At 46.9% G+C, this 283,251-nt stretch overlaps 10 protein-coding genes and 1 long non-coding RNA gene across 39 annotated transcripts; 3 read left to right on the top strand and 8 right to left on the bottom strand.

Annotated features, from left to right (window-relative positions):
* The first annotated feature begins 411 nt into the window (after nt 1-411).
* FGF21 (fibroblast growth factor 21) lies at nt 412-5,188 on the top strand. Its single transcript, XM_082196499.1, has 3 exons — nt 412-1,064; nt 2,111-2,214; nt 3,638-5,188. The coding sequence occupies exons 1-3, from the start codon at nt 833-835 to the stop codon at nt 3,935-3,937; spliced, it is 636 nt and encodes a 211-aa protein (XP_082052625.1). The 5' UTR covers nt 412-832; the 3' UTR covers nt 3,938-5,188.
* A 1,926-nt stretch (nt 5,189-7,114) lies between these two features.
* On the bottom strand, nt 7,115-23,365 carry TNNI3 (troponin I3, cardiac type). 2 transcript variants are annotated; one of them, XM_082197148.1, is made up of 9 exons: nt 23,266-23,365; nt 19,251-19,299; nt 17,973-18,155; nt 16,482-16,523; nt 16,111-16,242; nt 15,082-15,171; nt 12,237-12,413; nt 10,450-10,560; nt 7,115-7,702 (listed from the first exon to the last, which is right to left on the bottom strand). In XM_082197148.1, the coding sequence occupies exons 5-8, from the start codon at nt 16,234-16,236 to the stop codon at nt 10,462-10,464; spliced, it is 492 nt and encodes a 163-aa protein (XP_082053274.1). In that variant the 5' UTR covers nt 16,237-16,242; nt 16,482-16,523; nt 17,973-18,155; nt 19,251-19,299; nt 23,266-23,365; the 3' UTR covers nt 7,115-7,702; nt 10,450-10,461. The 2 variants fall into 2 exon arrangements, with proteins under 2 accessions (XP_082053274.1, XP_082053275.1); XM_082197149.1 differs by lacking the exon at nt 23,266-23,365 and adding an exon at nt 22,543-22,624.
* Nucleotides 23,366-28,239: 4,874 nt separating this feature from the next.
* Nucleotides 28,240-46,980, bottom strand: DNAAF3 (dynein axonemal assembly factor 3). Of its 7 annotated transcripts, none has more exons than XM_082197004.1 (12): nt 46,961-46,980; nt 42,114-42,197; nt 40,626-40,768; nt 37,237-37,330; nt 36,931-37,088; nt 36,592-36,768; nt 36,334-36,456; nt 35,110-35,232; nt 33,971-34,124; nt 31,931-32,045; nt 29,277-29,351; nt 28,240-28,844 (listed from the first exon to the last, which is right to left on the bottom strand). In XM_082197004.1, exons 1-12 carry the CDS (start codon nt 46,965-46,967, stop codon nt 28,649-28,651), a joined length of 1,449 nt encoding a protein of 482 aa, XP_082053130.1. In that variant the 5' UTR covers nt 46,968-46,980; the 3' UTR covers nt 28,240-28,648. The 7 variants fall into 7 exon arrangements, with proteins under 7 accessions (XP_082053130.1, XP_082053129.1, XP_082053134.1 ...); XM_082197003.1 differs by lacking the exon at nt 46,961-46,980 and adding an exon at nt 45,789-46,092; XM_082197008.1 differs by lacking the exon at nt 46,961-46,980 and adding an exon at nt 45,789-45,925 and having other exon boundaries at nt 40,626-40,790.
* A 4,767-nt stretch (nt 46,981-51,747) lies between these two features.
* SYT5 (synaptotagmin 5) lies at nt 51,748-82,559 on the bottom strand. Its single transcript, XM_082197065.1, has 9 exons — nt 82,453-82,559; nt 61,303-61,461; nt 59,980-60,161; nt 59,010-59,129; nt 58,746-58,913; nt 57,521-57,688; nt 56,582-56,699; nt 54,862-54,995; nt 51,748-53,855 (listed from the first exon to the last, which is right to left on the bottom strand). The coding sequence occupies exons 2-9, from the start codon at nt 61,451-61,453 to the stop codon at nt 53,646-53,648; spliced, it is 1,251 nt and encodes a 416-aa protein (XP_082053191.1). The 5' UTR covers nt 61,454-61,461; nt 82,453-82,559; the 3' UTR covers nt 51,748-53,645.
* Nucleotides 82,560-88,833: 6,274 nt separating this feature from the next.
* On the bottom strand, nt 88,834-127,494 carry PTPRH (protein tyrosine phosphatase receptor type H). 3 transcript variants are annotated; one of them, XM_082196910.1, is made up of 19 exons: nt 126,588-127,494; nt 114,225-114,261; nt 112,752-112,802; nt 110,460-110,672; nt 109,016-109,264; nt 107,204-107,455; nt 105,639-105,917; nt 103,768-104,043; nt 101,630-101,893; nt 99,870-99,951; nt 98,198-98,245; nt 97,927-98,017; nt 96,343-96,433; nt 95,529-95,605; nt 94,253-94,387; nt 93,067-93,189; nt 91,196-91,356; nt 90,719-90,854; nt 88,834-90,082 (listed from the first exon to the last, which is right to left on the bottom strand). In XM_082196910.1, the coding sequence occupies exons 1-19, from the start codon at nt 126,636-126,638 to the stop codon at nt 89,945-89,947; spliced, it is 2,754 nt and encodes a 917-aa protein (XP_082053036.1). In that variant the 5' UTR covers nt 126,639-127,494; the 3' UTR covers nt 88,834-89,944. The 3 variants fall into 3 exon arrangements, with proteins under 3 accessions (XP_082053036.1, XP_082053037.1, XP_082053038.1); XM_082196912.1 differs by having other exon boundaries at nt 89,944-90,082; nt 90,719-90,849; XM_082196911.1 differs by lacking the exon at nt 98,198-98,245.
* A 413-nt stretch (nt 127,495-127,907) lies between these two features.
* On the bottom strand, nt 127,908-134,955 carry TMEM86B (transmembrane protein 86B). 2 transcript variants are annotated; one of them, XM_082197126.1, is made up of 3 exons: nt 134,838-134,955; nt 131,688-131,940; nt 127,908-129,593 (listed from the first exon to the last, which is right to left on the bottom strand). In XM_082197126.1, exons 1-3 carry the CDS (start codon nt 134,886-134,888, stop codon nt 129,193-129,195), a joined length of 705 nt encoding a protein of 234 aa, XP_082053252.1. In that variant the 5' UTR covers nt 134,889-134,955; the 3' UTR covers nt 127,908-129,192. The 2 variants fall into 2 exon arrangements, with proteins under 2 accessions (XP_082053252.1, XP_082053253.1); XM_082197127.1 differs by having other exon boundaries at nt 131,688-131,935.
* Nucleotides 134,956-136,581: 1,626 nt separating this feature from the next.
* PPP6R1 (protein phosphatase 6 regulatory subunit 1) lies at nt 136,582-186,443 on the bottom strand (the record flags this gene model as incomplete). Of its 10 annotated transcripts, none has more annotated exons than XM_082196924.1 (24): nt 186,295-186,443; nt 164,248-164,480; nt 162,503-162,689; nt 160,853-160,990; nt 159,947-160,012; nt 158,374-158,486; nt 157,519-157,632; nt 156,760-156,925; nt 156,138-156,290; nt 155,388-155,531; nt 154,855-154,919; nt 153,932-154,047; nt 151,870-151,955; nt 151,264-151,353; nt 150,499-150,596; nt 149,290-149,313; nt 148,348-148,405; nt 148,102-148,250; nt 145,494-145,645; nt 144,636-144,810; nt 143,544-143,626; nt 141,792-141,888; nt 139,600-139,725; nt 136,582-139,239 (listed from the first exon to the last, which is right to left on the bottom strand). In XM_082196924.1, the coding sequence occupies exons 2-24, from the start codon at nt 164,472-164,474 to the stop codon at nt 139,236-139,238; spliced, it is 2,631 nt and encodes an 876-aa protein (XP_082053050.1). In that variant the 5' UTR covers nt 164,475-164,480; nt 186,295-186,443. The 10 variants fall into 10 exon arrangements, with proteins under 10 accessions (XP_082053050.1, XP_082053045.1, XP_082053044.1 ...); XM_082196919.1 differs by having other exon boundaries at nt 139,600-139,722; nt 186,295-186,418; XM_082196918.1 differs by having other exon boundaries at nt 145,494-145,642; nt 186,295-186,418.
* A 2,140-nt stretch (nt 186,444-188,583) lies between these two features.
* LOC309517720 lies at nt 188,584-191,362 on the top strand. The gene is made up of 2 exons (XR_014213227.1): nt 188,584-189,992; nt 191,090-191,362. It is a non-coding gene; the product is annotated as an uncharacterized lncRNA (long non-coding RNA).
* HSPBP1 (HSPA (Hsp70) binding protein 1) lies at nt 190,436-204,743 on the bottom strand. Its single transcript, XM_082197077.1, has 8 exons — nt 204,599-204,743; nt 202,210-202,379; nt 200,639-200,855; nt 199,435-199,659; nt 198,624-198,779; nt 197,820-197,916; nt 196,694-196,805; nt 190,436-191,314 (listed from the first exon to the last, which is right to left on the bottom strand). The coding sequence occupies exons 2-8, from the start codon at nt 202,336-202,338 to the stop codon at nt 191,237-191,239; spliced, it is 1,014 nt and encodes a 337-aa protein (XP_082053203.1). The 5' UTR covers nt 202,339-202,379; nt 204,599-204,743; the 3' UTR covers nt 190,436-191,236.
* Nucleotides 204,744-208,331: 3,588 nt separating this feature from the next.
* Nucleotides 208,332-264,337, top strand: BRSK1 (BR serine/threonine kinase 1). 9 transcript variants are annotated; one of them, XM_082196928.1, is made up of 20 exons: nt 208,332-208,543; nt 214,851-215,367; nt 231,706-231,800; nt 234,326-234,411; nt 239,153-239,293; nt 240,734-240,850; nt 243,290-243,323; nt 245,729-245,797; nt 246,489-246,635; nt 247,978-248,009; nt 248,791-248,955; nt 249,932-250,029; nt 250,904-251,054; nt 251,677-251,737; nt 254,070-254,493; nt 255,615-255,663; nt 256,756-256,879; nt 257,514-257,694; nt 260,151-260,240; nt 261,475-264,337. In XM_082196928.1, exons 2-20 carry the CDS (start codon nt 215,250-215,252, stop codon nt 261,657-261,659), a joined length of 2,367 nt encoding a protein of 788 aa, XP_082053054.1. In that variant the 5' UTR covers nt 208,332-208,543; nt 214,851-215,249; the 3' UTR covers nt 261,660-264,337. The 9 variants fall into 9 exon arrangements, with proteins under 9 accessions (XP_082053054.1, XP_082053055.1, XP_082053056.1 ...); XM_082196929.1 differs by lacking the exon at nt 214,851-215,367 and having other exon boundaries at nt 208,334-208,543; XM_082196930.1 differs by lacking the exon at nt 208,332-208,543 and having other exon boundaries at nt 254,286-254,493.
* A 1,437-nt stretch (nt 264,338-265,774) lies between these two features.
* TMEM150B (transmembrane protein 150B) lies at nt 265,775-278,503 on the bottom strand. 2 transcript variants are annotated; one of them, XM_082197098.1, is made up of 8 exons: nt 276,529-278,503; nt 275,953-276,076; nt 273,603-273,680; nt 271,167-271,226; nt 270,444-270,511; nt 268,956-269,083; nt 268,435-268,612; nt 265,775-267,312 (listed from the first exon to the last, which is right to left on the bottom strand). In XM_082197098.1, exons 2-8 carry the CDS (start codon nt 276,066-276,068, stop codon nt 267,113-267,115), a joined length of 828 nt encoding a protein of 275 aa, XP_082053224.1. In that variant the 5' UTR covers nt 276,069-276,076; nt 276,529-278,503; the 3' UTR covers nt 265,775-267,112. The 2 variants fall into 2 exon arrangements, with proteins under 2 accessions (XP_082053224.1, XP_082053225.1); XM_082197099.1 differs by lacking the exons at nt 275,953-276,076; nt 276,529-278,503 and adding an exon at nt 274,343-274,454.
* Between the last annotated feature and the right edge of the window lie 4,748 nt (nt 278,504-283,251).

Genomic DNA, 283,251 nt, shown 5'->3' with positions numbered 1-283,251 from the left:
ACTTCCAACATCAGGTTTGTGCAGGAGCTCAGTGTGTGGGGAACGTCATGGGCTCAGGTGTGGGTGTTCAGAATGACAAATAGATGCGCAGCCAGACCAACTCCGGTGCGTTGCTGGACGGTTGTCAGGTTGTCGAGGCTTTCGCACTCGTTTCCATCGCTTTCCCCCTTCCCACCGCACAACGTGCCTTTCTCTAACTCCTGTATTCCCCAAAGTTACATCACTCTTTCCTGTCGGCGGCATGAAAGCAGCTGTGGAATGATAATATTTAGACTTTGGCATCCTCGTGACCCCACGTTAGGGGCAGTGGTGATAGGCATCCCGTGACTCATACGCAGACCTAGAGAGTGTGGGGAAGCAGGAGCGGGCAGGATTGGGGAGGGAGGAGGATGTGGGCAGAGTGAACGCCAAGGGGAAGGGCATCTACCTCTGCTGGGGTATATATACACCTCTGTTCCTGCTGGACAGGAGCAAACCTGGAGTGAGACAGCTGAAGCAAGAAAAGAGAGAGTTATTCGCCTCTTTCCCTTATTTCGAGGTGGTTTGGGTTTTTCTTCCTTCCTTTCTAAAATAAGCAAACCCCAGCAACCATTGAACACTTTTCAGAGGACTGCATTCCCTTTTGGACTCAGGACCACCTGGGCTCAACACTATTTCCCGGGTGAGACCGAGTTGCGAGTCCTAGTGAGTTGAAGCCAGGACTCTCAGGGTCTTTCAAGAAAGAATTAGGGCAACCACTAAAGGCTGAGGACTAGAATCTTGCTCTCAGTTTCTTTCTGCCCCTGTCTTTGGCACCCTGGTTCTCTTGTCTTGGGCTGGGCCTTCTTCAGCCATGCTGGCCATTTCTGTAGCCCTCCACCGTCTCCTCGTCTGCCTGATTTTCTGGGCTGCCTTGCTGCTCCCCATGGCTCCTGCTTTCCCCCTACCAAATTCCAGCCCCCTCTTACAGTTCGATGGGCAGGTGCGGCTTCGCCACCTGTACACAGCAGACGACCAGACACAACTCCACCTGGAGATCATGCCAGATGGCGCAGTGCGCGGCTCCAGATACCAGAACATATACAGTAAGTATTTGGGGAAATCCTTCACGTTCTTTCAAGTAGCATGAGGCAGATAGATGATCCAGCGGTTCTCAACCTGTGGGTCCCCAGATGTTGTTGGACTACAACTCCCATCATCCCTGAGCTCTGGCCTTGCTAGCTAGGGGTGATGGGAATTGTAGTTCCACAACATCTGGGGACCCACAGGTTGAGAAAGGCATTAGACAGACAGACAGGTGATCCAGAGAGATAGATATAGAGAGATAGATAGCATCTCTCACTCCAGTTAATGTAGTTGGAGGTCTATAAGGGGCTGGCTGGGCAGGACTCCTCATGTTCTGGGGATGGAATGGGGAGCAAGAGGCCAAAATAATTTTATGGAAGAGGGTAGTTCAGCAGGTGCGGAGTTTGGCACTCTTCTGAGATGAGCAGCACCTTCTGAAATTTCCCTCTTCTGTACAACAAATGAATACTACAAAGACTTTAGATGCCTCCAGACTGTCAGTGTTTTGTGGGAAGGACTCAAGCCCATATTGGCATTTTAGGTTCGCACAGTTAAAGTGCTCTCTCTTTCTGGCACAACAAATCCACTTGAAAAGAAGGATCAGGCTTTTTGCAGTTAGGAAAGTGATGGGGGAACGGACTGAAAAGCACGAGATGAACAAATGATTAATGGGAAGACATGTGAACACCCCATAAAGTGAATCAGGATGAATGCTCATTGTTGTAAAATTATAATCAATAAAGGCCAGGTGGAATCTAACACTATATTTTGTGCAAATAAATCAGGACAAATGCTCAATAAACAGGTCATACTTGGAGGGGCTTCTTGTTATCCTTTGCATGTGGGCTCAATGAATATTTGAGAGGGGAAAGAATAGGGGAAAGAGTGGATCAGAGATTTAAAAAATTATATGAATGTTCTTTGACTTTGAATCTGGTCCCCATACAGACATTGCAGGCCAGGGTTACTGGTGGATTGGAATAGGCTGAATGGGCAGAATTAAAGGTCCAGGACTCCTGGGTTCTCATCCTTCACCACCTGTTCTCTGCTGGGTCCCCCCCCCCAGGTTTGATGGAGATCAAAGCAGTCAAGCCAGGAATCATTCGCATGCAGGCCATGAAGACCTCAAGATTTCTCTGTATGAAGCCAAATGGACGCCTCTATGGCTCGGTAAGTTAAGATGCCTGCATGTGTTTGGGGAAGAGGCAGTTCAGAGTATAAGTTCAGAGGAGGTTGCGTGTGGGACAATCCTGCTCTAGACTTGTTCACAAAATGTTTTCCCGTATGACCAGGATATAAACGATTGAAGTCAATAAACAAAGGATAAAATATATTAAATTCTTGAACCAAATTCTGAGATTATGCTCAGGAAGTAGAGCATGAGACTCTTAAACTCAGGGTTGTGGGTTGAGCCCCACATTGGGCAAAAGATTCCCACATTGCCAGGGGGTTAGACTAGATGAGTCTCGTGGTCCCTTCCAACTCTGCCGTTCTATGATTCTATGCAGTGTGGCCAATTAAAAGAGACCCTTTGGCAAGGGGAGGGAACTAAAACCTTTGGCTGGAATGTCAACATGTTGTGGTGGAATTCTATTCCATTCCTGCCCTGCTTCCCACCTGTTCTTGATCGCATGCAGATCCTAACATAGTGACTAGGGCTGGTCTGCAAGGCATATGATCAGTTCAGTTTGGGGCTGGGATGCAGCCACTGTAGAATCAACCTGTGGCTGCTGGGTGCAGATTGCGTGACTATCTTGTGTGCTGCAATGCATCTAGGAAAGAATGAACTCTCTTGATCTCTCCATCTGCAAATAACCAGGGACCTCACGATTGATTTTCTGGGTATCTGGAAAAAATCCAGTGGGCAGAAACTGGATGAGGCAACTTCCATCATTCGTAAACAATTAGGAAAGGGGATAGAAATTTGATTCAGTTCACGTTTTAAAGGTAGATCTATCAAATTCAGACTTTTCAGAACAATATGAAAACTGAAAAACACAGCTACCCTTTGAAATTCACACTTATCTGATTTCTGTGGTGCAATAATTCCCCATCCCTAAATTCCCTAAACAGTACAGTGGTACCTCAGGTTACAGACGCTTCAGGTTACAGACTCCACTAATTCAAAAATAGTACCTCGGGTTAAGAACTTTGCTTCAGGATGAGAACAGAAATCGCACGGCGGCAGTGGGAGGCCCCATTAGCTAAAGTAGTACCTCAGGTTAAGAACGGACCTCCAGAACGAATTAAGTTCTTAACCCGAGGTACCACTGTAAAACCTGTTAACCAGGGGAACAGTCTGCCTCCAGAGAAAGTTGCATGCTATACTTCACTGCAGGCATTTAAGTAAAGTCTGGATTGTCCTCTTCTAGAATACTTTAGTTGCCTCCATAGTGATTGGGTGGTGAAAACTGTGGCTGAACAACAACTCCCATCAGCTCCAGCTAGCTTGATCCATAGCTAGGGATGATGGGAATTGTAGTTCAGCAACATCTGGATGGCCAATGTTTTCTCCACCCCTGATCTGGTAGATGTTAGATTTTGCACAATTACACGACTGCATAAAACCTCATGTCTTTCCCACCCCCAATAGTTATCGTATTCTGAGGAGGCCTGCAACTTCCACGAGAAGGTTCTGCGCGACGGCTACAACCTCTACTACTCTGAAAGTTACAATATCCCCGTCAGCCTCAGCTCGATGGGGAACCTGCCTCGGAGTCACCAGCTGCCTCCCTTCTCCCAGTTCTTGCCCTTAGTCAACAAGATCCCCCTCGAACCCGTGTTCGTGGACTACGACTTCTACGAACAGGAACTGAACGTTGAGTCGTCCGATCCCCTCAGCATGATGGGCCACAACCCTGGCATCATCAGCCCGAGTTACGTCTTCAAATAACCCGGGACATCCGGTTCCTTGGACACTTTCTTGGACAAGTGGGGTCTCTTGCCGTGTAATTACAACGATGGAACAATTTGACGTTTGGGAGAAACGGAGCAGAAGGAGAGCTCAGCAGATGGCGCTTGGCACCCAGACTCTAATGAGTGACCTTGCAGTACACTGTGGACTCCCGCAACCCAAAGTTGCATCCCGTTCATGCGCAAATGATGCGCTGCAGGCACATAAGGAAAACCCAGCAACAACAGAGGCGAAATCCTTGTTTCGTCAGACTAAGATTGCTTGCATTTTCAACCTGTTGTTATTCTTGCCAGCTTTTGGGGGTGGGTTATTTCTATTTTTATTATCTATTTAAGTAACTTATTTATTTGATGTCAGCTTAATTTATTGAAGGAGGTTGGGAAACAGAGAAGAGTGGCATAATGAGACAGCTGGCAAGTAACTTATATATTGTTATTTATTTAGAAATATATATATTCTTATTTGCATATTTATTTTCGCTTTCTGGAGGAGGAATGACTGTAAGCTTTTAAGGCGATAGCGTAGACATGCTCAGGACAATCTTGTGCCTTATAGCTCTTTGCTTCTTACTCCGTTCCTCCGCTTCCTTTTTAAGGAACGCCCACAAAGGAGCAGAGCAGAAGAGAAATGAGGTCAATGCCCACCAGGAGCTCTGTAGATCAGGACAGGGCACAGCAGCTAATCATTCGATTCTGAGCACTATCTTGCATTCTCTCTGGAGCTGCTGGTTCCTGTGCAAATATCCCTGCAGTGTGTGGCTGTTTCCCCCAGCAGAAATGTAAGAAGCTACTGGTAGCTTGGCCAGATATTAAATAGATGGGTTTAGAGTGGCTTCCTCATTCATGTTCCTTTACAGGCATGGCAGTTCCTTCCTCTTGCCAGAACCACCAAACAGGTTATTTCAATGTAGGGTGGGTTTAAGTAAAGGATCAGGTCACGCCGGCTATTATTTATTTATTTATTTATTTAAATAAACTTTTCTAACCGCGATTTGCATTTGAAATGTTGACACTTCACTGTACTTTTCCAACAAGAATGCTTCACGGCAGAACGCGCCCGTGCCCTTTGCAGCACTGCGAAGGGACGTTGATTATGGTCAATGGTTTGAGATATTTTCTTCCCTTGTTACCCGTTTCCCTGCATCCTGATACTGAACTGTGTCAAAATGTAACAGTGACCAAAGTGTGATGAGCTATGAACGAATAAAGCATGCCATTTTTTTAAAATAAATTTAAAAAAAGAGTATTTGGTGGTAAATATATACAATCTCAAACTGACTAAGAAATACCATTAAAAACTAGGCAGGGCCGGCGCCTGGTGGGCTTCTTGGGGGGAGGCTATTCCATAGCTGTGGTGCCACCACAAAGCAAGCCGTGCCAGAAAACACTCATGAATCCTCATTCAGCAGCAGGCGAACCCCAGAGCAGAGCCCCAATATCTGATCTTAAAAGAAGAGAGAAGTGCATGTAGCCAGACTCTCCAAATGTCCCTATTTTCCAGGGGCAGCCCCAGATTTACAGAAGTCATCCCTGTTCCCGGTTTGATCCCAGAATGCCATGCTTTTCCTTAGGACGTCCCTATTTTCATCAGAGAAATGTTGGCGGGTATGGAGTTATGTGACCCGCCCCCCCCCAAGCCAAGGATAACTATACAGTAGTACCTCAGGTTAAGTATTTAATTCATTCCGGAGGTCCGTTCTTAACCTGAAACTGTTCTAAACCTGAGGTACCACTTTAGCTAATGGGGCCTCCCACTGCTGCTGCACCGCCGGAGCACAGTTTCTGTTCTCATCCTGAAGCAAAGTTCTTAACGTGAAGCACTATTTCTGGGTTAATGGAGTCTGTAACCTGAAGCATCTGTAACCTGAAGCATATGTAACCCGAGGTACCACTGTACAACCTTTAGAAGTTATCCAAAGGCAGCCCTGTATAGGGAGGGTGTTTTTTTTAATGTTTAATTGTTTTAATATGTTTTTACATATGTTGGAAGCTGCCCAGAGTGGCTGGGGCAACTCAGTCAGATGGGGAGGGTATACATAATAATAAAATAAATATAATATTGAATAGGACATCACTGTTTTCACCGGAGAAATGTTGGAGGGTATGGTGTTGTTGTTGTTTAGTCGTTTAGTCGTGTCCGACTCTTCGTGACCCCATGGACCAGAGCACGCCAGGCACTCCTGTCTTCCGCTGCCTCCTGCAGTTTGGTCAAACTCATGTTTGTAGCTTCAAGAACACTGTCCAACCATCTCATTCTCTGTCGTCCCCTTCTCCTTGTGCCCTCCATCTTTCCCAACATCAGGGTCTTTTCCAGGGAGTCTTCTCTTCTCATGAGGTGGCCAAAGTATTGGAACCTCAGCTTCAGGATCTGTGCTTCCAGTGAGCACTCAGAGCTGATTTCCTTAAGAATGGAGAGGTTTGATCTTCTTGCAGTCCATGGGACTCTTAAGAGTCTCCTCCATGGAGGGTATGGTGGGAGCAGGTAAATTACTAACCAGGCCCAGGCTGTTTAGCGTGCTTTGGAATGAGAAGTAAATGGAGAGGCAGCTCAGTGGAGCAAGAATAAGTCTCTGTGGCCCATGAAGAAGTAAGGCAGAGAGTTATAAGGCTAGAATACCAGCCTGAGCTTTCAGTAAGCGTTGAGAGCTGCCATCAGCCACTGATTCTGAATGGGAGGAGTGGCATTATTCCTTTAGGGTGGGGGAACCCATTTCATCCCAAGGGCCACATGACCTTATAGGCAACCTTCTGGGGGCCACAGGCCACAGAGGTGGGCAGGGCCAAAGTTCAAAGGCACATTCCAGCACTCAAGGAGGGTGAGAAGCAGGACTGGCGGACAGTGTGGCTGGGAAGGTTGTATAGCCTGGGAAGAGAACCAAAGTCCGGTGACAGAGGCCTGGAGTGTCTCCATTGGCTCCCAGCTCTGAGTTTCTCCAGGCCTGGTCTAGTCCTTGCTATTTCTGGGATAGGGACCCTTTACAGCTGTGTAGAAGAGGGAGTTCTAGCAGGTGGAGTTTGTCCTACTCTATGGTGAAAACTCTCCCTTCTTTGCATTCAGAGTTGCTGCAAAAAATAAGTTAATGTCGGATTGGCAGGGCCAATAAGGCTCTCTTTGCTACCTCTTTTGGTTCACTTGCAAGACAGTCGCTGGCCAGAATTCAACACAGACGTGAAACCCATTTATTTCAAATGGCCTCAGGTGAGACACGGCCTTTCTCAAAGCAAATTCAAATGCTAACTAGGCCAGCAAAAGAGAAACACACTTCTGCCATTCGCGTGATCGCTCATCCTTGGTGGAGAGGGTGTCAGGAGGAGACCCCTGAGCTTGCTGGAGGCTGTGGGGTCCTCTTTTAGTCTCTGATGAACACGGCTTTTAAATTACGGGAAAACACGTGCACACTAGCAACAACAATGCACGCACCATTACATGCACAAAACCAGCTATTTCCTTGCCTCCCATCTGTTCCCTACTATCAGTTTGGGTGTATGTGCACAGACAGTTTAAAAGGGATCATTTTTATGGTGGATGTTAGAGTCCTGATTCTCCCAAAAGTACATTTTATAATATATATATAATGAAGCAAGCTGGAGAACAAGCCTCTACAGTGCATTTTTCTACTTTTTGCTACAGAAATTCACACCACAGGGAACATTAATGCAGTCAGGAATGTGAGTCTTCTTGCGGAGATGCAAGACCGTAGGCATCAACAACATCTAAAGATCGGGGAAAACACACGGCACCCATCTGAAAAAGAAGAGAGAGAAAATTCAGAGGACTATGCCAAAAGCAATGTTTGGCTGCACCTTATGAGCTAATGTGGTGTGGAGGCGAAGAGACTGATCCACAAATCAAGAAGGCCCTGGTTCGAATCTCACCACTCCCATGAACTCAGCAAGCACAATCTCTCAGCCTCAGTCCCTCTTACCAGCCATAATGGGTGTGGGTGTGTAACAATACTGACCTACATTAGAGGGGTGTTGTAAGGATTATGATTAGATAATAATTGATGTGAAATGTTCTGAACACCTGATAGTGCCATGCAAATGTTAATTATCGTACCTTGGCTGTGAGTTCTGGAAGACTTGCTCTAGGCCTTTCCCCACCAGGCCTGGGAGGGCTGGGTCATGACTGGCTACTGAATAGACTCTTAAGTTGGGGTATTGCGGTTTCGTTGGGCAGGGCGGTTGTTATCATTTCTGATATTAATTTTTTGATTATTCATTTTTTCGTATCTTTATTTTAGATCTTATTATGATTTATGTGGAAATTGTTTCATTTGCACTTTTTGATGCTTTATTTATTGTTTATGACTACTTCTGCTACTTGTAATTATGTAAATTTTTTTCATGTTGTAAGCTGCCTTGAGCAGGGTTTTAACTATGGAAAGGTGGAATACAAATAAAAATTTGTATGTATGTATATTTCACTTACAAAACATGTCTATCTATGTATAATTTTTTAATTAATTTTTTTTTTTTTACAATTTAGAATACTCATTTAAACTCATTTAGAATACTCATTTAAACATCCTTAAAATATCAGTGACTTCCCTTCTTCTCTTTCCATGGTTAATTTTGCATATCGTAAATCCCTGCATATTTTACAAAAACTAAACCATTCAGTATTCCATTATTGCATCCATCAAAACTTATTTACACTGTTGAATTTATCTTAACGCTGCCAGCGTTTTCAAGTTCAATAAATGTTTTCCAATCTTCTCTAAACTGTCCTTCTTGTTCTCTTATTCTATATGTTAAGTCTGCAAACTTACGAAACATGTGGCCTTTTCCTATGCTGGGGAAAGAGGGAAGCTTTGGAAAGAACCTTTTTAAGGGGACATTTTTTAACTCACTTGAAAGGGAATATTTTAAAGGCCTAACAGCCTATATTTCCACACTTTGCTGCATATTTTAAAGCACAGCTGGGGTTCTCTGACCAGAGTACCGGTACTTGCCACAACCTTGGATCTTGACATCCAGGAGTTCTCATTTTTCCTTGAACCAGCACAATCATAGTTGAGTGGGAGATCTTGTAGAACAAACCCAACTCCCCACCACCCCCACCCACCCCCAAGATGAGGCAAGTGCCATGAAAATGTACAGGAAACTACGAGGTAGCTCTTGCGTTGATGCAATATCATGTAACCTACCAGCAAACAAGTCCGAATGAATGTTCATTAAATGCATCATCTGATTTCCCTGCAAAGTTATGAGGCTGACTGCTGAATAAACAGATCAGCTCGAAGCACTGACTCCCTTTCTTGGAGGGATTGCTCATGATTCCTTGGCTCCTCTGCTTTTTGACCTATTGTAACCATGCTTTGAAGATAGCTACCTACTGGCTGGCAAGTACAAAATGCAAGTTTCAGAAGTTGGAATTAGAGAAGAATATGCAAGAAAGACTGTTTTTTGAGCTTGAATGAACAGTGTGGATTTACAATGGTTACAATTTGCATATCATGCTTTTTCCCTACAGACAGAATCCATTTGCTGTAGGTGTGGAACACACACCAACATTTTGTGGCAAGAGAACCTAAAGGAGCTGGAAACCATTGCAGCACAGCCAGAGTCTAAATGGAGGCAGCCCCGTATGTTTAAAGCTATTCATCACTTGTGAAATTCCCGTCTTGTGGAACTACGCATGGTTGCTTCCGTGCAAGCCTTAAAGGCTCATTTATCCCCAAAGTGTTTATGCTACTTGATTCCTGAGTCTCTGGGTTTCCTGTTATTTAGTCACGGGGTCATTGCTCAAATGCAAATGGCCTGGATCTTCTCTCATTTCTGTACACCACCTTACAAAGGCTATGCCTGAAAAGGGCAGCACATAAACCCTTCAAATAATTAAGTAAATGTGCCTATTCATATTTACTCATTAGTAAGATCCACTGGGGTCTCAGACTCATAGAAATGTAGAGCTGGAAGGGATCCCGAGGGTCATCTAGTCCAACCCCCTGCAATGGAGGAATCTCAACTGAAGAATCCATGACAAGATGGCCATCCAACCTTTGCTTAAAAAACCTCCAAGGAAAGGAGTCTGCTCCACTGCTGAACAGCTCTGTGGCAGCCCTATATATAATTGAAGGTGGCTATCATATCGCCTCTCAGTCTCCTCTTTCCCACGCGAAACATCCTCAGCTCCCTCAACCATTCTTCATAAGGCTTGGTTTCTGGACCCTTTTGTCATCTTGGCTGCCTGCCTCTGCACACGTTCCAGCTTGTCAATATCCTTCAGTGAGGTTCAATGAGGCTTACTCCCAGGACTGCAGCCTTAATGGTATTATAGTTTTTAGTGAACCATATGCTTTCTTCTTCCCAAGTCGGATGTGCTAGAGACCAAACTTTTTTTTTGTAAACGAAAGCTGGACTTTGAGGGAGGAAGCCCCACAGAATATCCCCTCCTCTGGCTGCAGCCCTCCACAGCAATGCTGTCCCTTGTGATGGTAGCCCAATGCACAGCACATGTGTTTGTGTGTCCCATACCATCTCCCTTACCTCACACCCTGCTCAAGCTTGTCCTGCGGTGGTCTCAAATTTCTTCTTGCGTCCTTCCATGCCGCTCAAAGCGTCAATGTTCTTCCGCCAGTCCCCAACCTCCCGATTCTCCTGAAGGAGGACGAAAGAGGTCGATTGAGAGAGCCAATCCTCCTCCAATAGGTGGGCCAATGTGTAATAGGCGGAGCCAAAGCCAATGGCAGGCGGAGCCAAATACGTCTAGTCCCTCCTCCTTCTCCCTGCTGAGTTCTACAAGGGCGGCACTGAGAATGAGCAGCAGGAGGAAGCTGGCAAACAGAGCCACCCTCTGGGTTCATTTCAAGTAAGAAGGCAGGACAGGTGGGGACGGGCCAAGGCAGAACAGAGGTTGGTGGGGCAGTGGGCTAGAAGATGCTCCCATAACGCTATTTGAAGGAAGCAAAGTGGTGTGCCTTCCCTTCCAGGACCTCCTCCTGTAACACCATAATCTAAAATTATCAAAGCGCACCACTGCGTGCATGGAATATTCTCTGTGCTACAGTGACAGGAACGGAAGGAAAGAAAAATGCAGAGGAGGAGGAATCTGGCAAGGGGGTGAGAATAATTACAGATGAACTGTTGGCAGACAATGCAGGTTTGTGAAAATTTATGTCCATCCATGCCGACTGCTGTAACTATCCGCGGTACTTAGCTGGTAGTCCCAGCAGCGTGGCCTGAAAGCACACGATACAGTCACGTGGGTCTTGCTGAGTGCGTGTGCTATGCCTTTAAAGTACACCCGAAGCACATTTCCACCCTCAAAGAATTCTGGGCACTATAGCTTGTTAAGGGGTTGCTGGGAATTTTAATGCTGTGAGGGGTAAATGACAGTGCTCAGATTTTTTTTGCGGGGAGAAATTTTGTCCTGGATGTGCTTTAAAGGTACAGTATAGTGACCACGTGAGACCTCCAAGGATACCACCTTGAGCATCATTATGAAACGTTATGAAATCCTTATTTACATATATATAGGTAAAGGTAAAGGTACCCCTGACCATTAGGGCCAGTCGCGGACGACTCTGGGGTTGCAGCGCCCATCTCACTCTATAGACAGAGGGAGCTAGAGGGACCCGCAGTTTTTCCGGGTCATGTGGCCAGCATGACTAAGCCGCTTTTGGTGAACCAGAGCAGTGCATGGAAACGCCGTTTACCTTCCCGCCGGAGTGGTACCTATTTATCTACTTGCACTTGATGTGCTTTCAAACTGCTAGGTTGGCAGGAGCAGGTACCGAGCAAAGGGAGGGAGAGGGGGCACCTAATTTGGGCTTTACACAGGGTGCCATAGTACCCAAGTCCACCCCTGGTTGCTGTTCATAGGATCAAAGGAAGCTGCTTCCTGGGCATCAGACTGGCACTGGCTCTCCAGGGTTTCAGGCAGGCCCTGCCTAGAGGGGGATCCTGGGAACGTCTGCCTACAACGCACAGGCTCAACCATTGAGTTGTTGCAATTCCAAACAGAGAGGGTGGGAAAAGAGATGGCAAGCCTACATCCCCAGCGAGTGGGAGAGTCTCTGGGGTCTGGGCACTTCCAGGCCGTCAGATTTTTTTGCAGGACGGATTCAAGCACCTACTGAAGCTTCAGGTTTCTTGCCATTAAAGTTGCATGTTTCCACGTCGTCCAAACTACCCCGAAGAGCAGTGGGAGAGGATCAATTTCCCTACATCATGTAACCCTAGAGAACATGGGGTTTTTAAAGACCCCTCAACCACTCTTCCATCTCCTGCACTTTCCCCTCCTCTATGTCCCCCAATCCCACCGGCCTCCTCACCTTCTCGGTGTCGTCTTTTTTGACCTGCTTGAGATTGGCGCGGAGATCCATAGAGACTTTGTGCTTGGAGCCTAGAAGGGCCTGCATCATGGCGTCAGCAGAGAGACGGACGCGGCGGAGAGCCGGGCGCTTAAACTTGCCTCGCAGGTCAAAAATCTTCTGGTTCAAATCCTGGATCTGGAAAGCAGGGACCAAAAGAGTGTCAACATTTGAAAACTAGGGAAGAGTCGCTGCTGTGCTGCCGGCGTGTGCTCCAGCAAGGAGCTGGGTGTGTGTGCTAAAAATTCCTGTGTTCCAGAGTTTTCTCAGATTCTATCACCAATTTCCCCAGCAAAGAATATACATGAGAATCTGCAACTATAAAAGGCTGCCTCAGGTGGTTACAGTGCGGCTGGGATTACAGGGGGGGGGGGGTTATGCAACCGGTAGCTAATAAACACAGTTAAGACTTTCCTGCCATGAATTTGTTCAGTCCTCTGATAAAAGTCTGCATTACTGCTTGGAAAATTGAAATGAGCTGAAAGGGAGGGAAATGGCTACAGCAATGGTCTGAGGGGAGGTCAGATGTGGTGGGGGTGACCCAAACTCAGCCCTTACTTATCATGCGAATATAAAAACTGGACCAGCACTGACACCTAGTGGCTACCATCAGTACTTCATTTTCCCCCACTACATTGAAACCTGCCTTGCTTTGAGGTCACGTCTACTACACCAGTGTTTCCCAACCACTGTTCCGCGGCACACTAGTGTGCCGCGAGATGTTGCCTGGTGTGCCGCGGGAAAAATTAAAAAATTCGAAAGATTTTTTTTTTAAAGTCAAATTTTCGATTGGGGCGCAGTCACTAGATGACCCCTGGGGTTCCCTCCCTCCCTCCCGCTCTGCGCCTCCCTCCTCCTCCTCCTCCTCCTCCGGGGAGGCCCTTCCTGGCTCTCGGCCAAGGCTTGGCGGCTGCCACTCACTCACTCGCTCGCCCACCCGTCCCTCCATCCCTGCACCCGGCCTCTCCCCCTCCGTCCCCGGCGCGGGGGCTGCCGGGATCCGTAGTCCCCTCGCTCTTGGGCTCCGCGCCCGCACGGGGTGCGCGAACTACGTTTCCCAGCGTGGCCTGGCGGGCCGGGCGTTTTGTTTGAAGTGCTCTTCTCCCGGCCATGGAATGAGCGCAGCGGCGGCGGCCGGGCGGGCAGGGGCTCTTCCGCGCAGACCCCGCGCAGCCTGCCTGCGCCCCCGCGGAGATCGGGCGGCAGGATGGAGCCGCGGGATCCCCGCGGAGGCGGAGCGGCGGAGGCTGCCCCCCAGGTAGGGCTGCGTCGGGGGGGGGTTATTTTTGCAATGCTGCATCCGCGCCGGAGGGGACGCATCGGACCGCGGGGAGACCCCTTGGCGGGCGTGCAAGGCAATGCATGCGTGCAGGCGTTGCATGGAGTGCAGTGCAATGCAATGGCAACGCGGCGCCCTGCATGCATGCATGCAACTTCCACCGGCGCTCCGGACTTGGCAGGTGAGGGGGGTCCCCAGTGGGCGGCAGAGAGAGCCAGGAGGGCAAAGGGGAGCCGGGGGGAGCAGCGCTGCTCCCCGACCCGAGCCCGGGGGGAAACTTCGGCGTCGTTGCGCCGGGTGTTGGAAGCGGAGGCTGGCGGGGGCCCCTCACCTGCAAAACCTGGTCGCCTCTCATATATTTCGTGCATTGCATTCATCGCCCGCTTTCTCCTCCAAGGAGCTCCCGGGGGCGCGCGTGGTTCTCCCCGTGTTATCCTCTCAACAACAGCCCTGCGAGGTGGGTCAGGCGAGTGGCCCAAGGGATCACCCAGGGATTGTCCTGGCCAGGTGGGGTGATTTGAACCCTGCTCTCTGCCCGGTCTTCGTCCTCATTTAGTCCCCACATGTGCATGACTGTGCATGACTGAGGCTTTCCCCCCTCGTCTTGGCTATGGCGTGAGTCTGTGCTGTTAATTAATGGGGTTCTGCCTTCGGAGAAGATGAGCCAGCCCTCAAGGACGTGATTATGTAATTTGCTAGCAATTCATGTCCCTCCCGGCGTGACGCTGCGCGCTGACGTCACGGGGCTGTAATGGTGGTGTGCCTCGAGATTTTTTTCATGAAACAAGTGTGCCTTTGCCCAAAAAAGGTTGGGAAACACTGTACTACACAATACATTTAAATCAGCATCAACGCACATTTAGAGCAGTGTTTTAGCACTTTAAACAGTCATGGCAAAGAAGCCTAGGAACTGTTGTGGGTTAAAAGTGCTGAGACTTGTTAGGAGACCTGTTATGTACTGAGTTGAATAGGATCCAAACTGCAGCAGTCTGATTGGTCCTAGAACAATAGGATTCAGAATGCAGCAGTCTGATTGGTCCTAGAACAATGCAGCAGTATGATTGGTTGGCAGGAACCACCCAATCATGCTCCAGATAGAAGTGAATCCACAACCTGATTGGCTTACAGGAGAATTCCGGAATTAGCCAATCATGTGCAGCCCATTGTGTAAATAATGTATATAAAGCAGATACTGTGAGGGGACTTTCATTCATTCCTCCTCACCACTATGAGCTGAATAAAGAGCATGAAATCACTTTGTGACTCTGAGTATATTTCAAGACCCCTATTCCTCTTGCAGAGCTACAATGCCCAGATTGTTAAAGCAATCGGTTGGTGCAGTGGGTCAGTGCGCCTGGATATTAACCAGAAGGTTGGTGGGTCAAGACCACCCAGGAACGGCCGTGAGCAGGATTCCTGCATTGCAGGGGGCTGGACTAGATGACCCTCCAGGTCTCTTCCAACTCTACAATTCTATGATCCCCAGGGAGCTCTGGGGATTTCCACTCTCTGCAGCCTTGAACCCACCTCATTGATGCTCTTGTTGACTCGGGCCTCCATGTCATAGCGCTCCTCATCAACCTTGCCGATCTTCTCATGGAGCTGCCGGCACATCTCCTGTGAGTTGGCAAGAAGAGGGTGTGACTACGTCAAACGAGGCCTAAGCTGTTAGACTACAAATCCCACCAGCCCCAGCCAACAAGCTGAAATCCAAAAACAAATGGAGAGCACCCAAGGCAGCCAGGTCAGGATTAGGCTGAGCCAGGGCTCGGGCGCAAAAGGAGGCTCAAACGCAACAGAGAAGAGTGTTCACATGTGGAAATCTCAGAACAAGAACAAGAAATCTCAGTCACCAAGAATTTTTTACTTTTTTAAAAAAGCCAATCAGGAGACAGATGAATGGGCAAGCACATTAATATTGCGCTTTAATACCCCCCCAAATATGGGGTGGGAGGGGAAAGGCTATTAGGCTGACAGTTGAGCTGGCATTTGATTTGCTGGCGCCTATGCCTGTCCTTTTGGAGGGACGCGGGTGGCGCTGTGGGTTAAACCACAGAGCCTAGGACTTGCCGATCAGAAAGTCGGCGGTTCGAATCCCCGCGACGGGGTGAGCTCCCGTTGCTTGGTCCCTGCTCCTGCCAACCTAGCAGTTCAAAAGCACATCAAAGTGCAAGTAGATAAAGAGGTACCGCTCCGGCGGGAAGGTAAACGCCGTTTACGTGCGCTGCTCTGGTTCTCCAGAAGCAGCTTAGTCATGCTGGCCACATGACCTGGAAGCTGTACACCAGCTCCCTCGGCCAATAAAGCGAGATGAGCACCACAACCCCAGAGTCGGCTGCGACTGGACCTAATGGTCAGGGGGTCCCTTTACCTTTACGCCTGTCCTTTCAGTTGCTGAACCAGAAGGAAGCTCGGTTCACTCCACAATGGGGAATGTCTGCTGAGTTCTCTTTTCTTATCATATGTATATCCACCTGTTAGCATTGACTGGACTTCATCCTTCCCCCAGCCCCATCCATCCTCCCTCCCTCCCTCCCTCCCTCCCTCCCGGGTTACCTGCAGTTCTGTGAGGCCGAGACCTGCTAGTTCTAAAGGGGCGCAGTGGTCAGAAAGGTACCGCTCTTTCTCCCGGGCACATTCTTCTTCCTCCTTTTCCATTTCCTGCTTTGCCACCTGGAGCATCAATGCCTGAGACAAAGGAAGGACACATCACCTGACTGAGTATCTCTAGTCTCATGCTTTTTCTCCAATGCCACAAACCTGCCCTGGCCCAATCCATCTTTGTGTGTCCACTGTGCCTCCTTGCCTCTTCCAGTCTCCTGAAATCTTGTCCACTTAGATACTAGTAGAGGCTGGAAGCACACTAGATGCGAGTGTGTACTCCCTTGGCCATTCAAATCTCTGCACAGAAAGTTTTCCAACATTACCTTGAGTTGTAATTTCCGAGAAGCAGTTATCTTGGATTTTCTCTGTGGTGGAACAAAAGGAAAAGATGTCTTGTGTGAGGAAAAGATGTGTGTGAGAGAAGCCAGCTTCTTAAAATTACAAGAATAACTGTTCTCACAAATAAAACAAAATACAGAAGGTATGGCAGATGAAGTTCACTCTCACTGTCAAGGCAGACAGTTCAATAGGGAAGGAAGGAAGCAGGAACTTGCACAGCACCAACTGGTCCGCCTTAGGCCTGGTTTATATATGCCTCAGAATTGAGAGATCCAAATCCCAAAGTGAGAACTCTGTGCAATTCGGAGGAAGGGTTTGATACTAAATAAATAAATGCTATCTACTCTGGCTGGTGGCGGCTTGTTTGTTTGCTTATAATGGATTAGATACAGACTTCCGGACTAATGCTATTTTTGTGCGGGATTCATTCACACATACCAGCAAATTCAGGTTTGCCCAATCACAGGTGACCTGGAAAGTCTTGCACAAGAAATCCACTTCCCAAAATATCAGCCTTAGTTACTGCTATAAGGAGAGGGACCAGAAAATGTAACGGCAAGTATGGGATTAACGCTTGCTTTTAGGCCCATAAATCCAGCCCCACATGCTGTTTTACTGGGGATGGGTGTGTCAATTTTGGTTCTCCGAGTTTCTCATTTGTCCAAACTTAAATTCAGTTCTCCACATTTCTGCAGCAATTTGTGATTTTTTCCCTTAATAATAATAAAAATCCCTCATGAAAATTCAGCAGCATTTCAGTACAGTGGAGGAGCAGAGAGAGAAGAAATGCCATGGTGCGTCTGCAGCAGCACAACCGGAGGCCTTCATCTGCCCCAGCTGCAACAAAACATGTCTCTCCTGTATCGGTCTCTACAGCCACAACCTTGCAGTGATTAGACTTCACTCCCAAAGCTGCACTCCTCCATTGTCTCCCGAGACAGACAGATGCCTGTCAACCAACTTGTACTACAAATTTCTCCTAATAAACACATTTTGCATGTGGTTTTGACTAACATACATTTTTTTGCAGGCAACCTCCCCTAGTATAATTCACTTTCATATGTTATTTTCATTGATGTATTCATTTTTGTGTACACTTTCCCTTAATATATGCAGTCTTGTAATCAATGCCTGCTTGGAGAACTGGACTGCAAAATTCAGGTGGATGTGAATGTCAGAAGACAGCTGCGTTTTGGTTTGTGTATTGTTTCAAGAAAGTGTGAACTGGACAGATTCACCTTTAAATGGGAACCTAATCAGATTCCTTCGGCGTCCCTAAGTTCTACCCTCCTGCTTTGCTTTAAAGCAGGCATGGCCAAACTTGGCCCTCCAGATGTTTTGGGACTACAACTCCCATCATCCCTAGCTACCAGGACCAGTGGTCAGGGATGATGGGAGTTGTAGTCCCAAAACATCTGGAGGGCCAAGTTTGGCCATGCCTGAAGGATATGCCTTTAAAGGAGACAGGAACTCACTTTGTCATGCGGCTCAATCGCATAGGCTCGATAGTTGGCGGAAGATTTTCTTCGGAGAGGAGGGACAGCGGCAGGCGGGGGAGGTGGGTGGGCCGGCTTGGGTGGCTGTGGCTCCTTTTTGGTCTCCACTATTGTTTCTTGTGTTTCCTCCTCCGCGTATTCTTCCTCCTCCTCTTCCTCATACTGCAAGAATAAAGAAACCATTACTTTCATTATGTTCATCGGCATACTGCCTTCAACAAATTCTATAGGGAGCACACGGAAGAGGGTTGGGGGAGGAATGGTACTTAAGAGGTGTCTGAGTTTTAGAGAGGGTTTATTGTGGGGTTGGGGGGTGCAGAGGGAGGTGGCGTAACTCTGCCACCATTCATTCACATTCTTCAGATTCGAGATTTAATTTTTCCATTTATATACTGCCTTTCTGCCAAGGCACACACTCAGCCCTGCTTTTAGCATCAGGATTCATTCCTGGAACATATGGAATCATGATTAAGAAGAGCACCACTGAACACGTGCAGAGTGCATATTCTCCAGTGTAATGTGACCACAACATGCTTACACACATTAGCAATTAAGGAGGGAAGTTTTCAGGGCAGCGCAGGTGACTTCCCAGGAATGCCGGGACCCCTGAAAATCTCTTTTCAGAAATTAAGTGCTGGTGTAACACATTACAGTGGTACCTTGGGTTACATACACTTCAGGTTACACACGCTTCTGGTTACAGACTCCACTAACCCAGAAATAGTGCTTCAGGTTAAGAACTTTGCTTCAGGATAAGAACAGAAATCGGGCTCCGGCGGCGCGGCAGCAGCGGGAGGCCCCATTAGCTAAAGTGGTGCTTCAGGTTAAGAACAGTTTCAGGTTAAGAATGGACCTCCGGAACAAATTAAGTACTTAACCTGAGGTACCACTGTACTAAATATTTTAAAGGCAAAGACTTTGCAAACTGCCTAATATTTCATTTTTTAAAGTTTCCTTTATGCATTAATAAAGGATTTTCAAGAAAGCACAAAAATATCATAACCGAAAATAAAGATCAGTGTTTATTTTTCATCAGGTTTGAGAATGTTCCTTTGCTAGTACTTACTGTGATCTCTTCCCTGTGAAAGACAGAAAGGCACAGGTGAGTCAGACTGAATATGAGCCTCTGATTCATATATCCTGCCTTTACCCCTGGCAGGTCTTAAGAGTGCTTTTTAAAGTGCACTTGCCCCTACAGCCCACCGATTTTCATCAACACCCAAAACGCACACACCACCACCCCTCCAGTTAATAAACAAAAATGACTCACTCTTCTGCCATGGTGAGAAATCAAACTTCAAGTATTCTGGGGGAAATCAAAACAAATATATTACTATTTCCTTTATACACATGTGTACCTTCTTTACTATTAATCTGTGAGGTGCAAGCTTATTTCTAATGCTTCCACAAGGGGGTGCAAGGGAGAAAAGGATTAGATTTTTAACCCCAAGGTACTAGGGTTTAAGACTGCCTCAACGTCATGTCTTTTGACTCAGTCCCAGGTTATTAGGTTCATAATCCCTGCTCTCAGATCTGTAGCTACAAAATGGCAATGCAGTGGTGAGGGGAAGGTACTTTTCACATGTTCAGAGACTCTCTGCTACTACTTCATGTATTCCTGGCATTCAAAATGTTTATCTCTTTAAAAACAGCTCCTTGCTTGGTGGGGCCCTTGCCCTGCTCTGGAGGTATGTCTTTTTGTACCTGGCTGTGGTTGGTGGATCTCGGGACTCAGTTTTAAAAAAGTAGATTTCACAAGCCCAGAATCTGCCCTCCCCTTGTCAGCACCATCTGGTACATAAACAGCTCCACACACGGGGGGGGGGGGGGGAAGGGGTTTGTCTACAATCAAAGGAACTCTAAATGTACACTTAAAACATCTTAAGCACACACCTAAAAATGTGTGAAGGCAGAAAAAAATGTGTATTGTCTGCAGCTCTGTCATCTCACACCTTTCAAACCTGAATTTGCCTTTTAATCCTGTATGAAATGACCTGGAGCTGTCCAGGGGACTGAATTACCATGTGCTAAAATGTGCAAAAATGCTGAAGGGGGGCGGGTGGGAGGAAATGTGAGGTTTATATGGTGATGATCATCTTTCTCCAAAGCATGGCGTGTCAACAGGCCTTCATTGGGGAGCTCAGAATGTGCTAGAACTTGTTCTTGTTCCTGCCCACTACAGACCCTGCTTTGGCCTATATATATATATGTATGCGCATATTTCTCTGAACCATGTACGAGATACACTGTTATCACTGGAGCTCTTCAGAGCAGCTAAATTTGTGCTGTCTTATCACTTCTAAAATGGGGCCAGGCCATTCCACAGGGAGGCAATGAGAAAAAAGCTGAGGCAGAGAGAGAGAGAGAACCACAAAACCAGAGCTAGATGGGAGGGGGTCAGTTCAGACACATCCCTGCCCCCCTCCATTTTGTGTGTGGCAGAGATGGTATAGGTTTTATTTTCAAAAGCGATCCCCTCAGCCAGTGCAGAAAGTGCAACGTTTCTTAGAAAGGGATGGATTGGGGATTAATTCCCCACACTTGCAGAAGGGCTAATATTTGTGCCAGCCTGCCTTAAAAGAAATTATTTCCCTCAGGCTCAGAAATGGGGTGGGGGAAATCTCACAGCCTTGAAGCAAAAAACACAGAGGCAGCCATCTCTCTGCCCCCCCCACACCCCCAGAGCTGCAAAGGGACGCCTTTATTCTTAGCGCGAGGTGTGAAACCAACCATTCAGCACCCTTTCTAGAGACATCTGCTGCCAGCAACAGCCAGAAATGCAGCAGGAGGGGCCTGCCAGGCCTTCTCCCGCTTTTCTTCAAAGAGATCTCTTCTCTGTCTGTCTTCTTCTCCCTCATACAAAGAGAAATGCACTGCCAACAACTCTTTAAGACTGACCTAGGTTGACTTTAAGTCAACCCAACAGGTTCAGCTCAAATTTGAGGGGGCCTTATGCATGAGCAGCTTTACCTGACAGCAGTGAAAAGCAGTGGCTCAGGAAGGGGTCAATGGTGGGCTGTGGAGGGGCGCCAAGTTCTTGGCAGCTGCCCAGGGCAGTGGCGTAGCGTGGGGGGTGCAGGGGGGGCCGGCCGCACCGGGTGCAACATCTGGGGGTTAGGGTTAGGGGGCGCAAATCCACGGGTTAGGGGGCGCAAATTCACGGGTTAGGGGGCGCAAATCCACGGGTTAGGGGGCGCAAATTACTTGCCTTGCCCCGGGTGCTGACAACCCACGCTACGCCACTGGCCCACCTGAGGCCAAGGACAAGATGGCGTAGTTAATTCTTATTAGAGGGTGGAAAGGGGGCCCTCATACACAGCTCTGCCCTGTAACACCTTGTTACTGCTACCCCCTTGCCCTCTTACCTGAGGAGGCTGTCTTATTCTACCTAATGGTCGGGCCGGCCCTTGCAACATACTGACACGGGATCTGCCACCCAGTATCCTAGGTCAGGAAGGATTGCCTCATCTACGCCCTCTTTAAGAGGGAGCATCATTTCCTTCTCATAAGAGAATAGCTCCCGCAGATAAATTGGTAGCTTGGTTGTTCTTGTTTTTAAAGAAGAACGCATATAATTTAGGCAATTATATGTTTCTTCAGCTACAGGGCTGGGTAGGTTACTAGTAAGTTAAAACAATACAATAGTCAAATCAATTTAAGACACAGCAAGAACAGTGGCACATCAGCAATTAGAAGAGAAACTTTAGAAACGACGATAGGAAGTTCAGGGCAATTAAGAACCAGGGTTAGGTGCCTTCAACTGTTTACACCTATGAAGAACCCATTTTATGGTCTTCCGTTTTCAGTTGTCAGCCGCTTGGAGAGTTCCCCATGAAGGCAGCAATGGTGGCTGGTGCTCACTGGGGGTGGCAGGGTGGAAAGCAGGGATTCCAACTGGGGATGGAGCCTGAGGCGACGAAAGACAGGACCAACTACTACTAGTTTTGCCCCTATCTTCCTCCTGACTGCCGAGTTCTATAAGGGGCAAAACTGTGACTAAGATGGAGGAAGCTGACAGGCAGTGCCATGCCATGGGATGGTTTTTAATTAGAAAGCATGCAGTTGGGGGCTGAGAGAGTGAGGTTGTTGTGCCAGGACTCCATTCACCCTAATGGACTCACCTGCATTAAAGAGTTTCCATAATAGCATTTGAAAGTAGCAAAGCAATACATGTTACCTTCTAAAGAGGCTCTTCTCCTGTGAGGCCATTAAGCCCATGCTCTAAAATGATATTACTACTGCACACAAAGAAAAAGAAAAACCCACAAAGCAGCTGAAGAGTATTTTGAGGTTGGGGAGGCAGCAGCGCCCCCATTCATCCTAATGGAGCAGCCTCCACAGGCAGGGAAATGGAACCAAATAACTTGCAGAGCGAGTTCTAAACTGAAGCAACTGTTCATGTGAATATGTTCTGATTTTAAAAAAGGGTCTGCTTTAGAACAGTGGATGTTTTTCGAAGAAAGGTTTTAGAATTTTGGGGGGCTCTCTGTGCCACCCGAGCTTGGTCCTTTGGGATGGGATGGGGCCAAATAGATGAAATGAATTCTACGTGGGTGCTTGCTTCTGTGTCCTGGGAATACCTACTCAACTTGTAGTTCCTGCTGGTCTTGAAAAATGACCCTGTAAAGAAAATAAAGCCTGTTGTGCCTAATAAGCCTGCACAAATTCTACGACTGCGACAATCCCATGGCTATAGGTTCACATCCCCACTCACTCATGAAAGACCTCTGGGTGACCTTGCACAAGTCACTCACTCTGTCTAGCCTACCTCAACCGGGTTGTTGTACACCACACTGAGCTCCTTGGGGGATATAAATGCAATTCAAGTCTTCTTTGTGACAGTGTCTACCATGTGGAATTGTCTCTGCACTGAGATCAGGCAAGCACCATGGCTGTGCTTACTGCCTACTGTGATTTTTTGTTCTTCCCGATTTTGTTCCTCTTTTTAATGGATTTGGCATTTTATTTTCAGAAACCGCTTTGGTATTGCTTTTTGTAAATGAAAAGCAGTACAGAAATCTTTTAATAATGCATTAAATAAGTGAGAATAGGACTGCAGCGTTATTGTACCTTATGACAGCTGCACTGACCTTCCCATTGCCCTATAAAGGGGGAAAATATTCAGGACGATCCCTTTTATCTTCATGGAGGAAAGGAATATCTCTTTCAGTTTACGCAGAATGATACCACCCTCCCTCCGCCCCGCATACACACACAGGCAAGCATGTTTTTAATTCCTCCCCACCTCCCAAACAGAACTGCCCCCCTTTACCTGATGTCTCTGGGAACCGGACAATGCACAGATGGTGGGGAAACAGGTTTTGAGTTACTGTGCAGTCACCAAAATGGCTGGTGGCCTTTTATAAAGTAGACAGCTCAGCATCAGGAAAGCCTTTTAGGGAAGAAGGGGAACGGAATGCATTCCTCTGATAAGAAGTGGCACCAGACACTCACAGGAGAAGGGGCAGGGAAAGGGAAAGGGATGTCCGTCGTCTTTGGCAGACTGAGCCCCCAAGGAAAGGGCTGCCTCAGGTTCAATCCTTCCTCCAACCTATAAACCTTGGCTTGGGAGCGTCTGAACATAGGACTTGCAAAGTACCTTGCACGACCATTCACTGCTATGTGGCCCTTAGAACATTGCCCAGAACAAAATGTGGCCCTCAGGGTGAAAAAGGTTCCCCACCCCTGCTGTACACTTACAATCATTTGTTTGTGTGTGTGTGTGTGTGTGTGTGTGTGTGAGAGAGAGAGAGAGAGAGAGAGAGAGAGAGAGAGAGAGAGAATGCAATCCAAGCATTGGAGATGAACATCACAAAGAGAGCTGTGTTTGGGAACAGGTTGACTGTGAGCATTTATCTAGGAGTGTGAATGACTCCTTGTGCCAAGCCTGAACTCTCCATGAAGAAGTCTGCTAAAAAGAGCAGCAGCTTCACCTGTGCATGAGACAATTCTGGAGTTAAAGGTTGAGCAGAAATGATACATGTTTTGTTAATAGCTGTTGTGCAGCATCTTAACACTGCAAACAGTCTGGAATCTTGCACCTTTATCCAAAAATCTCAGGGCAGCATGTAGGAAGAGATCACCAAGAGTTCTTCTGTGTATGAAGTTGTACCATTTTGAAAGATTGCAAAAGCTGGCACTTGGTTCCTTACAGCTGGCATGATAAAATCGTCCAGTGACCCCTCTTTTAGCCTAATCTACCACACAGAATTATGGCAAGTATAAATGGTGAGGGCAACACATACAGCCCTGAGCTTCTTGGAGAAAGGTGCAGGATAAAGATATCTCAAAAAAGTCTGTCCATCATGACTCATTTAGAGTGGGCTCCTCTGTTATAGTTTTGTTACTTTTTGTTTAAACCAGGACCTTAAGATTTATACCGAGTTAGTAAGATTGCAACCCAGCCTGAGAATTTTGGACCAGGAAGGCTAAAGATGTTGTTTTAAAAAAATAATAATTCTGAATTGAATTGTCCATCCAGTCGGTTCCTAAGGCAACATACGATAGCAGCAATAAAATACAATAAAAGCAAAACATAATACGTCCTAAGACAAAAGAAACAAAAACACACAGAGCTAAAACTATAAAGCAAACCACAGACACTTGTAACTTTTAAAAATACCTGGGCAAGCAAGGAAGTCTTGGCTCAGTGCCAAAAAGGCTATAATGTTAATGCTAGCTGAACATCTTTAGGGTGTTCCAAAGTCAGGAGCCCATCCACTGAAAGGCTCTCTCTCTCCAAGTGTAATGCACTTTAGCAAGCACTGGCATTTGGAGAAGGGCCTCAGTTGAAGATCTTAATGCGTGGGCTGGAGACACACCTTTCACTATTTATTTACCATATTTTTTGCACCATAACACTCACTTTTTTCCTCCTAAAAAGTAAGGGGAAATGTCTGTGCGTGTTATGGAGGGAATGCCTACGGGTGGCATACCTACGGATTTTCCTCCTCTAGAAACTACGTGCGTGTTATGGTCGGGTGCGTGTTATAGAGCGAAAAATACGGTAATGAACAGAATGCTAGCATGCCACTTACAGCAGTGTTTTCACAAAACTTTCTGCATCCAGAGAACCTTTCTAATATTGATTTACCTGCCTCGGGGGCCACCAGGTGGCACGCTGGAAGATGGCCGACAATAACATCTCTCTGACCCATACGAGGTACTAAGGGGCTACTATGGGAAGTATGTAGCCTTCCTGAACTCCTCCAGGATGTGGAGGAGAACTGCCCTGCCAGCGGTGTTCACAATGCACCCCCTGAAACGAGTGATGGGGGTGCCGAACACTTGGCAAAAGGCCCTCGGTGAAGTCAGGCCTTCCTGACGCCAATTCCAATTAGCGCGTGCTGGTTGCTTCAGCTGGAATTATAATTGGAAACATACGATTTGAAACGAAGCTGAAAGCACATACATCAAGTAAAGCTCGAAGATAAGACTGCTGATTAATGGATCTCTGCGACCAGGAGTGACGGATGGATAAGTAAATCTTCTGATGAATCACCATAAGGAGACTGTATGTTTGGAACGAAGGGGGGGGGGGGAGGAGGAAAAAACTCTTTTTTTCTTTGCATGATGTGATATTAATAACCCTTCACCCCAGATAGAAACAAGATCGTCGCGTTTCTATGAATCATAGGCAGGATTTTAAGAACTATGTGGGACAGAGTATCAGGAAAGAAGACTGCAGAACGGTGAGAAAGGAAGAAATTTTTATGACGCAGTTAAAAAATGGCGTCTCGCCATGACAGGTTTACCAAGGAAGAAGGACTGGGGGAGGAGAATCAGGATTGTTTGAAAGAGAAGGAATGTTGGAATGTAAGTTTGACCTGACAGAACCCCCAGACTCATTTGTTATTTGGTAAGCCTGAGAAAAATAAAGGACAGATCGGAGATTAACTTTGTTTATGGAAGCGTTGTACAGAGGCTGTCCCGGATCGATATGATTTTTGGAAAAGTACAAAATCCACATAGAATGCCAGCTGTTACCCTGCTTGTGAAAATCATCAGAGATTGCAAAGAAAGGAATTTATGATAACAACAAGAAGAGAAAAGAAGTAACAAAGGACTTTCCGGATCAAACTGGAGAGAACTGTCTAATTAATGCAGTAAGATAAGTGATGCTGTTTTGGAATTGAGCTGAGCTTGATGTATGGGTACCCACAACAAAATTTAAAATTTGGCTGTATAATTTGGAACCAATGTGATAATGTGATGTGATTGGCCTGTTAATAAAAATTATTTAAAAAAAAGACTTACCTGCCTCAGAACTCTGACATGTTGCAAAGGATTCTGTGAAGTAGTTGTTGCTTTTAACCATTAAAATTAAATGAACCCTTTTGATCAATACAAAACCATTTACCAAAACATAAGCAGGGATTCTAGGGAGTATTTATAAAGGTTATGTAACTTAGCTGCTTACACATCACCCTGTCCAGATCTGATGAAACTTCACTGTCACTCCATGGGAAATAAGAATGCACTCTATAGAAAACACACAACACTGCTATGTGGCTGTGCATTGTAGGTGAAGATTGGAAGTGGTGGTGGGCTACTTGTCTTCCTGCAAAGCGCATCCATTATCCACCACAGCAGGTCTTCTCACTGGGTAAAAGGTAAAGGTAAAGGACTCCTGGATGGTTAAGTCCAGTCAAATTAAACTATGGGGTGCGACACTCATCTCTGCTTCCAGGCTGAGGAAGCCAGCGTTTGTCTACAGACCGGTTTTCTGGGTCATGTGGCCAGCAACACTAAACTGCTTCTGGCGCAATGGGACACCGTGACGGAAGCCAGAGCGCATGGAAACGTCGTCTTCTCACTGAGGAACCCTTAAGAAGCTTCCAGCTTCAAAACCCATCACCATTTACCATACTGGGTGGGGTTGATGGGAGTTGAACAACAGTCAGAGGACCGCAGGTTCCCACCTAGTACGAAGTGTAGGCAGAAAGAGGAACCAGAGGCACAGTGCTGCTCTCTTCTGGGTGCTGATGAGACCAAGATTGAGAGAACGCTATCTCTCTCTCTTGGTTACAACACTCTCTATGCCTATGCATAAGCTAAAGCGTGCACATATAAATTCTGCCTCCGATGAATAAAAAAATAAGTCCCCAAAGTACAACTTTGTCTGCTGCCCTCCATCCTTCACTGTCTGATTGGCTGGGAAGGGCGGAGTTAATTCCACAGCCAAGTCACACAGCAAGTCACAATCTACACCTGCGATCCTACACAGATTAACATGGGTCTAAGTGTCAATGAGGGACGCGGGTGGTACTGTGGGTTAAGCCACAGAGTCTAGGACTTGCCGATCAGAAGGTCGGTGGTTCGAATCCCTATGACGGGGTGAGCTCCCGTTGCTCGGTCCTTGCTCCTGCCCACCTAGCAGTTCGAAAGCACATCAAAGTGCAAGTAGATAAATAGGTACTGCTCCGACGGGAAGGTAAACAGTGTTTCTGTGTGCTGCTCTGGTTCGCCAGAAGCAGCTTAGTCATGCTGGCCACACGACCCGGAAGCTGTACGCCAGCTCCCTCGGCCAATAAAGCGAGATGAGCGCTGCAACCCCAGAGTCGGCCACGACTGGACCTAATGGTCAGGGGTCACTTTACCTTTACCGTTAAGTGTCAATGAACTCAGTGGGACTTACTCTGAGTAAACACACCTAGAATTCTCCATGCGCTTCCTTTCGAGCATGGTCCTCCACCGAGATCACGCCTACCTAAGATTTGCCTACAAACCCTGAATGTCAGATTACAAAGTTGTATTTGTTCTTTTTTGCCCTGGCTCCTTTCTTGTTTGCAAAGAAACACCAGCTCTGTCCCCTATGTCCCACCTGCCCACCACCAGTCACTACTTTAAGGATATTTTGTTGCCTTGTTTGTGAGTAACTGAATGGGGGAGGACAGAGTTTACCCCTCCCTCCAGGGGATCTCTGGCACCTTGGACTGGTCCCTATTACAGGATTTTCGATATATGGAAGTATGGTGATCTCTTTAGGACAAATAAAGGTAGCACAATCAAGCATCTTCAGTTCTCCACTTGACTCCACAACTAAGCCAGCAACAGTAAAAAAAATTAGGTGCCAGGGGACCAAAGAAACAAGCAAAAACTGAGATAGCTGTTCCCCTCAGCCAGGGAAAATTTCACAGGCTAGGACTGTTATTTTCTGACGTTTCATCTTTAAACGCCTCCCCCCAGCCTCACAGACCTCAGCAGCATCGAAATTCTGATAAAGAGGACTTGTGCAAGACAACCCTTTAAATTTTTTTTTTATTTTTTATATCAAAAGTCCCACCAGGACACAGCAATGGGCAGAAACGAACTTTTCTGATATTGGGGAGTTGCTGGAAACAAAACAGCTCAGCTAAGGAGCAAACGAAAGCAGGCGTCCCCGAAAGCAACCGCTGAAATGCCACTACACACATGACAACTGGCCCACAAAAAAAACCCCAAACACTGATGAGCTTCTATATCAGCAGTGACTGTGCATGCATAATGCATCGTTTTTACTTCTTGGATTTTCCACAGCAAGGTTAAATGTAGAAAAGAAAAGAAAAGCTTGCGTGACTGAGCTGTACCAATTCCACAAGAAACTCCCATCTGAAACAATATTTTTCTTTTAAAAATAATGGTTATAAAGGAAACCAGGATACAGAGGGGGGACCTCAGGGACCGGGTGCTGTCATCTCGAGCGCAGGGAACTCATTACAGATCTCTCCAGCCTCCTGATGCCCATGCTGGAACAAGGAGAAGGGTCTCTTGTCTGCTGCTTCGACTGGAACAAATCCTGCCTCAGCCACTTGTTTGGCTACTCGAGAGGAGAACACAGAGACCTGCTCTTTGTGGAGGTCAGGCAGGAAGCTGTGAAAAGAACAAGTGGACAGATGAGTAAGGGGTGTAGGGAACCCAGGGGTCCTGGATCCCATTAAAAACCCTGGCTAATGAGCTGCTCTGTTTAATTAGGCCCCACACCCCTCCCAAGGCGGTTCTGGCCCTTGTCTGTACCCAGCCTGCTCCATTCAGAAGGAACCAATTCACCCCACTGGATCACTCTCGGTAGTTTATTTTAGTACTCCCAAATCTCCCAATTGGCTAGCAACCCCTATTAACATCCCCTGATGTGCACACAAACTGAAATGAATCTGACACTATTGAAGCTGTGCTGATGTGAACAGCTAGAGGAAGATATAGTACCAGGAAAAACTGTGACTTCCAATGTGCTCTAATGAACAAATGTGCACACATCCATAGTGGGCCAGCTTCCCAAGAGAGGATGCAGAAAAGAATACTCACTTTGTCAGCTCAACAATAAGAGTGGCTTTCGGGGCTGCAATCAGGTTGACATTTGGTTTTAGGACATGCACCATGCTACAAAAGACAAGCAAGGAGGAAGTGGTGACCGTAGAGATAAGAGACTGAGGACCCACCAACTTTGCTGTCCAGTCTAGTGATGGCAAACTGCCCTCTACACAATTTGGAATTAACTAAGTAATGGTGAGTTTTAATGGCATGTACTTCATTCGACAAAACGTAGGCGATTAGCTTATACCCAGTCTTTTTGCTTAGCCATCATTCTGATTTATTTGCAGGGTGATCATATTACAATGAGCATTCATCTTCATTTGTTTGTGGGGTGTTTATATGTCTTTGCATGAATCATTTATCCATCCCACGTTTTCCAGTGCATTTCCTTGTCACTTTCCAGACTGCAAGAAGTTCATTTTTAAAAATAAAAAGTGAACTTGTAGTGCTAGGGCAACAGAGCCCTCTGATCCACCTTAAAGGCGCTAACCTCAAGTGCCAATGTGTGCTTGATCCCTTCTGCAAAGCAGTGACAGACTGGAGACAGCCCACAGAGACTTCCAGACGGCTGCTATTTTCAGGTGGCAAATTCAGGTGGCGCAATTATAACTGATTGGGAGCTCTTGAGGAAGAAGCCCATTTCCCCAAAAGACAAAAAAAAAAAGTGATAAAGAAAGTGACAGAAGGGGAGGAGTTCGGATTTGATATCCTGCTTTATCACTACCCTAAGAAGTCTCAAAGCGGCTAACAATCTCCTTTCCTTTCCCTTCCTCCCACACAACAAACACTCTATGTCTAACATTGTGTATGCCATCAAATGCCAACAGTGCCCTTCAGCTCTCTATATTGGACAAACAGGCCAAACCTTACGCCAAAGAATAAACGGACATAAATCTGACATCAAGAATCACAAAACAGAGAAACCAGTAGGAGAACACTTCAGTCTCCCAGGACATCCTATACAAGATCTCAAAGTAGCTGTTTTACTACAAAGGAATTTCAGAAATAGACTGGAAAGAGAAGCTGCTGAATTGCAACTCATTACCAAACTCAAAACCATGGAGAGACCTGGTATGAACAAAGACATTGGATTCTTATCTCATTGTACATGACTAAGCCATTTTTCACTTTCTCACCCCTTGCCTTTTCCTGTAAGACCTATTGCAGTCGTTAAGAGTCGTCAACAGGCTCATCTCAGCTATCTGCCAATCTCCCATTCCCACCACCCTTCTGAGTAATACCCCTCCCCATCTTCTCACTATATAGAAGGATCTGGCAACTTCTGTTTCAGTGTATCTGAAGAAGTGTGCATGCACACGAAAGCTCATACCAAGAACTAACTTAGTTGGTCTTTAAGGTGCTACTGGAAGGAATTTTTTTATTTTGTCTGTGAGGTGAGTGAGGCTGAGAAACTTCAGAGAAGTGTGAGTAGCCCAAGGTCACCCAGCAGCTGCATGTGGAGGAGCGGGGACGCGAACCTGGGTCACCAGATTATGAGTCCACCGCTCTTAACCACTACACCACACTGGCTCTCAGTGTGGGATAACACTTGCTTTGATGCAACGTCACCTAACCTCGCCACAAGCAAATCAGCATGAAGGCTCCATAAAGAAGAGGTCAATTGGTAGCGCCCTAAGAGAGCTGGCCTCAATGCAGAAGAAACTCCCCAAACCTGGTTGTGTGGCCTGGTCACTAACTCACAGAAATGAGCAAGTCCCATCAATGGTAAAGGGCTAATATTAGATACCTTTTGTGTGTGAACCAACCATAGGTGGCTGGCCTGCTAAATGCTGACCCGGGATGCACAGACCCTCGCAAAAATCTTGTTGTGTGTTCTAAACTGGGAAGTACCTTTGGGGGAAATGGCACTCCATTTGCTACACAGCAGCCAAGCACTATATTAAAGGTAAAGGTAAAGGTACCCCTGCCCGAGCGGGCCAGTCTTGACAGACTCTGGGGTTTGTGCGCCCATCTCACATCTATTGGCCGGGGGCCAGCGCTGTCCGGAGACACTTCCGGGTCACGTGGCCAGCGTGACAAAGCTGCATCTGGCGAGCCAGCGCAGCACACGGAACGCCGTTTACCTTCCCGCTGGTAAGCGGTACCTATTTATCTACTTATCTATTTATCTACTTATCTATTTATCTACTTGCACCCGGGGGTGCTTTCGAACTGCTAGGTTGGCAGGCGCTGGGACCTAACGACGGGAGCGCACCCCGCCGCGGGGATTCGAACTGCCGACCTTTCGATCGGCAAGCCCTAGGCGCTGAGGCTTTAACCCACAGCGCCACCCGCGTCCCATATTAGACTGCACTATATTAGACTGCATCCAGTGCTAGTTCTGCTCAACGTACCTCCACTGAAATTAATGGTCACAACTAGCTTAGGTCCATTCATTTCAATGGGTGGGCTACAACCCTATGAGCTGGACAGGCTTGTATTCAAAGTGAGGGAATTATAAGCTTTGATGATGTCACCAGTCTAGACAGGCCAACCTCCTTGCAACTAGATAAACCATGTCCTGCCTCCCAACCCAATTAGCTGCTTCCTACTTCTTGGCAGGGAACCCAAGAGTCCAGACTCCTGCAATATTCTCTTCCCTGTGCCTCCAACCCAGCAGCCCCGTGCCCTCCGCCCATTCCTACCTGCAAGAGAGGAATATGAGATTGAAGAGCTGTTGGTATTTGCCTTTGTGGTGGAGCTCAGGCAGGCAGTTGAGAGGCAAGAAGCAGACTCTGGCATCTTCTACGGAAGGAGGGCCTGCGGCACAGGATACGCACCGCACAGGGGAGAGAGAAAAAGCCAGGCTGAGAAACAACAGGGCCAACGCAGCAGAAGGCAGGGAAAGGAGCAGATATATATTTTGTGGACAGGGAATGTGGCTAGAAACAGAGAATTTTTTTCTGCAACTCAGCAGAGAGTACAGAAATAGAGACAAGCGGTCCAAGATATTGGAGGGTAATAGTCTCAAAATGCATTTGTTATTTTGATCTATCTAGAATACCCTCCAAAAATGAAGGGGAAATGTGTGTGCGTCCTATGGGGCGAATGCAGGCTTTCGCTGAAGCCTGGAGAGCGAGAGGGGTCGGTGCGTACTGACCCCTCTCGCTCTCCAGGCTTCAGGAAGCTCTGCGCAACCCTCGGGAGACCCGCTCCAAGGGTTGCGCAGAGCTGCCTGCAGTCCCCAGCTCAGCGCAGCTCTGCACGGCCACCCGGAGCCGGGGGCGAAGCTCCGCCCCGCTCCGGATGGCGGCGCAGAGCTGCCTGCAGTCCTGGGACCAGCGCAGCTCTGCGCGGCCACCGGGAGCCGGGGGTGAAGCTCCGCCCCGCTCCCAGTGGCCGCACAGAGCTGCCTGCCGTCCCGGGATCAGCGCACTTCTCCCCATCGCCAGCCCCACAAGCTCGGGGGACAGCGGGGAGGCAGAGCGTGCCTTCCCACTGTTCCCTGACCTGGTTCTTCCAGCCCCGCACCTGGGGGGGAAATAATTTTTTTTTCTTTATTTCCCCCCAAAAAAACTAGGTGCGTCCTATGGGCCGGAGCGTCCTATGGGGCGCAAAATACGGTATCTACACACAAACACACACACACACACAGCATCTTCCATTTTTAAAAAACCAGTGATTTAGAGATATGTAGGCACAAGCACATATGAACTTGCTTTATACAGTCAGGCCACTGGTCCATCTAACTCAGCACTGCCTATTCTGATGGGCAGTGGCTCTCCAAAGACTCAGATAAGTCTTCTTAGCTCAGCTACCTGATAGCCTTTCCACCGCAGATGGCCGGGACTGAATCTGGGAGTTTCTATATGCAAAACATACATTTGGCCGCCTCCTCAGAAAACAAGAAGGGTTGTGAAACTGCATACTGTAAGTCTATGGTTTAAAGTGCTCCATGAGGAATTGGAAGGGGAAAGTTCTAATCCCACTGATGTTGACCCTCTTACTCCCAAGTGGCCGCTCAAACTGCTCTTGCTCCAAAGAACTGGCGTAGATGAGGCCTGCTGCTGGAACATCTGGAAAGGTCTCCCTCAACACTTTATGCTGTATTAATCTGTTTGCTCACCCGCTCTTCTCCCCTGGGCCTATTAATCTGATGCTGCAAGACTGCGAGGCTTTTAAGGGTCAGTGAATCGTATAAACATTTTGTAACTAGCCCTGAACTCTTGGGAAGGAGGGAAGATCAAAATCGAGTCAAGCCAACAAGCCATCACTCACTGGCGTATTGCAGAACCCTCTGGCCCAAGAGAGTAATGGAAAAGACCCTTCAAAGTCCCTTAAACCGAGAGCACTGCCTGAGTCAGTTTGTATGTCAGATGAAACCATGTTCTGGAGAGACATGCACAGGGCAGGAACAAACCACCACAAGCCTCAGGCTCACATGCCCCCTCCCCTCTTCTACTTCAGCAGTTTTTAAAGTTTCACTTTCCCCAGAACTCAGCTGGCCAAGGCACCCAGGCAAGGGGTTGTGATTTATAACTCTGGTTTAATAAGCCAGCTTAAGAAGCCATGATTCTTGCTCCAGACAACATAACAAGCCAGGATTCGGGGGGGGGGGGGAGAGCTTTCTAAATGTCTGCTCCAAACTATCTGTGCAAGTCTGTGGCCCTTTCCTGCTGATGCACGCCTGACTCGACCAAGGTTCTGGGCAATCATGATGGGCAATCAACCTGTTGACTACTCACCACCGTTAACACCCAGCTTGGAATGGTCACCAGCCCCCTGCAAGTTGCCACTAATTCCCTCCTCCTCAGAGGGTGCTGATGGGTCATAGCGGGTGTTATAGCTGAGTTCATACAACAGGGCAGTGACATTGTGCAAGGAGATTTCCTGGGCACTCTGTAGAGATAAAGAAGAAGACCGGTATCAGCTTTTATTTGAGTCCCTCTTTTCCCGTCTTTGAATTCAAGTCCCTTGAACCACATTTTATTTTTAGCTTCTCTACATCCTCCTTATGCCATACATGCTCTGCATTTTTTTGGGATAGACATGGGGTTGTCAACCTGGTCCCTACTGCCCACTAGTGGGCGTTTCAGGATTCTAGGTGGGCGGTGGGGGTTCTACGGCACAAGCTGAATCCTCCATCCATCAAGCACTGGTGGGCGGTAAGGAAATTTTACCATCAAGAAAGATGCATTAGTGGGCAGTAGATATAAAAAGGTTGACTACCCCAGGGATAGACTAACAACCTCCCCTCCATGAGCAAGTTCCGGAGAAACATGCTTTGTGCAGTGCCGATTGGCCAGCATTTCTGTCAGTGACAAAGCTACTTCCCCCACTTTCTTGGAACAGTTTTCAAAGCTTATCAACTTGCTGGATTTTCCGCAGAAAGGGAAAATCCAGGTTAAACAGCGCACTAAACAAACATATAAGCAGATCAACATATACATATACATATACATATACATATAGAGTGTCTGTATACAAGAAAGGGGTGGATGTAAAGGGTAAAGGGACCCCTGACCATTAGGTCCAGTCATGGCTGACTCTGGGGTTGCGGCGCTCATCTCGCTTTATTGGCCGAGGGAGCCGGCGTACAGCTTCCGGGTCATGTGGCCAGCATGACTAAGCCGCTTCTGGCGAACCAGAGCAGCGCACGGAAACGCTGTCCCTCTTAAGGCACGAGGAAGAGGCAAAAAGGGCAGTGCTCAATCGGAAGGCTGCAAAGGTATCCAACGAGGAGCGAAGGCTGAAGGAGGCAGCAGAGAAATCCATTTTCACTCCAGCTTTCAGAAAGCTATTGTCTTCTTGTTTATCAACCCTCTTCTCCTTGCAAAACCACAGTTGCTTTTCTGATGCCCGGCACAAAGGCAGCCACACTCACCTTACTGGGGATGCCATTGGTCGTTTTCAGCAGGCTGGGATCTTCTGCCTCAATCCCAAAAATGATGTAGGGGCCTGTGGCTATGTCTCCCCAATATCCCCGTGCTGGTATTCGTTCCCCTTTCTGAGAGGCAAGAAGTCTGGATCAGTATATACGTCATTTTTGCCCACAGCTGGTAGCCCACCAATTTAAGAGTCCTGCTGGGGAAAAGCAATTACAAAGATTTCCAGGAAGGGGGGGGGGCAGGATTTAAAGGGAAGAATTGGCAGGTAGAAGGGCTAGTCCCTCTTTGCCTATCCACTAATTCTCCCTTGGTTAGCTTTCCCAAACATGGAACTGGTGTTTTGCTCATAAAATGAAGTTCTGTTCTAAGCAGCATGAGACAACTGCAGACAAGAGGTGGAAACTGTGATTAGGATCCCAAGAATCAAGACTTCATTAGAGGATGGCTGTAGACTGACAGAATTATGGGTGGATTTTCATCCTGCATGACAGTGCTCACAAACTGGATGGGAGAGGAAAAAGGACACAGAATCCAGGAGGACTGAAAACATGTATTTTGTGCTAGTCCTAGAAGGAAAGCGCAGACTAAAAACTGACCTACTCCCTTAGTAGGACTGCACCTGCTGCAACTAGAACCTGCATCCCAAGACTTACCTGCAACAGCAGATTAAAATAACCAAATCATTTCAAGAAATCCTGAATGGGTAGCTGCAGATGGGACACACACCTCTCTGCTTCCCATGCTATCGCAAAAGGATGACAGAAGCTACAGTGTGGCTCCCCCATGCTGCTGAGGTAACAGGAGGCAGTGCTGTGCAGTGGTTAGAGCGTTGGACGGGGTATACTTGGGTTCAAATCACTGCCTAGCCATCAAACCTGCTTTGCAATTCTGAGATAGACATTCAACCCTATCTCACAGGGTTGCTGTGAAAATAAAGGGGAAAGGGGAATCATCCTGTACCAACTAGAGCTCCTTAAAGGAAGAGGGGAATTATTAAAAATGGTAATAAAAGGGGGCACAGAAGGGGTGATAACCCTGTCTAAGCATAGGCTTATATTCTCCCGCCACCCCACAAAAATAGGCCCAAGTGTAGCCAGTGTGCTGGACTCTTAACTCGCATAAGCTTCAGCTAATTTAATCAGGGATCCTGACTAAATTTAGACAGGTCCTCCAAGTTCCTGGCCTAGCACAACCAGTCTCAAGAAAGTGAGGTGGCTCACATGTCTGAGGAGGCGGCCAGATGCCAAGGTCTTGTTGGGGATGTCGTAGGGGGCTTCCCGCATTTCAAAGGCCATGCCTGTGTCCCGCCACCGGTAAAACTCACGGAAGTTTATCACCTTGGCCTAGGAGGGGAAAGAAATGCCACAACTGTAGAAAGGCGGTAACTCCCCAGAGCCCATCTCTGTGACCCAGCAGCCCCAAGCTGAGTCAGATGGGTTTGTATGCCCAGCACGACTGCCTTCTTTTCAGTTACGCACCCCATGTTCATACAGCTTCACATTAAGGTCCCAGTCGCACAGCCCACGGCGATAGTCATAGCGGGCTCCCAGGTACTGCCGGAGTCGCAGATCCCAGAGCTGCTTGATCTGGAAAGTCTGCGGGTCAGGATTCCGCCAGAACTTGAAGATGGCCTCCAGCTGGTCCCTCTCCTTGAACTGTCCAGCAAAGAGGAAAAGCGAGTGAATAACCAGAGCCGTAATTCCAGGATCCTCTGGAATAGCAGCTAACAATAACCGGAGTCCTGCTGAGCCCATCATGGCAATGACAGCACATCAATCATGGCTCCATCGCTCCTGCTGAATTAACTTGCATTTTACCTTGAGGGCAGACAAGTCAACGAGGGGCAGATGAGCTTGCTGGAAATCGGGGTCTGTGACATAGCGGATGAAGAGGTTTGCCTTCTCCTGCAGATAAGCAGCTGTTTGGCCTCGGAGCAGTGTGTTCCCCATCAGCTCCAAGAATGTCTCACTTTTCTCTTGGTTGGTGGTAGGGAAAAAGAGACAGGGCTTGTTACCATTCAGAAGGCTTCCGCCTCCCGGAGACCCCAGTAAACAAGGGGCCAGAAGCCCTGGGAACCCAGGAAAGGAATGGAGATGGCGAGGGAGCATTTCATCTGCCTTCACCTTGCAGCCCCATCTTCTCTAGAGGCTCCACAGCCAGACTCAGAAACAGCAGCTGCCGACCCAGGGCTTCCAGATTGTTCTCCAGCACGTAGAACTGAGCAAAGGAGACAAACAATTAGGAGGGCAAGCTTTAGTTTAAACAGCTCTCCTCAAGATCACAGCCATACTAGACATCTAAAACACATAACGTCCCCCCAAAGAATCCTGGGAACTGTAGTTGGCCCCTCATGGAGCTACAATTCCCGGCACGCTTAACAATCTGAAGTTCCATAGGTGTCCTGTGAAAATGAATCTTAAGATGCTGTCATAAATTGTGAGTTGGACTATTGGACCATCAAGCCTAGTATTCTCTAGCAGCCAATCTCCAGAGTCTCAAGTCAAACTCCATCTTTTCTGTCCCTGCCACCTTCTGCCTGCAATGCATGTGCCCTGCTACCTGATTTTGGCAGGGGTGGGACAGGCTAGGACACTTCCTGCAAGAAATCCTAACTATCAGAGCTGCACAGAAGACAAGGAGCTGCCCTGTCTTGAATATGCTTTTCATCATTCAAGTTCTACCGTTTCCTCTGTTTTCTTTCAACCCTTAAGGCTTTGTCTAATATTCCAAATGTGAGTGAAAACTTACTGAGTCAGGAAAGCCTATCCACATCAAACCCAACAGTAACAGCAGGGCAATTTATTGGAGCCAACTAGAGCCGCCCAAAATGTCGCAATGAAAATTAGGGCGCTTTCAAGTTCAAAACAACTCTCTGTCTGGCTAGCTAACCAAAACACCCTCAAGAAACAAGAAGTTTATTGTCCTGTCCTTCCTAGGCATTAGTGTATATACAGTATACATGTAATGTTACTCCTGCCAGTCCTCCAGTCTTCTGTTTGGCAGATTGATGATTACAGTCCAGAATGGCTGGTTAAGATTTAAATCAATGGGGACCAATGACTAGAAGGTGGTCTCTTGATAGGTGGGGAATCTCTCTGTGGTTTGTCATGAGATACCTATCAGGGCTGGAGGGTAAGGGCAGGTATGTGTGAGAAACAGAAAATGTCAGCAAACAGAACAGCAAGAGATAGCTGGGAGCTGACTGAAGAAACTTTGGAGTGCAACTTCATTCTTAAGGGATGAGATGCAGGAAAGCAGATCTGCTCCCCTGCGGGTCACTGATCGTTCTGCCCGCATATTTGTAACTAAAGGAAATTACACAGAGGTATTATAGATCTCCAGCATGCTCTCATCCCGAGAAAACGGCAGCACTGTCCCTGGAAGCATACTGGAATCGTCTAACACGCATAAATAGCAAGGTGTCCTGGTTCCGACTCTCCAGCTCTAACTCAATATAGTGGTACCTCGGGTTAAGTACTTAATTTGTTCCGGAGGTCTGTTCTTAACCTGAAACTGTTCTTAACCTGAAGCACCACTTTAGCTAATGGGGCCTCCTGCTGCCGCCGCACCGCCAAAGCACAATTTCTGTTCTCATCCTGAAGCAAAGTTCTTAACCCGAGGTAATATTTCTGGGTTAGAGGAGTCTGTAACCGGAAGCGTATGTAACCTGAAGTGTATGTAACCCGAGGTACCACTGTACAGTACGTTATTCTCTCAGTAGATCTTCTCTATCCCAGCAGGCTCAACTTCCTGAATTTCCCACATCCTAGCTTGAAATGAATTGGCTCGCCTTGCAAAGACTCTAGGAGTTCTTCCATCTCCCTAGCCTGCACCTCCTGGCTATCCCAAGGAACGCAAGAGTGCCAGAAAAGCTCCTAGAAATTCTGAGCCCCAAACTGAAAATTTCCCCCCTCCACTTTCTTTCCCAGCCCTACTCCCATTCCTTCCTCTCTCCTTGATGACAAAAAAGTCCTCTTGTTATGAAGTGACACTCCAAACTGCTGGCTGTGAGACACATTGCCGCTGATTCATCTCCTCGTGATGAAGGAAGGTCACAAGGGGAACGTGCTGGTGAATGTTGTCTGGTAGGAGTTGCTACAGGGGAAGGGGCTGAATTGATGCTGCTTCTGTGAATTGTCATCTTCCCCCCCCCCCACGCTCTTCCTGAACTTCACACCTCCCTCACACGTGTCAGTCCATGGCCTTCGTGGGACATCTGAGCTGACCATGCTGAGCTGAGGGGCTCTCGTTGATGGGCAGCTGCCAACGCGTCCCTGCCAGGCTCCTCACACTGACAGGAATGAATTAATGTCACCACACGTTTCTGGGAAAGGGGGCAGAGCGCCAGCATCACTTCATCACATGGGCAGCCTGAGTCACCGTTGGAAAGGGAACCCAAGAGTGCCAGCTCCTCCGACCCTGCTCAACAGAGAAACCTCTCCTTCCGCAAAGCAAAGAAAGCAAAAAGGATGGGAACTTCTTCCCAGGAAGAGAGACAAGGTCCTTCCCAACAGAGATGACTCTGCCCTTCCAGGGTCAACATCAAGCATGTAACAACAACAACAACAACAACAACAACAAATAGCCCGCCCACTCTGGGCGGCTCCCAACAGAATATTAAAAGCACAAGAAAACATCAAACAGGGCTGACTTCAGATGCCTTCTAGAAGTCAGATAGTTGTTTATTTCCTTGACATCTGATGGGAGGGCATTCCACAGGGTGGGCGCCACTACCAAGAAGGCCCTCTGCCTGGTTCCCTGTAATCTCACTTCTCGCAGGGAGGGAACCACCAGAAGGCCCTCGGAGCTGGACCTCAGTGTCTCAGCACTCAATCCAAGAACCACTCTGTTTGGCAGTGTAATATTCTGTGGGCGGAGCCAGCAGCAATGGATGAGAGGTGCCCCCTCCCCCAAGCTGAATCCAACCCTGGTGGTCCTGCCAGTTTTGAAATGCATTTTACCCCCCCCCCAAAAAAGGTACATTTATTTATTACCCTTGATAAGTTGCCTTTCCTCCATCACAGAAACCAAGGCACAATACGCACAGGCTTCCCTGTTAGTCTCCCTGCACAGACACTAACTAGAACTTAGGCCTGCATAGCTTCAGCAAGGTTGCTGCTGTATCCTTTTGTATTGCATCTCTTAGTTTGGAAGTTCTATTATTATAAAAATCTAAAACACCTTGAGAAATTTGGCAGATGGGTGGTATATAATTGTAGCAAATAGATACAGACATCGGATTCTGCATTTGCAGTCATGCTGCTCAAGCAGGAAATGCAGACAAGCCACCCAACTCATAGCCCTTGGAATCTGCCCCATTCTGCTGTCCTGGTATGAAACAAGCATAGATAATGAGAATTTAATTTTAAGGTTTTAAGTAAGATCTATCTAGGCAAGTAAGATCTATCTAGGCAAGAGGAATGCAAAGCTTAGCTAGGCATAGGGAAGGGCTGTCCAGTTAACAGCAGCTCAAGACAACGTGGAAATCTGTGGCAGGAGGCAAGTTACACACATTGATTTTCCGCCGTGGCCACCGGTGCGCCTGACTCATTGTCTTGAGGATATGACGGCCGTCTACTGATCCCAGTAGCAGGATGTTCAGTTCAGGAATACCATCCTGGGACAGCTTCAGGTGTTCCATAGAGGCCTCCAGACCTGTTGGGAAAGTGAAATGGCTCTACATGTTGCACAGCCATGGTAAATCCTACTTTCCTACTAGAAATATTTTGTTTAAAAAGTGCAAAATAAACGTACAGAATTTATTAGTGTTCACTAGAACCCTGCACTGAAGTCTTGTTTTTACAAATTTTGGAATTTGCCGCAAGGAACATGGACATGGCTGATGGGAAGGAAAACAGCTAGAAAGCTCTGCAGTTCAATAGGAGAGCTATTTCTGTGGGTTGACATCTTTACAATCAGCCAATGCAGGGTCCATTTATATATACATTTATTTCTACCCAATTCTATGAAGGGCTTTCAGATGTCGGACCTATCCTAGTATATTATTCATATGCACAAAGTTTAATTGAAAATGACTGTGGGAACCAATCCTGTCGGGAAATCAGGGTATGAAGATAATGATGGGCTTTTTTGGTTGTTAGGCAAGCTCTGCCCCCCCCCCCGCCTTCATTGCCTCTTTGATAAGTGACATGGTTCTGAATGCTTCAGGGATGCTGTTTGTTTTTCCATTTTTAAAGGACTTCCTACACTAAACCTCTGCTGATAAGAAACAAAGCTCTGTGGGTTCATGACTGGTGCAAGGGCCAACTAACCAGAGCTGTGCAAACTCAGCTTCAGCTGCAAAAAAGAAAAATGGCTCTTCCCTGAACTTGATACGTGTGTCTGAAATGTGGCAATTGCACTTCTCAGAGCAGGCTCATCACTAGAATTATGCATGTCTGAAGGCACCCGAAGCAGAAGAACAAAGCTGCAAGCTATGAGGAGAGACCCTAGAAAAGTCACAGAAAGTCCAGCTAGAGTATTTTTGTCTGCCTGAACATTTTCAAATGTAACTTTACATCCAGAAATAGAGAAACTCAGCTTTTTAAAACGTTCAGATAGAAGCTACCATTCTCAGGAGCTCAGATTCTGCCCCAAATTACAACAGAATCACAGAAGGAACACCTTGGATATATTTCAGCACCGGCTGAAAGTTTTCTGTTTAAACCAAATCTCCCCAGCAGGGAAATAATACGCCTTTTGGGTAGCTGCACAGAAGTGCTGTTGAAAGCCCGCAAGCAGCCGGGAAGGTGTCACTGGATTGAGAGATGCTTCTACTCTCAGAAGGCACCTGTGTCTCAATATTGAGCCTACAACAAAACAGGGTGCATTTGATCAGCTGAAGCAGTTTCAAACTCCTCAAGCAACCTGTGGAACGAGAAGATCCTAGTTCACAATAAAGCAGGCAAACTAAAAATAAAAATAATGATGTTGCTTAAAACACAAAAAAGCAGGCAAGCAAAGTTGCAGGGGTTATATGTGTGGAAGAAGTGGTACCTACATGTGGCCTGTAGGTCAAGTGCTGGAGAAAAGCCCCACCAAGCTGTGGTGCCAAAACCATTGCCGCTTCCTGCTGCTGTCATGGCTGCATAGAAAGCACAAGGAAGACATAGTAAGACACACATACACACACTATTTGAGACCATCAGGATTCAGGGGGATCCCACCAGGCCTTGCTTACACTCTCTGCTGCTCACTTTCTTTCTCAAATCCTCATACATACTTTGTCCTCCATACCCCTTCTCTTCACATATCACTGCTGCAGTTTAATTTGGAGTGATAAAGATGCCAAAGTGTGGCAGGCTAAGAGGCTAATGGACCAGGATCAAATCTTGCCTTTGCCACGGCATCAACAAAATGGCTTTAGGCCAGCCCCAACCCCTCCATTAATAATACTGGCCTACCTTAAGATTACGTTATGGATTACAAGTATGTGCAGCACTTTGAACAATCAAAGCACTATATTGTTACCTAGGCTGCCTTACAGGGCAAAATACTAATGTCATCAAACATTAAAATAGATATCTCATATATTCTTCTGCCCCTGCAAAATAGCCTGACCTGCTCAAAGGATGACCTTTGGAATTTTATTTCTGTCTCTTAACACCTCGGGGCCATGACAAATGTTCCAAAATGAGCGTTAAGCCTACTTTCAAAAGGCTCCCCTCTATTCCTCACCTGCTTGCCCTCCCTATATTTCACAGGATTGAGCCATGTGCTCCCAAATCTAAGCAATTCACTCCAGATGATGCATTACTGGCACAACAAGACATACAAGAGCAGGGGGTACAGACCCGTCCCTTAAGGCTACTTGGTGAGGAGCAGGGAAAAGGTAGGAAGGAATCTGCATCAAATGGAGAAGGAACTGCGCCAAGAAGCATCAAGATTAGCAGGAGGGACCGGCCTGTGATGCTGCGGAGCATTATGCCACTCAAGTAGGGCTCAGGATACTCCATGATCTGGAAGAAGGTATCAAACTCCATATGCCAGGTCCAATCCCCATCATGACTTCTGGTAAAGAAGGGATTATCCTTTCACTTTCTAACAAACTCTTTATTTGGTTCAATCCAGCAAATAAGGAAGGGGCTTAGCTAACTGAATAGGCACAATCATGATCCAAACTGAACTCTGGCTTCCAGCATGGCATCTGGTACGTTTTATGTCCTTCTGATCTCTGCCTTTTTGTGTTTTAACCTTTGATTTTATGCAGAACAAGCTGAGATTTTTCTTGATTTAGTACTTCAGAAATTTATGTATAAATAAAAGTTAAACAAAAAACAAATCGATCAAATAATGCAAGCTTCAAGGGCTAAGCTAAGCCAAGGATGGATTACAATCGCCAAGGATCACAGAATTGCACATGTCTGGTAAGACTCTTAATTTTTATTTAAACACCACAACTGTTCTGCATCACAAACTGTTCTTTAAACTAAGAAGCAGGTACTATGGCAGTGAGGCCATAACTGTTCAAAGATGGATGTGGAGAAGAAGCCACTGGGCACACATGATTGTGCTGTACTGCCTTTAAAAAGTCCTGAAAGGCCCCAAATGGCCAATGAAGGGGCATATTCATAGGTCAACCCTCATTTGCAAAGCTCCTACTGAGTGATCATGCATATATTCCACAAGCCCCATTCCTGCTCCCACTATATGACTGCACTAATTTGGACTTGAAGCAAGTTCACTTAACTCAGCATGAATGTCAACAGCTCAAATAAGCCAGCCTGCTGTTGGCTTTATTAGGTGCAAACAAGGTTTGCCTATAACAACCTAATAAACACAGCTAAATTATTTATTCAGCTGAATAACTTTTGCATGGTTTAACCTGTTCAAGACGATCTTACAGAATTCAGCTCTCTCTTGGCAGAATCTTTATTTGGAATATGTAATTAAAAAAAAAAAAAAACCCCACAGGGAATGAGCTATTGCAATTAAAAAACCACACATAAATGGATTGATAGATATTTCTCCAGAGTATAAGAATAAGAGACAAATCCCTGCCTACATTCTTCTCTTCTCTACTGCTGTTACTAAAAAGGTATTCAGTACCCATGTGAGACTAGGTGGGGAACCATAGCTCAGTGGTATGGTTCTGAGCTTTGCATGCAAAAGGTCCCAGGTTCAATCCCCAACATTTCTAAGTAGAGCTGGGGGATAAGGTAAGGTAAAGGGACCCCTGACCATTAGGTCCAGTTGTGACCGACTCTGGGGTTGCGGCGCTCATCTCGTTTTATTGGCTGATGGAGCCGGCGTATAGCTTCCAGGTCATGTGGCCAGCATGACTAAGCCGCTTCTGGCGAACCAGAGCAGCGCACGGAAACGCTGTTCACCTCCCCGCCAGAGCAGTACCTATTTATCTACTTGCACTGTGTGCTTTCAAACTGCTAGGTTGGCAGGAGCAGGGACCGAGCAACGGGGGTTCACCCTGTGGCGGAGATTCGAACTGATCGGCAAGTCCTAGGCTCTGTGGTTTAACCCACAGCGCCATGAGCTGGGGGAAACTTCTGCCTAAAATAATAATAATAATAATAATAATAATAATAATAATAATAATTTATTTATACCCCGCCCATCTGGCTGGGCCTCCCCAGCCACTCTGGGCGGCTTCCATAAAAACCGAAAATACAATAAAATATCATATGTTAAAAACTTCCCTGAACAGGGCTGCCTTAAGATGTCTCCTGAATGTCAAGTAGTTGTTTATCGCTTTGACATCTGCTGGAAGGGCGTTCCACAGGGCGGGCGCCACTACCGAGAAGGCCCTCTGCCTGGTTCCCTGTAGCTTTGCTTCTCGCAATGAGGGAACCGCCAGAAGGCCCTCGGCGCTGGACCTCAGCGTCCGGGCAGAATGATGGGGGTGGAGACGCTCCTTCAGGTATACTGGACCGAGGCCGTTTAGGGCTTTAAAGGTCAGCACCAACACTTTGAATTGTGCTCGGAAACGTACTGGGAGCCAATGCAGGTCTTTGAAGACCGGTGTTATATGGTCTCGGCGGCCGCTCCCAGTCACCAGTCTAGCTGCTGCATTCTGGATTAGTTGTAGTTTCCGAGTCACCTTCAAAGGTAGCCCCACGTAGAGCGCATTGCAGTAGTCCAAGCGGGAGATAACCAGAGCATGCACCACTCTGGCAAGACAGTCCGCAGGCAGATAGGGTCTCAGCCTACGTACCCTGAAATCCAGTTGCAAATCATGAAGACTAGACAGACACCTGCAGCTCTCCTGCTGTTTTGTTGGACCCCCAACTCCCATCAGCCTCGGCCAGCGAGACCAAAGGTCAGAGGCGATGGGAGTCCAGCAACATTTTAATTTGGGGGCGCACTGGTTTTCCCTTCTCCTTTTTCGTATAGGGATGCCTCCAGTAACTCTTTGAGCTCGCGATGACTGTTGCTGCCAATCTCCAACTTACTTCACACGCAAATCCTCCTCCGCCACCGCTGGGCTTGTAGCTAAACCTCGCTCGGCCCCCGCAACCTCACTTCCCGCAAACGCAACACAAACACACCCAGGGTAGCCCGATTCCCTTCGGTTCCATAAGGTTGAATTCAACCCTCTTCCCGTAAAAACGGAGTCGTCGCCGCCGCCGCCCCGCTTGGTCTCAGCCTTCCTCCCAGCCACCCCGCTCTAGAAATGCCTCCCTCTTTCCTTCGCAGCCCCGGGAAAACTACTCCTCTTTACCTGCCCTCGAGAGGTCCCGCCCCCACTCCTCCTCGTGTTGCCGTGACGGACAAGGCCCCCGTTCAATCGGTCGCGCTGTGCCCCGGCTGGCAGCCAATGAGTGCGCGAGGGAAGGGAGGTGGCGGAGGAGACCCCGGGGCGACCGGAGACGCTGTCTCCGTGGCAACGGGGCCTGCAGCGACGCGGGCAAAATGCCAGGCCTGCATTTTCCTGGGTTTAAGTGGGAAAACCTGCCCTGGTCTGCCTCTGCGGCTTTAACGTTATTACCCACTTGAAGTTCCTGAGTCATTATGGTTCCTTATACTTAAGTCTTAAGTATAAAACTGCCGGGAGTGGGTTGCATATAGCAAAAGCAAATGTCTTGCAAATCAAGCTGCTGATGGCACATTGGCACAGGAGCGTGCTAGCCTGCAAAAGCGACCCTCAGTGCCAAAACAGAGGTTTAAAATATTTATTTTAGAAGACGCTATGCCGTAACAATGCCGTTGGAAACAAATACAGCACACATCAATCCTGAAATGGAACATATGTAGGATATAAACAACAATATATGGATATTGAACCATTGCTGATAATTAAACTATTTCACTGTCCTGATGGCGACAATCTGTATTAGTGGCAATAAATACTTTTTTTTCAAATTTTATAAGCCTCAGAAGTACAGCAATCCACTGCCTTTCTCCATGAACCTCCCAATCCCTATTCTCCAGCTCTTTGTCTTCCACTGCCATTGCCGGCACCAGTGGCTGTTCTCCATTTTGTCCACTATTGTCTACTATCACATTCCACTAGAAGCCTCATAAACATTTATTGGGTAACATATCCAGGACTGGCAAATATCCAGAAGTTGGAGCTTCTTTCATCCCAGTATCTTCAAGCTAGGAAGAGCTTCACTTGTTGGAAGCATCCGGGCAGGAATTGAGCAAATGTCCAGGAAAATCCTGACGTATGGCAGCCCATGTTGTTTTTGCCGTTTCTCCAAAAAAAAAAAGCTCAAAAACAATTTTGTCCAAAAATTTCAACAACTTTGGCAAAAAAAAAAAGGGGTTGGTGGGAGTCCAACAGTATCCAGAGAGAGCCACTCCACAGCAATGGGTTGGTCTAAACATTATCTTTGTATATTTGGCATTTTACCCATTTTATCCATCTGCCCCCACTCTCCCATCACTTGCCCATCATTTGATCCTCATGCATCCCATTTCCCCTCCTTTCCAATTCTGTTTTGTTCCTCCCTCTAATTGTCTCAAACAAATTAAATCTCCAGGAATGAAAGAGCTTTTTTATCCTTGTATCATAAAGCCCCTTTTTTACTCTGGGATTGGGAGGGATTTGCTGAGGCCAAAAGATATTTAATGCAGCAGCCTGGGCGGTACGGGGTCGGCAGGTCTGTCCCTTGGGTTCTTACGCAGGCTGTTCTGGCAGGTGGCTCTAACTTGCTTTGCATGTACTTTTACCTCAGGCTGGGATTACTGTTAAATTGGGAAGTCTCTGTGCACAATAAATAACTTGACAGATTAAATGTTCTTGCAGCCACTTTGGAAACAAAGTCTGTTGTTGCTGTGTTCCTTCTGGCAAAAGATCCAAGTCTCAGGCCATCAAAAAGCAGGGATGCATTTAGTCCAGTGCAACACAGGAATAACTAATGAAACCAATGAAATTAGCATACCCTCCAACATTTCTCTGATGAAAATAAGGATGTCCTAAGAAAAAGCGCAACATTCCAGGATCAAATCAGAAAGCTTCTGTAAATCCGAGACTGTCCATGGAAAATAAGGACACTTGGAGGGTCTGAATGAACTATTCCCAATGCTTTTTTCTGGGGGGGCACAGGGGTACACATACCCCTAAACATTTTGTGAATCTAAGTTTGGCCTCATTGAAGGGCAGTATTTCAATATGAGTAGGAAAATGAGAGTACCCCTAAATTTTTTTTAGAAAAGAAAAAAATCACTGGCTATTCCTCTTCTAACCTACATCAGGAGCCAGCCAGGAGTGGTGGTGGTCTGCAGGACCATTAAGCCTAGGGTCTCAGGCTCAAAAGGGACTAGACACTTGTGCATTTTCTGGCATCGGATAAGTTTCACAACTTGTTTTTATGCACATCAGACCAAAATGTGACACACACCCTCAGCTAGCAAAGTATTTTTGTGTGTGTGTGTGTGTGTGTGTGTGTGTGTGTGTGTGCATGTCTGTGCTTGCATGTGACTCGCTCTATTTTGGGTGTCTTATTTTATTTTTGGGTGATGTCATTTCAATCTGTGTTATAGCTAAGGGTCTCAAAAGCTGGAGGTGGCCCGGGCTTCTTTGATAGTTTTTAATTCACTTATTTACCTGTGCGTTTAGTCTTTCAGGCAAAGAACCACCTAAAGCACGGATAAATTTCAGTAGATCAAATTGAAATGAGAAGTGGCCACTTTCCCCTCAACTACCAGTCTATGACTCTCACCTGAGTTTAATAAGGAATAATAATGACCTCTTGGCTTTAATGGAATGAAATGGCCTCTTATACAGCCTTGAGAACGCCGGCAGTAAGGGCGCTGGTGCCAACCAGAAGCAATTCTTCACAAATCATTACACAGCAGGATTTTTTGTATGTTTCTCAGCCGAGCACCCCTACCTCACTGCAGCCCAAAGCAAAGACAATGAGAAGCAACACATTTGAAATATAGAGATCTCTTCTTTATTAACAGACAAAGAGTACTGTTTGGTCAAATACATCAATATTAAAACAGGCTTCAAAAGGGGGAGTGGAGGTGACTTTCAGAGGACGGCACCACTTAAATGGGTGGTTTGGAGGACTGAAGGGGATATTAGAAACAACACACACCAAAGTTACAAAGCCTTCTGCACTTTACACAATCCCTTCAATCGTTACAAATTACACAACCCCTCAAAACTTGGAGGTGGCCTGTTTTCATAGATGGGCATGTTGACCTGGGCACAGACATGCTCGCTGATGCCAGATTGTTGAAGATGGATGTTAGCAGGGACTTAGGAAAAGGTTATGTTGTCAGTGGAATACAGTGGGTGAGACACACACAGCACAGAACTCACTAACAGATCGACACTGGCCTTCCTAAAAGGCCATTGCTTTGTCCACTCATCAGTTATCATGGACCATGAGGAAAATAATGGAAAATGAGATGGTAGTTCAGCAGCCTGAAATGAACACCTTCTAGCATGACATATTAAACAGTATATATCCCCTTGGCTCTGCAACTGCCATCTCTTGTTGTTGACGAACAACTGAAAATAAAAGAGATGTAGGAGCAGGGTTGAAATTAAGGTGAACCTGAGGAGATCAACAGAGCAGTAAATATTCTAAACCCAAGTGGGATGGAGATGGCGGTGCAATTCCATGAACTGCAACTACAAAAACACATTGACTACACAACAAAATGGCCACCATGCCCCTTGGCTGGGCAACTGACCTTGGCCTAGTCTTTTTATTGGTTGGTTGGTTGGTTGGTTGGTTGGTTTTCTTTCTTTTTTTGGTTTCATGTTTTAACTCTCTCTCCAAAGCATGGAAGGAGATTGGTTTTTGCACGTCTGCAGGAAGGTACTAGTTAAAGAAAAATAAAATCTCACTGCTTACAAATCTGGCACTGGAGCAGCAGTTCTGAGATTACCCTGGGTTGCACAAATAAGTGTTAATAGGTATTTCCTGTCTTGGATGAAATGAATGTGATGCGTTTAAAAGCAGGGCCTGAAGTGTTAATACTTTACAAGAGCCTTCTTTTTAAAGACTTCAATGTACAGTGGTACTTTGAGTTACAAATGCCTCAGGTTACAAATGCTTCAGGTTACAAACTCTGGTAACCTGGAAGAGTTACCTCGAGTTGAGAGCTTTGCTTGAGTTACAAATGCCTCAGGTTACAAACACTTCAGGTTACAAACTCCGGTAACCTGGAAGAGTTACCAGTACCTTGAGTTGAGAGCCTTGCCCCAGGATGAGAACGGAAATTGTGTGCTGGCGGCACAGCGGCAGCAAGAGGCCCCATTAGCTAAAGCACACCTCTAGTTAAGAACAGTTTCAGGTTAAGAACGGACCTCCGGAATGAATTAGGTTTGTAACTAGAGGTACCACTGTATTTGGTTGTAAAAGGGTGCTTCTGGCCGACTTTTCAATATATTCATCTTGATCTGTTTGCAGGGAGATTACACAATGCTGGATATTTAATAAACATTCATTCTGATTGTTTGCGAAGGGGTTAGACAATGTTGCATCAAGTGTTGTCCTATAGTTCCCAGTGCATTTTCATGTCACTTTCCTTACTGCAATAAATCCAATCGTTTGGGGAATCAGTTTTGTTGCACAAGACATCCCAATCAACTATAATTGTAAAACCTGAATTTACCAGCATGTGACCAAATTCTACCCCAAAACGGTGACAGTCTGGAACTGTCTGGAATATTTTCTCTAATTTTAGAGGGAAGTCAGATTCAAATTTCACACGCAGCTCTGGGTGGTGGTGAGCCCTACATGATTTGCATTAACAGTAGAGCTAATCAAGTTTGTTTCTTTTGGAGTGCAGATGTTGTACAGTCAGATGAAAAGTAATGCGAACAATGGCTTGGAGAGTTACAAAGAGAAAGTAACTGGGGAGCTCCTAAATTCCCAAAGAATTGTGTGGACATTTTTTAGATAGCGGGCAAAGAGTTAGTAAGCTGGCCTCCTGTGCCCTTTTCCAGTCACTCTGGCAAAGGTCCAAATGGCTTGTATGCTTCTCTAGAATACCCTGTTACTCAGGAAATAAGTAATTTTGTGGACTATGGCCTGTAGACGTTTGTCACTGCTCAACAGGACAGTGGCTTTCTAAGGTGGCCCAGTATTGTTACAGTATAGATGATTATGCTCTTCTTCCTCCCCCTGACTGAACATGAAATTTGTACCAATCTACAATAGAAGGGAGACAACGGTGGATGACTGGGGAAGGGCCTTAGGTCTTTGGTGAGGCATCAGCTTGCATGCAGAAGATCCCAGGTACAGTTCCTGGCATCTCCACATAGATCTGGAAGAGACCGTGGTCTGGAATCCCAGAGAGCCACTGTCAATCAGTGGTAGCCCTCTAGATTTTGTGCACTACAACCCTCAACATGCCTGACCATTGCCATGCTGGCTGGGGCTGATGGGAGTTGTAGTCCAAAACATCTGGAAGGCACCACATTGGTTAGCTCTGATGTAGACAATACTGAACTAGATGGTCCAATGAATGATCTGACTTGGCATAAAGCAGTTCCTATCTTAATTGGACCTTCACAGCCAAGATGTGAGGACAACACCAGCAGGATATCTCTCTACCTCAGAGATCTTTCAGAACCTCACTTCCCCAAACAAGCAATAAGTGACTAAAATCCTTTCCCCTCCCATTTCCCTTTCTCCTGGTTGCTCTTATTTTAAAGCAGAGAGTTCAGAAACATAATACTGATTTGCTTCCCCATCTGAGGTACATTTACTTTGACTAATTAGAGTTAGTTCTTCTGTTGCCAAGGTCAAGAAGTTAAAGTCAGCCATTTTGCCTCAATTATATATTTTTTAAAAGCATAGAGGAACTACAGAACTATAATTCTATAGTTTTATAGTATATAGTCAGACAAATGTGCTGAGAAATCAAGAATGCTACAGCCTTTGTCTTTCTGCTGACATCATCAGCAAAAGTATGCTTATAGATGAGTCGAATAAAATGCTTGGTAACTTAGCCTAAAAATGTGTTCCTTTGAAAACTGGACCTCATCTACAAATTGTCATTGGAAACAGATTTAGAACTCTTTTTGCTATCTAAGCTCATTTGCTTGTGAGTTCAGTGGGCAGTTCAACACTGATGTTTACTTGTAGGCACAAAACCTTTGGTAAAAGGATTGTAACTGAGACCAGAAATGATGCTTTGTCAAATATTTGGGGTGGGGTGCGAGGGAAATAGAGCGTCCAAATATCAAGATCAAAAGTTCTTGTCGGATGTTTTTCCTTCTTTCTTTTTTAATTCTTAGGCTTCTTTCTTTTTTATTGTGGACTTACTTGGCCTTTGACAGATGTTTTGGCCTAAGTATTTCAGTATTGCCTTCCCTTCCTATTCTGGCTCCATGCAACATGAAAGCATTAAAAAGAAGACCAAAGCACAGAGTCATGCCCAGAATTCAGATTGCAGATTTGGACAAAAGTATTTCAATTCAGAATTTCAAGCCATTGGCTTGCTGGCAATCCCATTTTTAAAATAAAAGTAAAAATCCAGCTATTAATGTACCTGCTAAACAGTTACCCAGCATATGATTAGGTCTTAAACAATGGTTTGTAGAATTACAGAATATTTGCTATAAAACCAATTGATTTTGTATCATTGTCACAGCAAAGGTGTTGTAAACATGTTTCGATCCATGGGAAACCACTGTAAACCAGCTGTAAATCCTATAGATAAATGCTTTTTTTCTCATTTATAAAATGCATCAAACTGGTTGCTAACAAACAGTAAACCCGTTGCAGTTTTATAATAAACCAGTCTTAAGCTTGTAGCAAAAATGTAAACATGTTGTAACATAGCAAAATTATTTTAAGTTGGTTAGTAAATCACTAGTAAATCTGTAGTTAATCTGCTTTAAGTCTACATAAAGCCTATAGCAAATTTTCTCTAATACTCATATCAAACATTTCATAAATAAGTTGTAAAGCATGTGCTGTAAAACAGATACATGGTTCTGTCAAAACTGTTATAAAACTCCAAATTAAGTCAATATAAAGTAGAATAAGCTATATATGGACAGCTTAATACGTTGGCTGATGCTTAAATCTCTGTTAACATCAACATCCATAAAACTGTTGTAATTTGGGAAGGGGACACCCTATAGTAAATATATGCTAGTAAACACATCCACAGTAGTTCTCCAATGACAGCTAATTTTTATATGTCAGATAAGTATGTGAACATTTTGTAATAAAATAATTAGGATATACTACAATATGTTTTATACATGAAGCCCACACATAGCATATTTGCAACCTTACCCGATGAAGCTGTTTTAGGCAGTTTCAACTGCAAAGGAGGACCAAATTTGAAATATTTCATAACACAGTGGCCAGAAATGGAAAGCTATTTTAAGCATCTTGTAGAGCCACGGTCAAGTTGCATTTTCAAACTATGTTTGAAAAGATTTCCAGTGTTTTCACCTAAGATCTAGCTTCCTAAATCAGTATTATAATGGAGTGTCCAAAAGTTAATATTATCAGAGAACAGAGTTTGCCGCAACTCTTTTGTAAATCTATTGTAAACACATTTGTAGGCATTGTTTGCAATAGATTTATGTATGAGGTCTAGATTTTAAACATGGCACCAAAGTACAATACCCAAAATGTATATGAAATGGTGTCCTTTAAAGAAACCTGTAATGAACCTATAGTATACTCAGAGGTAAAAAAAGATAAACAGTAGGTTTATTTGAGGCTGGTTTCCCCAAAGATGGCATGGTTAATGTAAAGATCGCTTTGTCAAAAAGTCAGCCTGCCTGGCACATAAGGTTCAGCTTTCAAGTGAGAAACCAACCCAAAAATATAAACCTGTGCAAGTTGCGTTGTAAGCCTCATAGTAAACCTACAGTAAATCTCTAACCTGTCTTAAGCTGCTAGGTAATCTTCCTTCTTTTTTTTCACACAGTGGATAAAAAACAGAGGGGTGGTTTTTTTCGCTCTCTTGGAGATGTTTCTTTTTTTTCAACAGGAAATGGCTCTGAGAGAAGAGACAGGCTCACAGGCTCTCCCCCTCCCCACACACGTGCACATTTTCAGGGGTGCCTCAACCACACACTCCCATTCGCTCTGGACGGGAGAAGCAACTGTTGCCAGATCCTTCGGCCAACAAGGAAGGGGCATCAAGAGGTCTTTATGCCAACCGCCACATCCACCTCTTCCTCAGGCTGCAGGGTGTGCCACTGGGCAATGGGTCTCCGAGGATTGGCCAGCATGTCGGACCAATGGCGCAGCTCGGCCCCCGTGGCGTTGCAGCCCACAAAGATCTTCCCGATGGCTTCGTTTTTGCCCAGTTTGTCATAATCCAGGACCGTCAGAACAACCTGGACTTTCTGTGAAAGGGGAGAAAACAGGCACGATCAGCAGCAGAAGAGCAATAGGCGAGCTTAACCCTCTCCCTCCCCACCGTTTTCCACCTACAACTCTTCCCATTGTTTACTCTCTCACACAGCTTGGCTTCCAGGTGCATCTTTGCCAAATTGCTAGGGGAAAGCACTTGGTGAATGGAAGTGAACAGTTTGTTGGTGTATAGTGGCTGGTGGGTAAAGGATTAAGCATTCTCTGCTGAAAACTGCACCCTCTCCCCACCGCTTTGCCAAAACAATTGGGTCCTTATTATCAGAAGGAAACTTGGCAAGATTTAAGTATTTTTGACCTGGGGCGAGGTTGGGCCATCTAATTTTAATGAGGCTATGTCTTTCTACCTCCTTAAAGCCTGGAGCTTTTCAAAGGGTTGCAACTGAATTGGGGGGCGGTATCTAGAAAAGGCTGGTACATAACCCAGAACTAGCAGATTCTATCGTGATTTGAGGACTGGGTTTCTTTCTACTCACAGGAGCATATGAGGAACACCGTGATTATCAATTATTCTTTTAAGAATGAGATTGGCATAATTTGTAATAGCAAAGAAGTGTCCTGAATATGTCTAGGGTCTTTCCAAATGTTATCATTAATCCATCCAGAGCGGGGGGGGGGGGAGGATGTGCAAGCATTTTTACAGCCAGAAGGCTCAGAATGAAGAAGGATCCACAACAGCTCAGCACCCAGGCAATAATAATAGCAAGCCAGTTAGCTATCTGAACGTGCAGTGGATCAGTGACGAGAAACAGCAAACTAGTTTGCCCAATATGTCCTGACTTGGGCCCAAACAAATACACAAACTTAGATGCAAACTAACCAGACAGAAACCCCTATGCAGAATTCAGCACTTGTGCATAAGTGTAAAAAAGTGACTTTCTGGCAAGATTGCAAAAAATATTTGTCCACACATCTCTAGTTCAGAATTGGCTGCCTTTGGGTGAAATGGGGGTGGGGGTGGAGAGAAGGGTGGGGGGTTACCTGGATTTGTTCAAATGGCACCTCAAAACTGAACGACTCGTTGTAATAGGGATTCAGTGTGTTTTTCTTAATGGTTGTTTTCTTCTTCTTGATACGTTTCCCTCCTTGCATGAGATGGATTTTAACATAGGGGTCTGGGATAGGAGTAGAAAGATATTTCAGAATCACACAGGGGTTCCATTATGCAATGTATTGCGGAAGATCTATGTTCCCATTATCCCCACCGCTAATGAATTGTGATTTTGATGTCTGTTGAAGGGCCACAGCTAAGAGGTAGTAGAACATCTGTGCTTTGCATACAGAAGGTCCATGGTTCAATTCCAGGCATCTCCAGGTATGGCTGGGAGAGAGCCCTGTTTGAAATCCTAGAGGGCGGCTGCTGGTAATAAGAAGAAAAGCAACAGCCCATCTAGTCCAGCACTCTGTTCTCATAGGACTCAGCTATACAGCTGCAAATAAAACGTTTTAAGTGTGTTGTAAAGTGCAATATACAAATGTGACACTAGATGGCAACAGTGAGTTATAGGCAAATTCAATATATTTTTCAAAACGTTGAAAAAAAGCATTTTCACAGTATTTTTAATATGTGCCTAGATTCCATACTAAGTGGCCACCCAGATGCCCATGGGGTCATGATGATGATTATGCTTTTTATTATTTATATGCCACCCATCTGACTGGGTTGCCCCAGCCACTCTGGGTGGTTCCCAACAAAATATTAAAAACACAATAAAACATCCAACATTAAAAACTTCCCTAAGAAGGGCTGCCTTTAGATGTCTTTCAAAAGTCATTTGGTCATATAGTTGTTTATCTCCTTGACATCTGACGGGAGGGCGTTCACGCCACAGCAGACAGTAAGACATACTGAGAAGGCCTAGTTTCCTGTAACTTCAATTCTCGCAATGAGGGAACCGCCAGAAGGCCCTCTGAGCTGAACCTCAGTGTCTGGGCTGAACGACGCTCCTTCAGGTATACTGGGCAGAGGTCATTTAGGCCTTTAAAGGTCAGCACCGACACTGAATCGTGCTTGGAAATGAACTGGGAGCCAATGCAGACTCTTCAAGACCAGTGCTATATGGTCTTGGCGGCCACTCCCAGTCACCAGTCTAGCTGCCGCATTTGGGATTAGTTGTAGTTTCCGAATCACCTTCAAAGATAACCCCACATAGAGTGCATTATAGTAGTCAAAGTGGGAGATAATCAGAGCATATACCACTCTGGCAAGACAATGCTCAGGCAGGCAGGGTCTCAGCCGTCGCACCATGTGGAGCTGGTAGACAGCCTCCCTGGACACAGAATTAACCTGCGTTTCCATGGACAGCTGTGAGTCCATAGCAACAACACTCTCCTCACCTGTGACTCCCCAGCAACAGTGGAAGTTAAATATTGTCTGTCGAGGATAAGGTTATACTGAGCTGGGAGGGCCAATGTTCTAATTCGGTATACAACAACCACAACCACCAATTAGACCCACAAATATGAAAATATGCTTGTAATGCACTTCAAAGAAAAAATGCATATTTAAAAAAGAGTAGCAAACCATAACACCACAGCACAACCGGTTATAGATCTGCTTCAGCCATTAAGTCTTTTCCACAGATGCCCCCATTAGTCATAGAAACATAGAATCATAGAGCTAAGTCTTTAGGAAAGGTTTCCAACTAAAAGCAACCCAGGCCATGTCCTGATTCAGCTTACCACAATGGCAAGTTCTTACCTGAAAGACCCCCCACGTCCATTTTTTTCAGGTTTTTCGCTTCTAGCACAATAACTGTCAGCTTCCCAGCCGTAGGGACATACCGGAGAGAAAAGCAGATGTCTCCCAGCTTCTCGTGCTACAGAGAGGAAAATAGGGCTAGTTTAGAGCGAGGATGGAAGCATCAAGAGCCAGTCTCCATATTCAAGGGGTGGGTGGGTGATTAGTTGGCAACCTCCTCCCAGCCATCCACAGGATGCCAATTCTGTGGTCAGGACTCATGTGAGTCTCCTCCTCACAGCCCCAGATGTTGAATCATACAAACTCCACATGCCAGCGAGGTGTATGTGCTGCCTTGAACTCCTTGGTGGGATATTAATGTTAGATAAATTGGATATAAATGTAAATAAATACACAAGTAAAATCATCCCAGCTATCTGATGTCAGCTGTTTATGGAAAAGAAGAAGAAAAAGAAGAGTTTGGATTTGATATCCCGCTTTATCACTACCCTAAGGAGTCTCAAAGAGGCTAACATTCTCCTTTCCCTTCCTCCCCCACAACAAACACTCTGTGAGGTGAGTGGGGCTGAGAGACTTCAGAGAAGTGTGACTGGCCCAAGGTCACCCAGCAGCTGCATGTGGAGGAGTGGGGAAGCGAACCTGGTTCACCAGATTACGAGTCTTACTCGCCCTTCACCCTAAGGTCCCAGGGTGAATTGCAACAATTAAAGCACAATGTTAAAAACTGATTTAAACAATTAAAACACAATGTTAAAAACTGATTTAAACAACTCACAATCACAGAAACGAGGTGGGTCCTACAAGTATCAAAATCTGGGGTAATAAGCTGTGAGTTCAGAATTCACCGAAATAATATGTAAAGGGCCCCAACTGTGATGTTCAAACCCGCTTTCAGGGTCTGGCACTTCGGAAAGAGGGTCCACACTGATGGATCCCTACCTCTTCTTTCTCTGCCGACTGCAGGTCCCGCCACTCTTCAATGACATGGGCCAGATCCACCGTGTTCATGGGGATGCGTATCTCACCAATGGCATCATGCTTGGAGAAGCGGTCAAAGTCATAGACGGCCATGACGAGGGTCTTGCCGCCCAGTTCCGAGTAGGGGACCTAAGGGCCAAACACACAACGGGTTGATTAAATGGCAGACGGCATCGCAAGGGTGCAGAACCTCCCACCTGAGGGTCAAAGGTAACTCTTTGGACCTATCAGGCTCTCAGAACTCACAGCAGGCCCCACCCCCTCTGCTCAGGCCACACCCCCTCACAGGCTCTGCTTTTTGAGTGTTTTGGTCTGGCTGGAAGGTGTCCTTCAACTGTGGTGATGCTTCTTCCTTGCCTGGATGGAGGATTTGAAGGGAGTTAATAATAATAATAATAATAATTTTTTTAATTTATTTATACCCCGCCCTCCCCAGCCAAGGCCGGGCTCAGAGCGGCTAACAAGCAATAATAAAACAAGTTGAATGATTACAACTTAAAAACAAAATTAAAATACAACATGAAAATATTGAAACATTAAAATATTAAAATGTAGCCTCATCGCAGAAGGAGAAGGAAAAGAAAAAAGAAAGAGAGGGAGGGAGGGAATCAAATTGGCTCCAAGCCAAAGGCCAGGCGGAACAACTCTGTCTTACAGGCCCTGCGGAAAGAAATCAGATCCTGCAGGGCCCTGGTCTCATGAGGCAGAGCGTTCCACCAGGCCGGAGCCAAAGTTGAAAAGGCCCTGGCTCTGGTTGAAGCCAATCTAACTTCCTTAGGGCCCGGGACCACTAGGGTGTTGCTATTTATGGACCTTGAGGCTCTCCGTGGGGCATTCCGGCAGAGGCGGTCCTGTATTAGTGTCTGGGTAGGCATTGGCTACTGTCCTAAGAAAAAAATTGCATTTTGTCCTGCCCACTTTTGCTTCTGGTCCCGCCCACCACTGATATATGGCCCATGGTAGTTTGCCCTGAGGGGAATGTTGCGTCCCCCTGCCTCTGTGCTACTGGTCGATTCAGTGGTAAAACTGTGTGCGATAGGGTGGGGAGGGAGAAGAGGATCCGCAAAGTATGGGGAGAAGCCAATGGTAAAAAGGGAAGGCGATGGAGTAGATGGGGAAGAAATTCTCAGCCAAGCTCAGGAACTTTGGGCAAGATGGAAGAGGGAACATGCAGAGGACAACTTGCCTTAAACGTGAAGGACTCGTTGAATGTGGGGTTGAGGGTTTTGCGGTGCACTTTGGTCTCGTATTTCTTCTTCTTCTCTGGGAGCAGGAAGACTTTGACGTAAGGGTCCGAGGTGCCCCCAATGTCCAAGGCTGGCAGGTCAGCAGCTTGCAGAATGCCCACCACCAGCTAGGGAAAGGTTTAAGAGGAACAGAGGTAAGCTACCTTGCCTTGGATCAGACCACTGGCCAGTCCAACCCAGCTGGCAGCATCGACCATCCCTACCTGGGTGCTTTGGAAGTCATAATCAAGCGAGTACTGGAGTTTCCCCAGCTTCTCCTGGGGCTTTTCTTCCTTGGGCTCCTGCAGCAGAGATGGATCCAAATCTTCTATCTCAGGCTGGACCTGGGAGGGAGAGAGGGAAGGGTCAGAGCAGCCAACAGGGAAGTATTAGCATCAAAGACAGAGAGCAAGCCGCACCATATATTTAAAGTACTCCATGCTCTTTCCCACCCCACAAAAGAACCCTGGGAACTGTAGTTCCCCCTCTTGCTGCTAATATTGTCACTGCCCTTAAAAAACTGCATGTGCTTTTAAGGTATGGTGTGGATCTGCCCAGAAATGTTGATGTATGTAACACAGCAAAATCTACAATTCTTAAAACGTGTTGATCAGGTATATAAAATGTATTTTGGAGGCACAGAAGCAAGTGCCTAATAAGGTAAAGGTAAAGGGACCCCTGACCATTAGGTCCAGTCGTGGCCGACTCTGGGGTTGCAGCGCTCATCTCTCTTTATTGGCTGAGGGAGCCGGCGTACAGCTTCCGGGTCATGTGGCCAGCATGAGTAAGCCGCTGCTGGCAAGCCAGAGCAGCGCACAGAAACGCCGTTTACCTTTCTGCCAGAGCAGGACCTATTTATCTACTTGCACTTTGACGTGCTTTCAAACTGCTAGGTTGGCAGGAGCAGGGACTGAGCAACGGGAGCTCACCCCATCATGGGGATTCGAACCGCTGACCTTCTGATCGGCAAGTCCTAGGCTCTGTGGTTTAACCCACAGCACCACCCGTGTCCTTCTATCAAGTGCCTAATAGGCAGTGCTAAATTGATAGCAGCTTTTGTGTAGTTCCCTAGTTAACAGTCAGTTTATGTATGGATTATGGATGCATGCAAGTGTGCAAGTTCAGAAATATCTTAGGAAAGCGACGACTTCCCCTGGTGCCAAGAAAGGGAAGCAGCCGCCAGCCTTGACTCACCTTGTCGATGTAGCTCTTGCCCAGTTCCTTCACCTCCTTCATGTTGATCTGGGCCTTCACTTTATCTTTGCCTTTCTTGCCTTTCTTCCTCTTGCCACAGCATTTCTTACAGGTGCAGAAGCAGCAGCAGAGAAGCAGGAGGCCGGCCACTATGAGGATGGTGGCCAAAGCCCAGGGCGGGACTGGAGAGGAACAGAACAGAGGGGCAGAGAAGGCATGTGAGGTTCAACAGCCTTTCTCTCTTTTTGGATGTAATATTTATACAGTGCATCTTCTAAGTTCTGAAAGCATGTTAGTTAATGCAACAATTTTGACAACAGCCCAGTAAAGCAGGTCAAAATTATCATTCCCCCACCCCCATGGCAGAAGGGGAAACAGTGGTTTGCCTAATTACTGGAGGAGTTGAGATTTAATTGTGAAATCCTTTACTTCAGGGGTGGGGGGACTTTTTCAGCCTTCCCTTCTTGAGCAACTTCTGTAAGATATTCCACTATAGTTGCTTTTGGTCCTTGAATAAAAGAATCCTAATGTTCCCTGAGCTGAAATGGAACTTACTCCCTAATAAGCATGCTTAGGATATAAGCCCAAGCTTAGTAGTGAGGCCATTTCCCTAAATCCATCCATGAGCCTTCCAAGCTCTTCCTCCACATGGCAGTATCCTCGCAGGCCCTTGCAAGCCTTCCTGCTTTTGTGTCACAGTCATGTTTGGGGGGGACACCTCCCATTTCCCCCTTCAGGCCTAAGCTCTGGCTTCTTTCTCCAGAGTTACCTAATTCCATGGAGCTCTGCCTGAAGAAAAATCTCCTTGTCGATTACACATCTCAAAAGGTTCTGCTCATTAGGTTAGCGAAGAATAATACAGGCACCTGGACTGTTATAATGTTATATCCACACGTGGAACAGATATAAAGCATCCATCTCTAGGCCATGGTGCACTAATCAGGGCTATGTATACTTTGCATTAAAACTGTTAGGTAATATAACATCCACACCACACCCTTTAGCTTCAGAGATTTGACCAATCCAAGCCCATATACTTTCAAGCAGAGCTTCACGAAGGGGTTAAACAAACTGGTATTTCATTAGTACATTCTGCAAGCTTGCATTGCTCCACTTGTGTGGAATTAGAGGACACACACAGTCTTTGCGCGTTCTCTGTGTGAAAATTAAAACCAAACCCTCATTTTAGGGCCAAGAAACGCCAGTGACTCAAATAGATTAGGCATTGTTTGTGTAATATCTCGATGCCCTTTCAAGCCCGTTTCGTCAGACCCATCCTCCGAGCCGAAATGTAAGCTCAGAAGGTGCTCAAGCTCCACCTACTTGGCAGGTCGCTCAGCTTGTTCATGAACTTGTCTTTCAAGTCAGAAAAAACGTTCTCTTTGGTGGGCATTTCGGTGGCATTGAGGGACGGCTCCATCTGGGACTCTGTCACCTCCGAGTCCACCTTGGCTGATCTCCGGGCTGCATTCATTGTGGAACCTGGAAGACGAGAGAGAGGGAGAAAAGGCTAATTTGTTAACTACTGACGATTGCTGCAAGTGTAATCGGTTAAAAACAACAACAACAACAACAACAAAACCACCCTGTACAGTTTAACACCATTGACCCCATTCCCTAAGGTAGAGTTCCTTCCTCCCTTCTCAGATCCTTAATAATAATAATAATAATAATAATAATAATTTATTATTTATACCCCGCCCATCTCGCTGGGCCTCCCCAGCCACTCTGGGCGGCTTCCATAAAAACCAAAAATACAATAAAATATCACACGTTAAAAACTTCCCTGAACAGGGCTGCCTTAAGATGTCTCCTGAATGTCAGGTAGTTGTTTATCGCTTTGACATCTGCTGGAAGGGTGTTCCACAGGGCGGGTGCCACTACCGAGAAGGCCCTCTGCCTGGTTCCCTGTAGCTTTGCTTCTCGCAGTGAGGGAACCGCCAGAAGGCCCTCGGCGCTGGACCTCAGCGTCCGGGCAGAATGATGGGGGTGGAGACGCTCCTTCAGGTATACTGGACTGAGGCCGTTTAGGGCTTTAAAGATCAGCACCAACACTTTGAATTGTGCTCGGAAACGTACTGGGAGCCAATGCAGGTCTTTCAAGACCGGTGTTATATGGTCTCGGCGGCTGCTCCCAGTCACCAGTCTAGCTGCCGCATTCTGGATTAGTTGTAGTTTCCGAGTCACCTTCAAAGGTAGCCCCACGTAGAGCGCATTGCAGTAGTCCAAGCGGGAGATAACCAGAGCATGCACCACTCTGGCGAGACAGTCCGCAGGCAGATAGGGTCTCAGCCTACGTACCAGATGGAGCTGGTAAACAGCTGCCCTGGACACAGATTTGACCTGTGCCTCCATGGACAGCTGTGAGTCCAAAATGACTCCCAGGCTGCGCACCTGGTCCTTCAGGGGCACAGTTACCCCATTCAGGACCAGGGAATCCTCCACACCTGCCCGCCTCCTGTCCCCCAAAAACAGTACTTCTGTCTTGTCAGGATTCAACCTCAATCTGTTAGCCGCCATCCATCCTCCAACCGCCTCCAGACACTCACACAGGACCTTCACCGCCCTCACTGGTTCTGATTTAAAAGAGAGGTAGAGCTGGGTATCATCCGCATACTGATGAACACCCAGCCCAAACCTCCTAATGATCTCTCCCAGCGGCCGCATGTAGATGTTGAAAAGCATGGGGGAGAGGACAGAACTCTGAGGCACCCCACAAGTGAGAGCCCAGGGGTCTGAACACTCATCCCCCACCACCACTTTCTGAACACGGCCCAGGAGGAAGGAGCGGAACCACTGTATAACAGTGCCCCCAGCTCCCAGCCCCTCAAGACGGTCTAGAAGGATGCTATGGTCGATGGTATCGAACGCCGCTGAGAGATCCAGCAGAACTAGGAAACAGCTCTCACCTTTGTCCCTAGCCCGCCGGAGATCATCAACCAGTGCGACCAAGGCAGTTTCAGTCCCATGATGAGGCCTGAATCCCGACTGGAAGGGATCCAAATGGTCCGCTTCTTCCAGGCATGCCTGGAGTTGTTCGGCAACCGCTCGCTCAATCACCTTGCCCAGGAATGGAAGATTTGAGACTGGGCGATAGTTGGCCATCGTGGCCACATCTAAAGATGGTTTTTTAAGAAGCGGTTTAATAACCGCCTCTTTCAGCGGGTCTGGGAAGGCTCCCTCACGGAGGGAAGCGTTCACCACCCCACGAAGCCCATCGCCCAGCCCTTCCCGGCTTGCTTTTATTAGCCAGGATGGGCAAGGATCCAGGAGACAGGTGGTTGGTTTCACTCGTCCAAGCAGCCTGTCCACATCCTCGGAGGTAACAGATTGGAATTGATCCCACTCAACTTGACCAGACAGAACTCTTGCACTCTCCCGCCCTGGCCCTGCTCCCACGGTGGAGTCTACTTCTTCCCGAATCTGAGCGATTTTATCTGCAAAAAACTTTGCAAAATCATTGCAGGAGAACATGTGGCCCGTACTGGGCCCCGATGTTGCAGGTGGTTCCGCTAAATTGTGAACCACCTGAAAAAGTCTCCTGCTGCTGTTTTCTGCAGATGTAATAGAGGCGGTGAAGAAATTCTTCTTCGCCGTCGCTATCGCCACTTGGTAGGCTCGACGTTGAGCTCTAACCTGTGTCCGGTCAGATTCGGAATGAGTTATCCGCCACCGGTGCTCTAGCCGTCTCAACGATTGTTTCATTGCCCTCAGATCCGTGGAAAACCACGGGGCTGTCCGGGCTCCATGCAATCGGAGAGGGCGCTTCGGAGCCAAACAGTCAATAGCCCTGGTTAACTCCACATTCCAGCGGGCCACCAGGGAATCAGCTGAAAGGCCATCAACATGGGATAAAGCATCCCCTACCACTCTCTGGAAACCATTTGGATCCATTAAGTGGCGGGGGCGGACCATCCGAATTGGTCCCACCTCCCTGCAGGGGGGATGGGTCGCAGAGAAGTTTATTTGTTTTCTTTGACTTGTCCCTTTATACTTTATACCTAGCTGTAAACAGGTCCAAGTTCTAGAGCTCTGCAATGCATCTGCAAGTCACAAAGTGGTTAGCTTGGTCTCAACTAGGGCCAGGGCCTTTTCAGTACTGGCCCCGACTTGGTGGAAAGCTCTGTCACAGGAGACTAGGGCCCTGCGGGACTTGACATCTTTCCGCAGGGCCTGCAAGACAGAGTTGTTCCGCCTGGCCTTTGGTTTGGACTCAGTCGGACTCTTAGGTTTCCCTCCCCTTATGGTTTTCATCTATGGGCTACTTTTAAAATGAGACTGCATTTTAAATTGCATTTTAACCTGTATTTTAAATTGTTTTTTGTCTTTCCCCCTATTATGTTTTTACTGTACAGTGGTACCTCGGGTTACATACGCTTCAGGTTACAGACTCCTCTAACCCAGAAATAGTACCTCGGGTTAAGAACTTTGCTTCAGGATGAGAACAGAAATTGTGCTCTGGCGGTGTGGCGGCAGCAGGAGGCCCCATTAGCTAAAGTGGTGCTTCAGGTTAAGAACAGTTTCAGGTTAAGAACAGACCTCTGGAACGAATTAAGTACTTAACCCGAGGTACCACTGTAATTTTACTGGTGTTAGCCGTCCTGAGCCTGGCTCTGGCTGGAGAGGGTGGGGTATAAATCATCATCATCATCATCATCATCATCATCATCATCATCTCTTAATAGGCTGCACTACCATCACCTAAGATTGGGGTGGATGCCCTTTTTCAGCCTGAGGTCCAGGTTCTCTTCTGGGCAACCTCCCAAGGCCCAGTGATGGGCACAGCCAGAGGCAAAAGCAGGAAGTGCAAGAAACATCGCCTTTGTACTACACATACATACACATTCACCCCTCCTTGCCCTCCACGTAGTCAAGCAAGAAGCATTATCTGAGAAGGACAAAGTAATAATCAAGCCTCAGGCTTAAAATGGTACCACACCCCTGGGGTACAGAAATCCACATGTTCTGGAACCCCAGGGTTTCCCAGGATTTATCACAGAATCCTGCACCCACAAAGGCTCCCCATATTGCTCCAGGCATTTGCACTGTATGGATAGACAGAGAGATGCAAGGTGGCGTGGGGGAATCACTCGGCACAGTCCTGTTTTTGCTGCTCATGCGTTCTCCATAACTGTGAGAAGAACATCCAAAAAACATCCATGCAAAAACTTGCCTGTTTTATCCAGGCTTTTGGCCCTTAATTTGAAAGCTTTTCAAGTATTTGTGGCCTCTTTTAGTTGCGCAGGATCTGCAAGACCTATGCTTAATTTTTAAAAAAGTTTTTATTGATTGTGTTTATTGTAATTGGCTTCAGTATTTCTTTTGCCTCCTGGAAAGAAACTGGGAGCCAGCGCAGATCTTTAAGCTCCGGCAAGATGTGGTTGGCTCTACAAGTCTCTGTTAATAAGCTGGCTGCTGTATTCTGAGCTAGCTAGAGCTTCCAAATGATCTTTCAAGGCAGCCATCCAAGGCATTTGTCTTCTCTCTTGAATAAGCTTAGAAGTGTACAAGGTTATAATAATCCATTATTCATTTTTATTGTTTATTTTTCATTCATTTCCGTTTCCATCCATTCATAATTAGTTCATTCATTTGTTGCTTTTCCCAGTAATTTTGAAAGTAAATTCAGTCAGTCTCCTGCTGCCTATAACTTTAGTAACAGTGTCCAGGGGAGCAGTTGCATTCATCTGTTGCAGCAAAGAGTCTTGTTGCATCTGGAAGACTGACCCATTTATTCAAGTAGATGCTTTTATGAACAAGAATTGCGTCTGATGAAGTAGGCCATCACTGTGAATGAAAGCTTACATCCTAATAAATATGTTCATCTTTAAGGAATCACAAGACTGTGCTGATTTGCTCCAGAAGAACTAAAATTACCACCCCTGTGTTACCAAACTCTTTGTTGTTTTATAACTTTGCCAAAACACAAAGGAAAACCCCCAGCTTTCCTGTGAGATAAACTGAAAAGGACTGCTTTGCTCCCTTTTGCAGAGCAAAGAGAAGGGCAAGAGGAGATGTAATGAAGATGATTTACAAATACATCAGGGGGATTAATACAATGATGAGATGGGGGGAACTAGGTAAAATGAGCACATGGATAAAACTATAAACGGTTTCACTCATTGGCTCTCTGGTTTTCTGGATCAGTTGCCCCAGGTTTGCCTATTGTGTTTTGATGTGAGATATTTGGGCAGGGGGGTGAAATGCAATAGGTCATTCTGAGCTAAAGTTTCTCAGAATGCGCTTTTTTGGGGTATAATCTCTGACACACCCCTCTCTTCTTTCTCACAGCCTTAGAAAAAGAAAGCCAAAGTACTGCAGAATTTTCTCTGAATATTCTCCATGATTTATTTTGTTATATTAATGTTTTTTGGTGAGTGGGTGGGTGGCTACCACTCCCAAGTGCACAATGCCCTGAGCTTTGCTAGGTCCAGTGCACTGTGGAGGGTGGAAAATGGTGGCTACATGGTTAGCACTTGCAATAGCAGCAAAAAGAAGAAGACTCTTGGCATGGGCAGGGCGGGGGGAGGAGAAAAGCTGTGATATTGCCATGGCTAATTGTGAGCCCCCATCCTGAAGAAACTGGGATAATTCATCCTCTCCCTGGAAAAAAAATCACTGAAAATGTCTGTGCCCCCCCCCCATTTCTCTTCCTTCAATTTGAGAGGCCATCTGTGGCCAGCACTATGTGCAGCAGATTGTGGAAATTGACGTTATTGGTTTGTTTTTGTTCTTGTTCTTGTTTTCATTATATGTTTTGTGTTTTTTATATTGCAATTTTTATGTTGTGAACCGCCCTGAGATCTATACATCTATACAAATTTTGATAATAACAATAATAATACTTTGTTTGAAAGCAGGAGCCTGGATCCAACAGAACGGCAGTGTTGGGAAACCTTAGCCTGAGGGCTGCATTCCGGGAGGCAAAATGAAATATATATAATTGTACAGTTGGCTAGCTTCTGCACCGCCATCTCTATCCTCCTGCTAGGCAAGCATAAATCCTTATCCGATCAGGTCACATCCCAGCCAGGCAAAAGTACTCGCGAGGAGAGTGCAAGTGAGGGCTGGTAAGGAGTGTGGCTTCAGAGTCCTGAGGGCCACACTGGAAGGTGTGGAGGGCCAGATCTGGCTTCCCCATCCTTGCAAAAGGCTGTAGTGTATCTACATTGCAGAATGGGGGCGTGTTCCTTCTCCTTCACAGCCTTCTTTCTCTCAGCTTCTCTGTCACACACACACACGCCCCTCACTCAAAAACAAAGATGCTTCCTTCTGCAGAGAGCCATCTTGCCTCAATGAGGGTTTGGCGAGGGAGGGAAAGGAAGACGCAGCTGCCGGGGCGCACGGACTCCTGCGACAGGGAAGCCGCTGATTGGACGGGGGCATCTCCCCTGACGCTTGATGGACAGAAAGGCAACAGCTTGGCGAGGCGGGAGGGAGAGAGGGAGAGAGGGGGGGCGGCAGCCCCTCGGGGACTTTCCTCGTAATCAGGCAGGCAAGCAGGCACGTAACGCAGGGACGCAGCGCTGGATTTCAGGACCTTGGAGAGCAGCAGCGCCCGGCGGGCCTGGACAAGCGCGCTATTGATCGCCTTAGCAGAGAGCTGCCCCTCCTCCTCCCCTTTTAAGACACTCCATCTCGTCCTGAGTGCAGCCATCCCTCCTACCCCCCACCCCCACCCCCCAATCCCTGCTTTCACTACCTAGCCTTTCCAGGGGAGATCGGAGTCTGGCTCCCAGCCACTCTCCTCCCTTTTAACTCACTAGCCCTCCCGCCCCGCCTCCACCGTGCAAACCACTCAAAATGGCCTTCTCCCTAGATCCCTTTAGCGTGGTAATGATTTCCACTCTAAATAATTAAGGAGGACCGAAAAGAGCTGGGTGCGGAGGACGAGAGGGAGCCCGAGGGAGCGCCAGCCTCGGATTATCATCCCCCGCGCTTGGCCACCGTCTCTCCGCACATCAGACTGACAGGCCGTTTCTCTTGGTTGGACACTCCCGTTTATCTCCTGACAAATAGGCCGGAACGGCCTCGGGATTCGAAAGCAGCAGCCGCCACCCGAATAAATGAATAAAAGAGCACAGTTCAAGCCCAACTTGCTCCTGGAGGCAGCATTTGAACTCAAGACTCGCGGTCTGCTTTAAAAACAACATCATCAACTTCCCTCCCCCATTCTGCATGTGGCGGAAAGGAAAACATGAAAGTGGCACCGAGAGAGCTGTGATTTGACTCTTTGATTGGGGGTTTTAAGGGCGCTGTTCTGATAGCCACTCACGGGGAAATTTACTGGCGTGGTTATTATGCAGAAGCTATATGTGCTTATAGTGGTTATGAGAAAGAGCTGTGAAGCCTGCATTTCAGACTTCAGCTCAGCTACATAGATAGATAAATGGTAATCCGCTGTTAGTATTGATTGCAGATGCTGCTTTCCAATAATAAAAATAAAAATAACACATCAAATGCTAGTCCTACTCAGAGTAGACCCTTTGAAGTTAATGACCTTGATTAACTTAGGAGTCTACTTTGAGTAGAACTGAATACAACCCATGCTGTACAATCCTGGCTTATAGGCAGGGCTTAAAGCAGCTCCTGTTTCAGATATACAGTAATGTGTATCTGGCTTAGCAAACCTCAGGCGTGTTGCATAAAAATGTGGTGGAAAGAGCAGGGAAGGGGACCATGCAAACACAATGGTTATTCGTGGTCCAATAAACCATGGTTTATTTTACTCACTGAGATGCTTCCATCTGAACTGGGCTTCTGTGTGCAGGAAGAATTAACTACAGTTCAATACATACACATATTTGATAGAGAGGGGTGGATATTAGGGCTTTTTTTAAGGAAAAGAAAATGGGAGCTGCGTTTAACTCTCCATAGATTAAAAAAAAAGAAGAGAGAGGGTTTTAAAATGTTATTACATAAATGACACTATTTATTTTTATAAGTGAAAGGGATCCAGTTATTTAAATACGCTGTGTGGGCTTGTTCTGACTGCCATGAACAGTGATGTTCACAGTCTATCAGGCACAATTTTACTTTTAAATACTGTTTCGGTTTTGATGGAGAAACTGAACGGAAGGGAAACGGCGTCTGTGGAGCCAGGAAGACACAAAGAAATCGATGGACTGACAGATGTTCTATTTATTATGAGTCGAAAGCTCTGCGCTCTCTGCTCCTGCCCTTCCCATCTCCACCTCCTGTGTCCGCCGCACATGACAGGCCCTGAAGTCTGTCACCCACCTGCCACACTCATTCTGCCTCCCCGCCTCTGATAGCTCACAGATGGGCTTGGTACAGCTTATGCGCTTCTCCACAGCCCAAATCCTCCAGACATTGTTTCAGAAGCAAGGATTTAACACCTTGCAGCTGCTGTGCAGAGAAAGGGATGCTTGAGTGCAGGAGATGATTCATGTCTTTACCAGGGGACGGTCTGGAGGCAAGCGATGCAGCTGCCTTGCTGTAGCTACGCAGGTCTGGGCCTCACCTTTCCTCCATGGCAACACGGAAGCAAACGTTCTTCCAGGGAATCTCTCCTCCAGCCGCTGAACAGACCCAGACCTGCTAAGAAACTGCATCCTGCGTCTTCTGTGCTCCAAAACTAACACCCTCCAAGCATCCCGCCATTGCAGCTACACAGGAAGGTGTCTTCTATGGAGTCAGACTATTGAGCCACCCAGCTCAGTACTGTCAACTCTGACTGCCAGCAGCTCTCCAGGGAGGGAACCTCTTCCAGCCCTATGTAGAGATGCAGGGGGCTGAACCCGAGAACTTCTGCATGCCAGGCAGATGCTCTACCACTGAGGCAGGGCTCTGCCCCCAAAGGATCACAGTACCTGCGGTAAATGGGTCTTAGGTAGGGCTGGGTGATATCTGGTTTTCAACTTCTTGATGTACCACCAGCTAAACATCACAATATACTGATATATCACAACGTCTGAACTAAGGATGGAGCTAGGTACAGTGGTACCTCGGGTTAAGTGTTTAATTTGTTCCGGAGGTCCGTTCTTAACCTGAAACTGTTCTTAACCTGAAGCACCACTTTAGCTAATGGGGCCTCCTGTTGCCGCCGCGCCACCAGAGCACGATTTCTGTTCTCATCCTGAAGCAAAGTTCTTAACCTGAAGCACTATTTCTAGGTTAGCGGAGTGTGTAACCTGAAGCGTATGTAACTTGAGGTACCACTGCACTGGCTGGCTTCATGTTTTTCCCCACATTGTGATTTCTGCATAGCGGACACACCATGATTTGCAATATACTGCCAGCTCAGAATTATGACACTGATATCACAATATGGATTCCAAACCGGTTTGGGACGATATATCAATATATCACCCAGCTCTAGTCCTAGGTTAGAAACTCTGTTAATGTGATGTGGTACAAACAATGCTCTAAGCAGAAACAAACATCTCTTGTGGGTCCTGTTGATCTTGGTTCCACAACACCATCTTTTCCCCATATGCATACTCATTTAGCACCAACCTCTCCTATCTGTGGCCAGGCCTCTGTTTTTTCTTTTTCTTTTTAAGAGAAACATATGAAATACAGTGGTACCTCAGGTTAAGAACTTAATTTGTTCTGGAAGTCCGTTCTTAACCTGAAGCACCACTTTAGCTAATGGGGCCTCCCGCTGCCGCTGCGTGATTTCTGTTCTCATCCTGAAGCAAAGTTCTTAACTATTTCTGGGTTAGCAGAGTCTGTAACCTGAAACATCTGTAACCTGAAGCGTCTGTAACCCGAGGTACCACTGTAATATGATATGAGAAATGAATGTACCTCTGAGCATGTACAGAGTGGTTTCCTTTCGCCACTGCATCCTCTCCCCACAAACAACAGGAACTTCCTTCCCAAGCAGACAGCAGGACTCTCAAATAAATGTCTTGGGTCCATGTTAAGACAAGAAGAGACCTACTGGATCAGGCCAGAGACCACCCAGATGCCTACGAGAAGCCTGAAAGCAGGCCCTGGGTGCAACAGAGCCTTCTCCCCACTTGTGATTCCTAGCAACTGATATTCAGAGAAATACTGCCCCCCCCCATACTGTAAGTTATTTGGTCAACACCTGTAACTCGCTTCCACTCCTTCAGCCCCACTGCTCTCCCCACACCCATCTTGCTTTTCACGTGGTGGCAGCAGGGAGAGGATATAAAATGAGGCACATTAAAGAAAATGAATCTAATTTGCTTAATTTGCCACATTTATTTATTAAGCTGACTAATTGCGGAATCTCGGTCTCTGTGTGTGTGTGTTTTAAATACAGATTTCCAGAACTCCTGTTTATGCAACAGTGTGTCCTGAGATCAACCCTCTTTTTCTCTCTCCCTCCCTCCTCCCCCCCCCCATTTCCTGGACGAATGCGCAGTGACACCCCTCTCCCCCAAGCTCAAGAGACGCCTTCCCAACCCGGGGGCCTGTTTCCAACTTGTCCCCAGATTTCCTGTCAGCTTCAGCTTCACTCCCCGTCCTCCAGTTTGCTCATCCATACTTCACGAGGCTGTCAGAAAGGAAGAGCCTTGCTGGGAGGGAGGGACTGGAGGTGGGGGTGGGGAAAAACTGGCCATTTCCCCCCTTCCTCCTAGGAGAAGTCGCTTCCTCTCTTGAGCTGATTGACTTGGGTGTGCAGGGGAGGGAATCAGATTCACAAACTAAATTCTCCCCCCCTCTCAAAAGCAGCTTCTCTTATTTCACGCCTGGTTTAAGTGCTGGTGTTAGTATTGTTTTTAAGGCAGGCATAACAATAAAACTCTGAGTGAGTTGGGGAAAGGATGCAATTCGTGTAGCTATGGAGGGAACTCCTTTTTCTGAGGGGGTGCAGGGCTCAGCGTCTACAGCAGCGATGAATAACCTTGTTTTTCCCCTGTTGAGAGCCATATTCCCTTGGGGGAGAGGGCAATGGTCAGGGAGGGGTTACATGCCTGCATTGAGAGGTTGGCAGGACCAGAAGGAAGAGTGGGCGAGGCTCCTCCTCCTTCCTCTCTCTCTGCCACCGCTTTTCTCTCTCTTCCTCATGCCTTCTTCGTCTCTTTGTGTACCACTCCTTTCTCTCCCTCCGACACCCTTCTCTCTGTGTCAACCCTTCTCTCTCTCTCTCTCTCTCTCTCTCTCTCTCACTTTTTTCCACCACTCCTTTCTCTCACACCCTTCCTTCTCCCTGCCCAGTGGGCTGACAGATGAGAGAGTTCACTCTTGCCAGGCCTTCTTCCACCATCCCCTCCTCCTTCTCTATTTCTCTCCTTCTGGGCTCCCCTTCGCACACAAAATGAGGCTGAAGGTTTTTCCTGCAGTTAGGCTGAGGGTTTCTTGGGAGAAAAGCAATGACAAACCTAGACAGCATCTTAAAAAGCAGAGACATCACCTTGCCAACAAAGGTCCGTATAGTTAAAGCCATGGTTTTCCCAGTAGTGATGTATGAAAGTGAGAGCTGGACCATAAAGAAGGCTGATTGCCGAAGAATTGATGCTTTTGAATTATGGTGCTGGAGGAGACTCTTGAGAGTCCCATGGACTGCAAGAAGAACAAACCTATCCATTCTTAAGGAAATCAGCCCCGAGTGCTCACTGGAAGGACAGATCCTGAAGCTGAGACTCCAATACTTTGGCCACCTCATGAGAAGAGAAGACTCCCTGGAAAAGACCCTGATGTTGGGAAAGATGGAGGGCACAAGGAGAAGGGGACGACAGAGGACGAGATGGTTGGACAGTGTTCTTGAAGCTACCAACATGAGTTTGACCAAACTGCAGGAGGCAGTGGAAGACAGGAGTGCCTGGCGTGCTCTGGTCCATGGGGTCACGAAGAGTCAGACACGACTAAACGACTAAACAACAACAACAAGAAGGCTGAGGGTTACATGCAGCCCTTGACCCGCAGGGTCCTTGCTTTCAATCCCTAGCCTGCTCCAGTACAAACACTTTAGCTATCCCTATTTACAAGGGACAGTTCCCATTTCCTAATCACAACCCCTATTGAAATACTGTTTCTGTAATCCCCCCCCCCCCTTTTGGGGTAAGGACTTTTACCATTTGTTGCCAGGGCTAGTCGCAAGAGCAGTCATGCTTTGAGATTCAGCCACCTCCTTCCCAATTAACACTGAGCAAGTCAGTGAGTGTTTCTCATCTCCAGAGAACGTGCATGTAAATTCCTGTGCATTAACATTAAGGCTCCCAGCACTGAACAGCTTGCCATCTCACCCGCTGAGGCTTCACGCATTGTGTGTGAAGGTAGCAGCAGCAGCACATTACTTGGGTATCTTCAGCAGGGGTGGAGAAGAACCTGCGGTCATCTGGATGCTGTTGGCCTGTCTGTTGGCCATGATGAGTAGGGCTGATGGGAGCCTGTGTCAACCTCTGGTGGATCATAGGCCCCACCCCACCCCCTAATCATCAACATTGCCTGTGCTTGTTTTGTGACTCCTTGGTTTGTGACTCCTGGCTCCTGACTCTTGTCTCAACAGCACTACTCTGAACATCTCATCCATTGAGAGGAGGAGGAAGTCGGGAACACTGTCTCCGAACAGAGGAACAAAGCATTAAAACCTTTCTCTTAATGTTGTAAACAGCAAGGAACGTAATAGCCAGAGTGGATGGCAAAGGCCCAGATTCATTTTTCCCTCTCTCCCTCTTCCCCCTCCAAGAGCAGATGTCTTACCAGATTAGCAGTTTCAGTCTCTTGCCTTGTGGGTGGCTCACACTCACTCGCATTACACGTTGTGAAGTGTCAAGGAATAGATTTTTTTGGGGGGGGGGAGTAAGACAGAGAAGAGCATTTCCTTGTTGAGCTGGTGGTTGTTCCAGCAAAGGTTCACCTTCTTACCCCACAGATCTTTGGACTCAGTCAGTCTTGCACGGCCGGCCCTACTGTGAGACAGGGTGCACCAGCCTGTTCCAGGAGGCAGATTGTAGGGTGCCACTGAAGAAGAACAATTTATCAATTGCCTAGTAGTTCATTAGATGATCTTTCCCTCACACTAAAAAGGTAAAGGGACCCCTGACCATTGGGTCCAGTCGTGGCCGACTGGGGTTGCGACGCTCATCTCGCTTTATTGGCCTAGGGAGCCAGCATACAGCTTCTGGGCCATGTGGCCAGCATGACTAAGCCACTTCTGGCAAACAGAGCAGCGCACGTACTACGTTTGTAATGTTTGTAGGGTCAACCCAGTCAGATGGGCAGGGTACAAATAATAAAATTATTGTTGTTGATGGTGGTTAGATCAATCAGTTCAAACTACCCTGTTTCGAATAAAAATGCAACTGCATTATATATATATATATATATATATATATATATATATATATTGCACAAACTTGAAAAAAAAGCCAGCCTCTCCATTGAAGGGGATTCGTGCTCTAAGATGGCAATGGCTGTGCAACATGAGTCATGATGTCTGGATACTATGTCCAGCACTGGAAGTGGTATGACTCTAAATGCCACTTGCTCAGAATCACAGGTAGGGAGAATTGCTCAGGTCCTGCCAAAGGCCTCTGGTTGGCCACTGTGAGAACAGGATTTTGGACATGATGGGCATATGAAGTGGGCCTTCTTATGACCTTATGAGTACAGCCAGTGAAGTATGTATCTTTCCCCCTTCAGCAATATTATTTATTCACAGGTGCATTTATACAGATGTAATAAATTGCAGTTGTCTTCAGTTCATCAGCTAGAACTCAAACAACACATCCAACATCCTGTTTTTCCGCAGTGGCTAAGCAGATGCCTCCAGGAAGCAAACAAGCAGAACCCAAAGGCAACAACCTGCCCTAGCTGCTTGTCTAATCCTCAGAAGTTATATTATCTTTGAATATGGAAGCCTATTTAGCTTTGGTGGACAAACGGGCTTTAAAGCCACCTAAACCAGGAATCACCACCATCACATGGCAATGAATTCTGTAAGTTGATTTTTCAAAATAGGATAAAGGTAAGTGAACCACGCTTGTTTTTACTAGGGTTGTTTATATACTGCTCTTAATTTAGACCAGGGGGTCACCAACAGTTTTTAGGGCCATTATTTTTTTTTTAAAGTACCATGAGCACAACCCATTCTGGTCACTTCTTGCTTGCCATTCTTCCACCCAAAGAGACAGAAAAGACACATGTGTGTACTCAGAAACACACTTCACTTTCCCAAGGGATCTGTGTAAAAGTTAGATCTGGCAGAATTCAACTGAGCCACCATGATAAGCACATAGAGCTGAAACAGGAAGTGGGAAAGAGCACCACTCTTTCCACTTCCTCCTTCATCTCTATGTGTTTTTCAAGGGAGAAAAAGGTATCCATCCTTGCGGGAGCCAAGCGAAGACCTCAAGGGTGCCATGCCACTAACAGATACCACACTGGCAACTCCTTATTTAGGAAATCCCTGAGCAGGTTCACAAATCAGGATGTTCAGTCTACATCACAAAATCAGCCTATTAGTTTGTCGAACTCGTGGACAGGCTGCTTTGAAGGCTTATTTTGGTGACATTTTCCCTCTAGGGGCAGCAAGTAGGGCAGACTCAGACAAGGTCTCTGCATCCCAACGAAGACTGTGCCATAACTTTACAAGTAAGGCAATATTGTGTGGCGTCAGCACAGAGCTCATCCAAGCGGAGACAGCAGAGAGAGTGCCATAATTGCATCACAATGGCCATGCCAGCCATTCTATTCAAAGAAATTAACACAGAGACAAACATTTCAGGCTGCCAAATAAACCCCCCAAACAACTGGTAGCCAGTCGAGTAATGAGTTAGAACATGGCTGAGGCCTTTCTGCTGAGCCCTGACCTACCACCACTTAGTGAGATGTGAGATGGGAAAGGAAAATAAGTGGCAGGAATACTCAAGATCCGTATTATAAAACAAATCAGTAATTAGACCTTCTGCCTGTATGCAACAGATCAGAAAGATGGCATCCAAATGGCTGCAAATAAGCCAACGGTTCAAAATGTTCCAGGAAAGCTCTTGGAATTTAAGAACAATTTATGCAGCGTTCTATGGTGGGATCCATTCTTGGAAATTTTATTTTGTGAGCAGAGCCAAAGCTAATGACATTGCTGGGTTCAGTGCAGGACTGGCTTCCCAAACCACACGGCACAGCAAGGATCTTATACGGGTCTACAAAGAAGTCATTCCTCCTGGATGGAATGGAGCTTACTTTGCAGTCTTTCTGCAGGAGGCACAGAATCCAGAGGCAGATTTAGCGCAGTGCAAGCTGTTCCATCGCACCGGGCACTGAGCCTAGGGGAGAGCGCAGGGCATGACAACTATGGCAGAGTGATTTGAGCAGCACAGAAGGTGAGAGGGCACCGAATTGTGGCCTCACACAGGACATCACTGAAATTTGAAAGACCAGAGTCTGCCCCTGCTGAATCCCACCCCTGCCTGAAATCTGCACCCCAGGCTTGGTCAGCAGGCATCTTGCTGAAGCTAAGGAGGTCTGGATCTTGTAAGTGCTTGCTTAGGCAATTATCCAGGCAATTATCCAGGCGAAGACATCCATGCTGCTTTCAGTTTCATCATGAAAGAGAGATGGAATATGGTAGATGGGATGGGATGGAAACATATCCCGGAAAATGCAGAAGGTTCCAATGCACGGTCATGATTTTTGAGGGACGGATTCAGGAACATAACAAAACTTTGCCTTTGCATTCAAAGTGGATTAAAGCACCCAGTTGTTGTCCCAGTGAGACAGATCCAATTATAAGTCAACAACGGACCTTTTGCAATTTGGAAAGCGATGGGGACATGCATTGAAATGTGTGGGGTGGGTGAATCACCAATGAGAAACATGTGTAAAATCAGGAGGAATGCAGGGTGGAGGTTCACAGTTGTATCATGACAGCCCTGTAAACAGATCTGAACAAATGCTCCACAAAGGCTGGACGTAGCCACAGTCTAAGCTTTGTGCAAGCAAATCAGGATGAGTGCTCAATAATAAATAGGTCACCTGGAGGAGCCCAGAGTTCCTGTCGACTAAATTGAGCCTGCAGGAACATTCTGGAGCTCCAGCTACGAAGGGACAGGTAGGCTGACTTCAAACTATTCTCTTGTGATAGTAAAACCAATGCTTTGAACTCCCTGGCTCAACGTCTCACAGGGCAATCCTCTCTTTGTCTGCTTCCTTCTTAGTCCCGTTGACTTTAATGCAGACATGCCAACCCTAGGGGGTGTTAGCCCCCTCAATATTAATTAGCAGGCAGCTCAGGACACACACACCCCAATATTGAGGGGGTGGAGGAGACCGAAATGCCCAGGTGAGTGTGGTGTAGTATCAAAGGCAGGTTGCTCCTAAGAACATGAGAGGAGGTGCTGCCACTATTGAAGCCGCGCAGCACTGGGCAAGGCCTCCTCCCGACGACACACACACATGCTGTGCCACTGGGGACCCCCAATCTTTGACCCAAGAACAGTGCCTCTGCTCAAGGGGCTCGAGTCCCAAATAAGTGTTCATAAGGTTGCTCTGTGAGTCACTGAGCTGCTTTAGGAGTTTCTAGCAACTTCCCAAGGGGTAGCAGCCTTCTTGCAGCAAAAACAGGAGAACAAGGTGAGCTTATACCACAATAATGTGTCCCATCTCTGCTATACAGTGTGGTGTAGTGGTTAAGAGCAGTAGACTCGTAATCTGGGGAACCGGGTTCGTGTCTCCGCTCCTCCACATGCAGCTGCTGGGTGACCTTGGGCCAGTCACACTTCTCTGAAGTCTCTCAGCCCCACTCACCTCACAGAGTGTTTGTTGTGGGGGAGGAAGGGAAAGGAGAATGTTAGCCGCTTGAGACTCCTTAGGGTAGTGATAAAGCAGGATATCAAATCCAAACTCTTCTTCTTCTCTTCTTCTATACATTCAAAGCAGTATCGTATCACTTAAAACAGTCATATGGCTTCCCCCAAAGAATCCTGGGAACTGTAGTTTGTTAAGGGTTGCTGAGAGTTCTTAGGATACTCCTATTCTCCTCACAGAGCTACTGTTCACATAGCGATCTAATTGTCAATTCTTCTCGGCACCCTTAACAAACTACAGTTCCCAGGGTTCAATTTCTTGAGGGAAGGGGAGCCACTGAGGTTTAAAGAGGAATCACGGTGCTTCAAATGTATCATGCCAGAGAGGCCTAAGTTTGCCAGTCTCTAAGGCAGGGAGAACCTTCTGGATGTTGTTGGACTACAACTTCCATCAGTCATGACCACTGACCATGCTGCCTGGGACTGATGGGAGCTGGAGTCTAGTAACATTTGGGGAGAACAGGTTTTCCCATTCCTGCTTTAAGGCACCACATGCCTCTGATGATTTTAAGTGTTTGTGTTCAAAGTGTGTGTGTGTGACAGAGAGAGAGAGAGAGAGAGAGAGAGAGAGAGGGAGGGAGGGAGGGAGAGAGACTATACCACTGTACATAATACATATGATTAGGTTTGGAACATGATTAAATATGTAATCCCAAAAGATGTCCAGCTTGATAATAACAGCGTTGTTGGTCGCTAAGCTCTTTCCAGTTAACCCTCAGCCCATCCCCCCCCCACTCCCTGCATCACAAAAACGACACTGGAGGTGTGTTCAACCTTAACTCTCTTTCCAGCTCTAACTTGCTCCCTCACCTCTCAGAAGACTCAAGAGACATGGCTTCCTCCCAAACCTCTCACCCACTGGATTTCTTTATGTATTTTAAATCAAGGGACGCTGGGACATCACCAGAGGCCTTCCTTTGAATCACAGGCGCAATGTATCTGGCTCTTCGTTTACTGGCAAGACACTGGGGGGAGCACTCTGCACATGGCTCGGAATGCTCTTTCTCGCCACTCCAACCTTGCTAGGCACGGAAAGCGAGTTCTGGCCAGGTGTCACCTACAAAGTCCAGATCAATTGCCGTGGGAGATACTGGACTGGTGGCATGAGCTTAAAGTCCTAAAAGCTGGCTCAAATTAAGCCCAATAAAACCAACTGGATCCTTCCAGTCTTCCAGAGGAATCAGGGCAGTGGTGGACACTGCCCTTTGCGAGTGGCAGGGTAGAAGAAGGCAGGAGGCCCAAACAGTAGGTGGAGCTAGAGAGCCAATGAGAGGAAGGACCAATAAAGTTTAGCTTTGTGTCCCCCTCTCCCCTGCTGACTTCTCTTCCTAAGGAAGTGGTGGAAGCTGACAGCCAGCTCCTGCCTCCCCCCCTTTAAGTAAGAAGGCAGGCAGGTGGAGACAGACTGAGGGCAAACTGAGATTGGTGGGCAATGCCCCATTTGTCCTACTAGAGCAGCCTCCACTGAATTAGGAAGCTGAGTGCCCCTCTTCACCTCACCTGCTCTAATTCACTCCCGTTGAAGCTAGTTTCAGGGGCTCACTCCTCAGATTTTACTGCAAGCTCTGAGCTCAAAGAAAACCATTGCACAGTGGAGACCTGCTGAGAGTCCAAGCAGAGACTCCAAGCACAGAATGAGAGAGAGAGTCGCCAAAGGAGCAGAGATGTAGTTTCATTCATGCACACACACAATGTACCGTATTTTCTGTGTATAAGACACCCCCATGTATAAGACTCCAAATTAAGAAAACACCCCTCAGCACTAACCATGTATAAGACGAGCCCCAATTTTAAACCTAATTTTTTGGTTAAAAATAATAATCTTATACACGGAAAATTACGGTAAATGCCTGGCAGAGGACTGGGGTGGCTGGCTTGGTGATATGGGAGCATTCACAGCAACTCTCTCCATCTCCTTAGGAAAACTATGGCAACCCAATGCAAGCCTCCTCTTGGAGCCATCTGCAGGGACACACACGCACACCAAGCGCAACACGCCCTTTGCACAAGCAAGGTCTGCATCCCTCCCTTCCACCTGCTTCCAAGAGTAGAGCATGCACAGAGTGCTTAAGAGTGAAAAGAAAGAGGTGTGGTGGGGGCATCTCCCATCCTTTCAGAAGCCGCATGTCACAAATCTAGGAGCCCTTGGCTCACAGCCCTACGGGAATAGAAGCATGCTGAAATGTTATCCATGTTAATGGGTCAGACGGTTAATAATTTTTGAAGCACTGCGTGGCCTTAAAGCTTAGCTGTGCCATGGCAGAATGTTCCCATTTTACAGATGAGGGACTAAGTGACTTGTCCAAAGACTCAATAGCTGGTTCCCCGCCTCCCTATTTTCTACCCATTGTGTCACTCCAGTTTTCACCCCCAAAAATGAAGTCCTGACTGCAATTGCTGTCCTCAAAAGCCAACTCACCTCCTAATAAGTGGGAGGGACGATAGCCCATCCCTCGGTTAAAAGGCTCTCCAGATCTTTCTCTGCCTGAGAGGCTTTATCTCAATGCCTGGAAGAGCTCTCTCTGTCTGCTTAATTTCTGCATATCATGCTCTCAAAGAACCAAGCCAGTTGTTTTGCTTGTTTCAAAGCAGCAATCCTAACGGGCTTGTTGTATTGTGTTGCCTTCTTTTTGATGGCTGGATTGCTGTGCTTCTAACAGTTGAACCACAGACACAAAGTTAATGCGTGGCCCCACACCCAGCTAACATAAGGATGCAATGAGGAGAAAGCTTCACCTGTTGAATTCCTTGCCTGTCAAAGAGGGGTTAAACAGCCCTGCCATGAACAAAGGTGAGAAGCCAAAGCAGACGTTGAAATTTAGCACTCCTTTCTTCCAAGAATGTATTTCCCTTGCTAATTACAGGTTGGGCGGGGGAGGGGGGGTGTTGATTGGTACTCAACAGCTACTCTGGCAACATGTTTCCAATTAATCCTGGTGAGCCCAAATCGAAATTAATCCCTTTTAATCACTGTCACTGAGCTGAGCTAACAGCAGTCGTTAGAACATGATACTCTTAATCTCTGGGTCGTGGGTTCGAGCGCCACGTTGGGCAAAAGATCTCTGCATTGCAGGGGGTTGGACTAAATGACCCCTGGGGTCCCTTCCAACTCTACCATTCTATGATTCTATGATCCAGTGTGATATTGGCCTTCCCCATACAGAGCATGCACGTGTATGGGTAGGAGAGGGAGAAGATGGCAAAGCAGGAGATTTAGTGTTTCTTAACAGGGGCCGATCCTGCCTGGACACCCTGAAACGCCCCCTCCACCCTCAGCCAGTCTAGCATAGTGGTTAGGGGGCCAGAGGGCCCTGGGGAGGCCTAGGTTTAAATCTCTGCATTTGGCCAAGGATTTAGCTGGGTGGCCTTTGCGCAGTCTCCATCCTAAACCTACCTGTTGAGGTAGCTCCCAGCTTAAATTAGGGAGGAAGCCACAATGGACAACACTTGGAACTCTTTGGAGAAAGAGTGGAAGACTAATGACTGCCTGCCCCCACTCCCCGCAATTCACTCAGCGATGAGATGCTCTCTTAACGTGTTCAGAAGCACTCTTAGCATTACTTCCTATGCTACAAAGCCAAGGCCTATTACTGAGAGGAGGGCTTAGCCTGCCCTGACGCGTGTCGAGCTGGACGACGCCTCCGTTCACCTCCGCGAGCTGTGTTAAAGTTCCGCCCCGCCCTGGAGACAACAGACCGCAGCTTGCCTCGCCGTGAATTGTGGATGGTACTATAGCAACTCCGATCGGCTCAGACGCCAGACTGAGGACGTTATTGCCAAATGAGCCTCTTTCGACTCCTGCCTTCCCGGAGGATAGCCGAGCCACCGGGGATCCCAAATCCTGCCCCTTACCCAGGCTCCCTGTCGAAGTCTATCTCCCCAAGGAGAGGGCAGTTGGATGAGTCCCGCTTTCCCCCAAGCAGTGGCTGTTTCCTTTAAACGCCCCCTCCCTCTCTCCAGCCAAGCAATCCACACACCTCCCTTCCATCTCCTGCACGTTTGGGGGTCGGGAGACCCACATCTTCCCCTCGACACGCACCCTCCCTCTCCCATCCCCGTCAGGGGTTGCTGACTTCCTGTGCGCTCAAGCCTTATAGATGGAGTTCACTTATTTAGATGGGTTTAAAAGGGGTGGGGTGTCATATTTGCAGCCATGCGAGTGTGTGTGTTGGTGGGGGTCAACTGGCCATGCCCCATTGAGCTGCCGTGGGAAGGTGGCGGAGGATTCTTTTAAGTTCGTACTCAGCACTCAATTCTTCAAAATCACAATTGCGCTTTCTGTTGACCATTTCTTCACCCTTTTCGATGCCAAGCGGGTCTTGCCTGGGCACTAACGCCCCCCTGGGCCTCAGTCTCCACCTGGCATCGCTTGGGTAGGAAAAACAAGGGAGCGTCCTCCTCTGCTTCCACCTCCCACCTGGTTCCATCCGCTGTGCAAAGCTCGCCGGTCACGTCTCCCTGTTCGTCCTGGACACAGGTAAGCCACCTGCCATTGTTCCCCAAGCTCTGGGGAAAGCGGCCCCCTTCCGGGGGAAGGGGTTCCCCCCTCTGTTCCCAAGAGCCCATCCTGCCCATCCCATCCTCTCTCCTTGATGGCTAGAGAGAGAAAGATATATCCTCTCAGGAAAGAGAAATTCAGCACAACTCATAATCTCTTGGGTGTGGAGCCTCTCTCTCTCGCACAGCAGTTCTGGCTAGAAAACCGAAGTCCCAAAGGGACGCATCTTACCCTTTTCTCTTCCCGCTTTCTCGGCAGAAGAAGTGAGGTTTGCTGGGCAGATCAAAGGCAAAGATCGGACGGAGGCAAATCAAAACAGTTCTTCTTTTGAAAAGGAGCAGCGCGAGCGAGGAAGAGCGCAGGCTGGTAGCGTTTCGTGCTTGTGTGTTTGGGGAGAGCGAGAGCGCAAAGGAGCTGTCCGCTTTCCGTGGTGCTGAAACGTTGCTGGCTGCGGGGTGGGGCCGGGAAGGAAGAGGTGGGGTTAACTAGAAAAGTGAAGAAAGGAGGGGTCGAGGGGTGTGTGTGTGTGTGTGTGGCGGGGGGCGTGGCGGGGCGGAGAAGAGATCTTCGAAATGGCGAATTGAAAACAAAGCCAGATCAGTTCTTAGAAGCGTTCAGGTGTTTGTGGGTCTAACGCCGGAGGGAATCTTTTGAAAGTGATGATAGGAAGATGGCGGGGGCGGGGGCGGAACTAGCATTAGCAGGTGGAGACCCACCCTATTGTTTAGGTCTTTGTGAGAAAAGGACCGAGCCGGAGTGAGCTGTCAGTCTGCCATGGGGGGGGGGAGCAAACCCAGATATTTATAGATATAGCCATATTATACCCGCAAACTTCAACCAGTTTCAAACAAGAGAAAATATGGCTTCCTCCTTGCACTTTGCGCCGCCCTTCAACAAATGCAACAGCGATCTGCTTAAAAATCCACTGGATACTCTCCTAAACACAGATAAAAGGGATCCTTGCGAGGAACATGCAAGCGATTTAAGTTGCAGGAGGTGCAAATTCGGCCACTACACGGTCCGTATGCGAGAGGTGTGTTTGTGTGCATCTCGGCATGTGGGGAGGGCCCTAGTTCGATGCGAGAGCATCTGCCTTGAATGCAGAAGGTCTCGGGTTCAAGGTAGGGCTGGGGAAAACTTCCTTCCTGAAACCCGGCAGAGCCGCTGCAAGTCACTGTGACGGATACTCCCGCTGGATGAACCAGTGGATCTCAGTATAAGGCAGTTTTCTTCTATGTGCCTGAGACAGAGAGCTATAAGATCGCCTATAAGCCACCCTTTACCCACCATGCCATAGCAGCCACCAGGTAGGTTAAAAAGACAGGCTAGTTGGGGGAGGGGGTCGGTCTATGCCCACCCCCTTCACCAAATGGTGCAGAGATTTTGAGCTGCTAAGCACTGCACGGCGAAAGTCACCTCATCGGGGAAGATTCAGCAACACCCAGAGGGTGATTGCCTCCGGAAATTGTTTATATTGTAGGCTGGAATCTAATCTGTTGAGCCAGGGGAGGGTTAGGATTCTGTTTGGGACGCATCAGATACACAGGTGAATTAATGTCCGGTGAAATAATGTCCGGAGAATCGTGAATTAATGTCAGTTAACGAGGATGTGTATGTGTGTGTAGAAAGAGAAATATTGAAGTGCGTGTGTGTTGTAGAATGATGGGCTTATGGTGGGGGTCAGTGTTGCGGGTGCGCGGAGCTCTCGGCAAAGTGAAGAGGTTTGTCATTCACATCTGCGAGGGAGAAAGGAGCACATTTCTTAATGTGACTATAGCACAGGGTATACAGAAAAGGACCTTCCGAGAGCTGGTTGGGAAAGGCAGGAGGAGACGGAGAGGAAGGACGGCGTTGCTCTTGGCGACAGAAGGAGGGGCGCGCCGCTTGTATGAAGGAGAGGAAGATGGAAGAGGCGTGTGCATGGTTTGGAGGGTGGACACAGTGTGGGAGGTTGTGTGAGATTGGGCGTGTGAGAGAGGAGAGACATGAGTGCCCTCCTGTGGAGAGAGCGAGTTCTGCTACTTACTGTGCCACCAGCGCGACTTGCGCGCGTCCCTGGTGGCCAAGAGTCCCCTGCTGGGAAGCAACCACCAGACTCTGTGCGCTCTGGGGGAATCCAAAGCGAGGACGCCTCCAAGCTTCTAGGCTGCCAGGTAATCACTCTCCGTCTGGATCCCCGCACCGAAAACCCATCTGCACATTCCCCCTGTCCCTCGTGCAAGGTATCCTCGGATCCTTCACGCTTGAAGCAAGGTTTTCCTTTCGGGAGGTCTTGCCGCACCATTTACCTCTGCGAAAGCTTCAGGGCAAACGTCCTGGATCATTTCCAGTCAGTGAACACCCCATAGCTTCATTCTAAACACATGCAACTTTTCATACCACAAATGTGTTGCAGTTCATTTTATATCCCACTTTTGTGTGTGTGTGTGCGCGCGTATGTATATATATATAGAGAGAGAGAGAGAGTGCGCCCCCCTTGATGGCCATGATGCCATCATGGTAAAATTGGGGAAGCATTGCAGAAGAAATGTTTCCCCAATGCTAACAAAGCAGAATAGTGTGTGGATGGTCCAGTGTCAATCCACCACTAAGGCGTGTTATTGTGTCAAAGACATTTTGGTATATAAACAGTATACATTAAAAAAACAAAAGTATAATGTTGCAGAGTACAACCACGAAAACCACACCACCACACCAGTGTAGAGGGGCCTAGTGTTTCATTCTCCTCCTAAAGAATTCAGGATTCATGCTTCCAGCACCCATCCTAGAGAGAGCCCCTTGGGGACCTGGCCGGCCTCCTCCCCATATCCCTTTAGCCGTGCTACAGCCCAGAGTCAGATGTGGTCGTTTGCAAAGAGCCATGACCTGATGTGTAAAAAAATAAATAAATAAAAATAGTGATGAAAGATCTGACAGCACCATGGCAACATTTGGGAGCTGACACTTAGGTTGCCTCAGCAACCAAATAATTCTCTGTCCTTTCCATGAAAGGGGAGGGGGATGATTCAACCAATTTATCTTTCGGTAAGAGAGATGTTTTTAAAATGCCCACAGTCTAACTGGGTGAAGAGGGGCTTTAGGAGATTCCCCAGGTACCTCAGTCCCCGCAGCGTGGGGGGGGCAGAGAGCAGGGAGAGGAGTGTTTGGGGAGAGAAATTAAGACCAGCTTTCTGTATACATCAAGCACCTGGGCTTGCTGGCAGCATGGGAAATTATGTTTTCACTGCTTCTCGCGCAACCCACTGAAAGTAAGTAATTCATGCCCCAGCCGTCATTGACTCACATGCTGCCTAATGTGTTTGTTTAAACTCTGTAACTTGTTGTGTCTTAATATATGCGGGAAGGGTAACGGTGCTAGTCTGCTGCAGCACAAAACAGCTATCTATGTGCACACAAGCACGCACACATAAACACACACAAATGTACCAGCATGTTTTCTATTTTAGAGCTGTGTCATCTAATGGGTTAGATTAATAAAAATATTATAATAGACTAAAACAGATTCGCTGGTTAATTGGATTGCATGTGATTTTTTTAAAAAATAAAATCAATGAAGACGAAGAGGAGTTTGGATTTGATATCCCGCTTTATCACTACCCGAAGGAGTCTCAAAGTGGCTAACAATCTCCATTCCCTTCCTTCCCCACAACAAACACTCTGTGAGGTGAGTGGGGCTGGGAGACTTCAGAGAAGTGTGACTAGCCAAGGTCACCCAGCAGCTGCATGTGGAGGAGCGGAGACGCGAACCCGGTTCACCAGATTACGAGTCCACCGCTCTTAACCACTACACCACACTGGCATAACAGGAATAGTAGGTGGAAGTCATTGTTTCAGAACAGGAGTGGGAACCCTTAGCCCACCTGGCCTGAAAGGGGATCCAGATTTGTCCCTGGGGCTATTTTCCCCAAACTGCAGTTGCTTGCCCACCATCTTGTGGCAGTTCAAGGTTCCTTTCTGTGCCGGCTGGGGGGCTGCTTGCTTTGGACGCAGCTGTTTGTTGCCTACAAGGAACAGGCACATGCAGTCGAAGCAGCAGGACTTAACCCCAGCTCTCTCTCATTGCTTGACAGTTGATGATCGAGGTGGGAGATTAAATCCGGCTCAGTTTGGCTGTGTGCGCCTGTTCCCTGCAGGCAACAAAGAGTTGCAGTCGAAGCAAGAAGCTCCAATCAATGAATCAATCAATAATAAAAAGACATCGACTGAGCAAAGGATATCTAAGACTTCTCCTTCACCTAGCCCTGCCTGTAAAATGTAGCCTCCTTTCCCTTATTTCCCCACATGGGATGGGAAGGGGGAAAAAGAAGTGCTTTGCCAGCCCTATGCTCAGCATTTCCCATAGCACCAACCATAGGGCTGGCAATGCCTCTTGTGCTGGCAAGGCCCCTACCTAGCTGACTGTTGGGTGCCTGGGAACTCTGTGCAATGAATTTTGACAGGTGGGCATCATGGCCCGCCTATCCATCACGCAACGTCATGCCGGTTGCACCTGTCTGCCTAAGCTGGCCCAAGCAATGGGGCCTGAGAATGATCTGCCCCCCAGGACCAAAAAGGTTCTCCATCCGTTTTAGGATAAGAGCTGCCCTTTCTCTCTCACATTCACAAAGGTAGTCTTTCTCTATGGGGAGCAGCCCAGCAGAACTGGGCTTCTAGCTTGGTGGTACCCACCCTTTGGAAGTCCCTCCCATGGTGCACCAGGCAGGCACGCTGCCCCTATTGCCCTTTTGGCACCCGTTGAAGGCCTTCCTTTCCCAACAAGCCTTTTACAGCCCTTCCCTTGTAATGATGGAGAGATAGAGACCACAGACCATGTCCTTTTATGATTCCCCATCGCCAAAGAATTGATGCTTTTGAATTATGGTGCAGGAGGAGACTCTTGAGAGTCCCATGGACTGCAAGAAGATCAGACCTATCCATTCTGAAGGAAATCAGCCCTGAGCGCTCACTGGAAGGACAGGTCCTGAAGCTGAGGCTCCAATACTTTGGCCACCTCTTGAGAAGAGAAGACTCTCTGTAAAAGACCATGATGTTGGGAAAGATGGAGGGCACAAGGAGAAAGGGACGACAGAGGATGAGATGGTTGGACAGTGTTCTCGAAGCTACCAGCATGAGTTTGACCAAACTGCGGGAGGCAGTGGAAGTCAGGAGTGCCTGGCGTGCTCTGGTCCATGGGGTCACAAAGAGTCGGACACGACTAAACAACTAAACAACAACAAAAATTACCAAGATGCTCGTACAAGACCATTGCCCCATTTCTTAGAAGAATGCCCAGAAGTTCTAGTTTGGAGCTGTCCAGTTTACTTCTAGAAGACGGAAAACCAAAGATTACAGCATGAGTTGCAAAATTTTACACGACAACGTACGAAATACATCAGTCATTCTTGCCTACTGGGTCTACATAGACTTTCTATCTCTTTTTCAAGTTATTAAATCTTCAGTTTTGTTTACCTACCATTTTATTTCTCTCTATTTTATCCACATTAGTATTGGTTGTATTAAATAGAGTATGCTCATTTTTAACCGTATAATAAATTATACTCCATCCATCCATCCTTTTTGTTTTTACATATGGAATTGTTTTTCATTGCAGATTGTTTTTGCTGTGAAATTGTTTTGAGATCTTTTATGGGAAGTGATTCATAAGTGGATTCAGATAAACCATCTAAAAAACCCAAAATAAATCAGAATTATGCTCCCCCTTTGGTATTGGCTTACTCATACGCAAATCAATGTAGATTTAATCAACTGATTAGCTGACCCAAATGCACGCAGTGATCCAGCTGTGGCTGCAATCCTACACCTCCAGCGAAGTCTACAATCAGTGGGGTGTCCATTTGTAAAATTTCTTCGGTTTGGCGACAGCCCTAATTTGTATAAACAATGACTTGTAAGTCCAGCAAGAGAGAGAGGCTGTTGACATTTGTGATGGGAGGGAAACTGACAGGGTTTCAAGGCATGAACCTGAGAAGACGAGGCATCTGGAATACCAGAAGCCATGAGGAGGTTTTATCTACTGAGGATTTTCATACTGAATTTGCACCAACACCCTTTGTATGACCTGTCTTTGAAAATCCTGTGGGCAAGCTGTTGCCATCCTCATCTTGGCTCTGGTTGTTGTGGGGATTTCTGCACAGGGCTTGTGCGAATCTGCACTCCTACGGCAAATGAGAATCGCCTCTCTGGGATGATACAAGAAATCTTTTGAAAACAGGGAAAGAATTTCACCCTCTCCAATTCCTTCTGCTTTTGTTCATTACTTTTTTGCTTTTGTTTCATTACTTTGTGAATGGCATTCCCACCCGCCTACTCGATCTATCTTCACAACAACCCTGGGAGGTACGTAGGTTCAGCTTGGACAAAACAGTGGGCATGAGATGGCGCAGGCCCAGTGAGCTTCATGGCTGTACCAGAGGCTCCTGAACCAAAGATTCTTCCTGTAAACACTACAGTGGATTTCATCAATATGCTGTCAATATGCAACAAACATGCGGGCCACTTAATCTGCTTGTGGTTTAGTCAATTTTATCTTTTATTTATTTATTGCATTCATTTTTCACTTTTCCTCCAAGGAGCTCAAGGTGGAGTACATGGTTTCCTTCCTCCCCATTTCCCAGGTCATCGTCCGGCACACTAACCCCTCCACCACACTGGCTCTCAAGTCCAGTGCTGTGGACCTATAGACAAAGTTGAATTCGTTTCTTCTTGGGGTTTCTTCTTGGGAATAATAGAATTTGAAGGGACCCTAGGGATTATCTAGTCCACCCCTCCACAACGCAGGAATATGCAGCTGGCCCTTACAGGGATTGAACCTGCAACCTTGGCATTATCAGCGCCATGCTCTAACCAACTGAGCTAAGTGGGTTTGCCTTCTTATAGATAGGACAAGTGGTTGCCAATCATCGCCCATTGTTTGCTCTCTACGCTACTGGAGGCTTCCCTGCTTTTGATTAAGCTTATTATAAGTTTCTTCATGATAGATCCTGCTAATTTCATTTGCTAGATGCATCTTCTTTCGCTCTCCCCCACCCACTTTAACCCCTGGTCAATCCAGAGGTGACATTAAGCACACCTTGGAATCCTCCTCTACTTCTCCTTACCTTGGGAAGCCTGAGATAGGTTGTTAGAGCGGTGCAGTGGGGAAATGGGGGGCTTGTCCCAGTCCCCCATTATGTTCCCCCACCAAAATTCACCCCCCTCTCACACTTGAAGCTACCATTTGCCTCCAGAGCTTCTACAGAAGAGCTACCACAGTCGTATCCTCAGATATATGCGTGCTGATCGGTTATTTCATTTTATTTGTAAAATTCCGTACCTGCCTTTCACCCATAAAGCCAAAGGACAGGTCGCTGCAAGAGCAAATCTGTCCATTTAGGCTCCTCTCAGCTTCTCAGTCCTAAGCTCCACATTTCCATTTCGTATGTTCCCAACAGATACAACGCGTGCAATTTAACTTCCAACCCACAAAGAGAGAAGGGGGCAGGGACACACACACACACACACACACACACACACACACACCTCATCACTTCCTCAGCTGGCTGGCACAATCATGTCAAAACTGGGCTGGGGAAGGGATTCCAAGTGAGTTTGCATCTCCTCTAGGAACCAGTCTCTCCCTCCCTAGGGAAGCCCATCTCAAAAGTCTGCTGTGGTTTCCACACCCCTTGGGCACATGGGCCTCCTCGGCGCTTGCCGGGAGAAGAAGACCAAAGCAGACAGGCTGTCACACCCGGGAGACCTCGTAGCCTTGCAGGGCCCAGGTGTTTTCATACACTGCCGTGTGCTCTGTCTTCTCACTGTCGCTCTGAGGAGGAGGCTGGAGGGCGTCCAGGAGACATTGGTGAAGAAAGACGAACTGGGACTGCAGAGAAAAGAGGTGTTAAGGCTGTGTGGGATTAGAGCACTGCCAGGAGGACAGAATTTCAACTTGCTTTGTCACATATATAGCTCAGGAAGATTCAGCGCTCTGCCAGGGCAGCTTTGAGCACTTCTTATGTCAAAAAGAGCCCTGCTGGATGAGGCCCAGGGCTCATCTAGTCCCACATCCTGACATCACAGGGGTCAACCAGAGGCCCCCAGTCAATAGGTCGTGCTCCTCTTTACAGATGTGATGGATGGCCCAGATGTTTGCCTGCCTCCTCTTAAGTCATTTAACAGAGAACTGAAGTCTCCAAAGAGAGCCAGAGGGAAGCTGTTTAGTAACTAAAGGGAAAAGGTTAAGTCCAGTCAAAGGTGACTCTGGGGTTGCAGCGCTCATCTCGCTTTTCAGGCTGGGGGAGCCAGCGTTTGTCCACAGACAACTTTTCAGGTCATGTGTCCAACATGACTAAACCTCTTCTGGCACAACGGGACACTGTGATGGAAATCAGAGCGCATGGAAACACCGTTTACCTTCCCACCGCAGTGGTACCTATTTATTTACTTGCACTGGTGTGCTTTTGAACTGCTTGTTCAGGACAGATCTGCTTCACGTAACGACATATTCCGAGCCTCTCACCTCAGTCTGAATCATGAGCGGACGGTTCATCCTCAGCTTCCGAACGAAGGAGAAGACTCCAAGCTCCCCTGTGACCTGGGCTTGGCGCAGCAGGGAGTCCAGGGAGATGAACGTCCCCGTCCGGCCTACACCTGCGCTGGAGAGGTGGGAGAGGGAAGGAGAGGACAGCGTCAACCAAGGCCACATTTATAGCGCTATGATGCCACTTCAAAGAGTCACGGCTGCCCCCAAAGAATTCTGGGAGCTGTAGTTCGTTAAGGGTGCTGGGAGTTGTTAGGAGAATCCCTATTCCCCTCCCAGAGCCACAATTCCCAGAATTCCCTGGGAAGAGGCGTTATGGATAGTTAAGCCACTTTGGGTTGAAGTGTCTCTGCCGTTTGTGGTCCCTCTGCAGCCTCAGTCCACAGAACCTGTGGCTTACACTTCTCCCTGGCTCTCCCCTGCCCCGATCCTCCCTTCCCCTCCTCTTGGGTTTACCTGCAGTGTACCAGAGCTGGCCCAGCGCCTCTGTGCTCCTCTATGTGGGCCCTCACAAGGTCTCGGAAGTGAAGGATGGTGCTTGTGATTTTGGGCACCCCATGGTCCGGCCACGACGTGTAGTGGTAATGTCTGGCCAGGTGGACCTCGGATAGGTTCACCTGTTGGGACACACACACAATTCAAGCGCTTTCTTCAGAGCCACCCCTGGCTTTCACCTCCGTTTCTTTCCAGTTGGCACCTCAACATCCTGAAAGCCGTGGAAGCTCTCAGGTCCTTGTCACACCATGTGGTGATGGGGGCGGGGGGAAAGAGTTTTCGTTTGTTTTTATTTCCAAACTTCTATGATTCTGTATACCGAGGGTGTTTGTAGTTTATTTTGAAGTGGCTCTGTTCTGCTCCCAAACCCAACCACTTGAGCATAGTGTCTGAGATAACAAAGTGGGACCGGCAACAAAATGTTGCAGCGTACCTTCCTCGCCCGCTGTCAGGGCTGGGCCAGGAGGTGGAAATCAGGTTCTGTGGGACGAGCCAGTGGTTGAGATAGAAGAGTAAACTACAACCGGAGGATGAACTTCAGGAAGCAGGATCTAGGATCAAGCTGGGATCAGGGCCAAAAACAACCCAATATACAGGAGGCACAGCAGAATTCAGGAAGATCTTGTGGCTCAAGATCAGGAAGCCTCTCTTGTATCCTGCCCAGAAACACCATATAACCCATCTAGGTGGGCAGAGTCAGCCTGGGGTCCCTGAGGGCACAGAACCTGCCACCTGCACCACACAAGGTAACAGTTGTCCACACATCCCAGTGGCTCGTGACACTTCCTAATAGCAGTGCTCTCCCTCAGGGTTCCAGCAAGTCAGTCATGGGTTCCTTGCAAGGGGCTCAAATGCCCCTTCTTCTCCCACTTGCCCTTAATTTCCGGCTTTTTTCTGTATTTTTATCTTGTAAACCACCCTGAGATCTTTGGATGTAGGTTGGTATATTATTATAATTATTATTATTATTATTACTATTACTGTTTTTCAACTAGAAATTGTTTGGGTTTTATAAGGCTGCCCACCCCCCAGTGTTTTAAAGGGTATTTTTGGCTTATGCACGCCTTGGGATTACTTCCACTGGCGGAGGAACAGGAATGCGGGGGGAGCACACGGCGGCACAATCCCAGTGGGGTGCTATTGTGGCTGCCCCCTCCAGCCCTGGGTGCCACGCCCCCGCAGGCGGTGCCCTACGCCCCTGTGGGTGTTGCGCCACGCCCCCAGGACACGCACCACACCCCTGCAAGAGGTGTGCTATGCCCCCAGGACACGCCCCATGCCCCCCAGGACGCACGCCAGCCACGCCCCTGCCTACTCTCCCCCCCCCCGTCGGAGCTTGGAGCTCCGCCACTGATTACTTCCCTCTTGTCTCTCAGTGACTCCCTTTTATTTTGTTGAGTTCACAATTAGAAGGATTATTTCATTATTATCATTTCTAAAGGGATATCTTTAATTAAAATTATGACAACCAGTACCATTATTATTATCATCACGATTATCGTCACCATTATTATTTATCATCATCATCGTTATTATTAAACAATAACAATTTGATTCACTTCCCAATCGTCACCCTAAGGTCCCAGGATGTGCCCCAGCAATTTAAAATACAACACTAAAGAACAGAAAACTAAGAAAACAAGAGCAGAGTGGGTCTCAAAAATCTACCACTCAGGTGTCAAAAGCTGGAGAAAAGAGACTGCGGAATTGGCAACAGCCTCAGTTGCAATGATAAAGCATCTGGATAAATATCGCTTCACAGGGCAGTTATTCTGGCAGAAACCATTTGGATGGAACGCCGGGGGAGGCGGTCCTGATCCCCGCTCCGTCACCTGCTTGATAGTGAAATCCCGGATGGTCCAATCAGGGAGGATTGTCTCTGTGACGACGGACACTGTGATGTTGTCGTAGGTGCAGGGTGTGTAGTCCAGAGGCCAGTAGCGTTCACATTTCACCTGACCAGAAGAAGGTTGGAGAAGAGACAAGGGGAGAGCCAAGAACATTAGTGGAAGGACTGGCCTTGTGGAAGAGCGGAGCAACTGTCAAACTTTGGTCAGGTTTTGGTTGGGCTGTTGCAGATCAAGGGCTCTGAAGACCAGGTCTACATCTACACCCTCCTCACAGAATCTGGGGAGTCGCAAGCTCTTTGGAACGAGCGGCACACTGTTGCTCCCTGCCTGATACTATCTGCTGCCTTTTACAAACATAGAAAAATGTCCAGACAGATTTCCACCACTTCTAGAGAAGAGAAAAGAAGAAAGATTTGCTTATTTGTGTAAGTTGCCCTCAAACGACAACCTACCATCGAATTGGCTGCTTAGCATCATGGCCTCATCCTGAAGGGGTGGGATCACGCATGCAACTAATTCATAAAGGAGAAAGGAAACAGGGGAAACGATGGCACAGAAGAGGATTAAGGAAGAAGAAGTGATCAATCTCACAGGTATTGGGGAGGGGGGATTTCTATCCCACTGAAAAAACTAGTTTTGAACAACCCCCCCCCAAAGTAGGTAATATTTTGTACAGCCCTAGATGGCTTGCCCCTTTTGAATGGGCAAGTAAAGGTAAATGGTAAAGGACCCCTGGATGGTTAAATCTAGTCAAAGGTGACTATGGGGTGTGCACTCATCTTGCTTTCAGGCCAAGGGAGCCACTGTTTGTCCACAGACAGCTTTCTGGATCATGTGGCCAGCATGACTAAACCGCTTCTGGCGCAACGGGACACCATGACAGAAACCAGAGTGCACGGAAACGCTGTCTACCTTCCCGCCGCAGCAGTACCTATTTCTCTACTTGCACTGGTGTGCTTTCAAACTGCTAGGTTGGCAGGAGCTGGGACAGAGCAACGGAAGCTTACCCCATTGTGGGGATTCGAACCACCAACCTTCCGATCGGCAAGCCCAAGAGGCTCAGTGCTTTACACCACAGCACCACCCACATCCCCCAATGGGCACCCCCAAGAGGCAGAACATTGTTCAAGTGGTTTCCTGACTCCCAGCTAAATAACACAGTTCTCACCCGTCCGTTCTCGGCACAGTTAGTGAGCATGACCACGGTCACAATCTGCTGCTCCCATATCATGCGCCAGAAGTCGTACAGTGTCCCAGGCAGTGGGCCTTGGGCTGCTATGAACTCCTTTTCCCTCTCGAACCCCTGGAGCGAGTAATGAGGAAGGAGAGAGAGGGAGCGCTTTGTGTTAGTACAGAATCAATGGGAAATCCAATGAAGTCACAACGAAGAGTGGCAAAACGTGTTTAGACTGAGAGCCACTTTATGTGGTGGAAGGCTGAAGGAGGCCACATTTCAACGGTGGCTGTGGTTCACACACACACATTCACATGCCACTAATATTCACCAGTTATCACATACGCGGGGATACCACCCCTTCCAGCTCCTGCTCAGTCTGCCCTCAGCTGTCCTAATAGAAGTGTTGCCCAGATTTATGTCATTTGTATGCCTTGCCTTTCCATATATTTATTCAAGGTGGCTGCTAACCAAAAATAAAGCAGTATCTGTACATATAATAACAATTCAAGACTGTCGTCACGCTGCACTTTGCTTTGCCACAGACAAGAGAAACTGGGTTCCCAGAGCTGTTGGGCCTCACAGCAATGTCAGAGGGTGAAGAGGAGAGAACCAGAACCAGAACCAGAAGAGACAGGCAGGTAGACAGCCCTGACAAGTGAGCAGGCAACTAAGGCAGGACGCAGAGGTTTGGTGAGCTTTAGGAGAGGAGGGGGTGCTGTTTTTGGTGAAAGTGGGTGCTGCGTGGCTTTGGCAAAGGGTGGTTGGGGTTGGGTGGGGGTAGATGGGACTGACTGGCAAAGAAAACAAGTGTGCAGCCCCTAGTATAATAGCAATAACGTGTCATTAAAAAATGAAACCAGCTCTTAAAATGACAGAGAAAGCAGTAAGAGCCAAAACAAGGATGGCAACCCACAAAAGCTAGCTGAAACAAAAAAGTTTCCATTGCTTGTCTAAAAGCAAGCTATGAAAAGAGAGAATAAGTGTACTCAAAGTTACTCTGTAGTGAGATGTGCAAAGTCAAAGCAGACTCTCTCTAACCATGAGATTGTTGCTCATTAATGGGAGGTTAATGAACCCTGGGAGAAAACTGGAAACTAGTTGGCATTATATATTGGGGGCTGAGAATATACCGTGCGAAAGTAGAATCCCAAATCTATGCCAAGCTTAACCTAAGCTATAAAGTTTTTGTCAAGGGCGAATCACAAAGGGTCCCAAACCACATCTCACACAAAAATGCAGCCGGGGGGCGGGACGGGACAAGACTCACAGGCATGTAGCTTGCATTGATGTAATCTGAGTTGTGGTCTCCGGATTTGACGGTGAGCTGAACTCGCGAGTGGTCATCTGCAGAGAAGGAACCAAAGGGGTTAAAAGTAAAAGCAGAGAGGGTGAGTTGAAAAATGGATAAAACTGAAAGTAAAGCAGCACCAAATATGGATTTACATAACTGAAAAGTGGCAGGAATAAAGTTGAGCAGCAGAGGCAGTGCGGTGTGGTGGTCAGAGCGTCAGACTAGGGTTCAAATCCCCACTCAGTCAAAAAGCTCCCTTTCTCTGGGCCTACCCTACCTCACAGGGCTGTTGTGAAGAAAAAAATGGGGGGAAACTTATGTATGCCAAATAATTTTTATATCAAATGGGGGTCAGAAAGTGGCAGACGCAGGAATTTATTTATATCCCGCCCTCCCCAGGGCTCAGAGCGGCTAACAACAATAAAAGTAACACAGTTTACATAAAATCACAATACAATTAATAAAAACCCAGCCCTCAAGCGTCAATGCACATTCCTCCCTATGCCAGAAAAAAATATCTTTAGTAGTGGGGAATGAGGCTAGAAGTTTTCCGAAGAAGTTCATTGATCTGAGCCAAAGCCTGCCTTAGCCGAGAATTCTGGGTCAAGGGCCAGATGGTACTCAAGCACCAATGACAGACCCCTCCCGCCTCCTCCTGCTTGAATCTCTGGTCTTTTGAGGTTATATCTGAAACCACCACTCCATAGTGAGATGCTCAAAATTAAAGCAGACTCCTTTTGTTAAGTGCAAGCGACAAAGGAAAAAACAGGGCAGGGGGAACGAAACTGACATGGCAGAACGTTGCTGTAGCGATTCTTGGCTTGATTTTCAGGCCGCTCTGCCACACTCTGGGGTTGTCCTGTCCCCACGTCCTGCAGCTGCTGTTACGTGAAAAGAGACATGGTGAAACAAGAGGCGCAGAGAGCTACGAAACAAGGCGACTCCTTCAGCAAAGCACAAACCCAATGGTTGTTCTCTGTTTCTCAAAATGTTAAGCAGTATATAAAAATTCTGACAAAAAAGAAAAAAAGAATACAGCCTAAGTATTTAAAATAGTGGATATGAAAAGTATTTACCATATTTTTCGCTCTATAGGACGCAATTTTTCCCCTCCAAAAATGAAGGGGAAATGTGTGTGCGTCCTATGGAGCAAATGCAGGCTTTCGCTGAAGCCTGGACAGCGAGAGGGGTCGGTGCACACCGACCCCCCTTGTTCTCCAGGCTTCAGGAAGCTATCTGCAAGCCTTGGGAGAGCGGTGGGAGTGCCCGCCGGGCTCCGAAGGCTTGCAGATAGCAGCCTGAAGCCTGAAGCCCGGGGAGCGTGGCGCTGCACACCCCGGGCTTTGGGCAGCTATCCGCAAGCCTTCAGAGCCCGGAGTTTCCTCCGGGCTTCCAAGGCTTGCAGATAGCAGGCAGCAGCCCGAAGCTGTTCTAGCTTCGGGATGGCTGCGCAAAGCCTCCACAGGTCAGCGGGGTGCCTTCACCCCGCTGCCCTACGGAGGCTACAAAGGATGTCCCCGAAGCTGCGCTCCAAAGGCTTCAGGGATCTTTGAGGCTGGCGGTGGGGGAAAGCAGCGCTTCCCCCCACTGCCAGCCCCACAAATTTGGGGGGCAGCGGCAAGGCTGCACACAGCCTTTGCGCTGTTCCCCGACCTGCTCTTGAACGCACCTTGAACGCACCTTTTTTTAGAGGGGCAGAACAAGAAAAAAATATTTTTCCCCCTCCTGTGCGTCCTATGGTCCTGTGCGTCCTATAGAGCGAAAAATATGATAAATAGTGGATATGTAAAGTATTTAAAACAGAATGACGCCCGAAATATTTAAAAGAGTAACTGAATAGGATCTGGAATCTCTTATATCTGGCAACAGCTATCATTTAATTAGTAAAAGAAACAAGAGGGAAAGGACACACAAGAGTAATGTTTGTTATGAAAGCTGGGATTTATATTCCATTTTTAAAGATCTTCTTGAAGCAAATCAACAAATAGATTCAATAAAAATAATAGAAATACAAAAAAAGAGCACTGTCTGGAAGACGCTTAATGCTACTTTGGTAGGGTACTTTAAACTGGGCTTTATTCTTAATTTCTGGAATACCATTTTCAGTCTAAAACAAGGATGGCAGAGTATTTTCGCTGCGATTTAATTTTAAGTAGACGTATCATAGGAATGTAAATGGCTTATACTCAGTCAGACCGCTGGTCCACCTAGCTCAGTAATGTATACACTGGCTGGCAACAGCTCTTCAGGGCTTGGGACAAGGGCCTTTCTTTCCCAGCCCTGCCTGGCGACGCCGGGGATCGAACCCAGGACCTTGCGCATGCAAAGCGGGCGCTCTGCCCACCGAGCTACAGATGCCACAGCAACCTTGTACCTGGTATTCCTCTGCAAAACCAAAGCCACTGTTGGAGAAGCGCTCGTGGCAGTAAGCTGGGAAGGCCAGCACAGGCACAGAGTCCAGGGCTCTGCAGGGGAGGAAAAGATGGAGCGGTTCTCTCTTTAAATCTCAAAGTTTAAGCAGGCAATACGTAAATAACTGAGCAATTGTGTCGCAGATAACTCTGTTCTGCCCCCGCCAATAAAGCCTGCCCCCCCTAAAATAAATCCTGGCTACGTCCACACACCCCATACCCCTTCATCCTCACCCAGGCAGTCCCATATCTGCTTTCTGTTTCTCCAAGACATTCTTCGTCCTGCAAAGGAGACAGAAAACTAAGCAACGTCTGTCAGTGGCAGGGTTGCCATCTGTCCTCTTTTCCCAGGACACGTCCTCTTTTTCAGGGGTAAAATTTCTGTCCGGGTGGATTTTTGTAAAATTTGCCAAAATGTCTTTCTGGATGAGACATAGACATAACTGGTGGCTGAAGATTTGCTTACCTCTTATCTTCTCCGACCCCCCATGCCAGATTTATGTACTGTATAAGCTAAACAAGCTGTAGCTTAGGGCCCCACTCTCTTGGGGGCCCCCAAAAAATGTAAACGAAAAAACACCTGGAAGTACATTTCCAAAATAGAAGATAAAAAACCACCTACATACAGCAACAGTGTTTTGTGTTGTGTAGGCTCCTGTGATGTACATATTTTGTTATGTGCAAAAGGCTTTAGATATCTGTTAGGTCCATAAATTACCATATAGCATATATTCAACACACAAAACTGCGACACATTGTTGTTGACAAAGGACAGCTGGACATATAAAGGGCCCCATTACCTTCAGTAGCTTAGGGCTTTATCAAACCTAAATCTGGCCCGGCCCCCGCAGCAATATGTCACAGCTTCTATAACCTACATTTAGTATTTAAAATGAGAGTTGTCATAGCGTCTTCGTTTTTGTTCTTCAAAACATGGCAACCTTAGTGGTCTCCTCCCTTCCAAAAATAATAATCTCTAATCAGAACGCCGAACAGGGCACTATAGAACTGGAGCCTGCAGTACCCGAAACTCCCACTGGGGGAGCCACGGCACTAGACCAAAGGCCCTTTGTGCCAGTCCATAAGCAGAGCTGTGTGATTTGGAAATTACTGCGTCGCCCAAGGGCCTGTGAGAAATCCACACAGAGAGAAATTGGTCTCCTCTCTCATGATACTAGAACTAGAACATTGTCTCAGGAATTGGGAAATCACTATCTCAAAGGAATGGCCAGACTACCAGGAAAGGCAATCAGATAAGGCATTATCAGATAACCTGGCAGACAGGAAAAACAACAACATTCAAATTTCTGTTGTAGACCACCTTTTCTGTGATGTAGGTACGATGTTTGTGGGGGGTGGTCTTGAGCTCCAGGGCAGGGAATTTAAAATGTCTATATAAGGGCAGGCACACCTTGGTTCTGGGTCCTCCTCCATCCTCCTGCGTGTGAGGGGAGCACCCTGTTGCAACAGTTCAATAAAGATCAGGCTTAAGAGCTGCTTTGCTTCTCAATATTCTCTGGTTGACCTCTGTTATTTTCTCCTACCGATGGAGAACCTACAAAGGACTCTATAAGGGCTCTTGTGTCCCCCATAAGGGCAGGTTTTGTTCATTACAGTGGGAACAGGATGCTGGACTGATGGACCACTGGCTGGATCCAGGAGGGCTGTTCTTGCACTCTTATGATTTTCTGTAGCTGGAGAGAAGACTTCAGTGCACTGCCTGTCCCTTTGGCCCCCCCACCCCTGCAGAGGAAATGCGTCAGGGGGAAATACAAGCCGATAAACGCAGCTTGTTTTCTTTTCCTTTGTGCCTCTGGATTCAGGTTACTGCGGCCCTGATGCTCCCCCCCCCCGCTGGGGTCAATAATGCTGTGCAGCGGAAGCCTGCAATACTGAGCTTGCTCACCTTTTCCTCCAGAAATAGAACAGCAGCAGGCTGAGGAGGCCTGAGAAAAGCAGCACGGGGAGCAGAGTTTCAAGGATGACCCCTAAAGACAAAGAAAGAAAATGCTGCTACAAAGTCTGTGTGTGTGTCTAAGTCAGGGATGGGAAACTCGTGGTCCTCCCTGCGTTCATAGAATCAGAGAATTGTAGAGTTGGAAGTGACCAGTGCAGGAATCTGTTACCCTGTGGTCCCTTCTCACTCTTAAAATCTATGATTCTAAGCAGGGTATAAAAGGGACGCGGGTGGCGCTGTGGGTTAAACCACAGGGCCTAGGACTTGCTGAACAGAAGGTCAGTGGTTCGAATCCCCACAATGGGGTGAGCTCCCATTGCTCAGTCCCTGCTCCTGCCAGCCTGGCAGTTCAAAAGCACGTCAAAGTGCAAGTAGATAAATAGGTACCACTCCGGTGGGAAGGTAAACGGCATTTCTGTGCACTGCTCTGCTTTGCCAGAAGCGGCTTAGTCATGCTGGCCACATGACCCAGAAGCTGTACACCGGCTCCCTCGGCCAATGAGCGCCGCAACCCCAGAGTCGGCCACGACTGGACCTAATGGTCAGGGGTCCCTTTACCTTTAAGCAGAGTATAAATGAAGGAAGGTGCACAGGAAAGGAAGGGAGCACAGCTTAGTGGTCTGCTGAGCGCCTGCTTGGCATGCAGAACTCCGCAGGTTCAATCCCTGGTAACTCCAATACAGTGGTACCTCAGGTTACAGACACTTCAGGTTACAGACTCTGCTAACCCAGAAATAGTACCTCAGGTTAATAACCTTGCTTTAGGATGAGAATAGAAATTGTGTGGCGGCAGCAGGAGGCCCCATTAGCTAAAGTGGTGCTTCGGGTTAAGAACAGTTTCAGGTTAAGAACAGACCTCCAGAATGAACTAAGTTCTTAACCTGAGGTACCACTGTATTATTTTAAAAGGATCAAGTCGCAGGCAATGGGACAGACCCAGAAAAGGCTTTGCTGGTAGGACTGATGTTGTTGGCCCATCTAGTCCAGCGCCCCATTCTCACAGGGGCCAGCCAGGTGGCTGTGGGAACCTGCAGGCAGAATCCGAGCACAAAAACAGCCTCCCCTCCTGCGGGGCTTTCAAGCAACCGGGATTCAGGAGCATTGCTGCCTCTGGCCACAGAGACAGAGCATCATCGCTTCTGTGGCTGGTAGTGACTGATGGGAACTGGAGTCCACAGCATCCGGAACCCTGACAATGCCAGACTAGACAAGCCGCTGGTCCCTGGTGTTAAGACGGCTTTGAGCCCTCCCAAGCCTTTTCGTGCATTTTGCATAGAACAGCCCGCACCCCTCACCCCAGGCTGCTCTGTGCCTGTTCGCCAAGGGTCAGTAATATCCAAGGCAACACGATGACCAAGTACAACAATGCAATGGTTCTATGTTTTCAAGAGAATCCACCAAGAGTGCACATTTTGGGACTTTCAGAGATTTATAAGATTTCTGTTTATTTGGTTTTGCAGAGAGTTTCATATATTTCATATTGTTCAATGTTCTGTATAGATTTTATAAAGTGTTTATATTGATATTGCATTGTTGTACTTGGTCATTGTGTTGCCTTGGATATTACTGACAATTGTTTGCAACACAGGGGTTTAATTGTTTGGTTACTTGTTCGCCAAGGGTGCTGTCCTTCAGAAAGAGAAGCGTTTTTAAACAGCACGCTTCGCCCCCAGCCTGCCTACTGAAAGGCTTGCTCAGGTGTGTCTCACCTGCGTGGCTGGTGGTGCACATTTTCTGGGCGGACGCTGCCTCCTGCTCATACCAGAACGTCTGCACTTGGACCAAGTAGCTCCAGGCGGGTTGCAGGTTGTCAATCTCCGTCTCCTCTTTGCAGATGGTCCATTCCTGGACAAGCTGGTCTGACAGACAGACCTGCAATTTACTGACCTCGCTGGCTGGGCATGTCCAGGACAATACCAGACGGTCGCCCCACATGGAGGAATCACACTTCAAATTATTCACATGGTCTGGCTCTGTGCAGGTGGGAAGCAGAGAGTACTGTGGTGTTGTTGTCTTTTAAATATATATATTGCATGCCCACAAACATGTGAATCCCATCCTTTTTTCAATAGGACCTCTCAGTGAAATGGATGAAGTTCCCAATTTTATTCTTTATACCCCGCCCATCTGGCTAGGTTTCCCCGGCCACATCTGCCAAAGACAGGGCAGGCCACCCATGAGACAAAATGAGGCAACCACCTTGGCAGGGGCAGACTTTGATAATATGGTGCCCTGGGCAAGGACAAAGGCTGGTGAGCCGCCTCCCTTGAATAATTCTTATTTTCACAGTAATTCTTTTTGGTACAGTTGCTTTTTTATGGACCTTCTCAGTAGGTACCCATTTAAATACAGTGGTGCCCCGCAAGACGAATGCCTCACAAGACAGAAAACTCGCTAGACGAAAGAGTTTTCCGTTTTGGAGGTGCTTCGCAAAACAAATTTCCTATGGGCCTGCTTCGTAAGACGACAATGTCTTGCAAGTTCCTGCTGGTTTTTTCCCCTCCCCCCTTTTTCTAAGCCGCTAAGCCGCTCATCAGCTGATCCGATCAGCAGATAAGCCGCTAAAAGCCGCTAATAGCGCTAATAGCGCTAATCCGCTAATCCGTCAATGGGCTTGCTTCGCAAGACGAAAAAACCACTAGACGAAGAGAATCACAGAACGGATTCTTTTCGTCTTGCGAGGCACCACTGTATAGGATGATAATTGTTGTTGATGTTGTTATGCTGACCCTGGACAGCAGGATCTACAGGGGCAGCAGATCCGGACGCCAAGGAATGCATCACCTGCTTACCACCAGTCTAGGGGATGGCAGTGCCTGTTAGCTTCCTCCACTTCAGGTGTCAGGGACTGGACGCCCTTCTCCTGAACCTTCCCATGGGCAGGAGGACAGCATAGATTTAGAACAGTGGTTGGCAGAGAGGCATAGTCCAAAGGGGGAAAGCTGGGAAACACTGGGTGAGGCACAACTAGAAGAGGAAACACCAGGAGAGAGAGAGAGAGCTGGCCGATTTAGTGTCCTTGGAAAGCATTCCTGCCCCCCCACCCCTTAGATGGGATTTGAGAGTGATAGAACAGAGAGCTCAGTGGCAACAAGCTCAGATTACCCGATGTAGTAGTGATGTCGATTAATGGGGACGGAAGGAGTGAATCCTTACTGGGAGCACTGCCACATTTTTAGAGAAATATGCATTCCTTTGTCTCTCAGTGTGATTATTAAAGAAACTAATTGGTAAGGCGCTCTTTCTTTTGATCTTGGGGATCCTATTCCCCAAAGCCTGACATCAGGTGACATTCACACAACTGGATGGAGGTAGTGATTGCTAAACTGCTCTAGGAACTGTATGTCACGGACTGGTTGGATGCAGAGGAATAGTGGCAGGTGCAGAAGCAGAAGCAGAGGCAGAAGCCAGAGAGCCAGAGAGAGGTAGAGGCAATGAATCATAGTTTGGTCCCCCTTGGCAAACCCTCCACCTCCTCTCTGGCGCCCCCTGGTGTTGGGCTCCCTGCCTTCTGCCCACTAGTGAGCACCAGCCACCATTATTGGGTAAGATGGACCAATAGCCTGATTCAGCAACAAGCGACTGGGGGTGGGGTGTGTGTGGAGGTGAGGCTCAACATCTATGTGTGGTTGGGTTAGACCTTCCCTCTACTAATTTGTAGCATAGGCCACTCAATCATTTCACAGTGTGTGTGTGTGTTTGTGTGTGTGTGTGTAGCTCCCCGTTGAGCCCCGCTGCCTGTGGAACTCCTGCCATGAAAGTTGATGCTTTCTTGCATGCCAAACCCCGCTTTTGAGAGGATGGGACCACTCCATTTTCTGCCTCCCCCAAAGAAATCTGTAAGTACTTGTAGCCCCTTCTTGCAGAACGCCAACGCTGTACGCGGTCTTGTTTTCTCCTTCCGCTACACTCAGCAAAGTGAAGGTGTAGTTGGAGCTTGGAGTGAGACCTCTCAAAGTCATCTCCGTGGAAGTGCCAAGACGCATTTCTTTGTGGTTGGACTCGTTCTGGTTCTTCCACTGGAGCAGAAAGCTGCTGAAAGCTGAGCTCGGCTTCCTCCAGGATAATTCAATTTCTGTCTGGCTGCTATTGCGGACCCTGAAATCTGTAGGGGGCAAGGGGCCTGAAAGGAGGAGGCAAGATTTGTCAAGAGAGCCAAGTCACAAAGAAAGCAGAGGTTGTCGTGTTAGTCTACAGGAGGGGAGAACTGCCCCCCACCCACAGTTAGGTAATGCCACCCCTGCGTCATCCAGCCTGATGAAGAGTCCTGTTGAACTCAGAAGCTTACACTATTTTCTGACATTTGGGTTGGTCCTTATAAAGACATTGCCCAACAGCAGCCACTCCACGCCCCCCATTTACAGAGGTGTCTTTCAAAGACTAGACACAGCTTCTCCCTTAATGCATGCTCATAAAATGTCACTCTCCTTGGACCTGGGACCTCTTTTCTCCAGCTGCTTCTACACTAAGTGTAGAATTTCTTAAAATTTTTAAGAAAAAAAGCACTGACAACAACCTTGTAAGCCATGGCGGACTGAACTGTCATGGGGGCCCCTTCGCAACAACGTCTAGGTAACCTCTGTTATCCTCTTCAATGGGGCTGTTCCACAGCAGGTTGCCACACCACAACATCTATGCTACCGTCTCTTGATCTTTGGGGTTGTTGAAATATATTCAACAAAAAAATTAATCAAATTGCAACTCATACTGGGTGTTCTAGACCAGTGTTTCCCAAACTTTTTTGGGCAACGGCACACCTGTTTAATGAAAAAAATCTCGCGGCACACCACCGCGGCACAGCCCCGTGACGTCAGCGCGCAGCGTCACGCCGGGAGGGACGCACGAAAGTGAAAGTTTTTTCCCTCCCCCTTGCCAGGGAACCTCCAAGCTTTGGGGGTGGGAGGAGGCAGCAGAGCGAGGGACTGAGGGACGGCGGCAACTGAGGCGGCGGCAGCTGTTGTGGTGGTGGCGGCGATAGCGGGCGGAGGAGGGGGCGGCGGCGGGGCTTGAGGAGCCGTCGCCGGGAGTTGCTGCTGCTGTTGTTGCTGCTGCTGCCCGGACATGCCGGCCTCCTCCTCCTCCGCTGTCTCGCGCTCCTCCCTTTTGCACGCGCTGCCCCGCCGCTCGGCACCACCACCGCGGAGCCGCCCCCGGCTCGACGCGGATCCTCGCCGCCGCCGCCTCTCACCGCCCGACTCACCCGCCTCCCTCCCACGGCACACCAGCCAATGTCTCACGGCACAGTAGTGTGCCGCGGAACACCGGTTGGGAAACACTGTTCTAGACCCCAAAAAGTTTTAAGCACTGTGAACTAAAGTCGCTTCTGGGGCGTCTATAGGATTACGGGCCCTGAAGCTTAAGCTTTGCTAGTTTCACAGCAGATCACAGAAAGGTAGAGTTGGAAGGGACCCTGAGGGTCATCTAGTCCAACCCCCTGGAATGCAGGAATATGCAGCTGTCCCATACAGGGATCGAACCTGGAACCTTGGTCTTATCAGCACCAGGCTCTAAGCAACAGAGCTGATCCACCCTTGCCTGAAAGGTAAAGCTAGGTGGAGTGACCACAACTAGCTCAATGTCTCCCAGTGAGTTTCATGGCTGAGTGGAGATCTGAACCTGGTTCTCCCCACCCCTAGTCCAACCCTCCAACCACTACACCACACTGCCCAAAGTCCAAGCCACATTGCCCCCCCCCCAGCCCATGACAGTTGCACTCACATGTCAGAGCCCATTTGCTGGCTTCTTTGCTCTTAACCCCGCTGATCTCCGAGGCCAGCTTCACTGAGTACAGGATCCCTGGCTGGAGTCGTGTGATGTTGTAGCTGAGGCAATCGACTCCAACCGATTTGTTCCCCAACAGGTTTGCGCCTTTTCCGCCGTACCAGCTCACCCTGTACGAATAGTGTGCGGCATTGCGGTCTTTGGGCCGATCCCAGGAAACAGGGATGCTGTTGGTCTCGCACTGCGATACGCTTATATTCTCGGGAGCATTTGGAGCTGGGGGAAAGAGCAGGCTCACTTAACACACCACTGCAACCCCTGCTGGCCTTGCAGATGTTGGGAGCCCAGCGTCCTTAATCCGAGCAGCACATCCCTCCAAGCCAAAGCCTACGATACTCTCACCTCGTCTCAAAATGGGGGCACCCTCAGGTAGCTGCTAGGACACTGGTGCCCCGGCTGGGCCCAATCCTGATCCCTGCCCCTTTGACTAGTGTTTTGACCATTGAATGACTGGGTCTGGGAGCTGCCGTCTAGAGTTCCCGCAACACCCTATTACTGTGCTGTCCCGCAACATCCTATTACTGGTCCTTGGGCGGCGCCCATTCAATCTGCAGCGCGTCCACCGTGTGATTCTGTATATTGATGTATGGGACAGGTGAAGGGCCTGGATTGGAGAAACAGAAGGACCCTCTAGGCTCTTTGATACGAGCAGACCTACAGGCAGCAGGCATAAGCGGGTCCTGGAAGAAAAGGACAGTGTGGAGAGCTCCTGTCCAGGGTTCCCACATGCCACATCCTTTCCATGATGCTACACACACACACCCTACCTTCCAGTTTGAACGGTGGCCATTTTAATTCCCCACTGTGACTCTGACACAGCGTTGCTGTGGGAAATTAGAGAGTTGGGGGCCCACAAATCCCTCTCAGGCCTGAAGCTGGTCCTGATGACAGACCCTCCAAATATCCCCACAAGATTAACAGAAGCTGTCCCAGTTTCTGATTTGATCCCAGAATGTCCTGCATTTCCTTAGGATGTCCCTGTTTTCATTGGAAAGGTGTTGGAGGGCAATGGAGTTATGCGACCTCCAAGCCAAGGAGATAAGTAACTATACAACCTTTAGAAGACACCTGAAGGTACCCCTTCAGGTATAGGGAAGTTAAAAATAATAATAATGTTTAATTATGCTTTTATATAAGTTGGAAGCCACCCAGAGTGGCTGAGGCAACCCAGTCAGATGGGTGCGGTATCAATAATAATAAAATAACAATAATAATAATAATAATAATAATAATAATAATAATAATGGAATAGGATGTCCCTATTTTCATTGGAGAAATGTTGGAGGGTATGGGATGGTGTGCTCATGGCTGATGGGAGTTGGAGTCTTGAGGAACTACAGGTTTCCCCTCCCTCTTCCGCAAGCCACCGCATCCTCGCTGAGGTCTGTGGTGCTGATATGGGAGCTTGGGAGTGATTTCTATGTGACTCCATCTACTAGGGGCAGGGGAAAGTTCTCAGGGTCCTGGCTGCTGCTTCCCTTTCTCCCCTGGCCTCAGCCTACCTGTGGTGGCCTGTTTGGTGCTCCCGATGCTGGAGACGTTGTTGGCAGAAACGGCAAAGACCTCAATGTTGTACGTTTTGCCTGCTGTCAGGTTGCGCACCCAAAGCAAGCTTCCGGTGGTGTTGTGGCACCCTGGCAAGCAGACCTTGTATCTATAGAGGCTGGCATGAGGGTCCTTGGGCGGCGCCCATTCAATCTGCAGCGCGTCCACCGTGTGATTCTGTATATTGATGTATGGGACAGGTGAAGGGCCTGGATTGGAGAAACAGAAGGACCCTCTAGGCTCTTTGATACGAGCAGACCTACAGGCAGCAGGCATAAGCGGGTCCTGGAAGAAAAGGACAGTGTGGAGAGCTCCTGTCCAGGGTTCCCACATGCCACATCCTTTCCATGATGCTACACACACACACCCTACCTTCCAGTTTCCCAATACCTTGCCTCCACACCTGTGAATCACCTGCTCTTGGCTACTGAAATGGCAGTACCATCATTTCACGACTACCTGAGCAGAGCCTCTGCTATTTGTTGCGTTATGCAACACTGGCTATGTACAACAGGGGCACCCCGGCAGCAGTGCCTACCTAGTTTGTGGGACTTTGTTCCGAAGGAGGCTCACAGTTCTTTCCGCTGCTGGAGTTCAGGTAGCGAGTAAAGCTTGGGATAAGAGCTCAACTATTTACCTTCAATTAACCAACTCTGCTGGTTTACTGCTGCTGTGCTGAAATACTGACTGCCGTTTAATTACATTTAAAAGCTTGCTTTTATATTGCTGCTAAGTTACCCCGCGGATCCTGATGAACGGGAAGGCAGGGCATAGCTTAAATAAAATGAAATATGCTGCATAGCTAACCACACACACACACACACACACACACACACACACACACACATATTTATGGATCAATATGAGCATGCACACAACCAAGCTAGTTAGGAGAAAATTTAACCAGGCTGCACTATCAGAACACAAGATAATAACTTGTTCTCTATTCCTCAGTGCTCCGGACATCGCCACACACACCTCGGCTAACATACAGTGCCTTGCAGAGAAGGGAGGGGAAACCCATAGCCCATCAAGACTCCAGCACCCATCAGCCCCAGCCAGCATGGCCAATAGGCAGGGATGATAGGATCTATAGTCCAACAACAAATGGAGGTCCGGGGGTTGCCCACCCTGCTGTCCAAAGACCTGGTTTCAGCTGCTACTCGCAGAGTGGGGGGAAATAGATATAGATCACCTGTGTGGGGTAATTAATAAAAGAATTGGCTGGATCCCTGGATCCAAAGTGCGGAGCTAAACACACTCTCCAGCAAGAGAGAACCCCCAGCAGTGTTTTTAAAAGTCACAAAAGCAAGCAGCAGTGTAGCATGGGGATTTAGGCTGTTAAACCTTTGAATAGCCTGTTTAGTCTGCCACCAGAGCTTCCCATTTCTACCCCTCTGAGCACTGAACTGACCTCGCACCTTAGTAAGTTTAAAAATGCTTTACTTACAAAGTTCCAAATGTTCATGCATTTATCCATGCAGCAGCAAAAGTAAACACAGGCAGAAATCTTGGGATACAAAATATAGCGAAATGGCTCTAAGCATGCGGTCTGAGCTTGTAGCGAGCAAGCTCAGGTGCCTCCTATCTCACATGGTGAAAAAGACAGAAGAAAAGAGGAAACTTAACTTTCTTCTAAGAGCTGAGGGGGCGTGACCTGGCTGAGTCTAGTACAATTCTGTGGTTTTAACCCCTTCATGCATTAACTAGCCCTAAGCTTGCTTGCTGTGTTTGACTGCAATTTCCCACAAGGTAATGGCGAGACTCACAGGTGAAGGCAGTGATGGATGATTCCTTGCTGCACCATCCATCCAGTTTTCTGAACACTGTCATGTTGTAGTTCTGCCCAGGCGACAGTTTTGGGATGTTGGCTGTGCAGTTACTGATGCTGGCTTTAAGGACTGTCATAGCGCTGCCTCTGTGCGTCTTGTAGCAGCAGTCGTTGGAGATTTGCCAGTGAAGAGTTACAGAATGGTTGGTCTGGTCCCTTTGAGTGAGTTTTTGCACAGGGCATGGCTCTGTTCAGAAGCAGAAGTAGAGAATGAGCAATCAATGAGCACTTCAGCCCCACAGACCACTCCTTATAGGGAGACCAGCCCCAAATTCATTGCACCTAACACTGGGGCCTGCTCTAGGGGGGCCTTTGGACTGCTGCTATTTTGCAGGAGGGACACAAACGCAGCCTCAAACTTTTGGTTTGCAGAAAGAAAGTAGATTGAAGCACTCCGTTGCCCTAGCACAACAAATCCACTTAAAAGAAAAAAGAAGAAATGGGGTGTCTGCAGTTTGGAAAGTGATGGATGTGGAGAAAGAAGAAATGGTGGGGCCAGGGGATTCTAAGTCAGTGGCTCTCAAACTCTTCCCACCCCCCACCCCCAGCCCACACTTTGAGAATATATATTTGCTCGTGCCATACAGATTTTTTAGTTGACAAAAAATACACTGGAAAACAAAAGGAAACAACTTGCAGCAGTGCTTGATTTATGACTTAAGATGGAATAGCTCAGTTGGTAGAGCATTGGACTCTTAATCGAGTCTAAGTTGGGCAAAAACATTCCTGCATTGCAGGGGGGATGGACTAGAATGATGATCCTATGATTCTATGATTTTACTTCGTAATATGAACATAGGACAGTGACGTGGGTGGCGCTGTGGGTTAAACCACAGAGCCTAGGACTTGCCGATCAGAAGGTCAGCGGTTCAAATCCCCGTGATAGGGTGAGCTCCCATTGCTCGGTCCCTGCTCCTGCCAACCTAGCAGTTCAAAAGCACGTCAAAGTGCAAGTAGATAAATAAGTACCGCTCTGGCGGGAAGGTAAATGGTGTTTCCGTGTGGTGCTCTGGTTCGCTAGAAGCGGCTTAGTCATGCTGGCCACATGACCCGGAAGCTGTACGCTGGCTCCCTCAGCCAGTAAAGCGAGATGAGCGCCGCAACCCCAGAGTCGGCCATTACTGGACCTAATGGTCAGGGGTCCCTTTACCTTTTTATGAACATTGGACACCCAGAAAGTATAAAACAATGCAGCTACATATTCTTCAAGTGAAAGAAAATATTTTGATACTATACTACACTGATATGTTTAAATTTATTTTATTTATTTTTTTAAAGGAGGGTCCTTTCATCAGTCTTATTTGCTTTGCAAATGGCCTTCGGCATGCAGAACCCGGGTTCCGTCTTGACGCGGACTGTGGAGTGTGGATTTCTGCCCTTACCTCCGCACTCAAGGCAGTCAGTGAGTGAGGAACAGTTTTTATCCAGGATCACATGCTGTTGGCACTGAGTGGGAAGGCTGGTGCTGTTGACACAGCCTGGTTCCTGGTCCATCACCTCTGGTCTTCTGAAAACTTCTGTGACATTTGCATTATCCAAGGGACAGTACACAACGACAAAGTTTCCACCGACTTCCCCGGGGTATTTGCAGGGATCTGTGGTGGCAACGAAATGAAGGCAGGGGTTAGAGAAGCCTTTCCCCAGTGTGGTGTCCACCAGACACTTGTTGGCTGCAAGTCCCATCGACCCTGACCAATAGCTGAGCAGGCTGGGGCTGATAGGAACTGGAGTCCAACAACAGAATCTGGAGGATACCAAGGCAGTTGGGGAGCTAGTTTAGGGTGTTAGCCCCGCCTAGTCCTACTGTATTCAGCTCTCCTTCTTGTGGGATGTGTGACATAAGTAGCAGTCAAGTACAACATTCCTTGTTTTCCTAGAGTGGACATGCGGGGGAATGTTTAGTCCAGCCAGTCAAAAACTTCTGGTTTCCTCCAGGCTGGGACATACTTCCTTTTGCATGTGACTAGAGGTGGGTGTGACCTTACCTGTCCAGGTAACAAAAGGGCACATCACACAGCATGCCCTCTCTCTTTGACCTCCTCCGTCGTTGGAGCAGCTTTTAGCTAGAATTGATCTGTTGGCTCTCAGCCAACAGAGAACACTGGGATTATCTCCATATGGGATAGATCCACATGTATATATATACTTTGTAACTAAGTCTGCCTTCAGGGATCCAACTGTGAACTGATGATGTGAGTAAACTTCTTTTATATACTTTACACAAGATTGTGGCATGTTTATTCTTTGAAGAGGGATATAAGGGAACTTACCAGGAATCTAATATTGAGAGGCTTAAACAAGCCTGCAACCAGCTATCTGCTGTGCATTTAAAAGGGGGATGTAAAACTCTGCTAAGTTATAGAACTTGCTAAGGCAAGTGAGGAAGGATATTAATAAACAATATATCCTCTCCTGCCTCCCTGAACTCTTCTCTCTTGCCTCCAAGGGCATGGAGGGCTTTGCAGGTTGCAGAGCAAAGAGCAGAGGGAGGCCCTCCCCAATGGAGCTTAAGACTGCTGGGGAAACAGCTGGCTGGGAAGGAGACTTAGGGGAAAGTGAGAGACCCATATCATCCGTTCTGGCATCTGCTTTACTGGGGCCAGTCTTGCCCGTAGGTTTCCCTGTTTGTATTCTGATTCCACGAATAAAGAATCAACTTTACCACTCGTCTTTGAGTCTCTATTCTGACCTGCAGCTGAACCAGCTCCAACATTGAGCTTCTAATGTTTGTGGCAGATCCGCTCCTCGATTCAGGCCAGAATTTAGGGGAAATGTCGTAGCTCATTGGTAGAACACCTGCTAGGCGTGCAGAAAGACCCAGGTTCAATCCCTGACATCTCCAGGTAGGCTTCAGAGGGAGAGGTGTCTGTCTAAAGTCCTGGAGAGCTGCCAGTCCCTGTAAACAAGGTGCTGGGAACCTTCAGCCCTCCAGATGTTGGTGAACTATAGCTCCCATCAGCCCCAGCAAGCATGGCCAATGGCCAGGGATGATGTGAGCAGTAGTTTCCCAATATCTGGAGGGCCAGATTCTGTTCTGTATAGAGGAAGTACATTGCGTGAAACCCCGGAACAGAGTGGCTGCCAACCAGTTTCAATACTAATGAGCTAGAAATTTCAGGGGTCAGCAAACTTTTTCAGCAGGGGGTGGTCCATAGCTGTCAACGTTTCCCTTTTTTAAAGGGAAATCCCCTTATTCTGAATAGGATTCCTCGCAAGAAAATGGAAAGTTGACATATATGGGCTGGTCCACTGTCCCTCAGACCTTGTGGGGGGCCAGACTATATTTTGGGGAAAAATATGAACGAATCCCTATGCCCCACAAATAATCCAGAGATGCATTTTAAATAAAAGCACACATTCTACTCATGTAAAACACCAGGCAGGCCCCACAAATAGCCCAGAGATGCATTTTAAATCAAAGGACATGTTCTACTCATGTAAAAACACACTGATTCCCGGACTGTCCCCGGGCCGGATTTAGAAGGCGATTGGGCCGGATCCGGCCCCTGGGCCTTAGTTTGCCTACCCATGAGCTAGAGCTAGATGGATCAATAATCTGATTCGGCATTAACCAGCTCCTCGTCTTCCTGCTTCAGAAGATATTAATATCAGATTAATCCACGCCAGGAAGAGGCAACATCAGAAGCCCAGAGAAAGGTTGTTATTCTACTTACCTGCACTTGTTGTGGACGGCTTTGTAGTAGTTATGGATTCTTTATTTTTGCCTGTTTTGGAGATGCGAGACAGAGGGGGAAGAGGCATGTATGAGGAAAGCTGAATCTCCACTATGGATTATTCAGTTTGTGAATAAAATATACAGAATTGCATCTGAAACTAAAAGATCCTCATGCACACAAAGACACAGATTCCCCAGAAAGTGCAAGAGACGAAACCAAGCAGGCATAGAAACAAATTGGTAGCAAGCTGTGCCAAAATGACTATCTTTAAACCCAAGGAAGGAGGCCGTTTCTTCAAAATCAAAATACTTTTAATAAAGCAAAAAGAGTCCTGCTGGATTGGATTAGTCTCCCAGAATCATATTTATAGCTGGGGCCAGCTGGAAACCTCAAGGAAACCCACACCGTCCAGGCACGAAGGCAACAGCAGCCTTCTTTATGTTCCTTCCCAGAAATTGGTATTAGTTAACAGCACACAGCCTTTGAACATGGAGGCTCTATTCTGTCTATCCTGGCTGGTGGGCTTTGATAGACTGATCCTCTGCTTGCGAATGAGGCTGCAGTTCAGCAGGAAGGTTCACTTCCAGGCATCTCCAAGTAAGCCTGCGAAAGTCTGAAATCTTAAGAGAGTCACTGCTGGTCACTGAAGACAATCCTAAGGAAGATGGACCCGTGGTCTGATTCAATATAAGGCAAAATTCCTATATTCCTCCGTGAATTTATCTGATCCTTTCCAAAAGCCATCTTTGCTAATGGCCATCTTGTAGTTTAGTCACTAGGATGTTGGGACTAACTTGCCCTTACTTCTTTTGTTTCCCCACTTGTCCCTTCTCACACTAGGTTCTCATTCCTCCAAACAGTCTGGAAACCCTATGGTGGGAAACCATGGGGTAGGGACATATTGGAGCTGGGGGGGACTACTGGTGGTGAAAGGGTTAAGTGCCCTCTCAAATTCCCCTCCTCTCAAATCAGGGTTCTCAACATGGAAAATGGCTGTTGAACTACCTTTACATGAACTTCTACGGAAGGCACTGTTTGCCCTTCAGGGTCCATCTAAACCAGTGTTATTTGACTTTGAGTCCACAGGTGCTGTTGGACTACAACTCCCATCATCCTTGGCCAGTTTAGTCAGGGATGATGGGAGTTGTAGTCCAAAAATATATATTTAGGGCTGGTTGAACACTGACCTCTGGTGAGTTCAGAGGTAGCTACTTTTCCACATCGCCCTGCCTTGCAGTGAAGAGGATTTTAGCACTCGTCAAATGTAGTCATGCAGTCAAATGCTTTCCTGTAATCGCCTCAGTACCTTTACATCAGCTTTCAGGCAGGCAATATTTCAACAGGTGCAGCCCTCCCCATTGCTGCATCTCGACGTTGGAGAAAGTTGCACCTGCTGAATTTCCTTGCAAAGCTAAAGACACACACAAAACCGACATAAAAACGTTGGCTATCATCATAGAAGCAACTCACTGTGTTGTCCAGGCTGAAGGAGCAGCAGCAGCAGCACCTGGCAGGGGGAAAGGCGTAATGTGAAAGATGTAGGCTTTTTTTAATTTCCAGAAGGCCTTGCTCACAGATGTTGGCACTGTGATTCCCATGAACACCGTTTAACCTGGCTCATGTTATCGGTAGGATGCCTGTACGAGTTATTCCTCATGCATTTCTGAGCAACGTCATCAAAACCCCCATCAGGCTGGACTTTCATAGAATCATCAGAGATGGAAGGGACCATGAGGGTCATCTAGTCCAACCCCCTGCGATGCAAGAATCTTTTGCCCAACGTGGGGCTCAAACCCACAACTCTGAGATTCAGAGCCTCATGCTTTACTGACTGAGCTATGTTGTGGCTTTGGCTCCCCTGGTTCCCTGTCTCCACCTCATGGGTTTTCAACATTATCTCCATCTTTCTAAGGCGCCGTGTATTTAAAGCACATCCGTCGCCACCCCGATCTGGAATCCTGAGAACAGTTGTTTGTTAAGGGTGCTGGGAGTTGTAGTTCTGTGAGCAGTAAACTACATTTCCCAGCATTCTCTGGGGGAAGCCGTGTGCTTTTAATGCATGGTGTGTACACAGCCTCAGAGTCTAGTGTTTTCCTATAGTTGGAGTTGCCAACATGCCACCCATGGGTGCAATGGTACTCTGGGGAGGAGCGGGTCTTCCCCTGGTTGTTGTTGTTTAGTCGTTTAGTCATGTCCGACACTTCGTGACCCCCTGGACCAGAGCACACCAGGCACTCCTGTCTTCCACTGCCTCCCCATGTTGGTAGCTTTGAGAACACTGTCCAACCATCTCATCCTCTGTCGTCCTCTTCTCCTTGTGCCCTCCATCTTTCCCAACATCAGGGTCTTTTCCAGGGAGTCTTCTCTTCTCATGAGGTGGCCAAAGTCTCAGCTTCAGGATCTGTCCTTCCAGTGAGCACTCGGGGCTGATTTCCATCAGAATGGATAGATTTGATCTTCTTGCAGTCCATGGGACTCTCAAGAGCCTCCTCCTGCACCATAATTCAGAAGCATAAATTCTTTGGCGATCAGCCTTCTTTATGGTCCAGCTCTCACTTCCATAAGCATTCTAGGGCCCCTGCCTCACTGCCCCCTTGGTCATGACGAGGCTGGGTTCCTTCTTTTTTGAATAGCCCATAGAGCTGGAGGAGGAAGTTGGAAGAGTTGTGCTCTTTCCCCACTTCCTCGTTCAGCTCTGTCTGTGTACTTTTCAAGGCTCAGATCCGTTCTGCGCGATCCAACCTTTACCCAGAGCCATTGGGAAAAGGGAAGTCTTGATGTGCAGGCTTTCTGTCTCTTGGAGAGTGAGCAGGGGCTGATCCAGGGGAGGAAATTTACCCAGATAGAGTGGCACCTTCTGCACTCAGTCAAAAATCCCAACTCGCCTGTGGAGGCCCTAAAATATTTGTCGCTCCCTGATCCTAACTGATACACAAACACACTGCACCTTCCACGTGATCTGTGAAGCCCAGGTTGCGCTAAACACACTAGGGTTTGTTCAAAAACTGTTTTGCATTTCCAAGGGGAATATTTGCATTTACTGCTTTGTTCAGGGGCCCTATGGCGACAGAGAAGTCTGGGTAAAGATTATATTGCTATAGTTGAGTAAACACTATGGACTGTTTTCTTCCCCTTTCACTCTTCCCCACTCTAAATATCCATCCCGAGGAATAGTCCTGTGTAGCACAAAAGCTTGCATCATTATTTTTTTTAAATGTTATTGTGGCATCTGAATATAGACTGCATTTTTAATCAAGGCATATATTGGCTTATATCTTGATCAGGTTCCTAAATTAAATGGGCTTAGATTTTCAAAAGTATTCAAGCCAGGCAGAAGACCAGCAGTTTACAACCTTGGTAATGTTTATTCTCCTAGACAAGGGCCCCTTTTGATTGATAGCAGAAAACAATTCTCAAAGTCGTAAAAGCTGAAATTACCGGACACTGACCCTACATGTTACAGAAGATAAAAAAGGCAGAGATAAACATAATTAATAGTTGGTAAATAGTAAAATAATATCAATGTGCCTCCCAGTAAATGACCCAGATCTTCTTTCTAAGGTTAAAAGGCCAAGACCAAATGGGGAAGCATCTAGCTGGCAAGTCTTTTTTTCTAATGGGAAAAGCAGCTGGCTGAAGGAGGGGTTGTAAACTGGAGAGGCTTCTTTTGAAGCTGTTTTTTTACTGAGTTCCTTTTTACTTTACAAAGGCCTTATTCCTTTTAAAAGGCTACCTATGTTATGTATTAAATATATTGTCTTAAATGTAATTATGCAAAGGATTTAAGAAATGCTAGATTTCATATAGTTGTATTTAGCCCCCCTTGTCAGACAAGAGACGCCAAAACGAGCCCGCATGACAAATGGTTGTCAGACCTTTGTTTAAAGACCTCCAAAAGGAGATATTTCATTGATGATGCATGAGAATATGAACCCAAGGTCTCTGACATCTGTTCAAGATAAAATTTTAAATTATTAACCATCTGTTTTGGAGGGCAAGGAAGGCAAGAGGTGAGCTGGTAATTAAGATGCCTTGTTGAGACACATGTAAGATATATTACTACTTATTTGTCATTTATAGATGTAACAATATATAGCTCTTTGTGTTCCATATAAGGACAGGAGGATATGGGTGTATCTTTTAGAATTAATTATAGCAATCAGCCAATAGGAAATCCAACCAGGCTGATTGAACAGAGGCAGCCACAGGAGAAGCAAAGGGGGGCTGGATTAAGGGAATATAAGTGCTGGCCATAATGGCAGGAGGCCAGGCCAGAGCTTGGTAACTATATACCACTGTGCCTCTCATTTATTTGTCTGACAAATAAATTATTATTTCTCTGTTGCTGCGTTGAATATTTCATTCCAGCTAAGCGTTAACCACAAGCAGGGTGCTACATTTTATGGTGCCTGCGACTCGGATAAGTGGTCTGCTGGAACGCAGCCCCTTCGCCTTACTGGACGGGGTACAAGAGAGAGGACAACTGATTGCCTACCCAGCGCGCACTGGAAAAATTTTTTCCAGGGGAACGCAGCAGTCTCGTCTGTCTGATACCCTGCCCACTGACGGCGACGGACCGAGGGGAACCAGAGAAATAAACAGGGAACCAGCTAAGGGTAAGTGCACTAAGGGGTTTTGGCCCTCCAATTAATTGGGAGGAAGAGAAGTCCTGATCAAACTTCTGCGTCTCAGTAAAGGGGAACTGAGTACGCTAGGTGGCTGGGTACATCAGATGGTGGTCTGGTGGGGGAAAAGGGAAGAATGGGAGGTAGAGTGTGTGGTGAAGTATCTGGCGCATTGTATGTGTGAGAAAGTACAGAGCAATGTGTAGCTGACCTAAGTGTGGAGTGAGTACTACTTCGTTTCCCAGTAAGGTGTGTGTGTGAGTGACTGAGTGGATACTTCACAGGGCCATACAATGGGAGTTGGGGGTTCAAAGGGGGGAAATACACCTTTTAAATGTATGTTAAATAATTTTAAGAAAGCCTTCTCAGGGGCATATGGAGTCAAAATGACGCCAGAGCGCCTGAGAACGTTATGTGAACTAGAGTGGCCGAAACAAAATACTGGATGGCCATCTCAAGGAACCTTTGATATAAATTTAGTAAGCAAACTTTGGCCTAACATCGCCAAAGAAACTGGAGGGTGCCCAGAACAATTTTCATATATAGATTCCTGGCTGAGCACATTAAATAAAAATCCTCCATGGATAAGGGAATGCAAAGTCCAACGATGCAAATTATTGGCTGTAAAAGCCGAAGCTAGGAAAGGAATCTTGCCAAATAAACTCAAACCCATTTTTGAGGGACCAGAGGAAGAGCTGCTTCCATCTCCACCCTATGCTATCCCACATCGAAGGGAGCCTAATTCAAACCCTCCACCAGTTGTAACCCCAAGGCAAGAAAGTGGAATGAATAATGGGGGTGGAGTCACAGAACTTGATCCCTTGATAGATTATGATAAATATCTTCAGGAGGCATTGGAGTCCTATAACAAAGCCCAAGCAGAAGTGGTTATTCCACCTGTGAGTCCCAGTAGAACTCCATCTACAGTCTCTTTTAGTGGAATAACTGATTGCCTACCCCAAACCCCTGTATATCCAAGTCCTAGAGAATTATTACAGAAGTTACAGGGAGACCTTAATCGGTCAGCAAGCAATACAGCCAGGCGTATAAAGCTGCTAAAAGAACGCCTTGGGACAAATACCATCCCCTATGATTTGAGGCCCCTAGAGCAAAGCGAAGAGAAAGGTCACGTCGTAGCCCCTCTTAGAAGAGTATTTGATGCACTTGAGGAACCTGTGCTGGTTAATGGGCAACCCGGACGACGGCCACCTTGAACTTCGATCCTCCAGTACATTCCATTCACAACTACGGTTCTGATGAATTGGAAAACACCCTATCTTTCGCAGAAAAACCTCGGGCTATGATGGACTTGGTGACTTCAATAGTAAATACTCATAGTCCTACTTGGACAGATTGTCGCCAGCTCCTGAATACTCTCTTCACCACTGAGGAAAGGAGAGACATAATTGAAAAGGCACAGATACATTTGCGTGAGCAGGCCAGAGTGGGAAATATTTATAATATTGACCGTCATCTCCAGGACAACTTTCCCTTGGAAGATCCTAATTGGGATCCAAACAATGCAATTCACCTGGCCAGGCTTAACACCTACTGCCAGATGCTTGTGCAAGGTATCTGCAGGGCATGCCAGAAGCCCACTAATATGTCTAAAGTCTCAGGAGGGTAGACGTGTTACCCATAACACTGTTTCGTGTTTGGTGCACACCCACAAAAAGACTTAAGTTGTCACCTTTTGAGCTCCTGTATGGGAGGCCGCCCTCCTTTATTCAGGATATTCCAACTGACCTCAAACAAATAGGAGACCATGCAACACAGGGACAAGTGCAATCTCTCTCCCGTGTTTTTGTCTCTCTCCCGTGTTGGTTTGTTTGTTTTTATCTTAACAGGTGGGCCCTCGAGCGCACGCCGTGCAGCATTGCCGTGCCGATTCATCAGCTCCAGGCTGGCATAGCATATGGGTGAAAGAGTGGAAACGTGATCCACTTGCACCTAAGTGGCGTGGACCTTACACCGTCTTGCTCTCTACTCCAACAGCGGTGAAGGTAGCTGAGGTGACCCCCCTGGATTCATCACTCCCGTTTGAAGAAGTCCGAAGGCAGTTGGACGTGCAAAGGTGACCCCTCTAATCCTTTAAAACTGACTCTCTCCAAAAACCCCTGTATCTAGCCCTACGGGGAACGGGCTGGGTCACGGGCGACATTAGACGACCGGCCTGCTGCAGCCACAACCTGGAAGCTGGCTGACCTGCGCACGCCTGAAGCTTGAGGAGCGTCTGAACCAGAGACTGTGAGCGGAAAGATTCTCTTATACAATTGATTGACTGCCCCCTTGTGGAACAATTATCAGAGATATTACACATTGGGGATCCTTGGGATATATGTTTTGGTCTTGGTGGTTCCCCATTTCTGTCACTGGGGGAATTATATTGGGACTGATATTTATTTGCTATCACAATAAGGTAATCTTTTGTGAAAGGAATGCATATGCTAGACATCAACATGATTTTATTATTAATCCTGATCCCTTGGGAAGGGGAAGGGTCCTTGAATCTGACCAAATTTGCTAAATATGGATTCCGCTATGACCACAATATGTGGGTAGGTTTAGCTGAAATGGTAGCCAATGTTGCAAATAGGACCAATTGCCTTGTTTGCTCTCTTGGGCCAGATGATTCAGAGGGAGGTATGCCCTTATTACCGATACCATTAGATGCCATTGGTATGGTAAGCGAAATGCCACACCAAACAGAAATACAGAATTTCCCCGGATGGAACTCAACTAAACCATTACGAGTTATACCTGTACAAGGGGAATTCTGTGTACATAAATCATCAGATGCAGCTGATTCTACCATGATAGGCTCTTCTCATTGTCACTATACCTGGGATAATATTAAGAATACCTGGGCAAACGGTACTACCTATCGAACTCGGAATGCCTTGCCCTGTGCACCTTCTTTTATTCATGCATGGAAAGTGGTATGAAACATAACTGTGACAGAAAAAGGCAATCTAACATACTGCACTGTGAACTCTATACCCCTTGTGATACTTTGCCTTATGCACTCCACATACCAAAACCCTCAGACCCGATGGTTGTGGTGGATATGTGGAGAATGGGCATACAAGAAACTCCCTTCCAAATGGAGTGGGACTTGTTTCCTGGGGTATTACCACCAATGTGGATTATGCCCACTAATTTGGCCAAGCGTACACGAAGAAACGCTGATATTTCTCATATAGCAGGAGGAAGTACCCAAAGTTGGAGCGGTACTGATGATTGGCCACCAGAGCGCATTATAGCCTATTATGATCCTGTCTCCTGGAATCCTGGTGAGCTCATACAAGGGGCACGGGATCCTATTTATAATCTAAACAGAATAATTCGATTGCAAGCAGTAGTGGAACTTATTGCATAACAGCTGGATGAAAGTAGAGCCGTCATTTTGCAGCTGTAAATGGGAATGGATTATGTACTTGCCAAGCAGGGAGCCCTATGTGGAGTCTTGAACTTGACAGGGAATGCCTGTTGCTTTAACATTTCAGATAATGGTGAGGCAATCCGTGTGTTGGCCACAAAGAAGGAAAGTATAGCACATGTCCCAGTACAAACATGGGAAGGATGGGATATGGGATGGCTCACCAATTGGTTACCTAAAAGGGATACTATTGTCTTGCTTGTTTTTCTTGACAGTAGTAGTGATGGTTTTATGTATGATGCCAAGTATCATTTCATGTTTTAGAAGTACAATTAGCAAGATGATTTCGAATGAAACTCTACCTCATATCATGGCCCTATACAGAGCTTTAACTCAGGAATATGATGAAGTTCAAGCTATCAAGGACTCTTGGTGGCAAGGTCCTTGAGCTTGAAAGGGGGGAATGTGGCATCTGAATATAGACTGCATTTTTAATCAAGGCATATATTGGCTTATATCTTGATCAGGTTCCTAAATTAAATGGGCTTAGATTTTCAAAAGTATTCAAGCCAGGCAGAAGACCAGCAGTTTACAACCTTGGTAATGTTTATTCTCCTAGACAAGGGCCCCTTTTGATTGATAGCAGAAAACAATTCTCAAAGTCGTAAAAGCTGAAATTACCGGACACTGACCCTACATGTTACAGAAGATAAAAAAGGCAGAGATAAACATAATTAATAGTTGGTAAATAGTAAAATAATATCAATGTGCCTCCCAGTAAATGACCCAGATCTTCTTTCTAAGGTTAAAAGGCCAAGACCAAATGGGGAAGCATCTAGCTGGCAAGTCTTTTTTTCTAATGGGAAAAGCAGCTGGCTGAAGGAGGGGTTGTAAACTGGAGAGGCTTCTTTTGAAGCTGTTTTTTTACTGAGTTCCTTTTTACTTTACAAAGGCCTTATTCCTTTTAAAAGGCTACCTATGTTATGTATTAAATATATTGTCTTAAATGTAATTATGCAAAGGATTTAAGAAATGCTAGATTTCATATAGTTGTATTTAGCCCCCCTTGTCAGACAAGAGACGCCAAAACGAGCCCGCATGACAAATGGTTGTCAGACCTTTGTTTAAAGACCTCCAAAAGGAGATATTTCATTGATGATGCATGAGAATATGAACCCAAGGTCTCTGACATCTGTTCAAGATAAAATTTTAAATTATTAACCATCTGTTTTGGAGGGCAAGGAAGGCAAGAGGTGAGCTGGTAATTAAGATGCCTTGTTGAGACACATGTAAGATATATTACTACTTATTTGTCATTTATAGATGTAACAATATATAGCTCTTTGTGTTCCATATAAGGACAGGAGGATATGGGTGTATCTTTTAGAATTAATTATAGCAATCAGCCAATAGGAAATCCAACCAGGCTGATTGAACAGAGGCAGCCACAGGAGAAGCAAAGGGGGGCTGGATTAAGGGAATATAAGTGCTGGCCATAATGGCAGGAGGCCAGGCCAGAGCTTGGTAACTATATACCACTGTGCCTCTCATTTATTTGTCTGACAAATAAATTATTATTTCTCTGTTGCTGCGTTGAATATTTCATTCCAGCTAAGCGTTAACCACAAGCAGGGTGCTACATTATCTTTTCCCAAGCAAAGATAATGTGTAGTTCGCTGTGTACTTTGAATGGGATTAGATGTCAAAACCAGTGTGTTATGGTGGTTAGCGTGTTGGACTGTGACCTGGGAGCTCAAGATTCAAATCCCCACCCAGACACGAAGTTCACTGGGTGACCTTGAGCCAGTCACTGTCTCTCAGCCTAACGTACCTCATAGGGTTGTTGTGAGGAGAAAATGGGGGGGGGGAGACGTACAGCACCTTGAGGTCCTTGGAGGAAAAGGGGGGATAGAAATCTAATAAATAAATAGATCCTATGAAATATACTCGGAGTCAAGTGTGGATCATAGTAGTGAGGAATGCCAGTTCCCCCGAAACATCTGCTTTATATATATTATTTACACAATGGGCCCCACGTGATTGGCTAATTCCGGGATTCTCCTATAGGCCAATCAGGTTGCGGATTCACTTCCACCTGGAGTTGGATTGGGTGGCTCCTGTGGACCAATCAGACTGCTGCATTCTGGATCCTATTGTTCTAGGACCAATCAGACTGCTGCATTCTGAATCCTATTGTTCTAGGACCAATCAGACTGCTGAATTTTGGATCCTATTCAACTCAGTACATAACACCCTGCAAAGTCTGGCACCCGGAATATGTTTTCTCAGGAGCATGCCCCACTGGTTCAATGGGACTTACTTCCAAGTAATGGTGCTTAGGATTGCAGCTTTAGGCCTGCAATAAAGACCCTCCACCAGCGTTTCAGCTGGTTTCTGCTTAAAGGAGAGAGCAAAAAGCCAGCTCACTGTACCTCCTGTGCTGGAATATATCCCCAAAGCATGCAAGTTGGAGGGCATGAGCAGCTGGTGGTGACCTGGGTGCCTTTCACAAAACCCAAATCTTGTGGTCTGAGTCAGGATCAGCAGCCCAGCAATGGCTGCTTTCTAAACTCCAGCCTGTGAGCTGAGACTGTGGGCATTCCTGCGTAAGGGGAAAGGGCGTAGCTTGGTGGTACAGCGGGAGTTCAGTCCTGCCTTCTGCAGGGATGAACTGCATCTCTAATTCCCCCACACCTGACATCACAAATGGTGTGGGGCAGGTGACTTGGGGGGGGTGGCCTTCTGGGCCATTGGGGAGGCCTGGCAGGTCAGATCTGACACATCGATCAGAGGTTCCCCATCATCCCTAGTGTGGCACAAGAGAAAATTTATTGGGCACATCACCATCTGCAAGGCAGTTTTTCCAATATGCGAAGGTGCCAATTATATCACTTCTTTGCTGCCTTCAGCCTTTAGGGTTTTTTTTAGCAAGAATGCCAAATACATGTCTCTAGCAATTGTTCCGCCTGCAGCAAACCTCTAACTGAAGCTGCCCAGGGACTTTTGCTGAATGGCCCTTGTTTTCTTATAGACAGGTCTTGGTCACAGAGCATTACTGGATAATATCACGGTACATGATCTGCTATCTGGAAAATTTCCATTTTCATTCTACTTTCCACTAACTGCAGAATGGCCCTTGTGGTCTCTTCCAACTCTATGATTCAGAAAAGTAACACCTCAGCAGGGCTAAAGAGCTGGAATGTGGCTTTGGGAGACGCACTGTGCCTGCTGAAAACAAAACACAGCTTTCTAGCCCTCATTAATTAATGTTAATCAAAATCAAATATATTTAATACGGTCAATGACCAACAAGCAATTTATAAATAAAATAAAATTGGCAATATGAGTACTATTGTACTACAGATAACAGTGGAGATATGGCCAAATCACAAAATTGGTACTTATGTTTATGACCAGGTTTCGACTTTCAAGGTTTTGATAATTCAATTCAAATGTCATTACTGTTTATCATCGTTCCTTCGATGTTTGCAATTTGAACTCCGTTGCTGTCATCATTGCTCGTCTTATTCTTGTTGCAATGTAACAGTACTTCGCCACAGGCCTTTCGGGGCCTTTGTCAGATTTCGGGGTCTTTGTCAGCTAAGAGGTGTCTGATATAGGTGTCATCTGTACTACGAGGTATTTTCCTCAGAATCGGCTCGATCAGCTCTTTTCTTGAGTCTCGATATAATGGGCAATATAAGATGACATGCCCGATGGTTTCTATTTTGTTGCTGTTACAGGGACATAATCTTTGTTCGATCGGTATTTTGTTGTATCTTCCCTCTAGAAGAGCTGAAGGGAGAGCGTTAAAGCGGGCCCTGGTAAATGCCCAACGGTGTTTGGCATTATGTAGAACTTTAAGATAGTTTGCTAGATGGGGGCTTAATGTTAATCAATATGATGTGCTCTTCAGGGCTGAGCAACAACTCCCTTAGAGTCCCCTTCTGCCATTCCTGTCATGTAACATACACCTCACAGCCAGTACACAGATGCACACCTGTAACCTGCTGTACAGGTGTATTTGAGCATCTGGTGGTTTGGTGAATAGGTGGTGTTTGCAATAAAAACAATTAAATCCCAAATGACAGTGTGAAGGTTGGTAGTACAAAGTCATACGTGCAATACAATCAGAAATCTTCAACGTCCCTCAGTCTCCCCCAGTCTGTTTCACCAACAAACTCACGCAAATACTCTTAGCCCATAGAAGGATAATGTAAAGTCAAACATTTCGCCAGAAATACAATCTCTGTCTTGGATTAACTAACACAACTGATTCCCCAACCAATCTAAAATATATCTACAGTAATAGTATAGTGGTCTATGCAATAATTCATCAGATTTAGATTAAAAAGTAAAACCTTGGCTGGGTTAAATAATAATAATGAAACATGCCCTTTAAAACATCTTGCCATTTTTACACAAACAGCTGTGTGGAAAATGCTTCTCTCTTAGTTTTTCTATGCAAGGATTGAATCTAAGGATATTACTGTATTTGAAATTCCTTCTGACGAACAGATACCTTTGAAACACACTGGAACTTGGAATGCTGCAAGATTTTAAAATCCCGTATATTTTATTGTGTATATATTTGTGAAAATGACATACAAAAATGCATTTTTGAAAATGGTTTTGGAAAAATGTGGATATTTGTATATGTGCATCAGTCAATCACTTTGCGGTGCTAATGGACTCTGTCCTGTCATTTTTTTGAATTGCAAATAATGACTTTCCCATTATGTTAATTTTCCTCTAACATACCCACTCCTCTTTGTGTGCCATCCCCAACTGCCTCCTGCCCCTGCCCTGCCAATATTCAGTTCTGTTCTCAGCTACAGAACAGAAGTTAAAATGTTGAAAGTCTAGGGATAGGGAAGAAATGAGATTCAGTTTGCGTTTAAAGGCACAAACTACCGAATTTGTGCTTTCCAGAACAATACATGAACTGAAACGCAGCCATCCTCCAAAATTCACATCACTGCATTTTTACAATCCAGATCTCCAGCCAAGTAACTGCATTAACAGCATTTACACAATCAAATGTCACATCTAGTTTGGCTCTTAAACTAGCTGCTTCGGTGGCCCCACATTCAAAAACAAGACTAAGAACTAGTGGCTGAGTATTTCCTCCTCCCTCCCAAATGCATTTTCCTTTTGTGCTGTGTCTTGCTGGGTGTGGGCAAGATGATGCCTACGCCAGCTTTAGATTGGGGTAGAGCTATAGCTCAGCTGTACAGCACCTGCTTAGCATGCAAAGGGTCCCGGGTTCAGCATCTGCACTGATAAGGCCACCAGAGAACCCTGTCTGAAACCTTAGAAAGGTGCTGTTATCTGGTGTGCACACTACTTAGATGAACAATGGTCTGACCCAGTATAAGGCAGATTCCTGTGTGTGTTTGTTTGTTGCATTAATATCCCACCTTTTCCTCCAAGGAGGAGGTGGTGTATATGGTTATCTTTTTTTTTAAAAAAAGATATTTATTAGCGTATTATTAGTGTATATGGTTATCCCCCTCCTCATTTAGTCTCCACAACAACCCTGAGGCTGAGAGGCAGTGACTGGCTTAGGGCCACCCAGTGAGTTTCACTGCTGAGTGGGAATCTGAATCTGGTCTCCCAGATACTAGCCTTTCGCTCTAACCATTACACCACACTGCTGCAGCCACTTCTGGTATGCAGTGGGTCTATATCCAGGGATCCTTCCTTTACCGGAGAGGCACAACCAACCCTAGGGATGAGGGAACAGCTCTTTATGCCAAAGAAACAGCTGAGTAGGGTGGGTGGGTTTGGGTTTGGGTTTGCTTTTATTTTTATTTTAAATCCACTTACCAGCAGCAAGGGCAGCCAACCTCCTCTTGGGCGTAGCATGCAAGATGCCATCAGCCAACAGGCCCCAGGGTTGAAAACGATCCCCAGCTCCCCCAGAAGGGAGTAAGCATCCCGACACCATGCGCCTTTGGCCACTCTCTTCCTGATCTTCCTTTCTACCTGCTGTGGCACCTGTTCCCTTTTGGCTGGGCAGACGGCTTTGTCCCCTCCTCCTTCCACGCCCGCAACTCAAGAGGAAGTGAATCAGCCAGTGGCAAAACAACCAGCAGCAACCCGCTGGGCAAACAGCTCCCCATTATTTTGCCCAGACTTGAAGAGATTTGGTGGGGGTTTTTTTTGGGGGGGGGGGTTAAAGTCTCTCTCTGTGTGTGTTTCATAGCTTAGTGGCAGAGTATCTGGTTTGCACAGAGAAGACTGCCAATTCAAATCCCTGACATCTTTAGATTCCCTGCCAGAAACCCTGGCGTTCAACAATATCTGGGATGGGATAGCTCAATTGGTAAGAGCACGAGACTCTTCATCTCAAGGTTGTGGGTTCGAGTCCCACGTTGGGCAAAAAGATTCCTCGCATGAGGTTGGACTAGATGACCCCCATGGTTCCTTTCAAGTCTACAGTTCTATGATCTGGAGTACCACAGGCTCCCCTTAAAATAATGTGGATAAATATGTTGGTTTTTAAAAGTAGCCCAGGTTGCTGTTTCAACACCTAAACTGGGGGGTGGGGGGTGGGCTGACCTGTGGCTCTCCAGATGTTGTGGATGGCAACTTCCATCAGACCTAGCCAGCATGGGCAAGCATTGCGGAGGATGGGGGTTGTAGTCCAATAGCATCTGGGTGGCTGCCGGTTAGGCAGACGTGGAGTCTGTTCGCATTAGAGGCCGAAATCACAGCAAGGTCAGTTCCCCCCTGCTGCATTTCAAGCGGCATTTGCATGTTATTGCTCACATCAGAGAAGGGGCAGAGGTGTCTTCATCCTCCACACGTGACCTTTTTGGTTTCCCTGCCCCACAACCGCACAACCCCCATAACTTGTATTCATGAAGCTAGCATGATAGAAGAAGAAGAAGATGAAGAGTTTGGATTTGATATCCCGCTTTATCTCTACCCTGAGGAGTCTCAAAGCGGCTAACATTCTCCTTTCCCTTCCTCCCCCACAACAAACACTCTGTGAGGTGAGTGGGGCTGAGAGACTTCAGAGAAGTGTGACTGGCCCAAGGTCACCCAGCAGCTGCATGTGGAGGAGCGGGGACGTGAACCCGGTTCCCCAGATTGCAAGACTACTGCTCTTAACCACTACACCACATTGGCTCTCCCTGATAGGGTACATTCACTGCTTACTCCAAATCCAGTTTTGTAGCGGAATTGAAACTGGTTTGAAGGAGGAAATATGCATCAGACAGCAGTATTTATTTTAATAAAGTACAGGATCAATATGGCGAACGTCATGTGAATATGACTTCAAAATCTAGCAGTAGGAACTCACTGGATGCAGAGTAAAAGGTCATGTGAACATACCCCTGATCTACATTGAGACACAGTAGGTAGGGCAATGCCTTTATTAGAATCGTCTGAAAGAGTGAGGAAGCTTCTGTGTTTTCAATAACTCTTCTTCACACTAAAAAAGAGGCCGCAGGGTGTTGGTGGAGAAGCAAAGCTGGACAGAGAAGTCTTCAGTATGGCTTTCAGAATCATGACAAGCTCTGTCCGTTTCCCTTAACCTTCCCCCAACTTGTTGTTTTGCTCGTCATCTAAAGTGAAGATGAGACAAGAGAACTGAGAAGCTTGCACACTGTTTTGTGACATTCCAGTCAGTCCTAAAAGGTATTATCCTAGTGTGGTTTTTTGGTTGTTGTAAGCCAAGGGTTGTATCTGGGATTAGTTCTACTCAGTACAGACCCATTGAAATTAGCGGACCTAACTGATTTCCATGGGTCTGCGACTTGCCAAATGACACCGCCCCTCATACATGATTTTTGGCCCTGAGAGTAGCAGATTGTGAGATGGAGAGAGCAGGTATTATTTGGGTTCATTTCCCTTTACAGTCGTACCTCGGGTTACAGACGCTTCAGGTTACAGACTCCGCTAACCCAGAAATAGTACCTCAGATAAAGAACTTTAGCTCAGGATGAGAACAAAAATTGCATGCGGCCGGCAAGGCAGCAGCGGGAGGCCCCATTAGCTAAACTGGTACCTCAGGTTAAGAACAGTTTCAGGTTAAGAACGGACCTCCAGAACGAATTAATTTCTTAACCCGAAGTACCACTGTTTCCCCGCCCCCCCGCCACAATCTTGCTTTTGCTTTTCATGCTAAGCTGTCGCTATTGAATGTACTTGTAGATCTGCAAACACCCTGCATTATAGTGTGAAAGCTTATTGCTTTACCGTAAACAAACTACTTTCCACTGCTTTGGAGAAAGTGCATGAAGGGAAGAGATGAGAAAGCAAAATTGATTTGGGGGAAGGGGAGAGACTTGAGCTCCTGAGAGGAAGGACAGAGCCTAGAAAGTTATAGCTGAACTCGGGAGGAGTCAGGCGGTCGGATGCCTGCAGTCCTTTCTCCTGCACACAAAATGGTTGAAACTCGACAGCAGTCCAAGTCCTGCGCTCAGTTCTCCTTCTGAGAAACCTTCCGGGAGGACACAGACACCGCAATCAAAGCCTGGGCTGTGAAGTAGGTGCTCATTATCAGGAAGCGGGCATGAGGCAGCGAGGAGGAGCAGAAGTGATGGAGGGCGACAAACAGGTCGGACACGATGAAGATCACGCTGCCAAGCGAGGTGCTCAGCTGGGCTTCCGTGCGGGACAGAGCACGCCAGCACATGGTGCCGATGATGGTCGCATAGGCTGGCCCGGCGTAGGCAAAGACACCCTCAAGGCAGGGAAAGATGAGGATGACATACGACGTGGCCACCAACCCCAGAACCACCAGGAAGGTGAGGGGCCGAAAGGGGCCCAGGCCAAAGGCTAAGATGTAGGAGACGTGGCACGCGGCAAAAGCAGCCGTCCCTACGAGGAGAGAAAATGGAGAAAAACACACACAGAGAGAAATTCGAATCAGTTTGCACTTAAAGGCTAATCTACCTAGCTCTCATTTTCCGAAACAAATATGCAGACCGAAACACAGCCTTCAAAATTTGCACTTCACAGAATTTTGCAATAAATTCAGTGTGCATAAATACGCCTACACTGGTGGAAACACACACATACAAAAATATACAGTTGTACCTTGGAAGTCAAACGGAATCCATTCCGGAAGTCCATTTGACTTCCAAAATGTTCAAAAACCCAATTGCGGCTTCTGATTGGCTGCAGGAAGCTACTGCAGCCAATCAGAAGCCACGGAAGCCCTGTCGAACATTCGGGTTCCAAACGAATGTTCGCAAACCGGAACACTCACTTCCAGGTTTGAGGTGTTTGGGAGCCAAAACATCCGAGTTCCAGGGCGTTCAACAACCAAGGTACAACTGTATTAGATTCTGGGGAAACCACTTTGCAGAACCCGTAAACAAAGCAGCTGTGTATTAGGAGACATTTGCACTAAAATGATGGGGAGTTTTTGTGAGGACTTAAAAAGAAAAAAAATCACAAACCAACATAGAAATGGGGAACTGGATTTACAATTGGAAAAACGAGAAACAAAGGCCTTACCTACATTTTACGACTAAGGGGCAATTCCCTGAATAGAGGGATTGTCATTTAAACCAGCCTGGGAATTATAGCTCTGGGAGGGGAATAGGGGTCTCCTAGCAACTCTCAGGACCTTTAACAAACGAAGCCATGACCACCTGAAGTGGCATGAGACTGCTTTAAATGGCCAAGGCAGGCCCTGTGGCATACACAGTCTTGCTGCTACCTCTCCTGGCCCTGGCATGGGGCAGCCCATTGGCCAGATGAAAGCAAGTAAGAGACTCAGCCCCATCATGTCATCCACGACCGACTCCACCCTTCACATTAATCCTTAGATTTTACTAAGATCTGATGCACCCGTTTATCTAGGTTGCGAATTAGATTTTGACATCCGTTGGATGGATGTTGCCATCAGCCAGCGCAGGTCCCAGAGGAAAAAATATCCCCAGATCTTTCCAATGGGGATGTTCTTCCTGATCTTTCTAGGAAATTATCCCGTCAGTCATTATATGTGTATTGCTGGTGCCCCCATGTGGTGAGAGATAGTATTTGTGGATGGATGAATTCAGATTTGCAGACTGGACAAGTCTCATTTTAAATCAATCAATCAATCCTGCCCATCTGGCTCGGTTTCCCCAGCCACTCTGGGCAGCTTACAGCATATCTAAAAGCATAATTAAAAACATCAAGCATTTGCACACATCTGCTGTGGCTAACATACGAAGTGCTGATAAACATTCATTTTTTTCGTCTTATTTGGGCCCTCTTTTACTAGGTTGCCTAGATTCCTGCTGGTGTTGTTTTGGGCACTTTTTTGCTGCATTTAGCTGCTTTGTTTTTATTTGTTTGTTTGTTTGTTTGTTTGATTGATATTCCGCCCTATACCCGGAGGTCTCAGGGCGGTTCACAGAACAAAATCAGAATATAAAAACCACAAAATATATAATCAAAATAAAAACAGCAACTTAATAACTCCTCCCTCCAAAAACAAAAAACAAACCAAAACAAAAAACAAAGGGCATAGGTCATCAATCAAAGCAAAGGCATGATTAAAAAGGAAGGTTTTTGCCTGGCACCTAAAGGTGTATAATGAAGGTGCCAGGGGAACTTCCCTAGGGAGGGCATTCCACAGAGGGGGAGCCACTGCAGAGAAGGCTCTTTCTCGTGTTGCCACCATTTGGACCTCTTGAGGTGGAGGCACCTGAAGAAAGGCCTCAGAAGATGATCTCCGGGTCCGGGTAGGTTCATATGGAAAGAAGTGGTCCTTGAGGTACTGCGGTCCTGAGATGTTTAAGGCTTTATAGGTCAAAACTGGCACTTACATATATAACTGCATTTCTATCCCATCTTTTCTGCAGGGAGCTCAAGGCAGTGGACATGGTTCTCCCCCTCCTCACTGAATCCCCACAGCGCAAACCTCGTAAAGTGCAAACTGGTGGTTAACAGAATACAGCAGGGCTCCTCCCCACATACCTGGAAGGAAAAGTTCTGACCACACCAAACAGATGTCCCCTACCGCTGAGAACAGCAGGCCTCGGAAAATGTGGCGGGCATATGGTGTGAAAACAGCCATACTGTAGGCGTGGGAAGCCACGAAGAACGCCAAGGAAAGGACGGGGAGGCATTTGACGATGGCGCTCTGCACACTGTTCTCAGGAAGCCAGAGGATGAAGTACGATGTGCAGGAGATGGCGAAAGGCAGCAGCTTATACAGCAAACTCCTTTTCTAAGGATGCGACATGAAAAGAGAGTTCTTCAGTGATTCCCCCCTCCGTTTAGCCCCCCCCCAATCTCACAGGGCTTTTTCTGTGGTGGCCCCTTCCTTGTGGAATCCTGCCTCCTCTGCAGGGTGTGTTTTGTTCCTCCACTGGTTGTTTTCCAAAGCTCCTTACAGACTTGACTATTCCAATCTGCTTTCAGCTGAATAGCGTTGGTGGTTTATCATTTTAACTGTGTATTATGTTAGATGGCGGCTGTTTTAAGTTGTTTTTATGCTTTTAACAGTAGGATTCCTCACTCAGGCAATCTGGCCAGACACCACCATTATTATTTCTTAAGGATGCCAGGCTAGCTTCCCCGGGCAGCGGCAGCAATTAACACTGATCAGTCTGTTTTAATAGTGTTGGTTCTTTTCTGTGTCTTTTAATTACTTCTGCTAGTGGGGAGGTGGATGGAGGCAGCGGGCAAGGAGTCTGTTGGAGGCGGGCGCCGTTCACCCTCCTTGAGTGTCTTCCTGGCGCACCCCCACCCCACTCCAGCTGCCCAATCCACCAGGGGGGCAAAACGTTTGCCCTACCCTGGGTGCTGGCAACCCACGCTATGCTGCTGCTTCCAGTTTCCCCATTTGATTTCAAACAGCATTGTGTGTTGTGCTTGGGCTGAACTGACAAGCAGGTTATATCAGGTTTCTTCAACACCTAGTCAAATATCCAAGAACTGTAATATGCAAACACATGAACTTGTACACTCCGAAGCCAAAGTTTGACAGAGAATGCAAATTCCTTGGCCTCACTCTTTCATCGTACAGTGGGGAACAGAAATTGTGGATGCAGCCTTTGCCAACCCCAAAGCTTTTGCTGTTCATTATTTTGATGATTGGCCAAGTAATATAGGTTGCAGTTTCCCAGTACAATAGTTAAAAGGTAAAGGGACCCGTGACCATTTGGTCCAGTCATGGCCGACTCTGGGGTTGCGGTGCTCATCTCGCTGTATTGGCCAAGGGAGCCAGAGTACAGCTTCCGGGTCATGTTGCCAGCATGACTAAGCCGCTTCTGGCGAACCAGAGCAGCACACGGAAACGCCGTTTACCTTCCCACCGGAGTGGTGCCTATTTATCTACTTGCAGTTTGACATGCTTTTGAACTGCTAGGTTGGCAGGAGCAGGGACCGAGCAACGGGAGCTCACCCCATCGCAGGGATTCGAACCACCACCCTTCTGATCGACAAGTGCTAGGTTCTGTGGTTTAACCGACAGCGCCACCCAGTTACCCAGACCAAAAAAGAGAGCTCTGGATCCATTGCAAAGCTTGTTCCCCACCTCCCACCAAGTAAGAGTGTGTGTGTGTGTGTGTGTGTGTGTGTGTGTGTGTGTGTGTGAAAGAAAGAAAGAAAGAAAGAAAGAAAGAAAGAAAGAAAGAAAGAAAGAAAGAAAAGACACTGCTAGTATAAACACCAAAACTAGGATTTAAAATCCTGGGACCCAAATGAGACGCCAGTTTTCTCCCTGCTATTAAACTGGAGTGTTCCAGTTGTCTTGTTGACAGAATTTTATGGACTCTGAACACTCACGATAGCGAAGGTGCCATCTTTAGAACATAAGAGGGGTCCTGCTGGGTCAGATTTCTCTAGTCCAGCATCCTGTGTTCACAGTGGTCAGCCATACACCTCTGAGAAGTCCACAAGCAGGACATGAGTGCAACAGCACTCCTTGGTCCATGATCCCCAGCAACTTGTATTTGCAGGCATACAAGCCTCGACACTGGAGGTAACCGGCAACCTTCATAATATTAGTCGCCCTTGAGTCTTATTTTCCATGAATTTGCTTCATCGCCTTTTAAAGCTGTCCGCTTTGGTGGCGATCACTACATCATGTGGAAGCAAACTCCATAGTTTACCTATGCAATGAATTCTATAGTTTACTTATGCACTGTCCTGAGATCTCCCACGGTTCAGCTTCATGGAATGGGCCCCGGCTTCTTTTGCACACAGGAGGGCTTTGGAAGAAACTTTCCACTTGCTCCACCCAACCACCCTCTCCATCCTTTTAGTGATCCAAAGGGGAGATGAATGGAAGGACTCCTGGCCCAGGAGGAGCTGGCAGAGCTGGGAGTGGGGCTTCACTCGAATATCTGGATTACTTAAGGACTTGGACATTGGAGGAAACCTGGGTTCAAAGGTAGGGTTTTAGTGCACCAGGGAGTTTTGTGCAGAGTTTGTTTTAATAGGAAGCAACGCAAAGGGAGCCAGGATTCCCGTGTTCTCCATGAAGGAGAGGCGTGCAGCAAAAGAAAGCAAAAATCCAGGCGTCTTATTTGAGGCATCAACAGGTTTATCAAAGGAAGACATTTCCTTAAGCTGCTTCTGACAGTTAGTGGGTTGGGCTTAGTAGTTCCCAAACTTTTTGAGACCAGCACCCCCTTGGTTCCATAAACTCACCCCCAGTGACCCCTGACCTTTATAAAAAGCATTATTCAGGATCTTCGCATGATGATGACACAATGAAATTCAAAACAGTAACAATTAATTGCACATTTGTTTAAAATCCAATAAAAGCTATCTAGCTGACTTCGGCAAAAAGGATGAACTTGATCCAGTGATATGAAAAAAGTCATTTACAACTCCAGTACCCCCCACCCCCAGAAATCCCACTGCCCACCAGGGAGCCAGATCTAGCTCACTGATCTATCTCAGCATTGTCCACCCTGACAGCAGCTCTATCCAGGCAAGGTTGTTCCCCAGCCCAGCAGACAATGCCAAGAATTGAACCTTGGCTCGTCGACAAGCAAAGCACTGAGCTATGGACCCCTCCCCAGGTCAAGAAATCTCCCAGGGAGCCCCATCTCCCACCAGTGCCTCTCCTGTCTCCTTCCAACCACCCTTTGTAGCAGATATACAGACTCTTACGTTGGCCGCTGCCTTTTTCCTGTAGTGGGCATCTAGCTCCAGGATATCCATGGCCACTCCTAGCACTGGCGGTTAACAGAAGCTGCCTGATCTTGAAGCGGGTGCCAGTTATGCTTGCACCTTGCAGCAAAGTGGACTTTCAACTCCCTCAGGGTACAAGGGGCCAACTGATAAGACCTCTCACACTGTCTCTGCTTGGTACCAGAGTAGTAGTAATAATAATAATAATAATAATTTTATTATTTATACCCCGCCCATCTGGCTGGGTTTCCCCAGCCACTCTGGGCGGCTTACAACAAAATATAAAAAATACAGTAAAACATCAGACATTAAAAACTTACCTAAACAGAGAATAATAATAAAGGCTTTGCCCCACCCCTGCTCTAGACCCTCAAGTTCTGTTTAAAAGAAACCATTACCAAGCACAAGCTGATCAATACTCCCCTGCTCACATAGGCAGGCTAGGAGGAACAAAAGGATTGGCAGCATCTTTCTTCTCCTTAGTGCTCTGAAGGGCTGAAGCCATTTATTAAATAGTTGGTGTGAGGGGCTGCAGAGGTGGGTCATGAAAGATCCTGGCTAATCACATGTGCACACAGGGCCATCTTACCCATAGGCGCTAGGGGTGCGGGGCACCCGGGCGCCAGGCTCTCAGGGGCGCCAGGCTGAGAGTCCGGGGAAGAACCCGCCTGTCTGTTGGAGCACCATGGTGGGTTCTTCTGCTGTGGGTGGCTCTGTGCTGTGAGTTCATAGAATCATAGAGTTGGAAGAGACCACAAGGGCCATCGAGTCCAACCCCCTCCAAGCAGGAAACACCATCAGAGCACTCCTGACATATGGTTGTCAAGCCTCTGCTTAAAGACCTCCAAAGTAGGAGACTCCACCACACTCCTTGGCAGCAAATTCCACTGTCGAACAGCTCTTACTGTCAGGAAGTTCTTCCTAATGTTTAGGTGGAATCTTCTTTCTTGTAGTTTGGATCCATTGCTCCGTGTCCGCTTCTCTGGAGCAGCAGAAAACAACCTTTCCCCCTCCTCTATGTGACATCCTTTTATATATTTGAACATGGCTATCATATCACCCCTTAACCTCCTCTTCTCCAGGCTAAACATGCCCAGCTCCCTTAGCCGTTCCTCATAAGGCATCGTTTCCAGGCCTTTGAGCATTTTGGTTGCCCTCCTCTGGACACGTTCCAGTTTGTCAGTGTCCTTCTTGAACTGTGGTGCCCAGAACTGGACACACTACTCCAGGTGAGGTCTGACCAGAGCAGAATACAGTGGCACTATTACTTCCCTTGATCTAGATGCTATACTCCTATTGATGCAGCCCAGAATTGCATTGGCTTTTTTAGCTGCCGCGTCACACTGTTGGCTCATGTCAAGTTTGTGGTCAACCAAGACTCCTAGATCCTTTTCGGGTGTGACTGAGCCAGCGAGATGCTGAGGCAGCCTCCTGGGCCAGTCAGCATCTCTGAGCCTAACCGACCTCCCAAGATTGTTGTGAGAATGAAATGAGGAGGAGTCCCACGGACACCACTTTGAGCACCTTGGAAGAAAAAGGTGGTGATAAGTAAAATAACTCCTTCCAAGGTGGCTTCCTATATTGATAGTATAGTCCATTCTGTAACATCAGGACTCTTAACACTGGTGTTTTTTTGGGGGCGGGCGGGCGGTGTGACACACGGAGCGGGAGGAGGCAGCTAAGGAACTATTGTTTCGTAGAAAAACGCAGAGAGCCAAGTCCATTACGGCCATAGAATCTCTTTATTCAAATAGAACACACACATACACACACACAGGGAAAAAGAAAAAAAGAAATTACTGACATGGCATGAACATGGCGTGACGCAGACAACGCGAAAGGCCACCTCTGTCCTTTGTGGTTTAAGAGCTTCAAGAAATATTGCCACTTATATGGGGGTGGGAGAAAAAGGAAAGGGAGAGATGGGGAAGGGGTACAAGTTTACTGACCACCTGGAAGTAAAGAGGTGGGGTGAAGGGTGCTTAGTGCTTGCGCAAGGGAAAGGTCCCTCCACCGTGACTTCGCTTCCTACCACGCTCAATGTCCCGAATAAGACCTCTACAAACCTTGATATTAGATCTTCTTGCCACCTCCACACATACACCAAGCCCCACGGGCACTGGCGTTACGTACCCTTCCAAATCTCAAGGTGTTCTTGGCTGAACTTTTTTGCAATGCTCTTGTCCCAATTCTGTAGTCAGAGGCAAGGGTGAGGCAGTGAGATTTCATTTTCCTTTAAACACTATAAAAAGGAGCTACAGAAAAGTCCAAAGCACGTCAACAGCTGGATGGGAGGCCAGAAGAGAGAGGAAAAAAGCAGTAATTCTGAGGCCTTTGGTGGAAAATCCTGTTTCTAGGAGCCCCAAGAGAAGAGGAGCAGGATTTGGTTGGGGTAAGAATAAGAGCTCCTTGGCCTTCAAGGGAGTGTAACTGGGAAGCAGGGGGGCACTTCTCTTTGGAACAAGGATTATGGAGAAGGGGATAGGTCCCTAGGGCATTCTACCAGGGTCATTTTGGTCTTTTGTGTTGTTAAGTGCAGGACTTTGAGCCAGAACTCTCAAAGAGGCAGGAGAATTTGGTTTTAAGTAGGTGGAGGGGGGCAGAAAACCCCACCCACACAACCCAAACAGATTCAGGGATGCAGGGGGAATAAACTGGGGGTCTAAAGTTACTTTTCTACAATGTACTTGCTGTAGTTCTGCAAGGTGAATCCCACCGCATAACCCCAGAGAAAGAAACCCTCTCCGTTTCTGAGGACTCCCGAGGGAAAAGATTGCAATATTTGGATCCATATTTGATTGCTGCAGTTAGGAGCAGCGAGGACGTGGGCCAAAATGCAGCCACCAACCCTTTTATCTGTTAATGTGCAGCTGGTGTCTGTCAATCAGCCACAATGAAGCTGAAGGACAAGCCAATATTCATGGACAAACTCCCTGTTGGAGACTGGTGGGGTTTCTGAAATCACAATGGGGCTGCTTAGGGCTAAGGATCATTTCCAAAACCAACTATAGAACACGTGCTGCTGGCATGGGTATCATCTCCCCCCCCCCATGTCTTTTTTCAACAACCACTGCCATGGGAGGGAAGATGCTATGACAAGGTATTGCGCTTCCCCTCCCGACCATGCTGCTGCTTGGATATGCGGGAGAGACTGTGGACTTCCTGTGGAGCTCTTTAATAGTGAGGAAACAAACCAATGCTGGAAGGAAAGTGAGTGGGAAAGGCAAAATCCACTGGGAGGAGGTCCAGCTTAAATCTCAGGGAGCTGGTGGACGTATGCTGACAGCGGGAGAAACAAAATGATGGAAACTTTAGGGTCAATCCAGATTTCACATGGTTGTATGCACACATCTCTCCTAAAAATTCTTTTCACTGAGTACACTGGTTGAAGAACCCTAAATGATGGCGATGTTTGGGGAGGCAGGCAGGGAATGGAAGCAACTATTTTCAGTCAGGAGACAGGGAAGGCTGGCTCTGCCTCCCTCTCCTTGGCCACCCATTGCTTCCTCTTGGATATTAGCTTCAAACAAGCGTCACGAGGGCAGAAATATCACGATTTCATCCCAGCAAGGAAAGGACAGCTCTCACACGACCTCACCCCCCTCATTGCACTTCCTAACCCTACCTTGAGGCAGTGGTCTTCAGAGAAGCCGCTTTAGGCAGCCTCCTGATCCTTCTTTACCCTGTGAGATAATTCTGCCATGCTAATCTGACCTGCCACCCTGTGGGCAAATTTGGAGACAGGGGCTGAGGAGAGAGGAGCTGTGGCAGACTTGTGCTTGCAGGTGTGGCTGTCAGGTAGAGGAAGAGCCCTCAAAACAGTGGCGAGATTGTTGCTTCATGGGGTTTTTTCTCCCCGCCCTGTTCAGTGTTACCCCCCATCAGAAGACCTCTGGTACGATATAAGCATAAAATTTAATTGCATCAAAACAGACAGGTTTTGCTCAGTGCAGCAGTGTGTACGTATGCATACTGGGAGGGCGGGGCGAGGGGGGGTTTCGTAGGGGAAAGAGGCCAAAGGAGGAGAGACGGATCCCCCCCACCCTGCAGAATTCCTGGGGGAGAGGCACTCTTGCTGGGCTGTGCCAACCAACGGGCCAGGAGGAGGAAGATGCTTTTGCGCTTGGGACGCACATCCGTTTCTCTCGCAGGTGCTCGTCGGTACCAGGTCCTGGTTTCTTCAGTGATTGCTCGGGGTGGGATAGGGGGAGAGGCTGGGCTCTTTCGCTGCCCCTTGCTGCTTTCTCTTCTGCCCCCTCCCCCACCTGCCCACAGGGGTGAAGGCACCGGAAGGACTGGGGACAGTCCCTGGCAAAATGGACTTGTTCGAGCAAGCAGCTGTGGGCCTTCCCCAGTGACGAGACCCACGGAGAGGCTTTATCTGGGGAAAGACAAGGACGGGGTGTGAGTGCATGTTAACTATTTCGTCTACAGCTTATACACAGAGGAATGAGGGTATTCCCGCAGGAGGGAAGGAGCAGCTAGCTGCGCAATCCAGGAGTTTTACATCACGTGCGGAATTCAGCATCTTCTTTCAGTATTAAAAAGCAAGAACGAGCTTCTCGTTCTCACGACGTCTGAAGCAGAAGAGAGGTTCTGTAGGGGAATCCCACCCTCTTCCATGAGCCAAGGACTCCCAACCCATATCCTGGTTCCCAGATGCCATCCTTCCTACACCCTGGCAGGCAGAGCAAAGAGCAGTTTGCAGGCTCATCTCCTCTTACCTACAGTCCCTCCTCACCTGGCTGCCGGCTGCTGCTGCTCTTCTGTCTGTTGGGAGCTGCTGTGCTGGGGTTGTGGAGTCTCTGTTGTCCCCTGGAGCGGCTGGGCGGAATCAGAGGTAGTTGGGGGAGGCTCTACTGTGCTGCTGAGGAAAGACAAGAGGGAACTGGTGGCAGCGTAGGAGTGAAGCCGTGGCCTGGTCACACCACGCACATGTTGGAAAGGCGTGTCAAATTTCACATGACACACACTGTTCTCACAATCAGATTAGAAAAGCAGGTCAGATCTAACCAGTGATACAATCCAGGTCTTGAAATCTCTACCGTTCCCAGATACTGAAGATCACGTAAATGTGGAGTGTGTGTGAGAGAGAGATCATCACATAAGGAATATGGCCTCTATATCTGTTTTGTTGCTGTGTTTCTCCTGCAGAAATTAATGGTTTCCAGCAGGGTGGATAAAAATCAATGATTTTTTAGATTTTTTTAAAAAAATTGATTTAAAAAAAAATATTAAATCAAATGTTTTTTATTTAAATTGGATTTTTAAAATAAAATGCTTTTGGAGGAAAAATCTTCCTAAAGATAGCTTTCTATTTAAGTTACATTATAGTCCAAAGGCTATTCATCAGGAAATAAGGTTTTGTTTAAAGTTTTTCATGTGTGCTACAACTCAGTCTGTTTAAAGAAATAAATGTTTAACAACATCAGTTAACAAACATGGATACATATACTATAATATTATTGTTTTAGTTAAATTGTTAATAAGGAAATGATTATTTTCCTCCTTCCAATAAAGTACAGCAGAAAAGTTGTCCAAATATAAACCGTTATCTTATTAAATCTCACAATAATTTCATAATTATCTGTCTATGTATTTCTAATAGTATAACCAAACCAGTAATTTTTCATATAACTGTAAAAACTACTCTGAAAATTTATTATTCCAAAAATAAAACCTTCACCTGGTTGTAAATATTAAGATTATACCAGCAAGAATGAGTCTTTCTGTAAAGAAATGATTTAAATCAAGTCTTACTGACTAGTGATTCAAATTCTGATTTTAATCAATTTGATTTAAATCAAATCCACCCTGGTTCCCTGGGAATACTACTGAAAGGGAATAAAGAACTGCAAAAGGATACTGACAAGGTGTCAATAACCTCTGCCCTATCCCCTCAAGCCAGATTAAGAGGCAAATTTTCCTTCATACCAGCCTTTCAAGGTTGCAGCCCTCTAATATGTGATGTATTTATTCCCTAGGTCCATCTTAACCTGCTTTTCAAATCACAAATAATTCTCCCACTGGAATACAGTTCAAATTCAACAGTGTAGATAACACAACAAAAAAGGACCAGATAAAAATCAGAGCCAGCATAACAAGACAATTCCTTCTCTCTTCTTCCCTAAGTCCTAGTCACGAAAAGCCTGACTGAAAAGGAAAGCTTCAAAATCACCCACTTTAAAAGGGACAAGCTCCCAGATCTGTAACAGTCTGGTGGTTCACATGTTACAGCAATCTATGGTTTAATGTGAATGAGCAGCAGGCTGGTGCCTGTTGCTGAAATCCCCTGCCCCTGCCATGCTGCTGGGAAAAAAAGTGGCCTGGTTTGCCATGCCACCCAAGCCTGGGGTTGTGGTTCCTTTCTCTTTTGTTTTTCGGAAGTGGGATCATTAAGAGATCCATGTGTTCTGCTTGCTAGAGCGCAGAGTAACATTTACCACGGTGACCATCAATGTCAAAGGTTGGTTATTTTAAAAAATGTTTTAACTCCACCAACTAGACTGTGTGTGTTTGTTTTTACACATGTGTCTACACACAGATATATATATATTAATACTCTTCCAATATACCTGGTGACATTTGGAGCATTTTGTTGATATTAGTGTACTTATTCATCTTAAAAATTGGGTGCCAGTGTGGTGTAGTGGTTGAGCGGTAGACTGGTAATCTGGTGAACCGGGTTCGCGTCTCCGCTCCTCCACATGCAGCTGCTGGGTGACCTTGGGCCAGTCACACTTCTCTGACGTCTCTCAGCCCCACTCACCTCACAGAGGGTTTGTTGTGGGGGAGGAAGGGAAAGGAGAATGTTAGCCGCTTTGAGACTCCTTCAGGTAGCGATATCGAATCCAAACTCCTCCTCCTCTTCTTAGCAACTTTTCAGGTGAACCAAGAGCCATCTGCATCATGGATCACACCTAACCATCTTACCTGGCTACTGTTGTCATGGTGACGGGATTTGGTGGGTCACCCCCTTCTGGGGGGCCTGTGTCTGGAGTGGGAGGTTCCTGTTGAACACTAGAGGTTTCTGCAGGGGTGGGGTTGGGGAGAAAAAGAGGGAAAGAAGTTCAATAGTAAGTGGATAAAATGGTGATGGGTGTATCACGTCCAGAGGCAGCAGACAGGCTCAGAAAGGGTTATGTATGAAAGCCAAGCCCCTCTCAACTGCTGTAAACCTCACCTCTACGGAGATGCTACTTCTGAGCTTCCAGGCATAAGCTGCCTATATTCTCCCCCCCTCCCCAGGGTTCTCGCATTCATATGTACTAGAGACACACAGTAGGGAAGCAGAAGGCACGACAGTCATGGGGTGTTTAAGGAAGCTCACACGACTAAAGGTAAAGGGACCCCTGACCATTAGGTCCAGTTGTGACCGACTCTGGGGTTGCAGCGCTCATCTCGCTCTATAGGCCGAGGGAGCCAGCGTACAGCTTCCGGGTCATGTAGCCAGCATGACTAAGCCGCTTCTGACGAACCAGAGCAGTGCATGGAAACGCCGTTTACCTTCCCGTCGGAGTGGCACCTATTTATCTACTTGCACTCTGATGTGCTTTCAAACTGCTAGGTTGGCAGGAGCTGGGACCGAGTAACGGGAGCTCACCCCATCGCGGGAATTCAAACCGCCGACCTTCTGATCGGCAAGCCCTAGGCCCTGTGGTTTAACCCACAGCGCCACACGACTAGGTGGCAGCAAACTTCCACAGCTGCACAAAAAGAATGTGCTGTAAAAACTCCTGGACTTCCAGTGGGCTGGTCATGAGGGGAAGTGGCTTAGGGTGGAGAGGGAGTGGCGCAAAGGTTAGAAAGATTGGCTCTGATGTGGGAAGCCCAGGTCCAAAACCCTCCCTGCTCAAGGTATGAAGCTCACTGGAAAGAAACAGGCAAGTTGCTCTGTCATCCTAACCAACTGCTGAGATGCTAAGGGAAGGGTCCATTACTCCGAACTGCCCCCTCTCTACCGCTGGGCTATTCTATGTTTACTGTCGCCTTATAGTCATTTGTGGAGAAGGACAAAAGTCCCTCGTTGACAAAGGGGAGGGGAAGAGAGAGGAAGGAGAAGCCTGAAGGAATGGGTAGTTGGCCACCTAACAAGGACCATGAGAACTACACCTCCTCCAGGACCCCTCCTCCAGGGAGTCCCTGAAGTTTTCCAGCCAATTGGGGCCCTATAACTACGAGGTGGCTGCTGTGGTCACCAGAACTTTATTTTTTCAATTTGAGGTAGCTAGGAAGGAAATGTACTTTAGGTTAATGGCATCATCTGGGCCATGCCCTAGGTTAGAGCAGCCACTTCTATTAAGGCAGAGCAAGAGCAGCCAACTACAGATTTTATTTAGGTCACAGAAGTCCACCTGCCAGCAGCCGAGTCCCAGTGCTACCAGCCTATGGAAAGGACCGGCTGGCCAACTGTTTTCCTAAAGCACAATCCAAATGTCTTTCCCCTCCAAAAGGGGCAGATCACTTGGCAGAGGTGAGAGACTGAGACGTTTGGGCGAGCAACTTAGAAAATGTGTTGCTCGAGCGCTCGCATGTTTGCAACAGTAAGGGAAACCATTTCACAGTACGCAAACCAGCAGGTGCCAAGGAGTGTGGAGAAGAATAGCTGTGTGGGAGGGGAGAGAAGAAGCAACGCCTCACATTCTGGATGCCATCCCGTTTCTGAAGATGTAGGTCGCCACTCACCTCCTGCTGTGGATACATTGCTTTGCGTCACTTCCTGAGGGGGGGCTGCAGGGGAAGCAGGGTCCACAAGTGCTTTGGGGGGCCTGGAAGCCAAAAGGATAAAATCAGAAGGTGGGGTCGGGTCTTTAATTTCAATTTAGTTGTATGCCTCCAACTCGTAAAATATCAAGGCTGTGCACAATATATGCAAGTACAAGGAAACAAAATAACACAGGAAAAAATGCAAAATAATCACTAAAATGACTGTCTAACCAAGGAAGCTGAAATAGCTGCATACCTGAAAATTCAACAAGGTGAATGCCTACCTAATCTCTGCTTGAAGAGGGTCTCACAGCATGGGGCTGGAAACATTAATGAACTGATTCCTGGTTCCCATTTTTTTCCTCCCACGGACAATTTGAAAATGGCCACTTAATGATTTTTCTGCCTGTTGTAGCAACTGTAATGTGCTATGCTAGATGTCGGCTGATTTTTCACTGTATTTTCGTAGTTTCTTTTATTTCTTACAGATTATATTTTATTGTATTAATGATTTGAATTCCACAGAATTCAAATTGTAATGCAATGTAAGGACTAAAAGAAAGCAATAAAAATGCAATGAAAAATCAATGTGAATATGTAATGCAATGAATGTGCCATCTCCTGTCTTCAACCACAAATTCACAGCCATACTGCAGGACCACCCGAATGAGGCTCCCAGGACGCTAGTGGATCATGGAGCACAGTTTGGGAACCCAAGTTCCAACTGAAGCCAGTAGGCCTCTATAATGCAGGGTCAACTAACAGTGCTCCTTCAGATGATCTTGGTGAACAAGCTGGCCTATAAGGGCTCAGGCAGCCCTTAAGGTATCCTGAACCCAACTTGTCCAGGGCTTTGTAGCTTCAACTTGGCCAAGTAACATATGGGCAGTGAGAGATGCTTTAGCAAGAGTTGTTCAGGTGTTGATGCCTCAAACCCATCTCCCTCAGTACCAGCCTCCCCAGTGACTTCCAACGGCTCGGCCGGTTCATTATCTCCCTCCGACGCCCAAATAGTCTCCTGCTCTGAACATCCAGCTGGTCTTAAACAGGTTAAGCCTTCCAAGGCCTCACCTCTCTTGCTGTATATGGGGTTCTGCAAATGAGGCCCAATTCTTATCTGTGGTGGGGCAGGAAGCATCTGAGTTGGGACGATCCCACACCGCTGCTCCTGTGTCAGCTGCCACAGGCTGTGAGAACACCATAGATTCCGAGGAAGAATCAGAGGAGCTATCTGCCCAGTCAGGATCTGGGAAGAACAAATTAGAAAAGGAGGTCAGATCTAACCAGTGATACAATCCAGGCCCTGAAATCTCTACCTTCCCCAGATACTGATGATCACATAAATGTGGTGTGTGTGTGAGTGAGAGAGAGAGAGAGAGAGAAAGAGAGATCACAAGGAAAATGGCAGGAAGACCAAGGCAAAATCTATCACTCTCCTGCTTGAATTTCAAAATCCTCTAGTTTCAGATAAATTACCATATTTTTCGCTCTATAAAATGCACCAGACCATAAGACGCACCTAGCTTTTGGAGGAGGAAAACAAGAAAAAAAATATTCTGAATCCCAGAAGCCAGAACAGCAAGAGGGATCGCTGCGTAGTGAAAGCAGCAGACCCTCTTGCTGTTCTGGCTTCTGGGATACCTGCATAGCCTGCATTCTCTCCATAAGACGCACACACATTTCCCCTTACCTTTTAGGAGGAAAAAGGGAGTCTTAGAGAGCAAAAAATATGGTATTTTCCCATGTGGCTTGGAATTGGTATGCTGCTCGCTCGCTCCCTCCCACTCCCAAAGCTTGCCTGTGTTGGATTCTGCTGTTCCTTATTTGTAGCAGAGCATCCCCAAGTCAATAAGCAGATGTGACAAGCCTCCCTTTCACCCTCCACCAAATCCCTCCCTTGGACCACATGGGTCTCTCTGGAGCCCTGACCTCCTGACGTTCTCTCCACCTCCGTCTGTTCACCGCAACCGTTGCTGACACGTGTGGCATCTCCATCTCCCCCACCGGGATCTTCCTCCTCGCCTCCTTCTCCCTCTTCTGAGTCTTCACTGTCCTCACTATCTGTGCTGCCAAGGCTCCTGCTTAAAACGAAAAGGAGAGGAGGGGAAGAAAGGAAGAGAGATATTTCAGATCATGCGCACAGCAGGCAAGTTTCTCCATCCCAACCCTGTTGGACAAATGGGAGATACTACCCCTCTCTCCGCACCAGAAACACATGAAGCTGCCTCATACGAAGATGGACCACTGAGTCCCTCTAACCTAGTATTCACCTACTCTGACTGGCAGCAGGTCCTGGGCTCCAACCCCTGCTACGCAAGGTACTTTCCCCTGCAGCAGCCTTTCTCAACCTGTGAGTCCCCTTAGCTAATGAGCTAGGGATGATGGGAGTTGTAGTCCAACAACATCTGGGGACCCACAGGTTGAGAATCGCTGCCCTGGAGGTTCTGAGGATTCAGCCTGGGTCCTTGCTGTGCAACCTGTATGCTGCCAGACACCCTTCAAGCACTAACTGAAATGCCAGGAGGAGAGAGGAATGAAAGAGACCAGGGCTGTGAAGGAGAACAGTTCTTTTCTTCACAAGTGAATGGAAAGAAAACAATCCAATAGGGTAAAGTAATTTGGGGGGCGGGCTATTAAGAGAAATTCCTAGATCTAGCTAGCAAAATCCCAATGAACTGGCAATGGTAGAAAATTCAAGAATAAAGTTCAAGTTAATTTCTGGCAATGACAAGACTGGCCTCAAAAAGGCCATTGCATTTGGAAATGCTAATGGAGAAGAGGTGTAAAGCAGTGGCTGGCCCAGCTGTTTAGGACAGCAGCTCCCATCATCCATTATACCATTGGCCACGCTAGCTGTTGCTGATGGCAGTTATAGTTTACCACATCTGCAGGAAAATCCGTTGCCTACCCCTCCAATAGGTTCCCAGCAAGCTAAAGTACAGAGAGAGAGAGAGAGAGAGAGAGAGAGAGAGACAGAAAGCAGGAGCTCCACAGGGCTTTTATAAGATGTAGGCAACAAAAACAGGGCCTCTCGTTCAGTGAGAAAATTCCCACTTGTTGAAAAAAAGAGAAAAAGAATGAAACCAAAAGAGACTGTAAAACCCGGCTTTCAGTATTAGAGTTATTAGACTAGGTAAGCGGGGGGGAAACAGCAGATCCCCCAAAGAAACATATAATTGGCATAAAACAGAGACCATCTTCAGGGGGACAAATAACGGCTGGGAAATAGGAGTGGGGAGAAGCAGACTTAAAAGACTGGCCACGTACGTTTATAAGAGGGAGGCAGATACTGTACACCAATTCATCGCAGTACGGGATTTCATTACTACTAATAATAGCGCTATGAATTATTAAGCAATTTGGGCTGTGCTGAGTACTGTACAAATTACAAATTAGAAACCAGCTAGGCCCTGGCAGAAGGAGAAAAGGCTTTGTAGAAATGAAGCCCTTGTGGGCTTAGGAAAGCCTTATTCCTTGACCGAACGACTTAAAACTAGGTAATAAAGCAGACCTGCGAAAGAAAGAGAAAGCAGCTTCTAGAAGTCCTGCCTAGGCAAGCGGGTGGGAGAGGAAGCCCTCTTCCCTATGAGCAGAAAGCCCTATCGCAACAAGTCTAAAGAGTCCAACTAAAGCAGTCTTCACCAACCTGGTGCCCCCTAGATGCTTGGGGACTACAACTCCCATCAGTCCCAGCCAGCATGGCCGAAGGCTGATTTAAAGAGACAGGACACAAAAAGGGAGGGGAAAGAACAGGATGACAACAACTGAGAAAAGTGTGCTTTACACAGGACGTAACAAGACAATGAAAGCTAATTTTATAGGAGTCAAAGCAGGAGAAATATGACTTCATTGATATTAGTACATAGGATGGGCCTTCTCTGCAGTGGCTCCCCGTCTGTGGAATGCTCTCCCCAGGAAAGTTCGCCTGGCGCCTTCATTATACACCTTTAGGCCAGGCAAAAACGTTCCTTTTTAACTAGGCCTTTGGATGATCTGATTGACATCCTATGCCCTTTTAAAATGTGGTTTTTTTGGGGGGGGGGCTATTGGGTTGTTGTTTTTTATTTTTATTATGCATTTTGTAGTTTTATATCTTGATTTTATTCTGTAAACTGCCCTGAGACCCCTGGGTATAGGGCGGCATATAAATTCAATAAATAAATAAATAAAATTAGGGGAAAGAAAAAGGCCTGTGCTCTGGTATTTACTGTTGGGGAGTCAGTCAATGTTGCATTTTACCAGCTGCATCTTATTCGCTGTTCTGATTGTTTTAGCACACTTTATATTCATGTACACCACCTTAAGGCAGATTGTACCAGGTGGTATATAAATATTTTTTACAAATATTAAATGCATGAAGTGTGCTTGGAAGAAGTTTATGAAAATCAAAGTGAGCACGATGAACATGAAGGAAAATTCTTCTGTGTGAAGGGAGGAAAGCAAGAGTGAAAGGAACCAATCGGCACCCTTAGTCCAAAGCCCATTTGGCACACCCCGAGAGTGCCAGGAGGTCTTTGGGCAGGGGATCTTCTCCTACCTGACTGTGGCAGGCTGTGCCATACCAGAAGAGACAGCAGCCTCCTTCTCCTGCCAGATGTCCTCCCCGTCGGAACCGTCAGCCTCGTCGTCATCGTCAAACTGCTGGATGCGCTCTTTGTAGCAGATGTCGAAGAGGTTGGAGTTGGGCTGTGAGAAAAGGGTGGAGGAGAGAGATGGATCAGAGCCCAGGCCGGGTGCAGATGGGAGGCAAAGAGGAGTAAAGGTCTAGAGGAGCGGCTCTTACGCTGTCGTCGTCAGCATTCAAGGAGAAGGTGATGTTGGCCGTCTTGTCAAAGGGAGCACTGGAAGAAAACAAGAAGACCGAGATGAAGATCGGAACGTGACTGCATGTAGGCACGGGAAAGGACCAAGGCCTAAGTTTGGGAAAGAACGTAGCACTGAACCTACCGCAAAGCTTTGTTTTCTGGCGGGAGAAGGGATTGCCCCTCCCACTTGCTCCACTAGGCAGGGCCATGCAAATTAAGTTGCTCTTACCTCAAGAGATTGGAGATTGGAGATTGGGGGTGGTGGCATGAGACAGAGACAGCAGATTGCCTAAGGACATCTTAGTTGATATAGAGAGGTGACTTCTCCTCACATGAGCATTTTCACAGATCTGCCTCTCCCAAATGGACAGGATCCCCAAGCTAGCGTGCGCTTTGCCTCTGAACACTTCCCATAAGAAGAATTAGCTTCAGATCCCTTTTCTGTTCCCGGTATTATCTACATAATGGCAGGAACAGCCATAGTGGCAGCCAGAACTAAAACACCCTTGAGTTGCTATCAGGAGAGGAGAAGCCACCCAGGCTTCTGCCAGCCATAGAACTGTAGAATCTAGGAACCTTTTGCACAATGTGGGGATCAAACCCATGACCTAGAGATTAGGAGTCTCGTGCTCTACCAACCGAGCTACCAGTGTTTTTTCCCATGCCCTTGTTGTTTTGTCCATCTTATTTCCAAAGGGTTCAGGGCACAAAGATATACTTTAAAACACACATACAAGAGGGAAGCTCAATATGTGCGCATGCAGAATACACCTGGGCTTTCACTTCTAGTCTGATCTGCTTGGGTGGTGCACCCTTAACTGGGGAAGAGGTAGGTGGAACTGCACAGATGTGGGGGACGGATGTAGCCCTACACCCCCGCCTGTGGCTGGAGAGGAGCATAGCAGCGTGTTAGGCATTACCTTTTCAGCTGTCGGAAGTGAGCACTGCAGGGCAGATAGGCAGAGAGAGGGAGAGAGGGAGAGAAAGAGAGAGAGAGGCAGACACATGAAATCAGGGGGGCTGGGAAAAGAAAGACTGCCCTGGGGTGGGGTGAGCGAATTCTCCATGTCACCCTAGACTCCCTCTATTGCGCTATTTCAGCCCTTTGGAAAGATGGGATTCATGCTAAAGCTGTTGCCAAAAAGGGGGGGGAAGGGAGGCAGAGGACAAACTCTTGGGCAATCTTTGCTGAGAACATTAAATATTTAGATGGTAACAGGACCCAGGAATCCAAGGCACCTTCCTCCTTACCAGGCAAGATGATCTAGTTAGCGAATTGAGCAAAGCACGTTTGGAGCCAGAGACTCAGGTGGTAGCTGGGTCTGGAAGAAATCTCATTCTTCCTCCTCAGGAACCTGGTCACCCTTCCATTCCAAATGGCTGACGGAACCTATCCTGCGCTGCTTTGTGGGCTTCTCAGAAGCATCTCAATGGCCAGAAAGGGATGCAGGATGCTGGACAAGAACAGCCTTCGGTTTGACCCACTAGGGCTCTTTTCATGATCCTTTTCCCCCCCAAAAGAACGGGGGCTCAAGACCAGGCTGGAAATGTCTCCCCTTGCTTCCTGGGCCCTCCACCTGCCTTCTCAAGAGAAGACAAGCAACACTGGCTTACAGACCTCAGCCCCTTGCTCAGGATGAGCCTCTAACATCTCCTATAGGCAGAACTTCAGGACAAGAGGCCACAGACCACATGTCCCTTCCCAGGTCTACGTTGTGCATCTTTCTTACTCCAGGACAAAATGCCCAGCACCAAGTGCCGTGTCCAAGTGCATGCAAATTACATGCGCCCCAGATTTTGCGGCAGGCCAATGAATAATCTCCTTCTTGTTGGCAAGTACAAATGAGGCCAGGTGTCTCCACGCACTGCCAGCCCGAGCAGGTGCAATCCCATGTGGGGTTATGGACACGTCACCCCATCCAGAGTTCTGACTGTGAGCCCCTCAGGACAAGCATGCTTCCTTGCCGGAACTACGCAGAAACCCCCCCTGATGCTGCGTGCTATTGTTCCCACTGGAGGCTATGCTTATTCTCAGCCAAAAGAGCACAGAGCAAGTAAAAAACAAGACGATGACACACAAGCACGGCAAAGGGGAGAGGAAAGGGGAGGCCGTGAACCGTGTCACTAACTTGACGTTCTCTTCTTGCTCGCCAAATTCCTCATCGTTAAAGCCAAAGTGGTCAATGAATGCCGAAGTCATCTGCTGCAGCTGGTAATCTACAAAGGCCTATAAAGTGGAGGAGGAAAAGGAAATGAGGGTAAATGTGAATTACAGTTCAAATGGAAATATGGGGGGAAGGGTATATGAAGAGAGAGGAAGAGAAACTTACTAGGCCCAATGGATCTACCTAAATGCCGTATGAGAACACATGAATACAATAGTCATTCCCCCCTCCCCAAACAGCTCCTAATCCAAATCTGCCAAGTGAACCCTATTTGAACTCAGCTTACAGGAAGGAGCTCATCCCAAATATCATTTGCTTGATGACAAGCGGCATCTGACCAGCATTTCGTTTAGCTGTTTCATATTGTATCACTTTGTAACCCACTTTTTTGGGTAAGAGATACAAAGCTGTGTACAAAGCAACTCATGAAGACAACGAAAAGGTACTGAAAAGTGGCAACTAGGAGAACAGAATGCCAGGATTCCACATGTAGTTGTGGTGAAGGGGTGAGGAATGGGACTGGCAGGATACAAATTAAAGTTTGTGGAGAAGAAAGAAGAAAATCAGGGGAAGTGCCCAAAGCAGGCCTAAGAATTTTAGACCCTGCGCCTGCTTAGGGATGGGGAAATTGTTCTAGGTTTCTAAGCAAGCACACAGGTGGGAGTGGTTCCAGCCCTGGCAAGACAAGGGGACAAGGTATGGTGCACAACTGGAAGGTGCCGCACTTGCCTGCTGCAGGACAGCCTCCTGAGGGAAGCTGAACTCCTTGAGGTCGTTCTCATCATCATCACTTGACGAGTGGAGATTGTGCATGTTAACCTGAAGAAAAGGAAAATGAAGGAATCCATTAGGTGAGTCTTCTGACGCAAATAAAACAAAATAAAACACAAGGCAAAGATTGAGTGGCCAAGCCCCAGAGAATCAGCTAATAGAACCTACTATTCCCCACAGAAATGGTGGGGAACCTGTGACCCTCCAGATGTTGACGGACCAACTCACCCCTGACCATTGGCCAGAGGGCTGATGGGAGTTGTAGTTGTTCTATCAATTCCGCCGCCGCAAGCTAAGCATTTTGGCAGACTCTGGCCAGCTGGAAAAGCAGCCCTTTAACCAAAAAACCAAGTGCTTAACTCTGGAGCCACAAAGCTCATTTTTCCAATGGCAGTGGTAAGACCTAGTACATGCGGCATGTGACAGTAACAGAGAGCGCTCCGATGGATGCAGAAAGAAAGGGGACCGTTTTCCCATTCTCTTGTAGTACCTTTTCCAGAACCCTGCCAACCATTTTATAATCAGGAGTGGCTGGAGCGTAAGACACAAAGAGAGGGGACTCACAAGATCCACAGTGTTCTTCTTGTTAGTCTCCGACAAGGGCCCTGAGACAAACTTCTCCCACTGCTCCTGTTCCTCCTCAGGCAGCTCTGCAAAGTGGAACACGTCAGCTCAGGTGGGTGAGATGGCACAAGGACCTTACTTTATTATACACATTGTGGTAGCAAGTGGAAATGGCAAAATACAAGAGGGAGCGGCCACACATGAATGATAGCTTCCCGTCAACCAGAAGAAATCTGCATTCCCTTTCCCCAGCTGTCACCCACCAGTTCCCTTTTTCTCTTCTTACCAAGACCAAGATCAGCAGAGGACCTTAGCTACCCTAGTTTGGGGGAATTTGGGATGAAAAGCAGTATAAAAATAAACCACCCTCTAGATCCAATAAGTTAATAAATCATTATGAAAGCTCGCAGAAAGTGGAATTATGCGAGCAGTTAAACATTACTTTAGCCAATTACATTTGCTTCATTTGACAAATTCTATTCAGGATGCTCACTTGAATGTTCCACCACAGGTTGGCTTAACCTCTTCCAAATGTGTGCAAAGCAGTAGCTGTTACTGAGTGAGGTCAAGCTCATTCACCATGTGTGAGCTGCCCGAATCCATTCCAAGCACATGAAATTTTGTTTAACATTACTCCCTGTTCCAAGAGAAGGTATAAGGGGAGAGGAACAGGATTTCATGTCTTTGAAATGGAAGCTCAACCCCACTCCTGAAATAATAGGGTCAGGTTGTGCTGGCCGGGGCTGTTGGGGGCATCAGATTGAAGAAGGCGGCAACAGTTTATGAAATGGTTTATGAGATGTTTTTTCCAGAAAGCCCCCCTCCCCCAAACTGCTACTGCCTTTGAACATAAAGTTTCTATATATAAGCTACCATGGCTAGCAGCCATTGACAGAGCTCTACTTCATGGATCAGTCTAACAATTCCCTTTTAAAGTCATCTAGGATCAGACCAAATATCTGTCTAGGAGAAATGCTTGCAATGTATATTGCAACGGATGAAGTGGACTCTGATGCAGAAAAGCTTATGGCATGATAGATTTGTTTAGTCTTCAAAATGCCACAAGCCTCTTTTATAAGTATGGGTGGTATGAGATCAGCAATTGCCTACTAGGAACTATTGGGGGGGGGGATTTACATTCTTCCATGAGGTAAAAATAACAGAGCAAGTCATCAGGCCCTCTGTCTGCCCTCCCCATCTTCCCAATACAGACACAATCAAGTGGTGTCAACAGAAAAAGGAGAGCCCATCAGTTTTTCATGATTTTGACATGAATGCCTCTTATGGGCCCAAAACGATAAAAGCACTTTGTTACAACTACTGAGCCATGAAGACATGATCAGGTAGCGTGTTGAGCACTGGACTCTAATTCTGCAAAGATTCAGGTTCAAGTTCCCTTTCAGCCATGAAGCTTGTTGGCAGAACTTAGACCAGCCACTCTCTCAGTCTAACCTACCGCCCAGGGATGCTATAAGGATAACATGGGGCTGGAGGCAGGCACCACATACACTGCCTTCAACTCCTTGGATAAAAATGTAGCAACCATTTCCAACTTGGGTTTCCAGCCATATGAACAAATAAGCTGGCCCACAAGGTTCGTTTAGCAGAACTTGCACACAATTGATATGATATCCCTGACTTTCTCCCTGCCTCCCCCAAAAACCCTAATTTCCCAGTCTCCAATGAATATGAATGCAGATTTCCAAACCTAAACAAATACACACCCATGGTATGCACATTTGCAGAACTATAAAAACCCAGTTTTCTTTAACTTGGGTTCTTAAGGCTGAAGAATAGACCTAGAAAGGCAGTGATCTCCAGCTCCTGCTCAGATGGAAACTCCCTATATAAACATCACATCCTACCACAGACTCAGCGGCATTCCAGCACAGAGATGAGCCCCCTATTTCTCCCACTGGAAAAGGCGAGGAGTGGAATTCTCAGAATGCTTACATGAGCCAAAGAGCTTACGCTTCAGGAACAAAGCCCTTCAAGAATCATTTGAGCGGATCCTATGCAGGGCACATGACCCTGACCCCCCTGGAGCTGCCAAACCCATTACCTTTCAAGAGCTGCTTGATAAGGGTGGAGTGGGGCCACTTCTCTGAGGCTTGAGCTAAGGCATTGGCAATGCGGGTAAGGTGCCCCATGTAGCCCTTGCGTCTTCCCCCATCAGACCTGCAACAGAAGATGGGAGAGGATGGAGACTCATGGTTCCTGCAGGCCATGTCCCTTAGGAAATGAAAGGCATAGGTGGAATGATAGAGGAATGGGAGGCTTTAGAATCTGTATGGCCTTTGTAGGTTGAAGCCGGATAAACTGGCTTGATTATGCATAAGGAATGACCAGAAGGAAGCCAGACTATTTCCCTGAACTGTAGAATGGATTGATCTCAGCACACTCTCACAGAAGACTAGAGGTTGTTGGAAGGAGTTACAGCAGCATGCATGCGCGCGCGTGCGCACACACACTTTTTTAAACAAGAAGTAGCAGGAATATTCCAGGTGCATGGAAGAGTATAAGTATCCTGAGCAGGAGGTCAGGACTTCAGGGAATGGAAGGCACTAGCAAGCACGCCATGAAACACTATGAGCAAAAAGAGCCTTGAAGGACAGACTACCCAAACCAGATATTTTGAACTACAATTCCCATAACCCCTTACCACTGGCCATGCTGGCTTGGGATGAAAGGGAGTGGAGTTGGAGGTTACCAGGATGAGGAAGGCTGCATTACGGAATGAGCAGAAAGAAGTCCAGGAAAAAGGGGGCACAGAAAGAGAGGGTCCGCCCACCCCAGTGTTATGTGACATTATAATGCACTCCTAAAATTGCTGAATGCCATGGTTTGGAGATTCTGTATTCTGGAATCTTAGATTGCCATTGACGTCTGGGTCTGCCCAGGGCACTGGGTTTTTTCCAGGGGAGAGGGTTCAAGACCAGGGAAGATGGTGAGAGGAAAATCCAACCAAGACACCCCAGTACTCACTGCGATAGCTCATTTTCTTCCCAGGCAGACAAGATTCTTTGGATTAAGCGACACTTCTGCAGCAACTGCAGGGAGGAGCACAAAGGGGCTCATCACATAAAAGCAACATCACATTTCACTAAGAAGGATTCCAGTTTAATAACAAGAACCCAAAAGGTTTCAAGCTTGCAGTTTAAAAGCTTTCTGGTCCTCACTGGCGTACAGTAAAATCTAGACAAGTGTTGGTGGTTTCTGCTAAAACTGAAGAAAAGTGCAGACAGAAGATTCTGGATGCCAAACAGTGGGAACCTCTCCCAGCTAGTCCATTCCCAAGGTGGGTTGCAATCCAGTGATTGTCAACTAAGCCCAGACAACCACTTTCAACCCTATTCTACTCACTGTAGTTTTCTTAGCCCTGAAAACTGCTTTGATCCTCAATTCTCATCTCCCACTTTTCATATGGGATCTCAACCTTCTGCTCCTTTCTTCAACAATTCATGCCCCAACCCATACAAAGAGCTTGAAACCACAGGTACCCCACAACTAAAACCTACATGCTGGATGACAGGGTTCTCTGGGAGGGGCTCCGAGTGGTTCTCAATGGTCTCATCCCCAGCATGGGAACTGAAGACATTGCTAAGGCAGGCCTCCACCTGAGCGTGCAAGAAGTTGTTATATGTGTACTTGAAGTAGAGGTCCTGGCAGAAAGAGAGAGAAGGAGAATGAATGAATGATTAAATAAATATAGTCAATCAGCACTTTATAGTGTCTAAATTGTACAACTGATTACATTCACCCAAATTAAGAATTGGCCACTCTTTGAAATACCACTGTCACACACAAAAACCAGGGTTGTAAACTTGAAAATGTTAAACCACCAGCAACATTAAATCAGTTAAAAATATTTTCATCAGTAAGAAAAGAAACCCTCTCCCACAATTAACTGGGAAGATTTGTTTTTATTTCTTGTACTATGACTTTGAATCTGTCAACTCAGAATACTTAAATTAGGCAATCTCTCTAGAATTTTTTGCAGCAACTTCTTTCTAAAATACAACTTTGTTGTTATTTACATGGTCATTTCAGGACAAGTCTTTTTTTTTAATGCTAGGGCTTGGTATTGTCCATCAAACAAATACCACAAAGACAACAAGCTTTCCAGAAGTATTGTTCTTCCTCCCCACCCACCCCTGAAAAACAAAAGAGCCTAACAAACTTTTCCAGCTCCTAGAAACGTATGCATATATTACCCTGGGAGAGCAGGGTCTGAGGCAACAGCCAGCGGGTGCCGTGCTGCTACTCACCAACATTGTGTCGAGGGCCCCGAGCTCTATAATCTCATCCTGCAGGGCTGCATTGTTGGTGCCCAATGAGCTGGCCAGCAGCTTCACCACGTGCAGGCGCGTGTTGCCCAACGGAGGGTCCAAGATCCCCCACGTCGTCTGCAGGGACTCTTTCTGCCAGAGGGAGAGGGCAAGAAGAGAGAGCATTCCAGGTCCATCACAAGCCCCTATTACATCTCCACACTCCCTTCCCACCTCACTGCTGGGCTGTGCCAGAGAAGGGACTCCAACCACCAAGAGAGAGTAAATTCAGGATAAACTATAACCATGGAATTTTTAGATTCTGCCCCCTTGCCTATAATGAGCCCAACCTGCTGCCCTTCAGGTGGCCATGGGTTGCAAACCCCCCAGCTGTGCTGGCTGGAGCTGATGGGAGTTTTAGTACATAACCATCTGGGGGGCATCAGGTTGGGGGAGGCTGTTTGAGGACACTGTCTTGAGGTTCCCACACCAGACAGAGGGGTTTGGACCCTTTGCACCCATAGAATACTATTAAGTCTTGAAGTGGCCTCAGGGCCAAGCATGCTGCTGGAATCCCCCCAGCGTTTCCATGCCATCAAAGCAAGTGCACACACAAACCAACCTTTGGTGGGTCAAGCAGCAGCTGGTGAAGCTCCCTGAGACGCTGTTTGATGGCAAGCAGAGTGCCCAGACTGGCTTGGCTTGAAGCCACTTCACAGTTGGGCCCGGTCATCTCCATCTGCCCCTCCAGGTTGCAGTAAAAGCCCCCCATGCCGCCCAGCTCTGTCCTGCAAAGAAGAACAAGAGCAACCAGCATGTCTCAACATCCAGATCTAAGGGCTTCCGCAAAGGACAAACCTCAGCTACCTCAAATTCTATGCCAAGGAAATTCAAATTGTTTGAATGAATTATGCCAATCAAGTCAGGTGTCGTGCATTAAGCTTTGAATCCTTTTCTCCTCCTTTGGCGCAATCCATTTTGCTTCCTGGATTCATGTTGTTGGAGGGGGCTGGGACTACTTGAGGGGGAAAGGTTGCGTTTATTTTAAGACTTGGGAGTAGCAAAAGGGAAAACGCGTTTAGTGAAATATATGGATGCTGGAGCCCGGTGGCCAACAGGATCAGGAAATCATTTCCAAAGCCAAAAGCTAGGCGACAGATCCTGAAGCCCTGACCTCCCTACACAGCTGCATCCAGATTTACTGGAGCTTTTTTAAAAGACCTGGCATATCTGTTTTGACCACAACCTTCAGGGGCTTAGGTGTTTTTGTTTTTAAAGGGGAAAAGTGGATATCAGGATGCAACATTGCTGTACTGCAAACAGGATGCACCTGTTGCATTACAACCTCTGCCTGTGCGTGTATAAGACCCACCCCACACACCTGGGTCTGCGCGGCTCCAACAGGGTCAGCAAGACCTGGATCCCATTGACAATGACAGACTCACTCTGTTCTCCATCCAGCATATTGCTTAGCAGCTGCTCAATCGTCTCCTGCCTTGACACGAACAAGAATTAAAACTGGTTATTAAAATGGCCTGACACTCTCAGACGCTGCTTCTGCGTCTTTTTTTAAAACTTAGCAACAGCACAAGTATATGATAAAAAAGAAAAATGTAATAGCAACTAACAATAACTTGGAGGGAGGTGAGACCCATCTGATATTTACAGCCACATCCTTGTCAGAGGCAGGGCCCCTCAGTTTGTGATAAGCGGACTGCTGCACCTCAGCACCAGGTGAGGCATTGCTGTATAGCAAGCAGGGTCCAGAAGCAAGGCTGGGCCGGTTTAAAGAGGTAAATTATTGAATGCTGACTGTAATAGTCTTGCTGAATAAATTTAAACAACATTCCATTAATTGATTTTTTTATTTTAAAAAAACTACACCCCACTTTTCACCATCTAGGTGTCAAAGTGGTTTCCAAAGATAAAAATACACATTATACAAAATCTAAATAATAAAACAAACCTCAAAAATTAAAAACCTCCGAAATACAAAGGTTTTACTCCATGTGGGTTAGTTTCAGTCCACATGCCCACCAAAATAAATATAAAAAACATTTCTAACTGGAAATGCAGTCAGGAATTCAATATCAGAAGGATCTTGACAAGCAGATGAGAGTTACCATTCCCCCCCTTTTCTAAATTTTTATCGGCGTTAGTTGAGACAACCCTTATGCCTGGCCTAAGGGTCTCTCTTATTCCCTACTGCCAGTGCTGCTACTGGCTTGGTACTCACTTCTCCAGTGTAGCCAGTAGCTGGTCGGGCTCAGGACTGTCCTGGATTGGGATCATCTGCTCACGGCTCAGCCGGATAATGTCACACAAGGACTGTGAAGCATTGGAATGCTGCTGTGTAGCAGGGATAAGGAGAGAAAATAAATTAAGACCTGCTCTAGAGGAAGCAATACTTTGACCCACTTGGAGACTATGAGTTGTATCAAATGCTCCACCTACTCAGAGTAGACCCATTAAGCCTGACTAACTAAGGTTCATTAACATCAGTTGGTTTACACTGAGTACACCCTAATTGGATACAACCCCATATTTAACCGATCACACTTTCCCTTTGGATGCTGTCCTCCTGCAGGATTACCCTTGAAACTAAAGACAGGTATGCAGTCTATTTAGCTGCCCTCCATCGCCTTAAAGCCCAGGGTTACATGCCACCTTGTCTTACTTGCAATCTGAGAATAATCATTGGAAGGTGCTCAAACTTCAATAATTTTATTTGCTGAAAACATTTCCTATCCCGCCTTACAGTTCCAATACAGCTCACAATATAAACCACAAGGCAGATGTATTAAGGACGGCAAACAATGGAAACCTAATCAACACCAGACACCTCAAAACAAAGAGCAAGCCTAGCAAGGAACTGTCATCAACAGGAAGGTCTTGAGAGAATAAAATAGTTCTTGCCTGGCGCCGAAAAGTGAAGCGTATAGGAGCCAAATGAACCTTTCTGGGAAGAGCACTCCAAAGATAGGGTGCCAGCACGGAAAAGACTCTGCATCTTTGTTGATACCTGTCTAAGGTCTGATGGAGGGGCCCTCCAACTATAAGCTAAATCTAATGAGCACATTCTACAGATAATCTGGTGCCAAGCTGTTTACGGCATTATAGGCCAAAGCTTGTACCTTATTTCCCAGTGTGCTTCCAAATAGAATTTAGATGTTTTTTTTAAAAAAAACAAACTGTGGAAGGCTCACGTTAGTCACCTTGCTACTGTATTATGGACCAGCTTATGTTTCTGAGCAGTTTATTTACATAGCAAAAGGACATTTGAAGGTTTATAGCATGATTGTAGACCATCCTTCTCCCACCTGCAGAAGGGATGCTTCACCTTTCTGCACAATTGGATAGACTGCTCCTGAATCCTCACAGAGGATGGCATCATGCTCCTTCTTTAATAGCTTAAATGCTATAAAACCTCCAGATACCATGTTTAGAATACGATACGACCAAGGCATGCATAAGTGGCACTGGTCTGCTTGATTTTGAATACCAGTCGGGCTTGGTTTCACTAAGCTTGACTTTGAAATAATCATCATCACAACGCAAGACACTAAGGCTGCAATCTTAGACACATTTGTTTGGGAGAAAAATCCCATTGAATGCAATGGGAGGAAATATGCATGGTATTAGGCTGCATGAAATACACCTGTTTAATTCCACCACAAGCAGTCTAGCATGTTTGGCTCCTACTGCGATCAGCTAACAGAAAGAAGTTCAAAGCCCTGACCACCCACCTATCCCACACAAAAACATACATTCTTTCCAATGGAAGGCCCCAGGACACATTTAATACTTACATTGTCATCTTTTGAAGGGTCGATCATCCCAATGAGCCTCTGCACAATCTTCTCCTCATTAAGCCACTTTTGATTGAGGGGAGGGGGTGAAATGAACATGGATGGAAAGGTTAAGCAAGTATATTTCACTCCTGTTCCAGTTACCAACCGAAACCTCCCAGGGACAGAAGATTGCACTCATATGCATTCAATTTTATCTTACAGTGCTGACCTCTGTGCCCCATTGTTTCTCTAAAGGTTCAACCAGTATCCTTGAAATCTTATTGGTAAATGCCATGCAATTTGGACTTTGGAAGCCCTCAAAACACAAGACCTTCAAAGGATGCTGCTGTGAGAGACAAGCTTCCCAACTTCGGGTTGGCTATTCTACAGAACAAGAGTATTCTGAAATCAGGTATGTATCCACATAGCCCCTATGAGAACACCAGAGGTCAGTGCAGAGGTATAGAGCAGGGAGTCATTTTGAAGGGTGGCACCTCGAATTCCAGAACAGATGTTCAATAAAGAAACATGGACTAAATTTGCTTTATCACCTTTCAACAAAAAAGGGCAAACCTCTATTTGGGTAGCTGTTTCTCTTACACTGCTTCTCCAGATAAGCAAACTAGAACCCACAAGAACAATAAACTGAATGCGCCACAAACACCAGCATTCCTAAGATTCACATCAGGGGCATTTGGGGAAATAATGAAGATATTCTCCAGGTAAGCCTACTGAACTGCAGATCTTTCCCTTCTAATTGTTCCAGTGAATAGGGCAAATATGTTTCCAAAACCTTTCATTCTGTGAATGATGAAAGGTTCAAACACAACAACTGAGGACTGAATGTGAAATTGTGCTGCTTGCCATTTCAAGAAAGAGGAAGGAAGGTGAGACAGTTAGGAGTGCCTGCAGGAGGACCCTTACATTGAACACATCTTGTCTGAGCTGTGGCTGCTCCACACAGGTGAGGAGCCGCAACAGGAGGTCCATGATGGCCGAGGTACCGATGTGGCATAGCAGCAGGTTGACAAAATCGTCCTTCTTGCGCAGGAAGGCAACTATCTGGAAGACAGCAGAGCAAGTGAGTGGGGTGGAAGGGATGAGACGTGAAGGAAAGGAAAGGAAAGGAAAGGAAAGGAAAGGAAAGGAGAGTCATCTCAAGTAAGCTTGCACAGTGTTGTGGTGACTCAAACATTGGAACAGAAAGGAGATATGGTATACATTTCTTATGAGCCAGTCTACAATTGGGTTCAAGTTCCTTAAATAGGTAAAGGCCGTATTGGACATCTGTCTCATCATTAGGTTTTGAATTTTTGCAAGATTGTCGTGGTGCAACGGTTAGAGTAGGGGTAGGCAACATGGTGCATTGCAGATTTTGTTAGACTACAACTCCTATCAGCCCCAGTCAACAAAGCCAGACAGTTAAAGATGATGGGAGTTGTAGTCCAGGTGTTGCTGGATGGCATGGTTATTAGCTATCCCTGAGTTAGACTGTTCCTGGGTCAAAGCGTCTGATTAGGACTGGGGAGGGAGTTCAAGTTCCCACTCAGCAGTAAAGCTCACTCACTGTCAGCCTGACTTAACTTACAGGGTTGTTTTGAGGACAAATGGGGAGAGGGGAAGACAGAAAAAGTACATGTGCAATCTTAAATTCCTTGTAAGAAGAGCAAGATACAAAAACAATAAATACAGAAATACTGTCAGCCAATTTGAGTTTCTTCAGAAAGAGAAAGGAAGGTCAAGTCTGTTTATTTTTTAAAAATAAAACAATCTGAGCACATACTTTTGGCATCATAAGGATTAAAAAAAAACTTGCTTGGCTACAGAACTTGGTGGGTGACCATGGGATAGTAACTCACCCAACATAAATCATGAGAAGGCCATGAGGATAGAAAGGAACACACACCATGTATGCTACCCTGAGATTCTCTGAGGAAGGCAGCATAGAGTATATAAATGGTTTTTAATGAATGTATACCAGAACTATTAAGAACAGAGGAGCAGCCCAGCTGAATCAGACTGAAGGCCCATGCGGTCCAGGATCCTATTTCACAAGCTGATCAACCAGATGCATCTCAAAATTCACTAGCTTGAAAAGCCCAATATTGATACTTATTTCTGACATGCTTCAAGTCACCATTTTCACATAGTCAATACTAATTCAGGGTGCATCTTTGTATGGCGACAGCTAGTATTTAGCACATCAGGGATTCCGAATAAATGCTAGAGAGTCAATAGGCTCCCCCATGTGGACTACATCAAGTGTTGCCACATGAGGATGTAGCAGTTAGAAAATATTTACCACGTATTTCCTAACGAGCTCACTTGCTAGGGCTTCTGTAAGTTGTTCGGGAGGACCTAATGAGCATTCTCAGGAGTAAGTTCCCTGAGCCACATGAAGCAATTTAGGGGACAGGGACATTTAATCAAAATATTTAAAGGCTGCCTTTTGCTAGAGCATCATTTAAAAATTCACACTGCAAATTTAAGGCAGTAGTATTAGCAATCTTTTAAAAACATGGAAGAGTTAAAACTGGCATAGCGCCCGACTGAGATGAGCACGTGCAAAGATACCTGATCAGTCTTGCGGTTGATAAGGATCCCCATGACCTTGCTGAAGAAGCTAGCCAGCAGCGGGTTGAGGATACCGCCAGTCTGCAGGAAGCTATAGAGGCGCCGCAAGAGAGACTCGTCCTCCCCCAATGCGTCGTTTATCTGGGTGACGTCTGATGTCAGGATCTCACACGACACACTTGGATACCTATAAGAGAGAGAGAGTTTTAAAAAAGCAAATACACAACCAGACCTGCTGCATAATCATCTCCACCAGCCTCTTCCTTTTGAGTGAACGTTGTGTGGCTGTGCTTGGCCCACCTGCCTGGCAAGATCTATCAGTATCTCCAAAACAAGAGATACCTGCCATATTTGTGTTTTAGTTTAGGGCAAAATAATGTTCTACAGCAAGATAATCCCATGAAAAGCCAGGTCTTACAATCTGTATGCAACATGTCAGGAGGTCAGGAAGATTTCCTTATTCCACATACTTTATTCTATTTATTCAAGTCAGAGAGAGAGGACCAGGGTGAACACAGGGCTTTGGCCCATCAGTCACTGAAAAGGTGTCAATTCCCTTCTTTGGTTACTGAAATTTTAGCAGGCACTGACCATGTACTTATTTTCATTCTGCTCCATGTTTGTTTTAATCGAAGCAGGTTTTCAAACTGCCAAATTCTGCACACATCATCAAAATTCAGAGCTTGTACAGCAATCATGGAATATATGCACAGCTTTGTTATCAGATCAACAGGCCTACCTACCCTCCCTCTCTAACTCCTACTCAAAGACTTAGTTGGCTACAACCCTAGAAGATTTATGATGCAGTGACATCTATGGCTTAATGCACAAATACACTAGAGAACTTTTCAAGTTTAAGTTATTAAGTTTCCTTTCAGCTGATGCATAACGCTTTCTTCTGACAGCAACCAGGTTTCATTCATTCCCAAGATGGTCTAAATATAGAACAACTATATTGCTATTAGTGAAGGTACTGGGCCAGCTTGGAGGCAACATTCCAGGCTTTATAAGCAATGGTTTATTAATCTAGGAACAAACATAAAGTCTGCACACTCCTCGCTTGCCAGTCGCCTTGTAGGTCAGCTTCAGTGCAGAGAGCCCAATTTGTTTTAAAACAGAATGCTCCCTCATGTTCAGAACAGGAACTGCGGCTCAACGCTAAGAAGGAACTCCAAGCCAGAGCTAGTGCCCAGGCCCAATGCGTGCTTCTGGCACGAGAAACTATGGTTTATGAAGCCTGGAGTTATATGCCCACCCAATGCCAAACCATAGTTTGTGCTTCAGAATGCACAGGCAATCCATCATTCAGAGCTGCTCCTCTGCTCCAATTTCCCATATGCTCACAACTCACAACTCAACATGCCGTGGCCTTTGGAGATGGAGCAGCAGCTTGTAACTACAGTTTGTTAAATCACACCAAACCACAGTTAGAAGAAACTATGGTTTCCAATCATGGTTTCCCAACTTGCTGCAAATCATGGTTTGTCAATTCAGATATCCCTTGGATTTATAGTTTAGCATGGTATCTCAATAAAGCTGATGCCTTGACTTTTCCCATTAAAAAAAAATTAAAAAGCAGCAACCATGCAGTTTTCTACCACCCCGCTCCCATGGGCAGCTGAATCAGTAAAGAACCAAGAGAGGAAAAATGAACATGGCACATTTCTTCTTTGTTCTGGACATATCAAACAAACAAATAAGAGAAGCTCCATTTTCATCCAGTTCCCCCTTCCAAAAGAACTTACTTGTATCGTACTCTCTCATCCACGTCCCCAGGGGGCTCCTCTGTCACGCAGGTGACCAGTGCTTCCATGTGCTCAGGCTGAACCAGGAAGTCCACCAGCTTGCGGTTGACCACCTTGCATTCCTGTAGCACATCCTCTTCATCCAGAAGTTCAAAAAGGGTCACGTTGCCACGCTCCAAGAGGGTGTCAATATGAGAGGTCGTGTGGAGGTCAAACTTCCAGAACATGGCTTGCTGCGGAGAATGGAAAATGAACAGAGGGGCCAATTGAAAACCAACCAACCAACAATGGGATGGGAGATAAGCACATGCATCCCAAGCTAGCAAGTGCAAGTCTCCTAAAGTAATCATGCATACAACTGCCCTGTACTATTTTTCTTAAAAAAGTTGTGCTGGAACTCACCACGGACACCTCCCTTTTTCTCTTATAATGACAATGGTGCCCACCAGAGTTTCAGCAAGTTCCTGCTAGAAAAAAAGCCCTGCGACTGCATCTTCTTAATTCGAAACAATCCTTGCACAAAAGGTGTGGATCAGAGCCTAGCATAAAACTGTTTCCAACTGAAAACTCAATGGCACAGAGACAGCCATTATTGGCAGGAAGGGAACAGCAATAACTGAGAGGATAAGGACATCATGGGAAAATCAATGGGACAGGTATAAACAGAACAAGGTAGACTGGGTGGCTCAGGGATAAAGGCTGCGGACTTGACTTGTGCTAGATACAAGAGAAACAAGGAAGAAGGTGGACTGGGGGGGAGCCAGCACATCCTGAGGTTCAGCCAGGTTGGGCATGTCAGCGTAGTAGTGCCACCCATGCTTTTGGGAGTCCAACTCCTAGCAGCTCAAGTCAGCATGGCCAATTGCCAAGGATAGTGGGAGCATCTGGGGGGGCACCATGTTGGCCACCGCCAATTTAGGGGTGAGAACATTTGGCTCAAACTAGCACACCTCACTACAAAAGGAAAAGCAGATGTTGAAATAAGTACTAATAGAAATGAGTTCAGAGGAAGGTAAAGCAAAACGGCCAAGATCTAAGAGCTGATAAGCCATCCAACAGAATTCATTAAAGGCAAGCCGAGCAGGAATGGAGGAATGTAGAGGACTCCATTGAGGCCACAAATTAAGCTGGAGCTTAGTGTGACTGTGGGTGTGCCAGTGAGAAGCAAAAAAGGAATAGCAGATGCAGAGGGAGTTGTAACCTGAGCATTTCCCAGCTAAGATGCTAAGTGTCCAGTAAGGCCAAGTCTGGTGGAAAGGGTGGTGATCTGGAAAATAATTAGCAAAATAACAAAACAAGGGGGAAGAACTTGAATGTGGCTGGTGTTGGTCATTCAGAGCAGACTAACTATTCCTTAACTATGAGCTTTCTGGACACCCCTTCTAAATTTATGCAAACTTCCCTCCCCCAGGAAATCATCTCTTCTACAGGTGAATGTGACAAATGTATTCATGCAAGTAGCATAATACTGTAAATATGTCAGGCAATTCACTGTTCACCGGGAGACCCAAAGAAAAAGAAATAACTCATGCCTATTGCCATTTCTTAGCGGACCAGCTCTAAAAAGAGCCAATGATCTTCTGAGTCCAACTACAGCTGACCAGTTGGTGGCTCCTGAGAGCCTAACACCTCAGAAGCTCCAAGAAATAAGAGGTATTCCTTTTATTTTTTCAATCTCCCGTTGAAGACTAATTGAATCAGAATATATACTAGGACTAACAAACTTGTCTCTTGCATCTGCTGCATTCCTTATTGTTTTTGCTTTGGGTATGCTCTACAAGTGAACATGCAGAAATCAGTAGATTGGGGTAGCTAGCTCTTTGCTGGCAGTGGAAGAAAAATGTAACAGGCTCTCTCAGACTCCTTCTGGAGTCTGATGAAGAAAGCAGAAACTCTTTCTGAAACCCATTCTTAACCAGCCATCATGGGATTTTACAGGTGCCAAAAATCTAACAAGGTCTTGACTGATAAGGAGGAAGGCACTACCTTCCTCAACATCCTAGCTCTGACTGGAACTTCAACCTGTCCTGTAGTTGGAGAATTTCTGCTTCAAACCCATGATGACTGGGAGCATGACAGAGTGACTGAAGAGAAGCAGATGGGCTGGTTTCACCACCCCTTTTCAATACATGCTTTCGGCCAAATATGGATTACTAACTACAAGCAAAAGCCAAAAGGGTAGTAGTCATATTGTGAAGTAACTCAGTGTTTCCCAACCTTGGGCCTCCAGCTGTTTTTGGACTACAACTCCCATCATCCCTAGCTAGCAAGACCAGTGGTCAGGGATTATGGGAATTGTAGTTCAAAAACAGCTGGAGGCCCAAGGTTGGGAAACACTGAAGTAACTAACATACAAGAACAGCAGTAATGATCTCATGAGCGCACAAATGACACTATCTTCCGTGCCATCGTTTCTCATGCATGTTTTGCAGGTTTCCCTAACTACAGCTGCAATCCAAAGCGGCAAAAAGATTCTCTGTATCATCAGCGAGGGAGGGGAAAAACCAGATAGAAACAAATAGTAACTTGGAGACGCCCCGCTTCCCTTTTCAACCCTGTTGCCACCACAACTGCAAAGGCCAAAAGTTTTCAGTCGGTTTCCAAGCAACCTTGACACAAGGCTTTTGCAATATAGCAGCACAGGCAGCCTGGCTCTGACCGCAGTCCTCAGATCAACTCAGAGAGACTGGTGTTCAGCACAAGCTGCCAACACACATGGGTGGAGAGGGAGGGGGCAAAGAGAGGAGAAAGGTGGAGGCAGGCGTTGTGAGGTTCAGCCCTTTATTTTACAAAACCTAGGCTCAGAAGGAGGTCACAAAAAAGTCTGTGAATTGACTTAATTACCCACAACTCATTTACCCTTACAACAACCATGTGAGGTAGGTTGGTTATTTGTTTAACACATTTATGTAACCCCTTGTATCAGAATTCCAAGGCAGATTGTGCGCATATATGCACACAATCTCCAACAGAATATAAAAACACTTGGGAGATTTTAGATGTTTTTATAAATATACATAAGACACAATAACACAAGACTCAATTAAGTTCCCAAAGCAACCCACCAACCATTAAACCAGAGTTCAGTCCCCATGGTTCGCTCCACACCATTTGTGTTATCAGTTACATTCAAGTCACAGCGCTGTACAGCATGTGGCATTTCAAACAAGACCCAGTCTCTGGTTCCAGCTCTCTTCTTCAAAAAAGCAAATTCCTAGTTCTCACAGTGTCTGAGGAGGACAAACCCCCACAAGGGATAGCACTGTTACCACCTTGCCTTGCTTGTGAGCTTACCAGCTAAGAGAGTGCTAGAGCTGACAGAACTTTAGCACTTCTTATTCAAACCTATCAGATCCCAGCCATTCTTTGACAAATGCCACCTTTAGCTCAGGTGTCAGGTGTGCATGCAGGAGCCAGGGGTCTGCAACCTAAGGCCCATGGGCCACAAGCGGCTCACGGAGGTCGTTTAACAGGCCCCCGAGCCGAGCCGCCTGCTTGGCGAGTCCCCACGTGCTCCACTAAACCGGCGCAGCGCAGTGACTCGCTTCTGCGGCACAAGAAATCGCGTCTGCGCAGATGCCGGAAATCGCAGGCGCATATGCTTGCGCAATGTAGCCCACAGAGGGATCTCCACTGGAGTGAACTGGCCCAGTTGAGGTAAACCTTGTTGTCCCCCTGGATTAGGCCACTGATGTCAAACATTTTAAGGGACACGCACCAACCAATGCAGGCGCACCCCCCTCACAACTGCCATACGCATTAGTGAAGCGTAGCCCTCAGCTTAACTATATGCCTATTGTCCATATAGCAAGGCTGGCTGTGAAGGGCATGGGTGGGCAAGCCCTGCCACATATTTTAAGCATCTGTCCCAACATGTAAGCACCTGGAATTTTCCCAATCCTGTTTAGAGTGGAAGGCAAGAATGGAGGGGGGGGATCATTTCAGGTTCTTGGCATTCAGCACTGAATTTGAAGAAACTAGCCCTGTCTCAAGTGGGAGGCACGCACCACATCAAGTATTTTCAATAACTAGGCACCAGCATCGAGTTTTTAGGACCCCAGGCTTCGATACATTAGCTATTTTCTTTCTTATTATTATCAAAGGCAGGGGAGATGCACATACACAAACCATGACACCCAGGAGGCTGGAACAAGTTAGGCCTTTGGTCTGATTCAACAGTGCTCTTTATGTTGCCAAGCAGCTCTTTGCTCCAGCGGTGCCTAATCAGGCAGTTTGAGAAGCGCCTTTAATGCAATTGCCCAGGGCCTTGAATGAAAGGGAATCTCCCACTATCTGTCATGCAATAGCTCCAGAAGGCGCAGCCTGACTCCACTCGCTCAGGGAAATGGCAAAGAGGCTCCCCTAAACACAAGGGGAAAGCAGCTTGTACGTCAGCCTTGTTGTAATTTAATAAACAGGAGATTTGCCCTCTTAATTCCTCTCTTCATCAGACTTGCTTGAAAACTGAAGAAAAAGTAAAAAAACAAACAAAACCCCACATCTTTGTGCAAAAGAAAGAAAGAAAGAAAAAAAAGATTTAACTATTTTGGAAAATCCCTAGTGATTTGCAAGAGAAATCTCCTCTGAGCCAAGCCAAGAGAGAAGATTAAAAGCATGTGCTTAACAGAAGAGCAAAAGATTAAGCTACATTTTATGCAATTCAGGTCTCAAGCGATTATGAGAGAGAAAACTTCCCCACCCCCGGACACCTGTTGCAGAATCACTTTTGCTACTTTACTAGGGTACTAGTAAAGTACTAGCATAATTGGGTCTACCTACCTTGACCCAAATTGACTTTTTAACTTTGAAAACTTGCTAAGTATCTCCAAGCTCTGCTAATGTTGCATTGCCTCCTCTAATAGGTTCTGCAAAGATGTTATTGAAGATGGCATGGCTCCTTCCAATCTACCTTCCTTTATATCTCCAGGCTGAAAATATTCTTACATCTTAATGATTTCCCCCTCTTACTTTGGCTGCTTGCCATAGCTGTCAACTTTTCCCTTTTCTTGCGAGGAATCCTATTCGGAATAAGGGAATATCCATTAAAAATCGGGAAACGTTGACAGCTATGCTGCTTGCACATTTATAGACCCATTCCTCCAATAAGGTCAGTCAATTTGTAATCCAATTAACCCAGTACCTGTTTAACAAGGCATGAAAAAGACTTTGCTACTTGTGAGCAGCATTTAAGGTCCTGCGTTTAGAAGCTCAGGTTGGTGGGGAGGTTCTCCCATTTTCCTCTCAGCTGTGGCAAATGAGGGAAGGAGAACAAAAATCTGGAAGACTGGGGGCAGTTTTCTTCCACTATTCTTAAACACACACACAAGTGTAGCAAGGAAGACCTCTGCAGCAGCATGAATAGAAGAAAGAAATCGGCCAGAGAAAAGATTTTGCTTTAAGAAAAAAACCTGCACTTTTCTGGATTATCTTAGACTTGCATATTTGTCTTTACTGGCCAAATATATTACTGTCTTAGATGGACCTCTGAAAACAAAGGGATGGTCTGTCCTGAAAATTCCCAGCAGGAGAGGACACAGCTGGGATTATTTGCAGGAGAACTTGATCAGGTACAAAAGTCAGGGTTGTGTGTGTGTTTTTTAAGACAACAATGAGCCAGTTCTCATGTAACACCAAGCCACGGCTTGGCCGTCCTTAGGATTGTAAACTGCTTCCTCCCCTTATGCACTCTGATTTGGCACCATGTCTGAATTGAGCCAGAAGCAAGGAGAAGACATGCTTAAACCCTGTTCCTACCAGCTTGTGTCTCACACTGGGATGGTTCAGAGGTAGAAACAAAGTCAGTTTAGCTACCAGTTCTCAGCCTTGGGGCCAGATGCCTCCTTTATCCTGTCCTCATCACACATTCTGATTCTCCCCACTCACCACAAAATCCTGCTTCATATTTGTAGTTTGAAGGTGGTGAACCATAGTTTGCCCATTCAGTGGAAATGTTTTGCAAGCTACAGTTTGCATGAACCAAGTAGTCAGGGAAAGAACCCACACATGTGATGGGGGGTAGTGAAGGGAAAAGGGGACCATGTAAATACAAAGCTCATATGGAACGATTTGGCCATTCAGTCATTACACCTCAGAAATCCCAATATCAGAAGCCAGCTATTAAGAATAGGAATTAGGTGTACATGACCCATGCTTCTTACTGAATTCAGACATCTTGACAAACCATAGTTAAGGAAGCTGAACCATAGCTGAATGCTGAGAGGACAAAGCAAAAGCCAATAAGGAATTCAGAACCATGCTGGAATATATAAGGATATATAGCAATGTCTTCCAGCCCACTACTATCTACTAAGACTGGCAGCAGAGAAATGTCTTCCAATACCAGAGATAGCACAGCCCTATATAACCAACATGCTTAAGTCTAATTCATGCATGAAGGGATTGGCCATAGAGTAAGCTGGCCTGTCAGGCTTAGCTCACCTTGGGAGGAACTAGGTAATCAAGCCTTTGCTCCCCTTCAGTCCAACTGCTGAACTCAGCATATGAGGTCTGAGCTGGTTGTTCCAGTTTAGACCGCATGGCTCTAACAAACCACTTTTGAGTTACTATACCAATAATTAAGGAACTTTAACCACTTTGGAATGAAATCAAGCTTTACAGTCAGTGTAATTTTTCTGAATGCTGTATGGAGAAGCACATTAATCTGTCCTTTAGAGAATTTGTAAGTAAACAATTTTTAACTTACCAAATGTGTGGTCTTTTTCTATGCTGGGGAAGAGGGAAGTTTTGGAACACACAAGATCATATTTTAAAGGTCTAACAGGCTATATTTCCATGCTTTGCTGCTGCATATTTTGTGATTTTAAATCTCAGCTGGGGTTCTTTCACCAAAAATACCTACTCCAAACCTGGATCTTGGAGTCGAGGAATTCTCCTTATATACCTATACTTTTTCCTTGCAACCAACATTTTTATAGTTCATGGCAAATCAGTAGCCTGAAATATATGTGAGACGGTGTATTGGCCAACATTATTATGAACTTGTAAACCTGTGCTCTTACTTAGACTACTGCTTTACCATGGGGCTGTATCCCAACTAAAGCAAGTCATACTAAAGTTCCATTTGAATCAATGTGAAAAAAATAGCCATGTGTACCTTGGTTCCTACTGACCTCAATGGGATCCAGCTGCAACTAGCAGTCTGGATCCAACCCACTATCTACCGTACTTTGTTTAGATTATGACATAATGTAATGGGAAGTGATGGGAGGAAGGGCTTATCCCCCCCTCCACACACAAACATTGAAAGTTCGTAACCAATACAGGGAAGAAATTCAGTTCTTTTCTGCATTTTGTTTTCTGGTTTTAAAATCTCCCTGAAGCAGTCCATTTAATCCTGCATCTGCTCGTGCTGAAAAATGGAAAAACAATCCCACCCTCAGGGTATGGAAACACACTTCAGCTTGTCATGCTCAGGAATAGAGTAGCAAGAACCAGACAGTGCTGCAAGATTAAGGAATAACTGGCTCTATACCTGTAGTAGCTGTGCCAAACCTTGAGAAACCAAGTCAGGTCAGGCATGCAAGGTTAGATTCAGCAACTGTACCTTTTTGTGAGAGACCAATAAAAGAGGAATGGAACTCTTGAGACAGCCATCCCAGTAACTTTACCAGATTTCAAATTAAAACAAGCTAACAGCCATCTTCTTGGTGGACTGGAACAAGTCGATTCCAAGGCTGTATCCAAAGAGATTTTGGGGTGGTGGTTTTTTTGTTTTGTTTTCGCTGACTATTAAAGCTTTATTTCAAAAACTGATCCTTATCTTTCAATGTCTCTACGCTTTTTTTATACAACCCTGGACATTTTGTTTTATTTTAGTAATGGTGGTCTTTTAAATAAAAATCTCTTAACCATGATGACTGCAAAATACTATTTAACTTATCAGTATAATAAAACAAATCAGCAGCAGTAAGATAAGGAACAGTATGTGTACCTTTTACAACAGGGGTGGGGAACTATCCCCCTCATAGCTAGCCTTCCAGGGGCCAGTGATGGGCAGGGCCAATGCAAAATACTCAGGGAGGGGGCACCCCAACATTCTCAACCCCCCCAAAAAAGTTTTGAAGATCACTTCCTGATTTGGTACTTAGGTCTGAAAACAGTCTCCTGCTGGAGCTAATGGGACTCAGCACACAGGAAGGGTTGTTCCTTCCCTCCCTAGATGTAACTCCCACATATATTGCAATTAGGCTTGAAAACAGCTTTCCGTTGGAACTGATGGGAGAGACTGTTTTCAGGCCTAACTGTTGTGGGGTATATGAGCAAGTTGCATGTGGTTCAGGGCCAGAGCTGCAGAATTCAGAATACTGAATCAAGAAGCTTTCCCTTTCAAATTTATAAGAATGGTATAAACTATTCTTTGTATATCATACCACAGTTTACCAGATTAAAACCACAGCAATCCCACCCCACCCCCCCACCCCCAAGTTCTGAGTGGCCACTGCAAATATGTGCAGCTCTGTCAGAACTTCAGCTTGGTTGAACAACAGAAATACGATTTTAACTTGATCCTTGAAATTGGACGTGCCTTGGAACAGGTTAAAAATTATCCCCCCCCCCCCACTTTGGTTCTGACAACAAAGAAAAATGCGGTGAACTACGACACAAAGTCTTCTCCCGTAGTGGCACAGAAGCACTGTTTGTTCTACTGGCATTTTTCAGTTAAGTAATACCTAAGCTGTGCTCTGTATGATTCTAAATAAAGGCTCAGTCACTCCACATTCATGCCCCTGTTCCAAGTGCTACATTTTTTTGCAGGGTAACAGGCTAGAGAGTTCGTAAAGATAAACATTAAGGACTAGATTTCAACAGGAGGAACAATTCTTGAGAGGCATTTTCATATCCCTGCTTTTTTTTGAGCTTCTGGTGATAATTAAACAGATAATGACACTTGCCTAAAGATGTTTATATGTCCACAATTCATCCCTGTCCTTATTCAGCTTACCAATATCAAGGTAAGAGAAAACTGGCTACCGTATTTTTCGCTCTATAACACGCACCTGACCATAACACGCACATCGTTTTTAGAGGAGGAAAACAAGGGAAAAAATATTCTGAATGAAACAGTGGACGTATCATTTTTGTGCTTCGTGCTGTGGCCACAGACATGTGATCTGATGGTGAATTTGGGGTGACCCAATGCAAAAATCCTGAGAATCCCTGTGGATCCATGCTTTGTAACCACGTTTTTGCACCATTGCAGCCCCAGGCAACAGTGGGTGCGTGATTTTTTTTTGGGGGGGCAGGCTGTAGCCATGGACATGCTATGTGCTCTGATGGTGAATTTTGGCTGACCCAATGCAAAGATCCTGAGGATCCATGTGGATCCATGCTTTGTAACCACGTTTTTGCACCATTGCAGCCCCAGGCAACAATGGGTGTGTGATTTTGGGGGGGCAGGCTGTAGCCATGGACATGCTGTGTGCTCTGATGGTGAATTTGGGGTGACCCAATGCAAAGATCCTGAGGATCCATGTGGATCCATGCTTTGTAACCACATTTTAAGTGGGGAGGGAAGGAAAAACACAGAAGGCTAAGAATGCAGGAGAGGGCTATAACGTGAGGAAAGGAAGGCAAAAGTTTCCCCCCACCCACCCACACAAGCCAGCCACTGTTTAAGGATTTCATCCTTTTAAATGGAAGAAAGCATATTTGAATGCTGTGTGTCTCCAAAAACAAAAAGCAGGAAGTCAAATCAGAATTTTAAGCCGAACCTGTAATCTCTCTTCCCTTCACAAACATTGTTCCCTCCGGAGCAGGGACAGGATAGAACGACGCTCTGCTTTCCTCTCTACTTGCCTGGAGGGGAGGGGCTTTCCCTGCTCTTTGTTCCGTTTGAGCAAACACAGCAACGAAACAGAGCGGGGTGGGCAGTAAGACCCTGAGGCAGAATGCAGGAAAGCAACAGCTTCCTGTCTCACGGAGCTCCCTTCTCCCTGAAGCGCGGTTTGATTTTTGCCTTATTTTTCGGCTCCAGGGACCACACATTCGCTGCATAACACGCACAGACATTTCCCCTTCCTTTTTAGGAGAAAAAATCTGCGTGTTATAGAGCGAAAAATACGGTATTTAAAATATTTTACATTTGACCTTGCAATGCATAATTTCTGAGATGACTTGCAAACGTGTTACAATCACCACAAAACCATTAATAAAAATGAAGGTGGCATCTCTTCCTCTCCAGAAGGTTGCTGCGATTCCACAAAATACACTTGCTTCTTGAGACCAACCTTGGCAGAAGGCCCGTATGGTACTGATATAAGTAGATTACAGTTAACAAACAGGTCTTTGTGGTATTTGGTAGCAATACTTCAATCAAAGACACTTGGCTAAAGATTTGGTTGCCAAGAACAACCTGCTGCTAATTTTCCAGGCAACTTATTGGGGAGCAAACTCAGGGTTTGATCAAAAGGGATTCTAACCCCACATGACAGGTTCCTGGGCCAAGTGATGAGATTTGTCAAACCCACATTCTAACTTCCCATTTTTAAAAAGAAAACCACCACATTACAGCATGTGTTTAGATTTAGCTACCTGGCTATGTCATTAAAAGGCAGGGCAAGGGCATTCCTTATAGTTCTCTTCTCATCAGTACAACCACCCGAAGAGTGTGATTGCTGCTGTTAGGACTGCTCATACCAGGTACACAACTATGCCAACTGGTAGTTTGGTCTGCAAATAATATCTTGGAGGTCCCAGGCCTCAAGGAGGTTAAACTGGCCTCAGCCAGGGCCAAGGCCTTTTCGGCTTTGGCCCCAGCCTGGTGGAACACGCTATCGCAGGAGACCAGGGCCCTGCGGGACATCTTTCCGCAGGGACTGTAAGACGGAGTTGTTCTGCCTGGCCTTCTATCCGGGCCCAGTTTGACCCCCCCTCTATGGGACCCTGTAAGTTACCTCTTTGGCCCTTTTATTGGCTCATGTGGGACCAACCTGGATAGCTGGCCCTGATGAATACTTGAAGTTCCCGACCCCTATGGTTGTAATTCATGGGCAATCATTTAATTTTATCCTGATTCTAATTTTTAAGCTAAATTTTAATCAATTGTTTGATTGTGTTTTAATGTATTTGATGTTAGCCCGGTCTTGGCTGGGGAGGGTGGGGTATAAATAAAAATTTACTTACTTGCTTACTAGAATCAAAAGTAAGTTGCACACACAATTTTTAAAAAAATAACTTCTTTGCCAAGTTAGCTCACAGTGCTCCATTTGTATGCTTTATTCTGAACCTAATATTTTGTTTTTAAATGAAGAGCAGTAGTAAGTGGTATGAGGAGTGGCATGGGTGGGGGAATCTGACTGGAGGCCATGGGAGGGGACACAGCCACACAGGAATAAAGTATCTGCCAAACAACAGAGAGGATCACATCCCCTGCGTGTTGTCAAAAGTCTTCCCTGGCCATTAGGACTAGAAACCGCTTTATTAAAATAAAAAGGCTGAAATTGCCAGGAATCGCTACCAAAATCAGGTTATATGAATACCAGAAGACAAAGAGCCCTATTTTACTGATGGGAAACAAGAAGATTATGGCTTTCAGCAAGGAACTATTTGTTATACAGGTTTTAATTTAGCGCACTCACACTACACATATACACACCCACAGCTCAGTGATTCAAATTTCTTAATTTGTTTTCTTCCGTTATACTCCAAAACTGTTTCCTGCATTTCTCATTTGTGCACTGGCACATGCCCTATGATGTACACAAAAATGGCATTAATATTTCCAGGACACTTATTTACTTTCTCATTCTCAAACTTGCTCATAGCGCCAGAGTTCAGCCTAGATGATTTTCTGGCCCCACCCTCAGTTAGCGGGATCAGCCAAGGTCACTTGCACAACTCCACTAACGCTTGGCCAACTGGTCACAATTCCTTAATGAGCCCTTTGTAAACCTTTGTAAGTGGCAGGCTAAAAAGCCAGCTTGAATGGCCATAGAAGCAGAGTCATCAGGGTTCAGCTGAGGTGGAAGAGAGGCTTGTGTTGGGTCTCAAATTCACCAGAAACTCAAGCAAGCATCAGCCACGGTGTCACAAGCAGTTAATGATCATCGCTAAAGCATGCCAAGAATTAGGGCTTGCGCAGAATGAATAGGGACAGTAGATAGGTGTGCTAGGAAATTGAAAAAGACAACACAGAGTTGGGCAAATTGCAAGGCTTAGCCAGTGTCTAATGCCTAACCATGGATAGAGGGCTAGAGCACAAGTGGGGAATACGTGGTTCTCCAGATCACTCCCATCATCTCTGATCATTGGTCATGCTGCCTGGAGCTGATGGGGCAGGTGGGGTGTGTGTGTTGTTGTCTGGTGGGCCAGAGATCCCACAGCCCTGGATTACAGCTTGGGCCTGTGATTTAAAAGACACAGGAGATGCTGACCAGAACTTCAGGGGAAATGGGAGGAAGGGCAAATACTAAAGAAAGTATTCAGCCTAAAGGAGCCAAAAGGGATAACCTGTGCATGCAGAGACTACTCTCTACTAATGGATTGAGAGGGAAGTAAAAACTTATGAGAACCAAGAATATTTCAAATAGGCAGAACTCCACTGGTTATGAAAGAGTAAGCTGGCCCAATCATGCCACACAATGTGGCAACTGAAAGAAGGCCTTCTCAGTAGCAAATTATGGAACTCCCTCCCTAAGAATATTCACCTAGCTCCTTCTTTACCACCTCTTAGGGGCCAAGCGAAGTCCACCCTATTCTCCCAGGCTTTTAATTGTATTTGATTGCTGTTTAAGATAATTGAGCCTCCTTTGGTTGCTTGACTGTTTTAAATGAATTATTGCTTTTATTATTATCTTTCTCTAATCTTCCACTTCTGTTACTATGCTTTATCTTTATTTTGTTAGCCTTACTGAGGCATTTGCAAACAAGGCAGAATTTAAATACTGACAAAAAAGTAAGGTTGGGAAGGACTGCCTGTTAAAAGTATGCAGGGCAACATTTTTCAACACACATGACCCGTGTCACAGTATAGCAAAAGGTGGTCTCTTTTACAAGCCTCCAGTTTCACTATTGGCAAAGCATTAGGCCATGTGCTTCCTCTACTAGGATCAAGAGGTCTTGCTCTCTACTAGCAGTCACCTCACATATACCTCAGATCATTTCCACAGTCATGGAGACTATTTTGCTCATCATCGTTCACTAGCCGAGAGATGACCCTCAATCCCTGGTTGAACCCCACCCACCTGTTATTACATTACCCTTCTTAAACCCACTCTATTACCTATTCTTGATTAATGAACTTCAGTATGAACAAACGCCTGTCAGCTCCAGAGAACCTACACTCTGGAGTGTGATAGATATAGCCACCCCCAGCAGAAATTCTTGCCCCCCAGCAGATATAGTTAAGGCTTTCCTAGAGGGAAGGATACCCAGAGTCAATGGGAAACTTGCTGAGAGAGGGGATGGGTGTGTTTTTGAAAGACTGCATTGAACACCCACGCAGGAGACCCAAGACAGCTTTATCATGCCACTACAGTCGTACCTTGGATCTCAAACACCTTGGCTCCCAAACAAATCAACTCCTGGAAGTGAGTGTTTTGGTTTTTGAACAATTTTTGGAAGCCAAACATCCAGTGTGGCCTCCGATTGGCTGCAGGAGCTTCCTGCAGCCAATCTGAAGCCGCGCTTTGGTTTCGGAAATGTTTTGGAAGTCAAATGGACTTCCGGAACGGATTCCGTTTGACTTCCAAGGTACAACTGTATAGCCATTGTCAATCAGGAACTCTGAAATGCTGCAGTGCTTTTTTTACAGTGTGTCCTCCCCAGCACACCCTATCCGTTTCAGTCCGGCTATGCCACACACTCTTACTCAAACTGTATGCATGCACAAGCATGTTGAAATATGTATACAGCACTAGGCCCAAGACCACAAACTGCCTTAAAAAAACGATAAAAACTCAACACGCTTGCCAAATTCCATAATCAGAAAACCTGAATTCCACATTCTAAATTTATGACTAGGTGAGTAGGGGAGAGATCCAGGTTAGATTTTCTGATTCAGATTGTCGAGTACTGGGTTTGGCAATAATTGGAGTGTCTCACAGCAACAGTGAAAAGAGAAGTGCAATTTCTGTATGTGGGGCAGGGGGAAGAAAAGTAATTAAGGTTACAGAGACATGCCCTACCTCCTGGACAAAAGGAAGCAAACACAAATTATTTCTTTCTGTTTTCCAAGTCTTTTGGTAGACCTACCTCTTACATTTTTAGGCTTTTCTTCATTTGCAGTGATGACACATATATATAAAATAAGTGAATGAGTAAGAATAAATGCTTCCTTCAGATTCTGACATTGCAGGGGTTTGGACTGGATTACCTTTTGGCTCCCTTCCAACTCTACATTTCTATGATTCTATGTTGGGATCCCTTCTGAGAACCAGTAAGCTATAAAGGAATGTTGGCATGGGCTGGTGAACACAAGATGGCATGATGGGTTGGGAAGGACAAGTTGGATTTGGAGCTCCATGTGAGAAGGAAACAAGAGTAGGGCCATTTTTTAATAAAGAGCCTAACTAAAAATATATCTTGAGGACATAAGAGAAGCGATGCTGTATCAGACCCGGTATCCATCCAGGTCCAGGACAACAGTAGCAAACTAGATCCTTTCAAGAGAGCCAAAAGCAGAACATGTAGGCACCAAATTATCCCTGTCTACATGCTTACTGACACTCAAAGAACTCCAGAAAGTTGACACGGCAGAACTTTCCTTTGCAGAAAGTTCTGGAGGGCACCTGGGAAGAGACGGAGGCTGGACGCGGCGCCTCCCTGCATCAGCTCGCTGCCCTCGCCCACCTCTGCCATGGTGTGATGAAGCAGCGCCGTGCCCGGAGCTTCCGTCTACCGTGGCCACCGTGGCACAAAGCAGCCAGCTGAGCTGGGAGGTGCCGTGTCCAGCCTCTGCCCGCCTCCTCCAGCCCTGCCAGCAGCGCCGTCCTCCCTATAAAACTCTGGGAAATGGGGGTGGGGGGCGCCAGAGGGAGCTTTGCACCATGGTGCCAGATATGCTTAAGACAGCCCTGTCTGGTCTCTGCCCCACTTTTCCACCTACAGAGCTGTCCACAGTACCAGGCAGATGCAGAGGATAGTCGATGTGGTACCCTCCAGATGCTGATGTCTCCAAACCCCATCACCTCTTATCATTGTCCATACTGACTGGGGCTGATGAAACATTCAAAGAGCACCACACTGGCTACTCCTGTGCTAGAGCAGCAGCTTTCAAACTTCCTATCTTTGAGAAACCTTTCCACATCAACTAGACTTCCAAGAAATTCTTGTGCATTTTCCACAAAATCATCGGCCTGGTGCGGAGCACTCTAGGATCTGTTCTAAGACACCTACTTGATGGGAGTCACCTCTGAATTAACCAAGAATACGCAACACATACTATGCAATGCATGCTGTCAGGAACGACCAATGGTGCTGAGAAAGCTAACTACAGAAATTTATTGACCATTAAAGGTAAAGGTAAAGGTACCCCTGCCCGAACGGGCCAGTCTTGACAGACTCTGGGGTTTGTGCGCCCATCTCACATCTATAGGCCAGGGGCCAGCGCTGTCCGGAGACACTTCCGGGTCACGTGGCCAGCGTGACAAGCTGCATCTGGCGAGCCAGAGCCGCACACGGAACGCCGTTTACCTTCCCGCTGGTAAGCGGTACCTATTTATCTACTTGCCCCCGGGGGTGCTTTCGAACTGCTAGGTGGGCAGGCGCTGGGACCGAGCAGCGGGAGCGCACCCCGCCGCGGGGATTCGAACCGCCGACCTTTCGATCGGCAAGCCCTAGGCGCTGAGGCTTTAGCCCACAGCGCCACCCGCGTCCCATTTATTGACCATTACTTGCCCCCTAACTAGCAATCAAGAAACCTGAAAACTACACTCAGGAGGAAGCAAGATAGCCTTTGAAACAAGGTTAAAGTGTCTAGCCCACAAATTTATACTGCATACTCATGCCTATGTTAACCTTTTGTGGATGTGGGTGGCCTCAAAATATGAGAACTGGTTCTACACCAATTTTTAAAATATTCCCCTGCCTGGTTGTATGGAGGCAGTTCTTAAGCTTCCCCCGGGTTGCTGTGATTATTTGCAATTGGAGTATTTACTCTCCAGAACCTCAGCTATTACATTTTAGCACAGTATATTTCTGGTAAAATGCAAGTGTTGATATCTGTTCAATTACAGGCTGTACATATACATGCACAAACACTCATTCTCAACACATCAAGGCCTTCTGATCATTTAAAAATTATGTAGATTCTTTCATTGCCCATTTTGAAGTCATCCTCCAAGTTCTTTCCAAATTCCTAATTCTTATGCAACCTGAAGAGAGGTTTCTCATTTAATAGGATCATCTCTTAAGTATTTGTTTGCTTTGTTTTTTATGGCATTATGCATTTCTCTATTCATTTCTATTTAGTTTTTTAATGTGTTGTACATCAGCTGGAGACACTGGAGTAGCAAGCAACTGACCAGTCTAATAAATATCATGATTATATTTGTAGTACAGTAGTAGTATCGGCAACAGTGATAGTAGTAAAACTGTTGACCATTTTACCTTGGGCAACTAGATGAAACGCAAAACGGAATGGCCCACCTCTCAATCCCTGCCTTCCCTTCCTTCCTCCTACAATCCTATCCTTTACAGCAGGGCTGGGGAACCTGTGGCAACCCAGATGTTGTTGGACTACAACTCCTATTGTTCTTGACCATTGGGCCATGTTGGCTGGGGTTGGTGGGTATTTGACTGTTTTCAGCAATGTCTGGAGGGCCACAGGCATAACAACCCATGCTTTATAGCCAGATCTGTACTGCATTCCCACCACCAATGAAACAAAGTGTAGTGCTACTGCTGCCAGAAGTCAGACAGAGAAGCAAGAATTCTAGCGGCCACAGCACAGTGGTTCTTTGGCAGGGAAGAGCTAATTGCATCATCTGTGGCAGCCCCAAGTTGTAGAACTCCCTTCCCACATAGGTGGCACCTTCATTACAGAATTTCCAGTGATGGCTGAAGATACACCTCTATACCCTGGCTTTTGACACTTGAGGAGTATAGTTTCAGGACTCACCTTATTTTTGTGGTCGTTAAGTTGTTCTTAATTTTATAAATGTTGTAATCCACTCTGGGACCTTAGGGTGAAGGGCGGGTCACCATCGTACAAGTGAACTACACTGTTGTTTCATTGTGGGAAGATACCAAAATTAAGCAGGGCAAACCCTGTTTTTCCACCAAGCAAAACAACTGTGGCTTCTCATTGAGTGCTCCTGTATGACACACATTTGTCATGTCACAGTTATCCATCACTTTTTAAGGTGACCATAAAAAAAATGTCAGAGGACAGCAGTGCCCCATGGGTGGTCCAAAATATTTAGTGAAGGTATGTTCCTGAAAGACCCAAGATCCCTTACTTGTGTAGGCAGGGTATATATCTCAGGAGAACCACCCTAGGATAATATCCATGGTATATTGATTGTATAAACAAGACCCAAGTCAACCCATTCCCACTGTCCTAAAGAGATCCACAGAACTTTTCTCGCAATGATCGGGGGGGGGGGTTGTATATTGAATGGGCACCTCCTTACACCACAACTCCATCAAAGCTTAGCAAAAGGTGGCATTTGTCAAAACAACAGCTAATTTACTGTGGCACAATCTCTCATATCTGGCCTGTGTGCAACAAGCCTTGGTCCCTACTGCTGACTGAGCATAGAAGTATACATTACTCCTGCCCCAGATCAGTCCTGCTGTGGGAAATAAATAAGGATTTCAAATCCCAGGCTGTCTGTCAAAAGGTACTAAAAGAAACGCTTTTTTCAATTACTTCCTTATGTGCTGATTGTAGCAGCAGGATTAGCTTTATATCTCTTCTGCCAAAGCTGTCAAGACAAGCTGCAGCTGTACATCTCCTACATTTAACCATGCCTAGCTGTGGATTTTGATCTCTTGCGGTAGGCTTAAAAAACAACCACCAGCAGCTCTGAGATATTGAACTCCCCCAGGTAAAGTAAGAAAAAGGTTGACGTGTTCCCAAGTTTAACCAAGGCACAGAGACAGATGGGTGGAATCCCCTTTTGCCTTTAATAGCAGACAGATCAATGGAAAGGGGACACCGCTGTCATAGACCTTCTGCATATTTTGATCTCATGAATGGACAGCAGCCAAATAAAAACAGAGAAATGAAACAAAACACACAAATACATACACACCTGACCAATCCTTCCAGACTCTGCCCTAAAGTAGGGAAACAGCCAGAGGATGAGAGCAAGGTACAAGGTGAAAGCAAAATATTATTACTCACCCAACACTTCATAGTGTAACTTTAATTGAAGTCAGATCCAAACACTATACAAGCTATAAAGGTTCCCCTTGCTTCACAACACCCCCCACCAGACTCCTTGGATGCACTTCCCAATTAAGTGATCCTGTTCTGTGCATTAGAAATGCAAACTTTCAGCTCAGGAGTATCCCAAAATAGGTGCAATCATTAAGTCAGTTAAACATATGTATTTTAACAAAAAAGAAAATCCAACATAATGACAATGTGCAAATTCATGTGAAAGGCTATACTCTATATCCAATGGGTAGTACCCAGGCTAATTTAACAATACTTCAGTTCCATTTATTTATTTTTGTGGAACTTAAATTATTACTGACTTGACCACTGATTTCAAGGACAGCTAAGTTCAACTAATTTATGCTGAAATCCTACATGCAGGAAAACACCACTGAACACAATTAGATTCACTTCTGAGTAAACATGTACAGGGTTGTACTGTAAGACTAGATTCAACAATGCATGCACATCACATAACACAGTAGGCAAAAGTCACACGTCTCCCCAATACCTGGAGTTGATTCTACGCATGCTTAACCTGCTTACCATTTCAGCTCTATATTGCCACAAGATTAAACTAGCATCTCTACTTTTCGGATTATGCGCTGCTGCAATGACTTACTACAATAGCAATTTTTATTATTATAATAATAACTATTATAACTACATTTATATGCCAACTCCCCCCAAGCTCATGGTGGCATACATCTTCCCAGTTTATCCTCATAACAACCCTGTGAGATCGGTTAGGCCAGGCATAGGCAAACTAAGCCCTCCAGAGGTTTTGGAACTACAACTCCCATCATCCCTAGCTAACAGAACCAGTGGTCAGAGATGATGCGAACTGTAGTCCCAAAACATCTGGAGGGCCAAGTTTGCCTATGCCTGAGTTAGGCTGAGAGACAGTGACTTGCCACCCAGTGAGCTTCATGGCTGAGTGCTCTCCCAGGTCTTAGCCCAACACTTTAACCACTACACCACATTGGTTCTCAGTAACAGAGTTTCTGACAGCTGGTGCATTTGCTTGACTAAGAAACTGATGGGGCTACCACTGGTGGGGTTATGGCAAAAATGCCATTTGATCAGAATCCTTTTCTCTGCCACCACTCAAAAGTCAAGGTAAGATAAGCACATAACAATGCCATCACATTTCCTTGCTATTTAATCCTGTTATGCCACAGTAGCAGTGGAAATGGCTGTAGGTTCTTAAGCATTCTGTCCCAGTTCTTACTTGCCTGAGCTGCATCTCCAACAGTTCAAACCAATATTCACTATTCATAAACTATGAGGCCTTTTCTACAGTTACCCAAGTAGAACTCCTCCTCTCTCCACAATTCTAACTTCACATCATTTCCCAGTGAGCAACCACCCCATTCCAGAACCAAGCTGAGTGTCTTTCATTTACTTTAGGATATGGACAGATGCACACACACATGATGCTGCAATGACTGTAATTCACTTAGCAGTCTTTCCTTGGTCAATACACCAGCAGTCTTGCAAGCTCACTTTCATGAATCAGCACTTTATAGTTTCATTTATTTTATTGACAGAATGAACAGAGACCAAGAGAATATCAGGTCCACAGAAACTGTGACAAGGACCATGAATTAAAAGACAAAAATAAGTCAGAAGAGAAAGTGGAGCCCATTCCAGTTTCCTGTTTAGAAAGGTCCCAAGAAGTAGGCACCTGCCCACATTTAAAGTAACCAAAAATATATGGATTCTCCTCCAAATAAATAGGGAACCTTTCTAAACAGGATTCACATATCCAGAAGGCTCAACAAGGAAAACAGCTATGTGAAAGGAAAGCCAGAATCAAATTTCTTGATCCCCCAAATGCCACTCAGCCAGTATTTTAACATAAAATAAAGTTCATCTGCTTTTTCAACTTGTTAACATGCTCCACATCTCCAGGTGAAGCCATCTAAAGGTTAATGCAGTAAATTAAACCAACAATGCATTTTCTCCACAGACCTGAAAAACATGAGGCAACTCCCACCTAAGGCAGCAAACATATTCAAAGACAGCCAGTTCCCTATCCTGCACAAAATGAAAGTTACTGTGAAGGGAGTCACAGAATCCCAAGACCATCAGAGAGGTCAGCTCCTGCCTTCAAGAGAGATGTGGAACCATTATTCCTCTGACTCACCAAACACAGCACCAGAGTACAAACCACAGAAACACAGCAAAAATGACAAGCCATGTTTTTACAGCTTACCAGGAAAATAAAAGCTTGGCAAAGAAGGGAATACAGTGTGGGGAAACAATCAGGAGCCCTCAGTGAACAGTACGAAACAGTCACACAATTGTGGATGGAAAGAGGTTGAGAGATCAAGCTTTTCCAGGACATCTCTGTAAAAGGGAACCTAGGGTCATAGCCCTTAGGGTCATTCAATGTCAGCAGGGAGGCGTTAGTGGTCCATGTGTACTCAGTTATCAGAACTAAGTTTATCCATTAACACACTTTAACCACCCTTCTGTACACAGCAGGAAGGTTACAGAGTGTTATATAACAAGGGTGAAGCTTCTGTTTGCAATTTAAGAACATGTAGCATTTCTAATTCATGTCAGCAATCATGAGGAGTGAAGTACAGAGTAGCAATTATTTTGTATAGTATTAGAAGAAATAAACAAACATGGTACCTGTGGGCGTTTCAGTATTAAATAAAAGACATGGTTTATAGCTAGTGGGGTGACGAGGGAGAAGTGGATAGAAGGAGTTAGGTATTGTGAGAAAAGCACACCTGGGGTGAGGACTGAATACCTAGGGCCCTGAATTCTTCCCCTCCAAGCTAATCAAACCCTGAATAGCAAGAAAGAATAGCAAGTCAAAATAAATAAAACTGTGTGTGCATTTGTGCACCATCACTAACACGCCTTAGAAAAATCACTAACCCAGCCGCATACAATTCTCTGTCCTCAAGAAAGGCAAGAAAAACCAGGGCCTGCACCTTTCAAGAAGGAGATAAAACACCTGTTTATCAGTCTGACCAGCTAGCAAACATGACTCCAAGTTTTTATAAAAGAAAAGCACTTCCACTTCAGTTTTCTGGGTTCCCAGTTCCCATCAAACGGGTTTTGAAAGGTTGGCTTCCCTGAACTTTTGCAGGTTGCAACAAAACGTGTTTGTTATGTTTTTTGGGGGGCAGCTGAGAGAGAGCCTTCTCTCCTCTTGAATAGCAACTATAGCAGATAAACTGTCTCGCTGCTGCTGTTTCCAAAGACAGTAAATAGACTTTTAAGAGGATGGGAGTGTAGAGAAGAAGAGGCTACGGGGGGAGACGGGGGGAGACAGAGATGAAGCCGCCGAGTCGGAGGGAGGGAGGCGGGGTGGGAAGGAAGGAAGGAGGGAGGGAGGGAAGGAAGGAGGCTCGTTACCTGACACGGAGAAAGAGGTGGGCCTCGGGAGGAAATACGAGGGGCAGAGGAAAGGATTAAAAAATCAACTATGGGCGTGCGAGGGGGAACACGGAGTGGGTGTGAAGTATAACAGGGGGAGGGTCTCCCTTAGGGAGCTCTAAAATGGCGGCAGCTTCCTTCCCACACCGCTCCCTTCTCTCTCACACACAGACAGTACAGACACATATATATTTATATATATGTATATACATACCTATATATATATAGCACACTCCCGCCCCCGCCTTCTCTCTCCGCCTCCCCCCCCCGTTTTCCTCCCCCGCCCCTCCGTCAACCGCTCTCACCGGGCTCGAGCCCCCTCCTTCCTGCTCCTTTTTCGCCCGCGGGAGAGGAGCCTCTTTCGCTCGCTTCAGCCGCTCTTCACTTTCTTTTCTTTTCTTTTTTTTCTTTCTGTGTTTTTTTTTTTTTTTTGCCTTCACCGCCGCAATCCCACAATCCCCCGCGCGCGCCTCCAGCGGCCGACCTGCTGTTTCCTCCTCCTTCCGCTTAGCCCCTCCCCTCTCCTCAACTCGGCGTTCTCTTGCCGATCCTCCTCCGCGAGCTCTGTAGCTCCGCCCCTGTCCTCCAACTTAAGCTCCTCCTCCTCCTTCGGGCTCCCCCGCCCCCTCCCGTTTGTCAATGGAGGGAAGAGGGAGGCGCACCTGCGCATGCGTCACGCTCCCTCGCCTCATTTACTTACGACAGTTGTCCTGCTCCTTTCGATACTTCTGTTCCCCAAGTGAAATTGCCACCTAACTCTTGCTGGCCTCTGTTTTACTTCCTGCCCCCTCTGTGTATTTCTCCCCCCCGTTCATTTTGTTTCTTCTCAACGATTTTGTACTGGAAGTTTCGTTGAAACGTTTTGTAGGCACTTTCAGATTCTTGCAGACAAATCAGCTGGGTTGTGGCACCATAATAATTGTGACCCTCACAATTATTATGGCATACACTTCTCTGGATTATCAGCTCCCGCCCGGAAACCAATGCCCCACTGTGGAAGGACATGTGGATCCAGAATTGCTCTCCACAGTCACTTACGGACTCATTGATAAAACCGTGTTTATGGAAGACAATCTTACCCGGCTACAAGTGATCGCCAAAGAAGCAGCAGCCAGGAATTTTGTTAGAGGGGGGCAGGACTTTTGTTAGGGGAGGCGGCGGCAGAACCACCATGACTGGTCAGTTAAGTATTTCTATTGTTTTATGCTGCAAAGTATTATCATAGCTGTCAAGTGTCCCTTATTTGAAGGGACAGTCCCTTATTCCAGTGCCATGTCCCGCTGCTGTCCCTTATTGAAGGGTGTCCCTTAAATTTCAAAGGAAGCAGCTCTTCTCCCTCCCTCCCTGCTGGCCAGGGAGGAGGGAGGCTCCAACTGAGTTGCTTGGCTGTGTTGCTCACCCAATAAGAAGTCTAAGAACGACTGGGGGGGTGGAGCTTGCATGCCTTGTGTGTGGCTAGTTAATGCAAGCTGAGGGGGTTTTTGAATGCTGGACGCCATTTTGTTGCACGTGCTGCTGCAAACTTTGCAGTGCAAAGCCAGGCCAGGGAGCCATCTTAAGTTGAGGCTGCATAGGCCTTGTGGTGCATGTGATTCAGATTCTATTCAGTTGAACCTCTGGTGTTCTCGAAGCTACCCAGCATGAGTTTGACCAGACTGCAGGAGGACAGGAAGACTGGAGTGCCTGGAACAGGTGAGGCTGCAGGTCCCTTATTTTCGAGGCTGCTGGTCCCTTATTTTCAAATCTGTAAGTTGACAGCTATGAGTATTATCCTAAATTGCATGGGGGGGGCGGCTGGGTGTTGTGAACTGTCGAGGTTAGGGTGTCATTCTTCAGGATTTGCTATTGTTGAGACATTTGGGCGATTTCAGCTGGGAACAAAAGCAAACATTGGAGCTCTGCTGGATCAGACCAAAGGGGCATCTAGTCCGGCACTCTGTTCTCACGGTGGCCAACCCGATGCCTGTGGGAAGGCATTTACAAAAAGGACCAGAGCACAACAGCAATTCCCCCCCCCTTCCGATTGCCAGCAGCTGGCTTTCAGTAGCATCCTGTCTCGGACAGCAGAGGTAGGATGTGGCCACTGGGGCTAGTAGCCACTGCAAGCCTAATCCTCTGTCAATTTGTCTAATCATCATTTAAAGCCTTTCGAATTGGTGGCCGTAACTACATCCTGTGGGAAGTGAATTCCATCGTTCTAATTATGTGCTGTGTGAACAAGTACTGGCTCAGTTAGAGTCAGCTTGTTGCTGCTGATAAAGGGATGGGGAATCTGTGGCCTCCCAGAAGCTATGGACTCCCAACTCCCACCTGCCCCAGCCAGCAAGGCCAAGGGTCAGGGATGTTGGGAGATGGCGACGATGGCAATTTATCACCCACACTTCACCCTGAAGTCCCAGGGTGGGAGTTGTGGTCCAATAACACATTGAGGGCCACAGGTTGCCCATTGCTGTCCTAAGTGGTTTGAGACCAGGATACCTGATGGCATACAAGTGTACATCAACAGGCTGTGTTCATTATCCCATTCTTCACTGTGTCCACGGCGTCCTCAGTGGAAGCACTCAACTAGAAAGACCCAGTTGGCTCCTTCAGCTATACTTTTCAAGTGAATTAACTTTTAAAATTTGCTAAGCATTTGGTTCGGGTCTCTCCTGTTTGTTTGTATCTGTTTTAAAGGTAGTTGTATTCTTTCAATGACTGCAAGCCACCTTGGGAAGTCCTTTTAAAGCAGGGCGTAAATTATTTTTATAAACCAGCTGTTCCACCTGTAAGGATGTTTCAGTGTGAAGAACTGCTGCTCCGGGTGCCAGCCAAACAGATCTTCTAACAGGATACTTCATTCCATTCCCTCTCTCACGTGGTTTTCCATCTGCTCCATCAGCTAACATTCCCGGCACAGTCCTCACTGAGTGGCTTTGGGGCTCCCACGCTCTTAGCCTAGGGGTTTCCCCTTTTAAGGTATTTGCTGTACTTCTGCAAAACTTGCGGTTCCTCCAAGCCTGCTAATACTCCTCCCAGACTTGTGCATAGACAATACCATTTTGACTACCTAAGGATTCACTCTCAAGAGAATGGAGTTAGCTCTCAGTACATAGGATCATAGCTGGATCTCTTTAATGAGTTTTGCAAGGGTTTATCTTAATGTATCATCATCACCTGTTTATAATGCTACGCCTCTTAACGTCACTTGTAGACTTTTTTTATTTTGTATTAAACCACTAGCAACCTAACTAAATAATAATAGCATGTGGACATTGCATATATGATACCACTTTGAAGTACAAATCCATGGGACTGATTTCAAAGTAAAGATGTGTTCAAATAAATTAATATACCACATTTATCTTATATCAGCCCAGTTACAATCTCAGCCCAGAGCTCAAGTGCCATTTTAGCCATAGGTTTGGTAAATGTGGCTAGGCTTATACCTGCCCCCATTCTCAGTCTGCCCTTTGTAAAATGCTAACCATGTACTTTTTCAGAGGACTGATGTGGAAATAAGCACATTGCTCTGCTAGAAATTAGGAAGTAGGGAGCTGCCTTATATCAAGTCAGACCATCTGACCCATCTACTTATAGATTTCAGGCAGGGATCTTTCTCGGCCCTACCTGGATATGCCGGGGACTAGTTATGTGGATTACAGCCCGCTCCCGTGTAATCTTAGAATAATAGAATTGTAGAGTTAGAAGGGACCATAAGAGTCACCTAGTCAAACCCACTTGGTACAGGAATCTTTTGCCCAACATGGGACCCTGAGATTAAACGTCTTGTGCTCTACTGACTTGAGCTATCACAGTTGCCTGACAACTGAGGAGACAAGGAGAGTCCTGTAAGCTATTTGTGACATGGCACAACCAACTAGCATTGCAAATAGTAATGGGGGAAAGACACTGAGGACACCCTTTGGATCCTGGCCACTCTTTTGCAGCTCTTCATAATCCTGTCACTCGCAAGAACCTAGTTGGTACCTAGCTTTGTGGGAGGGCAGCTTTAAGGAGAATGGTAGGTTAGTTCCTTCCCCATTCATAAAGTAAGACTGCTAAGCTTTCCCACTCCTGTATCCCATCTACGTACATGCTGTACTAGTGGTGTATTTATTTAGGCCTTGCTTCCCCCCACCTGCTGGTATTAAAAACCAGAGTGCAGCCTATAATATTATTCTCTTATGAGAAGCTGTGACTTAATATATTGCATTTTAGGGGTGCAGCCAATATTTGGGGTGGCTCATATTGAGGCAAATTCAATATCTTTCCTGCTCCTGTGATTACAGCTGGAGGTGGGGAACAAGCTGGTGATATTCAGAAGTCCAATTTTGAGTAAGGGGCTTCTTGTTGTTAACCCCTAAACTGAAAGATCTGCCACCTTTTCTTCTTCTTTGAAATGGAGACATCATTTTCAACTTTTTAAAGGCATTTGCTAGTAGGAAAAACAAAAACGTGACAGTCTTACCACCCGAAACAGAAACTTGTTTTTTTTTAAAATAAAAAAATGCTGAATAGTGAACACAGCAACAGCAGAGTTGTGGGAGATTCAAGCTGTTTGCAATACATTTTGAGTTGTCACAAGCATTTTTTTTAAAGCTCCCCCCACAATCACCCCCGAGAAATTCTTCAGCTGGGACAAGCTTTCCCCATCTTTATCAGCAACTTTTAAAAAAATGGGTATAGAGTTACAGGTCCTTTGCAGCCAGATACACCAAAACCACCGCCCCTTTTGAACGAATGCTCCCCAAATATGCAACCCAGAGTAGGTCTGTAGAATAGCCAGTTCCCATATGCTGCGGAAGAAAGAAGGCAATTCTTGATCATCTACTTTCCAAAAGGCACTCAAGCCTTCTCGCCTGACTAAGCATCTTTTCCCTAATAACAAGCAGCGGAGAACAGGAAATGGGATTAGTTTTCCCTCAATTAAAAAGGAGATCTCAAGAGCCATCTCAAAACTATGGCTAATGAAGGTAGAACTGCCTGGGTGTGGCTGGGAAGGTAGATTAGCAGATGAATGCTTCTGCAGAACTACGGAGAGGAAGTTACGCAGCAAAGGCTTATGAAAGTGTCTTCCTGCTGATCGTGAGGCTTAACAAGCCATGTATCTCATTTCAGAGAGATCTTCTGTTACTGGAGCCTGTTGCCGGATCAGTGAATGGGAGGATAAACACGGGCGTTTCCACCAAGCCTCTCCAACTGAGACAGCTTCCAAGTGCAAGCGTGAACATCCAACAGCGTCAAGGGTTCTTCTGGGAAGCCAAGTTACCGGTCCATGCTGTTATCATCAGGCTGACCGTGGAAGCAAAGGCGCAGCAGAGCCTCACAGAAATCCAGCTCCTCCTTTAAAAACAAAACGAAATAAAAAATAAAGGAAGGGAAGAGAGGCAAGCTCTGCTCCTTCTTTAACGGGCTTTCGGTTCTTTAAGTGTTTGCCTTGAACTTGGGCGGGCAGTGGAAAGTCTGACCAACCGCAAGTAAAGCGTGTGGTGGCAATGAAATCACGACACAGCTGGCTTTCTCCTTGACAGTGTGGTGTAGTGGTTAGACTGCAGGGGTCGGCAAGGTTTACCTCGCCTGGGCTGCTTCACTCCAGCGGAGATCCCTCCGTGGGCCGGATTGTGTGTGCACTTGAGCACGCGCGCCCGCGATTTCCGGTGTCTGTGTGGACACAATTTCGGGTGCTGCGGAAGTGACTCCCCACAGCAGTTTAGCATAGCGCATGGGGGCTCCCTGAACGAGCGGCTCGGTTTGGGGGCGGCTCGTGAGCCGGTTAAATGACCCCCGTGGGCTGCTTGTGGCTCATGGGCTTTAGGTTGCCTACCGCTGGGTTAGAGTGTCGGACAAGGACCTAGAGACCGAGGGGTCCAAATGCCCACTCAGCCGTGAAGCTCACTGGGTGACCTCGGGCTAGTCAATTTTTCTCAGCCTAACCAACACCACAGGGCTGTTGAGAAGATGAAATGGAAGGCAGTAGAACCACCACATCTTGAACTCATTCGAGAAGAAAGGCAGGAAATAAACACAGCCAACATATAAATAAGTAAATAAATGCCAAGTGCAGGGTGAATATTTTTACTCCCTCCCCCCCCCCCCCGCATCTTATAAGGGATTATTCCAATAGGCAACAACACACAGCCCTACCACCAGTCTGAAATGGTACGGCTGAATAGGAGCTGGACCATCTTGGCTGCGAGTCCTGGAAGACCTGCTCCTTTGCCTTGCAGGCCACTTTCCACCTGGCCTGGGAAGGCAGGACTTGGACTGACTCCAGCTGCAAAAGTTGAGGCTGCAGAACAAACTCTTGGGTTGGGGTATTGTTTAGGGTTGATGTTTTTTCCATTGGGGTCCTTTGTTGCTGTTACTGAATTTTTTTGTATCTTTATTTTTTAGATCTTATGATTTAACGAGGAAATTGTTCCATTTGGTTGTGTACTTTTTGAAGGGTTTTATTGTTTATGACTATTTTAGAGAATTTGTTCGCAACGTAAGCCGCCTTGAGCAAGGCCTTAACTACTGAAAGGCGGCATGCAATAAAATGATGTATGTTGACCATTCTGCCTACAATTAACAGGGCTTATTGCGGCTCATGCTTCTGCTCAGCCTTGCTTATGGGCCACCAAAACCATCTTCCTTGGCTTGAGACTACAGCCCATACAGCTTCCTGTGGATAGGAATGTATTCTCAGTCTCAAAGCTTTCTCACCTCAACATGGAGATTTTTTTTGGAGCTGAACAGGGAAAAGGGGGGGGGGAGGTGTTAGGATTTTTTTATTATTATCTTAAAAATAATTTAATGGCACAGTGAGGTTGTTCCCCATCCCCAACACTTACTCCATTATGCCAATTGTTTAATTATCAAGCTCGGCACAGCCTAATTGCTACGTTCAGGGAAAACTGTCGCTGGCTAACAGCAGGGGTGGGAACTTGTCTGTTGAGAATAAACACAAGACGACATGAAACAGAAGCAAGATGTCCGTCCGACCCCCACCCTCAAATCAAGCTAAAGAAGAGGACTTGGGGGCGGGGGAGATGGCGTTGTGACACAACCGCACTCGGAAATGAATGGCACGGTTCCAGGATCTGTGGCAAGGAAGCCAACTCAAGTTCCGCCCCTCTCCCCACTTCCTTGAGCAGCAGACAGAGAACCTCAGAGACAGCCTAGAGTCTTCCACGTGCAGCCTGTATTCAAATAGAAAGCCACCATCCGTCCACGATTCTCAATGGGGGCCAAGTGACGTCACTCTATCCTTGGTATCTCTATGGTAAAAGTTCCATACTGCTTGCACTGGAAAAGAGTGTGTGTTACAGCTTGCTGTACGTTAAAAGAGGATTCTACCTTTGAAGGTGACCCGGAAACTGCAATTAATCCAGAATGCGGCAGCTAGACTGGTGACTGGGAGTGGCCGCGGGGACCACATAACACCGGTCCTGAGAGATCTGCATTGGCTTCCAGTATGTTTCCGAGCACAATTCAAAGTTTTGGTGCTGACCTTTAAAGCCCTAAACGGCCTCGGTCCTTTTATACCTGAAGGAGCATCTCCATCCCCACCGTTCATCCCGGACACTGAGATCCAGCACCGAGGGCCTTCTGGCGGTTCCCTCATTGCGAGAAGTGAGGTTACAGGGAACCAGAAAGAGGGCCTTCTCGGGAGTGGCCCCCACCCTGTGGAACACCCTCCCTTCAGATGTGAAGGAAATAAGTGCTATCCTATCTTTAAAAGACATCTGAAGGCAGCCCTGTTTAGGGAAGTTTTTAATATTTAATGCTGTACTGGGGAAACTCAGCCAGATGGATGGGGTATAAATAATAAATTATTATAATTATATGAAAATGATGTATAGATGGTATTTGACTCCTACAAGACTAGCGAAAATGTATAAGAATACAACCAACATATGTTGGAAGTGTAAAGTTAAAGAAGGTACATTTCACCATATGTTGCAGACTTGTAAAAACAGGCAAGGCCTACTGGGAAATGATTTATAATGAACTAAACAATGCTTAAAATAGCTTATTTAAAAAAAAAACAGAGGCCTTTTTATTAGATATAATAGGAGAAGAATTACCGAAGGGTAAGAAAGTACTGTTTGTGTATGCGACGAGAGCAGCAAGAATATTATATGCCGAGGGATGGAAAGAAGAGAGAGCCCCATCGAAAGAAGAACGGATAATGAAAATGATGGACTTTGCAGAGATGGCAAGGCTGACCGGGAACATCAGGCACCAAGAAGATAACAAATTTAATAGAGAATGGCATAACTTTATAGAATATATTAAAGAACACTGTACGAATTTAAAAACGTTAGCAGGATTGACATAGAACTTGTAATTTAAAATAACAAAGGATAAAAATGAAGTATAATAATTTGGATCAATGTAATCAGATGCAGTTAAAAAAGAAGAAGAAGAAGAAGAAGAGTTTGGATTTGATATCCCGCCTTTCACTCCCCTTCAGGAGTCTCAAAGCGGCTAACATTCTCCTTTCCCTTCCTCCCCCACAACAAACACTCTGTGAGGTGAGTGGGGCTGAGAGACTTCACAGAAGTGTGACTGGCCCAAGGTCACCCAGCAGCTGCATGTGGAGGAGCGGAGACGCGAACCCAGTTACCCAGATTACGTGACTACCGCTCTTAACCACTACACCACACTGGAAGATGAATTTTGGAAGCCAAGAGAGGGGTGAAGGGAACCCCATAAAGGTACTGACATGGACTATGGTTTTGTGAAAATAAGTGTGTGTGTGTTTGTATATAAAAAACTCTTTTTTCTTTTTGAAACTTTGAAACTAAAAATAAAAAAGTAAAGGAAAAGAATGTGTGTGTGTGTGTTCTTCAGTTGTGGAACGCCTTGCTTTTTGCTACTGTGCAACCACACTTCCTTAAGACCCTCCTTACAGAGGCCTTTTCTGACGTGTAGCTCAAGCGCCCATTTCTGTGTGTCACTGTCAGATGTCAAGCGCTTTAATGCTGCTTAATGGATGTGTTGTAAACTGCTTCCTGGGCACTGGGCAAGCTGATAAAAATAAAATAAGCAAGTAAATTCTTCTGGCTGCAGTGCTAGTGCTAATATTAATAAAAACAATGATTTTATTATTTATACCTCACCCACCTGGCTGGGTTATTAAACACGAGGCTGATTTAGTACCAGGAAGAACAGAAATGAACAGAAATGAGACTTTACCCCAACCTCTAAAGAAATCTGCCGCTTCAGCAATAGGAGGCAGCTTCTTCCTCTCACCACTGGGGGGGGGGGGCTGGGAGCAAACATGCCTCTTATATATCACCGGGCCAGCCTCAGTTGGCTTACTCTCTCGCAGATGGGTTGGGGCAGCGATGGCTGGATTCTGGGGCCCCGAATGGCAGAGAACCCCAAACTTCCTTAAGCTGTTTCTGCATTGTGCTATTAGGTGGGTGAAGCTGGGGAAACCCACCCAGACGGGCAGGGTATAAATAATAAATTATTATTATAATAAGCTCTCCGTGCTGCAAACCGTCTCCAGAAATGCACTTAAATGGGAATAGCCGCACTGCAAGCTTCAGAAAGTTGGCCTTTTAAAAAAGGTGCCTAGTGCCCTCTAGTGCCCAGCAAAGTAGAGCGAAGAGAGTGACACACTGCCACCTAGGCAAAGGAGGCGGCGGGAATGCATAGGACAGGGGTAGGCAACCTAAGGCCTGGGGGCCAAATCTGGCCCAATTGCCTTCTGAATCCAGCCCGCAGATGGTCCGGGAATCAGCATATTTTTTGCAGGAGTAGAATGTATGCTTTTATTTAAAATGCATCTCTGAGTTATTTGTGGGGCACAGGAATTTGTTCATTTCCCCCCCAGAAAATATAGTCCAGCCCCCCCACATGGTCTGAGGGATGGTGGACCGGTCCACAGCTGAAAAAGCTTGCTGACCTCTGTCATAGGGTTTCATAATTCCAGGCTATTGTGGAATTTCACTTTGCAAAAACCTGGCTTTTCCTTTCTCAGCCTTCCTTCCCCACCCGCTTTAAAGTAAATGTTCCGGCCTCCATTGCTGCAGAGTCAGGATGAGGAACTGGATCTGGCTGGCGGGCCAAATCCTCACCCCTCACGGGCAATTGCTCACCTGTCACTCACCTGTCATTATTATGGCAGGTGACAACTTCAATGGGCGCTGGCTCCCACCTCCCACTTATTTGCAAGAGTGGTTTGGATGCCTACAAACCGACGTTTTTCTTATGCAGACCAGGAAGACAGTTTGCAGAGGGAAAATGTCAGTTTGCAGGCACTTTTTGAATTGTGGCCACACCTGTGTATGGATAAAACTCCAAAGTGGCTGTCTGTCAGTGCTGATCAGCAAGGTCCGTTTGCCAAGAAACAATCAGGAGTACGATTTTAAGCTCCCGTTTCTGCAGCCGTGTCCGTACCTGACCCACATCTGGTGGTTGTTTGTGGAGGAACAGCCTTGTGGGCCAAATTAGGATTCCTGCCAGGCCTGATCAGAGCCTTTGGCTGGAGGTTCCTAACCAATGTTGGGAGAATAAAGCTTGATACGGCTATCATGCTCAGCCTTGCCCTTCTTCACTCCACAAAACATATTCAGGAAGCTGGAAAACTGTGGCAGCAGAATATTTTAAACAGGGAATTAAGTTTCGCCGTTGGAAAAACTCAGTGGCAGCCCAGACATTCACACCAAGTTCATTCCACAGATTGGTGGGAAAGGGAGGGAAAGGAACCCATTTATTTCTGCCTACCTGGAACTCCTCCTGATCCTTCAGTAGTTGGCACCGCTCCTTTAAGAGCTCCTCGAGGGCCAAATCTGGCTCTTGACACTCCCGCACACCCTGAGGAAAATCTGTTACCAGGCTTGAAAGGGAAGGAATGGGAGATTAGAGGTGAGCAAGTGAGACCTGTGAATGTTGTGGATTCCTCTTCACATATCCTGCCTGCCTGCCAGCCCCTCCATCAGGCCACTCCATTTCATCCCCCACACTTTTCCTTTCCAAGTGACACCCAACATCTCATAGCTACTGAGCATGCTCAGTCCTGATTGGACTGTTTTGTTGCTGTTTCTTTGCCCTATTAAGTTTCATTTCTTCAAAGGTTTTCCTCCTCTTTTAATTTCTGCAAATCTCACATGCTTCCCCCAGCATGCTGATGCTTCCCCACTTGTTTCTTAGTAGACCCACTTTTGGCTGTGCCGCTGCCGGCACGCACTGGTTTGAGTCCGCCAATAGAAGGAGTGACAGGGAAAGTCCTGTAGTCTGAAGCAGTTCAGCCTAAACTCACGTCTACACCCTTTTATAAGAACTAGACTGGAGAACGCTCAGGCTTGTATAACTCACTTCATAAAGGTAAAGGTAAAGGTACCCCTGCCCGTACGGGCCAGTCATGACAGACTCTAGGGTTGTGCGCTCATCTCACTCTATAGGCCGGGGGCCAGCGCTGTCCGGAGACACTTCTGGGTCACGTGGTCAGCATGACGAAGCTGCTCTGGCGAGCCAGCACCAGCGCAGTACATGGAAACGCCGTTTACCTTCCCGCTAGAAAGCAGTACCTATTTATCTACTTGCACCCGAGGGTGCTTTCGAACTGCTAGGTTGGCAGGCGCTGGGACCGAATGACGGGAGCGCACCCCGCCGCGGGGATTCGAACCGCCAACCATGCGATCGGCAAGTCCTAGGCGCTGAAGTTTTACCCGCAGCGCCACCCGTGTCCCCAACTCACTTCATACTTCTGGCCTATAACAAGAAACAAAGCTCTCCTCCCCAAATAACTCAACGACACCAGTGCCAAGCATGCCAGTAGCCCTCAAGAGATCAGTCAGAGATTCCCCCCAGATCCTGGCTCTCATTCTCTGCAGCCCAGTCCCCTCAATACCTGCACAAGGCTCCCAAGACGTGTTCATGGAAAGTGCTGTGTTCAGACCGGATCAGGGCCACCAGCTGCTGGACCATCCCCATGGAACAGAGAGCCTCTGTGGAGAGAAAGGGGCGGAAAAGCTGAGGAGAGACACGTCCACTTACGGGAACATGCTGACACCATACTACCTAGGTGGGCAGTATCACAGTCCCTGCCAATGTGGGGCTTCTGAAATGCATCATTGTCAGCCTCCTTCAGCCAAGTGGGCTTGATGAAGGCCTACTTTGGGGACAGCCCAAGATTGGTGGGAGATGGGCATGTCCACTGCGTGCAGCCGCAATGATTTCACAAACCAAGCAACAGCTCTTCAAGGCATCCTTCTAAAGTTCTCCTCACGACGTTTCTGAGCACAATTCAAAGTGTTGGTGCTGACCTTTAAAGCCCTAAACGGCCTCGGCCCAGTATACCTGAAGGAGTGTCTCCACCGCCATCGTTCAGCCCGGACACTGAGGTCCAGTGCGGAGGGCCTTCTGGCAGTTCCTTGCGAGAAGTGAGATTACAGGGAACCAGGCAGAGGGCCTTCTCGGTAGTGGCGCCCGCCCTGTGGAACGCCCTCCCATCAGATGTCAAGGAAATAAACAACTATCTGACTTTTAGAAGACATCTGAAGGCAGTCCTGTATTGAGAGGTTTTTAATGCTTGATGTTTTTATTATGTTTTTAGAAATGCTGTAAGCCGCTCAGAGTGGCTAGGGAAACCCAGCCATATGGGTGGGGTATAATGAATTATGATTATGATTATATGATTGTATTATATTATTACCTTTCTGCTCTGGGTGGTTTATGAGGAGGTTCTGTAGGAGAAAGGCAGATTTCACCTTCAGCTTCTGCACATTGCTTTGCATGGCCCTCATGAGGACTGAGAAGCCATCAAGACGTAGGAACTGCTGAAGGCCCGCTTCCTGGGCTCTTACCAAACCTGGCAATGCAACAAGGGGCAGAGAGAAGGGGGGGGGGGAAGAGGGAGAGAGAGAGATCGGGTTCATTAGCAAAATGCAGTTCACAAAAGTCAGTGAGGCCCCATTAATATGATTTCCATTCACATGTGGGGAAACCCTCAGGTCATTAAGCTCCCAAGCCTGAAATGGTGGCTTGACTCAGAGGGGAGGAAGCTGCCTCCTTGTCCCCCTGACTCCATCTCCCATGAGCCACAGACAGCATGGCCAACAGTGAGGACTGATGGGAACTGTAGTCTGAAGGGCCAGAGCTTCCCTCCGCTGCTTTGGCTCATTTATCTGGTAACATAATAAAACACTGAGCACATTGCTAATGTAAGGGCTTTGCTATCTCAGACGGCTGGATCAGAAGTGAGATGGACAAACTGCATTTGTCTTTCCCAAGGGGAAAGCTATCATATGGGGTGGGAAGGTCCTGTATCTGACCAGACGAACCATTTGAGGGCAGTGTGCATTTAATCCTCCCACCTCAATGCTTGGTCACTCAAACCACGGTTTACCCTGAATGGAAAATTCAAACCACAGTTTACTCAGCTGAACAGAAAATGCAGGCAGTTGTATTGCTGCAGGACTAATCAATTCACCCTTTCCAACAGGTCAGAACATCCCCACACTTACAGGAGATGGCAAACAGCGCCTTGATCCGAACGGCCTCGCTGGGATCGTGGTCCAGCAACTTCAGCAGCTTCCTCATGCAGCCCAGCGCTAGGGCCTGCTCCTGCACCTTGGGCACGTTCTGGGCACAGGTGCCCACCAGGTGAGCAGCCCGCCAACGCAGCTCCTGCTCCTCGTGCTCCAGGTACCGGTGTGCTAACAGCCGCATGCCCTCCAGTTTGCAGAAGTCTGGAAGGACAGTAAAGGGGTCAACGGAAAGCAGGCAGCCCAACAGAATGGTAGGATATCTTGCAAACCCACCCACCCAGCACTATGACTTAGCTGTGGCTCACTGGGGTTACAAAGGGTAACTATTTTCCACCGTAGAATCTTGGGTTTTCTGTGTAGAACACCCACATTAGGAACCACTGGGTGAAATTTACTCTTTAATTTTATTTCTTTCAACCATTTATATATACCGCTTAACACCATAATCATAAATAGTGGTGCCCTCCCTGTGGGACGCCCTCCCATCAGATGACAAGGAGATAAAGAACTATACAACTTTTAGAAGACATCTAAAGGCAGTCCTGTATCAGGATTTTTTCATGTTTTGCGTTTTATTACGCTTTTGTATTTTGCTGGAAGCCACCCAGGGTGACTGGGGAAGCACAGCCAGATGGAAAGGGCATAAATATTAGTATTATTATTAATCTCTAGGCAGTGTACAGTAAGAGTTTAGAAAGACACAGTAAAGATAAAATCTGTTTATATTTAAAAAAACAGAATGTTTACTTAAAAGCCCTGCTGAAATAAAAAGATATTTGCCGGGTGCTGGATAGTCAAGGAAGGAGAGGCCTGTCTGATCTCAACTGACTCTCTACAGAATGGGGCCTGCAATATTAATGCATGGTTTCTGGCATCCCAGCCATGAGGGACCCTCAAACCATGACCCTCCTGAAGCCCTCAGTGAATCAGATCCTTAACGTATCCTGGACCCATGTTGTTAAGAGCCTTGGAAATTAAGAGAATAATCTTGCCACCTCTAATATACCCCGAAGGACATTTTTCACTTCTTAGATCTTAGCTGAATCTCAATTTCCTAGTGTTTCCACGCCAAATTACTCAAGGTACCCTCTTCCCCACTCTCTTGCACTCTCTCTTTCTCCCTTGCGCACGCACACACACACACACACACACACACAGAGGAATGGGGCTTTTTCTATACCTGCAGCATTGTCCAAGTTTTCACACAGCTCTGCCAGAAGGTCCAAGGCACCTTCTCTGTTCTCAAGGTCTGAATGCGCTTCCTCTGAACTCTCCCCTCCACGTTCTGCTCCAGGGGTTGATGGCTCCAGCAGCCTCAGACATTCCTTCATCTGTTCCACCTCGTCCACTTGCCCCCGGAAGGCCTCGACCATCGCCTCCTGCAACCACTGTCTCCGCTGCAGAGTGGCATAGGGAACAGAGGTGAATGAATAGGAAACATATTGGGAATTTCATACACATTTGTCCTTCCTCTTCCTGCCAAAAGCTCACTCCTTCCCCCAGAAACAACCTAAATTTTATCTCCTAGCCCCCATATTAGACACAACCTCTCTCCTAGAAGAGTCTTGCTTTTCAGCACCTGCCAGTCTAGTTCCCTGCATACACCACTGAGTTAAGGAAAATTGTGCTTAGAAAATTGGCTTTTGGGTCCTCGCCACTGTTATCAACTCCTCTGGGAGCTGCCAACTTTAGAAAGGAGCCAAACTGTATCTCTACAGTGACCCTGTGACCCTCCAGACATTGATGGACTCCAATTCCCATCAGCCCCAGCTGGCATAGCCAATGGGCACGGATGTTGGAAGCTGTCATACAGCAATAGCTGACAGGGCTCCTGGTTCCTCAAATTGGTTTCAACAGCGCTTTGACAGGCAGGCAATGCTGTCTTATCTCCATGCCCCTCCAAACGTCAGCTGATGATTTGTGAATGCTAAGCGCTGCTGTTAGAGGCCAGGAGCAGGCCAGCTTGAGATCTTTTTTTCCTAGCCCCAAGCTAATTCCATGTTGCATGGTGCAATGGTTAAGGCCAGGAATGGACAGTGTGTCTATGTATGAATACACAAACACTTTTTGCAAATCATATATATATATATATGGATGCGGGGGGCGCTGTGGGTTAAACCACAGAGCCTAGGACTTGCCGATCAGAAGGTCGGCGGTTCGAATCCCCACGATGGGGTGAGCTCCCATTGCTCGGTCCCTGCTCCTGCCAACCTAGCAGTTCGAAAGCACGTCAAAGTGCAAGTAGATAAATAGGTACCGCTCCAGCGGGAAGGTAAACGGAGTTTCCGTGTGCTGCTCTGATTCGCCAGAAGCGGCTTAGTCATGCTGGCCATGTGACCCGGAAGCTGTACACCGGCTCCCTCGGCCAATAAAGTGAGATGAGCACCGCAACCCCGGAGTCGGTCACGACTGGACCTAACTGTCAGGGGTCCCTTTACTTTTACTATATATATATATATTATTATACATATTTGAGATTTGTATGGTTTTTATTTCTAGCTTCAAAGTATTAGTTGCAGGAACTTAGTAATGTAATGGCAATGCAGGGAAAATATTTGGATAATAGCTCCTAGGCTGCTTCTGATCCAACCTGCTCTGCACCTTGCTAGATAATCTTGGTATTTAGCTTCCACAATCAACACTAGCTGTAATGCACCAGGGTCGCAGGACAGCACCTTCCTCAAACTCACTCCAGATCTAACAACCATTTGACCTCACCACCACCCCTCCTATAAAAGCCAAGCCACGCACCTCATCAGACATGGGCTCCATCGGGGCAGGTTCAGCATTCCCTGCAGTGACCGCCATCTGCAGCAAGCCCTGGAGGTTGCGGGGCGGTTCGCGAGGTGGCTGGTTCCCACCTGCACCTCCTTCAGCCATGGTTGGGGAACGCCGTTCCAGTCAGTAGGCAATTCACAAAGCTTTAAAGAAAAAGGAGAGAGAATGAGAAACAAGCATGACTGAGAAAGCAGGGGGTCAGCCTACCTGCCCAAGTTCATCCTGCCAAGACACTTACCAGGTGTGTCTTGGCTCCAGCTCTACTTTTTTTGCAAACACCATTACTATACTGATAAATGGGACCTGCAACGAAGTTTTGCAGTGTGGAGTGCTCCCGTTCAGGGTTCCAGCCAGGGTACGCCATTCAGTCCCTACGCACCCAAAAATCAGCCAGCATTTTATGGCACTAAGCATGTTCAGTCCTCTCAATGGGCTGCTTTTGAGGTTTCCCCACACTTAGGGTTCCTCCCCCCACCCCAAAATTTGTTTGGGGTTTCTCCAAATCTGTTAATGTCTGTTATTATTTAAATTTCTATCCTGCCCTTCCTTCCCAGAGGACCATTTTGGCCCCCTAAAGATCCAAACTTGGAGAATGAGTATGCTGTTAGTACATACAGGATTCAGGCTTCCACATTTCCAGACTCACATTGGGAATTCTGCTGCTACCCTCCAGTTCCAGGTTTCCATTTAAACCTGAAAATGCAGAAGTGGCTGGATAATGCCCTGGAGGATTTGTGGGGTTCTCCTTCCCCAGCTCCAAGATTGAAGCAGGCTGGGGCTTGCTTGGAAACTGGTCTGCCAAGGAACCTGGAGCAATTTGGCCATGCAGCAATAAACTGTCAAGTACCCTGCCATCCTTTCCCAAAAGAAAGGGTGGATTCACAACAAGGGCAGAGGTAGCCACAACTTTTGGCTTGGTTATCGAGTCCATGCCAAAAATCAAACAGTTCTGAATTTATTTACAGAATACCTTCAAAGCAGAGCCTAAAAGTAAAGACAGAGGGAGAAAGATGGAGGCAAGGGTAAACGCCACATCAAGATACCAAGGGGGGATAACCCCACCTTTCCATTTCCCACTGTTTATAGCGCTCAGGAGTAAGCCACCTTTCTCCCACTGGATGCTAGCTCATTTGCATCACTTGGGAGATGATCTGGGAGAGGCCACAAACAGAATATATCTAGCATCCAGAGTCCCCTCACAGAGCAACGAATCTCAGAAGAATCGATTGATAGACCACTTTAGGAATTGTTGCTTCTGTGAGGTGGTTGGGGATCTCTTAACAATTCACGGCATCCTTAACAAAGTACAGTTCCCTTGATTCTTTTGGAGAAAACAAAGCCTCTTTAAAGCGATGTGACACTTCTATAAATGTATTGTGTAGTTGGGGCCTTGGCCTGACAAAACAGGGCTCTTCCTTAAGGATGGTCACTCTACTCCACCAGCCAGATGCTTCCATAGGAACACAGGAAACTGTATAGTATCAGTGGTCAGGCCACCGGTCCATCTAACTCAGCAATGTCTACACTGACTGGCAGCAGACCTCCAGGATTTCAGACACGGGTCTTTCTCCCAACCCTGCCAGGAGAATCCAGGGATTGAACCTTGGCAGACCCTTCTTCCCCTTCCAGCAAGGCCACTCACCAAGGCTCAAAAGCCGCTAGCCCAGTCCCAGAGTTTCCACCCTACCTTCTCCCCACACTTTTTTTTTTTAAAGTTTTAAATTAAGTTTTGCAATTTTATCATCATCACAATCAACATTATCTCAAAAACAAAATAGAATATAAATTCCCCCCCCCCCGGCTCCCCTCAACTTCCTTTTCTGGTACTTTGAGTGTTTGCTTCCCCTGCTTATTTTATTCTTAATATTGCAATCTTAAACTTGAATATTATTACGTATATTAACATTTTTATACCATACTTGCTTTCATATTTCCTCTTCCACTTTGTTATTTTCCAGTTTTTACATCTTAATTTCTATGTTGCTGGTTGCAATTGTTTACTCAAACCCTGCTAGTGAGTCCACTTCTTTCTGTAAACACACCATACATGGTTCCCAGTCTTTTTAAAAGTCTCTCTTGTCTTTGTCTCACCTTCTCCCCACACGTAACCAAGCTGCTTTTCATTTTTCTAAAAAAAATAAATCAGGTGTCTGGGGCGAGGGGGAGAATCTCCCCATTTCCCCCCCCCCCGGTAAACTTCTCCCCCGCCCTTCCTTTTGCCTCCCCTCCTCCAAGCCTCACCCACCGCAAAGGGCGGCCCATTCCCTCCTCTAGCCAAAACTGCTCCCTCCCGCCCCCTGCTCGCCCCTTCGCCCCCTGGCGCTGCCCTCCGAGGCGCCCCTTCCCCCGCCACCCCTCTCACCCCGCAGGTAGCGGCAGAGGCGGCGGCGGCGGCTCCAGGCTCAGCTTCTGGAAGCGGCCATCTGCGACCACGTGGAGAGGAAAGGGAGGAGAGCAGCGTCCTCTGAACCGGGGAAGCGAGGCGGCCCCTGGCGGCCGAGCGAGGGGATCGCGCGAGGAGGAGGAGATCCCACAACCGGCTCTCAAATGCTCGGAAGCGCTTTTCGCCGGTGATGCGAAGCGTCATTCGCTCGGCGGGTTGTTGCTTTTTGCCCGCCCGCGCCCCCGGCGTAAAACGACTGCGGGGGAATTTGCGCGCCCTAAAAACGAGAAAGGATAGGCACATAGCTGCCAACTTTCCCCTTTTCTTGCGAGGAATCCTATTCGGAATAAGGGGATTTCCCCTTAAAAAAGGGAAACCTGGACAACTTATGGATGGGCAAAGCGTTTTCTGAGAGCGGGTCCCCAAATGTGCACGCGCGCCTGTTCAAAAACGTGGGGGCTAGCCAGGGTTTTTTGGGGGGGTTGCCCCCGGGGTTTTCAGTCACGCCCCCAGCTAACTTGGCCTCCCACCGAAAAGGCAACAGTTCTTCGAACATATTAAGTACTGGGAGGATGAGGACCAGTCGTGTGATTTAGAATAATACAGCATCAGCTCAGGAAAGCCAGAAGTTTTGAAGGGAGGGGCAGCTGCCCCCCCATCAATAAAGATACATAGCAAACTGAGGTTCTGCCCCCCTAATAAAAGGCCTGCCCCCCCCCAAAAAAAAAATCCTGAAGTGATTTTGGATCTTCTGTAAAACAGTGCCCTAAGGAAGGCCAAACTCTGGCAACCCCGAGTGGATCTTCTCCAGGGCTTTTTTCCCCTCGCTGGAACTCGGTTCCAGCATCTCTCAGGGGGGCCCCATTTCCATCAGAAGAGAACATGGCAGCCATTTGTGGTGAGTTCCAGCATGGATCTTCTCAATTGTGGATCTCGATTTTGCAGCCCCTTGGCTTGACACCCTGTGTGGCAGAACTGCCTGCACCACCCTAAATCTGGCGCTGACCTAAGAGCCCTGCTTGTTCAGGTCAAAGGCCCATTTAGTCCAGCATCCAGTTCTCACAGTTGCCAAGCCCACAAGGGAAACATGCGTGCAAAAGTGTGTTCTCCCCACTTGTGATTCCCAGCATCTGGGATTTAGAGGCTTACTATCTCCGATAGTAGAGATGGAACGTAGCCAATCATGGTTAGCAGCCATTAGTAAATTTATCCTCTCTGAATTTACCTAATCCTCCTTTCAAGCCACCCCAAGGCCGCTTACATGCGATACCTTTAAAGCACATTCAAAGCACGTTTCCCCGCCTCAAATAATTATGGGCGCTGTAGTTTTTTTTTAAGGGCAGCTGGGAATTGTAATTCTGTGGGTAGTCAACTATAGGGCCCAGAATTCTTTGAGGGAAAGAATAGGTTTCAATTCTGCTATACAGTGGTACCTTGGTTCTCAAACGACTTGGTACTCAAATGCCAAAAACCCGGAAGTAAGTGTTTTGGTTTCCGAATGTTTTTTGGAAGCTGAATATCCGATGCGGCTGTTGGCTATTGTTTCTGGGGCACCTGCTCCAATCAGAAACTGCGCCTTGGTTTTCGAACATTTCGGAAGTCAAACGGATTAAGTTTGGCGTTTTTTCTTTTGCTATTTTTTTGCATTTTTGTGACTGTGCGAAACCCAGTTCAGGACTGATTGATTGTGTGACTGCAGAAATGGATAAAAGCTCCCCACCCAAACAATGACTATAATTTAATTTTAATTTGTATCATCTACAATACTGTCTTACTTATTTTATAGTACAGTACATTGATTATTGCTTTCATTTTATGGATCAAAGGTCTTGTTAGATAGTAAAATTCATGTTAAATTGCTGTTTTAGGGGTTGTTTTTAAAAGTCTGGAACGGATTAATCTGTTTTGCATTACTTTCTATGTGAAAGCACGCCTTGGTTTTGGAACGCTTTTGTTTTAGAACGGACTTCCAGAACGAATTAAGTTTGAGAACCAAGCTACCATTGTAAAGGCAATTCTGCTATGAACTGTACACAGCTGGCGTCACTACATCTTGTGGGAGTGAGTTCCATAGTTTTAACTGCATTGTGTGGGAAAGTAGTACTTTACCCTGACTCTTCCAATAGGCCATGTGTATGACTTAGCTTCTTCAAAATACTGTAAGACAGCTTTGCTGTGTTACCCTCCTGCTCATCCTGCCTCAGATGGCACCTCTGATCCTGTAGTAAAGGATGTGGTTGAATTGCTTTCCTTTGGTTTCTCAGGGCAGACATACATTACTCTGTAACAGTAAAGCCTTCTGTAGAAACTAGCTGGGTTTTCAGGTTATTTTACCTGAAACTGAGGTAAGTTACCCACAGGCACATTAATAATAGAGAATAGGCACATTATCCTATCCAACTGAGATCTCCAAACTAAAATTCAGATCTTCATCATCATCTCAATTTCTTACGACACCTTCTAGAAAATAAACAAATAAATCTAGGTAACTTACAAGCAGTAGGGAGCATACAGTGGTACCTTGGTTTAAGAACAGCTTTGTATATGAACAACTTGGATTAAGAACGTTGCAAATCCTGAAGTAGGTGTTTTGGTTTGTGAACTTTGCCTTGGAATCAGAACATGTTCCGCTTCCTGTTGAGTGTGTTCCATTTGTAAATTGAGTCCCCCCGCTGCTATGGGAAAGCATGCCTTGGTTTAAGAACACTTTGGTTTAAGAACGGACTTCCAGAATGGATTAAGTGCGTAAACCAAGGTACCACTGTACACAATTTTAAACATAACCATAGCAACCAGTGAAGCTTACAGTAGTAAAACCCACACCATCCCATGAAAACCAGAAAGCATTGCAGTGGCCATTTAAACCAAAAAATTATAATGATATTGTCTGGGAGTAGAATACAGTGGTAACTTGGGTTACATACACTTCAGGTTACAGACTCCGCTAACCCAGAAATAGTACCTTGGGTTAAGAACTTTGCTTCAGGATGAGAACAGAAATCATGCTCCGGCGGCAGGGCGGCAACAGGAGGCCCCATTAGCTAAAGTAGTGCTTCAGGTTAAGAACAGTTTCAGGTTAAGAACGGACCTCCAGAACGAATAAAGTACTTAACCTGAGGTATCACTGTACTGTACAGTCTTACCTGGAGCTATAAACATAGTAAGATGGGTGCCAGGTGAGCCTCACTGGGGAGAGCATTTTAAAAAATGGAGGGGTCACGTCCTGACCACAAAGGCTCTTCTCGCTACCCTCCAAACCACTCTTGGAGGAGCATTTGGAAGAGGGCCTCATCCAGAAGCCCAGCATACTGCTGCCTCATTGGGGACCACATATCCTGTCAGAGCCCACCAGGGCTGATGCCTTGCTTGGGTCCTCACCATCATCCTCAGGCACTGCTCAAGACCCTCAGTGGTGTGGATGCTGTTGGTCCTGGCAGTGCGGCAGCCAGTGTTCTCATGGTGAGCTCGCAGTGGCGGCCACCGTATTCCATTTTGCACAACGTTGTAGGAAATAAGATTTTGCGGTCACCAGGCCGCAGTCAGAACTAAGCAGGCATTTAGCTTCCAGTCTACTGTGGCGCTTACTGCCTAGAGAGAGAGTGGGAGAGGTCTTTATGCGCCGCTTGTGGGCTTCTCATAGATCCCACCATGAAGACAGAATTCTGGACTAGACGGGCCTTGAGACAGATCCAGCAAAGCTCATCTCATGTTCTTAGGGTGACCAGGTGTCCTACTTTTCCGGGTGCAGTTCTGTATTTGAAGGGCAGTCAGCGGGGAGTGCTCTGCTTGATGGGCCACGCAATCCCAAATCTGGTTTGAAGAGGAAGAAGGATAAGAACAGAGAGGAGCAGCCTTGAAGTTGACCATCACTTCTGAGAAGACTGAGCTGGAACACAAGTCACGGGGTCAGTCTTCCCCATTATGGTGAGTTGTATTTCTATTTAATTGTGTGTGTGTATATATTCTAAATTTGCATCTATGCATATGTCAACATGTACATTTTTTGTACAAATATTTATCCTAGTTGGTCCTTTTCTCTTGGCGATGATAGATTTCCTCCTTCATGTGTATAAAGTGGCCATCTTGTTGCTGCTGCGGCCAGGTGAGCCGTGGAGCTGTTGTAGTGCCATTGCTACAAATGGGGAGGCAGGCATTAGTCAGGGGTAGGGGAATGAGGGATAAGCAAAGACAGCCTGCACAGGGCCCTCCAAAATCTGCAGCTGGGCCTGCCCACCTACCCTGAGAATCTCATGCTTGAATAGTAATAACTATAATTACAATTATTTAGAAAGATACACGAACTGCTTAACCAAGGAGCTTCCTTCCGTATATTTCTTTATTTAACTTTTTTGAAAACACAAATTAATGATAAAACATAACGAAACAGATGCAGAGAGGGTGAGTATTAACATAAGAGGCTTAAGACAGCTCAATAATTATACTTACTGATAATCTTTACACTTCCTTTCTCCTTTAGAATTTCTTCACAGGGCTTTTCTTTGCAAGGTTTTGAGATAAAGAGAGAATCAAAGAGCTTTCTAAGAGGTGCGTGTAATAAAACTGTAGGTAAAACATAAGGAAATCCACAAAATTATTTAAAAAATTACCAATATTCAGAAATAAAATGATTATCATTAAACCACAGAAAACAAATATCATCTGACGGCCTTGATGTCCCTCAGCTGTGAAATGGAACCAGTGTTTCCTAGGTTGTGCTTTCTGACTGCAGGGTTGTGTTAGGTTGACTTGTGGGACCCTGACATAACGTGGATAGCATAGCTTGGAGGCAGCAGACTTAAAACAGCACACGTGTTGCTGATCTGTGATCGTGGTGATCTGCAGCTGTAATAATCAAGACTGACTGACAACACACAATAGCTGTGCTGGAAGGGAGCTTTTGTCTGAGAGTCCTGCCTCCCCACGCCTGCCCACATTCACCAGCCATCATTGGGCACTGCCCTACTTCTTGGGTCCCAAAATATTCCAAGGACCGGCGGCAACAACAACCCTGTTTTTGGGTTTTGTAGAAAACGTGTGGGAATGCCCACGTCTGCACGCAAGGGAGAGGATGGGGTTCCTTCTTCCTACATCGCCCAATAAAAATAAACTGGCCTAGATTTCTGACTTGGATTTAATCAAACAAACTGAACAACTAAGGAAAGAGGCAGAGAGAGAGAGAGACAGAGAGCTCGCGCAAGGATTATTTCTGCCTTGCAGACAACTTGAAAGTTCATCATATCTTCTTTCGAAATGTCAGCCGCTGCCTTCCTGTCCTGCTGGCGATATCTTTCCGTCCCTCACCTACTTTTGTTCCTAAGCTTGAAACGGCAGCATTGCAATGGTCAGGTAAGATGCAGAAGTGATGGGAGTGTATCGCCGCCACCCCCTGCGCTTTCCCCTCCATCCCAATCCTCCTTGCACTCATTTTTGCCCTGCCTCATGGTCTGGAGACCTTCAGGGTGACTCCTGTTACGGGCAATAAAAAGAAAACAAAGGAGGCAGAATATCCCATTAAAAGAAATAACACTGCAAACTGGATCACAGCACAACAGCAGCAGCAACAACAAGGGAACAAAAATGTCAGTGGCGCAGAAATACAAAGTCAAGGTTGCAGGCCACCCCAGTCTCTGAGCACTGTGAGATTCCAGGGGTTCCAGGCATTTACCCAAGGTCTGTGTTTCCTTTTGGAAATGAGGCACAGCAGACTGTGGTGTCTTCATGATGCATGGTTTATTTACACATATATACAACCTGAGCCTGCGATGGAGGGGTTCACAGCATTTAGCACCCCGAGACAGTCTTGCTTCTCCCATAGCTACAGCCTTGGATTCTAGCAGAAATCAGGCATGGATCCCTCTCTCTCTGCCTTTCCAGCTAGCAGCTTTTTCCTCAAGGTCACATCACAGTAAACTCTGCCCTAAAACTTCAGATTTGTCCCTCTAACTATTGTAAGAGCTGCAGGAGGGGCCACATCCATTTGTCATCTGGCACAGAGCCCCTTTCCTTTGTTCTCTTAATGGCCCATCACCCAGTCAGTTACCTCATCAGGAAGCTAGCCTGGCTTGATTAGCTTTTAACACTTGCTAGGATTATAAGTGTCTGACCCCCACAAACGCATAACATCAGTTTATGCCTGCTGAAAAGGCATAAATCATTTCTCCCCCTTTTGTTTCTTCCCTCCCACACCTTTATTTAAATGGGACTTTTGAGGGTCTTTATTTTGCTCTTTACCCTGATGCTGCTTTAAATTGCTATTTGGTGCTACATGTTTTAGTGCAATCCTATGCAGATTTACTTGGGAGTAAGACTCAGTAAAATATCCACAGAATACCCATGTTATTTGGGGATGGGATTTTTTTAAGATGGTGTCCCTGCCCCCACCATACCATATATTGCTTTGTATCATTCTGTTTTAATGTACCACTGTGTACTTTTTAATAAAAAAATGCAGTAGAACAAAAGTCACTCACAGCGATTTACAGTAATAAATAAATAGCATACATTTAAACCAGCATATCTAAATCTAAAACTCATTCATATTTTTAAAGGGCAGGACTAAAACACCCCACCCACTGAAGGAGGGCACAGTTAATTAAAACCCAAAGGCTCGGTAGAAAAGAAATATTTTTCCTGGTGCTTAACGATGTATATAAAGTAATTCTAAATCATCAGTTCTCCAAAGGTAGATCCTGATGAAACCAAAATGGCAGCATCCCCACACATAAGAAGAAGGGACCAGCGGGTCTGGAGAAACCCCAAGGTCTGCAGAAGTCCAAGATGGAGCAGTGATCTGATTTATAAGTGTCATGGGTTCCTACATTCACTCCTCCCTGTGTCTGCTTGTAATTAAATGCACGCAGGTATGGTTTATCAGGATTCCTTGAGGGTCACTTCCAGTCTGACCCTTGACCGAATGCATATCCTTTCCCTGTTCATCCTCACCTCCTCCTTTGCTATGCCAAACTATTGAATGTAAGCTCCTCAAGGCAGAGACCTGTGACCCAGAGCCAGCGGAATAAATGTTGCTTCTTGGCGGGGAGGGGGGCAGCAATTACTTCTTTGCTGTCCCATCCCCTGCAAGTCAAGAGATGCATCTTATCTGAGGCTGGCCAAGTTAATTTTGGCCCCACCCAAGTGACAATACAATAAATTTAATGACTAACTATTTGCAGCCTTTTTTGCAGCATCTAAAATTAGCTGCTGGAGGAAGCTAGCCTCAGTCTCCCTAGTAGGGACAGCCACCCACCTATTGTCTTGCTTCTTGAACTCTGATAATGCCTCTTGCATGATTGGACACAGAGAAAGAGAGGATTGTGTGTAGAAACTAGCTTACTGCACAAAGGAAAAATCCACATCCATTGCCCTGCCAGCTTTTGCCCCTGGCCCCACCCACCACTGCCATGTGGCCCCTGGAAAGTGTCCAAGAAGGGAATGTGGCCCTCAGACTGCAAAAGGCTCCCCACCCTTACTGCAAAGGGCCATTCATATTAATATATAAACAAGCAAACAGTGTGTTGCTGTGCACTGTTCACTCCGAAGTAAGCTTTTCAGTGGAGAAACTTACGTATCTTTGCAGAAGCTTAGGAAAAGCTTGGCCTATCGCCCAACATCCAAAAAACCATAGTGCTTCACCAACAAGTACAAAATAACCCCTCTTCAGCGCTACAAATCCAACTCAGTGGTGTAATGTTGGAAAATTGGAAAATGTCAATCACTTCTCCTATCTGGGCAGTTATCTTTCCACAAGGGCCAACACCGATGCCAAAATCCAGCATCGCCTGAGCTCTGCGAGTGCAACTTTCTCCCTACTGAAGTGCAGAGTGTTTGAGGACCGGGACATTTGCAGGGAAACCAAAATGCTTGTTTACAAAGCTATTGTACTACCAACCTTACTGTATGCTTGTGAAACATGGACCACTTATAAACGCCATCTCCAACTTGAAAGATTTCATCAACGGTGTCTCCGAAAAATTTTACACATCACTTGGGAAGACAGGCGAACTAACACCAGTGTACTGGAAGAAGCAAAGATCACCAGTGTTGAAGCAATGATTCTTCAACACCAACTTCGTTGGATTGGTAATGTTGTGTGGATGCCTGATTATCATCTTCCAAAGCAACTACTGTATTCCAAACTTTAAAAGGGAAAGTGTAATGCTGGTGGTCAACAAAAGATGTTTAAAGACTGTCTCAAGGCAAATTTAAAAAAATGTAATACAAACACCAACAATTGGGAAACACTTTCCTGCGAGCACTCCAATTGGAGAACAGCCTGTACCAAAGGTGTTGTGGGCTTTGAAGACACTCAAACTCAGGATGCAAGGGAGAAACGTGCTAAGAGGAAGGCACGCTTGGCAAATCCACACCGTGGTCAACTCCTGCCCGGAAACCAATGTCCCCACTGTGGAAGGACGTGTGGATCCAGAATTGGCCTCCACAGTCACTTACGGACTCATTGTTAAAACCGTGTTTATGGAAGACAGTCTTACTCGGCTACAAGTGATCGCCAAAGATGCTGTGCACTGTTCACTCCGAAGTAAGGTTCTCAGTGGAGCTTACTCTTGTGTAATGATGTGTAGGATCACAGCCTTATTCTATTCTTTGAAGACTTTACTGAATCTACTCTCTGCATCCCTGTATCAAGCATTTCTTCCATAGGAGAGCAAGAAGAGATCCTTTGATGTGTGTAAAGATCTGTGGATGGAGGTGCTAATCCAGCCCAGTCATTTGAAAGAGGGACAAAACAAGACACCTGAAACTTCACTTAAAACCAATTACAGGCAAATTTGAATCAAGACAGTAGCTCTGCTCAGATCAGGGTTTATTTTATTTTAAACTTTTATTTATTTTATACACACACACACACACACACACACACACACACACCCACCCACCCCACCTTTTTTCTCTTGAGGTGGCATACATGATTCTCCTCTCCCCATTTTATCCTCACAGCAACGCTGTGAGGTAGGATAGGCTGAGACACAGTGACTGGGACTCAATAGCTGAATGGGTCTCAAACCCTTGTTTCCCAGGTCCTAGTCCAACGCCCCAATCATTACACCACATTAGCTCACCGATGGCAAAGTTTAGAGTGAGGCAGTCACCGCTTCAGATTCCATGAGGGGGTGTCCTCTTTTAGAGACTATTTGAGCCACCTATGGCTACATAGCTGCCATGCATTTAAAGCATATGACTTCCCCTAAAGGATCCTCGGAATTGCCACAGACCTACAATTCCCAGCACCCTTAGCAAACTACAGTTCCCAGTATTCTTTGTGGGGAGCCATGTGCCTTCAATGTATGCTGTGCACACGACCTGTGTCTTTGCCATGAAAGGGAGGAAAGTTCCACCTCCTGTCTCGAGAGCTTTTCCGTCTCAGGAACAATGAGCCCTCCCGTTAGGTGTTTTGCTACAGTATTGTATGTTTGTTTGTTTGTTTGTTTGTTTGCGTGTGCTCCATCATATTAAAGCTGCTGCACTCTCTAGACACAAACCTGGAGACATTACCAACAAGCAAGTCTCAGCAGAGGCCTACCACCTGAGATTGCATGGCCAGGTATAGACAGATGCCCATCCAGAGAAATGGGGCTACAAAGCACAATTATTATTTTTTTGGTAAAACTAAGGTTCTGTGTCCTGCACGCTTAGAACTACACCACTCTCTCACAAGAGCAGAGTTGCAGGTATGCATTTTCAGGCTGTCAGAGCTCATACTCATTGTTTGGAGGTAGGAAGAGAAAGGAGGGAAATCTATCTCCCTCTCTCCTATGTGGCCACACCTGATCCCTTTTTAATACAGTGCAAGCCTCTTTGCTCATGCACACGCACGCACACACACACATGCATTTACACACCTTCCTCCCAAAATCACATAATCTCTCAATCGCATACATCTCTCTCCTGCAAAACCGCAGTTGCATCCTCTTCCCACACACATACACCGTGTAAAAACCTTGCACAGATAATATATCCCCACCACAGCCACACACCATCAGCAAATGAAAAACTACCTCCTCTAAACCTCGCAGATAAATGACACAATTTCCCTCTTGCCACAGAGGTCCTATCCCCAGTTAACCCCTCCCACCCAGCTGCTGCACCCCTCCCCGCTGACCCCTTCTCCCCCCACCGCACCCCGCCCCCAAATCCCCACCCCTTTCTCCTGCCTGGGGAGGAGGCGCTGCCTTTGTTCCGCCAAGGGTTAACCCGGATTGTGTCTGTCACCCAGTTGCCCGGATGCTGATGTAAGGGGAGAGCTCGAGAGATCCCTTCAGATTGCAGTGAGAGGAGGCGAAGGACCAGAGCAGAAGAGGCTCTCCACCAGCATCTTTCATCCACGGCAACAGCAGCACCAACAGCAGCATCCTTGGCTGGACCAGCTGGATGATGCTGGTACCCGGACTGTAACATCCTTCATCCTTCTCTCGCCTCCCTTTCCCTCCCTGATGCCGAGAGCATCCCCCTCCCCCTAAATCCTTCAGGATGCCGGCCCCGGTATTGTCCCTATAGGGGGATATCAGGGGGGCCTTGCCTTGCCGTGCCTCTTCCCTCCCCTCCCCTCCCCACCCCACCCCACCCCAAATCCCCCGTCTCTTATTGTTGCTCAGAAGGGTGACAGACAAAAGCCATGTCCGGTGGCAAAGAGGCAGGTGGGGTCCACCCCTACCAGCCACAACAGAGCCAGCAGCATGCTCAGTATGTGGGGCCCTACCGGCTGGAGAAGACACTGGGGAAAGGGCAGACTGGTGAGTACTTGGCACCCTGCTGCTCCTGGAGGTGGGGGTGGGGTAGGAGGGGCAACCCCAATGCCACAGAAATGGGTGCGATGGGAGAGCCCAGAGCTTCGCGTGTGGACCAGAAGTGTTTGTCCCATTGCAGAATAAGGGTGGGGAAAGAGATCCGAAAAAGGGAAGGCAGATGCATTTCCTGTTGGGGAAAATAAATTGGCCGCAGTGGTGGTGGTGGTTGGCGAAAGCTGAATTCTTTTCTGTCCTGGAGTTTATTTGAGGAGAGCAAATGGGGAGTCTTGTTTGGGGCCAATGGCATCTAGGTTTAGTAGGTTGTCAGGAGAAGGGGGCAACACTTTGGGTGTTGGGGCACCTCTCTCTCTCTCTCTCTCTCTCTCTCTCTGTCTTACACACTGTTTTATTTGGGAGTGGAGAGTAAATGTTGGAGACTACCAGAAGGCAAAAGATGTCTTTTAAGAGTTCAAAGGAGTGCATTAATGTTTACCCTGCTGGACTTTATTTGGGGTTCCTGTTCATGGCAGGGAAATAGTTTGCTTTACAGAGGTAGCAGATAGAAGAAGGGAGAAAAGGAAGTGAAAAATTAAAAAACAACAACAAATAGGGGCAGGTTTTGAAAGGGGTTGTGACCATCCCTGTACTTAGCAGCAAGTGCTGTTTGGGGATAGTTGGGTTCTTAGGATCACAGTGCTTTTGTGGTAGTTGATAGGTAGGTGTGTTTGTGTGTTTCAACGCACATTAAATGCCCAGATGGAGCTTGGAAAGGGGAACGCAGCGAGGGCAGCGATGGATCGACCATATTTTCTGGATGGGTTAGTTTCAGTACCTCTGCCCAGGTGCCTGTGCCCTGGTGGTTGGGGCCTGAAGCAGTTCTGTTTGGGATGAAGCAGTAGCTTAAAAATAATAATGCTGCAATGGCCAAAGTTGGCTGGGGAGGGAGGAAAGCAAGAAGAACCAACTGCTCCAGATTTATTCCATACAGATTCCCTACCTCCAACTCCCCCCCTCCCAAAAAAAAATCCCTGTCTGGTCGGTGGAGAGACACCCATCTCTGTCTCCCCCGCTCCATCCCTATTTTGCCAAAGCTCTGTATTTATGAGGGGGCAATCTATAGGAGAGGCCTATAGATTTCTCTCCCCCCCCCCCATACACCAATCTTCTCCTGCTGCAGCACTCTGGATGAATGGAAGAGTGGTGGTGGTGTTTTTTTTTACTCTCTGCAGGGATGCCGATTCGATTGTGCGGTTTAGATTATGGGGCTTGGTTATGAGAGAGATTGCTTGAATAAATGCCTAAAGGCTGGGTAATATGAAAAACCGTCTCCTTGGCTTCCTTCTCCTCTTTTTCGGCGGCAATCAGTTGTTGGATGGAAGGCTGAGGATGGGAAGCGGGGAGTGCAGGGGGGGGGGAGAACCATCCATCTCTCTGCAGTGATGCAGGAAAACCCAAACCACAAGGCCTCTCTCTTCTCTCCTCTCTCTCTCTCTCAATTTGTGTGTGTCTGTGTGTAGAATGAGTATTGTGGCTTGGAAAGGGGGGAGATTACTGCAGTGGCAGAAAAAGACACGGTGACGGGGGGGGGGAGAAGGAGCCGGGCTATGCTTGTGTGTGTGTGTGTGCATGCATGTTTGGGAGGTGGGATTTTTTTTTGGGGGGGGGTTGTTTTAAGGAATCATAACAATAATAAATATCTGGAGCAGGTGGGTGAAAGAGACAGAAGAGGCGGCAGGGGATAAGGGAGGGCGGGATTTTGCTGAATAATCATTTCTGCACCGTGGCGGCAGGCAGTTCACGCAAAGACATTTCAGGAATCGCAGGCTGAATGGGTAGGTGGATGGAGTCTTGCTGGGGGTGGATGGGATGAGGCCTGGCTGCATCCCAGACCCCAGAAGGAGGGGAGACCAGGAGCAATAGGACAAATGGACGCCTCCTACGGCGGGCGAGAGTTTTCTTGCTCTTCTAATTTTGCTTGCCGCCGTATTTCTAGCAATCTCGTTTCCTCCTTCTCTGAAGGAGTGTTATTATGGTTATGTGAATCCTCAGTTGGCAGGAAACAGCGGAAGTCCAGGCACCAGCAGTGACATGCCCAAGGTCATCTAAGGGATGTTGGTGGCAGAGATAGAAATCAAAAACTGTTCCTCCTTGGCTATCCTGTTCAGTTTTGGTTTCCCAGACCTGAAGATGCTGAGTAGCGAAATGATAATAACCATGGCCAACTTAACAGTGTTCTCCCACAGGACAGGTCATGCAAGAATTCTGCACTAGCAGTGATCAGAGACCTTAAATTCTGCAACTGGAATAATTAGAGTAGGCTTGTCTCCCCGCGCCTCAGTACATAGTCTCAACAATCTGAGCTGCTAGTGGGTTGGATCCAGGATGTTAAACTTTAGTCTCATTGACTAAATGAACGGGACTTACCGTAAGTTAGCCAAGATTAACTTGTCCTATTGATTTCAGTGGGGCTGAAGCTGCCTAGATCCATTGCCCTGGAGTGCCTTGGGCAAGTATGTCAATCTTGGCTTATTTACTATTCTTAAGAAGTAGAACTGAGCGTTGAAAAATATATAAAAACATATACATATCAACAGACATGGGGGGAGGGAAACCTCATCACTTTACTCACTCTTTTGCTTTCCTTATGCTTCCCACCTGTTAAAAGGCTGGTGGACTCACCTCCCATGTATCTTGTCAGGTCTAGGTATACTTACAGTACTACAGAAGAGGTTAAGGGTGCCCTTTATATATCTTTTCGTTCGCAGAATTGGAGTTTATAGATACAAAACCAAACCCAAAGAGAGATGTAAACTCTTAACGTGTGGAATATCTGTAATTTAGGATTGAAACATGGGGAATCCCCACCCCAAGCTCTGATTCAATTTAACAGGGTCACCGGAGGTCAGATAAAATTGCCGGATCCACCCTATGGATTCCCAGTTGACCAGTCTACTGTTCTGTCCTAAACCATGACGCTCTGTGGCAGATTTGCAAATGCTCCCGCCAGTGTTGCTAAGCGCACAAAACGTTGTACTAACCCATACGATCAAACTCTCTCTATTTACTAGAGACAACTCATATTTTCTGGTATGAGCCCTTGTTCAATTTCTTGCTTTTTCGTAGGCAGTGTGTTAAAATTTTGTTAGTGCGTGTTGCTTGAGTTAATTGTTCATTTTTCAGATTTGAGCTGCCGAGTTAGATCTAGAAGTTAACGGTGAATGGGTGGATTTCTTCCTTGTGGTGGAAGACAAGGCTATCAATGGTCACCAGCAATGATGGCTACACTTTGTCCCCATGGTTTGGAGGCAGTAAGGCTTTGGGGTACCACTTGCTGGAAACCACAGGAGGGAAGAGTCGTCTTTGTGCTCGGGTCCCACTTTTCCACTGTGGCATCTGGTTGGCCACTGTCAGAACAGGATGCTGGCCTCGACGGGCCATTGGCCTGATCCAGCAGGCTCATCTTGTGTTCTTATTATGGATGCATCTTGTCTATAGTGCACAGGTGTGTGTATATGCACACACACGCACACGGTGGCACTATCCAGTGACACTTCACTGCCTCCGAAGTATGTTTGGAACTGTTATGACATATTGCAGGCGATCGTGTTTGTCAAACATACTTCCAGCCAAAAGAACAACACCTTTTTTGGCTTTTAAATAAGCATCTACCGCAAAATACACAGACACAGCATGTGGCAGGGTGAGTGGAGCTTTCAGCAATGTGTCATGTGTTGGGGCGGCCGGAACAGGATTAGCTTTGAGGTGTCCCTGTTTTCATCTGGGAAATGTTGGCGGGTATGCTAAAAGTCCCTTCCTCCCAGATAAAGAACAAATGGGGGGGGGGGGAGCAGGCCGTCCTTCCAAAGAGAGAAGACCTCCAACCAAAGAAAAACTCCGTCCCACCGCCCAACAATTTTCAAAATAAAAATTGTGAGGGTCAGGAGGCAGGCCACAGTGGGTGCCGAGAGGAGTTGTCTATGGGCGCTATGGTGCCCACGGGCACCACATTGGGGGACCTTGGTTGTATCATGTGCACATGGTGATTGTTTCCCCCTCCTGCTTCTATTTACATCCTTAGATATTTAGAAACGGTCTGCATATCCTCACCTGTTCCTGCCCAATTGCCTTTTCTCAGCCTGTCCAACTTGTGATCCAGTAAAATAAACATAGCCCCCCATTTGGGGGAAGCGAGGTGGGACTTGATCCATTTTCTGGCTTTTCTGCTGGGCTGCAAGGCAAGGCATGGCCAGGGTGTGTATGGGGGAGAATCAGAGAATGTAGGGACAGGTTAGCTTGCGGCATATATTCCAATTCACAAGGGGCTGTCATTGTTGTGTATCCCCACCCCCCAGTAAATTAATGTCCACATTTTTGCCTTTTCGTGAGCGCCTTTTTCAAATTTTGCTAGCATATTTCAGGAATTGTCATGTGAGTCCCTAGACATGAAATCTCTGGAGTGGGTGAGTCTAGTGTGCATGCATAAAAATGCAGGCGCATGCACACTAAAGGCTCACGCAGAGAGCACACGTAATGCCATTTCTCACACTGCAGTTCTAAGGTATTTCAAAGTATTGATTGCATAGTGAAGTAGGTTTTTCTTCCTAGTGTGTCAAGTTTAAACCAAAAGGACTGCCATCCTCCTTGTCTTTGAAATCAGTGAGGGACGGGCTATTGCAGAATAAATGGGCACATCATAACACTGGTGATGAAAAGAGCTCAGCACTGTGTAATCGTGGATGGACTGGGGCTTCCAAAGTGAGCTTTGGTAGGATCATAGAGCCAGGAGGAATCCCAAAGGCCATCTAGTCCAACCCCTGACAATGTAAGAAACCTGCTGCTTCAGCATCTCTGTAAGTTGACCACCCCGTCTCTGCCTAAAAACCATCCTAAGAAAGGTATCTACTGTCCAACAGTTAACAGCATTAATGTGCATACTTTCGTCTTCAGTGTATAGATTAAACCTCCCCTCCTTGTAATTTGAATCTGGGTCCTGCCCTGTGTCCTATTGCCTCGTTTTTAAAATTATTACATTCATATTCTGCCTTTTCTGCAAGGTGGCTCTTCCACCCCATTTTATTTCCACAACAGCCCTGTGCGGTAGGTTAGGCTGAGAGGGAGTAGCTGATCCGAGGTCACCCAGTTAGCTTCATGGCTGAGTGGGATTTGAACCCTGGTCTTAGTTCGACACTCTAACCACTACACCACACTGGCTCTGTGTGATAATCCTTCACATCTTTGAAGACGGCTCTCCTACCTGCTCTGTGTTGTCCCTTCTCCAGGCTAAGCAGACCCAGCTACATTGCCTGTTCCTTATAGGACTTGATCTCCAGGCCTCGGTCTGGACACACTCCAATTTGTTCATATCTTCATCAGTGGCATAGCGTGAGTTCTCAGCACCCGGGGCAAGGCAAGTAATTTGCGCCCCCTAACCCGTGGATTTTAGCACTCGAGTCTCTTCCACGCCCCCCCCAGATGTTGCGCCAGGTGCACCCCCCACGCTACGCCACTGCTCCCACCACAAGTCTTCAGGACAGCCATCCGAAGGCTGGCACGGGGAGAAGGTCTCTCCGCCCCACCGCCAGGCTTCGGAGCAGCCTTCCGAAGGCTGGCAGTGGGGCGGAGAGCCCTCCTCCCACCGCCAGGCTTCGGAGCAGCCTTCCGAAGGCTGGCAGTGGGGCGGAGAGCCCTCCTCCCACCGCCAGGCTTCGGAGCAGCCTTCCGAAGCCTGGTGGTGGGGCGGAGAGCCCTCCTCCTGCCGCCAGCCTTCGGAGCATCCTTCCGAAGCCTGGCGGCGGGAGGAGATCTCTCCGCCCCACCGCCCGGCTTCGGAGGAGGTCCGAGGACAGTGGGGAAGACGCGCTGCGCTTCCCCGCTGTCCCGGAGATTTCCCTATGGAATTTCGTCTTGCAAAGGGCCGGCCAAACGCGCCCCCCCCCAATGTTGCGCCCGGTGCGGCCGGCACCCCTGGCACCCCCCACGCTACGCCACTGATCTTCATTAGACTGTGGTGGCCAGAAATGTCCACCACACAGTGGTGCGGTCTGACCAAAGCGTGGGGTGGCCTTGTGTCCTGCGTTACAGAAGGCCATCCTTCGTTTGAAGAACTTTCAGGCGACAGTCCTCTATCTGAAGGCCTGACTGGTCCAAGGCTGGTTTAAAGAGAAAGAGCCATAAGAAGGGAGAGCAGGGCAGGCCACCAGGTTTCTCCAGCAACCGTTGCTACCTGTTCAGCCGACTAGGCACCCCCACAGTATTGCAGGAATCCTGGAAACTGTAGTTTCCCCCCTTCCAGAACTTCAATTCCCAGCACCCTACAATTCCCGGGATTCTTTGGAGGAAGTTACGTATGGTGTGCATGTAACCCACAACTCTTCACAGAGACAAGTAGGTTTTTCTCTCTTCCCGCTACTCAGTCTCTTCCATCCCTGCCCAGTTTTTAATGTTATGTTATTGAGATATTGTTTTTCTATTTAAGTTGTAGTTATCATTTCTATATTTGCATCTTTGATATGCAAATTGGTGTCCTCTTGTGACCTATTTTTCCCAGAGGATGCTTTTCCTTTCCTTTCCTTTTTAAAAAAACATCTTTATTTTTGCATTTTCTATTTTACATATACAAGTGAAATAAAAACATAACTTCCCTCCCCCCCCCCGCCATTGTGGATCATAATATAACAAGCTTTTCTATCTTTTTGGGGGCAATGCTTAAATGCCAACCTTACCGGAAGAGAACAGAGTAGTACCACACCAACTGAAAACAAGAGCATTGCAAGGATGCCCTTGTTTTTGTCTCTCAGAATTTTATTTATTTATTATGTACTTATTGCATTTAAACCGCACTTTTCTTCTCCAAAGAGCTCAAGATGGCATGTATGGTTCTCCCTCTCCTGATCTCCACAACCACCCTGTGAGATGGCTAGGCTGAGAGGCAGTGACCGGTCCAAGTTCACCCAGTGAACTTCATAGCTGACTAAGGATTTGAACCCTGGTCTCCCAAGTCCTAGTCAAACACTCTGACCGCTGTGCTGTGAAACCCTGATTGCCTGACCCCAATGGGATATTCCAAGCTCCCTCCCTGAATTTTCATCTTTCTTTTCTTTTTTTAAGTTAGACCTTTTACTTACGAAGGTGTAAGGAAAAGCAGGCAGGCAGAATTCTACCCAGTTTTACCCAGAAAGAAGTAAACTTGCTCCTGCCTTCCAGTGTCAGGGCCAAAGAGCGCAAAGGCAAGCAGGGTAAAAACAGGCAAGCCCGTGGCAGTTGTGCTGTTGTTTAATTAAATGTAAATAATGTTCGATATAATGAAATAACTTAGAGCATATCAGACCACCCATATCTGTACTCTGGATGATTTGCAATGATTCTTTTGGCTTCTGGCTATGGGGGGTTGGGAGGGTGCAGACATCAAGGTCCTAGAAGGCCACCATCAGTGGCTGGTGGGCTGCATTTTGCTTGGTGGGCCGCAAATTACGCAGCCCTGCTCTAGGCTAAAGACAATCTCTTCCTTCAGCCTTCTTGCATGTGATTTGTCTGGTCTGCTTATTTTGACAGCCGCACCACACCACTATGACACCAGATCTAGCGACTTAGATAGAGTGCGTGTCTTTTTTTATTTTTTTATTTTCTGACAGGCTGAAAAAATGTATTTGGGTGTGAGAGGGTTTAACTTTCTTTTTTTCCATGACTCAGTTTGTATTCTCACAATGTGAAGCTGAGTTTCAAGGTCAGAGAGAGAGAGAGAAAGAGCACCTTTTGGAAGTTTGTATTTTAAACACACAGACCCTGCCATCGTTGTGAGGCTTCCATAGCTTATTTACCAAAAATAGTGTGTTTTTTCTGACATTTGCTCCTGGTAAACCACTGTCCCTATTTTGCCTTTGAAGGGGGTACAGTGGTGATGATAATGGTTTTTTTTAGGATGCCTTTGCTTTTTTTCAACCTTGTTAGTAAGTGGGACTTAAAAAACAGGAAGCAGTTATGTCCCTATTACTAATACACTCAAAGAACCAATGGATGGCAAGCTGTTGTAGAGTCAATGAGGGGCGTTCAGCTCAGGTTGCCAACTTTTCCAGCTGGCTCTGCAGCTGTGGGTTTGGCACGGTATTATATTTATTATATTTTCATCCCACCCTACTTCAAAGGATCTCAGGGTAGTCTACAGAGTTCCACCTCACTCACACACCTATCTTATCCCCACAACCACCCTGCGAGAGACCCAGGATTACCCAGGGAATTTCATCATGGCTGAACATGGAACATGGGATTTCTGACTTCTAAATCCAGCACACTGTCCATTGCACCACACTGGCTCTCACGCTGCCACATGCAGTTGCTTTAAGTGGCATAGGTAAAGGTAAAGGGACCCCTGACCATGAGGTCCAGTCGTGGCCGACTCTGGGGTTGCGGCGCTCATCTCCCTTTACTGGCCGATGGAGCCGGTGTACAGCTTCCGGGTCATGTGGCCAGCATGACCAAGCCGCTTCTGGCGAACCAGAGCAGCACACGGAAATGCCCTTTACCTTCCTCCCGGAGCGGTACCTATTTATCTACTTGCACTTTGACGTGCTTTCGAACTGCTAGGTTGGCAGGAGCAGGGACCCCATCACGGGGATTCGAACCGCCGACCTTCTGATAGGCAAGTCCTAGGTTCTGTGGTTTAACTCACAGCGCCACCCGTGTCCCTTCTTAAGTGGCATAATCCACAGCAATTAGCAGGGGATGATATTTTACTTCTGTGATGGCTCCTCAGGCAGTAGAGCATGAGACTCTGAATCTTGGGGTTGTGGGATTGAGCCCCACGTTGGGCAAAAAGATTCCTGCATTGCAGGGAGATTGCCCTCGTGGTCCCTTCCAACTCTTTGATTCTACCTCTGCAGGGCCAGCCCCGCCCACGAGGCTGACTGAAGCAGAGGAACCCTACAGGGCATCCTCCTTCGGGGTGCCCTGCCCGCCACTAGTTGTACAGTGGCGGCTACTGGCAAGATCTCTCAGAACTCGCAAGAGCTCTGCAAGAGCCCACAAGATCTTGCCAGAAGCTGCCACAGACTTACAACCCTGGTAATAATAATAATAATAATAATTAATAATAATAATATTTTATTACTTATACCCCACCCATCTGGCCAGGCCTCCCCAGCCACTCTGCGCAACTTCCAAAAGAATATTAAAAACACAATAAAACATCAAACATTAAGAACTTCCCTAAACAGGGGTGCCTTCAGATGTCTTCTAAAAGTCAGATAGTTGTTTATTTCCTTGATATCTGATGGGAGGGCGTTCCACCGGGTGGGCGCCACTACCAAGAAGTCCCTCTGCCTGGTTCCCTGTAACCTCACTTCTTGCAGGGAGGGAACCGCTAGAAGGCCCTCGGAGCTGGACCTCGGTGTCTGGGCAGAACGGTGGAGGTGGAGACACTCCTTCAGGTATACAGGACCGAGGCCGTTTAGGGCTTTAAAGGTCAGCACCAACGCTTTGAGGTAGTTGAGGCCATGGTGGCCTGCCAAATGGAGGCTATTATTTGTATGCCTTTTTTGCTGGTCAGGCCTGAAGAGGGCACTGAAGCCTAAACCACACATTCCTGGGCTGCTTATCATGCTGTTCTGCTCTCTGGCCCCTGAGGTGCCTGACCCGTATATTCCCTGATATGCACACACACTGCCCCATGGCAGGGTGGCACCTAGGGAAAGCCCCTATGGCAGAGAAGGGGAACCTCTCCTAGCCCAAGGGCTGCATTCTGTTCAGGGCCGTCATGAGAGAGCTGAGGGCCAGTGGTGGGCGGGGCCAAAGGCAAAAGTGGGTGGAGCAATCGATGCTGACACACACGGACACACCTGACCCCATCACCTCCATCCAGGAAAGCAAGAGGCATTGTCAGAGTCCACAGACGCATTCCAGCCAGGCAAAAACACTGAAGGAGGAGGCAAAGTAGAATTGGGGGCGTGTGACCTGGGCAGGCCTGCAGAGCTGCATTTGGCACCTGGGCCTGAGGGTCCTCATTCTTGCCATATGGGCCCACAATCCCTGGGTTCTAGAGGTGTTAACATAGGAGCATATACCACGTCTACACTGACTGGCAGCAGCTCTCGAAGGTTTCAGGCAGGGGACATTCGCAGCCCTAGCCGGAGATGCTAGGGATTCCACACACTATACACGTGAAGTCGATTCTCTGCCACTGAGCTTAGCCTGCTACATATATTCAGCATTCATAGAGGATTCTGCCCAGGCCTCTGAACTTCTTGATACCAGAGAGCAAATGTACGGCCTCAAGTTTTGGCACAAATAAAGAAAGAACTCAAGGTGGTGCGGTATGGGCCTAACAACGGGTACCATTGGCTCCCAGAGCCCAGTTAGATTTGCTGGGCAATCGTGTATGTCAACTGCATTTTGAATTGTTCACATACAGTGGTACCTCGGGTTACATACACTTCAGGTTACATATGCTTCAGGTTACAGACTCCGCTAACTCAGAAATAGTGCTTCAGGTTAAGAACTTTGCTTCAGGATAAGAACAGAAATTGGGCTCCGGCGGTGCGGCGGCAGCAGGAGGCCCCATTAGCTAAAGTGGTGCTTCAGGTTAAGAACAGTTTCAGGTTAAGTACGGACCTCCAGAACAAATTAAGTACTTAACCTGAGGTACCACTGTATAAGGTGGGAGTGAGATCTATGTTTTATGCCATAAAGGAGCATCTGAGGGAGCAGAGAAACCCGTTTCCTCTCCAGCCTTCCCTCACTTGCTTGGCTCACTTCTGGTACTGGGGCTGGCGGGGGGGACGGGGACAACTGCTATTCAGGGAACAGCTGAAACTCAGTGTTAGACCATCCATTTTGTGTGCAGAAGGGCCCCAAAATATTTAGGAATATGGAATTCATGCCAGCAGCATCTCCAGGAAGCGCTAGGAATGTCCCCTGCTTCAAACTCTGGAGAGCCTTTGCTAGTGAACATAGACGATACTGAGCTACAGGAGGTGGACCAAGCGTCCGACTCAAATCCTTTCACTCAGCCTGATGTGTTTGTGGGGAGATCAGACGTTGCTGACAATCTGATGGGCATTTTTATTTGTTTGCGGAGTGGTTAGATGACGCCCCACGCTTTCCAGTCACTCTCCTTATGGCAGAAAGTCTGGTCCTTTTGTGGGGAAGTGGGTTAGTTGGCACAAGACCTCCCAGTCAACTCTTAATTGTGCAGCCTGAATTGGCTGGTATGTAATTGAATTCCACCCAGGAAGAGTGACAGTCTAGAAGTGCCCTTGGTATAAGGCAGCTTTCTATGTCCTTATGCTTAAAAGCAGCGGAGTGTGTCAAGGTAAGGCAGGGAAGCATGATGGAATTTTTGCTCCCTTCTTTATTTCTGTGTCAGGCATGCAGCCTCCCTCCCTCCTCAATTCCTGCTTGCTTTAAGAAGAGGGCAAGCATGTATTTCACATGCGTTTGCCCAGCACACAAAGTTTGGCCCCAAGATCTAAGACCCTGGGCTGAGAGAAGCAGGGAATGGAGGAAGAGTCTTGCCTTACAATGTTTTGTGCATGCTCCTGTAAACAGTGGTGCCTCGCAAGACGAAATTAATTCGTTCCGCGAGTTTTGTCGTCTTGCAATTTTTTTTGTCTTGCGAAGCACGGTGTCGGGAAAGTTTTGGAAAAGCTTCAAAAATCACCAAAGTCTTTAAAAACCTCAAAAAAGGCTACCACATCGCATTCTATGAGTTGCTCCTCGAAGTCAAGTCGCAACTGTATTAACGGTGTTAAGAAAAAAGAAACAAACTTGCAAGACGTTTCCGTCTTGCGAAGCAAGCCCATAGGGAAAATCGTCTTGCGAAGCAGCTCAAAAAACAAAAAACCCTTTCGTCTAGCGAGTTTTTTGTCTTGCGAGGCATTCGTCTTGCGGGGCACCACTGTATTCTGCATGCAGTCCACTCCCAGTGCTGGCTTGCGAAGTGGTGTACACACAGTGTTAGCCACAATGCAAATCTATCCTGTCATTTCTTCTGAAATATTGTATTTGATGCATCCTCCCCCAAAACCAGCTTCAATCCAAACTGAGCTGCATTTCAAGCAGGTAATGGGCACACAGCCTGCGTTTCTATCCAGCCCTATTTGCTAGGTGGGAGAGGGGTGGGTATAGAATCATAGAATCATAGAATCATAGAATCATAGAATCATAGAGTTGGAAGAGACCACAAGGGCCATCGAGTCCAACCCCCTGCCAAGCAGGAAACACCATCAGAGCACTCCTGACATATGGTTGTCAAGCCTCTGCTTAAAGACCTCCAAAGTAGGAGACTCCACCACACTCCTTGGCAGCAAATTCCACTGTCGAACAGCTCTTACTGTCAGGAAGTTCTTCCTAATGTTTAGGTGGAATCTTCTTTCTTGTAGTTTGGATCCATTGCTCCGTGTCCGCTTCTCTGGAGCAGCAGAAAACAACCTTTCTCCCTCCTCTATGTGACATCCTTTTATATATTTGAACATGGCTATCATATCACCCCTTAACCTCCTCTTCTGCAGGCTAAACATGCCCAGCTCCCTTAGCCATTCCTCATAAGGCATCGTTTCCAGGCCTTTGACCATTTTGGTTGCCCTCCTCTGGACACGTTCCAGTTTGTCAGTGTCCCTCTTGAATTGTGGTGCCCAGAACTGGACACAGTACTCCAGGTGTGGTCTGACCAGAGCAGAATACAGTGGCACTATTACTTCCCTTGATCTAGATGCTATACTCCTATTGATGCAGCCCAGAATTGCATTGGCTTTTTTAGCTGCCGCGTCACACTGTTGGCTCATGTCAAGTTTGTGATCAACCAAGACTCCTAGATCCTTTTCACATGTACTGCTCTCAAGCCAGGTGTCACCCATCTTGTATTTGTGCCTCTCATTTTTTTTGCCCAAGTGCAATACTTTACATTTCTCCCTGTTAAAATTCATCTTGTTTGTTTTTGCCCAGTTCTCTAATCTGTCAAGGTCGTTTTGAAGTGTGATCCTGTCCTCTGGGGTGTTGGCCACCCCTCCCAGTTTGGTGTCATCTGCAAATTTGATCAGGATGCCCTTGAGTCCATCATCCAAGTCGTTGATAAAGATGTTGAATAAGACCGGGCCCAAGACAGAACCCTGTGGCACCCCACTAGTCACTCTTCTCCAGGATGAAGAGGAACCATTGATGAGCACCCTTTGGGTTCGGTCAGTCAGCCAGTTACAAATCCACTGAGTGGTAGTATAGTCAAGACCGCATTTTACCAGCTTCTTTACAAGAATATCATGAGGCACCTTGTCAAATGCCTTGCTGAAATCAAGGTAGGCTATATAAGTGGCCTTCTGGGGCAGGGGCCATTTGAAACTCACCACCAGTCCTCTTGGCTGGCAGTTAAAATTTTGCTTTCTCCAGAATAACCCATGCGATCATTGGCCTTTATCTCAGGGATCTGCCGATCCCAGGTGAGGTGTCTAAAAAGTCCCTACAAGGCCCGTTATTGACTGAACTTGTTGCTGATGCCAGGCTCAAGCTAAACAGGAGGTACTCCTCGAGCAATGGACAAGGGTCGTCCAGGATAAATTACCCCTCCTTAAATTCACCATATTCCTTCTCCTGTGGGACAGGGCAGTATGGGCAAAAGTGGAGCAGGATGATGGCAACGTTTTTAAATGGAATCCCCTGTAATGATCGCTTGTTTATCTCGTATATGCCATCCATTTTATCGAAAGGGACTGCTTTGACACTTGACTTTGAAAAGGGATTTGTCTTGTTTAGAAGGGGAACAAACTGTCCTAACCCAGTCTTCTTCAGCTGTGCTGACTGGGGTTGATGGCAGTCGTAGGATGCCTCCAGACTGTCAATATTTTGCAGAAGGGATTCAAGCGCCCACCAATAAATTGTTGGCTTTGCATAATTAAAGTGGATTAAAGCACTCTGTTGCCCTAGCACAAGTCCACTTTTAAAAAGTAGCCAACTTTTTGCAGGTAGGAAAGTGACGGGGAAATGTTGAATGAACAAATGACTAATGGGAAGACATATAAACTCTGCACAAGCAAATCAGGATGAGAATGCTCATTGTTGTATAACAATGTCGCCAGTAGATTGGGACAAATGCTTAGTAAAGACTGGATTATAATCTAATCTCCACATAAACTTGGTGCAAGCAAATCAGGGTGAATGCTCAATAAATAAATCATCTGGAAGAATACATAGTCCCAAACATCTGAGGGGAGTCAGGTTGGGAAAAGTTGTACTAACCTTATGGGTTAGGCCAAATTATTGTGAGCTAATAATTTTGATGAGCTAATTTGGAAGGCTGGTATAGCGTATCCTTTGTTAGGGCACAATGGTGGGCTAGATCAGAGCCTGTTATCCAACAGCTTGTGGACTGATTCCAGTCTGTGAAATAATTTTTTAGCAGTTTTAGTAATCTCATTACATTCAATGCCCCTTTCAGACATAAGGTGTATTTTGGAGCCGTAGGACAGGCACTGATCTGGGATAATTTTTGGGCACTGCTTCTAATTCATAGGATTTATTTGAGAACTCCACTCTTTAGAAGTCCTTACAGTGATTCATCCTTTGCAAGGGCAGGGAATAGGCAGGGAATCTGAATTAATTGGGGATCCATTCATTATGTCTGGGAACCTGAGAAATAGTGACGGTATTCAGTCTCTCTTTTGTGTGGTGAAAGGTACTGTTCTATAGTTGCCATCATGTATAGGGCGCACTGCCAGGCATATTTAATTAAAAATGAGAAAAACAAAAATATCCCCAACTCCTGCAAAATAAGTATTTAGTAGCATAGTCCAGAGTTTATGCTGTCTGTTGAATGTTGAGCTGAAATATAACTGTTGAGTAACAAATGTAACTTTCGCTCTGGAAAAATAATAAAATATTACTATACTGTACAAAATAGAGAGAGAGAGAGAGAGAGATGGTGCAAATGCTACCAGTTCTTTTTAACTGGTGATACCAGGAATTGAACCTGGGATGTCCTGTACGTGAAGCGTGGCTCTGCCACTGAGCTATGGCCCCTTTCTCCATGATCCAGGTGGATTCATTACCCCCCCCTCCCCATCCTTAGAATATACTCACAGTCAGAGTGCCTGATGGGCAGAGAAAGGTCCAGCTCTGTTTCCTGCAAGGGCAAACTGACTCTGTATGAGCTTCTGCTGAACCCTACTACCCCTTGAGAAAGCGGGGAGTACAGAAAGCAGCATAATGAACATGGTCCCTTCCATGTGAATTGGGAGCACGATGTCTTCCAAAGTATTCTTGAAACACATCGACACCAGAATTTCAGCATTTCCTATCAAATCAACAACAGATATTGTGACACACTCCCTGCCATCAGGGGAAGCACTGATTTCCTTTGGATAAGATCGCAGAAGAGTTTGGCTGTAATCCTATATGACATTTGCCTGGAAGTAAGCGCGGGTGGCGCTGTGGTGTAAACCACTGAGCCTTGGGCTTGCTAATCGGAAGGTCGGCGGTTCGAATCCCCGCAACAGGGTGAGCTCCTGTTGCTTTGTCCCAGCTCCTGCCAACCTAGCAGTTTAAAAGCATGCCAAAAAGTGCAAGTAGATAAATAGGTACTGCTCCGGTGGGAAGGTAAATGGCATTTCCGTGTGCTGCTCTGGTTCGCTAGGAGCGACTTAGTCATGCGGGCCACATGACTCGGAAAAACTGTCTGTGGACAAACACCGGCTCCCTCAGCCAGTAAAGCAAGATGAGCGCCGCAACCCCAGAGTCGTTCGCAACAGGACGTAACTGTCAGGGGTCCTTTACCTTTACCTTTTAAGTTGAACACAGTGAGGCTTACTTTCAGGCAGTCAGACCTAGGATTGTGGCATAAAGGTCTCTTTCTAATATTTACATTGTTTGCAAATGTGCTGGGAGATCAGAGGTGTAAACAAAGCTCACTGCGTTCAGTAAGTGTGCACAGAAAGTGTGCCTTAGGTCCCTCTGTCACGTCCGTATGTGCAAGCCTCTAGTCCTGTCATCAATCACTCCAAAGTACTAAAAAAAAAAGGTAAAGGACCACCCCGCTGCAGCCCTTAAGCTGCCTACGGTGTATGATCAAAATACACTGTACAAGAGGTGGGGAATACGTGACTCTCCAGATGTTGCTGAACTACAACTCCCATCAGCCTCAGCAAACATGGCCAGTGGGCAGGGATGATGGAAACTGTAGTCCAGCAACACCTTGAGGGCTACAGGTCCACCCCCTGCTCTGCACAGAGGAAGTATATTTTGCACCTTTAAAGGGGATACATTTGGTGGGAAGGAAATTTGACTTATATCATCATTAACCTTCTTCGCATTGTTACGATATTCTGCATTGTGACAGATCTTCTTTGGCGCTTCTTTTCGTTTCCGTAGGTCTGGTGAAGCTGGGCGTACACTGCATCACAGGGCAGAAAGTGGCGATTAAGATTGTGAACCGGGAAAAGCTTTCAGAGTCAGTACTGATGAAGGTGAGCATGTGGGTTTGTTTGTTGGGAATGGTGTAAGGGCAGCGAAAAATGAAAATGGAAGCAGGTGGAGATGAATGTGCAAACCAGAGAGATACATAAATATAAAATACCTGCTGAGTCTCAGTCTCTGGCCCTGCACTTCATCTTTACAGAAATTTCAACCCAGGTTGCCTTGCCAGATGTGGTCAGACACATTCACAGCCTACACAACATGGCTTGGAATGAATTTACTAGCAGGTACCTCACTGCAGAGAGAAGTGCAAAACACTATCAGACTCTCGCCAAATGCAGACATTGGTGAGTTAGAAAGCAGGAAAAAGATGCAGAAACTAGTAAAAAATGCCGGGCTTGTTTGTTGTTTGTTTGATTTGGATGTCATAAGAGCGGTACAATTGTAGTACCTCCTCTTGAAGGATTGACCCTCTAAATTCCTTGGCTGAAAATGAGAACTGAGAAAGCGCAGAAAATAAAGCAAGATTAAAAATGGGTGAGCTCACGCGGTTCCCGTATTCCAGACTTATTTTGCCAGATGTCACATGATACAGAAGGCCTGCCTTGTTTCTGGACCAGCGTCCTTTGCAAGGTTTAGCATGAGCTGATGACATCGCCAGCCTTCATCAGTATACTAGGCCTCAGTCCAGGACTTTGACTTAGTCCACATGGCAGCAGTTTAATCACATGGTGCGGATCAGCTTAGTTGGAGCATTTCCCCCTCGCGCTGGTGTGATTTCTCCCCCCCTTTCCTGAAGTTTGTGCTGACATGGAGAAAACCCTGAATGATGAAATGCTCCACATGCCATGTGATATTAGCTATGTTATGGAGCAGTTTTGAGCAATTTTTCTGTGGAGGCTGTAATATGTAAAGAACACACACAAAAACCCCTGTCCATTTGTCAGACCGTGGGAGAAAAGGAGCTTGAAGCTTTGAAACGAACAGTGAAGATGTTTCTCAGTATGCCCTCACTTGCCACTCGCCAAGGCCAGAAGGAAACGTTCAGCAGCTGACACAATTCTGTGTCCCCTTCTGATATACCAGGTGGGGTGGGGAGGGGAGGCTTTGCACACTCGGAGGCATATGCAAGATTGGAAGCGCCGTGTTTGGCAACATCAGGTGGTGCCCCAGCAGAGGCAGGCTGGCAAGCTGGAGACAGACAGGCTAGGAGCCGAAATCTGGAGGTAAAAATGGGGCACCAGGTGGCCTCCCTCTGCAAGACATTGCCAGGCTGAAAGAAATCAGCAGATCTGCAAGCCTTTAGGCTGCTTCAATTGACCTATTTATGGAGCATTTGCCTTGATTTGCTTGCACAAAGTTTATGTGGAGTTTAGATTATAATCTGGCATTTATTCTGATTTGGTTGTGGAGAGGTTACATGACAATGAGCATTCATTCTGACTTGCTTGTGGGGCGTTTATACTTCCCATGAATCATTTGTTCATTCTGCACTTATAAACACCTTTCTGCATCATTTCACTAACTGCAAAGAGGCTGATTATTTTTTAAGTGGATTTGTTGCACCAGGGTGACATAGCTCTTTGATTGCACAAACCTCAATTTCCCAATTTAGGTTTGGGGTCACAAAGAGTCAGACACGACTAAACGACTAAACAACAACAAATTTCCCAAAATGTTTGACTCCCTCCTGCAAATACATATAGGCACCTTAAATATCCCTCAATAGCATCAGGTTGGCCCAGCAGCAGCATCTGACTTCCTAGGCTTGAAGGAACATAGGCTGTCATGGCAAACTCCTGGCTGGAGGGGCCTGTACTTATTTATTTATTCAATTCAATATACCGCCCTTTATCAAAATGTCTTGGGGTGGTGTTCTCTTAGACTAGCAGCCTTGGTGGCCGTGTGAGCCACTGCCTGGTTTAAAGGACTCCTGGGTCAATATTTGTAGTGCTGAATATCAAAAGTTGTAGAATCCATGCCATAAATTTAAGGCACATTGCTCCCCCTCCCAAAAGAAATACTGGGGACTGTAGTTCACCCCTCACAGAGTTACAACTCCCAGCACCCATACGGTTGCTATATTTCAAAAAGAAAAAACCAGACAAACCCCAAAGTTGTGGAGCTTCCCCCCCCCCCCCAATGCCTAAAAAACACAATTTTTCGATTGACTTGCCTAAGATCCAGGACAAAGCTCCGCCTTCTGGAAATTCCCCCCGGATGTCAATTCTGCCTATGTGCTTTAAATGTGCTTATGATGTGGATATAACCCACAGTTCCTGACAGAGCTTTAGACATAGCCAACCTGGCTTGTCTTTCTACTTTCTGTTGAGTCACATCCACCACTGTCCATTTTTTATTTTGTTTTATTGAGACCTCCTGCTGGCTGGAAACCCACTCCAGGCATCTTGCACAAATAATACCTCATAAATTATTTCAAACTCTCTTCTTTCACGGAGAACCCAGGAGGAAGCTCCCCTTCTGTAGATGCTAGGACATGGGCAGTGCTCAAAAGAGTTTGTTCTTTACCCCCTGTATATAACCACACATGCATTCTCTCCCTCTTCCCTTCTAGGTGGAGCGGGAAATTGCCATTCTGAAGCTGATTGAACACCCCCATGTGCTCAAACTCCATGATGTCTACGAGAACAAAAAATATTTGTAGGTATTTATTTGCAGATGGCCTCTCTCTCCCCCCAGCCCCCCCCCATGTTCACATGTCCCCATCAGAGTGGAGCTGAGCTTCCTATGAGCAAGTCACTTCTTAGCTTGAATGGGGGGGGGGGTAGTGTACTTTGTTGATATATCTGCTGAGGATCCTCTTTCCAGGACACATTCTGGGGATCCCTTCTAGTCAGGGTTGCAGCCACAGGGGATTCTGGTCCACCTCAGGGATATTCTAAACTTCTTCCCTGAACATTCTGCTTCCTTAAAAGCAAAACAAAGCATGCTAAATCTGCAGTCCTAACCACACCTAATCTGGGAGTAAGCCTGGTTGATTTAGATGGGCCTTACTCCCAGGTAAATGGGATAGTGGTGGTGGTTGCTGCTGCTATGATCATTATTTCCCCCAGTGCTTTTTTTCTGGGGGCAGGGTGCAGGGGGATGCAGACCCCTAAACCATGGGTGGGCAAACTAAGGCCTGGGGGCCGGATCTGGCCCAATCACCTTCTCAATCTGGCTTGTGGACGGTCCGGGAATCAGCATGTTTTTACATGAGTAGAATGTGTCCTTTTATTTAAAATGCACCTCTGGGTTATTTGTGGGGCATAGGAATTCGTTCATTTTTCCCCTTCAAAATAGAGTCCGGCCCCCCCACAAGGTCTGAGGGACAATGGACCAGCCCTCTGTGGAAAAAGTTTGTTGACCCCTGCCCTAAACATTTTATGAATCTAAGTTTGGCCTCATTGAGGGGGCAGTATTTCAATATGAGTAGGAAATTGAGAGTACCACTAAACATTTTTTTTAAGGAAAAAAGGACTGGTTTCCCCCAAATAACCCTGGGAACTGTAGAGTACCCCCCTCACATAACTACAGCTCCCAGCACCCTCATCAAACTATGGTTCCCAGGAATCTTTGGGAGAAGTCACATATTTTAAATGTGTTTGCATGCTTAGCCTCCTTCCCTTTTACCTGTGGAGAGATGAGGAAAAGGCATGCTGGCAGGGCTATACTGAATTGCTCCCTAGAGGCCATGTTAACGTTGAACAACTTAGAAAACAAACAGTTACGACCTTCCACGACTCTCTCTTAATAAAAAAAGCAGCCACAAGAGGTCCTGAGCAGGATTGGGGCATTGGTGCAGGGAAGGGAACTTAATTCTTTGACCTTGTGCTGCTTCCTTGCCAAAAATCCCCTCCAGAATAGCATCTTCAGGGACAAATAGCAGCTTTTTTCATTGTTGTTAAGAAAGGGGGCTGCTGGGCCTTAATCACTTCTTAAAAGGAGCGTGCTTAATATAATAATGCGAAGTCTGACCCTGAGAAGTAATTTTAAACGTGGTTAGGCGGCTGGCGTCTATGTTTCTGGCTGTTCTGCAATGATTTCCCCTCCCTTGCTGCAACTGCGTTTCTGGCTTTGGGCCTACTTTGGTGCGCTCGCCAGGCCATACATATGGCCCCTGGAAGCCAGGATGCCAACATGTGATAAATAATAGCCTGTGCTGTTGTGGAGCCGGTTCATGCGTCTGTCATGCTCAGAGCTGGTCTCCTCCTTTCTCTGCGCTCAAACCCAAAGCACCGCCAGTCCTCTCCCCCCTTCACACCTCCACAAAACCCACTGCTCCCTTTTGCACAGACGCATTGCTGGCAGCTAGGTGCTTCTTTTTCTCCATTCGGATTTGAAGCTGGTTCGGGGGGGGGGGAGGAAAGCCACATCGAAACGACATCGTTTGCTAAGAAACGACAAGGCAGGTGCTGGTTAGGCGTGGGTTTGTGTTTCATGTTGTGTGTACACACGGCGGGAGCCACAGGCTGAGCAAACCGACTATTTTTGTGTGTGTTTAACGTTCAGTGCGACAGAAATATTAGCTGCCGAAACATTTATTTGCGGAGATCAGGTGAGAGTAGACGCCTGGTTTCTGCGTGTCAAGTCTGCTGTTAAAGGCAGAGGGACGGGATCCGTAAAATAACACGTTTTTTAAAAAAGAAAAGTGTTTGGCGATCCCATCTGCTTCTGAAATTCTTGGCACCGTGGGGTGGTTTCCTAGGTAGGAGATAGCTGTGTTGCTGCATGCGTGTGAAGATCGCCAGAGCGGCAGAGCCTCTGTGAACATGTGTGTGTGTGGTGTGTGTGTGTGTGTCGTGTGCGAGAGGGCCGTCCAGAATACCAGGCAGTGCCAGACAACTGGCAATCCCCACACATAAGCTCTCTTTGTCATCCTCCTCCCGCTGACACAATGGGAGGAGGTGTTTGTGTGAGTGAGAGAGAGAAAGGTTGGAGGAAGAGGCTGCTGCCTTGAGGAAATTATTTTGCATTGTAGAACCATTTGAAATGAAATTCAAAATGTTTCCTCCGGGCAGCTTCTTCCTCCCTCCAACCCCTTTGTGTATTACCTATAGGTAGGGTATTTTCCGTTAGGGAAAATAGACCTCAGTGCCTGGGGCCTACGAAACTCCCAAGGGCCTATGGAAAAGTTTGAGGCCTACAAAAAATCCAATTAAAGCAGGTTGTTTGGTTTAGCAGTTTATGAAATCATTCCTCGACATACAGGTATATTACGTCTTAAGTAAATGTAAATTAAATATTAACTTTGAGGCTGCTTTCGCTGGCAAAATCACAGGTGACTTTCATTTTTTAATTTTTAATTATTTTGCAAAAGCTCATTCTCAATGGTGAGTAGTGCAAGCAAAGAGAGCCTTGCAGTGTTCTCTTGTTTATAGAGATTATGGGACCTATATAACATAAATATCTATCACTTGGTCTGTGTTGGAGGGCTACAATTATGAGAGTGCCTGGGGCCTGCAACTACTTTAATCTGTGCCTGAATAAGAGGTCTCCTTTATTGGCAAAAACTATTTTGTGTGTGTGAAGTGGGGAAAGAGTAAAGAAACTTCCAAGCTCTCTCAAGATAGATTTTTGGTTGTTTAAAATCACTTCTGTCCAGTGTACCCTTAGGCTTCACCGTTACAACCTTTGAGAATTAGGTTGACGTGGACTTGAAATGTACTGTAATTTACTTGGTAGGGAGACGGGAGGTATAATAATAAATCTATGGCTTTTTAAATTGTGGGGGGTATTGTTTTTGTTATTAATTTTTGTGTTTTTATATTGTATACTGCCTTGTGATACTCAGGTGAACGGTGTTATAGAAATATTAATAACAATAGCAATATTAGTGGTGGTGGCGCAGGGCAATCTTGAATGCATCTACTCAGGACTGAGTTCCAACATAATGCTAAACCGTGGTTTGTTTTAATCATGTTCAACAAACTGTAAGTTGCCTCACAGACGGCCAAACAAACCATAGCTTGTTTCTCCAGAGCTTGGTTTGTTTTCCAGCTGCTTTTTGCCAAGCAATGCCTTTGGAGCTTGGTGTGGATCTGGGACGGGGTGGCCAAACAAAGTCCAATTAAGAAGGCTGGACATAACAGCAAACCATAGTTTTAAAAAGCCATGATTCCAAAAGTCAACCATAAACTATGGTTTCATGTGGTTAGTCTGTTGGGCCAGGTTGACATATTCAGATAAACCTTAGTTAGGCTAAACAATCCATGGTTTGGCATACTGTGCAAACCAGGTCATTGAACTGATGGGACCTTATTGCTGAATAATTATGCCTAGGAGCGCCATATGATGTAAAATTGAGAGTGAGAACCATAGAACACTGCAGGGACTTACTTCCAAGCAGAAATGCCTAGGTTCATGCTGTTGCAAACTGCTGTAATGTCCTGAGAGCCAAAGACCACTTTAGACATGGCGTGGAAAGCACTTATAATAATAATAATAACAATAATAACAACAATTTACTATTTATACCCCACCCATCTGGCTGCTCCCAACAGACTATTAAAAACACAATAAAACATCAAACATTAAAAGCTTCCCTAAACAGGTCTGCCTGCAGATGTCTTCTAAAAGTCAGATAGTTGTTTATTTCCTTGACATCTGATGGGAAGGCCCTCTGCCTGGTTCCCTGTAACCTCACTTCTCACAGGGAGGGAACCGCCAGAAGGCCCTTGAAGCTGGACCTCAGTGTCTGGGCTGAATGACACTCATTTGTTTAATATATGGCATGCTTAATGTAATGTCAACAGTCCTGTGTGAGATTGCACACATGTGTATTTAGCTGCATGTGGTGTTGTACACAGTATGCCGGCTGGGAACCTGGGGCTGGTTACACTTTCCTCAGTGCAGATGCAACTAAGCAAAGTGTGAAGCGGCTGCTACCACCCATGACTTGTACATTGCCCAGTTTTTATTTCAGAGAAGTGCTTTCCATGAGGCAATTTTGTCATGTTTGCAACAGCTGTGGCTTCTCTCCTTTGGGTTCTACAGCTACAACAGCTGGTGTCTGCACAGTGTTTTGGGATTGCATAACAGCCTGTAATTCATCTTACCCAAAAGTGACTTGAAGAGACATTGAACTGCTCATTCTATAGCAGGGATGGGCAACCTATCGCCATCTTGATGTTGGCACTCCAACTCCCATCAGCCGCAGCCGGCGTTGCCAAAGGTCTGGGGTGATGTGAGTTGTAGTCCAACAACATCTGGAAGGCACCAGGTTTCCCATCCACCTTCTGTGGCAAAGCTTTCAGCTTTCTTTTCTCCCAGCCTGCTTTGCAGTTGCTCCGGCTTAGAAGGAATTCGGTGAGGTTGTTCTCCACAGGGGGCCCGATGGATTCTCATGACCTCTTTCCCGATTTTCCCTGCTTCTCGGTCCCTCTGCCTCCTTCCGCGTCAGATACCTTGTCTTGGAACATGTCTCAGGAGGGGAACTCTTTGACTACTTGGTGAAGAAGGGACGCCTCACACCCAAGGAAGCCAGGAAGTTTTTCCGACAAATTGTCTCAGCTTTGGATTTCTGCCATAGCTATTCTATATGGTGAGTATCTTCCCTCTTCTCCTCGGCTGTTCATTGCCTGTTGCTGTTATCACATATTGCTAGGTAGCTCTTTTTTTCCCCAGCAGGAAAGGGGGGAAATGATTTTTCTTATGGTTTATTTTTCTTCTGCTGCCATAGCATTTTGTTCCCTTGGTATTGTGTAAGTATTGATTGTGTTGTATTCTGTCTATGATGCTTTATTTCAAAGTCCTCATTTTGTAAGCCACTTTGAGCTATCAAAATAATAGCTTACCTGTCTATTTATTTAATCATCATCATAACCATCATGCTGTCCCATCCCTGAGTCGCTGAGACTGTGTTTGGATCTTCCACTACCTTATGGACCACTGAAATGTGCTTTGTGGCTGTACAACCAGAGTGAGGAACCTCTTTCAGTCTAAGGACCACATTGCCTTGTGGGCAACTTTTCTGGGGGCCCTGTGCCGGTTGTGGTTGTGGCTAAAGGCAAAAGTGGGTGGAGCATTGGCTGTGACTCCAGTCTTAGCCTTTGTCCAGTAGGTTATGTCCCAGCTGTTCAAAAGCCAGAGGTTTCTCTCTCTGCCTACACTTCTCTCTCCGTCTTTCCTCCAAGGCAAACAAGAGGCATTAGCAAAGCTCAAGGAGCTTGTGAGAAAGGCATGAAGCAGAGGCCAGTGATGGGTATAGCCTGGAAAGGGGGGTGGGGTTCTGAGAGAGTCCTAGGGGTCAGATAGTGAGGCCTGAAGGGCCTTAGGTTTCTCTTCCCTTCTGCACAGCCCAACCAGACCAAGGAAAAGCCATTACCTACTCTGTTCCGCATATTGAGCTGCTGTTCAGGGGTGCAAAGACAGTGCTAAGTTGGCAACTCTCGTCGCAACAATTGTAGGCTTAAGTTGATTGAAATTTGCAGCTTCAGTTTCAGATTAACTGAGGAGAGGCTGAAGTGAGTAAAGTACAAAAAATCTCTGGCCACTTCAGGAGCTCTTGACTTACTTTGCCCTGATCTTAGTACGCAGGACAGTTTCTGTAGTAGGGTAACATGGTGAATTGTGAATAACCCAGGAGAGTCAGCAAGGAGGGCTAGCTGAAACACCCTGCTGTTCATTGTGTGTTTTGGATGATTTCTCAGGGTAGCAACTCTGGGATAGCTACTTCGTATTCTGAGCAAGCAAGCAAGCAAGCAAGCCATGGCAACTAGAAACTTGTTCCTGTTTCAAAAAGAAAGCTTGGGTTCTCTGAAATCCAGCACATTCCCTGGCCACTGGGCCACAGGTCCGATTCAGCACCTGTGTTTAAAAAACCTGCTCAAGGGGCGGGGAAAAGCAAGTCCATTCTGATCGCATTTCCTTCACTGGGATAATCCCAGATGTAGCTACTTGACTGCAAGAGATGTTTCGCGTGCATGTGCCTTTTGTGTCTCCCGCTGACCAGTCTCCGTTCATTTTGTTTGGACCTCCCCAGCCACCGAGACTTGAAGCCGGAGAACTTGTTGCTGGATGAGAAGAACAATATCCGGATTGCAGATTTCGGCATGGCCTCCCTGCAGGTCGGAGATAGCCTGCTGGAAACAAGTTGTGGGTGAGCCATCCTCTACGTGTGGAGGGCTGATTGGAGGGTTGCACACAACGCCACGAAAGAGACGAGGACGAGGAGTCAGGCATCAGTTGATCCTTGTGTGGCAGGAACACCAAAAGCACCGCAGGTGTTTCCTGCAGGGAATACCATAAAACGTGAAGTGGGAAGGAAGCACATGACTGCAAACCCAGAGAAGCTGGTGCATGTCTTTTTAAGAAATGTGCTTCCTTTTCACACATGACGGGGTTCACTGGAGTATCCAGAAATCAGAAACATCTGCTGTATAGTATGTGAATCACCCCTGCAGAGGGGTGGATTTTGGGGGGATTTGCCAGCCCTATAATAGAGTGGCACAAGGGGCTCATCCAAGGAATGATATGAGCTATGCCACCTTGGCTGTGTTGCCATAGGTCGACCCTCCCACCTATCCCTGTGCTGTGACCCTTCCCAGGGAACCTAGGTATAGTAATTCACCACTTTGTCTGGCCCACACCACCACAGCTCTCCCTTGCTCCACCCCCTGCTCTGGGATTCCCAAACCCGATTGGTAGCCCTACCAGTCACTCTCCCATTAAGGCCGCCAATCTGGAAAAGAAAAAAAAATATGCTAGCAAAAAGAAGACAGATGTGGGCTCTGGTTTTTCACACTGCAGCTTCTCAAGTTCAGCACTGTCCAAACTGAACGTAACGTCAGTCACACAATTCGTAATTTTGTGAATTGTTGTTTTTTTTTTTAAAGGAAATAGCAGCCACTGTGTGCTTGCCTTCCCACCCCCGATCCAGGTCGGGACTGTGGTGTCAGGGGAGCGGGGCTTTAACACTGTGCCCTGACCCTGTTCCAGTTCTGATCAGCCCTCGCACCTCTCTGGCTTCTATTTGGTGACAATGGCAACATCTCTTTTGGGAGAAGTAGCAGCTGTGGGAAAGCCTGATCCAGATGAGGGCTGTGGTTAAGGCCCCACTGTGTTCATGTGACAGTCTAAATCTGAATTTACTTCCCCCAGCTGAAATATGCTTTGTTTTGTTGTTTTTTAAAATCACGTAACTACTGATAGCATGAATAATACCACGATTGGTTTTTTGGCCCGAAAGTGAACTCCGCTTGCCAGCTCTTTAGCCTCAAAGCTGGGACATATTTCGTTCTGGGAGGAAGTGGAGGAAATGCTTTGAGATTGCCTAGTTGCAGCCACATGACTGCACATCCTTTATAAAATTTGCAGTTGTTTTTTGAATGTTTATAATCTGTATTTTATTTGAATTATTATTATTTTTTGGTTGCTTTTTCCTTTTTTGTAAGCTGCTGTAAATGCAGGTGTGATGTATAGGCAGACCCCCCTCCCCAAGAAAAACCACCCTCTTACACCCAAAGCACTTCCACCATCACAGCATCAACACCATGCATTCAAAGCACTTTTAGCACACATTTAAAGCACACCTATGGCTACATACCTGCCATAATTTTAAAATACATGACCTTCTCCAGAGGATCCTGGGAACTGTTCCTTACCCTTCACAGAGCAACAATTCCTAGCACTCTTAACAAACTACAGTTCCCAGGATTCTTTGGGGGCGAGCTGTGTGCTTTAAATGAGCATTAAATGTATGGTGTCAATGTGATGACACTCCCCAGAAGAAAATGGGGGGCAGTGCCAAGGAAGGCTGAGTTGTTCCATGTGCTTCATGTGTGCTAGTTCACGTGCTTTAAATGTATACTAGAGAGATGCGTGTGACACTGTGGTCTAAACCACTGAGCCTTTTGGGCTTGCTGATCAGAAGGTCGGCGGTTCAAATCCCCGTGACGGGGTGAGCTCCTGTTGCTCTGTCCCAGCTCCTGCCAACCTAGCAGTTCGAAAGCGTGCCAGTGCAAGTAGATAAATAGGTACCGCTGCAGCGGGAAGGTAAACGGCATTTCTGTGCACTCTGGTTTCCGTCACTGTGTCCTGTTGCGCCAGAAGTGGTTTAGTCATGCTGGCCACATGACCTGGAAAGCTGTCTGTGGACAAACACCGGCTCCCTCAGCCTGAAAGCATGATGAGCTTCGCAACCCCACAGTCGCCTTTGACTGGACTTAACCGTCCAGGGGTCCTTTACCTTTACCTTACCAAATGTGTGCTAAATGCGCTTTAAATGTATGTGCAGACTCCTTCGCTGCCTCAGTCTCTCATCTTGCCTCCTCGTGGCCAGCCTCCTGGACCTGGCAACTGAAACCTCCCAGCACTTGTGGGACAAGAATGAATGGGGGGGGGCATTTTCCATCCACAAATACATCTTAGGTTTTTGGGGGCGGTGTGCTTGTGGGTGGGTGGGAAGAAGTCCCGCAGGCTCCTCTTCACATGCCTGTTTGAACCCGAGGCCCTGGGGGGGGGGTCTGCTTTCTCCTGCGTTTCACTCTTCCTCTGTCTCTCTGTCTTTCTCTTTTCTGCCCCCAATGCTGGGCTGCAGTTCTCCTCACTATGCATGTCCTGAGGTGATCAAGGTAAGGACTCAGGCCTAGTGCCCACACCCCTCCCTTGCCTTGATGGCATCTCCTTCCCTTCCCTCTTGCCCAGGGATCAAACCAGGGGGTCCGTCAAGCCTGGCCCCAGGCTTCACTTGGGTTGGGGTAATGGCTTCCCAGTCGTATGTCATCATCTTTTACCCATTTGCCATGGAATAAGCCCCATGGATCTGGGTGGGGCTGATTTCTGAGTAGGCATGTATAGGATTGAACGGTTGGTTGCTTAATTTGTTAAAACAAGAAAGTGGGGAGCAGTTTTGGTTGACTTGAAAGGAGACTCTGTTGAATCAGTCAACGGATTTCAGAAGTGGGTCGAATTCAAACCAAACTAGTTGCGCTTACATCCCATTTAAATGAATGTGAAAAGGTATTGGTGATTGACTTAACACCCATTGATTCCAGTGGGGCTTATGGGCAACTAACTCACAGTACAATCCTATGTTTGTTAACTCAGAGGTTAAGTCCCATCAAGTTGAATGGGAGTTCTTCACAGGTTATAGCAGAGACGGGGGTCAAATGTGGCCCTCCACGCCTCTCTGCCTGGCCCTCAGGGCTCTCCCCAGGCCACAGTCCATCCAGAGCCACAACCTTCACCAGACATGATCCACACCCTCCTCAAGTGTTTTTGCCTGGCTGGAATTTGTCCTTGGGCTCTGGTCATGCTTCCTGTTTGTTTGGATGGAGGGTAGGGAGGTGGGTGTGGAAAATAGCCTTCTGCAGAAAGGCAAATTTCACATGTCTCGGTCTGCCCACTTTTGCCTCTGGCCCTGCCCAGCCCTGGCATGTGGCCCCCAGAAGGTCGCCAAGAAGGAAAGGCGATCCTCGGGTTGGAAAAAAAGGTATATAGGATTGTAGCATTTGCGTGGACCCAGTTCAATTTTTCTTCCTATAAGGATGTAACAAACTGCAGATAGCAAGCAGCATTTTAAAAGAGACACCCCTTCCTATGTGTGAAAGGTCATGTATCCAGGATGGTGCTTGGTACAATGCAGGCTTGTGTAATTTAATAACGGAGTAAAGTGTGGCATTTTGTAGAACGATTCCCCCCACTTATATTCACATTTGTGTAGATTTAAGTGAGTAATTAATTGATTAATCAACTACAATTCATATGATAAATTTACCTTTCCTTTTTTAACTTGGCGACTGCTCTAATTATATGTGGGGTTGGACAGGGGAAGGTGTTATTGGAGGTGACTGGTAGTTGCTTGTCTCTCATCCCTCACACCCTTTATGCTGGGAAGGGGAACCTGCGACCTGCCTCCAGGCACGGTTGGACTCCAACTCCCATCAGCCCTGTCCAGCTGACCAGGGCTGATGGGAGTTGTAGTCCCACGATAGAGGTCCATAGATTCCCCATCCCTGCTTTAGTAAGGCCTTGCTCTGTACAATATGGTAGCTTCTTCTGAAAAACCTCAACTCTCTTAAACACCAAAATAAAAAAATTCCTTCCAGTAGCACCTTAAAGACCAACTAAGTTAGTTCTTGGTATGAGCTTTCGTGTGCATGCACACTTCTTCAGATACACTATCTGAAGAAGTGTGCATGCACACGAAAGCTCATACCAAGAACTAACTTAGTTGGTCTTTAAGGTGCTACTGGAAGGAATTTTTTTATTTTGACTATGGCAGACCAACACGGCTACCTATCTACTCTCTTAAACACCATAATCCTCATTCCAGAGCTGCTAGATCTGAAATTTAAATTCAGTGACCTGGAGGATATCTACTGAATTCCTTCCCCCAGAAATAAGACGTTTTTGATGCTGGGAAGAAGACCACCCACTTGTGAACAGTGGCAGATGACTGAGGGGGCAGAGTCACCCTCCTGGTGCAGCTCACCTGGACAAGGCTGGGTCAGGGCGGCTGCAAGGTCGGGGCTGCAGAGAGACACTGGTGCGAGTGCCTGATTGGCTGTGTCGGCGTGTCATTCACTCAGCCCAGCTGTGCCACCAGCACATGCCAGCCCTGTCTGCATAAGCTGCAGCAAAGCCAATGTTGAGAGGGTGGCTCTGCTCCACTGCAGCAGCCACTACTGCTTGTGGAGGGTATTGGGGAAGGGGAACATCAACCGGTCCTGGAAGATGGGGAAATTTTGATCCCTTCTTGATGGCCATAGACTGGAGCCAGGAGACAATAGAGCTTGCTGAGTAATGGACCAAGCGTGGGCAGGAGGAGTTGGGGCAGGTGGCGAGAGACAAGGTTCTCTCGTCCTTATGGAGATATATCCCCTTCCCGCCTGTTCTTAACACTTGGGCGAGCCTTCCACTCTCCACTCTGATTTCTTTATTGTCTGTCATTCATCCCCAGCCAAGCTTTCCCTGTCCTTCCCCTGCCCTCCCGAGTTGCCAACCCCACCAAATCTCTCTGCTCTTTGCTCCTTAGGGGGAGAAGTACGATGGACGTCGCGCTGACATGTGGAGTTGCGGAGTCATCCTCTTTGCCCTGCTGGTGGTAAGGCTGCTCCCCAGTAAATTGCCGGGCTATTTAACACCCCCTGCCCGCCCCCCGCCATGTTGTCCTCGCTGTGGCAGAGGCAAAGAGCAACCTATGCCCAACGCTGTGCTCAGAGCAACCTATGTCCAGTGCTGGTCCTACTCAGACCTGTTGAAACTAATGGACATGATGGACTGAAGTTCACTGATGTGAATACCTCCAGGTATTGTTGGACTTCATCTCCCATCAGCCCCAGCTGGCACGACCGATGGTCAGAGATGATGGGAGTTGTAGTCCAACAACATCCGGAAAGCCACAGGTCTCCCATCTCTGAGTTGCATGTGCTTTATTTATTTACAAACACATTTCTGTGCTGCCACATCACAAAGTATTGGGGTGGAGCACAACACTGAAACATAAAACAACAATTGAAAACAATACAGATAACCATTAACTATTCCAAAAAATAGAAATGAAATGGTTACAAAGGCTTGCCAGTGTAAAAAGATCAAGATGTACAAGTCAAAAGCGAGGGTGCCTGATGAACCTCTCCTGGAAGGGACAGGTGGCACTAAGTGCCCAACATCTAGAACTTGAATTTAAATGCAAAAAAGCAAAACAAACCCATTCCGCATTTGAAATCGCAATACTGAAAAATCTGTGTGAGCTTTCATTTTGGGGGTCGGTTCTCTCGCCCTTTGTCCTGCAGGGAGCGCTACCCTTTGACGACGACAACCTACGCCAGCTGCTTGAGAAGGTGAAGCGGGGGATCTTCCATATGCCCCACTTCATCCCGCCCGACTGCCAGAACCTCCTGCGGGGCATGATTGAGGTGGAGCCCGAGAAAAGACTCAGTGTGAGTAATCCCGGCGGTGCAAACGCTGTTAAAGTAGGGTCAGGGGAAGACATTCGATTCGTTTTTCCTTTAAAGGCGAATTCACCTGATCTGCATTTTCCAAAACAATGTATGAACCAAGAGACAGCCATCTTTTTGAAATTCGCAGTTCTCTGAATTTTTCAGTGCACTCATGCAGCTGAGTAATGTATTTGGAAAATGGATATATTAATGTAAGGTGTGTATAAACATTTACAAATATATTTAAAATTTACAGAATTGTAGTTGAAAAAATATTTACCAAAAATGCTTTTTTGAGGCACGCTTTTCATGTATTCTTGTACACATTACTTCAGTTTTTACAAAGAAATTTCACAGAATCACACATTTGTGCAAACAAATTACACAGAAAACAATGGAGACAAAACGAAACAAAAAGAAGTGACATATAGAGGTATAACTATCTGTGTGTGTGTGTGTGTGTGTGTGTGTGTGTGTCATACAAATTGCATTATATTAGGGAAAATATAAGTACTAGAGAAAATATGCTTTGCAAAAATGTAGATATTAGGATAAATTATTATTATTATTAATCAAAATTGTATACCCACTTCGTCCAAAGATAATAGGGTGGTTCACAACATGAGAAAACAATACATAATAAAAATAAGAACTGGAAACTAATTGGCAGCCAGTGCAGTTGGGCTAGGATTGGTGTTATATGCTTAAACTATGTTGCCACGGTGAGCAACCTGGTGGCCAAATTCTGCGCCAGCTGAAGTTTCTAAGCCCTACAGATAACGCTCTGCAGTAATCTAACCTGGAGGTTACCAGAGCATAGATGACAGAAGGTAGGTTATCCCTGTCCAGATAGGGACACAGCTGGGCCACCACCTGAAGCTGATGGAAGGCACTCTGTGCTACTGAGGCCACCTGAGTCTCGAGCAACAGCAAAGGATCCAGGCGTACCCCCAGGCTGCATTCCTGTTTCTTCAGAGGGAGTGTGACTGCAAGAGCAGGCAACCTCCCATCCAACCATTAAAATGCTGATGAGTTTTCATGAGGGTTTTTAATTGCCCCCTGCCTGCAAAGTGATGCAGAAATGTGGGGAGTGGACTTAAGACTGGACAAATCAGAAACCAAAAACTGGTAGATTTGCCCACCCTTAGTTGGAAGTGAAGCAATGACATAGTTTTGGATTGGGAGCTCTTCAATTCCGACATCCACTTTCCTGGGACTAAGCCTCGCCAACCTCAGTGAGGCTTTCTTTTGAGTAGACTTGTAGAGGATTGCATTTATAGATGATTTGGGGAGAAAAAGTTTCTAATGTTATTGTTTCCCCCCCTCCATGTGGCGACTTTAGCTGGAACAGATCCAGAAGCACCCATGGTTCTTGTGAGTACCTCCAGATCCTTCTCTTTGATTCCCACCAAGTCCCAATATTTTCTGGCTTTGCTGGGTGGAGATATGTGTGTGTGAGGTGGGAGGGCACATGGAGAAACTGAACCCAGGAAATGGGCAGAGTATTAATAGTTTCTCAGTCAAATACATCCCTGGCAACTGTGACCCTTCCTCCAGATCAGGGGTTTCCAAACTTGGGTCTGCAGCTGTTTTCAGACTACAACTCCCACCATCCCTAGCTAGTCAGGGATGATGGGGATTTTAGTCCAGAAACAGCTGGAGACCCAAGTTTTGGGAACCCTGCCCTAGATCCATCTCATTGATGTCTGAGCTTCCAGCTTAAATGTGTCCAGACATAGCTTTGTATCCATGAGTGCCAGAAAAGTGAAAGTCATATTCATTATAGTGCGTTTGTTTTATTTATTTTTGGCTATAAGCTGTTACAACAATACTAAAATGCTGATGCAAAATAGAATCCTGAAACAGTATTTCCATAGATACGTAATAAATAGGTTCTTTTCTGGACCCTAGATCATGACAAAAGCCGTGCTTTGTTATACGTACAGTATTAATTGTTATACATACAATTAATTGTAAAAAAATTGCATGGGGGGAAGAAAAGCGACAACCCTAAACCCAACCTCAAAATTTGACATGCACACTCCACTGTGAAAATATAAAGCCAGGCTGGCTAGCATTTGCCAACCTGAGGTTGATAGTCACCTTTAGCCAGCCTTACTTTCCTCTTACATGATCTGTGCTTCTTTTCTCCCAGGGGAGGTAAGAATGAACCAGAGCCAGAGCAGCCAATTCCCAGGAAGGTGGCCATCCGGCGGATTCAGTCAGTCAGCGAGCTGGACCCCGACGTGCTGGAGAGCATGCACTCCCTTGGCTGTTTCCGCGACAAGAATAAGTTGAAGCAGGAGCTGCAGACCGAGGGGTGAGAGATTGGGGCACGTGGCAGGAATGGGGAAGGAGAGCCTGTCTAATGTTTTGCACATTGCACTGTGGGGATGCACTGAACTAGTGGAGGAATGCTTTGGGGGAGGTTATATATTTATTTTATTGTATCTCACCTTTCTTTCCTCCTTGGAACCCAAGGTGAGATACGTGTGTTTCCCAGGGAGTCAGCCATCCAGGCACTGACCAAAAGCCAGACCTGCTTTGCCTCACCAAGATGGTGGTCTCATGTGCTTCAGAGCTTATGACTGGTGTGTAAAATGGTTGTAGGCAGCTTAGGTTTCCCGCTAGGAATTGGGAGCTATAGGATGAAGGGGGCTTCCAGATGGCTGCTGTTTGAGGGTGAGATTCCATCATTTGCAGGCAAATTCAGGTTTATGGTTGATTGGGACGTTCTGAGCAGCAAACCCACTTCCCACAGAGATCGGACTTTCTGCAAGAAGGAAAGTGACAGGAAAAGGCATTAGACAATGTGGAGTAACACTTGCTTTCCTAGCGCATAGTTTACTGGTGCTGTAGAACTTTTTTATCAAACATAAACAATGTAGGTGGAGCACCGCTTGCTTTGATGCAACGTTATCTAACCTCCCTGCAAACAAATCAGGGTGAATGCTGAATGAATAGGTTTCCTGGAAGTTCCTGAAGCTAGGATTGTTCTCACAGAGAAGTCTCAGCACTCCTGCAAAACTACAGTTCCCATAGTTCTTTGAGAGAAGTTGCAACAGCTTTTGCACACTGGCTCAAACTGCCCATAGGTTTGTGGCATGGGTGTGTTCTACGAGAGGTGAAGGAGGGCTGAGGTTTGGTTCTTGGCAAAAGCATTGATGAAAAACAGAAGAATCAGGAAGCAGCAGGGAGGGGGGGGGTGTTAAGCATAAATATTTGGGTTTGTGGGGAGGAAGCTGCTGCCTGCATCCTGACCCTGTTCCCTCAATTTGTCCCCCTCTCCACTTCAGGGAGAACCAGGAGAAAATGATCTACTATCTGCTCCTTGACCGCAAAGAGAGATATCCCAGCTGCGAGGATGAGGACCTGCCTCCGCGCAACGATGTTGGTGAGATGTCAGGGAGCCCGTTCCCGACACCCGTCAGGGTGCGGGAGTGGGAGGCTTGTTCCCAGGAATCCCAGGGAGATGCCAACAGACACAGTTCTGCCGGAGGATCCAAAAGACATTTTCGGAACACCCTGGAGCCCCCTTCTTAACAACGGCCCTTGAGAAAATGCTGCTGGGTTGATAGGCAACCTCCAAGGACTCCCTCCCTCTTTCCATGTCTCATTTGGGGATTTTGTCTGTGATGGGGAACCTGGAAAGATCTGAAAGACAATGAACAGGTGTTGTCACCTATACAACTGGGCGTGAGGAACCTTTGGCCCTCCGGCTTTGGTGCTGACCTACAACTCCCACCTCCCTACCCATTGGCCCTGCTTGCTCGGGCTGATGGGAGCTGTAGTCCAGCAACATCTGGTTGGCCAAAGGTTCCCGACACCTGCTCTAAACTACTCTAGGGCACAGTCCTTGAAGACATTCTCCCCCAAGTATCCCACTGTTGCCACCACATCTAAGCGAGAGCTGGATTTTTGTGCATCCCGTCACTGAATGCATTGCAGACTTCTGTTGGTGCCCTGTGAACTGCATTTCTCGTCACCATTACCCCCTCGCCCAATAAATTTCTGTCCCTGGCCGAGTGAAAGCAGTGTGTGTGTTTGAAAAAGCAGAGGTTGGATGGCCACCTGCCATGGGTGCTTGAGTTGAGATTCCTGCACTGCAAGGGGTTGGACTGGATGACCCTCGGGACCCCTTACAACTCCACAGTTGTATGATTCTAAGAGAGAGGACGAGAGAGGTGGCATCAGAGTATTTGGAAATGTGGCTCTCTTCCTCTCGAGTACTAAAGTACTGTCTCTCCCCCCCCCCCCATTTATTCTAGACCCTCCTCGGAAGCGAGTCGACTCACCCATGCTGAACCGACACGGGAAGCGCCGACCTGAGCGGAAGTCCATGGAAGTTCTGAGCGTCACCGATGGCGGTTCTCCTGTTCCGGCCCGGCGGGCCATAGAGATGGCACAACATAGCCAGCGGTGAGTACATGTATAGCAGTGACACTTCTGCAGCCTGGCATTAGGGGGCGCCATTACCTTTTGTGTGTGTGCTTCCTCTGCTCCTGGAACTGGGAAGTGCAAATATTTTAACGTTTGGTTGCCATCCAGTGGCTGCAGGAGGAATTCAATGTATATTTACTGGACTAACAAAACTTTGCTGTCTCTTGCTGGTAGTTGCATGTAGAGCAGTTATTTTGGCTCTTTGTGTTAACATTTCATTTTTAATGCATAGTTTCTGCCAAGGAGGCAAACACAGTTTGTATCATCATCATCATAATTTTTTTTATTTATATCCCGCCCTCCCCAGCCAAAGCCGGGCTCAGAGCGGCTAACAACAGTAAAACGATAAAACATTCTAAAATCTAGAATTAACACTTTCATGTCCCATTCTTCAGTTGTTAGAATTGCCCTTGTGCATTGTTGATCTTTGCTGCCCCTGCTGGTTGTGTTAAAAACTGCACAGAAACACAATGCTTTGCTCCCCTTACTGCTGTTTCTGCAAAAACAGTTTTGTGTATCTCCTCCTGCTTGTTTCCTGTGTGTCTCATCTGACCCCCAAGACGGTACTAACCCTCAATATGGATTTCTCCCCAACCCACAGGTCTCGATCTGTAAGTGGTGCCTCCACTGGCTTATCCTCCAGTCCCCTCAGTAGCCCCAGGGTGAGTACCTGAGATACTGGAGAAATTACAGCGTTGGGGAAGGGAAACAAACATTAGGGGCAGAAGATTGGGTGGTGGGCAAAGATGTTGTGGGGCATAGGGAAGGGAGGGGGTGGGTTTTGGAGGGACTGGGATTTGGAAACAGATCTGCAGATCCAGCAGCCTCATTCACATCTCATCTTGCACTCAGTTCAAGTTGGTGAGGGGAGGGAAGAGGTGCTCAGTCAATTGCTGGTTCTCCTGACAGTGGGGCTTGCATACATGGCAGGCAGAAAATTAGCCAAGTGCATATCACTCTCCCATGCACCCCTCTCCCCCCTTGTTGCATCCCCATGCCAGGAGAAAGCTGGACCTGTTGAATTGCCACCTGGTACCTAGCTTTCAAACATGCCTGGCCTCTGTCAGTGAAAGATAGTAATGACCTTAAAGAGAAAAGGAGAGAAGACGTGTGTAGACTTGATGAGGGATGTCAGAGAGAGAGGTCTGAGGCTGTGTACACACCACACATTTAAAGCACACCCACACCCATACACCCTTCCAGAATCTTGGAAACTGCAGTCCATTAAGGGTGCTGAAAATCGTAGCTCTGCGAGGAGTAAGTTAACAGTTCCCAGGATTTGGGGGGAGGGGAGCTATGTGCTTTAAATGTGTGGTGTATATGCAGGGAGGGTTCGGTGAAAGGGACAAGGCTCAAGGTTCTGTGGGAACATGAGTTTGAGGTGGGGTGCCTTGAAAATGTGGGCAGGTCCACAGCTAGATCTGGAAAGTTGGAGGCAAGGGGAGAAACCAGTTTGAAGTGATCAAAGGGAAGGCAAAGGACCAAACTAGGCATGGCATTAAGCACATGATCTTCCCATGTGTGTGCTTGGTTTCTAAATAGCAGCTGGGGGGGGCGGAATCGAGATCGGGATCATGGTATGGGAAAGAAGGGATTTAACTCTTTGCTCCCCCCACAGCCCTGATCTAAATCTCCCCGCTCCCCTGCATGCAGCTATTATTTGCCTTTGCTGCTAATGGCAGTTTTTCTCCTGGGGTAACAAACAGCAGCCCCAGAAGAGCAGGGCAGGGAGGTCTGTGCCTGAAATTTAGTAAACGGAGGCATTCGTAAGAGGTTCTGCTGTGTGTGCTTCATGCCATGGTTGTTTTGGCTAAAAGTAGCAGCAAGCTGTAGGCTAGGTAGCATTGGCAGTGCAGCATGTTGGCTGTTGTGGAAGTAGGCAAAGCCCTTTATTGTTTGGAGGCAGGTTCTTTGCTGCTACTAGCTGCACAGAAGGCAGAAATCCAGCTGGTGCAGCTTTGATCAGCACGACACCTCCATGCCAGCGAAGACCTCAGCCCTTGAACTGCAGCCTGCCACAAAGTTAGTAAAGGTGCACAGAAGCAAATGGGGGAAGAAACCCTTAGAAGAGGAAGCTTATATTTGCAGTAGGCTGGCTGTTTAGGGTTTGACTGCCTCTAGGGTGAAGGGCAGGTTCCCTGTGAGAAAGGGGCAGGGCAGCCTTCCCCTGGTGCCTTCCAGCTGATGCAGACATTCCCTTGATCTCTTGGGCCTCCTGTTTCAACTGCCAGGCTGTTTTAAAGGGATTCCTCTGTTAAAACAATCATGCACATTCATATTTTAATGTTTTAATGGGATTGTTCTATGCTGTATTTTACTTGTGTGTTTTAAAAATTATGCCGCATTCTAACCATTGTGCAAATGGGGTTATATATGTTTTGTAAGCCGCTTAGGAGCCGCCTGGGTCTTAAGCAGCATATAAATAAATTAAAATGAAGGTTGACGATGATGCAGGCCAGCTCTGGCTCTCTCATCAGTCCCAGCCAGCTTGGCCAGGGGTCAGGGATGATGGAAGCTGGAGCTCAACAACACTTGGAGGGCACCAGGTTCTGGAAGGCCACTTTCAGGCTTGGAGCAGCTGCTCTGTAGGAAAGGGTGGCTGTTTGCGGGAGGAGGAAGCAGAGGGCTGGTCTCCCCGGGAGGCAGACAGGCAGAGGAGGACATAATATAAAAAAAGCCCCGTGGAGAAGCGATGGAGGGGAGGTGGAGTAGTGGATGTCAGGTTTGCTGCAGCGCAGGCTGGCTGGAGGGAGACACATAGTCTTTGGGCGCCATAGATATCTCCCCAGGAATGGAGGGTAGGCTTGCCGTGGAGCAGGCAGATCCTTACGAAATCAGGCCATTTGTCACGCCACCGAGTTCTGTCTGGGCCACAGAGCGAGACTCTCTTTGGGAGCAGGCTTGTGGGGCTGTCACCTGCCATTATTCACCCCCCATCTCACGGCTCTCCCCTCCTCACCTTTCTTCCTCCCCCCCACTTCTCCCCACACCCAGAGCCCCATCTTCAGCTTCTCCCTCCCATCGCCTCCCCCGGCCCCTGCGAAGACTCAGACGCTTCCGGCCAAGGGCAGCCCGGCAGGGGAGCGGGCCCTGCAGAGCCGGCGCTCCGCCCCTTTCCCCTTGCCCCCCAACTCTCCGCCCCCTCACCCGCCCTCCTCTCCCCGCTGCTTTTTCCCTTCTACTAAACCCCCACCCAAATCTGTGCTGCAGGTCACCCCCCACCCCTCCCCTCGGGGAAGCCCCCTCCCCACTCCGCTCGGCACCCCTGTGCACACGCCCAAAGAGAGCCCCAGCGGCACCCCCGGAGGGACGCCGCCCAGCAGCCCGGGCGTGGCGGGCGTGGCCTGGAAGACCCGCCTGAACTCCATCAAGAACAGCTTCCTGGGCTCCCCGCGCTTTCACCGCCGGAAACTACAAGGTGAGTGGGCAGTTCCGCCCCCTGCTGGGGAGGGTGTGTGCGCAGGTGCATGCAGGTGTAGCGGTTGTGTGTGCCAAAGACAAATCGAGCCACCCATGATATAAAAGCAGGGTTGAAAGAGGGATTGTGAGTGACCCATCCTTAACGCATGGCAACTTTGCCCCCTGTAAGGCGGTGTGTGAGATGTTCCGAGTGAGCATCTAAAGCACTTTCCTGCAAGTATGCAAGAGCAGTGAATTCTGGCAGGCAGAGGAGCCTTCAGAGGGCACAGCTGCATCAGGACCGATGTGTGCCTATGACTGGGGATGATCGAGAATGAAAGGGAAAAAGCTCAGAGAGCAATAAAAGGGCGACCACGTATGAATGAAGCGGGAGTTTGCATAATGCCGTTGTGCAACAAATTGTTTACATGAAGCTGAACCTCTGTGGGCCAGCAAACCAGATCTTTATCTCTCCACCCAATGGGCCAACTTTGACAGGCGGGCAGGACCACAGATGTCATAACGAAGTCAGGGATCTATGATTCCAGGGGAAGCTAGCTTGAGCAACAGAACCAGGCAGGATGAAGTCCCCAACCATCAGCTGATGTCATCTGCCTCTTGGGATGATGTCACCTGATTGATAGGTGGGTGTAGTTTTTGGGGGGAAACAGCCTCTTGGGCTAAATTGGAACCCATGGCAGGCCAAGGTTGGCCTGTAGGGTAGAGATTTTCCACCCATGGTATAAATTATATGTCAGACAAATGTAAGAGAGGGATGGAAACATGCGAAATAGGAACCTGGGAAGCTGCCTCATACTGGCTCAGAACACTATTCCCCCTAGCTTTACTGCCTACACTGACTGGCAGTATCTCTCCAGGATTTGGGGCAGGGAGACTCTCCTGGCCCTCCCTGGAGATTCCAGGGATTGAACCCAGGACCTCCTGTATGCAAAGCAGATGCTCTACCACTGAGCTATGGCTCTTGCCCAAGCAAGACTGTGTGGAAGGCCTAGCCATCCCTGCTTTTGTCCTCAACATCCAGCAGCAAGTGCAGCTTTGCTTTGAAGCACTGGAGTGGGTGGGAAGGAGGTCACGCACACTCCTGTTTTACATTTCATGTTTCTCCTCCTCGCCCTGCAGTTCCTACACCAGAAGAAATGTCCAGTCTTACTCCAGAATCATCCCCTGAGTGAGTATCAGAAGGCAGTGGCAATAAGGAAGGAGACGAAATTTCCTTTCATTTCCCCTCCCTCCTTGTTCTTTAACTTTGTTCCTTACTGGATGTAGGGTTGTACCTAGGAGTTGGCAAGCTTGGCCCCTGCCAAGGGCCCAGATCCAGGGTGTGTGTGCAAAAATGGTGCTTCTGTACTCTGGCTTAGAGTGGCTGGGAGCGTGCATGCTCCCTGGGCCACTCCTCCACTGCTCAGGGCAGCCAGGCAAGGCACGCAGGTTCCACTGGCAAAGGGACAGGGGAATCAATACATCTCCTTGCCAAGAGCACAAGGGAGCTTCTGACTAGATGGCAATTTGATTCCACAGTAAATGGGTGGTTGTTGGCATGGGGAGATCCAAATCTCCCCACCCTCCACCTGCACCAAGTGGACTCATCGGAGTCAGACACAGGCCAGCACGGAGAATGCAGGTTTCCGTGGCCAGTGAAATTAACTCTTTATTCAAGGAAACTGCATAGAACACAGCAACACTTCCCAGAAAGTCTGTCCCTTTGGAGCAGTTGCCAGGACTGAAGGTCCCTGCCTTCCACCCTTTCTAAGGCTCCTCCTCTCCCGGATGTTTCCCAAGCAGTCTCAAACTGTGTCTGGCCTCTGTTCTGCTCTCCTCATTATTCTGCATGTTTTTGCAGCAGGAGAGGGAGACTCCCTGGATTCTTCATCAGCCTCTTGCTCCCTCCCCTCCTCTGTTTCAGCCTCAGAGTCTGAACTGCTCTCTGTCACAGGCTCTTCCTGCTCACTAAACCCTGCTGCCCCATCAGCATCCGGCACCTACTCCCAATCCTGTTCCTCTGGCCTCTCCTCAGTGTCCCACCGCCAATCCCTGTGCTCTGAGTTTTCCTCTTCCGGAGTTTCCCTTGGGGTTCCCCAGCTGGTGCCTCCCACCTCTCCTCTTCGTCCAGCCAGTCCCTGACATGTGCTTCTGTGGTTGTGCAGTTGCCACAGGCTCAGGCTTCAGTGGCAACAAGTGGTCACCTCTCCCACCTCTCCTTCTTTGCCGTGCTTATTTGCAGGCTGTCACAGCCTTCCTGTACTGCTTTTGCCCCTTTCAGACTAGCCAAGAAATCCTGGTTTGGGAATTTTATCAACCTAGACAAAGAGGAACAAATTTTCGTGGTCATCAAAGACAAACCCCTGAGCTCCATCAAGGCTGATATCGTACACGCCTTCCTCTCGGTGAGTGCTGAAGGCCCAGGAAGGGAAGAATGTGTGAGTTTGGGGAGACTGTGAAGAATAGGATATGGAGGCAAGGAAGACAGGCCTACTGGGTGCTGACAACCACAGTGGAATTAGCAGGACCCTGGGAAGGGATGAGTTCCATCCGTGGTTTGTGGGTAAAGCCGGGGGAGAAATTAGAGATTCCATTCGCCTATAAAGGCAGCCTTGCAAAATCCACACTTTCCAAATCGATACGTGAACCAAATCATGGTCAACTTTCAAAATTCACACTTCTCCGAATTTTGAAATGCCATTCTCCAACCAAGTAAGGTGTACACAAATGCATATATGTTAGGGTACAGTGTTAAGGCGGGAATGCAGACATTATTGAAAAGAAGGGGGGGGAATAGGGGAAGTTGCTCTGCAGAACTGTGCATGCTAGGCTAAAATTTGAAATGAGCAGGTGTATATTAGAAAGAATTCAGACTAAAATGCTGGTGAATTTTCGTAAGGACTTTAAAAAAATAATAATAATGATCACAAGTCAATGTGGAAATGTGAAGACTAGAAAAATGAGAAATTGATAGAAATGGACCGTTTTGCTCAATGCTGCCTGTGAGCTGACATCTCCTGTGTTCCACCACATTCACAGATCCCCAGCCTGAGTCACAGCGTTGTATCCCAAACAAGCTTCCGGGCCGAATATAAGTCGTCGGGTGGCCCCTCTGTCTTCCAGAAACCCGTCAAGTTCCAAGTCGACATCAGCTACTCCGAGGGTGGGGAGGCGCACAAGGACAGCGGGATCTATTCGGTCACCTTCACCCTCATCTCAGGTGAGTGCCTTAGGATCCTCCTTTGGGTGGCCTTGGGGATTAATTGTGTTTGCTGGACACCTTTAATGAGAGAAAAATCACTATTGGCATTTATTAAGGACTGAAAACTTCTTACTGGCTTTTTGTGTGAAAGAGAAAATGAACTTGTAATATCTGGATATGAAGATAGGGAAAAAATTGGTTTATAGAAAATAGAATAGTTGGATGTTTTTGAGTGAATGCTATATTTAACTGCAGGATAGAGAACCAGAAGTTCTTCTCTCTCCTCTCTGTCTCTCTTCTCTATCACTTTCTTTTCCTTTTTCTTCTTCTTTTTGCTTCCGTTCCTTTTTTAGATTAGGTTTCAAAAGCATTTCTTTTATTCTGGCGTATTATAAAAAGATACTTTGTATTGGGTATGAGCTTCTGTATATCTTTGGACAAGTATTGATAAAAATAGATATTTGTGGGGCAGCGGAGAGTTTTGTCCCTCTGATACAAAAACCTAATCACCTTTCAGTCTCTTGGAAATGTGTACATTTTTTTATTTACTTGGGAGTAAGTTTAATAGTAGCCACTAGATTCATTGAAAGAAAAATGATGTTTCCAGCTTGTTTTAGTAGAAGAGATAGGCCATACCCCTCACAGGCTTACATTTCCTGGGATTCCCTGGGACCCCCAGGAAAGAACTGTTTTAAGAAAAGCAGCTTACATCCATTATCATTGCAAACACATGGCTTTAAATGTATGAGCAAAGTCTCCTGAATGGCTATTATTTTGGGCCCTGTAACTTACCTTTCCACATGATACCTCCCTTCTTTGAGGCTGCCAACTCTGCCTTCAAGATTCAGCTAAAGCTGATTCCCAGTTGCTTATTTGCAGTTCCTGGGGGTTGACAACAGAAGCAACACATGGTGCTGCTGAATTCTAGGGATGTCCCACAGAGCTAGTGGGGTTTTGTTTTGTTTTGTTTTTAATGTTTGGTAGTGGGTTATGAACAATGCATGGGGGATTCTCACATGGGGCATAAGTATCTTACTATTTTACATCAGCTTTCACCAGTTTTGTGGTTTCTCCCAAAGAGTCCTGCAGAATTCATAGTTTCACAAGAGGGCAAAGGGCTCTGTATTGTTATGGTAAAATCTAGGTGCGAGGCTGCTCTGCCACCCAGCTCGCCGGACTAAGTCCGCGGGTCCCTGCGGAGGAAAATGAGCTCAGCCGGAGACAGGAGCAAACTGCAGAAAATCCAAGTTTATTGTGTAACAGGTTCAAGGCGAGATTGAACAGTGAGAAAGGGGTGACATGAACTTTTGAAACTTCCCTCCATGTCCCAGAATACAGTGCAAAATACATCCCAGTTACATCATGAATACATTAAGAAGAGGTTGGGTTACACAGATTACATCATGAATACATTAAGAAGAGGTTGGGTTACACAGATTACATCATGAATACATTAAGAAGAGGTTGGGTTACACAGGATTAATTTATGGAGGAGGGAGGGGGAATATGCAGAGCTGGAGATATGTGCAGATGAGCACATCCTGAGTACCGGTGATGAGAAGACAATGGTCCATGTATGCATGGTCTGCTACCTGGCATTGCCTGGAGGAAAGGCTTGGCAGAGTGATTTGACAGGATTAGGGTCTTGACACCTTGCTTGAGGGATTATGGAGGACAGGGGAGGTGTCATGGAGTCCTAGAGAAATTGAGCAAATTGGCACGTTGATTTTCTATGAATTTTATAGATTTTAGTCCCTTTTGACATTGACAATTGGAAATAAATGGATATATTGTAGCGAAGAAGGTGAAGAAGACATGCCCCCCCTTCCATATCAGTACAGAGATCACTAGCGCCTTGCAGGAAACAGCTACCTTTTAAACTAGCTCAGAGTCTGTAGATACGCCCACAGTGGGAAAGGGGATCCCAGCTCCCTTGGAGGGAAGATCAGAGTTCATTTACAGGAACTTCAAACACCAACCTCTCCAGAGGCAACATAACACCTATCCCAGAGTCTAAAAAGGCACCAGCGTCTGACTTGGGAATCCAAATTCATTCATTTCACAGTTGTTACTGGCATATTGCAGTGCTGAAGCAAGTAGACTATGAGTGTGTGTGTTTAATGTATTTATAGATAGGGGTGTGTGATGGTGTGTGAGAGAATGGTTTTTAAAACAGCACATAGCACTTCAGACAAGTTTGTTCTGGATCCCAGAAATAAGCAGTTTGTTCTAAAACTATATATTGAGTACGGTGTCTAACAAAACAGAGACGTTAAAGCCTTAATATCTTTAATATTAATACAGTCTTAAACCCACCCATACAGAGTTCAGCATGAGCTTGGTTTTAGGATCTGCACTGCTTATGAGTGCATCTTCCCATCATGTAGCCCTAGCAGTGTCCTGCTCCTGGAATCTTGTCTTTTGGAGGAGCCCTTGTTCCTTCCTGACCCTGAATGCCTATGTCTCATTCTTAGGTCCTAGCCGCCGGTTTAAGCGAGTTGTGGAAACAATCCAGGCGCAACTGCTCAGCACACACGACCAGCCTTCTGTGCAAGCCCTTGCTGGTAGGTGCTTGAATGGGTTTGCTCGATCTTAGATGGATGCAGTCTAGCAATGAGCGGTGTGCTAGCCACTGCTCTTGCCCATGCTGGTTTTTGTCAAGAGGCATTTTCTGTACCTGTGCAAATATTACCTGTCCTGGTGGTGCAGCTGCTGCATGGCATCCCATCTTGTTCTCTTATCTCTAGACCGTTTGCTGCAGCACATTAACAAGGCTACTTCTTTGGAATGGGGTATCTCGTATCTGCAAAACTTTTGGTGTGGTCACGCTGCTTCATTTCCACTTAGAGCACCTCCGGTAACTTCCTGCTGGAAGCCCATAACGCTTTATACCACAAACGTTCTGGTTTATTTTTGTGCCCCTCCAGGCAGCAGTGACATGGTAGCATTAGGGAAGGGCCATAGCTCAGCCCTAGAGCATCTGCCTTGCATACATGAAGTCCCAAGTTCAATTTCCAGGGAGAGAATCCTGCCTGAAACCTTGGAGATCTGAGCAGTGGTGTGACTTGATTTAAAGCTGCTTCCTATATTCTTAGGCATAGGTAAACTCGGCCCTCCAGATGTTTTGGAACTACAACTCCCATCATTCCTAGCTCACAGGACCAGCGGTCAGGGATGATGGGAGTTGTAGTCTCAAAACATCTGGAGGGCCGAATTTGCCTATGCCTGTTCTTAAGCTTTGTAGAGCAAACTAAAGCAGATGAAACCCACCTCTAATGCACTACAGTGGTGCCTCGCAAGACGAAAATAATCCGTTCCGCAATTCTCTTCGTCTAGCGGTTTTTTCGTCTTGCAAAGCAACCCTATTAGCGGCTTAGCGCTATTAGCGGTTTAGCGGCTATTAAAGGCTTAGCGGATTAGCGGCTAAAAGGCTATTAGCGGCTTAGAAAAGGGGGGGGCGAAAAAAATCACAAGACTCGCAAGACGTTTTCGTCTTGTGAAGCAAGCCCATAGGGAAATTCGTCTTGCGAAGCGCATTGAAAAATGGAAAACCCTTTCGTCTAGCGGGTTTTTCGTCTTGTGAGGCATTCGTCTTGCGGGGCACCACTGTATTATTATGTAAAGAACCTGTTGCAGAACACACCTATATTTAAGCACTGGTCTGGAGGGGCCCATAGTGACTATGAGACAGAAAGCAGGAGAAAAGGTGCTGTTGGATCTTGGTTGTTCAGAGCAGTTGACCAAAGGGGGTGTGTCTGCTTGTGAAATTCCCCTGATTTTGCTTCTCTCCGCTTCCAGATGAGAAGAACGGGCAGCATTCCCGCTTGCCAGGCACTCCAACCCGCAGCTGCCAACCGTCTCGGCGCTCCGAATCCGACGTCTCGTCCGAACACCATCGACGCGGCTCCAAGGACAAGAAGCTCGTCTCGTCCAACGGGACTCAAGTCCAGCAACCACCACCCCCGTCTCCACAGCAGCCGTGACGTCTGGGGCAGGGGGGCAGCCTGAGGGCGGCTAGGGGGAAGAGCAGCCGAAGGGAGCCCACTCCGCGCCCCTGGAAATAGCTGGCAGCCGCTCCAGATGGACAGGAGGAGCCAACGAACCTGGACGGATGGGTAAAAGGCCCTGCACCAGAGACGCAGGCAGGGGCGGGGCAGGGCGGGGCGGGGGTTTGGTCCAAGTTTTAACAACTCCGTCTCCCCCCACCCCCTGGGGCGGAAAGTCGCCATCTTGGGAGCGGCCCATACTGTGAACTTGTAAATAGTTAACAACAACAACAACAACAACAACAACAACAACAGAAAACAAATCTACAAAAGAACCGAAGGGAAAGAAAAGAACAAATTATGGAGACAAAAAGAAAGGATGGTGGACTGGAAAAAAAAGAAAAGAAAACAAACAGAGGGGGGAAAGAAGAGGTGGAGCAAACCGGGCAGGAGCCGGTGGGGTTTGGGGTGGGGGTTTAATCCTATCCTTTTGGTTGGGGGTGGGAGTGGGAGGGAAAGTGGGTGTCTTTATTTACTTGAGCCCTTTTCACAGACTCCCTCCTGATTTCTGTTTTGGTTCTTTCCACAAGACATTCTCTTTCTCCTGCTTTTCCTTCTGTGGCCTCAGAAATAGTACACGCCCCCCCCCCCCCCGTATTCACAGGTTCATGGCGACAGTGACTAAAATCAGGAGACAGAACTAGTAGCAGAATTTTGGTTGTTGGTTTGTTTGTTTTTTAACAATCAAGCGGAATATACATTTTATGAAATGGATAAATAAAATTGGTTGTCGCAGGAGAGAAAGTCAAAAACGTTTCCCTTCTGTTCCAACTTCTCTTTTAGTTTTCCTTCTCTGAGAAACTTAATTAGGTTAAAGAAAGGAAAGCATTATCGCCAGTTGGCGTAAAGCTTAAACATTCATTGTAAGAATGTTCAAAAACCAGAGTTTGAAAAATGCCCCCCCCCGCCCCAAATCTGAATTTTTGAATATATATAAGATTTTTTGGAGTGGGTGGGTGTGGTTGTAACTATTAAAGCAGTTTACTGAGAACTTTGCAAATTTACACAAAGGAGCAATTTGAAAAATGCATTTAAAGCCAAAAATAACTTTGAAAGCTCTGACAATGTCAGCAATCCATTTTTAACAAATTGCTCCTTTTTTTAAAAAAAAGGGGGTGTTTGCTCACCCACCAGGAATAGTCAACATTCCCAAATTACCATTCTTCGTGTTTTTAAAATATAGCCAGGGCTTTGTTTCTAGAAAAATAGGTGCCAGTACTCAGCATGAGTTGTTATATGAAGTGCCACACTTTTTAACAATAACAAAAAGAGGCACTGGTACTGCATACCCTCGAGTACCCCCTGAAGAAGTCAGAGCACAGCTTACGGCACAATGTGACTGCTTGCATTTTCCATTCCCATCCCTAACTTTTTATTCCGACTAAGTGACAAAAGTATCAGACTTATGCAACCACTCATTACAGTCACTGCTGGAAGGATCTTCATGATTCCTTCATAGACAGCGCAGTATGAGAGCAGGCTTCAGCAAGAGCTGCAGAGGAGAGAATGGAATAGGCAGCTGCGCTGGCTTTGTTAGCTGAAAAAACAAACACTACCAGAAAGCCTTCAGTTTCCAACGCTAGAAATATCATAGCTCGAAATAGAAAAAGGTGTCTAGAACAAACCAGGATCAGATTTGAATAGATGTCTCTCACTCCTTTCAAATACATGTTCTTGTTTTATGCAGGAAATTTTATCGAAGCCATTTGGGCTACTCCTGTGTTTCTATAAAGAAAAAAAGAGGGGCACAGATGAGTAAAGAATACCCTCTACTATCTCTTCCTGCTTTGCTTATCACCCTACATTAGGCCCCCCCTTTCAGTATTTTCAAAAGCTCATCTATAAAATTTCCAAGGATATAATTGAGGCCTAGCTTCTGTCTCGTGTAATTTTAGCAACCCCGCCAGAACTCCGGGTGGGTACATGACTCCCCTCCCCGCTCCTTTTCCCTAAAGCTGGGCACCCATATGCACAAGGCACTATGAGGAGGGGGGGCAGACAGAGGGGGGAGACTTTCAGAACATGCTGCGGTCTTGACAGAAGACAGAGGGACCCCAGAGTCAACAGGCCAAGGACCTTAATGGAGGCATACGGACGTCAACTGGAGTGGCGTCAAGAGGCAGGATTCCTTTCTGGACCATGAATGGCATTCGCAAGAGTGCGGAGGGCGGGAGCTGCAACATTGGGAGCCAATGGGCATCCATCGATATGGGGAAGGGATTCCAGGTTGGGTGACAGTGCAATAGGGTGGTGATGGTGGATTTTGAAAAAAGCAGTCCTGCTCCTATCCATTCCTCCTCCATCCCCCCCATCCTGCTCTGGGCGGCTCTCTCCTCTCAGCTGGGGGGGGGATGTGGGTGATGGCGCATGCGGGCGTGCAAATGGGCAGGAGACAACTATGTAACCTCCCCCCGCCACCCTCCTCCGTATCTGCCCATCCTCTCTCCTTTTGTGAATCCAACCTTATCTTTCGCGCACACACAACAACCCCACAGCCCATCTTCTCCCCACCCTTCTCTCTGGCTGTTCAACACCCCACCCCCACCCAAGCCTTTCATCTCCGGGGGTCTAATTATTGCTCAGAAGAAAAAAATACAAACAGTCACTCAAATGTTTCCCTCGCTGCTGAGACTTACCACGTGTTATTTCTGCCCAAGCTTCCGGGGGATTGCGGCCCTTTTGGCTTCCAGCTGGAAGGTGATGAGGTGGGGTTGTGAGAGGGAAGAGAAAGGGATCCATTGTTGTTTTTTAGGGGTGATGGCTCTGGTTAGGTCAAGGGTGCATCTTCACAGGGCTTTCACATGTGCAATGATACTGGATGGTGCAAGGGTAAGGTGGCCTTTGCACACGCACATATCCCCCAAAAGGGAGGTTAAGAGTTGATGAAACACCAAACATTTACATCACATGGCTTCCCTTCGAAGAATCCTGGGGGCTATAGTTTGCCCCCCTGAGCTGCTGTTCCCAGCACCCATAACGACAGTTCCCAGAATTCTTTGGGGGAAGTCATGTGCTTTAAACGAATGATGCGTAAACAGCCGAAGCCATCCCTGGGGCCATCAGCAGGCCTTTTCAAATCAGATGGGTTTCCACATTGGCTGTTTATGCATTGGCATGGAGATGCTGGTTGTGTAAACAGAGACTGTGGCTCCTGGAAATGCCTGCAGTGTGTTTTGTGAGTGGACTCAGGACTCTGTGGGTATGCGAGTGTGGGATGAGAGCTCTGCATAAATGAGAGCATGCCGGTTGTGTGAATAAATGCGGACAGAAGTGTGGCTGGTGGGGAACACGAGGATAGGTGCTGTCCATTTGGCAGAGAATGGATGCTTAGTGCACAGTATGCCAAAAAGTGGCTAGATGGTGGTCAGTGTGTATGAACCTACATGCAAACAGGGCGGAGAGAGGGGAGCACCTGATTCATGTGTTACTGCAAAGTGGCAGGGGGTGCTTCCATTTGGCTCTGGTAACATGCAAGTAAAGGAGCCCCCAGGCTATGCAAAGGTTCTCAGGGAAGGGCAATCCTAGCACAGGAAGCAACACAGAAAGAAAACATCAGAAAGAGTTCCCAGAGCAAACGGGCTTTGTGTATCCCATGTATAGCAGGGGTATAGCAGGGGTGGGATTGTTGAATGACTTCTCTCTGTCCATTGGGCCATGCTGATTGAAGCCAATAGGAGGGGCCAGCAGACTGGGTGCTGCCCGTTCAGGTGGACCAGGGTGCATGAGAAAATGGGAGTGTAGGAGCACGTGTATGAGAGAAAATGGCAATTTTGCACTTTTCCAGCTCCCCTTAGATTTTGAGCTGCTTCCCAATGAAACACAAGTCTTCTCTTCCATTGTGGCACATCTTGAGTACAAGAATCTGCTTTGTGTCTTTAGATCAAATCTAGAAATCCTACCCTTTCAACCCCAAGTCCCATTAGCCTTCTGAGGAATCTTGCCAGTGGTCTTCAGCTCATTTAAACACCACACATAAATTGGCTGGAATTGTATTAAGCCTGCCACGCCAGCTCTGATTTTAGGGCAAATAAATAAGCGCTTCCACGGCTAGCTACCCAGAACTTCCACTTTATTAACTGTCCTTTCTTAGGAAAGGAAAGAAATTAGACTGGAGGTTCAGTTTGTAGCTATAAAGTAGGGATAACGTTCACTTTAACCTCAAGGCAGGAGTCTAGCAAGGGATAAAGAAGAATAGGTTTTTTTTTTTGCTTTTGTTTAAAAAGAGTTTCTCACATTAGGTTAGAGGGACCTACTTTTCCAGTTGTGGAAGAATGGATTGAGCAATGCTCCATTGGGAACATAAAAAAGGAAGGCAAGACTTCAGTATTCATCTGTATAATAGGATAATACAACACCTTTCCTAACAGGAGAGCAAAGGTGCCCACTTTTCCATCAGAGGAAGGACGCACACAGTTGTTGATACTGCCAGAGCATGATGAAAAAACCTGGATCCACGCACATGAGTGACTGGAGAGGTGTGTGAGAGCTTTAAGGAGCTGGACCTAGTCTTTCTGGCACAATATCATCTTATCCACCCACCCAACAGCTTCAAAAACGAACAATTCATCTGTGTGTGTGTAGAGGCTGTGGTTGAAAGACACAACCACCGTGTCGGGATACTGTTTAAACTGGTGTAAGAATATGTGCCTAAGCAACTCACACAGTTTGACCAGACCGTTGACTGTGGCAGCAAGATTCGTTGCACCAAAGCAGGCTGTGGAGGAGGTAGTTGGGTTCTTTTTGGTCTCGCTGTCTTTCCCTCCCATATATTACTGTGGAGGGAAGCCTAGGAGAAAACAGCTCCTCACAGTCATCTGTGCTGCAAAGAGTTACTAGGCCCATCCATGCGACAGATAAAGCAAGGCCTGGGCACATCAGCCAATGGCGGGTGCTGATGTGTGCGTCACACAAAGATGGGTCTAGGACCCTTCTAGATCACTATGGTTTTCATATACAGCGGTGTGGAGATGGGTAAGATGAAGAACTGGCAGTGGCGGGGATTTTGCAGCCACCAGTGGGAGGATGCAGAAAATAAAACAGGACACTTTTAAAATACTGGTTTGCAAAGGAGATGGTTGGTGGGTCCTTTTGCGAGGGGAGGCGAAGACCTGCCCCTACTCAGCAGAAGGCGGTGGCTAAATGTTACGAAGAGCACCAAGGAGATTTGTCTGAGATGAGTGACAAGTCAGGGAGACTCTCCAAAATGGCCAAGAAACCCTGACTGTAGGCAGTCCCACAAGGGAGTCCCACACCCCGGCAGAAAAGCTGGGAACTACTTCACTCGCCATCAGAGGACATGGCAGGGCATGATCCGGTCCACTGGAAAAGGACTCCAACTGTGTAGAAAGTTTTGCAGAGACCCCTTCTTCCCCCCATGTCCATAGGAGGTATCAGAGAGGGAGAGTCTGCGTTGACGTCTGCATGTCTTGAGCTGCTTGGTCTGCCCGCTGGTGATAGACGTGAACTGAGCAGGTCCCCATGTGCCAGAAATCCACGGCAAAGAGCCCAAAGAGAAGGAAGAGGACCATGGCCAGGGCCCATTCGCAGTAGGCCGACTCAGAATGCAGCTTCAGGAAAAAGAGCACAATCGCTGGGATTAAAGGAGTCAAGGAGAAAGGAGCCAGAGCCGGTGCATCTGTTATTCCCAAAAGAGATATAGGTTGCACACACACCAGGCATTTAAAGCACGTAGCTTCCTCCACAGAATCCTGGGAACAATAGTTTACCCTTCACAGAGCCACAATTCCCAACACCCTTAAACTACAGTTCCCAGGTCTTTTATTATTATTATGGGGTAGAATGTGCTTTAAATGCACGGTGTATATGCAGCCCTAGGCAAGACTGAGGAGAGGCCAGACCTAGTTCCACTTTGTTTTGGATGTGGGGCAGGACTCTTTCACAAGATGCATTTGGTAGGCCGCAGCCTCCTTAACGGCCACTGTTACCAGCTCGAGAGGGAAAACTGGCAAGCAAGCAGTGACAACAGCAGGAGATGTTGCTGCTTCTCATTTGCCCGTCCCCCTTGGGCCAGTGGGTGGGTGAGCAAACAAACAGGCAACAACAGAGCTAGCAAACTGCTGCCAGTGGTGTCTGCTCCATCCCCTCATGCCAGGCTAAGGGCATTTGCCTGGCCATGCCAACTCCTGGCACGGGCCTCAGAAAAGTCCCAGTTTCTGGGCTGCCTGGGCTCCTAATGAATACTAAGAACATTTTTAAAAGAAATTCTTCGGGACCACTTGAAGCCAGTCCCTAAGGCTACGAGTGAGTGTGTTTCCAGTTCTGCATAGCACATCAAAGAAAACCCAATTGAGGCTAAACAACAACTTGGTGCAAGAGATAATAGATGTGAAACTGTGCCCTTCAACCTCCCAATCACACTATCTATCAACTAACCCCAAGCTGCTTCATGTTGATAATAATGTAGATAATACCTGTCTCTTCCCTTAGAACACAGGAAGTTGCCTTATTCTGAGTCAGACCAATGGTCCATCCAAGCTAGTAATGTCTACACAGTCTGGCAGCAGCTCTCCAGGATTTTAGGCAGGGAATCTCTCCCAGCCCTACCTGGAGATGCTGAGAGACTTGAACCTGGGACCTTTTGCGTGCAAAGCAGATGCTCTGCCGCTGATCTATGGATCCTTATAAAAGCCCTTCGCGTACTCCGCAATTTCCCCTCCTGCATCTTTAAAGACAACGCTCTAGTTCAGGATACTGGCAATGAGAAAGGCAGAACCACAGAAGCTGAGGGAGAATCTGAGGGGCCCGATCCACCATCCTCCGTGCCTCGGCTTCACTCGGTTGGTCAGGAATGTTTGGACCCAAAAATAAAGGATGCCCACCACAAAAGCCAAGAAGGCCCCAACTAAATGGGTTTCTATCTGGTTTTTTTCCTGTAGGGGAAAGAGAACAGAGTAAATCAACAGAGAAAATCCCACCCCACCAAGGCCATTTCATGTTCTAGTTCATCGAAATCCTTTTCAATGAAATTCACAAGCCCCAATTTATGACAAACCACGTCCCCATCGCCTTTTTAAAGTGTGTAGAGATGTTCGGGAAACATCCTAGAACCCCCCCCCCCCAAATACCCCACAATCTTCTGCATCCCCAGCAAAGGTGAGTTGGGTGGGCCTCTTCTGACCACCCCTGTAATTTAAGGACCATCCCTACTGAGACCTTCTCCTCTTCATTTTTGGTAAGGCTTGTCAACCCCCCTCCCTATCTGCAGCTTCTTACCTGGAAATTGCCCACAATAGACGACCCGAGGGCACAGAGTAGGCCGAAAATGAGCCCAACTAGATTTAAACGGGAACGACAGCCATAATCCCGCACCTGTTGGTATTTCAGAAAGCAGATCACCGCGCCTGGAAGAGATGTCAGTTATTGAGGCTGATATAGATCCATCCTTTCATTTGCTGTCCCAGAGCCACCACATGGTCCATACATGTCACTGAGAGGCAGACTCTAAAGTAGAAGACAGCCTTTCCCTCCATAAATTTGCCTAATATTCTTTTAAAGACATTCAAACTGGTGTCCTATCATTACATACTGTGGTAGCAAATTTCATATTTCAACTATGTGCTGGGAGAGAAGTTACCTTATTTTCTTTCATCTGCCCTGAATCCTCAAAAACCCTTTGGGGTCTTGTATTATGAGAGAGGGAAGAAAGCCTCTCTCAATCCGCTTTTTCCAATGATAATAATTCTGTACACCTGTATCATATCCACCGCGCTTGCCTTTCTTCTAGACTAAAAAGTCTCAACCTTTCCTCATGATTCAGTTGCTCCAATCCCACTGTTATTTTGATCGTAGAAGAAGAGTTTGGATTTGATATCCGGCTTTATCACTACCCGTCACATTCTCCTTTCCCTTCCTCCCCCACAACAAACACTCTGTGAGGTGAGTCGGGCTGAGAGACTTCAGAGAAGCCCAAGGTCACCCAGCAGCTGCATGTGGAGGAGCGGAGATGTGAACCCAGTTCCCCAGATTAGGAGACTACTGCTCTTAACCACTACATAACACCTGGCTCCTTTGCCAGGACTACAATATCCTGTTTAAGGTGCATCTTCCGAAGTGTCGTTGCAGCACAGATTTGTTTAAAGGGCTTACAGTCCTGGTGGTTTTCTTTTCAACTCCTTCCCCAATGAAACCCTAACATGGCATTTGTTCCCCTCCACACATGCACCTGCTGCACCGACACCATCCTAACTGGGCATCCTCCGCAGACAGAAATATGGACAGTTATTGACCAGAGCTAAGAATTAAAATGGGAGAGGAATGAACCTCAGGCTCAGGGGACAAACGTGACCCTCCTCATCTCTTTATCTGACTCTCAAGAGTCTCCTCAGGCCACACTCCCTCCCCAGCCCCTCACAGGCTTGGCTTTGCATCTTCCTTGAGTGCTTTTGCTAGGAGGCATCCTTGCACTCAGACAATGCCTCTTGGATGGAGCATAGAGAGGCGTGTGTGTGTGTGAATCTCTGTAGAAACCAGCCTACTGTACCAAAGGTAAAATTTGCATTAGTTGCTCGACCCACTTTTGCCCCTGGCCCCACCCACCCTGGCAAGTGGCCCCTGGAAGGTTGCCCAGAAAGGCATGTGGCCCTTGACCAGGAAAATGTTCCCTGCCCCTGAACTAAAAGGTGAGGGCTATCCCTGATTAAATATGGACCACTGAAGGCACGTGGTAGCAAAAGGAAAGAGACTAAGAGAGATAGGGCTTACCTAGAAAAGCTCCTAGATTAAGAACTTGACCAAAGACACAGCTCTGGGGTGGGGAGGAGCCACATGTGCTGGAGGAAGACAAGGGGGGGGAATTCATACAGATTGCAGCTGAGTTTAGAAGTTGGCCCCTTAGACTCCCCCCAATAGAAGCAATTCAGTACACAGAAACAGCCCTAGTTCATTGGTCCTCCTCAGCTAGTGTGGTGGGACCCACAACTGGATTGCAGCCTCATCCAAAGTGGGTCACAGCGCAGCTGCACTGCTACCATCCATATACAGGATAGAGTATAAAATAAAAGAGAGAAATTGGTCTCCAGGTGTGTGTTTGGGGTAAAGGGGAGTCCTAGGGCTGAAAATAATGCACACCGCTTGCTGGGTAGTCTAGTTAGGCCTGGATGGGGCAATATTCCATCCTTCTTCTCTAGGCTGGTCCAGGCCCTCTTGCTGCCTGAAGTGAAGGACACAGTGGCACATCCTCCCCATCACACACCCCAAAGCCATTTTGGATGGGTCTGATGGAAGTCGTAGACCGGAAGATCTGGACATCAGGTTGGCTATGGCCTGCCTGTTCCACAAGGCTTGAGGCTGTCACTCAAAAGGGTTCTCTTCAATACAGAGAATACGGTAACTTGACTTCCTGAAAAGATGGAAGCTAGAGAAGGGTGGGGTTTTTTTGAGGGGGGGGGGTTGGAAGACTTTCTCAGAAACCCAGTCAAGCCATACCTGATATATGGAAAAGCTTCTGTGATGTTTACAGATCCATTTGCAACAGCCATGGCATACCTGAAAAGGGGGTGGGGGTGGAATCTCATTAATTGGATGGAGTTGCCAGACTAACGCTTGCTTTTCAAATTCTTCCCAATAAGTTTAAAGTATACTCTGTCACACACTTAGTCCCTGTTTTTTTTATTTTTGAATAATATTATATCATTACACTTTGTAGCCAAGATTGTTCTTCATCAAACAAACTTGCCTGTCAAGAAAAAGAAAAGAAAAGTGGGGGGGGGCAGGGAAATGACATATGAAGGAGAAAGGGGGCAGCAAAACAACAACAAATCTCTAAAGTACTGTACAGTGAATAGTTTAAAAGGGAAAATATAAACATGTACATTGTCATTCCAAACATGTAAAAACAAAGCCCACCTCTCAATAAATTTCCTTTATTATTATGTATTGCATTTCTCTACTATAACTGATTGGCTAGGAAAACCTGGCAAACTATCTTAATGATAAAACTTACACAATTGCTCACTACACACACACACACACACACACACACACACACACACACACACACACACGGTGCCTCCAGACTGTCTCTGCTTTAAGGTGGGATTTCATCCAAAGTGGCAAATTCTGGTTGCACAATTATAGTCGCACAACAAACCTGCTCCACTACCCCCCAAAGATGGGCCTTTTTGCAATAAGGAAAGTGGGTGAGGACACTTCCTTTGAAGCAACATCATCTAACCTCCAAATGAGTGCTTGTTAAATAACCAACATCCTCTCATCTCCCTGCAAACAAATCAGAGCGAACGCCCAGTTCACCTGAAAGTGCCCCAGGGTTCATGGGGCAGTTTCCTTGCAAAGAGAGAATGCTGGAGGCTTGTGGGTGGTTGCTGTTTTAGTGTGCAAAACAGAGGGAGAGAGACAGCTACGGAGCTAGCCTCCAAGCACCTGGGAGTAGAGGGAAGCAGTAGACCTGGCAGTGCCGCAATAGAAATTAAAGGCTGCCCACCCTAACTACACCTCTGCACATTTTGTCCTGTGGCACAAAGCGCAAGTGCTGCCAAATCAATGGCTACTAGCCATGGCAGCTCTGCTCTGTCTCTGTGGCCAGAGGCAGTAATGCTTCTGAATACCAGCTGCTGGAAACCACAGGAGGAGAGAGGGTTTTTGTGCTCAGCTCCTGCTAGATGCCCTGCTTCCCATGGGCATCTGCTTGGCCCCTGGGAAAACAGGATGTTGGACTAAATGGACCACTGGCTCATCATATGATCTTAGCAACACTTGCACACCAGATGAAATTGAGCCAGCTAACCTAGTTGGCAGGCATTTGTTACGAATAGAGGACTTTAAAAACAGCACCACCACAGAGGTCCAGATCCTTTGCATATGGTGACCAAGCTGGCTCACGAAAGGTTAGCAAGCTAGGTGTGTGTATCACTGTACGGTTGCCAGCTTGCAAAAGAAGAGGAAAGAGAAAGCTCTTGTCCCTTTAAAATAGGTATTTGGCGTGCAGATCTCAGCAAGCGAAGCGCCTTTGCGGTGAGCTGCAATCAGCTGCCAATTGCTGCAGATCAAAATGCTGTTAAAGGGGTGAGTTCCACGTTGGCACCCTGCTCTGTTTGAACAAAGTCCCCTTTTCCACTAGGAATTTGACCTGCAGGCAGGGGAAAACTTTGCTGGGTTGTAATTATCTCGTATTGCAAAAAAGAACGCAAGAAAACTGTCTTGCGTCAGGCCCAACTATTTATCCGTCATCTGTATTAGATACTGTACTATGACTGATGGCAAATCTCCAGGATCTCAAAGAGAGGCCGTTTCTATCACCTGTGACCTGATCCTTTCACCTGGACCCGCCAGCGATGGAACACTGAAGCTTAGCTCAGGGACAAAGCTTCTGCCTCGTATGCAGAAGTTCCCAGGTTCAATCCCCGGTGCCTCCAGGTAGGGCTGGGAGAGATCCTCCATCGGTGACATTTAAGAAGCACTGCTAGTCACTGCAGACAATCCTGCACTGGATGGACTCAGTACAGTGGTACCTCGGGTTAAGTACTTAATTCGTTCTGGAGGTCCATTCTTAACCTGAAGCACCACTTTAACTAATGGGGCCTCCTGCTGCCGCCGCGCCGCCAGAGCACAATTTCTATTCTCATCCTGAAGCAAAGTTCTTAATCTGAAGCACTATTTCTGGATTAGCGGAGTCTGTAACCTGAAGCGTATGTAACCCAAGGTATCACTGTATAAGGCAGCTTCTTAAATTCAGATGTTTTACCATTGAGCCACGCTCTCCCTATACCAGATTGGAGTTGACATGATCCCATTTCCCAAAATCCAGCTCTATCACTGCTGGGCTTAAAGCAAGCACACAAATACACACACACCCCATATCCCACCTGAGAGTCAACCCACTCCGCTTTGCTTATTGTTACTCACACAACCCAGAAGCCGACAATACCTCCTACAGCTAGGAGTACAGGAAGGAGAGCCCAGAGCCACATGGTGGCGGAAGACCTAAAGGCAAAAAATATAAGGAAACCATCAAGAACAGCCTGAGATTCTTGGGTTCTTTGGGAACAAGGTGGGATAAAGCTGAAGGAAGCCTGGGGAGGAGACCAGATCCCTGGACTCTAGGGACCCATTGTGACTTGGTGGGCTTGAAAGAGCAGCAAGGCTGAATCCTAAAATTTCGGGGGTTTGGTAAGTAGGTTAGGTCACAGCAAGCCAGGATTCCTGGGTTCTCTGGCTAAGCTCTTGATAACTGGAAAACTCTGCTATGTCCAAGGGGCCTTATTGCTCCTCACTGCCTTGCTCTGCGCTACAGGAATTAAAACAAACAACAACACTAGAAAGACTTCTGCTAATGGTATACTAATAAACTTCCCCCGCCACGCCCCTCACTCAGCCACCACCCAGCAGGGCTGAGTTCCTGCCAGTAATCAAAGCAAAAAATTTTAAAGCAAAAGTCCATGGGAAGGTGGGGAAATGCCCTGAAATCAGAGCAACACCCTAGCTACATCATCACTTGGAGACTGGCATAGACCTTGCTGCAAATTATACTGCGTAGCAGCAACCAGGGGCTTCCTTGTGGGGCTTCCGAGCAGGGAGTTTGAGAATCAAGGTTTTTGGTTTCTGTTTCCCTTCTGAGTCTTCAGGAATATCGCAGGATTCCTTACCCAGAAATTATCTGCTAGCTGCGTCCTTTTTTCTCCGCTCAGGAGCACGTCTTTCTCCCTAGCAGGTAGCAAGGTTAGTGTGCCAGCGCTCCTTCCAATAAACCTGTCCCAACTCCATCTCTGGGACGGGGCAAAGGGCACTGTGAAGGCGCTATCTGCCTGTGACTTTTGTCCCCAAGGCGTGCCATTCTGCTGCCTCACAGATGGCGCTTGGAGAAAGAGGGACCACTCTGCGGCATGACGCAGTTTATCAGTGCAACATGTGCTTTTCTAATGGAGAACCACGGTTACTGGGTTCCTTACGAGGGATAGCTCCAGACTGGCATTTTTCGACATGGATCTCTTCGGCAGCATGCCAGTGACACAATAATAGTGCATCAATGGTGGAATAATACTGGACTGTCCACACACACACGGCTCCACCATATCAGTTGTGATGCTCCATCAATGTTACCACATTTATTGCCACCTGCAGAGACGCTCTTGCACTATAGCACCACAAAAGTGAGAGAACGAGAACTGTGGAACATTTGCATTGGTCTTGAAGGGCTGCAGGGTTTCAACAGGAAGTTATGGGATGCGTGCTGCTAGGAAGTGAAGCAGTATGCCCTCCCTGAAAGTTCTGCGAGTGCAAGTATTATTGAAAGCGGCATCATGCATAACTGCCATGCTGAACACAAATTATCATGGATGCAGTGGCGTAGCGTGGGTTGTCAGCACCCGGGGCAAGGCAAGTAATTTGCGCCCCCTAACCCGTGGATTTGCGCCCCCTAACCCATGGATTTGCACCCCCTAACCCCCAGATGTTGCGCCCGGTGCAGCCGGGCCCCCCTGCACCCTCCACGCTACGCCACTGCATGGATGCACAGTAAAAAAAGGTAGTCAGGCAGGGAGAGGGAGGGAAAGGAGATCTGGGAGTACAGTGGTACCTCGGGTTAAGAACTTAATTTGGTCCGGAGGTCCATTCTTAACTTGAAACTGTTCCTAACCTGAGGTACCACTTTAGCTAATGGGGCCTCCCACTGCCACCGCACAATTTCTGTTCTCATCCTGAAGCAAAGTTCTTAACTCGAGGTACTATTTCTGGGTTAGCGGAGTCTGTAACCTGAAGCATCTGTAACCTGAAGCGTATGTAACCTGAGGTACCACTGTATAGGATTAGAGGAGTGAATTTGTGGGAACCAGGAAGGAAGACTGCTGGGTTATGGCGAGGTTTTATCTCTGAAAATTAGAATCATAGAATCATAGAACTGTAGAGTTGGAAGGGACCCCCAAGGATCATCTAGTCCAACTCCCTGCAACACAGGAATATGCAGCTGGTCCATACAGGGATTGAACCTGCAACCTTGGTGTTATCAGCACCATGGTCTAACCAACTGAGCTAGGTTACCAGGAGCCGGAATAGGTCAGCATATCCAGAGTAACGTTCTGGAAGTGGTGTCTTGAAATAAGAGAAGAGAGGAGCATCACGTTCTGTACCTCTGGCAGTAAAAAGTTTTGGGATGTACCTATTGCTGCAGCACCATAAGTTCTGCTGCCACCAACGCAGCTGTGTCTAATATTAGTCTGCCGGCTGCAAGGTAAGTTCACCTGTTGCCGATGTAGCTTACCTGAGGTGCGAGAAGTTCTTTGGCAAGTTTCTAGGGACCTTGACCTGACGAAGCTGGAAGAGGGCTCGTGGAAGTCCTTGGCAGGCTGTCCAGGGCACGCAGGTATCGCAAGGCATTTTATGACCTGAGGATGAAAAGAAAAAGTTGCCGGTTGCCCTATTTTATAACCTGTGAAGTGAACCTCTGTTTAGCCTGTGAACAGTGGGCTACAGTGATTTGTGTGACACCATGGGGAGGGTTCCCTTGCATGCAAAAGTGGTGGAATCTGCTATTGTAAGGTGTAGGGGTGGCTGCTGAACCGGACAGTGTTAAAAGGGGATTGGAATTGTAGAGTTGGAAGGGACCCCAAGGGTCATGTAGTCCAACCCTCTGCAACGCAGGAATCTCATCTCAAGCATCCATGACAGGTAGTTCTTTCTGCCTAGATGCAGAAGCTCCCTATTGAAATTCATTTTGCTAGTTTGGATCCCAGTTCTCCAATCCGTTAAGATCATCTTGAATCCAGATTCTGTCTTCTGTGGCATTAGCTACCCATCCCAGTTTGGTGCCATCTGCAAAGGGCTCATCCATACTTACATTTGCTTTGCAGTTTCTAGGCACAAGTCCGCATTTTCCAGATCCGTGTCCTGGTTTGTTGTTGTTGTTGTCCTGGCGCTTTAACGAAGGAATATCCACGTTTTACTGCTGAATGGCAGTCCGCAGAAAACCCATATGGCTAGATGCGATTCCTCCAGCACTGGGATTCATGTGTGGGAGAGTTGCTCATGTCCCGCCCACATGACTCTTGTAGGCATCTGATTGGCCACCATGAAAGCAGGACGCTCGGCTTGGGCCACATTCACACCACACATTTAAAGCACTATGATACCACTTTAAATACTCATGGCTTCCTCCCCCAAAGCATCATGGGAAGTATAGTTTGTTAAGGGTGCTGCTGAGAGTTGTTAGGAGACCCTTGTTCCCCATACAGAGCTACCATTCCCAGAGCCCCCTGTAAATTGACTGATTAATTGACTGTTAAACCACTCTGAGAATGGAGAGACGACTAGCAGAGCAGGCAAGAGTTTCCTCCATTTCTCTGCTCACTTTTTGCCTGTCCTTCTAGGAAGGGCGTTTACAAGACTGGGGCCTGAAAAAGGGTACTCCTGGAGTTGTGGAAGTACTAAAAACTCAATGATGGCAGACAAAGCGAAGAAGGAAAGGATTGCAGTTTTCTCCCCCCCCCCGCCCAGCCCCCAACTGAAAGCTTGAATGTTTAGCTCAAGACAATAATAATTGTATAGATTGATTCCTCTGAAAGAAAGATAATAGTTGGAGAGACCTAACAGAGACACACAGCAGGGGAGACTGCCTTTGCAAGGATCGATGCCGAGATGGAAGATGCGCCGAATGATTCTGTACGTGGGCATTTTTTGCTTTGTTGTCAGAGAAGGTGGGTAGATGAGTCACTGAGCAAATTGACAAAATTGCAAACGTAGTTTCTGTTAACAGAGGCTGAGAGCGACAGAGACAAGAAGCTAAAGGCAACAAAGGAATCTGGATAACTCCCCACCCCCCACCCCGGCCTTGCTATGTTTGTTTACTTATGGACGTTTCACCAATTGTAGCACAAAAGAACAATCTGTGAAATGGGTAGAGTTTGGAGTGGAATTGATCGAAACAGGGAAGCAAATGGTTTTTTTCTAAGTTGTATTGGGAGTTAGGAGGTGTCTTTTGTCAGTTCTTCCCCACTAATGCTACATTATTCAGGATTAGACTCATTTCTCCTTAATTAAGAGCACAGTAAAAATGGTCGTTTCTATACTTTATCCTAATCTTTGGCAATTTGGTGTCCTCTAGATTAAATGTGTTTGTGTGTATCCTGCCTTTTCCCCTGACAGGGACTCAAGGTGGGTTACAGATAAAATTTAGCGTCAGGAGGTTTAACAGGAGAAAAAGATATATAGCAGACACTGGTGAAAGTTGTGTTTAAGCAGGAGCACGCCACTTTTTATTTTCTCAAGAGAAGAAGTACACTTTTAAGTTTTGGGGGGCAGAAATCGCTTTAAAATCCAGGAGGAAATTCTTTCTACTAGCTTAAAATCTAAAACGGAGAGTTGAGCAGACAGTGTAGCCTTCCTGTTAGAAAAGGCGTAATATTTGTAAAGGTGCAGCTCATTCTTTCACCACTCGATGGAAGCACCTACCACCAAATACTTTTGATCACAAATGCTTGGTTCAGAGAGCACCGATTCAATAAAGAAATAAGGCTTGCAAAAGGGCATCTCTGCCAGAACGATCTGACAGTTGCAACATCTACACAATTCTGGTTCCAGTTGGAGGAGGCGATATGTTCCTCTCCAAACAGCTGTGCAAGGCAGGGTCAGGCAGGGGATACACTGAGATTATTTGCAGTAGATCATCCTGCCTTCTGGTTCCCAGTTGTCTTGACAATAGCAACAGCTAAAATGCCACCACCCCCCAAAAAAGGTTGCTTAAAAAACATTGAGGGAATGAGATGTTTTGAATTCCATCAGTCCCTGCCAGCTATGGTCAATGATCAGGAACTAGCAGCCCAGAGTGGCTGGGAAAACTCAGCCAGATGGGCGGGATATAAATAATAAATTATTATTATTAAAATTATTATTGTCCAACTTCTTCACACAGTGAATAATTAGCTGGGCGGGTGGGAATCCATTCCCCCCCCCCCCCGCTTAGTGTGAATGCTTGAAGGGCACATCTCACAGATGCGCACTGACCTCATTGAGCTCAGTCCCAACACCCCATTTCACCTGCAGCCGCAGAAGAGAAGCACTTCACCTTCACACAGCGCATAATTAAACTATGGAACTCACTTCCACAGGAGGCAGCGATAACTACTAACTTGGATAGCTTTAAGAGAGGATTGAACAAAATCACGGAGGAGAGGGCTATCAAAGACTACTGTGAGGACAGGATATGGACCATTCGCCTGTTCCCAAAGGCCCTTCTTATGCTCTTATGTCATCCAAGGACTACTGAAGTGCACCAGAATGGGAAAATGCTGGTTTAAAAGAGTTTTGGGCTACATTTTGCTGTCCTTGCTGCTTGAGCAAGAACAGGGCAAAAGCAAGAGCAACGTGCCTTGCGTTCTAATATCAGCATGTCACCCTGCAATATTTAAGGTACACCCAGTGGACACTCAAAGAACATGACCTCCCCCCCCCAAAAAAAAAAAATTATGGTTCATTAAGGGTACTGGGATGGGACGCGGGTGGTGCTGTGGTCTAAACCACAGAGCCTAGGGCTTGCTGGTCAGAAGGTCGGTGGTTCAAATCCCCACAACGGGGTGAGCTCCCCTTGCTCGGTCCCTGCTCCTGCCAACCTAGCAGTTCAAAAGCACAGCAAAGTGCAAGTAGATAAATAGGTACCGCTCCAGCGGGAAGGTAAACGGCGTTTCTGTGCGGTGCTCTGGTTCGCCAGAAGCGGCTTAGTCATGCTGGCCACATGACCCGGAAGCTGTACGCCGGCTCCCTCGGCCAGTAAAGCAAGATGCGCGCCACAACCCCAGAGTTGGCCACGACTGGACCTAATGGTCAGGGGTCCCTTTACCTTTTTAAGGGTACTGGGAATTTTTGGCCCGCGAGGAGGAAACTACAATTCCCAGCTTTCTTTGGGGAGATTTCGTGTGCATAGAATGCACTTTAAATGTGTGGTGTGGATCCACTGGGACCATTGAGCAGTACAGTGGTACCTTGAGTAAAGTACTTAATCCGTTCCGGAGGTCCGTTCTTAACCTGAAGCACCACTTTAGCTAATGGGGCCTCCTGCTGCCGCCGTGCCGCCGGAGCACGATTTCTGTTCTCATTCTGAAGCAAAGTTCTTAACCTGAAGCACTATTTCTGGGTTAGCGGAGTGTGTAACCTGAAGCGTCTGTAACCTGAAGCGTATGTAACCTGAGGTACCACTGTATAACCTTTCTGATTGCTTCTGGTCCGGGTGGGCCTGGGGGCGAGCCGTTTGCTGAGAATCCTCACTTCAGGAATTTGGAGTCACTAGATCAGCACGTACTGCTGAGACACTGCCCAGGTCTAAGACTGCCTGTAGCCAACTGGTTTTATTACCCATTTTATGACCCACGGGCAGGACTTATTTTAAGACTGAGTGAAGCCTAGGGACTAAATGGTCAGCTGAGGACCCCCTTTCATTTGAGAGTGTTGTTTTTCTCAAGGTGCGGGCCCCTCCATGTCTGAGGCCTGGAGCATTTGCCCCCATTCAACACACCAGAAGTCCAAATCACTAGAACGGTGCATTTTATGGCCCAGGAAGCAAATGGCTGTATAACCTGGGGCCAGGGGTCTGCAACTGTGTTTATGTTAAAGCAACAACCACCTTTTGGCATCTTAAAAGACTCACATTTTCTATTTTTTTAGGAACGGAGGAAACTGCCTTATATTGAGTCCATCTAGGTCAGGATCTAACCAGAGATATTTCCAGGCCTGTTTGGAGATACCAAATACTGAAAACTGGGACCTTATGTATGCAAAAGCAAATGCTAGGCTATGGCTGTCCATCTGATTTTGTAGACTGCCGTCGAAGAAAGCTGATGCCATAATGAATTTGTTGCTTTGTGCCTGAAGTCTTTGTTGCTTTTGCTATAAGAGACTAACACACCTAGCCCTCCGGAAATTGTATTTACATTAAGGTTACCAGACGTCCCCATTTCCCCATACAAAATCAATTGAAGTTGAAAAGTGTCCCCGGATTCATTGAAAAAAATCTGGTAACCTTGATTTACATCAGCTTTTAATTCTCCCCCGAACACTGCTCTGTAAAATCCTCCTAATAAAGCTACCTATCTTTATAACATCTAATGTTCTGCAAGGAGAGAACTGGTGCTCTGTTGATACCTTGAATGTGAGCAAACTTTTCAGAGACATCTCCCCCTCCACCAATCCTCCACGCATTTTCCGTCACCTGTAGGGTTGCCTGCAAACCAGACAAAAAGTGTGGTTTGCTCCCATGGCATTAAGCTAAATATTAATGCCTGCACTGGGTAAGGTCTGTAAAATCCTGGTACATCTGAAGGCATGGTCGCCAATAGAAGGAGGAAACAACTGATTAAAAAGATCTGAATTACTTCACTTTTAGACTGATTTTACTTTAGTTTTGAGAAGGCTTCCCCATCAAGAACTCTTGCGGTGAATTCCCATACTTACGGATAAGGCACCACTACATTCTGTGGGACAAAAGCACATATGGGTGCATCAAAGCCCAGCTCCGTTGCCGCACATAAAGGCAGTAGGCTTTGGCAGGGGCACATCATGGCCATTTTAATTGAAAGAAAACAGTGTATTTCTTAAACTTAAAGAACGTAGGTACCCTCCTGTGGCCCTGGGAAAAGAGGAGGGGAGGCTCTGTCTCTGGCAGTGGCTGGTTCAGGTTTTTGTGGCCAAGGCAAGCTCCCCGCAAATGAGTCCCCTTCCAGAAATGTTCTTTTTTTGGGGGTAGGCTTTTATAATGCCTTATGAGGAACGGCTAAGGGAGCTGGGCATGTTTAGCCTGGAGAAGAGGAGGTTAAGGGGTGATATGATAGCCATGTTCAAATATATAAAAGGATGTCACATAGAGGAGGGAGAAAGGTTGTTTTCTGCTGCTCCAGAGAAGCGGACACGGAGCAATGGATCCAAACTACAAGAAAGAAGATTCCACCTAAACATTAGGAAGAACTTCCTGACAGTAAGAGCTGTTCGACAGTGGAATTTGCTGCCAAGGAGTGTGGTGGAGTTTCCTACTTTGGAGGTCTTTAAGCAGAGGCTTGACAACCATATGTCAGGAGTGCTCTGATGGTGTTTCCTGCTTGGCAGGGGGTTGGACTCGATGGCCCTTGTGGTCTCCTCCAACTCTATGATTCTATGATTCTATAATCTTTACTATAAGGGGCTGGACTGTGGGTTTGCCTGCCCACCACCTCTCACTTCATCTTTGTAGTTCATTGGCTCACTGTCAAAAGAGCTCTCTCTTCACCTCCGATTTCCAGTAGATGGGGCCAGTCAGGGACAAAAATTCTCACAGAGATGCATGCTGAATACTTTGTGGTTGTGTGCGCATCATAACCGGCTGAAAACACGGCTGGGTTGCTCTTTTCCCTCGGTTCAGATCAAAGCTGGGTTGAGAATCGTAATTCACAGTGCAGTTGCAATCCTGAAAAGGGGTGTGTGTGCATAGATAGAGGTGGGTGGGGAGATCTACCGGTAGGTATTATTTTTTTTAAAAAAAGATCAATACACATCACTTCCATCAAGTTTTTTTTCTGGGTCCCAGAAAGAAGAACTTGTGTACACATTACTGGCTTAAAACACAGCTAGGTTGTTCTTTTCCTCAGTTTGGATTGAAGCTGGTTGGAGTGCAGAGTAAGCGGGTGTCTACGCGGGTGTGATTAGTTTTCAGCTGCAGTAAGGCTGGATCAGGCCCATGGGTCATCTGGTCCAGCTTTCTGTTCTCACAGTGGCAAGCCAGCTGCCTGTGGGAATCCTGCAAGCGTTCTCTCCTCCGATCGTTTCCCGAAACTGGTATTCAGAAACAAGATTGTCTCCAACCATGATGGTAAAACATGGGATTAAGGGCAGCCATTGATTTTCCCAGTACGTTTCCGAGCACAATTCAAAGTGTTGGTGCTGACCTTTAAAGCCCTAAACGGCCTCGGTCCAGTATACCTGAAGGAGCGTCTCCACCTCCACCGTTCAGCCTGGACACTGAGGTCCAGCGCCGAGGGCCTTCTGGCGGTTCCCTCACTGCGAGAAGCCAAGTTACAGAGAACCAGGCAGAGGGCCTTCTCGGTAGTGGCGCCCGCCCTGTGGAACGCCCTCCCACCAGATGTCAAAGAGAACAACAACTACCAGACTTTTAGAAGACATCTGAAGGCAGCCCTGTTTAGGGAAGCTTTTAATGTTTGATGTATCACAGTATTTTAATATTATTTTGGGAACCGCCCAGAGTGGCTGGGGAAACCCAGCCAGATGGGTGGGGTATAAATAATAAATTATTATTATTATTATTATTATTATTATTATTATTATTATTTTAATCAAAACTCTTGTTGTTCCTTCTCTCTCTCATACGCACAGCATCCTCCCTCTAGTAAGAAAAGGAGGGACGGGTTGCCTTCTCCAACCTTTGATGGCTTTTCATTCCAAACATTCCAGACCCTCTGTTTATAGGGAAACCATATTCTGTCAAAGAGCTCCCCTAAGGCCGTCTTGGGACATGATGAACCATTTAACATTCTTTTCTCAAATCCCCGACTATATTCTGACATCACTTGAAGGCAAAACTACAGTG

This window comes from Podarcis vaucheri (assembly GCF_965113315.1).
Source record: "Podarcis vaucheri genome assembly, chromosome: 13".
In the NCBI taxonomy this organism is placed as follows: Eukaryota; Metazoa; Chordata; class Lepidosauria; order Squamata; family Lacertidae; genus Podarcis; species Podarcis vaucheri.
Note: the sequence above shows the minus strand (reverse complement) of the source record. Positions and strands in the feature narration are given on the sequence as shown.

Bases quoted from the DNA above. Each gene is read 5' to 3' on its own strand.
- TMEM86B (XM_082197126.1), bottom strand. From the start codon at position 134,888: ATGGATATCCTGGAGCTAGATGCCCACTACAGGAAAAAGGCAGCGGCC. The intron at 131,941-134,837 runs GTAAGAGTCTGT...TCGCATCCTTAG, and splicing joins GGAAAAAGGCAGCGGCCAAC to AAAAGGAGTTTGCTGTATAA. The intron at 129,594-131,687 runs GTATGTGGGGAG...CTCTCCTCGTAG, and splicing joins GTCAGAACTTTTCCTTCCAG to GGACGGCTGCTTTTGCCGCG.
- HSPBP1 (XM_082197077.1), bottom strand. From the start codon at position 202,338: ATGGCTGAAGGAGGTGCAGGTGGGAACCAGCCACCTCGCGAACCGCCC. The intron at 199,660-200,638 runs GTATAGAAAAAG...CTGTCCTTCCAG, and splicing joins AAACTTGGACAATGCTGCAG to ACTTCTGCAAACTGGAGGGC. The intron at 197,917-198,623 runs GTAATAATATAA...TTCTCTCCACAG, and splicing joins AAACCACCCAGAGCAGAAAG to AGGCTCTCTGTTCCATGGGG.
- DNAAF3 (XM_082197003.1), bottom strand. From the start codon at position 46,077: ATGACTCAGGAACTTCAAGTGGGTAATAACGTTAAAGCCGCAGAGGCA. The intron at 40,769-42,113 runs GTAGGTACCACT...CTTTCCCAACAG, and splicing joins ACTTGACCTACAGGCCACAT to GTCTGGAGGCCTCTATGGAA. The intron at 36,769-36,930 runs GTAAAATGCAAG...TTTGCTGGACAG, and splicing joins TTGACTTGTCTGCCCTCAAG to TTCAAGGAGAGGGACCAGCT.
- PTPRH (XM_082196910.1), bottom strand. From the start codon at position 126,638: ATGGCATCTTGCATGCTACGCCCAAGAGGAGGTTGGCTGCCCTTGCTG. The intron at 91,357-93,066 runs GTGACGGAGCGG...GTGTCCCAACAG, and splicing joins GGGATTTCACTATCAAGCAG to GTGAACCTATCCGAGGTCCA. The intron at 90,855-91,195 runs GTAAACCCAAGA...CCACCTCTCCAG, and splicing joins CCAGCTCTGGTACACTGCAG to CGCAGGTGTAGGCCGGACGG.
- TNNI3 (XM_082197148.1), bottom strand. From the start codon at position 16,236: ATGCTCCAGGTGGCAAAGCAGGAAATGGAAAAGGAGGAAGAAGAATGT. The intron at 12,414-15,081 runs GTGGGTTCAAGG...CCTGCTTTCCAG, and splicing joins TCAACAAGAGCATCAATGAG to ATCCAGGATTTGAACCAGAA. The intron at 10,561-12,236 runs GTGAGGAGGCCG...GTCCTCCTTCAG, and splicing joins AAAAAGACGACACCGAGAAG to GAGAATCGGGAGGTTGGGGA.
- TMEM150B (XM_082197098.1), bottom strand. From the start codon at position 276,068: ATGCCTTGCGATACCTGCGTGCCCTGGACAGCCTGCCAAGGACTTCCA. The intron at 270,512-271,166 runs GTATGGCTTGAC...GTCTTCCTCCAG, and splicing joins GAAGCTTTTCCATATATCAG to CACATGTGGCTCCTCCCCAC. The intron at 268,613-268,955 runs GTAAGAAGCTGC...TTTCCCCTACAG, and splicing joins CTATTGTGGGCAATTTCCAG to GAAAAAAACCAGATAGAAAC.
- BRSK1 (XM_082196928.1), top strand. From the start codon at position 215,250: ATGTCCGGTGGCAAAGAGGCAGGTGGGGTCCACCCCTACCAGCCACAA. The intron at 243,324-245,728 runs GTAAGGACTCAG...TTTGCTCCTTAG, and splicing joins CATGTCCTGAGGTGATCAAG to GGGGAGAAGTACGATGGACG. The intron at 254,494-255,614 runs GTGAGTGGGCAG...CTCGCCCTGCAG, and splicing joins TCACCGCCGGAAACTACAAG to TTCCTACACCAGAAGAAATG.
- SYT5 (XM_082197065.1), bottom strand. From the start codon at position 61,453: ATGAATGCAGCCCGGAGATCAGCCAAGGTGGACTCGGAGGTGACAGAG. The intron at 59,130-59,979 runs GTGAGTCAAGGC...TCTCCCTCCCAG, and splicing joins GCAAGAGCTACATCGACAAG to GTCCAGCCTGAGATAGAAGA. The intron at 54,996-56,581 runs GTAAGAACTTGC...CTCCTATCCCAG, and splicing joins GGACGTGGGGGGTCTTTCAG to ACCCCTATGTTAAAATCCAT.
- FGF21 (XM_082196499.1), top strand. From the start codon at position 833: ATGCTGGCCATTTCTGTAGCCCTCCACCGTCTCCTCGTCTGCCTGATT. The intron at 1,065-2,110 runs GTAAGTATTTGG...CCCCCCCCCCAG, and splicing joins CAGATACCAGAACATATACA to GTTTGATGGAGATCAAAGCA. The intron at 2,215-3,637 runs GTAAGTTAAGAT...CACCCCCAATAG, and splicing joins ATGGACGCCTCTATGGCTCG to TTATCGTATTCTGAGGAGGC.